The sequence below is a fragment of the Culicoides brevitarsis genome, chromosome 3 (assembly GCF_036172545.1).
Source record: "Culicoides brevitarsis isolate CSIRO-B50_1 chromosome 3, AGI_CSIRO_Cbre_v1, whole genome shotgun sequence".
Lineage (NCBI taxonomy): Eukaryota > Metazoa > Arthropoda > Insecta > Diptera > Ceratopogonidae > Culicoides > Culicoides brevitarsis.
In genome coordinates, this window is record NC_087087.1 from 18,329,472 (window position 1) to 18,611,981 (window position 282,510).

The 282,510-nt window shown below is 28.1% G+C and overlaps 34 protein-coding genes and 2 non-coding genes across 42 annotated transcripts in view; 21 read left to right on the forward strand and 15 right to left on the reverse strand.

Annotated features, from left to right (window-relative positions):
• Positions 1-779: 779 nt before the first annotated feature.
• LOC134834141 (mRNA cap guanine-N7 methyltransferase) lies at positions 780-2,693 on the reverse strand. Its single transcript, XM_063848706.1, is given in 3 exon segments — positions 780-911; positions 1,578-2,153; positions 2,156-2,693. Coding segments are annotated over 3 exon segments (1,104 nt in total). The 5' UTR covers positions 2,643-2,693; the 3' UTR covers positions 780-870.
• Positions 2,694-4,044: 1,351 nt separating this feature from the next.
• LOC134835005 (vesicle transport protein SEC20) lies at positions 4,045-5,009 on the forward strand. Its single transcript, XM_063849851.1, has 3 exons — positions 4,045-4,264; positions 4,331-4,503; positions 4,562-5,009. Exons 1-3 carry the CDS (start codon positions 4,172-4,174, stop codon positions 5,007-5,009), a joined length of 714 nt encoding a protein of 237 aa, XP_063705921.1. The 5' UTR covers positions 4,045-4,171.
• A 216-nt stretch (positions 5,010-5,225) lies between these two features.
• LOC134835007 (uncharacterized) lies at positions 5,226-7,003 on the reverse strand. Its single transcript, XM_063849852.1, has 5 exons — positions 6,927-7,003; positions 6,630-6,835; positions 6,461-6,555; positions 5,416-5,542; positions 5,226-5,364 (listed from the first exon to the last, which is right to left on the reverse strand). Exons 2-5 carry the CDS (start codon positions 6,793-6,795, stop codon positions 5,270-5,272), a joined length of 483 nt encoding a protein of 160 aa, XP_063705922.1. The 5' UTR covers positions 6,796-6,835; positions 6,927-7,003; the 3' UTR covers positions 5,226-5,269.
• On the forward strand, positions 6,821-11,900 carry LOC134835004 (gustatory receptor for sugar taste 64a-like). Its single transcript, XM_063849850.1, has 5 exons — positions 6,821-6,860; positions 8,788-8,810; positions 9,277-10,318; positions 10,956-11,208; positions 11,790-11,900. The coding sequence occupies exons 1-5, from the start codon at positions 6,823-6,825 to the stop codon at positions 11,874-11,876; spliced, it is 1,443 nt and encodes a 480-aa protein (XP_063705920.1). The 5' UTR covers positions 6,821-6,822; the 3' UTR covers positions 11,877-11,900.
• An 877-nt stretch (positions 11,901-12,777) lies between these two features.
• Positions 12,778-14,582, forward strand: LOC134833840 (mesoderm induction early response protein 1-like). Of its 2 annotated transcripts, XM_063848305.1 has the most exons (5): positions 12,778-12,967; positions 13,030-13,143; positions 13,196-13,409; positions 13,470-13,550; positions 13,613-14,582. In XM_063848305.1, the coding sequence occupies exons 1-5, from the start codon at positions 12,923-12,925 to the stop codon at positions 14,425-14,427; spliced, it is 1,269 nt and encodes a 422-aa protein (XP_063704375.1). In that variant the 5' UTR covers positions 12,778-12,922; the 3' UTR covers positions 14,428-14,582. The 2 variants fall into 2 exon arrangements, with proteins under 2 accessions (XP_063704375.1, XP_063704376.1); XM_063848306.1 differs by lacking the exon at positions 13,470-13,550.
• A 798-nt stretch (positions 14,583-15,380) lies between these two features.
• LOC134835271 (gustatory receptor for sugar taste 64f-like) lies at positions 15,381-18,592 on the forward strand. Its single transcript, XM_063850143.1, has 5 exons — positions 15,381-15,693; positions 16,472-17,096; positions 17,152-17,314; positions 17,376-17,492; positions 18,506-18,592. Exons 1-5 carry the CDS (start codon positions 15,381-15,383, stop codon positions 18,590-18,592), a joined length of 1,305 nt encoding a protein of 434 aa, XP_063706213.1.
• A 156-nt stretch (positions 18,593-18,748) lies between these two features.
• Positions 18,749-27,215, forward strand: LOC134833978 (uncharacterized). The gene is made up of 7 exons (XM_063848488.1): positions 18,749-19,023; positions 20,533-20,679; positions 20,856-20,947; positions 23,449-23,558; positions 23,974-24,553; positions 24,607-25,143; positions 26,788-27,215. The coding sequence occupies exons 2-7, from the start codon at positions 20,592-20,594 to the stop codon at positions 27,016-27,018; spliced, it is 1,638 nt and encodes a 545-aa protein (XP_063704558.1). The 5' UTR covers positions 18,749-19,023; positions 20,533-20,591; the 3' UTR covers positions 27,019-27,215.
• A 472-nt stretch (positions 27,216-27,687) lies between these two features.
• On the forward strand, positions 27,688-29,910 carry LOC134835272 (pickpocket protein 11-like). Its single transcript, XM_063850144.1, has 2 exons — positions 27,688-27,890; positions 28,761-29,910. Exons 1-2 carry the CDS (start codon positions 27,688-27,690, stop codon positions 29,908-29,910), a joined length of 1,353 nt encoding a protein of 450 aa, XP_063706214.1.
• Positions 29,911-30,008: 98 nt separating this feature from the next.
• LOC134836208 (5S ribosomal RNA) lies at positions 30,009-30,127 on the reverse strand. Its single transcript, XR_010162272.1, has one exon. It is a non-coding gene; the product is annotated as a 5S ribosomal RNA (ribosomal RNA).
• A 1,714-nt stretch (positions 30,128-31,841) lies between these two features.
• Positions 31,842-31,960, forward strand: LOC134836209 (5S ribosomal RNA). Its single transcript, XR_010162273.1, has one exon. It is a non-coding gene; the product is annotated as a 5S ribosomal RNA (ribosomal RNA).
• An 88-nt stretch (positions 31,961-32,048) lies between these two features.
• On the forward strand, positions 32,049-34,977 carry LOC134835273 (pickpocket protein 11-like). Its single transcript, XM_063850145.1, has 5 exons — positions 32,049-32,208; positions 32,505-33,671; positions 34,319-34,493; positions 34,550-34,719; positions 34,964-34,977. Exons 1-5 carry the CDS (start codon positions 32,049-32,051, stop codon positions 34,975-34,977), a joined length of 1,686 nt encoding a protein of 561 aa, XP_063706215.1.
• Positions 34,978-35,081: 104 nt separating this feature from the next.
• On the forward strand, positions 35,082-38,695 carry LOC134835274 (sodium channel protein Nach-like; the record flags this gene model as incomplete). Its single annotated transcript, XM_063850146.1, has 4 exons — positions 35,082-35,138; positions 35,742-36,055; positions 36,824-37,605; positions 38,520-38,695. Coding segments are annotated over 4 exons (1,329 nt in total), but the record flags the coding sequence as incomplete, so codon positions are not given.
• Positions 38,696-39,664: 969 nt separating this feature from the next.
• Positions 39,665-41,647, forward strand: LOC134835275 (sodium channel protein Nach-like). Its single transcript, XM_063850147.1, has 3 exons — positions 39,665-39,687; positions 40,637-41,415; positions 41,472-41,647. Exons 1-3 carry the CDS (start codon positions 39,665-39,667, stop codon positions 41,645-41,647), a joined length of 978 nt encoding a protein of 325 aa, XP_063706217.1.
• A 6,815-nt stretch (positions 41,648-48,462) lies between these two features.
• LOC134833604 (sodium-independent sulfate anion transporter) lies at positions 48,463-52,461 on the forward strand. 2 transcript variants are annotated; one of them, XM_063847977.1, is made up of 8 exons: positions 48,463-48,582; positions 49,405-49,811; positions 50,475-50,695; positions 50,774-51,107; positions 51,359-51,621; positions 51,681-51,866; positions 51,934-52,101; positions 52,157-52,461. In XM_063847977.1, the coding sequence occupies exons 2-8, from the start codon at positions 49,412-49,414 to the stop codon at positions 52,430-52,432; spliced, it is 1,848 nt and encodes a 615-aa protein (XP_063704047.1). In that variant the 5' UTR covers positions 48,463-48,582; positions 49,405-49,411; the 3' UTR covers positions 52,433-52,461. The 2 variants fall into 2 exon arrangements, with proteins under 2 accessions (XP_063704047.1, XP_063704045.1); XM_063847975.1 differs by lacking the exon at positions 48,463-48,582 and having other exon boundaries at positions 49,298-49,811.
• A 1,540-nt stretch (positions 52,462-54,001) lies between these two features.
• Positions 54,002-57,831, forward strand: LOC134835277 (putative fatty acyl-CoA reductase CG5065). The gene is made up of 4 exons (XM_063850148.1): positions 54,002-54,140; positions 54,949-55,650; positions 55,702-55,834; positions 57,240-57,831. Exons 1-4 carry the CDS (start codon positions 54,002-54,004, stop codon positions 57,829-57,831), a joined length of 1,566 nt encoding a protein of 521 aa, XP_063706218.1.
• Positions 57,832-59,049: 1,218 nt separating this feature from the next.
• Positions 59,050-60,661, forward strand: LOC134835278 (putative fatty acyl-CoA reductase CG5065). The gene is made up of 3 exons (XM_063850149.1): positions 59,050-59,110; positions 59,164-60,010; positions 60,070-60,661. Exons 1-3 carry the CDS (start codon positions 59,050-59,052, stop codon positions 60,659-60,661), a joined length of 1,500 nt encoding a protein of 499 aa, XP_063706219.1.
• A 2,096-nt stretch (positions 60,662-62,757) lies between these two features.
• On the forward strand, positions 62,758-63,722 carry LOC134835279 (fatty acyl-CoA reductase 1-like). Its single transcript, XM_063850150.1, has 2 exons — positions 62,758-62,818; positions 62,872-63,722. The coding sequence occupies exons 1-2, from the start codon at positions 62,758-62,760 to the stop codon at positions 63,720-63,722; spliced, it is 912 nt and encodes a 303-aa protein (XP_063706220.1).
• A 2,409-nt stretch (positions 63,723-66,131) lies between these two features.
• Positions 66,132-67,093, forward strand: LOC134835280 (putative fatty acyl-CoA reductase CG5065). Its single transcript, XM_063850152.1, has 2 exons — positions 66,132-66,192; positions 66,243-67,093. The coding sequence occupies exons 1-2, from the start codon at positions 66,132-66,134 to the stop codon at positions 67,091-67,093; spliced, it is 912 nt and encodes a 303-aa protein (XP_063706222.1).
• A 586-nt stretch (positions 67,094-67,679) lies between these two features.
• Positions 67,680-82,368, reverse strand: LOC134834904 (BLOC-1-related complex subunit 5). The gene is made up of 5 exons (XM_063849710.1): positions 82,225-82,368; positions 75,400-75,675; positions 74,149-74,354; positions 68,190-68,287; positions 67,680-68,126 (listed from the first exon to the last, which is right to left on the reverse strand). Exons 2-5 carry the CDS (start codon positions 75,665-75,667, stop codon positions 67,820-67,822), a joined length of 879 nt encoding a protein of 292 aa, XP_063705780.1. The 5' UTR covers positions 75,668-75,675; positions 82,225-82,368; the 3' UTR covers positions 67,680-67,819.
• LOC134834903 (tRNA (guanine(10)-N2)-methyltransferase homolog) lies at positions 75,771-77,981 on the forward strand. Its single transcript, XM_063849709.1, has 3 exons — positions 75,771-76,937; positions 77,367-77,567; positions 77,629-77,981. The coding sequence occupies exons 1-3, from the start codon at positions 75,841-75,843 to the stop codon at positions 77,708-77,710; spliced, it is 1,380 nt and encodes a 459-aa protein (XP_063705779.1). The 5' UTR covers positions 75,771-75,840; the 3' UTR covers positions 77,711-77,981.
• A 1,079-nt stretch (positions 82,369-83,447) lies between the features above and the next one.
• On the reverse strand, positions 83,448-88,478 carry LOC134835114 (ubiquitin conjugation factor E4 A). Its single transcript, XM_063849978.1, has 5 exons — positions 88,400-88,478; positions 87,268-88,340; positions 85,219-86,316; positions 84,462-84,561; positions 83,448-84,395 (listed from the first exon to the last, which is right to left on the reverse strand). Exons 2-5 carry the CDS (start codon positions 88,266-88,268, stop codon positions 83,577-83,579), a joined length of 3,018 nt encoding a protein of 1,005 aa, XP_063706048.1. The 5' UTR covers positions 88,269-88,340; positions 88,400-88,478; the 3' UTR covers positions 83,448-83,576.
• A 1,403-nt stretch (positions 88,479-89,881) lies between these two features.
• LOC134833208 ((E3-independent) E2 ubiquitin-conjugating enzyme) lies at positions 89,882-96,956 on the forward strand. Its single transcript, XM_063847447.1, has 6 exons — positions 89,882-90,092; positions 90,252-90,419; positions 90,591-91,823; positions 92,909-94,700; positions 95,728-95,967; positions 96,032-96,956. Exons 1-6 carry the CDS (start codon positions 90,051-90,053, stop codon positions 96,379-96,381), a joined length of 3,825 nt encoding a protein of 1,274 aa, XP_063703517.1. The 5' UTR covers positions 89,882-90,050; the 3' UTR covers positions 96,382-96,956.
• A 2,803-nt stretch (positions 96,957-99,759) lies between these two features.
• LOC134833990 (uncharacterized) lies at positions 99,760-108,926 on the reverse strand. Its single transcript, XM_063848500.1, has 8 exons — positions 106,569-108,926; positions 105,702-105,876; positions 105,270-105,640; positions 104,469-104,626; positions 104,222-104,397; positions 104,088-104,150; positions 103,141-104,034; positions 99,760-101,783 (listed from the first exon to the last, which is right to left on the reverse strand). Exons 1-8 carry the CDS (start codon positions 108,719-108,721, stop codon positions 100,044-100,046), a joined length of 5,730 nt encoding a protein of 1,909 aa, XP_063704570.1. The 5' UTR covers positions 108,722-108,926; the 3' UTR covers positions 99,760-100,043.
• Positions 108,927-110,186: 1,260 nt separating this feature from the next.
• On the forward strand, positions 110,187-112,591 carry LOC134834035 (DNA-directed RNA polymerase III subunit RPC3). The gene is made up of 2 exons (XM_063848550.1): positions 110,187-111,597; positions 112,423-112,591. The coding sequence occupies exons 1-2, from the start codon at positions 110,209-110,211 to the stop codon at positions 112,567-112,569; spliced, it is 1,536 nt and encodes a 511-aa protein (XP_063704620.1). The 5' UTR covers positions 110,187-110,208; the 3' UTR covers positions 112,570-112,591.
• Positions 112,588-120,523, reverse strand: LOC134834034 (esterase B1). The gene is made up of 8 exons (XM_063848549.1): positions 120,512-120,523; positions 119,028-119,150; positions 115,983-116,326; positions 115,669-115,927; positions 113,928-114,536; positions 113,706-113,872; positions 113,535-113,648; positions 112,588-112,975 (listed from the first exon to the last, which is right to left on the reverse strand). The coding sequence occupies exons 2-8, from the start codon at positions 119,085-119,087 to the stop codon at positions 112,771-112,773; spliced, it is 1,758 nt and encodes a 585-aa protein (XP_063704619.1). The 5' UTR covers positions 119,088-119,150; positions 120,512-120,523; the 3' UTR covers positions 112,588-112,770.
• Positions 120,524-127,446: 6,923 nt separating this feature from the next.
• LOC134834355 (heterogeneous nuclear ribonucleoprotein 87F-like) lies at positions 127,447-131,854 on the forward strand. 3 transcript variants are annotated; one of them, XM_063848988.1, is made up of 4 exons: positions 127,447-127,548; positions 127,717-128,513; positions 129,302-129,421; positions 131,720-131,854. In XM_063848988.1, the coding sequence occupies exons 1-4, from the start codon at positions 127,540-127,542 to the stop codon at positions 131,739-131,741; spliced, it is 948 nt and encodes a 315-aa protein (XP_063705058.1). In that variant the 5' UTR covers positions 127,447-127,539; the 3' UTR covers positions 131,742-131,854. The 3 variants fall into 3 exon arrangements, with proteins under 3 accessions (XP_063705058.1, XP_063705060.1, XP_063705057.1); XM_063848990.1 differs by having other exon boundaries at positions 131,723-131,853; XM_063848987.1 differs by lacking the exon at positions 131,720-131,854 and adding an exon at positions 129,645-130,288.
• Positions 131,855-135,002: 3,148 nt separating this feature from the next.
• On the reverse strand, positions 135,003-165,374 carry LOC134835281 (peroxidase). The gene is made up of 9 exons (XM_063850153.1): positions 165,343-165,374; positions 146,524-146,673; positions 141,383-141,553; positions 140,432-141,324; positions 138,804-139,404; positions 138,470-138,748; positions 137,950-138,046; positions 137,860-137,889; positions 135,003-135,698 (listed from the first exon to the last, which is right to left on the reverse strand). The coding sequence occupies exons 1-9, from the start codon at positions 165,372-165,374 to the stop codon at positions 135,003-135,005; spliced, it is 2,949 nt and encodes a 982-aa protein (XP_063706223.1).
• Positions 165,375-173,504: 8,130 nt separating this feature from the next.
• Positions 173,505-176,124, reverse strand: LOC134835282 (sensory neuron membrane protein 1-like). Its single transcript, XM_063850154.1, has 6 exons — positions 175,829-176,124; positions 175,008-175,413; positions 174,646-174,945; positions 174,013-174,210; positions 173,778-173,956; positions 173,505-173,727 (listed from the first exon to the last, which is right to left on the reverse strand). The coding sequence occupies exons 1-6, from the start codon at positions 176,122-176,124 to the stop codon at positions 173,505-173,507; spliced, it is 1,602 nt and encodes a 533-aa protein (XP_063706224.1).
• Positions 176,125-186,846: 10,722 nt separating this feature from the next.
• Positions 186,847-188,547, reverse strand: LOC134833903 (acidic fibroblast growth factor intracellular-binding protein). Its single transcript, XM_063848394.1, has 2 exons — positions 188,406-188,547; positions 186,847-188,344 (listed from the first exon to the last, which is right to left on the reverse strand). Exons 1-2 carry the CDS (start codon positions 188,485-188,487, stop codon positions 187,350-187,352), a joined length of 1,077 nt encoding a protein of 358 aa, XP_063704464.1. The 5' UTR covers positions 188,488-188,547; the 3' UTR covers positions 186,847-187,349.
• A 1,349-nt stretch (positions 188,548-189,896) lies between these two features.
• LOC134833160 (fasciclin-1) lies at positions 189,897-260,476 on the forward strand. 3 transcript variants are annotated; one of them, XM_063847392.1, is made up of 15 exons: positions 189,897-189,988; positions 206,639-207,065; positions 222,720-222,849; positions 224,639-224,820; positions 225,013-225,146; positions 225,209-225,305; positions 225,472-225,649; positions 226,799-226,959; positions 245,719-245,870; positions 247,891-247,981; positions 248,207-248,430; positions 249,999-250,158; positions 250,284-250,422; positions 250,988-251,014; positions 260,159-260,476. In XM_063847392.1, the coding sequence occupies exons 2-15, from the start codon at positions 206,955-206,957 to the stop codon at positions 260,383-260,385; spliced, it is 2,013 nt and encodes a 670-aa protein (XP_063703462.1). In that variant the 5' UTR covers positions 189,897-189,988; positions 206,639-206,954; the 3' UTR covers positions 260,386-260,476. The 3 variants fall into 3 exon arrangements, with proteins under 3 accessions (XP_063703462.1, XP_063703461.1, XP_063703463.1); XM_063847391.1 differs by lacking the exon at positions 189,897-189,988 and adding an exon at positions 200,694-200,868; XM_063847393.1 differs by lacking the exons at positions 189,897-189,988; positions 250,988-251,014 and adding an exon at positions 200,694-200,868.
• Positions 260,477-264,935: 4,459 nt separating this feature from the next.
• Positions 264,936-269,787, reverse strand: LOC134835283 (uncharacterized). The gene is made up of 5 exons (XM_063850155.1): positions 269,358-269,787; positions 269,090-269,295; positions 266,233-267,238; positions 265,275-265,402; positions 264,936-265,213 (listed from the first exon to the last, which is right to left on the reverse strand). Exons 1-5 carry the CDS (start codon positions 269,785-269,787, stop codon positions 265,112-265,114), a joined length of 1,872 nt encoding a protein of 623 aa, XP_063706225.1. The 3' UTR covers positions 264,936-265,111.
• LOC134834677 (uncharacterized) lies at positions 269,358-273,273 on the reverse strand. The gene is made up of 7 exons (XM_063849423.1): positions 272,966-273,273; positions 272,829-272,908; positions 272,096-272,285; positions 271,648-271,944; positions 270,606-270,719; positions 270,256-270,552; positions 269,358-270,194 (listed from the first exon to the last, which is right to left on the reverse strand). Exons 1-7 carry the CDS (start codon positions 273,041-273,043, stop codon positions 269,817-269,819), a joined length of 1,434 nt encoding a protein of 477 aa, XP_063705493.1. The 5' UTR covers positions 273,044-273,273; the 3' UTR covers positions 269,358-269,816.
• Positions 273,274-275,267: 1,994 nt separating this feature from the next.
• On the reverse strand, positions 275,268-277,309 carry LOC134835685 (RNA-binding protein 45). The gene is made up of 2 exons (XM_063850604.1): positions 277,047-277,309; positions 275,268-276,981 (listed from the first exon to the last, which is right to left on the reverse strand). The coding sequence occupies exons 1-2, from the start codon at positions 277,191-277,193 to the stop codon at positions 275,731-275,733; spliced, it is 1,398 nt and encodes a 465-aa protein (XP_063706674.1). The 5' UTR covers positions 277,194-277,309; the 3' UTR covers positions 275,268-275,730.
• Positions 277,264-278,494, reverse strand: LOC134835687 (DNA-directed RNA polymerase I subunit RPA12). Its single transcript, XM_063850607.1, has 3 exons — positions 278,299-278,494; positions 278,023-278,245; positions 277,264-277,429 (listed from the first exon to the last, which is right to left on the reverse strand). The coding sequence occupies exons 1-3, from the start codon at positions 278,435-278,437 to the stop codon at positions 277,405-277,407; spliced, it is 387 nt and encodes a 128-aa protein (XP_063706677.1). The 5' UTR covers positions 278,438-278,494; the 3' UTR covers positions 277,264-277,404.
• Positions 278,495-278,506: 12 nt separating this feature from the next.
• On the forward strand, positions 278,507-280,315 carry LOC134835686 (programmed cell death protein 6). Its single transcript, XM_063850606.1, has 4 exons — positions 278,507-278,696; positions 278,916-279,007; positions 279,123-279,406; positions 279,839-280,315. Exons 1-4 carry the CDS (start codon positions 278,641-278,643, stop codon positions 279,941-279,943), a joined length of 537 nt encoding a protein of 178 aa, XP_063706676.1. The 5' UTR covers positions 278,507-278,640; the 3' UTR covers positions 279,944-280,315.
• Positions 280,316-280,958: 643 nt separating this feature from the next.
• The window catches only part of LOC134835684 (nucleolar protein 58), a 3,742-nt gene continuing 2,190 nt past the window's right edge, over positions 280,959-282,510 (reverse strand). The window contains exons 5-6 of the mRNA XM_063850603.1: positions 281,911-282,065; positions 280,959-281,667 (exon numbers count right to left, since the gene is read on the reverse strand). Coding sequence (XP_063706673.1) covers positions 281,128-281,667; positions 281,911-282,065 — 695 coding nt within the window. The 3' untranslated portion in view covers positions 280,959-281,127. The remainder of the gene's footprint in view (positions 281,668-281,910; positions 282,066-282,510) is intronic.

Sequence of the window (282,510 nt, forward strand, 5' to 3'; positions counted from 1 at the left end):
GGCCTTTCTCAAGTCGCTGGACCAGTGCAAGATTTTCGACCAGTGCTGCAAATGTAAAGGTGGCAGCGGCGGGCAATGCAAGTGCTCCAAAGTCCCGGTCTTGCCGCTGCTACTGGAACTCGCCACGGACAACCATTGTCACTGCCATGCGTCGGCACATCATTGTGCCTGTGGCGGCGGAAAACGCGAAAAGAGCAAAGACGACTCGAATGACGCCGCAGATCAGGACGAGGAGCCTGTCGCCAGCACCTCCGCAAAAGAATCGAACGAAGATTCGTCGAACAATGACGAACAAGCCGAAACTTCCGTACCTTTGTCGCCCAAAAGTCCCAAGAAAAAATCCAAATCCAAGTCGAGCGAGTACAAAGGCGCAATTTTCACACTCGAAAAAGACGGTTTTCACATTTGCATGGATGTCAAGCAGTTCCGGTACAGCGAATTGGCTGTAAAAGTCGTGAATGACGACATGATCGTGATCGAGGCGAAACATGCGGAACGCGAAGACAATGCCTCGGGCACCGTGGCTCGACAAATTATGCGAAAATATCCGATCCCGAAGGAATCCGAGCCAGACAGTGTCCGGGCGGAATTGAGTGCCGATGGGATATTGACGGTTCGGGCACCGTTGAGGAAGCAAAAGCCTGGAAAAGAGCGCATCGTGAAAATTGAGCAGCTTGGACAGGGAACAGCTGCCGAAGCGGATGCGTGTCATGCATGTCCGTGCATGGAACCCGAAATTACGCCTGGAGAAGATGAAAAGAAGTAAGGTTTTAAAGAAATTCAGTCAATCAGCACTTTAATTTGTACAATCAATAAAATTTACGTTTGAGCACAACGCAGTCCGTGACTTTTTTTAACAATTTTATTTTATCATTCTTCAACTTTTTGGAAGGCAAATACACAATAGAGAGCTGAAAAAAATAAAATTTCGTATTAAAAATTTAATTTTTCAAATCAGACGACTAAATTTAATTATTTGACTTATGAAATTTGATTTAATTATTTAAAAAAAATTTAAATAATTTTTTAAATTTTAATTAAAATTAAAATATTAATTTATTAAAATTAATTTGATTTGAAATTAATATGAATTTAATAATTAATTTTTTTTAAATTATTTAAACTTTTTTCATTTTTTATTCCGTTTTTAACGTTTTCGAGCGTAAATTAATTTTTACAATTTTTTTTTTAAATTCAAAATTATATTTAGCATATTAAAATTTTTAAGTCAAAATCAAAGAAAATAATAAAAAAGAATTTATCATACCTAATGGAAATTTTTTAAAAATTTAAATTCAGTTAAATGATTCAAAAATTATTTTTATCAAAATTTTAAATAAATTTAATTGTTGAATTAAATTATTAAAAATTGAATTAAATATAATTTTAATTAAAGCAATTTTATTTTCTTTTTCGTATGATTCAATAAAAAAAATTGAATTTTTAAAGTTTTTTTATCAAAAAATACAGAAAAAAGTTAAAAATTTGCCATTTTTCAACATTTTTAATTTTTTTTCTTGAAAATTTTCGTCAAAAAAGTCAAATAATTAAATTTTCTATCCAAAAAAAATACTTACATATCGCTTCCCACTCAGATTTCGATAACGTATCCACTTGATATCTGTCGTGACGGCGTCTTTCTCTGAGATAATCTCTCGCATGTTGATATTCCGCTGGATCATCATACGACAAATCCCGTTCTTGTAAGGAATATGGTTCAAAAACTCTCATTCTGCGAGCCAAATCGCGTCCATATTGAATTTTTCGCTTATAAAAGTCCTCAAAGGTTTCCATAAGCACCGGTTTCAGCTTAAAATTCTCCGCCAATTTGACGAGACAGGGCCAATACACGAGAAATTCCGGACAATCGACCGCTTCTTCCAGATGAAAGTTATATTTGGCCCCAAAAAAGGGCGGTTGCTCATCCGTATCGAACTCCAACTCGATATGATAAATATCGTTGCCGAATTTTTTCGTGTCTTTTGACTTTTGGTGACGCGCCATGATTTCGTAGGCATCTGGCATGGTCCCGATAAAATATCCGCCCGGTCGGAGGGTTTCCGAGGCATTTCGCAGCATCATTTCCGCCTGTGGCATCGACTCAAAGCAGTAATGGAAGGCAAACTGACAACTCGTCAAGTCTATTTTGGTCTCGGATCTTGGTACAAGTCCCGCAAAACGACGTGTGTGGCATCTGCGGCAAAAAATTCCGCCGAAAATGTCCGGTGGTTGCGAGCTTTTGTCGTGTTATACCGCTCCTTGCACTGCTCCAGACTCACGTCGGCGATATCTGTGCAAATCAAGTGACCGATATTCGCTTTTTGCCATTTCAGCAGATCGCCGCCCTTGCCGCAGCACAAATCGAGCACTTTCATGCGGTGATCGCGCGGATTTTGGTTCCGGATTTTGTACACAAATTCCGTGATGAGCATACTTTTGACCCAATTGTTGAAGTTCCGCATGTGGAAGATTTTCGATTTCAGTCTTTCGGCGAGGCCTTTCTCCTCGATGTTGTTGTAATGCGTTGCCACAACGCGGGAATTGGGACCCTCCGCTCTCTGATACTTTGAGCTATGTTGGTGATCCGTTCCTTGGTCCTCATCGTGGTTTCTCTGGTGTTTGTAGTCGTGATTTTGTTCCATTTTTATTTAAATTTTTAATTAAATTCTTCGTTTCGTCGGTTTATTTTTTTGTTTACTAATCCAAATGTGACAGTCGAGCAGTGGCGTAGGTAGAGAATAATTTTTAAGAAGGGCACAAGAAAAATTTCAAGGGGGCTCATATAAGAATATATTGAATTGAATGTTTATTTTTTAAAAGATGGAAAAAATTAAATATATTTTTTTTGGTTTTTTTGATTATTTTTCAAGAAAATTTTTTAAAATTTTCAACTACCAATGAAATTTTTTTTGTTATAATTTTTTTTCTCAAAAATCTTATTTACAAAAATTAATTTAATTTTTTTTTCATAATTTGAATTTTTTTACCAAAGATTTTAAAAGAGGGAAATAAAAAAAAGTTTTTGAACTATAATATGACAATTTAACTGCTTGCACAGGTCCCCTGGATGACCATAGCCAGCTTTGCATCCTCAGTATACTTGCAGTAAAACCGATCTTTGTCAATCCCAATTGGATGGACTTCCAAAGTCGGTCTTTGATCTTGTTGCTCACGTTCCGGGTCTTCTGTTGGTTATTCGGGAATAATCGCATGGATAAATTGAGTTGTTTCAGTTGAAGTATGCGGGGAAAAAGATGGTTGAGGAGTATATTGAGTTCCTATTGCGGTACTATTTTATAGTTGCTGTATTTAAAGGGACCATTGTGATACTTTTATTTTGAGAAACAGCTTGTTGAGAGGAAGTTTGCGCTCCTGCATCACTTAAGTTAACTTGCAGCGGCAAACTCAAATCAACTGGCTGATTTTATTATCTAAGCGATCCCAATGAGCGACGAGTATATGATGCTTCTATGCTGATACAAATTGATCTTCTTCGCAATACGAGTAGATTTTTTTAGGATTTGTTTTTTTTTGATATTGATGACTTAATGGCAATTTGATAACTTTTAATTTGTACTACTTTTCTTTATTATTTTTTCTTTTCTTTTTAAATTTTTTTTTTTACCTGAAAATATGTATCTTCTTCTTCTTTTGCTCTATTAAATTAATTCATCTTAAAATTAAAATATAAAACTAAAGACATTTTCTAATTACCTGAAAATATGTATAAACGGTGAATATGAAAATATAAAACTAAAGACATTTTCAATTATTAAATTTGTAAAATAACTTGAAAAACGTTAAAATTCATCTTAATTTGATTATTTTAATCTTATTATTATTCGAATTTTGGGAAATGAATTTGAATCCCAGGAGAAAATTTCTCCATCTCTGATCCTAATTGATTTTTATTTTTCTAAAAAAAAAATATTTATAAATTTAAAATTTTTGAAGAGCCCCTTTGCCACTTTAGCCACTATAACGCTACATCCCTGTGAGGATAGTAACGATATTTGTGACATCAGTTACTGGATTTCACAACAACAAAATCATCGTCAGCAATCGGTCGAAAATCCATTAAAGAAACCCAAAGTTTTTGACGAAATTTTTAGTTTATTTGTAAAGAAAAATTGTATTTATGTGTTGCGAGTCCCGTTAGAAATGTAAAAAAATGTTTGGTGCTAAGCATAACATTCAAAAAGACTTGGCAGAACTTCGACAACAAATTGTGGAAAATAGTTTGGAGCTGCAAGCAGTAACCCAAGTAAGAATTTTCTCCAAAAAGTTCGCTTAAATAATAAAAATTAAATGAATTTCGATTGATTTTCAGGATATTCTCGCTTGCAAAGGACCCCGTTCCGAGCTGGAACACCTCAATGAATGCGGACGTGCCAAAATTAGTGCATTAAGGAAATGTATCGAGCGCCTAGATGACTACTCGTCGGACCTAAGTGATCCCCAAATTTACAAAGAAGTTAATTTACATCGAGAAAGTTTTAGCAAGTGAGTTTTTTCTCGTCTCCCAAAACGTTTGAAAATTTTAATAAAATAATTTTTCTAGATCATTACAAGCTTTCCGCAAAGCCAACATCCAGACAATGTTAGAAATAGAGAAAACTGATCGTGTCGACTTACTGGCGAGTGTGTCAAAAGTTGTGGGCGGCAACGAGACAGACGGAACGCGACATCGCACGGGAGCTGGTTTGGCAAAGAAGGCGGGCGTCGTGTCACAGCATGAGAGTGTCACGGAAAAAATGCTTTCGATATCGCGGCATTTGTCAGACACGACACAGAAGAGCGCCGCCACACTCGAAACTCTAGTCGCGTCCAGTGTCAGTGTCGAAGGCACGAGCGAAGAGCTCCAAAATACCGCCGGCACCATCCAACAGTCCGGCAAATTGCTCAAAAAGTACGGAAGACGCGAATGCACGGACAAGATTTTACTTTTTTTCGCATTTTCCTTTTTTATTGCCTGCGTCATTTACATCGTGCAAAAAAGACTCTTTTAAAGAGTTTGACTTTTTTTGACTCCTTAAAGAAGATTTATTTTTGTATATGAATAAAAAGTCACATGAATTCCACTCCTAAACCTATTTACATATTTTTCAATCAAGTTCAAGCAATCAGCTAAAAAAAATATTTTGCTCATGTTGCAAATTTAATCAACAAGCTATTAAACCTAAGACTTAAGAGATGAAGATCATTCCTTGTTAAGTGTTTAAAAATAAAAATAATAAAAAAATACTTAAAATAATTTAGAATGCGTTTTTTATGCGACAGCCAATAAATATTGGAAATCTGGATCAAGCCTTCGGTATTTTTGGTACAAACTCTGCACGCACATCCAGAAGTAAATGTAGACGACTGAAAGTAATTTTTTGTGATTTATTTTTTAAAAAAGATTTTTTTACTTACTTATGATGCTGAATTTAATCATGCTCGTCCATGTATGAGCAAAGGAATTTAGAAGAGTGTCCAAGGAATAAATTACCAACGAAAATAGTCCAAAAAATAAAAATGTGAGGAGGTAACTGTGACTTTTCTGCAAAAAAAATATTAAAAATTAAATTTCTGGAAAATATATTCATAACATATTAACAATATTCAAGAAAAAAATTAAAGATTGAAAAAATTAAGATCAAATGAAAAAATTTTAATAGTTTTCTTTAATCATGTTCGATTTATTCTTAAATTTTAGTTTTTAATTATTTTTTTTTTTTTTGTAGGAAAAATTTGAGTAAAAAATCCGATTTATTTTTTCCTTTTTTTTTTAATCAAATAATTATTTTTAATTCAATGATTTTATTTTTGAATTTTTTAATGACGATTTTTTATGAAAAAAAAAATAATAATAATTAAATAAAATTTCTCAATTTAACTATTTATTTTATTTTATTTTTTTTTTTTTTAAATTTTGAGACTAAATTAATTTAATTATTTGATTTATTTTCACCCTCTCTCGAAAAATAAAAATAATTAGTTAAAAATAGTTTTTTTTTACATTTTATTGGTATAAAAAATTTAACAAAATTAAATTTAAAACCTTAAAGAAAAAAAGGTCAGTCAAAATTAAAAAATTATCTTTGGAAATTTTTTTTTAATTAAAACTCGAAATTTAAGGAACGATAAAACCCGGGATAAAAATGATTTGAATTTTTTAATGTAAACAAAGAAAAACATAAAGAAACAAAAAAAATCTATTTTATGCAAATAAATAATAATAATAATGAATTAATTTCATCGCCAAAAATATCAGATCAATTTTTTAAACCAGTTAAACACTTATTTTATTCCGGTTTTTTTATAAAAATTTTCAAAAATCAGAATTTAAAATGTTTTATTTTAGTTCAAACATTTTTAGTCAATCTCAGATATAAACTTCTTGATTTTTTTTTGCTCCACTTGGTTTTTAAGTTTGATTTTTTTTTAGAAACTTTAGGTTTTTTCAAAAATTTCTTACCTTAACCACTCCCACTAATAAAATGCATGCGAAAACCGGTCCTAGCACGGACCCAACAATGTCCAGCAAGTCCAATTTCATCTCTTGTCTCCATTCTGCGTACAAAAATTAAAAAACAGTTCCTTATCAGCCACTTCTATCAGCTGCTGAATGGACAAACACTTCTTACCGTATGCCGTTAGTGAAGTTGTTTCGTGCGTTAGAATCAAAATTTTTGCACAAATTGAGAATTCGGGCAGCAAAAAGGTGAGAAGACTGATGAAAATCACTCCGGTCTCCAGGTTTATGCAGAAGCAAAAATTTTGGAATTCAGGTAGCTCGTCGAGTGCAGACATTTTGACGAGACGACAGCGAAACAAGGAATGATTGCATCCTCTGAGGAGAAAGAGAGAGGGAGAGCGTAAGATTTCAAGAACAAGCAAATAGAAAATAAATATTTTTTTTTTTTGTTTGGAAGATTATTTACATATTATTAAAGTAGCGACTTATTCACTGTTGTTGTTGTCGCTCTCTCGCACTCTCTATCTGACTATCTGTATTTAATAATACGACAAGGAACGTTATCAATGAATTTTTAATTTTTAGTCAAGTGTGAGTTGCGGGGATGTTCAACTGCGGGTCAGTTTATGATATTTGAAATTTATTAATTTTTTTCTTGACTTTTTTAAAGTTTATTTTATTTTTTTTCTTATCCTAATTAAAAAAAATCCTAAAAAACAAAAAATAAAATAAAGAATAAAGAATTAAAAATAAATAAAGAAAATTTAATTTAATTTAAGTTGAAAAAAATTTTAAACTGAAAATTAAATAAATTTGGTTAAAATATCAAATATATAAATTTTCATTTAATTAATTATCAAATAGTTAATTTTTTTTTTATTAAAATATTTTTTTAATTTTTAGTTTATTTTTAATTTAAAAGATATAGTTTTCGAAAAAAATTTAGAATTAAATCAATTTTTTCTTATAAATTTTCAGAAAACATTGGAAAAAATAAAATAAAACTTAAAAATAAATATGGTAAAAACTTAATTGAATTTTACAAATTTTTAAATAAAATCAGTTAAGGCCATTAAATTTAATTATTTCAGTTTATGTCGCATGAGGATTTTGATGAAAAAATAAAAATTTTAATTTTTCTTTTCATTATTTTAAAGTTTTAAGTGAAAATTTAGTTAAAATTTGACAAAATTAAAATTTAAGAGAAAATAATAATTTTGGTCACGTTACTCAAGAAATTTTTCATCTAAATTTCGATAGAAAATGTGTTATTTAAGCAAAATAAGTTCATCCTTTTAATGTACCTAAGGTTTGCTATTTTTATCGTTTTTTAATCAAAAAATACCAAAAAATGTCAATAATTTGCTTTTTTCTTAATATTTTTATTTTTCCCTCTCAATTTTTTTGACAAAATCAATTTTTGAAAAAAATTTTTCGTTTTTTTTTACTTTCGAAAATATATATTTTTTTTAATAAATTTTTTTTATTTAGATAAAAATTTTAGTAAGGCCGCTCCAAATTTTTTTTGAACTTTTTGTCCCATGCTCCATTTCAAAAGTCGAAAATCCAATGGGGCAAAATAAAAAAAAAAAGTTAAAAATTTCATCAAAATTGACCGTTTTTCTTTTTCATATTTTTTCTACGAATTTCTAGAACACGATTTTTAATACAAAATTTTTTAAAAAATTTTTAATTTAAAACAAAAAAATTTCGTAAAAAAACTGTCAAAAAATTTTGAAAAATATTTTTTTTGAAAAAAAATTTTAACGAAGAAAATTCATGTTAGAACACGATTTTTAATACAAAATTTTTTAAAAATTAAAAATTGAAAATTTTGTACTATTAAAAACCGTGTTCTAACATGAATTTTCTTCGTTTAATTTTTTTTTTCAAAAAAAATATTTTTCAAAATTTTTTGACAGTTTTTTTTACGAAATTTTTTTGTTTAAATTTTTAACTTGAAATACTTTGAGATAAATTTTAAATTATAAAATCTCAATGTAGATACTATAAAATCAACTAAAATATTGATTAATGACAAAAAACTAGTATTAATTTGTAATTTTATATGAAATAGTATTTCAAAAATTTTTTTTTATTTTGCCCCCCCCCCATTTTGAAAAAAAGTTTTTGGGACAAAAAGTTCGAAATAAATTTGGAGCGGCCTAATTAATTTATAAAATTTTATTAGGTATGGTTTAAAATTAAATAATAAAATAAAGATAAATTATTTTAAATAAATAATAAAAACTTATTAATTATTTAATTATTTTTCAAATTAATTTAATTAATGAATAATTTTTTTAAATATTTTTTTTATTTTTCAGAAATTTTGCTAAAATCTTTTCAAGTTGAGTATCCCTGCCCATTGCATGTCGAGATTGATATCACTTGTAGTAGCAATCTGTGGATTTCTGTTTCAAGTTCCATCGAAATGTAAATAATGCCCATTTCGGAATTTTTTAGTGTTTGTCAAACACTCTTCATTTGTTTTAATCAAACACCCTCATAAACGCCGTGATTTTCTTGAAATCCACAATTAAAAACAAATTTAGCACCCTTTTTCACCAATCAAAATGACTCACCACGCATTTCCCTTATTAATTGTCAAAACACAACAATTATTGCGATAAATGTCCGCTTTCGCGACGTGATATATGACTTTCGGTTTTTATCTTATCGCCGTTAATGGATCTCTCTTACTTACCTCTATCTGGTAGTAAACAACAATTTCATTCATCAACAACTCAATTTATGCTGCGGCAGTTTTCGTTTGACTTGCAACGCGTTTTGATGCATTTTTGGTGAAAAATTAGAAAAAAAAATAATGAAAGATATTGCAAGTCCCCACATAAAAATGCATATTTTGACAAAATTACCGATCGTCTCGTATCCGCGAAGGTTTTCGTTGCAGTTAGCAACCACTCAGGAGCCAGAGAAGAAATATTTGCACAGTCCACGGGACTCTTTTCATCGCGCAATTTACCCAACGTTGCTGGTGGCTCAAATTTTTGGAGTTTTTCCCGTTTTGGGAATATCTGCCAGCAATTGTTCGCATCTTCGGTTCCAGTGGTTCTCGTTCCGAGCGATTTATAGTGCATTTTTTATCTGTTTTTGCATTTTTATGGCATGTTCGGAGATGTATCGGATCCATCGGAGTGACGCTGTCGACCCAAATTACACAAATGCAAAAAGTTTGGCAGGTCTCGTTTTTTACATGGTGAATTCTTGCGCGACGATAATTTTTTTCTACATCGCCACTCGATGGAAAAAGCTCATGATGCACTGGGAAAAGAACGAATCCGTGTTTCAACGAAGACCTTACTGTACCGGAGTCGGAATGTCGTTGCGGAAAAAAATCACAATAGCAGGATCAATTGTTTTTCTCGCTGGATTTGTGGAACACTGCTTGGCAAAATCACAATCTTTCTATTCGTGGGACTACGAGTCGCGTTATTGCAACAATTCGTATCACGGCACCTTGCATTATTACGCAAATCGGGATTTTTATGCGGCTTTGGTGCTCGTTTTGCCGTTCTATCATCCGATTTTGGGAATTTTGTTCTATCTGGGATCCTTCATGATGACTTTTACGTGGACTTTTATCGATTTCTTCATAATTGTCATCAGTTTGGGCATTTCGGAGCGATTTCGGCAGTTTAATGATTACTTGAATGAAATGTACAAATCAGGTTCGCCGCAAATTGGAACGCAGCAGTTTTGGAAAACGGCTCGTTTTCACTTTGGACTGATCTGTGAGATATTGGAGAATGTGGATCGAACCATTTCTGTTGTCGTGATTATCTCTTGTTTGAGTAATTTGTATCATATTTGCTTGCAAGTGTTGAATGTGGCAACGTAAGTGATTTTTTTACTTTTTAGAACGACTAAATTTAATTATTTTACATATTTATCAGTTGAAAAAAAAATTAGGAGGAAAAAATATTTTAAATTAAAATTAAGTTAATTTAAAATTTTTTTATGAAGCTTTAATTCATAAATATTAGAAATTCTGTTTCATGAAATTTATAATTTTTTTTTTTAAGCAAAAACATATGATTTTTCAAAAAATTTAAAAAAATTCGAGTACCTTATTTAAAATCTTGTAAGTTTCATTAATACTTTTTTGCACCTAATTAGAAATTTTATTGATTTTTTTAATTAAAAAGAATTTTTTTGTGATTCATGAAAAATCATGAAAAAGGCCAGTTTGTCTTAAAATTTTAGAAAATTAATTGGAATCAAGCTAAAACTCGAAAATTAATTTTATTAAAAATTAAATCAAAGATTGAAAAATTTATTTTAATTAAATTAATTTTAAAATTTTTAAATAAAAGATTTTTTTAATTAGAAAATATTTTAAAATAAAATTTAAAAAACATAAAAAATGAAATAATATTTAATTTTTACAAAACAAATTTTCCGTGACAAAAGTTAAATTAATTAATTTTAGTTTCATAAATAAATCCCTTTATTGATTAAAATTTTCTTTTAGAAAATTACCTTACACGATAAATTACGTCTACTATTGGGCATCGTTGACATTTCTAATTCTGAGAACAGCTGCAGTCTTTTTGTTTGCCGCCGAAGTGAATGAACAAGCAGTGAAGCCTCTCGAATTGCTGCGAAGACTTCCGAATTCCATGTGGAATGTTGATGTGGAACGACTAGCGGACCAAATTAGATGTGAAACAATTGCTTTGAGTGGCATGCGATTCTATTTTTTGACACGACGATTGTTATTTGGTGTAAGTATGGATTTTTAAAATTCCTGCCTTTTTAATTGCTTAAAGAAAAAAAAATTAATTTTTAATTCAAAATAATTTTTTAATTAAATTAAATTTAATTTTCAATTTTTATTAAATTAATAAATACAGTGAAAATTCTATCATAGGACAATTCTGAGGGCATATTCTCTTATAGGGCACATCGATTTTCTATGGAATTTTAATCAAAATCTTAAATTTCGGGTTTATTTTAACTATTTTTAATAGAAAAAAGTTTCAAATTGTCTAAAATAAGATAATTAATGAAGAAAAGGTTAAAAAAGTTAAAAAATTGAAAAAAAAAAAGAATTTTGGGTGCCCTATGAAAGAATTTTCACTGTATTCAAAAAATTAAATTTTTTTTTAATTTTTCCAGAATTTTAACACAAAATATGAATTATTTAAAAATAACAAAAAAAAAAAATAATTTTAAAATTTTCTTAATTTTTTTATCAAAATATCAAAAATTTTTAACTTTTTAATTTTTTTATTTTTAGGTACATATTTTTTTTTTAATTTTTAAAAATTATTCAAGCTAATAATTTTCACAATTTTTTTTCTAGATGATGGGAACGATAATCACCTACGAAATCGTCCTGATGCAATTTGGACAACAAAAAGCGAATGAATATAAAATTAATTGCTATTAACTCTACTTTTTGTGTTGTTTTTTGATGTTTTTTCGTGAAATAAAAAATTAAAAAAATAAAAATGAATTTTTTAATATTGACGATAGCAGGCATTCCACGGAGATTTTAAAAAATCGAAAATTTCGAAATGATTTTTTTGGACTTTTTAATCAATAATTTTAAAAACAAAATATGTAGGCATCATTAGATTGCGAAGATCTTTCACGTTAAAATATTCATTCGCGTCTCTAGATGCATTTTCATCATTTTAATTCAAACAGAAAATTTGCGATTTTGTCAAAAACGTGAGTTTCAAACACTGGTTTTTGGGCAATAAGTCCCTTTAAATTCAACAAATATCGGGGTCTATATATGTAATACTCTAATTTGGTATCTTTAAGGCCACTTGCAATTATTGTTTTTGGTTTAACATTTCTAGTTGAGGAGAAATTTAAAATTAAATTTTGTTGGAAAAAAAAATCAGAAATGCCGCGTGGGTTTCAAACATCATTGAATAACTCTTTAAAAACTTTTAAATTTTTAGATTTGTCAAAATATTATGAAAATAGATCCCCATGGCCATCGAAAATTCAATAAGAACTTTAAATTTAATTTATAAAGATTTGAGAAAAATGACTTTGAAATTATTTCAAACGCTGTTTTCGTGGGTTTCAAACGCTGGAATGCCTGATAGACGATGTGAGTCGGCTGAAATTGAACTCGAGAAACGTCAGGCCGTTTGGTCTTGCCTGACAGCATATAACAGTATCACTTTCAGCCGACTCACCAACATTTACCGTTAGCGTGATCGTAATGCGTGCAAAATCACGCACCCAGCACACAATTGAAAATTTCTGCCACACTGGGTTTTCTTCCCATCGCACATTCCGCTATTGTGAAAGTCGCCAATCCAACTTTTTTTTGTAAACATTGACCAAATTCTGAGCAAATTTTTATCATTTTCACCGAATTTCCTCCCATTTTGATCAACTTCAACTGGTTAAATTTAGACAAAAGTGACCAAGGAATCAGGATATTGCAAAAAAGGGTCGTGAATTTTACTTAAAATGTCGTCAGACGAGAAAGAAAAGGAAACTGCATCCACTGTAGAGGTATTCAAAGGATTTATTTTGTCAACAAATTTAATTTTTATCGTTTTTCATAAAATTTTAAGGCAATGGAGGAAGAAAAAGATGAAAAACCTGAAGTACCGAAGGAGGAAAAGTCAGAAGAGCCAGAAAAAGTAGAACCGAAAGAGGAACCAGAAACATCCGAAGAAGCGAAAAAGGTTTGACTCCGAATTTCTCCATGAAATTTCGTATAAAAAATTATTTTTTTAGGACGAAAAACCACTTTCCGAAGATTTAGCGACAACAACCACCAAGGAAGAGCCAGAAATTAAAACAGAAGACCCAAAAGAAGAGGAAAAGATGGAAACTGATGGTGTCGATGCCGTTGACGGAGACGATAAAAAAGAGTCTGATGACGATGTTGATACCAAGCCCAGTCAAGAGACGACCGAAGCAGAAGCGGAAGCCGAAAACAGTGAATCAGGTATTAAAAAATTCTGGTAAAAAATATTTTTAGATTAAAATTCTTTATTTCGTTCACTAGATAACGAAGAAGAAGAAACCGATCTAAAGAATCTTTATCCGGAAAATTATCAAGCAGCCTCAAGTTCTCGTCGATTGAGAAGTACGAGTGCTATTTTTCTTATTTTTTTCGAAAATTTTTTCTAAAAATTTTTTTTTTTGTAGTTAATTTCCGTCCTGTTAGCGATAATGACAATGAAAACGAGGGCGAAAATGAAAATGAGAGCGATAACGAGTACAAATCCGACGATAATGAGATCAAAAAGACAATTATGGTCGGCACCGATTACCAAGCACAAATCCCCGAGGAGTTTTCCAAGTACGACGACGCACTGCCATACGAGAACAAAGACAAACTAGTGTGGGACGGCTGTGATAAGTTATCAGAAGACGAAATTCTGGATTATTTGCGGAAAGTTCGCGTCATCAGTCATTCCGCAGCAACTGCCGGCTCCGATTCGTCCGTTACCGCCCAACTTTTGGCAATTCCCACGGGAAAACACTTGAGAGATGACGAACAGGCACTTTTTCTGTTGCAACAATGCGGTCACGATAGGGAAGAAGCACTGCGACGACGGAAAATTGCCGCTGCGGCGCCACCGGAAGAGGTCATGAGTGCCTGGTCCGAGGAAGAATGTCGAAATTTCGAGACTGGACTCAGGCTTTACGGGAAAAATTTTCATCAAATTCAACTGGCAAAGGTGAAAACGCGATCTGTCGGGGAAATTGTCCAATTTTACTACCTCTGGAAGAAGTCGGAGCGACACGATGTCTTTGCGAGCAAAGCAAGGCTTGACAAGAAGAAATATAGTCTCAATCCGGGACAGTGTATCATGGATCGGTTTTTGGAGGAGCAAGATGGCACAAGTGGAAATTCGGCGGCAGCAGCTGCGGCAGCGGCATCCTCGCAAAATAATCAGGACGGAAATGAGGTGCAGCAATCCATACCGCGAAATTTATCGATGCCCATGTGTGTCTGAGGCTTAAGGTCACTTCCGAAATTTTTGTAGTTCATGGGATACAAAAACCGCAATCTTAACGTTTTAGGCTAAAAAAAAAAGTATGTTTAAGTTATGAATTAGAAACCGAATAATTTTAAGGTGAATTTTTATATTTGTCGCTTTGTATGGAGAAATACAAGTCAAATTTTGATTTAATTTAAATGGTTTTCGATAAAAAAATTTTTTTTCGGACCCCAAATTTTTTTTCTGGAAAGATAAAAGGTAAAAGTTTAAAATTTTTTATCAAAAATAAATTTTTTATGTTTTTTTTTTTGCATAAAAAAATATTTTTTAACAATTTTGAAAACTTTTTAAAAACTTTTAAACTTTTTTTAAAAAAGAAAAAGTTATTAAATTTCTAATTTTTTTACTAAAATTATTTATTTTTTTTAAATTTCTTTTCCTAGTAAAGAATTAAAAAAAAATGATTTTTTTTATCTTTTTCACCAAAAATAGTTTTTTTTCTGGAAAGATAAAAAGGTAAAAGATTGAAATTTTTTCATCAAAAATTATTTTTTTTAAGATAAATTTATTTTATTTTTTTTATTTTTGAAAAATTAAATTTAATTGAATTTTTTTTGCCAAAAAAATTTTTTTTTTATTAATTTTGAAATTTTTTGTTTTAAAATTAAAAAATCATTAAATTTTCTTTTTGCTTAAATTTTGGTTTTTAAAAAATTCTATTCCGAGGAAAAAATTTAAAAAAATTGTTTTTTTTTATCTTTTTCACCTAAAAATTTTTTTTCTCAAGATTTTTTTAAATTTGTGTTTTCCAGACCACAACTCAAACCCGAATGAATGTCCCAAGAGCATAAAACTGCATTTTCATGCATAATTAATTACTTTCCCACACTTAATTACTTTGTTTTTCCCACTTTAATCTGTGTTTAATCGTAGATTTCCATTCAAATTTCAGTTGCGAGTCGACCGTCATGGAGTACAAATCAAAAATTAAACAAAAAACGAGCAGTTGCTGTGCTTATTTTTCGATTTTCAACAAAAGATTCCAAGGCATCTTCGATTCGAATTATTTTTTCGATGCTACAGCACCCGTGTTCGCGTTCGCTTTGAGTTTTGGTGCGATGCCAATGTATGGAATCCTCTCGGGAGATCCGTACAAACTCACATTCCGATGGAAAAGTTTTCGCTTCTTTTGGTCCGTGTTACTCATTTTGTCACAAATCATGTTCACCGTTACCGTCATCAACAATTCCATTCAGAAAGGCTTGACAATTTTGAAAATGAGTAAGATTTTTATCACAAAAAAAAACAGACGCAAATGAAATGAAATTTTAAACTTTTTTAAATTGAATGGGTAGCAATAAATTAATTTTAAAAAATACATTTAGGTCTGAATTAAAATGTAGATTAAATTTAATTATTTTAAAATCCAACAATTTTTTATTTAATTTTTTAATTTAATTTAAGTAGGTACCTACTTTTTAAACTAGCTTTATTTTCAAATTTGTACTCAAAAAAATAGTTTGAATTTTCCAAAAGAGATTTTTTAAAATTTTTGATTATATCACAAATATAAATCAGATAAACCAAAAAATGTAAAAAATTTCAATTTTATGTTTTATAAAAGTTTTGCATGGAAAATACAAATTTCATAAAATTTTAAGAAAAAAAAATTTTGGGAGAAAAAATCTTTTTTTTTTATAATTTCCTCATAAAATAATTTTTAAAAAATATATTTTTTAAAAATATTTCAATAAAAAATATTTCAAAATGAAAATGGGAAATTTTCATAATTTTTTTTAATTTAATAAAAATAAAATAGATAAATAATATTTATAATTTAAAAAAATTATCTTCGGAAGGTTAAAAATAAAATAATTAAAGAGAAAGAATTTTTGGATACTTATATATTTTGAAAATTTTATTTTATTTAATTTAACTAAATATTTAAAACAAACAATACCTAAATATTTTTTTAAAATTTATTTAAAATTTTTTTCCAAAAATAATTTTTTTTATCGTGTCCAATAATTCATAATTTTATTTTTAATAATATCTCTAGCTCTGGTAGTCGTTTACAATTCCGTCACGTACATAATGTTTCAAATGTTGTTTATTGCCCGCAAATGGCCGGAAACCATGCGATTTTGGCGCAAAGTGGAGTTATCACTGCCGCCAATGCAAGATGCAGTCCGAAGCAAGAGCATGGGACGCCGAATACGGAAATTTGCTCCAACGGTCACGTTTTTGTCGCTAACGGAACACACCTTGGGACTTATTGCCACAGGAGTTTCCATCGTAAAATGCCCGATCGATCCCGATGATTATGTCAAATCTTTTTTCATTGAACATTTACCGGTGTTTTTTGATGATACAACTTACGAGCCATGGAAAGCTTTTCTTGCGAAATTTGCCAATTTGGTGAACACTTTTATGTGGTTTTACGTGGATTTGTTCATAATGCTTGTCGCGATGGGTCTCAGCAGCGTTTTTAAGCAATATTGCGACTTTTTGGTGAAATTTTCCGGAAAACGGGTCACGAAGCAGTTCTGGGATGAGCAACGAGCGGCTTACAGACAAGTTTGCGAGCTCATCGAATATGTGGACCGAGTTATTTCGCCGATCACGATTGTTTCCTTTTCCAATAATTTGTATTTTATCTGTTTGCAGTTGATGAATTCCTTGAAGTAAGATGGAAAAATTTGTATTTCAAAACCAATTTTGTTAATTTTTCGTTTTTAGTGAACGGCGATCTCAAGTACACTCCGTATATTTTTGGTACACTTTGATTTATTTGATTTGCAGGACATCAGCAGTGTGTCTCCTGTCAGCAGAAATAAATGAACAGTCGAAGAGGCCACTTTTGTTGTTCAGAAATGTTCCAATGGAGTCGTGGTGTGCTGAGGTAAGTTAAAGTTTTTTTTTGAAAAAATTGGTTTTTAATTTAAATTTGATGATTTTTTTAGTCAAAACGTTTCCTGGAAGACGTAACTGAAACAGTTTGTGCCCTTTCTGGCATGAGATTTTTCTATCTGACACGGAAACTTTTGCTGAGTGTGGCTGGAACCATCGTCACTTATGAGGTAAAATAATTTTTTTAATAATTTTTTTTATAATTTTTTTTTTGCTTAAAATTAAAATTAAAATTAAAATTAAAATTAAAATTAAAATTAAAATTAAAATTAAAATTAAAATTAAAATTAAAATTAAAATTAAAATTAAAATTAAAATTAAAATTAAAATTAAAATTAAAATTAAAATTAAAATTAAAATTAAAATTAAAATTAAAATTAAAATTAAAATTAAAATTAAAATTAAAATTAAAATTAAAATTAAAATTAAAATTAAAATTAAAATTAAAATTAAAATTAAAATTAAAATTAAAATTAAAATTAAAATTAAAATTAAAATTAAAATTAAAATTAAAATTAAAATTAAAATTAAAATTAAAATTAAAATTAAAATTAAAATTAAAATTAAAATTAAAATTAAAATTAAAATTAAAATTAAAATTAAAATTAAAATTAAAATTAAAATTAAAATTAAAATTAAAATTAAAATTAAAATTAAAATTAAAATTAAAATTAAAATTAAAATTAAAATTAAAATTAAAATTAAAATTAAAATTAAAATTAAAATTAAAATTAAAATTAAAATTAAAATTAAAATTAAAATTAAAATTAAAATTAAAATTAAAATTAAAATTAAAATTAAAATTAAAATTAAAATTAAAATTAAAATTAAAATTAAAATTAAAATTAAAATTAAAATTAAAATTAAAATTAAAATTAAAATTAAAATTAAAATTAAAATTAAAATTAAAATTAAAATTAAAATTAAAATTAAAATTAAAATTAAAATTAAAATTAAAATTAAAATTAAAATTAAAATTAAAATTAAAATTAAAATTAAAATTAAAATTAAAATTAAAATTAAAATTAAAATTAAAATTAAAATTAAAATTAAAATTAAAATTAAAATTAAAATTAAAATTAAAATTAAAATTAAAATTAAAATTAAAATTAAAATTAAAATTAAAATTAATTTAAATTTAAACTTAATTTTTAATTCATTTTTTATTTATTTTTATTTTTAGCTCGTAATTTTGCAATTCTACGACCGTGGAAGTGGATCGGGCATTCGAGTTTGCAACACAACCTTCACCAACATCACAACGACATAAATTTTTGAAGCAACTACCGAACGTTCCTCCATCTCATTGTGGCTTAACGTACTAAACACCAATTTTTTGACATTCAACGTGCGATAATGTGTGTTTTATTTCGATATGTCAATATCATATGTGTTGAATTACTCTATTTTTGCATCATCATTTTCTGTTTTGGTTCCGCAAAATACGCGAGTCTAGTTGATTCTTGCTCAAAAAGTGCAAAAGACATTCTCAGAGTCCCAAAATTCTCTAGTGAAAAGGAGACAATCGCTAAAAATAGATCAAAAGAAGCATAAAAAGTGTAAATATTTGTGATTCTAACAAAAAGACAAAAAAATATCAAATTAAAAATAAATAAAAGAAATGATAACAGAGAGAAAGTTCCGCGAATGAGAATAAAAAAGTGAATCATTGTCGAATATTGCCACAAAAAATTTTAACAGGTAAGAAATCTAATTTTAGATTAATTGAAGAAATGTCATGTCAAGTCACCTCAAGCCGTCAATGGGTTAAAAGTTCGAAGAACAAAAATAATTTATTATTGTTATGAAATGACCAATCATCATTTAAAAAAGTTTTCCGGAAAAATATCAACAATCATTTTTTTTTTGTTTTTTTTTTATTTAAAAAAAATAATATTTTAATTTCACTTAATTTAATGACAAGGCCGGTTATCTTTTTTATGATCTCCCAAACTATATTGATAAACAATTTCACAAAATAATTAAACATTTTTCCACTTCTTTGTCCGTCCATGACTCGAAGAATTTATAATTATTCAAGATTTTCCTCAAAAAGTCATTAAAAACTCGTAAAATGTCACAAAATCACAAAGAAATCGGCCCAAACTATTTTATATTTATTTATTTAAATAATTTTCTAAATCAGCACGAGTCGACTAATGCTAACCCATATATTACATGCTTTTTTATTTGAATTACCTTCGTATAGCTTAATAGTCATTAGTCGAAAATAGGTGCGAAAAAAGTCTCAATTAAAGATTTCTAAGCGTTTTTCGTCATATTTTCAATGATTTTTAGAGACAGACCAACACAAAAACGATTTACGAGTAATTTTCGTATCAAAAGGAAAATCTACGTTTTGTTCGCGGTGACGTTTTTCGCGTAATAAACAAATTTTCGCGTGTGTGAGAATGTCTACCAACACAAGAACTAATGATGATGATGATGGTGGAATGCCAAAAATAAAGTCTTGAACGAAGAGTCAGTAGCAAATATTTTGCCGCAAAGTACAGTCCAGTTTTTGGGAACAAAAAAAAATATTTTTTAAATAAATAAGAGAAAATTTTTAATAAAAAGTGAGATTTAATAAAAAATAATTTAAAAAAAAAAATTAAAAACTTCTTCAATAAAATTTTTTTGCTTTTAAAATAAAAAATAAATTAAAATTAAAAAAAAAACTTAAATAAAAATAATATTGATAAATAAAAAAAAAATTAATAAAACTTTAAAAAATTAATTATTTTAAAATAAATTGGTAAATTAAAAAAAACTTTAAAAAATTAATTAATTTTAATTATTTAATTAATTTTAAAAAATATTAAATTTATAAAAAATAAAAAAAATATTTAATTAAATAAAAATAAAAAAATAAATACTTTGTGATCCAATTAAGTTCACGTACTGTCAAAGTTGAGGCAATAAAATTCTAAATTAAAATAAGATAAAAGTGTATCAATAAATCATCACCCCATCACAGTGCATAAAATTTGTTGAGAATGCTAATATTATTCGCAAGTGTTTATTTATATGAAAAACTTTGAGGAATTTGCGGTTTTGTGTTCCGTCTTATTATGTAATTTCAAATGAAATTTAACTATATTTAGTTGCATTTACTGAACATCAAACAAAAAAAAAATCGGTAAGAAAAGTGAAGTGACATGACATTTGGTTTGTGCAACTTTTGAAGTTTTAAATTTTCTTTAATTTCAGTGAAAAAAGACTTGAAAAAAAAATAAATATTTAGAGAAAAGTGAAAGAAAATTCAAACGATGGACGACTCAGGAAACCACACAGTCGAATTGTACATCTACGACCTCAGTCAAGGCATGGCAACGATGATGTCACAAATGTTGCTAGGTAATTTTTTTAATTTTTTTTACGCATCTTTACCTCAAATGACGTGTGAAACAAAGGAAATTCTCTCAGAAAAAAAATTACGACTTTGTAACAGACGTCGATTTTATTTAAAAAACACGAAATTGTAAACAAAGATCTTCCAACGCGATATAATTTGTTATTTTTCTTCTAAATAGGACGTCAGATTGACGGCATTTATCACACAGCTGTCGTTGTTTTTGGACGCGAGTTTTTCTACGGATCTCATGGAATATCGAGCATCACACCGGTAAGTTTTTCATTTTTTTTTTTTTGCTGAAACGCACGCCAAAAATTGATTAAGATTTAAAAAAAAGAGACGCAAAAAAATATTCCGCACAAGTTGAGGCATTAAATTATCGCCTTGCCACCTACGCTGGGAGATTTGTTCGTTAATTTTGATTTCTACGGAAAATTTATTTGTTTTTCCTTGAAAAGTTCTCACGTGCCTCAGGTACTAGAAATTTATTGAAAAGATTTGTTTATTTTTTGTTTTAATGAAAAGTGTTAATTGTTCGTTTTATTATGCAATTGTTAGCCAAGATTTTCTAGTTAATTTCAGATAAAGTGCTAGGCGACTCCATCTGAAAATGAAAATTTATTTAAAAATATTAAATTTTTCAATTTTAAATATTTTAAATATTGAAAGTAAACACAAAATTAGATTCGGGATTTGATCACAATGCGTATTGGAAAAAATATAAAAATAATTGTCTATTATTCAAAATATTATTAAAATGTAACCCCAATGACTATGAAAACTCAATCAATTAATTAAACAATCGCTTTATTTTTCTAAAATTATCCAGAATATCGCCAGCACGTCTATCTCCTTTTCTCTCAGCCACAAAAGTGACATCTACCTCTCGTATTTAATTTTGAGTTTTTTTATTATTTAATTTTTGCTTAAATCTTCACTGGGTATTTTTTTTATTTTACAGTTTTCGATAAGATTGATTTTTAACTTTATTTTTAAATATTTTATTTTATTATTATTTTTTTTTTTTTGATAATATATTTCAAAAATTGTTCGAGCTCTAAATTAAAATTTTTTATATTAAGATCAAAACTTTTTGAAAAAAAGGAAGATATTCAAAAGTTTTAAAAATTATCATCCAAGATTACATTACCAAAATTAAATAATAAAATATGAAAATTTTCGATATTTCACAATTTTGTCTTTTTTTATTAAAAAAGTCACAAAGTTAAGACCAAAAATTATTTTTTCACTAAAAGTTTTAAAAAATATCAAAAAAAATCCTTGAAAATATCTATTTATCCAAGCTATTGATCGCCAAATTCGCACCAGTTGTTTCCTATGTCACTCAAAACACTTCTCGACAGTAAAAATTAAAACATAAAATTAATTCCTCTCATTTTTTCTGACGTCAAAAGGTCATTATCACCTTCTAAAATTTCCTACATACTGTCAAGGCTCAGCCGAAAAATGTTTTATGAAAATTCTCAATGACATTTTTTTCTGTGTTTGCAAACAACTAACAACAACAAGACGTCTCCACTCGCGATTGTCGTTCAAAGTCCCACTGTGCTCGTCAAATCCCAAAAATAAATAACCCGTCATAAGCAAGTGCATCGTCCCACTTTCTAATTTAACTTATTTTTAGATCGCGGTTTTTTGTCAAACATTTGCAAGAATGAAGAAGACACAACTCGTCTGATTCAGTTGAGATTAATTTTTTTGGCACAAATGTGCATTTCCTCAACAAGTTTGTGCATCAAAAGAGGTCGTTAACAACAAAAAAATAAATATTGCACTTTTTGTCGTGTTAATTTGATATTTTTGAAAAATCGCATCGCGAATGGAAATTTACGAGACCCACACAAAAATTCCAAAAATTTTCCTTTATCTTTTACGATGCTGTTGTTCCCAATGTGTCTCATGTCTACTACAAAGAAAAAATGAAAGTTCTTACATTTCATCCAAATTGATGATGAAACAGGTCTCCGTAAAATAAGAAAGAGACGCAACGGCGAAAATCGCGCGCACGCATGACGAAACGATGCACGAACTAAAAATAAGTCGCGGTGTTTGCAGAATGAAAGAGAGATTTTGTAGGATGAACATTTTTTTACATTTTTCTTTGATAAAGAAAAATTTAAAAAAAATTGATAAATTTTAATTAAAAAGTAAAAATAAAAAAATTTTAAATAAAAATTTTAAATTTAAATTAAAAAAAAATTAAATAAGAATCAAAAATATAAAATAAATTAAATAAAAAATTAAAATAAATTAAAAAATAAAAACAAATTTTTTGAAAATTTATATTTCAAAGATTTAAAAAATTAATAAGAATATAAGAAATTAAATGAAAAACTTTTAAATTTAATTTTTAAGAAAATTAAAATTTATTTTTTTTTTAATTTTAAAAATTTTTAATTTTAATTTTAAAAAAAATTAAAAACTATTTTAAATTTAAAAATTAAAAAAAAATAAAAAAGAATTAATAAATAAATTTTTTTTTTAATTATGTATCACCAAACAAACATGACCCACCCTAAATTCTCATCTTTCTCACACGAAAATGTATTTTTGGATGAGAGTTAAAATGTTGAAAAATTTTCAATCTCAAAATTATTCAGTTTTTCACGAGTTTTCCGGTAGTCAATAAGGTGCGGAATTTTTCTCTATTTTTTCTTTAATTTTTTTTCTTCTAAATTTTAACTGCATTCTAAGACACACATTTAACACGTGTTTATAATTTTTTTATTTATTTTTTTTTGTCATTATAGGGCACCACAGTTCTCGGCAAACCACAGAAAAAGCAGAAAATCGGCGAAACATTTATACCGTATCAAGTATTCAAAGACTACGTTCGTGGATTAGCTGAAAGTACCTTTAGGTGAGTTGTCTTATCATTTTTTATTTTGGGAAAAATGGAGTCACTGAGAGTGGGAAGTGAAAAAAAAATTGATTGTTACCTACGAGAATTTTTAAGAAATTTTTTTGTACTTGGTGATTTTGCTAAAGTGAGATTTGAGCGTGTTTCAAGCAATTTTTATCATTAAACGGATGGACAAGAGAAAAAAAATTAATTTAGAATGCGCTAAAAATAAATCATTAAATTTTGTTTGTGTTTTTTCGAGCCGAAAATTCTATTTTTACTGCGATGACTTTTGTTTTGCTTTCATAATAAAATAGAAAGAAAGAATTTTTCTCGAAATTGACTCATTTTTAATTAAGTTTCGGCAAAGTTTATTGCACTTTGCGATTATCAGACCATTTTAACATTTTTTTTCGTTAAAATTTTGTTTTAGAGGTGCCTGTTACAACCTTCTCAAGCACAATTGCAACACCTTTTCCGAGGATTTGTGTCAATTTTTGTGCGGCACTAGCATCCCGAAGTATATTTTGGACCTGCCGCAAGAGATTCTCTCGACGCCGCTCGGACAAAGTCTCGCTCCCTTGATTGAAAGTCTCGAGGCACCGCAACCCGGCAGTTCTGCATTCTCATTCGAGCCACAAATCGCCCAACGTGAAACATCGCCCGGCTTTGATGCGCTAAACACCGAAATTGAGGCAGCGCGACAACACTCACAGGCACTCGACGAACGACGACAAGCGATAAATGAGAAATTAGCGCGAAAGGAGCGCAAAAAGAACGGAGAAAAGAAGCACAAGAAGAAAAAGTCGAAATCCGCAACGGGAAATAGTTCAGGAGAGAGTGATCAGAATTCAAACAGCATGTCTGAAGCAGAAAACGGAAATGGCACAGCTGAAGTTGCTGCCGAAATGCTTCCGTCCGAACAGGCGCTCGAAGATGAGGCTGCCGAAAAACGTGCCGAAGAGGAACGCAAACGGGCACGTGATCCACCGATCGTTTTCAAAGACATCGATGTAAGTTTTTTTCCAGTTTTTTGAGAAATTTCTCTCAAAACCTTCCTTTTTAGGCCAAAACTGAGCTCGAAGGTCTCGTCAAACTGGTCGACGATAAATTAGTTGAAGACGAAAAAGTTGCGCTGGAAGAGTTGCATCAATATCTCCTCTTTGGCGAAGGTTCGTGGGCCTTGGGAGACTCCTTCCTCGTATTTGTCGGACATGTGTTGCGCGATCCCGAAATGTCGCCCGAGACACGAGTGCATTTATTGCGAGCCCTTGCCTGTTGTGCCTTGAAAGACGACGTTATTCTCTTGTTGCACCAAGACAGACGCGATCACGTGATGATGAATTACGCACAAGACATCGACAAACACACGCCCGAGGAGCAACAGGCACTTGCCCTGTTCCTTTGCAATTTGTTTGAGAACACAAATGCTTCGGAGTGGCTTTTGTACATCAGCGAGTGGCAATTCAACAATCAGACTGTATCGAATATCCGGATAACGACGAAGGCGGCGGTGCATTGCTTGCTCGCTACTTGTCCGAAATTGCAGGATTTGGGGTCCGCAATTGTGCATAATTTGGCGTGCAAAGATGTGAAGACTGTGGTAAGTAATTTTTTTTAATTTTTTAATTTTTAGGCGAATTCAGAGAGCAATAAAAAAAATAAAATGGGATAATTTTAAACTGTTATAGATTTTTTTAGTTGAAACATTACAATTTTATTAAAAATATATTTTTTTAATAATTTTTTTTTAATTTTTTTTAAATTTTATTTTCTTTTTTTATTTGATTTTTTTTAAAATTTATTATGAAACAAAAAATTATATCAATTTATAAAAAATAATTTGATTTTTTCACTTGATTTTCAATTGATTTTTTTATTGAATTTTAGATTTGCAAAAATTATTATTTTTTAATAATAATAAGTTCTTTTTAAGAAATTTTTTGTTTTTTCTACAACTTAGTTCAAATTTCAAAACTTTATAAAACAACAAATATTTTTTTTTAATTTTCTGGGAGATACGGGAAAAGCTATAAATTGACAAAAACTTTAAATTTTGAACATTTTATTTTGAAAAAATTAAAGACTTGTATATTTTAATGTTCAAAATATATTTTTCAATAATTTTTTTTAAATTCACAAAATATCATTTTTTATTTTTTTTTTTTTTACAATTTTCACATTTGATAAAATTTAACATTGCTACAAATTTTTGAAAATTTTTGCAAACTTTGTAAATTTTTTTGCATCGCATTTAATAAAAATATCACTTATCTTATTTGCAAATGTTGAAAATCTTTACAATAAAGATTTGCAAAAAAATTATTAATTTACGGAAGCAGTATCGAAAAAAGCAAATTTTTGGCGATTTTCTAATTATATGGCATTGCCTTCATCACATGTGCAAATGTTGAGATTTGCGAGGTCAAAGTTCGCAAATTTTGCGATTTTTTGCAAATTTGCAAAACGTTTTAAAAAGTAGTGTTACAAATAGCTCTCTTGAATTTTGCTGGTTTTAGCTCGATACCCTTTCTGTAGCGTTCAGGAGAGCCATTCAAAAATCAAGATTTGCAAATATTTGCAAAGCTTTGAAAATATTTTCAAATATTTTTGCAAAAAATCTTTGCAAACTTATTTTAATTAAATTTTTTGCTCATTTGATGCAGAATGAAGATTTATGGGCAAATTTGTAAAAATTTTCAAAATTTTGTCAAATTTCATAGGGTTTACAAAGGAAAATGTAATAAAGATAAAAATAAAAGTTAAAAACAAATTAACAATGTTTTCAACTATAAAATCAAATGTGTTACATATTGCTCGAAAGAGAAGACCAAGCTAAATCTAAAAATTCAAAATTTAATATGATTAAAAAATTGATGTTTGAAAACTCTTAAAATTTCGATTTTTGTTAAATTTTATATTAAAGTTCATAAAAATTAAAAGTGTTGAAATATTATCTCCCTGGTGAAAAAGTTTAATATTTTTAGACAAAAAAAATTTTTGCTTGAAATTTCTAATAAAAATTAAATAGTTTTCACAAAAAATAGTTTTGGGCACACAAAATTAATTAATTCAATTTAATTTATTCATCCAAAATTGAAATAATTTTGAATAAAAAAAAACATATATCAAAAATTTTCCAATTTTATTTTAAACTATTTAAATTTTTCTCTCTACTTTTTTTAAGTAAAAAAATAAAACAAAAATCAAAATAAATAAATTTAATAAAAACTATTTTTTTTTGTAGGTCTTTGATGACATTTCGGTGGAAATCTCGATGGCATTGCTCCAATTCTTCCAACAGCAACCGGACGAAGAACGTTTGTTCCGCGGCATGAAAGCTCTCTCGAAATTCGTCTTTGTGTCGCCCGATATCCCACAATTAGTGCAAATGATCGGACCCAACCCGAAGGATTTCAAAGGAAAAAGTGGCCGAGTCGACGAGATGATTGAAATTATTTCAAAGAAAGTCCGCTAAATGTCACATTTTTTACCTTTTACGCTAAAACGCTAGAATAGTTATCCATAAATATATTATTTATTCTACGGCAAACACATTTTACTAAGACATAAGAAAATTTTCTCACTAAAAATTGTTGATTTTGGGACAAGGGTTTTGGAATGTATGACTATGATTTACACAAAAAAAAGAGATAAAAATAAAATGTAACACGTTTTTTTCTACAAGTTAGAATAATTTTAACAAAAAAAAAAGGTTTTTTGACTGTCAGGTGTCTTTTATGTTCAGAAATCAGACAAAATTTATCGATTATCGAGGACATGAGTGATTTAGGGAAGCAACGTTTGATGTCGAAATAAATAATTAATGAGATTCAGTGGCGTGAAATAAATAAAAGTTCTGATTTTTCACGAATTTCTGACCAAAAATAATTTTTTTTTAAGAAATTTTAAGAATTCTTATTTTTAAAAAGAAAAAATTTTCTTACAAAAAATTTTTTAGGAACAAAGTTGACCCAAAATAATTTCCGTTCCTGAATGACAAACAAATTTTTGCGACAAATGCTAATTATGACACCGTGTCCTTTAAATAATTAATAACTTCGATTGCGTCTGTCAGGGAAATATTTTTTCTATTCAGTCTTAAAATGGTTCTTTGAGTGAAAATATCTCCAAAAATAGCAGAAAAATGCTTGAAAATCACAATGCTCGGATGATAAATGCTGCTCAAAAGGTCATCAAGGAGAATAATAAGACCAAAAAACCTGTAAAATACAAGGAAGATTTTTCTTTTTGGCAATGGTTCAAGGATCGATGCATTTTTTACTGCGAAATTACGGCTCTTCATGGCTACAACCATCTCGTTCGAAAGGATTTTGCGTTATGGGAGAAGTAAGTTTTAATTTTCTTTATAAATTTAAGAAAACTCAACGTTTTTTAAAATAATTTTTTTTCTGAAGAGTATGAATTCGTGTAAAAATTCTTTAAAAAATAAAATAAAATGGATTTTTGAGTGAATTTTTATAAAAATTTTTCTTCCTATAATATTAAATTTTTCAAAATTTTTTTCATAAGATTTTTCAAAATGTTTTCATAAAATTTTTCAAAAATTAAAAAAAAATCATTAAAAAATTACCAAAAAAATGTTTAAAATTAGGTATTAATAAAAAAAATTTGCCCTAAAATTAATCCTTTTTTTAAATATAAAAATATGTCATTTTTTTTAAATAAATTTGATTAATAACTAACAGTTTGTGTTCTAAAAAATGAAAATAAAATAAAAATAATGAAAATTTATTTAACAAAATTTAATTTTTTTTTTTTTTATTTTTTTTAGCAATCTGTAATTTCAAAAAATCTAATTTCATATATAAAATTTAAGAAAAAATCAGAACTTAAATTTTTAATTGCAATTAAAAATGTTTTTAAAATTATATTGGCAAGTTTTGATAAAAATCTTTAAAAAAAACATTTGTTTAAATATTGAAATTTATTTTTTATTTTTTTTAAACGTTATTAAAATTTTTCTTTTAAAAATAAATAACAGTCAAAAGTGAAATAAAAATTAATGTCAAAATTCATTTTTATAAGGAAGATTTAGGAGTTTTTAGGGAATTTTTAGGAGTTAAAAAGTTAAAATAAATTAATAATCAATAATTTTTCGGAATTAAAAGAAATCTTAAAATTGTAAATTTTCATGATATTTTAAATTAAAAAAAATTTGGAACGACCTAATTTTGAAACTTTTCCTGTCTTTTTCAGAATTATGTGGGTCATCATGTGCATAATTGCAATGATAGTTGCTCTGGTGCTCCTATATTTGTCTCTTTACTGGAATAGTGCGACTCCCACGACGACGGTAATTGAAAGCACGCACTTTGCCACATGGAATATCCCGTTTCCCGCTGTCACAATTTGCAGCGTCAACAAAATCACTTTGAGTGCATTGCAGCAAAAAGAAGCTGAAATTCTCTTGCCGGGCGGCATCGAGCTCGAAGACTTGCAACACATGCTGCGGGTTTTGCTGCTGAACGACTACAAAGCTGAAAATATCGAGACACTCGGAATGCTGAATTACATCTTGAAATCGAACAACATGACGGCATATCAGATGATGTGGGATTTAACGGCACCGTGTCGACGCATGATTCAAAAGTGCATGTGGAAAGGCGTTCAAATTAGGTGCGATGCGATTTTTCAGCGAGTTATGACGATGAACAATATCGGCTGTTGCAGTTTCAACTTTTTCGGATTGAAAGAAACGAATTACCAGGCAAAAGCAGCAAATCAGGTGACAGAACCGCGACGTGTTTCAGCGTGTGGCTTCCAAACTGGCTTGTCCGTCATCTTAAATCCGCTTATTGACACTTATGCAGCTGCGGCAATTAGCACCTACGGCTTTCGAGTACTTACCCACGAAGCCTACAGCTTGGCTGACAACAATGCTGAGACGAAAGTGGTTCAAGCGGGACTCGAAGCTTATATCAGTGTAATGCCAGAATCGACTTACAGCACGCCAGAAGTGAAAGAAAAGGATTTGGAAGTAAGAAATTGTTTCAGAGAGGGCGAAGTTAAGCTTGAAACAATGACAAAGTACACTTATGTGAATTGCTTGGCGGAGTGTCGGCAACAAATTGTGTACCGAACATGCGGTTGCTTGCCCTTTTCGTATCCCAATAACGGATCGATCCCCTATTGTGCCGTCAACCAAATGAATTGCATCAAAGATATTTCGCATATTTATTCTGTCGCTGAACCGGAGACGAATTTCACGTTGCCAGGTATTCGGCAAACGACAAACAAAAAAGCCTGCGGATGCATGCCGGAATGTGATTTTTACAATTATTTGACGGAAGTGTCGACGGGAGTTTTTAATCGGGAGAATGCATTTTCGTCGGAAAGTTTCTTGTAAGTTATTTTTTTTTACGCTTCTAAAAAAAAACCTAAAAAATAGCAAAAAATAGTTTTCATAAGAAAATTCTTCATAATTTCTTATAATATTAAAAAAAATGCCAACGACACGCGGCGTTCCCAAGCGGTCACCCATCCAAGTACTAACCACGCCCGATGTTGCTTAACTTCGGTGATCGGACGAGAACCGGTGTTTTCAACATGGTATGGACGTTGACGAATATCTGTCGTTCTAAATTTGATAACATTTGAGAGATTTTTTAAATGTTCGATCGTTGCCATTTGTTCACTCAAATTTACAACTACTTTTTTTCAACATTTGATTTATTTTTTCAACAGTTAGGCGATTCCAATTATTTTTTCGATGTTTTTGTCCCAAAAGATTTTTTTCAAAATGGGGGGGGGCAAAATAAAAAAAAAGTTTTGAAATACTTTTCATACAAAATGACAAAACTTTAACAAATTTGGGCCCTTAATGAATATTTTAATAGCGCGCCATCCATTTACGGCGTCGGAAATTTGAGGGGGGGTGGGGGTCCATGAATTTCCGACGGATTTCGACGTAGGGGGAGGGGGGGGGGGGTAAAAGGAAAATACGACGTCGTATAAATTCTCTATAGTTAAGATTTTTTTTTCAATTCATCTTCTGATTTGAGCGCTTCAAACTTTTTTGATCTGTTTTTTAACTTACTGAGTAAACATGAACAATTTTTCACAAATTTCCATATAAATTTGAGTTAATTTTTAACAATTTTTCTTGAAAAAGGGAGGGCGGTTTTTTACTATAAAGTACGTCGTAAATTAGGGGGGGTCTTTAAATTCCGACGGTTTCCGATTATAGGGGGGGTGGGGGTCAAAAAATGTCCATTTTTATCCGACGCCGTAAATGGATGGCGCCATAGTTTTTTTAACAAACAAATTTTTAAAAATTTACAGTTTTTTAAATTTCACAATCCCTATATTAATATTTAATTTCTTAAAAGAGGGTTCTAATTCCTGTGTAAACCAAAATGAATATAACGTCCTTCTCCCATTTTTCGAATTTCAATTTTTTTGGTGTCTCTAACAGCGTGCGACTGTCTATTGGTATTTTCGGATGACGCTTTTTTTAAATTTTTAAGATCATTGTTACATGCGAAACAGGTGTTCCACAGAGAATAAAGCACTCTCGTAGTTCTTACGCAAGTAAAGTGTCACCGTCTGTATAGTTGTCGTGTAATAAAATATCCTGATCTGCGAAAAATGCTGACGAAATTTTAGATTTTTCCAAAACTGATGAGGATGCGGGAGGTTGAAGTAATATAGAGAACCTCAGAAGAATCTCTTATAGATGGAACTGTTACGGGACGGGGAATAACATTTTTTTTCATCCTGGATTTTCGCATTGATATTGCACCCAGTTTTAAAGACAAAACACACTTTCCCATTATTTTGGTTATATTTGTGTTTTTTTTTTTAATTTTCTTCAATTTATTCACTTTAAATTTTTCGTTGATTTTTCAACTCAAATTTACCACGGATTTCGAGGAGGGGGGAGGGGGTAAACAGAAATGTACGACGTCGTAAAAATATGCCATATTCACGGTTTAAAAAATTTTCGTTTTGAATTATTTAAAATAATTTTTGAAGTATTTCAGACTTCGTAATCTTTTTTTTTCAAATTTTCATTTAATTGAGGTTTTTTTTTCAAATTTTTCACGAGCTTTCATTGAAATTTGAACTGATACTAAAAATTTCCTTTTCAGTGAGGTGGGAGTGTTATGTTAAAAAAACACGTCGTAAATTAGGGGGGGGTTATTGAATTTCGACGGTTTACGATTATAGGGGGAGCGGGGGTCAAAAAATGCCCTTTTTTGCCGTCGCCATTAATGTATTACGCCTTATTTTGATTTTTTTCAATGTATGAGTACGACTTCTATCACTGAAACACTCGTCAACGTCCATACCATGTTGAAAACACCGGTTCTCGTCCGATCACCGAAGTTAAGCAACATCGGGCGTGGTTAGTACTTGGATGGGTGACCGCTTGGGAACGCCGCGTGTCGTTGGCATTTTTTTTTTGTTCTAAAAAATAAATTTTATTATTTCGCTCCAATTTTAACTTTTTTAATTCATATTTTTTTTAGTCAAGGAATCGACATGAACCAAAATCAAACAGTTCTCCATGTCTTTTACAATGATTTGGTCTCAACCCGGTACCGCAAAAATATGTTCCAAACGTGGATGAACGTCCTGGCTATGTTTGGCGGTTTAACAGGCTTGTTTGTGGGCTTCAGTCTGGTCACCGGATATGAAATTAGTAAGAAAACATTTTTAACAATAATTTTTATGTAACAATTTTCTTCAATTTTTTAGTATATTTCTTCACCGTTCGAGTCCTTTTTGACATCTTCATGAAACAAAAGAAGAGACGAAAGAAGGTGAACGCCATGAAACTAGTCTACGAAGGAAAATAAAACCCAAACTCACCATTTTTTTTGGATTTGTGTGGCTTCTCATCAACATTCATCAATCTTGCACCGAATCCGACAACCAACAATCAACAATCTATTTATATTTCCTTTAAAAACGAACATTTTCCGGTGTGTTCTTCAGTTTCTGATTGCACCTCAACCGCAACAATGAAGAAAGACATCTACAATCCGCAAAAACTTTTCATGCTTTTCTGGAAATCGACTTTTGTGACGTGGATCAAAAGTCGTCTCGTCATTTTTTGTACAAATACTGCCTCTCACGGTTTTCCATATTTCATCCGGACCGGATACAGTAAAATTGAAAAGACTTTTTGGGTCGTCGTGGTTGTCATTTGTTCCATGTTTGCTGTTTTACTGGTGTGGTATTCGTTATTTTTGAGTTCGGCGACTCCGACAGTGACTTTGGTCGAAAGTACGCATTATCCAACGTACAAAATCCCCTTTCCGGGAGTCACGGTTTGTAATGTCAACAAAATCAGTAAAAAGGCAATTGTTGCATTTGCTAAAAAATTGAAGAATCCGATTCCGAATGCGACCGAAGATGATACTTTAGAGCTTTTGAAGCAATTGAACGGTTATATTCAGTTAAAAACCGATTATGGAGACCGTTTTGACGATTTAAATAAATTATTGGCTTTTAATAAATTAAAAATTGAAAATGTCATGGCCACACTCATGCCGGAATGTGACAAAACGATCGAAAAATGTTTTTGGTTGGGCACCGAGGTACGTTGTGACGCCTTTTTCGAGTCAACTGTCACTTTTCTCGGCAACTGCTGCTCTTTCAACTACGTTGGACTCAAAAGTTACCGAAACTCCAGTCGCCGCGCTAAATCCTCGATATTGCAAGAAGCGAAACTCGTTACTGCCAGTGGTCCCCTTAACGGACTCACAATTGTCCTCAATCCGCTCGTTGACGATTATTTTTTCTCCACCTTCAAAATGAAGGGATTTCGCGTAATTGTTCACGATTCGTATGATTTTCCGGAACTCAATTCGCCGAATGTCTTTGTGCAGCACGATTATGTCGCACGTGTCGGAATCAATCCAGAATCGACCTACAGCAAGGACGAAATTTATTCGAAGGACATCATGTTGCGGCTTTGTTATTCGGACTCGGAAATTCGGTTGAATGTCATGCAACGTTACAGCTACATCAATTGCATGGTCGAGTGTCGAAGATTAATTGCCTTCAAGTTGTGTGGATGTGTCCCCTATAATTATCCGAGGAATGGGAGTCTCCCGATTTGTGATGCCGTGCAACAACGATGCATCATTCGGAACTTTGGTGAGTTTCTAAAATTAAAGAAAAAAAAAATTAATTAAATTAATTAAAAATAAAGCCCGGAATGTTATTATCTTAAATTTTTAAAATTAAAAAAAATGTTGAACCACATCGATCAAACTATCCCGATTGATTAATTTTTGTGGTATTTTTAGCATTTTTTTCTAAATTTTTCAAACTAAAACTTTAAAAATTATCTTTAGGTCTTTCCAAATTTTTTTTTTCGAAATTTTGCTTTAATTTAATTTCCTAACATCAAAAATTCAACGAATCATATTAAAAAAAATTAATATTTTATTAAAATCTCCCTTTTAAAGGGTTTTTTTAATTTTTAGGAAAATTTTTGTTTTAAATAATCTCGAAATTAAAAAAAATTCTAAAAAAAAATTTTCATAAAAGGTCAAAAATTGTTTTGAAAATTTAAATTATTTATTTCAAAACTTTTTTTTTTATTTTTCTCCCCAAAATCTTGAAAAAAAAATTAAATAAATTTAGAGTGGCCTTATTATACAAAAAAAAAATTGAAAAGTTTCAAAAATTATTTTTTTAAATCAAAATTAATTTTGTGATATTTTTTAGTTTTGTAGTTTTTAAAAATTTTGGATCTTATTGAAAAATTTAATTTTAATTTTAAAAATCTAAATTTTCAGAAACAATCAACGATGTGAATCCTCTAATCAACGAATCACTAAATTTTATGCCAGAACTACCTTTTTCGTCATCAAGTTGCCACTGCCTGCCCCCCTGCAAATATTATCAATACCAAGCTGTGTCTTTTCATGGCAGAATTAAATACAATCAGTCGGTCAGGACTCAAAAGTATCTGTAAGAAATTTTTTTTGATATTTATTTTTGCATTTTTGACAATTTTTCTTCCTTAGACGAGGAATTGAGACTCAGAATAAATCGATTGTTCACGTTTATTACACGGATATCGTAACGACTGTCTATCGCCGAGACATGTATTTGAACTGGATGAGCGTTGTAGCGATGTTCGGTGGCTTAACTGGTCTTTTTATGGGACTGAGTCTTCTAAATGTCTTTGAATTTAGTAAGAAATTTATTAAGAATGGTCAAAATTTATTTTAAACTTTTTGTCTTTTGTCTAAAAAAATAAAAATAATTTTTAAAATTAAAAAAAATAACTTGAAATAAACTTAAATATAAAAAATTAATAAAAAATTGAAATAAAATTAAGAATTAATAAATTTAATATTTTTATTTTTCTTGTCCCATGAGATATAAAGGGATATAAAAAAATTAATTTTTTGTTTTAAATTTTTTAACGTTTTTAGACGTTAAACGCTAACTCTTAACATTTGTTAAATTTTACTTTATATTTTTTCCAAATTTGAACTCAAAAGTGGAGAGAAATCAAACAAAATCTCCCAAAATGAAAATAATTTTATTTTTATATATCAATCTTTATATTTTTTTTTTACCAAAAATTTTGTTCAAAATATTTCAAACCTTCAATTTAAGTTTTTTTTTTTTTTGAAAAAGTTGCAATAATTTTTCAGAAATTTTTTTTTAGACAAAAAGTTTAAAATTAATTAAAAGCAACCGAAATTGATAAAAAAAATCCCGATTTTTCCTTTAATTCCCTTTTAATTTTCAGTTTATGTGTTCACCATGAGGAACTTTTTCGACTGGCTCGCCGAACGCAGCACAAAACTTTATGTGGAACCACTTCAAAAACGGGACAGCGACATTTCCCAACGCAAGAGTCGAGTTATTTTTATGGAAAAATACTAAATTTGATCATTTTCTTGACGTGTTTTTGTGATCATTAATCAAAACGCCTCTTTTGCTCCTCAATTACACGATGTTTTTGTGGGACATCTCCCTCACCGTCAAAATTGGGCCTTTTTTATGGAAAAGTACTGGATACTTTTGTTTTTTGACGTGTGCTAATAACAAAAATAGAAACCTATAAATAAAAGTTCATCAATCAAAAAATCATCCTTCTTTTATAAAGAGCGGTTTCTTTTAAATTTTATTCAGTTTTTCTTGAGTCGCCATCGAAAAATGTCAGAAAATATCTTTAAAAAGTATCTTCACCTCTTTTTGGAGTTATCCGCAATAAAATGGATAAAAAGTCGTTTTAAGATATTTTGCAAGATGACTTCGGCTCACGATTTTAGATTTTTAATTGACAAGACGTGCAATAAATGGGAAAAGACTTTTTGGTCCACGAATCTCGTCATTTGTTCCTGCATCGCTTCTATGCTCATTTGGTACTCGATGTACTTGAGTTCGGACACACCGACCGTGAATATTGTTGAAAGTGTGCAATATCCGACTTATAAGATTCCGTTTCCGGCAGTGACGATCTGTAATGTCAACAAAATCAGCAAGAAAGCTATTTATGCGATGGCAAAAGAATTGTAAGTTTTTCTTGAGATCAAAGCAAATGAAACCAAAAAAATATATTTAAAAAAAATAACTTTTTTTTAGCTCTCGAAATTTTCATTAAAAAAATATTTCCAATTTTTTTCGGAATAAAATAAAAATTTGTTTTAATAAAAAAAAATTATTGGCCTTAAAAAATTGTTTATTTAAAAAAAAATATTTTTGATTTAAATAAATACGAATAGGACAAAAATATATGATTTTTACAAAATTTTCTTAATTAAAATAAAATTTATTTTATTTACATGAAAAAGTTAAAAAATAAAATAAAAACGAAAATTGCTCTGATTTTATAAAAATCAAATCATTTAAAATTTGGAAAAAAATTTTTAAACGAAAAGTTTAAAAAAAAATTTTAATTTTTTTTTTTTTATTTTTTTATTTTTATTTAATTATTGAACGAAAAGTTTTAAAAAACTTATTTATTTAAAAGACTATTTAAAATTAATTTTCACTAAAATTATTATTTTTTATAGGTATATTAAATTTTGGACCTTATTTTTTAATTTAAAATTTTAGAAAAAAAATTTGATTATTTTTCTTTAACACCATTTTATTATAAAAATTTTTAAAATTAATTAAATTAATTTTAAATTAAATTAAAATTAAAATTCAATATAAATTTTTTTTATAAAGATTTTAAAAATATTTTTTTAATTAAATTTTTTAATATTTTTATTAGGTTTAGGACGATTCAAGGCCTGAATCTGTAAGAAAAATATTTATTGATATATTTTTTGTAGGAAAAATCCGATTCCCAATACAACTGTTAATGACACATTGGATACTCTAAACCTCCTGCGAGGATATATTGACTTCAAAACGGATTTTGGCGAAAATTTCGAGGACTTGGATACCTTATTGGCACACAACAACATGAAAATTCACCAAGTAATGGAAAAACTAATGCCTCTTTGCTCGGACATGATACAAAAATGCTACTGGCGCGGCACTGAAGTGCGTTGCGATGCCTTTTTCCAGGACACACTTACGTTTTTCGGTGCTTGTTGTTCCTTCAACTATCTCGGACTCAAATCAGCTAGTCAGCATGATAACTCAACCAGGACAAAATCTTCAATTTTGAACCAAGTCAAACTCGTTACAACCAGCGGACCCTCGGCAGGTCTCATAGTTGTCTTAAATCCGTTGTATGACGATTATTTTTATACGTCGTACCGCATGACGGGATTTCGTGTCATCATTCACGATTCTTATGACTTTCCGGGCACCAATTCGCCGAATATTTTAATTCAGGACAATTATGCGACGTATCTCGGAGTTATGCCTGATTATACGTACAGCAAAGAGGAAGTGCTCACGAAAGAAATTTCACTGCGTAAATGTTATGACGATTCAGAGGTGGATTTGAACGTTATGAGGAGGTACAGTTATAAGAATTGCATGAACGAATGCCGAAGATTGATTACCTACAAATTATGTGGGTGTGTTCCATACAATTATCCGAGAAACGGAACGCTTCCCATTTGTAATGCGGTGGAGAACCAATGTATCATGAAGAATTACCGTAAGTATTGACATTTTTCTATCTAAGTTCGCTCCAAATGAAAGAAAAAAATGTTTTAAAAATTTTAGGAAGTAAAAAATAATTTTTTTCAAAGTAGGAATTTTTAGTTAAAAAAAAAATTAACAGATTTGCTTCTAAAAACATTTTTTTATTATTACAAAATTTATATTTAATTTTTTATTGTATTTTAAAATAGTCCATTATTGTTCAGTTTCTGCATTGTAATTCTGAATTTTTGTTGAATTTTTTTTTAATTGGGCCAAAATTAATAATTTAAAATTAATCTCAATTTTTAAAAAATATTAAAAATTTCATAAAAAAAATTTCTGTCAAAAATTTTAAAAAAATTTTTTTTTTAAAAAAGTTTGTAAAGAAAAAAAAATCATTTTTTTATCTAATTTTTTAATTATTTTTTTTTTTGTATTTTGTTCAGAAAATTAAAAAGACCAAAATAACTTCATTTTGATGATTTTCATTTTATTTTATAAAAAAGGATTTTCGACTCTTGAAATTATTACCTGGGAAATTATAATTCTTTAAAATAAGTAAAATATTGATTAATTTTTATTTTTTTTAAATTACCTAATTTTCTAAATTATAAAATATTTCAAAACTTTTTTAAATTTATTAATCCCGAATTTGGATAAATCTTAGGGACAAGGAACGAGCCCAGGCTTAAAATTAATTTTGAGCAGCTAGAAAAAAAAAATGGCAAAATACCATGTCAAAATACACAATCCTCGTAAAATTTATTAAAAAAACTTTTTTAAATTCTTGAAAAATTATGAAAAACTGATTTTTCTTGACATTTTTAGTTTTTTTTTCAATATTTTTTTTTTGCTTCCTAATTTTATTAATTTTGCCCCATAATTAAAAAAAAATGATTTTAATTTTAATTCTTTTTTTTTTCGTAGATTTAATTAACGAAGCAGAACCACAACTCAACATTTCCTTAGACTTCATCCATCACACTTACCATGAAACAACATGCAGATGTCTGCCCGCATGCAAGTACTTCACATATTCCGTGACTCCAACTCAATCCAAAGTCCGGTTCAACCAATCTGTTAGAATGACGGAATATTTGTAAGTTTTTAATTTTTTTACTCCAAAATTTTCATTAAAATTAATTTTTTAATTCAAAGACGTGGCATTTCATTCCGAAACCAATCAATTTTGCATGTCTACTACACGGATATCGTAACAACCGCTTATCGTCGCGACATGTTTTTGAACTGGATGAACGTTTTGGCGATGTTTGGTGGACTTACGGGACTTTTCCTGGGACTGAGTTTCCTCAATATCTATGAATTCTGTAAGAAATTAATTTGATTTTAGACTAAAAATGAAATTTTTTTTATTATTTTTCAGTTTATATCTTCACCGTGAGGAACTTTTTTGACTGGTTATCAGATCGCCGCACGAAAATCCGCGTGACATCACTTCAAAAACGAGACAGCAACGATTTTCGACGTAAAAGTAGAGTTGGATTCAGCTTGTACTAGGAATAAATAATTTCATCGAATAAATGTCTCATCAATATTTGACGTGAAATTGATACTTGTAGTATTTTTTTCAATGAAATTCCAGGAAAATACGGTCATTCATCAGGCGCCTACGATTTTTTTCGACAATTTATGATTATTTTGATTGATTTTACCGATTTTACTATAAAAATCGAGTGCGTTTTAGTAATTTTTATCAGTTTCAATCCAAATTTTTCATTAAAATGACTTCAAAGGAAAAAAATACCAAAAAACCTTTTAAACTTCATTTTCTTCAGTGGGTTAAAGGACGTCTGCGAATTTATTGCACTAATACTTTGACACATAATTTTCGTTTTTTCGTGGATGTCTCTATTAAAACGAACGAGAAAATTTTTTGGTCCATTGCGATTTTTTTCGGTGCTGCACTCACTTCGTCACTTTGTTGGTATTCGTTATTTTTGAGTGCTGATAGTCCAACGGTGACTGTTGTGGAAAGTACGCATTATCCAACGTATAAAATCCCGTTTCCAGGAGTCACAATCTGTAATGTCAATCGATTCAGTAAAAAAGCTATGATTGCAATGGCGAAGGAATTGTAAGATTTGTCAATTATTTTTAAAATTTTTTTAAAGTAAAAAAAAATATATATAAAATCTAAAAAAAAACTTAAGCCATTAAATTTAATTATTTCACTTCATGTCTGAGATTTTGCCGAAAAAAGTTCAGGGGGAAAAATAAAAATAATTAGAAAAAAAGGAAATTTTTTGACATTTTTTGGTACTTTTTCATTGAAAAACGATAATGATGTCTAGTAAACATTAAAATTATATTAGATATAAACTTAACTTGCTTTAAAAACGCATTATCTATTGAAATTTTAATGAAAAAATTTTTGAGTCACGTGACCAAATTTTTTATTTTTTCGTAAAATTTTTTTTTGTGAAATTTTAATGAAAATTTGACTTAAAAGTTTAAAATAATGGAAATAAAAATATTCTAATTTGTTCAATTAACGTTCAAAAACGTCAAAAAAGTAGTAAAAAAAAATTAAACTCCATAGGAAATACAAATGCGACATAAAGTGAAAAAATTAAATTTTATGGCTTCAGTAAAAAAATAAAATTTTAAAATTAGTTCAATTAAAATTAAAAAATACTTATTTTTAAACTGATTTTTTAAAAATTCATAAAAAACAAAAAAAAAATAATTATTTAATTTAATAATTTATAAAACCTAAATTGTTAAAAAATATTGAATGACATTTAAATTATATTTTAAAATAAAAGAAAAATATTTATTAATAAATTTTAAAAAAAATAAATTTACTCTTTTAGTGAAAATAATATTTGAAAACTTAATTTTTCTTTCCCCAATTTTTTTTTTAAATTAAAAATTATTTTAAAAGCTTAAAGTTTTAAAAAGATAAATTAATAAAATTTAATTTAATTATTTTTTAAATTAATTATTTAATTCTTTTTAAATTGTTTTAATTTTTTATATTAACAATTTAATTTAACATAATTTTTTTAAATACATTTTTGTAGAAAAAATCCCGTTCCAAACGCAACCGTAGACGACACATTGGAAATTTTGAAACTTTTGAGTGGTTACATCGATCTCAACACCTACTCCGGCGAAAATTTCGAAGATTTGGATAAACTTTTGGCGTACAACAAATTAAAAATAGACCAAATTGTTCCAAAATTGATGCCCGTGTGCGGTGAAATGATCCAAAGATGTTACTGGCTTGGCACTGAAGTCCGTTGTGATGCCTTTTTCGAGCAAACGGTCACTTTTTTGGGGGCTTGTTGCTCCTTCAACTACGTCGGTGCCAAAAGTAACCACACTACCTCAAGAAAATTCGAAGCATCTTCAATTTTGAATCAAGCGAAGGTCGTAACAACCAGCGGAACACTTGCTGGACTCATTGTTGTCTTAAATCCCTTGTTTGATGATTATTTTTACACGCGTTTTCGCGTAAAGGGATTTCGTGTGATCGTTCACGATTCCTACGACTATCCTGAATTGAATTCACCGACAGTTTTCGTCAAAGCAGATGCCGTTTCCTATGTGAATGTCCTGCCAGAAGCTATTTACAGCACCGATGAAATTTACGGAAAAGACGTCATGATAAGGGAATGTTACGACGAAAACGAAATCCGGTTGAATGTCATGAAACATTACAGTTTCATCAATTGCATGGTCGAGTGTCGCCGATTAATTGCTTATAGCTTTTGTGGATGCATTCCATATAATTATCCGAGAAATGGAACCTTGCCAACTTGCAATGCTACACAAGTGAAATGTGTGATAAAACATAATGGTGAGTGAAATTTCTCAAAAAAAAATAATTAAATAACAAATTTTATTTTTTTCAAGGTGAAATATTGAATGCCAATCCGATTGTGAAGCATCAGATTGATTTAATGCCTGAATTACCAATCAGTTCGTCATGTAATTGCCTTCCGTCGTGCAAATATTATCAATATGCCGCTCAAGTGACACACGGGAGGCTGAGGTTTAATCAATCAGTCAAATCTCAAAATTATCTGTGAGTATTTTAAGGGCTAAAATAAGGTCGTAAATAACTCCAAAAATAAGAGAAAAAAGAATAAGAGAAATCTCAATAATCTCAATAAGAGAAAAAAATCTTTAAAAATGTCCAACATTATTGCGAAAATGATTAAGGCCGCTCCAAATTTATTTCGAACATTTTGTCCCAAAATCTTTTTTCCAAAATGGGGGGGGCAAAAAAATAAAAAAAAAAGTTTTGAAATACTTTTTCATACAAAATGACAAAATTTTAAAAATTTTTGATCAAAAATGAATATTTTAGTTACTTTTATGGTTTCTACATCGAGATTTGATAATTTAAAATACATCTCAGAGTATTTCAAGCTAAAAATTTTAACAAAAAATGTCGTAAAACTAACTGTCAAAAAAATTTATTTTTAAAATTTAAATTTAAATTTTAAATTTAATTTTAAAAATAAAATTTTTTTAAAAAAATTTTAAAGAAGAAAATCCATGCTAAAATACAATTTTTAATATAAAAGTTCTTAAAAATTGAAAATTTTAAAAATTTTGGGAAATTTCTTAAAAAAATATGAAAAAAAACCAAAAAATGGTCAATTTTGATGAAATTTTTAACTTTTTTTATTTTGCCCCATTGGATTTTCGACTTTTGAAATGGGGCATGGGACAAAAAGTTCAAAAAAAAAAATTTGGAGCGGCCTAATATATATTTAAGATATAATTTTTAGTAAAATTTATTTATAAATTTAAAAAAAAATATTTTTTTTTGTAAATTAGGCCGCTCCAAATTTTTTTTGAACTTTTTGTCCCATGCCCCATTTTAAAAGTCGAAAATCCAATGGGGCAAAATAAAAAAAAAAAGTTAAAAATTTCATCAACATTGGCCGTTTTTTGGTCTTTTTTCATATTTTTTCAAGGAATTTCCCAAAATTTTTTTAAAAAATTTCACTTTTTAAGAATTTTTATATTAAAAATCGTATTTTAACATGAATTTTGTTCTTTAAAATATTTTTCAAAAAAATTATTTTTCAAAATTTTTTGACAGTTTTTTTTACGAAATTTTTTTGTTTAAATTTTTATCTTGAAATTCTCTGAGATGTATTTTAAATTATCAAATCTCGATGTAGAAACCATAAAAGTAACTAAAATATTCATTTTTGATCAAAAATTTTTAAAATTTTGTCATTTTGTATGAAAAAGTATTTCAAAACTTTTTTTTTATTTTTTTGCCCCCCCCATTTTGGAAAAAAGTTTTTGGGACAAAAAGTTCGAAATAAATTTGGAGCGGCCTTAGGTACTATTCTTCTTAAAAAATTTTAATAACATTAATTTAAAAATTTTTTTAAATTTTTACAAAAAATTTAATTACTAAAAAATAGTTTTAGTTTGGTTGTAGCAGGTCAAATTATTTATTTATGAATTTTTGAAAATTTTTAAAAAGGTTTATTTTGCTCCTCATGTCAACTCGATTTTTGTCAAAAAATTGATTGATAGCTTGTTTCTTCTTTTCGTTCAAATCTGGTTCGAAATTCATGTTGTTTGTAAACTCTCATTCTGTCATTTATTATTTGAACTGCGCCATTTACACTCGAACGATTTAGACTTCCAAGTTTTTCTACATTGTATTTTTCCAAATTTTTACAAGCAAAAATATTTCGCGAGAGAATATTTACGGCAATTGTTGGATTATCTTGTAAAATTTGCTTTAAATTGTTTTTCAACTTGAATGGTACCAGAAATCTTCCTAAAACACGGACCGCTGGCTTGACCTTTTTCCTGCAAAAAAATTATAAAAATTAATAAAAATTAAAGTTTTAGTTGGTAGTTGTAGCTTCAAGAAAAGTGCGGAAACCTTGGAGCCTCAATTTTGGAAAATGTACAAAAATAAAAAAAAAAATTCAAATTTTTAAGAGACAAATTGGAAAATTTACAATTTAAAAATTCAGTTTCTTAAAAATTGTATAAAATTTCGAAAAATGAGGACCTAGTTTTATATGTAGTCACTTACGGTGTCCCAATTTGCCACATTGAGTTTAAAGTCAACAAACATTGCATCTTTCTATGCCAAAATTTGCTATGAGAGATGAATTCCTGCAAACAAAAATAATTTTTAAATATATGTTAAAAATTTTTTCCTTAAATATTTTACATTAATATCTCCAACTGCGACAACCATCAACAAATTAACCACAATAACCGGGATCAACAAGATAAAAATTGCTAAAAAGAGACGATTCGTGATTGATCGATACTGAAATATGTCTTCTTTACTTAACGTTAAAAGAGTTTCTAAAAAAGTAAAAAGAGGGATCGATCCTTTTAAATAATCTATAGGGTCATCAAGTTCGTCTGTTAACGTTTCATTCATAGGCATTTCCTCCGTTTCCTCCATTTTTTCCGTTTCCTCCATTTCCTCATCGAAGCGGAATATGAAAAAGCTAATGGAAACGAGGAATTGAAGGGCGCTAAAGAGAATTTTCAGGAGCATGAAGTTGTATTTTGCCACAGAAGGAATAAAAAGTCCAATCAACAGCATAATATTGATCGTAAAGTACATTAAAATGAACGTTTGTTCCTCCATACATTTATCTTGTTGGCACCCATTTCTTATCTTTAAGATCATAAAGAAATATGCGGAGATATTAATTAATTTCAGCAGGAGGACGATGTTGAAAAATTTTTCGTTGATCCGATGCGTGCCTCGGTAATACAAAAACAAGTAAATGCTCAAGTATATTTTTCCGATAAGGTTTCCAAGCAAAAGGAGCGCAAAAACATTATAACTAATATACGCTTGGGGTGGCATTAAAATATATATCAAAAATATAATTCTCGTTAATATCGTTGGCGTATTCAGAATAACCCGTTTCCAGTACATCATTTGCCACGTGAGGTCTTGCAGTGCTCTTAGCACAGGATGATGCAGTAAATGCCGGTAATCGTGATGCAAACTGATGAAATTAAGCACTTCTATATACGTGATGGGACAAAAAACGAAACTTTTGAGATTTATGAAAATCATTCGGTCATCTACGTACATTTGCTGAAGTCGCGCTTTCCAGAAATTCGTGAGACCGGACCGCGAAAGGTCTTCTGGCGCCACGGACACCAGCGAATCCAAGTACGAGGCGAAAATTTTTGGTGGAATTCCCTTTTGAAGTGTAGCCAAATCGATATTTGGCTTTTTGTCTAGTAAAGCTTTGATGAGGTATTCTTCCTTGTTCATGCAGGCATGATGCAGAGCCGTATTTCCGTTTGCATCTTCGGCATTTACGTCGGTGTGGTGTTGATTGAGCAAATAATCAAAACACTCGTAAAATTGGAGTTTTTTCTCATTCATAACGTAAACCGACCAGCTAGCGGCTTTGACGAGAATCGGACAATCGAACGCTGGGCCGACATACCGGGTGTGAATAAAATTCACGAGGAACCGAAAAATGTTGAGAGAACCAAAAGCGAGAGCAACTTCCAGTAGATCGATGAGACCTTTTTGATTTTTTTGCATTATTTTGGATTTCTGCATAAATTTGCGATAAAATTCTTCTTTTTTCTCGTTGATAATTTGCCATTGAAAATATTTGATGATGTCATATCGCATCAAGAGATGCAAAACTTCACCATTTTCGTACGTTTCATAGTCCAATTTACTGGCATACAGAATAGTTTCGATAATATCAAATTCGCATTCGTGTTTATATCCAACACGAATAAACAAGTCAAGTAAGAGATGAAGAACACATTTTTGCGTTTCTTTGTCAACTGAATCCACATTGTAACTTGTTGATCTTAAAATTTGTTCAGATATCCATTGAACGCGTTTATTGAACTCTAGTTTGTCCAAGCGATTCAAGGCTAAAACTTCATTTATAAGAGATTTTGGCGTATTCAGACCCAAAACTGATTCGTTCTCCGAGTAATAATTTGTTTTCTAAAAAAAATATATAAAAAATATTTTAAAATTTGTTTTTTTTTATGCAAAAGGGCCATAGAGAAATTAAAAAATAAACAAAAATTTTTCAAAATGTTATATCCATAAAAATAAACTTTCAAATCCATCAATTTAATTACAAAGTGATGATAAAATCAAAGAACGAACCTCTTTGCTGACCAGTAGATCATTTAAATTCAAAAAAACATTCGCCATGGCGAGTTAAAGTCGCAGGTGATGCGTTACCGGCAAATATTTGTTCGATACTGAAATACTGAGATTCTGTTTGTAGTGTCGTTATTTGCGACAGAAAAGGATTTATCCCATTGTAAAAATTAAGAAACCTGTTTGAACTTACATATCCTCAAAAAAATATATTTTCTACCTTCAATCTCTCTTCAGTTCCACTTCACATCTAACCATCATTATACACACATCGAACAATATTCTAATATTCGTTCCCGCGAATAGTCGCATTAGATAAGAAATTTTTTTGCACAAAAATTGTTTTAAATAATGCCGCTCAAAAAGTCCCAAAAACTTTTGTTCAAAATGGGGGGGGGGCAAAATAAAAAAAAAATTTGAAATACTTTTTCATACAAAATGATAAAATTTTAACAATTTTTGGTCCTTAATAAATATTTTTATTGTATATTCATTGAGATTTGATAATTTAAAATTTTTCTCAGAGTATTTCAAGTTAAAAATTTAAACAAAAAAATTTTGTAAAAATACAATTATTTTTATAAAATTTTAAAAGTTCACCTTTTGGATATCTCTTCAAAATAAAAACATTTTTTAAAATTTTTACATTTAAAAAACACTTTATTCGACACAACTAGTTTCGATAGTCATTTCTTCTATCATCATCAAGTGACAAAGAAATGAGATTTGTAAAAATAACTGTCAAAAAAAATTTGATGAATAAATTTTTTTGAAAAAATTTTATAGAAGAAAATTCATAATAATTCACGATTTTTAAAACATCAATTCTAAAAAATTATTTTTTTTTAAATATTTGGAAATTCCTTGAAAAAATATGAAAAAAGACCAAAAGCGGTCAATATTGATGATATTTTCTACTTCTTTTTTATTTTGCCCCATTGGATTTTAGACTTTTGAAATGGGGCATGGGACAAAAAGTTCAAAAAAAATTTGGAGCGGCCTAATTAATAAATTTAAAATTAACCAAAACAATTTTACTTTTCAGTCGTGGCTTGGAACTTCAAAACCAATCTATCCTTCATGTTTTCTACTCGGATGTCGTTACCACCGTCTATCGTCGTGATATGTTCCTGAACTGGATGCACGCCCTCGCCATTTTTGGGGGACTAACGGGACTCTTTATGGGTCTTAGCTTGATTGGAATTTATGAATTTGGTAAATTTCTTTGCTTTTCCAAAAAAATAAAAAAAAAATCTTAATTAATTTTTTTTCAGTTTACATTTTTACCTTCCGATACCTCTTTGATTGGCTCGCTGTTCAGAGTAAAAAAAATTTGGTTCAAGCAATTCCATCCAAAAAGCGATTGTCTCTTCTGTTCAGTAGAAAACCCAACAAGATTCACAAGTTTTGATAAAATCATCACGTGCTCATCATTTTGTCGTACATCCATTCACGTGAATGCTCGTTGCTACTTAAATCAAATCCATCCACACTGACGGACCGAGAGTGAGATTGCATGACTCTTTTTTACAACAATAGACGATTGACGATTTTGTAATCACAAACAAATGTGCCGTTTGCATTAGAACACAAATATTCATTCTCAAATAATTTACATGTTAGAGAGTACTTGTGGCAGTGACGGAGTTTTAAATATTGAGCCCTCTTCATTTAAATTTTCAAAAAATTTTCGTAAAAATCTGAGATTTAAATTAAAAGTTTTTTTTAAGTCGTCATAATTCTATAAAAAAAAAATCAAACTACGTAATAAATACTTTTATTTAAGAAGTTGTTCGACAGCTTTTATTAATTTTGTTTTTGCGTTGATTTTTTTCAGGCGTCTTCAATTTTTTTTAAATTTTTAGTCTCATTCTGAGAGAATGAAAAAGTTTTGATCAAGAGTAAAAAAAAATTATTTAAAAATTTTTTAAGCACACAATTTTTTTTTAGTTTTATTTAATTTTATTTTTTAAATTTTTTTACACAATTTTTTTTATTTTATTTAATTTTTTTTTCTTCAATTTTTTTTAAATTTTTGAAAAAAATTCCTTATTTAATTTTGAAAAATATAAATTAAGGTCACAAATTTTAAAATCTTTATCATAAACGGTTTTTTTTTATTTTTTGATAATTTTTCAAGAAATTTTTGAAAAAAAAATGTTTTTTATAAATTTAATTTAATTTGATTTTTTTACGGCTAAATTATTTTTTAATCCCGATTTCGAAAAATCCGTCAAAAAGTCAAAATATAACTTGGATCAGCTTTAATAAAGCTTAATATATTTTTTTGCACTTTTGTCTGTTTTATCTCTCATTCGATGTCACTGACTTTTGATATTTGTGAATATTATATAGAATTTATTCTTTTTATAACTGAAATTATTTTGTTTGCTTTCGAAGTCATGATAAATTAGTTTGTATTTGAGAGCGTTCCATAAACCTCACGTTTGTTTGTTTTGGATTTCATCTCGATCCCTCACAACTTTCAAGTGTATTTTTCGACAAAAATTGAATTCTGGAACCTTTCAATCGAAAATTCGCTAAAAAACTGAACAAATTGTCACACAGTAGAAAAATTCGATTAATGAGAGTCAATATTTTGCGTTGAATCAGCTGAAAATAATTGAAGGTCACACGTCAAATTATCACTTTGCAAATTATTTGTAGAATCTTTGTTCAGAAAGCACCAAAGACTGATCGAGAAAGAACTCTAATGATAAATATTTGTTGTTTTTTGATGTAAATTGACTTGCATCATTCATAAAAATATTTTTTTTTTTGTGTGCTGTGTGAAAAAAAAAATACATTTAAAGTGATAACAAAACTGTGCGGGCTCGACTTTAGTGCGTAAAGATAGACAAGGTATGTAGGTAAATTGAGTTGCTGATAAATTTTTCGAGCAAATCTCATTGTTTTGGTGTTGATGAGGTATTTAACAATGATTTACAAAATCCGAGATAAGGTTCTTCTTATCTTAAAGACGTCTGCGTATGTAACCCAGTGGTTCCCATTTTTTTTTAAACCGGTATAATGGACTTTTTCTAATTTTTTTATTACAAAATTAAAAATTTCTATTTAAATAAATTAATTTTTTTTAAATTAAATAAATTATTTTTTTAAATTAAATTTATTTAATTTTTTTTTAATTTATTTAATTTTTTTATTTTTTTTAATTTTTATATTTAATTTAATTTTTTTCATAATTTTTTAAATTATTTAATTTATAATTATTTTATTTATGTATTAAATATAATTATTTTTTTTAAATTTTTAAATCAATTAATAATCAATAAAAAATTAATTTAATTTAAATTTAAAATTTGATTCTTACTTGACAAAAAAAGTTTTGAGCAAAAAAAATGTACCTACAAAAAATTATTCTTAAAATTTTTGAAAATTTTTAAAATTAATTTTTTTCAATTCCGGTTTAAAGTAACATGGTCTCCGAATTCCGAAACCCTATTTTAATCTAAAAATAAAACCTAGTCCTTCATTGTCTTTTCTGGACTTGTCGTGACAGTTCTTTATCAAATGTAGCCCTCTTAAGATCTCTTTTCTCAAAATTTTTTAAAAATATCTCAAAACCTCAAATAAAATGTCGACGAAAGAAACAAACATCGACATTGAGCAAAATGAAAAGCTTCTTGCCTTCAAAAAAGCCCGTCACGCTTCAATTTCTTCCAGAAGTGGCATGCTGATAAAACTGCAAAAGCCCAAAAAGCAAATCGTCCAACGATGCACGGCGCAAGTTGTTCGACGGATTTACATTCTCAGTTGGATCACGTCGTACAACACAAATTTCTTTTTTTCGGATCTCATTGCCGGTATCACACTCGGATTAACGATGATACCGCAAGCCATTGCCTATGCCACGTTAGCTGGTCTCTCGTCGGAATACGGATTATATGCGGCCTTCATTGGTTCCTTTACGTACGTCATTTTTGGCAGTGTCAAGCAAGTTTCTATCGGTCCCACGAGTCTCATGGCGTTATTGGTGCTGCCACTGACAACGGGAAAACCCATTGAATATGTTTTTGTGCTGGCGTTTATTGCTGGATGCATCGAATTGTTGCTCGGAATTTTCAAAATGGGTATGTTTTTTTAATTAAATGAAAACTCAGTGAAAATCAAAAATTAAAGTTGGCTAAAAAATAATTAAAATTAATTACTTTTTATTAATTAATTAAAAATTTAATTTTTTTTTTTTAAATTAAATTAAATTTAAAAAATTTAATTTTTTTTAAATACCCATCTGATTAATTTACTTCAACTTTGTAACTTTAACGTTGAAAGTAACGAAAAATTAAACGAAATAATTATAAAATATTTAAAAAGTTTTACTTTTTTGTTTTTGCTAAAATTCCTAAATCAAACTTTGAAAAATATAAATTTTGGTTAACAAAATATAAAAATTATTAAAAAATAAAAATTTTAAAATTAAAATAAAAATTAAATTTAAAAATTTATTAAAAAATAAATTTAAAAAAACATTAAAAACAGAGAAAAACAAATATTTTCGGGTAAAAACATTTTTCTACAAAATTGAAGAAAAAAAAATTAATTGAATAAATATTAAAATACAAAAGTTATTATAATAAAAAATAGGTATTAAAATTTAAAAATCGCAAAAATCATAATTTTTATAAATTTTTTATAAATTTTTACAATTTTTTTTGCTCCACTTCAAAATAGGAAATCGAAAAAAAAATTTAAATTTTATTAAAATAAACCTAATTTTAAAATATTTTTTTCAGGTTTCATTGTGGATTTAATCCCAATTCCCGTAACAAATGCCTTCACGAGCGCCACATCTCTCGTCATCATCGCATCTCAACTCAAAAATGTCACCGGCCTCAAAATAATGGGCACCAACTTCAGCACCTACATTTACGGCTTTTTCGAAAACATAACCGAGATCAAGCTCGGCGACTGCGTACTCGGATTGTGTTGTTGCACAGCCTTACTTTTATTGCGAGTAAGTAAACAAATCTTTTTATCTCGCATCATAAATTCTCATCTCATCATCTTTTGTTGATTTTTTTTTTTTGTTTAGAAATTACAAGACGTCCCCATTTCGAACGGAAATCCACACAAAGCGACAATCAAGAAAATTCTCTGGTACATCACGATATCACGAAATGCACTTGTGGTGGCAGTAACTTCGATTGTGGCTTACATTTGGAGTAACGGAGGTGCCGAAAGTCTCCCTTTTAAGCTCTCTGGCAAGGTGAAATCTGGAGTGCCCGATTTTGCGTTGCCATCCTTCTCAATTGAACGAAATGGAACTGTAACGAGTTTCATTGATATTTTGAGTGACTTTGGAATTGGGACAGTTTTTGTGCCGTTAGTGGCGATTTTAGCAAATGTTTCGATTGCCAAGGCTTTTTGTGAGTATTTTTTTTAATTTTTTTAAAATTTTAGAATTTTTTTAGAACCAAAAATGAGAAAAATTATCAAAAATACAAAAAAAAAAATATTTTCAACAAAAAATTTTTTTTGTGATTTTCAAACGATTTTTTCAAAGTTGAAAAAAAATCTAAAATAAAATTAAATTAATTAAAATAATTAAATTAAATCAATTAAAATGATTAAATTAAATTAATTAATATAATTAAATTAATAAAAAAAATATTTTTAGCTACCGGAAAAGTCGTCGATGCCTCACAGGAGATGATAGCATTGGGCCTTTGCAACATCCTCGGGTCTTTTGTCCAATCAATGCCTACTTGTGGCGCCTTTACGAGGTCCGCTGTGAGTGAAGCGAGCGGTGTCAAGACTCCCATGGCTGGAATTTACTCGGGAACGATGACCGTGTTGGCCTTAACTTTCTTAACTCCGTATTTTTATTTTATTCCGAGAGCGACATTGGGATCTGTACTTATTTGTGCCGTCTATTTCATGGTAAAAAATCAATTTTAATTAATTTTTTAATCAAATTTTAATTTAAAATTAATTTTTAGATCGACCAAAAACTTCCTCCGAAACTGTGGAAGGAAAACCGCAAAGATTTTTATGCATGGCTGTCCTGCTTTTTAGTTTGCATCGCATTTGGAGTCGAAATTGGACTTTTATTTGGAATATTTTTCAACATTTGCATGCTAATCTTACAGTGGATGCGTCCAAGAATTAAACCAACCCTTGAAACGGTAAGAATTTTATCAATTTTTTTAGGTAAAAATTTAAAATAATTAAAAAATAAATTTAAAATTTTAGTTTGAAGACATGAAATACGTAAAAATCAGTCCAACACTCGGAATTCTATATCCAGGCGTTGATTATCTCCGAGGTTTCATCAACAAAGTCGGCAATGAATACAGTTACGTCAACTATATTGTGATAGATTGCAGTAAAATTGTCTCTTTGGATTACACAGCCATCAAGGTATTTCTCTAAAATTAAAAAAAAAAACAAAAATTCATTAAAAATTATTTTTTAGGGCATCGAAAACATCGTTCTTGATGCAAAATCGCGCGATCAAGAAATAATTTTCTACAATTTGCCGTCCAATCTTCACGCGCAACTGGGCCAAGTGAAGAAAAACTCCTATTACTGCAGTGGATCGGAAGAACTCCAAAGATTACTGTTATCACACAAAAATGACGTTGCACGAAATTGCTCCGTAGACATCAGTGAGAGTAGCGGGAATAACAATAATCATAATAATGGCACTGCGTTGGCGGTTGTGACAAAAGAAGTAAATAAGGAAAAATGAAAAACAAGTTTTTTTTGTACAGTTTGAATTCGCAATAAAGTTAAAAATTAAGTCAATACCGGCATTTGCTGTTTGTAAACAAGATAATGCAACATTTTAACAGCGTTGAGTAAGTGAAGCATAACGTACGGCGCACTTCACTTTTACTTGCACTCAAACAGGTTTTGTACGATGCGACTTTTGTTACGTATGGGAGCCGCAGTTCATCTCAAAGTTAAAATTTCCATTTGAATTTTATAACAAAAATTATTAATAATTTTTTTTTCAATTAGAATTGATTTATTACATTAAATTAATTTTAAATTTAAACAAGAGTAAAAATTAATTTAACCTTTTAATTTATCTGATATTCGGAAGTAAAGCTTAAAAGATGGAAATCTGTTTTCCGCTTCTCAACAATTATGGATAATTTAAATATTTTTTCATACCTAATTTTATTGTTTTTTGACACACTTGATTTCCTGATCAAACATGTTTTATTATTACATAGAAAAAAATGTTAAATCATCATGCAATTGTATGTATCCATGTGCAATCAAAAATACAGTGTATTCCTAAAATTTTTTTATCGACATTTTTTTTCTTACATATTTTTATTTTTTTCAAGAATAAATTGACTTCAAACTCAGAGTTAAAATAAATTCTGACGAATAAATTAAATATTTTTTATAATTGTATTTTTTAATATTTTTGGTTTGTGTTTTTTTTATTTTTTACATGTATTTAAAAATTATTTTTTTTAAAGAAAGTTTTTTTTTATTGCAAGTTTAGATTATTTTTGTATTATTGTATTCAAAAAATGTCGAAAAATTTCTCGTTTTATTCAATTCACAATTTTCCAATTTTTATCTAAATTTTTTTCGACAAAATCAGAGAAAAAGGTTTTAAAAAAATTAATAAATTTATTTATTTGACTAAAAAGTCTTTTTTATTATTTTTTATTTAAAAATATTTATAAAACATTTTTTCTCTCATTTTCTATTTTTTTATTTTATTTTTGATAAATATTAATACTTTTGATTTTTGTTTAAAATTTATTTTAAAAAATTTGTTTTTTTATTTTTTAGTGTAAAAAACTTAGATAAATTTCTGAAAAAAATTATTTAAAAAAATGAGAAGTCAAAATTTCAGAAAAAACGCTAAAAATAATAAAATTCAAGAAAAAACGAAATGCGGTAAAAAAGTGGAAGAAAAATTGAATGAACTCATGGTACTTACTACTAATGCAACTTTCTACGTTAATATTAAAAACTATTTCCATTATATATCTAAGCTACATCTATTTACTGCAGTGAACAAGAAATTGCAAATAATTCGAAGAAATTTTCAACATTTAGTTATGTTTTAGCTTTTCACTCGGTCAGTAGTTTTTCTTCACTCTGAAATTAAGCGACGCACTTTTTACATAATTTATTACATAAAAAAAATTTCAAAAAGGATTTTTTTTAATTTAAAAAAAAATCATTTTTGGTGGAAAATCTAAAAAAAATTTTTGAAATAAATAAAAAAAAGCGGAAGTGAAAGTAAAATTGGATTACGCAACAATATTGCATAACATCTGCGAAAAAAATGAATTCTCAAACTTTTCTTCAAACGCAAAACGATCAAAAGCCACAAAATGTCTACATTGATCCAAATAACAACAATTCGAGCGGTTACATAAAGGATTTTTATAATGATGCGACAATTTTCGTTACCGGTGGCACAGGTATAAGAACTTTCTTTTTCAGGCTGCTCCAAATGGAGTTCAATAGTGAACTGTGTTTTTTTGTTGGATTTTGGTATTTTTTTGTTTTTCAAGATATTTTTAGAAATTTTTTTAAAAAGTTTAAATTTTTTTATAGTTTTTGTTTAAAAAATCGTAATTTAACATAAATTTTCTTATTTAAATTTTTTTTCAAAATTACCGAAATTATTTTTCAAATTTTTTGACAGTTAGGTATTTTTTGATGAATTTTTTTTCTTTAATTTTTAATATGTAATATTCTGAAATCTATTTTAAATTCGCAAATCTGAATAAAGATAATTAAAAAAAATTAATAAAAATATTTAACACTCAAAAATAGTTAAAAATTTTGTCATTTTGTATGAAAATAGCATTTCAAAAATTTGTTTTAATTTTGCCCCCCTTATTTTTTTCAAGAATTTTGCACTTTATTTTTGATTTTCATTTGAAACGGCCTTAAAATAAAAAAAATTATTAATTAATTAATTAATTTTTAATTAAATAAATCTTTTACTAAGTATTAGGAGTTTTATATGAACTTTTTTCTCTAAACATATTTCCATTAATTTAAAAATTTTCGACAGTTAGAAAAAATAATAACTTAATATGTAATTAAATTTATTTTAAATTGGCGAATTTGAATAAAAAGTATTCTTTAAATTAATCAAAATATTGATCGACGCCAAAGAATTGTTTAAAAAAATTTATTTTGTATGAAAAAAATATTTTTTTTAATTTGTACAAAAATAAATTTCTTACTTACTTTTTATCCAAAACACTTTTCATACAGGTTTTCTCGGAAAAGTTTTGATAGAAAAACTTTTACGGAGCTGCGACGGTTTGCGTTCCATCATAATTTTACTGCGTCCCAAACGAGGACTTTCGTGCGAGCAACGTTTCTCGGAATTCCTCAAACATCCCGTTTTCGATCGAATTCGCAAAAAGACCCCCGAGCGTTTGTCGAAAGTCGAATATATTTTTGGCGACATAAATTTACCGCAGGTCGGTTTGGGTGACCAAGACATTCAGCGACTTACGGAAGAAGTAAATATCGTTTTTCACGTGGCAGCAACTGTGCGATTTAATGAATCACTCCAAGATGCTGCCAATTTGAACACGTTGGGTACGAAACGCATCATGGAATTGTGCGCAAAAATGACTTGTTTGAAGAGTATCGTGCACGTGTCAACAGCTTACAGCAATCCATTGCGGAAAAATGTGGGAGAATTGGTTTATCCGCCGCATTGTCCTGTGAACGAGGAAGTTTTCTTGAAATGTATCAACGTGTTGCCAGGCGAGGTGTTCAATATGATGACCGATAAATTTCAAGGGGAACATCCAAACACTTATACGTTGACGAAGAGCATGGCGGAACAAATTGTCGCTGGATTTGGCCAAACGTTGCCAATTTGCATCGTGCGACCATCAATTGTGACGTCAGCGTATGAGGAACCGTATCCCGGATGGATTGATAATGTCTATGGAATTACAGGTAAATAAAAGATTTTGAGTAAAAATTTAATTTTAAATAATTTTTTGATAGGAATCGTTATGGAAATCGGTCGTGGAACCATTACAAGTGTCATGGGTGAAAAAAAGTTTATTGTTGATTTAATTCCTGTGGATATGGTTGTCAACACCATGATTACCGCTGCTTGGAATAACGCCAATTTTGGGTAATTACATTTTTTTTAACTATTAAATACTCATTTTTGATCAGTTATGGAAATAATAATATTGAAAAATTATTTAGCAAAATTTGAACTATTTGACAAAAAAAATATATTTTTTTTTATTTTTAATGCTAATCTTCTTTGTTAAATATTAATATGTATATTTTAATTTAAATTTAGGTATAAATTTTAATTAAAAAATTTAAATTTATTTTCAAATATAATTTTAAAAATTTTTTTAATTTTTTATTTATTATTTAGGCCGTTCCAAATTTTTTCCGATGTTTTTGTCCCAAAAATTTTTTTTAAAATGGGGGGGGCAAAATAAAAAAAAAAGTTTTGAAATACTGTTTCATACAAAATGACAAAATTTTAACAAATTTTTGATCATTTTAGATGATTTTAAGATATCTATATTGAGAAATTGATTACAAAGTATTTCAAGTTAAAAATTTTTTTTTTAAAATTCATAAAAATTTTAAGTAAATTTTGAAAAATAATTTTTTTGAAAATATTTTTAAAGAAGAAAATTTATGTTAAATTTCGTTTTTCAATACAAAAATTCTTTAAGGCAAGTACAATTCCAAAAAATGTTTCACATTATTTTGGACTTCAAAAAGTAAGGAGGTGGGAGTAATGAATAATGATAATGGAAAACAATGATTTTAATGATTTTTCCATCTTTTTCATTATTTTTAAAGAGTTTTAATATTCAATTGTGTACTTTAAAGACATATTGAATCTTTTATTTTAACATTTAAACAATTTTCGAAACAAAAAAAATTTTTTAAATTTTAAAAAAATTTTTAACGACTTTTTTGAAATTTAAAATTTTTTGGCAAATTCCAAATTATAATTTTTTTTTTTTTCTGTGAAAATTAGTCTAATCCTTTAAAAAATTGCAAAATATAACAAAATTTATAGATTTCAACGAATTTTTGATGATTTTTTGTCATTTTTCGTATGTTTTGAAGGTAAAAATATTTCAAAACCATTATCATTATTCCATTATTCCCTCCTTGGATTTTCGGAAAAAGTTAGGTGGGTGGACATCTGAAACATTTTTTGAAATTGCATTTGCCTAAATTTGAAAATATTTTAAAATTTTTTTGAAAATTCCTTGAAAAAATATGGAAAAAGACCAAAAATATGGTAAATTTTGATGAAATTTTTAACCTTTTTTTGCCCCATTGGATTTTCGGCTTTTAAAATGGGGCAGGGGACAAAAACATAGAAAAAAAATTTGGAGCGGCCTTAATTAAATTTTTTAATTAAAAAAAAATTTTTTTTTTTTAATAAAATTTTAATCAAATAATTTTTTTTTTTTAAATTTTAAAGAAATATTTTTTATTTATTTTAAATTTTATCAATATTAATTAATTTTTTTTTTATTTTTAAATATTTTCAGTGCAAAGTCCGTTCGTGTCTACAACTGCACTTCTGGCCAAATAAATCCAATAACCTGGCAAGACTTTGGTATCTTGCTTCAGAAATATTGGCGAAAACATCCCACAAAGTACGCGATGCTCTACCCGAGTTTCAATTATCGCACAAATTATCCCGTTCACAAGATCATCGAGACTTTTCTGCACATCCTTCCGGCCTACGTGTTTGATATAATTCTCCGTTTGCAGGGCAAGAAACCGATTATGATGAAAATTGCCCGAAAATTCCAAAAGGCCGGCGAAACAGGCACTTTTTTCGCCACGCACGAATTCATCTTTGAAAATACGAATTTGCGACAACTCGTTAGCGAAGTGAAAACCATGATTGACGGAAACGAATTTTATTGCGACATGAGTCATCTGGATTGGGAGAGTTACTTGGAGAACTACATGTTGGGAATTCGGCAATACGTTTTGAAGGATGGACTTGAGTCACTTCCGAGTGCACGGAAGAAGCTAACAAAGTTGTTGTGGATGAAGAGAATATTGCAAATTGGATTTTTGTTCTTTTTGTATCAATTTATGACGCAAAATGTTAGCTTTTTATACAATTAATGCCATTTTATTGTTTTGACTAGAATATTTTTTTAGAGAGATAAGAAGGAGTGTTGGTTTGTATTTTTTCCCAATAGACTAAGAAAATTTATTGAAAAGGAAAATAAATAAAAAATACTGGTTAACGGACCTTAATTTAAACGTTTTTTTGATGACCAAAGATTTTTTTTAGCAAGAACTGGATTTGTTTTATTGAGAGAATACACGTAGCTGCAGCACGTCAACCATGTTAGTTACAAGAGAACAAAAACGAAAACGAGTTGCAGTTAAGTCATTCATTGGTCATTGACCTAAATAAAAAATTTGGACGTTCTCTCATTCTATGGAAAATTTCCAAAACTCATTATTTTGGCAAAATTATATGAATGGTCTTAAGGTAGGTCATTGATATACAGAAAGTACTAAATTTAAGTATTTTTTTATTACTACTTACTAAGGCCGTTCCAAATGAATAATTTTGTCCAAATTTTTAAAACAAACTGGCAAAATAAAAATAATAATTGAATATTGTAGTATATGTTCCATATACCTACTACTTTGTTTTTGGTGCATAAAAAAGGCCCATTTTGTGATACCCTATCGAGAAAACGTCGAAAAATTGTCAGAATCAAAGGCGGTAAGGTGTTAAACGACAGTAAACTTTCCAAAAAATTCGAATTCAGGCATAAAATTTCCCAGCTTGAACAAAAAAATCTCGAGCCCAAAAGTTGGGAAAAATGGCAAAAAAACGACATTTTTTGGGCAAAAAAAACCAAAAAAAGTCGAGAAAAGAGTATTCTTATTTTCATAGCCGAGAATTTTTTCGAAAATTTTTTTTTTCAAAATTTTCGTTTTTTTATATAGTTTTTTTAAAAAAAAATTTTTTTCATAAATTTTTTTTAAATTTTTTTTTTTTTAATTTTTTCATAATTTTTTTTTAATTTTTTTTTTCAAAAAATTGTTAATACATCGACTTTTTGAAAATTTCTGTAATTAAAAAAAAAATTAATTTCAAACTTCTAAATATAAAATTACTAATTACAAAAATTTATAGAAATCGAAATTTAAAATTGGACAAATCGGAAACAAACTTTTGCATGTTATTTGGAACGCCCTTATAAAGTTTTTTTTTTTATCTCATCTTGTAATAAAATATTTATACAATGTAAAAAAACATTATCTCCCTGTTCCTGCCAAAATTTATTTCATTTGGTTGTTAACGTTAACTGGAACAACATCATGAACTTACCTCTTCCAAAAATTTGTGAATCCTATCGTGGAAAAAGTATCTTTATCACAGGTAAATATGTATAAGATAAATTAAGAAAATTAGATAATTTTAATTATTTTTAGGTAGCACTGGATTCCTTGGAAAAGTTTTGCTGGAAAAACTTCTCTTTTCCTGTCCAGACATTAAGAAAATTTACATTTTAATTCGGGAAAAACGAGGATTAAGCTCAAAAGAACGTTTCGATAAATTTATATCGCATGAAATTTTTCATCGGATCCGTCAAAAAAATCCAAGTATTTTGGAAAAACTTTATCTCGTGGAAGGTGATTGCATATCAGACAAACTTGGGATTAAAGAAGATGATCGACAACTCTTGATCAGTTCCGTTAATATAATTTTTCACGTTGTGGCACAAGTTAAATTCAATCAACCCGTTCAAAGTGCTGTCGACTTCAATGTTAACGGAACTCTTCGAATTTTGAATTTGACAATGGAAATGATGCATTTGGAGCATTTTGTTTACATTTCAACTGCTATGGTGAATCCTTGGAAACGTCAGGTACCAGAAAAGGTTGAACCTTTTTCACTCACTGGCTGGATTCCAAATGAAATTTTAAAATTAACCGAATCTCAAACTAAAATTTTGAATGACCGCGTTGGTGATTGTGGAATTTATCCGAATACTTATACCCTGTCGAAGCATATGGCGGAGCATTTGGTTGTTTATTTTTCTAAAAAGCTGGAAAAAGCTCATACAATTATCGTACGACCTTCGATAGTGACAGCAGCTGCGTTTGAGCCTTTAATTGGATGGACTGATAGTTTTAATGGTCCGGGAACTGTGATGGTAGAAGCGGCCAGAGGAACACTTAAAAGTGTAATTGGTGACGGAAATAAAGTAGCGGATATGATTCCAGTCGATTTAGTGGCAAATACAATAATTGCAAGTGTATGGCATCAAACAATTGAGTGAGAAAGTTTAATTTTTTAAATATTTTTTGCAACCCATGAACTTTGAATTATTTCAGAGGCAAAAAAGGCACATTAACCGTCTATAATTGTACTTCAGGTGGTTTAAATCCGATAACGTGGAGAACAGCAGGATCACTAATAACAAAATATACAAGAAAATATCCAACAAACCATATTTTGTCGTATCCTGATATGAAATTCAGACCGAAAAATATTATACATCGAGTCATTGTTCTTTTTCTCCACTTTCTTCCTGCCCTTGCAATTGATTTTGGACTAAGAATGTCAAACAAGAAGCAACAAATGTTTAAAATCGCAAAAATAGTTGATGCCGCTATTGAAGCTAATGGTTATTTTACCATGAAAGAATGGAGTTTCGAAATTAAAAATTTCCAATCGCTTTCTGCGCTACTAGAGAAGAGCGAGAGTCAGTACGAATTTAACTGCGATGTGAAAAGTTTTAATTGGGATATTTATATTGGAAGCAATGTGCTTGGAAATCGAAAATATTTGTTAAAAGATCCTATGACAACTATGAATTCAGCTAAACGCAAGCTTTGGATGCTATTTTTACTTCGTACTTGTGCTCAAATGGTGTTTGTTTATTTTTTATTGCGCTTATTACAAAGCTTGTATGTTCTGCATTAATTTATATGGGCATAAATAAAAGGCTTTTTCATTAGAATTTGTCTTTTGACCAAGTATTTCCTTCTTCGAACCATGAATTCAATTTACAACAGTACCCATCGCTTGTCTCAATTCCCAATTTTCTTTTAAATGATTCTCAGCTTTTTTAATGTATATCCTTATTGATTTGCTCCGTAGATAACAATTCGTCTGACAATCATTTTTAATTTTGTTTTTCAAAAACTCATTGAATTTACATCAATACATTCAAAGTTCATTAATCATTCTATATTTGCGAAATATAGCTAATGCATAGCCTACTTCTTCACCCCCACTCAATTTAGTAATTCGTTTCTAAATTGCAAAAACTTGACCTTTTTCAATGGTTTGATCCTTCACGAGAAAAAATTGGGAAGCCATTTCCAAATCGATCATATGTATAATTTTTCCTTCTTTTTTTTGTTGAAACTTTGGAGACACTTGAAACGCCTTCCACCGGAAATACTCCCCCACTCGTTTCAAGCTCTAACATGTTTCTTTCTTTGACTTTCCTATAACCACTTCCAAATACTTCCAATTGATAAAAATCATCCTGAAAATATGCATTTGCCAGTATGTACGTTCTTATCCTTTATTATAACTGCACGGTCTTTTTTAAACAATACTTCAAATCCAGTAGTCGTTAACGTCTTCACAGATAGCAAATTGTACCTCAAATTTTGTACAAAGAGAACGTCAGTAAACTTGAAAGTGATTCTATCTTCACTGTGACAATTTAATACTGCTTCTTTTGTTGCCCATTAATTTCAATCGGAATAGGTAAGTCTTCGATCGATTGACAAAATGATATGTCTTGTGATATGACACATGTGAAAACTTGCACTACTGTCTAAATTCAAAATTATGAATTTTTTATTTTCTTTTTTCGAGGCCAGCGGGGTTTCTTCTTTTTTCTTAGTCGCCATCATCACAACTTCACTTGAAAAATTTGCGGTTCTTTCCAATTTTGGACATTTGCTACTACTCCTAGTATATCTTGAGCATCCAGAAAATCCAATTTAATTCCACTGGACCTATAACCTGTTGTTGTATTACTGATGTTTATTAAATAACACATAATTTAAACATCATTACATTTAAAGATTATGAATCATTCTATATTTGCGAAATATAGCTAATGCATAGCCTTGTTCTTCATACATCTATTCATAACAAAGCTTATTCTTTTTTTAAATCTTCTCCAAAATTTCTTAACTAGCTGATTTGGTTGAGAATTGGTTTTTAAGACAAAAAAAAAACAAAATTTGCATAAGAATCAAGTGACATATAAAAAAAGTTTTTGTACATTTACTTTATGTAATTTTTTCACAAATTGTTGGTACATACCTTTAAAAAACTTATTCTACTGAAAACTTTAAAAACAGTCATTTCGATAAAAATTCAGTTCGGATAAACTTCAGTCAGGGTGTTACAATTGTCAAAATTGTTTTGAATTCCTTTCTTAATAATAAATTTGAAAATTCCTAAGAGGGAATCGAGTATCTAAAAAGCAATAAATTTTGCAAATTTTTGTATGTTTTAAAAAAAATTTAATTAAAAAATATAAAATAAGAACTTAAAATTATACAAAAAACGAAGTAAATTTGCTTTAATAAGACAAACCCTATTATACTTTAGATGAATATTCAAATTTTTAGGAAATTATTGAAAAAGTTGATGATACATTAACATGATTTTGCTATCATTTAAAATGCCAAAATGACACTTGCACCTTGAGTAATAATTGTTATTAAACATGAAAAGATATAAGCTTAAAACTTTGATATAAAAGCTCTTATATTAATATTTTAAATATAGTGTTGAAATATAAGTCTTATCAACACCTTTAATAACTCAATAAATGTTCCTTATCAAAAGTTCCTTAGCTAATTTTTTTCTTGTATAATACTCACCGGCGTAGCAAATTTGATTTTGCAACTGCTCGATACACGATATAAAATGTTCTGAAAATTTCAAGTCCAAAACTTTTTAAAAATTGTATCGCCCTAAATAACATTATCTCTCTGCTCCGGTTAAAATTTATTCATTTGGTTGTTAACCTTAGCTAGAACAACACCATGAATCCGCCTCTTCCAAAAGTTTTTGAATCCTATCACGGAAAAAGCATTTTTATCACAGGTAAATATGTATAAGATAAATTAAGAAAATTAGATAATTTTAATTATTTTTAGGTAGCACTGGATTCCTTGGAAAAGTTTTGTTGGAAAAACTTCTCTTTTCCTGTCCAGACATTAAGAAAATTTACATTTTAATTCGGGAAAAACGAGGATTAAGCTCAAAAGAACGTTTCGATAAATTTATATCGCATGAAATTTTTCATCGGATCCGTCAAAAAAATCCAAGTATTTTGGAAAAACTTTATCTCGTGGAAGGTGATTGCTTATCAGACAAACTTGGGATTAAAGAAGACGATCGACAACTCTTGATCAGTTCCGTTAATATAATTTTTCATGTTGTGGCACAAGTTAAATTCAATCAACCCATACAAAGTGCTGTCGACTTCAATGTTAATGGAAGTCTTCGAATTTTGAATTTGGCAATGGAAATGACGCATTTGGAGCATTTCGTTTACATTTCAACTGCTTATGTGAACCCTTGGAAGCATCAAGTACCAGAAAAAGTTGAACCTTTTTCACTTACCGGTTGGAGTCCAAATGAAATTTTAATACTGTCAGAATCTCAAACTAAAATTTTGAATGGCCGAGTTAGTAATGGTGGAATTTATCCAAACACGTATACCCTGACGAAGCATATGGCGGAGCATTTGGTCGTTTATTTTTCTAAAAAGCTGAAAAAATCTCACACAACTATCGTACGACCTTCGATAGTGACAGCAGCTGCTTATGAACCGTTCATTGGATGGACCGATAGCTTTAATGGTCCGGCGGCAATAATGGTAGAAACAGCTAGAGGTACAATTAAGAGTGTAATTGGTGACGGAAATAAAGTAGCGGATGTCATTCCGGTCGATTTAGTGGCAAATACAATAATTGCAAGTGTGTGGCATCAAACAATTGAGTGAGAAAATGTTTTTTTTTAAATTTTGAACTTTGAACTTGAACTTTGTAATAATTACAGAGGCGAAAAAGGTACATTAACCGTCTATAATTGCACTTCAGGTGCATCAAATCCGATAACACAAAAAGAAGTAGCATCACTAACTGTAAAATATACAAGAAAATATCCAACAAATCATATTTTATCGTATCCTGCTCTCACATTCAGACCGAAAAATATCGTACATCGATTCGTTGTACTTTTTCTCCACTTTTTTCCTGCTCTTGCGATCGACTTTGGTCTAACAATGTTGAAAAAGAAGCAAAAAATGTTTAAAATCGCAAAAATAGTTGATGCCGCTATTGAAGCAAATTCCTATTTCTGCTCAAATGAATGGAATTTCGAAAATAATAATTATCAATCACTCATTGCTTTATTAGAAACGAGCGAGAGTCGGCACGAATTTGACTGTGATGTGAGAAGCCTTGATTGGGATATTTACTTCAGAGGTCACATGCTTGGAAACCGAAAATATTTGTTGAAAGATCCAATGACAACTATGAATTCAGCTAAATGCAAGCTTTGGATGCTATTTTTACTTCGTACTTGGATTCAAATGCTGTTTGTTTATTTTTTATGGCGCTTATTACAAAGCTTGTATGTTTTGCGTTAATTCATCAAGGTTTGAATAAAAAAAATTCATGAGAATTAGCATGCCCTTTTTCTTAGTACGACATTTTTTTAGTTCTCTGATTGCATCAATGATTCTAAGCATTTTTTAAAATCTGCATATCCTCCTTAATTTTAAACAATTGGTAACAATTGGTTGGATAATCATTTTACATAGCAAGATTTTTGTATTTTGCGACCTTAATTTCAATTGAGTACACTGTTTCTTATTGTTTTTACTTCATGCCATTTCAGGAGTAAAAGCCTTTACAAAACGAATTTACAATTATTGGTTCAAAATTTTTGACCTAATTTCTAATATCTGACGCCTTCCGATTAAGGTTTTTACTCTCAAGAAACTTATTTGTATTAGCCTTCTGATAGCAGTTTTAAAGTTGTCAAGTTTTAACCAACTTTTGAAGGATTTCAAAGCCAAAAGTGAATGAATATTCATTCTAAAGATGAATTATATTGAATGATGATGATTATATAATGACCCACCTAAGCACACAAAAAAGGGAGTTTCTGTGGGTTTTCTTTCTTCCTAACCTGTTCCATATTCTTCTTTAACCGTGCTGACACTCTTTAAGAAGGAAAAGATTTCTTTAAGTGAGAAATCTCTAAATTCTTCAGGATCTATAATGCCCTTCTCACTACCTAAAAGCAACATTTTTTGTGTTCCAATCACCATCACCCTTCTAAGGCGTCAACCATTTACTACGTTGATCCATTTACCGCCCTTTAAATTTCCGACGCCTAAACATTTAGGCATACTCCACCTAAGGCTAAATACAGCGTTCTTTTATTCTTGAATCACTTCGCTGGAAAAAATGAATTAATTAAAAATGATATAAGATATCAGTAATAATAATTTTATTAGGTTAGTTAGATGGGAGCAATTACCTGTTACCACACTCTTTTTTTTAGATTACTTAATTCGTTTAAAAATGAAGATTCTTTTAAATTACATAAAAAATTTAACTTTATTTTGTAATAATCGACACAATGCAGAGATAACAATTAAAAATAAATTAACGTATATTACATGGAATAAAAACTCCATTTAAATATTTTATTACAGCACTCTTCCCGCTTTTGAATTTGATGATTAACAGACCAGGATTTTAATTGTTACTGAATTAATTAAATAGCTAATATTTATTATAGAAAAGTGATTTTTCATTACAACTTGTAATTAATTTTAAAAAATTTCTAGAAATGACCAAAAGTAGTTAAAATCACGACCATTTAGGCTGATACAACTATCAAAAAGTTTTGGGTTTCCTTCCCCTTATTTTTTGAAAAAAAAACTCAGGAGAGATATCTAGTTTTGAGTATCTCAAAAGTAGAGAATATTCAAAATTTAATACTTTTTGACCTAAATTCTTTTGAAAAATATGAAAATTTCGGTTAAAACCAGTTGAAGATTCGATATTTCAGCCCCTGGAAAAAAGTATCTATTTTTATTAACCCTACGGTTATTTAACCCTACAAAGTAATTTATCATTTGATCGAAAAAAATATTTATTGGTCAGTAACAAAATATAGAATAATATCTTGATCAGTAATTTGTATACCTAAATGATTATATAAAATTATGGGGTAATCTTCATATAATTTAAATAAATTTTGAAAAGTAGATTAAAAGCATTAAGATGTGTAAAAAATTATATAACTATTACAAAATTATATAAAAATAAGATTTTTACTTCGTTCTCATTAAAATTTATTTCACTTGGTTGTTAACCTTAGCTAGAACAACACCATGAATCCACCACTTCCGAAAATTTGTGAATCCTATCGCGGAAAAAGTGTCTTTATCACAGGTAAAAATAAAAAAAATTGAGAAAATTAAATAATTTTCATTTTTTTCTAGGCAGTACAGGATTTCTTGGAAAAGTTTTGTTGGAAAAACTTCTCTTTTCCTGTCCAGACATTAAGAAAATTTACATTTTAATTCGGGAAAAACGAGGATTAAGCTCAAAAGAACGTTTCGATAAATTTATATCGCATGAAATTTTTCATCGGATCCGTCAAAAAAATCCAAGTATTTTGGAAAAACTTTATCTCGTGGAAGGTGATTGCTTATCAGACAAACTTGGGATTAAAGAAGACGATCGACAGCTTTTAATCAGCTCTGTAAATGTAATTTTTCACGTTGTGGCACAAGTTAAATTTAATCAACCCGTTCAAAGTGCTGTCGACTTCAATGTTAATGGAACTCTTCGAATTTTGAATTTGGCAATGGAAATGTCGAATTTGGAGCATTTGGTATACATTTCAACTGCGTATGTGAACCCTTGGAAGCCTCAAGTACCAGAAAAAGTTGAACCTTTTTCACTCATTGGCTGGATTCCAAATGAAATATTAAAATTGTCAGAATTTCAAATTAAAGTGTTGAATGACCAAGTTGGTAATGGTGGAATTTATCCAAACACATATACCCTGACGAAGCATATGGCGGAGCATTTGGTCGTTTATTTTAGTAAAAAGCTGGAAAAAGCTCACACAATTATCGTACGACCTTCGATAGTGACAGCAGCTGCGTATGAGCCTTTCGTTGGATGGACTGATACTTTTAATGGTCCAGCAGCAATAATGGTCGAAACAGCTAGAGGCACACTTAAAAGTGTAATTGGTGACGGAAATAAAGTAGCGGATATCATTCCGGTCGATTTAGTGGCAAATATGATAATTGCAAGTGTTTGGCATCAAACAATTGAGTGAGAAAATTTTATTTTAAAATAATTTTTTACCAACCTTGAACTTTGTAATAATTTCAGAGGCGAAAAAGGTACATTAACCGTCTATAATTGCACTTCAGGTGCATCAAATCCGATAAAATGGGGTAAAACCGTTACAAAAATCGTAAAATATGCAAGAAAATATCCAACAAATCATATTTTGTCGTATCCGGGATTAACAATGAGGCCAAAAAATATTATTCATCGATTGATTGTCCTTTTGTTCCACTTCATTCCGGCTCTCATGATTGATTTTGGTTTTAAAATCTTAAAAAAGAAGCCAAGAATGTTTAAAATCGCGAAAATTGTTGATGCCGCTATGGAAGCAAATACTTATTTCACCTCGAACGAATGGAAGTTTGAAGAGAAAAACAAAGAAAAACTTCTTGCAAAGCTTAAAATGAGTTTCAGTCGTTTTGATTTCGACTGTGATGTAAGAGATGTCAAATGGGATACCTACTTCAGGGACCACATGCTTGGAAATCGACTTTATTTGTTGCGAGATCCCATGAAAACCCTTGAAGCAGCTAAATACAAACTTTGGAGCCTTCTTGTTTTTCGTTCTTGGTTTCAAATGGTCTTTGTTTATTTATTATGGCGCATATCACATAACTATATTTTTGAATTTTGGAATAAATTGCATGGATAAAATAAATTTTCACGAGCTAAAAGGGTAGAAAAGCACAAAAAATTGAATTAGTTATTTTTTTTAGCCAGTTTTCCACACAAAAGGCTCCAATCGATGTTCCACTGGCAAGAAGTTATTTAAAGTTTCCATGCTTTCAATTGTTTCGTTGAGCATTGTATTGCATCGCGATAGCTGCTGCGATATTTGACGAACTTTGTTGAACGTTTCAGCATATTGCGAGTATGCTTTTTGGCGTTCTACGAGTTGCAGGTGCTGTTCCTGAATCGCTTTGTCGATTTCTTTGATCGTGTCGTTAATTTGTTGTTGATCCGAGGCAACTTTGTTGGCGCATACGTTGAAGTGAGATTGCAAGCGACTGCACATGACACTGAAAAAAATATTTTTTTAAGATACAAACAATTAATTTTTATTATTAAAAAATTTTACTCACTTCATATGTAACGGCTGCAAACGTTCCAATACCTCTGGATCACGATTTGCTGGAAGAGAAAGTGTTCCACGCATCACAGGTAAGAATTGAGGAATGTTCTGAAAAAAATAATAAAAAATTTCAATTAAATTTCTGTCTTTCACACATGTTTCTACTCGAAATAGTTGGAACAAAACCCGTTTTTAATTATCTCAAGATGTAATAAATATTGCAATAACTGTCAATTTATCAAGACTGATCATGACCGACGAATTTTGAATCAAACGAAAACCATTGTCCGACCACCCCTTGAACATTCTCTAAAAAATCATATTGAACTGAAAGTGACTCCATGCCGACGCGTAGGCGAAATTATGCGCAAAAATATCACATAACAACTTTAACAAAGTGGACATCAGTCAATCACTTGTTAAATTCACTTTATGACCCAAAACGACAACGAAACAAGTGTTTATGACATTTAATTCATTACACATTTGATTACCATTGAAAATTAGCAATTTTTATGAGATGACAAGAATTTACGAGATGGGCGTTTGTTTTGCCGCAGGTTTCGATGGTAAAAAAAAAAATGTTTCAGTATGCGTATCTAGTTGACTAATTTGACAAATACACTCACAATTTAATCGTTCAAGTCATCGGGTGTGGGCGGTTTTGTATTCAAAATACGAAACATGTGTGAACTTATTTCGCCACCACGAACGTGCGCTGCGTTGCTGCAGAATTAGTAACCAGAAAAATGAAAGAGTTGAACATTAATGAATGGGAAGGTGGTTCAAAAAGTTTTCGATCATTCAAAAATTATTAATTCACATTTAGATCATGAAAAATTAGAAATCATAAAAATATAGAAAAGATCTGGAGCTTCGATAACTTTTCGATCTGTTTTTTGTTAACATTCGAAAAGCAAAAATTGATGGAAAAATGTTTCTTTCTTGATAGAAAAAATGTTTTTGCATTGCTTTTTAAATGTTGACAAACGAACAAAAAATAAAAAAAAATTAAATTTTTAGAAAATGACAAAAGTTGAAAATTTTATTAATTTAATATAAATTTTGATTCAAAAGGAAATAGATGTAAAGGAAGGAACGTTAAACTAAATAATATAATTCATTATTTTGAATTTTCATAATTAAATTCATCTCTGCAGGTAAGCCCGAATTCGGCTTAAAAGTGGTTACATCGTCCCCATTACGCAGTTCAATGTCATTGTTCAACATCCTTGCGGACATCAGGAATTCAAAACGAGAGTATGACAAAATATCCGAATCGAGAGTGTGAGCTACTTCTTCAATTTGATGTTTTCGTTATTCAACATTTTTGCCGATGAAGATTAGTTTGAGCAATACATCAAAAAAGCGGTTTACCAGCCTATGACTGTTAGAATATAAACTTTCTGAATTCGAAATCTTTAAATTAGGTGTTCTAGACTAGTTTGACCAGGTTCATTTGCTGTTGTAGTTCGAAGCCATAAATGCCTGTAGCAATTTGTGTTCACGTCAGTGATACTTGTTTGTAGTAAGTTGCTTTAATTGAAAAGTTTTCGTACAGTACGAATGATTCTTTCGATAAAACCAAAGAGCTTGTTTTCATGCTTCGCTTTTTTATCTCCAGAGAATCTTGATGATGCTCCTTCTCTTACAAGTCTGTCTGCTGTTTCGCTTCCAAAAATATTGTCCGGGTAACCCACATAATCTTAAGTTGATTTCTTGTTCAGAATATTTCTCACTCCTATGTTTTTGTTTTGTATGAAAGAAAAACTTTGTTAAAATACGCTGCAGCACAGGCAAGAGTGCGGGCTAAATCACCTGTTTTTTTATGAAAGAAAAACTTTGCGGAAGAAATGAAAAACCACGAAAATTTCAAGTATAGAATTATTAATATTTTATTAGCACGTCTGTTCTCCATGAGATTTTTGAGAAAAGAGAAAGTGTCAAAGTACATTAATGACAATGTACGAATAATTACTAATAGGGAAAGTTATTTTGCTCATTTTGTCCGTATCTTTTCTGGATTGAACATTCGGAAGGCCGAGTTCGTTGAAAATCAAGGAAGTTGCCCATTTAATTGTAAATTCATTATCGCAAAGAATTACAGTTCTCGGAATTCACTGTCATTTTCGAAAAGCAAATTACTTATACTAAGTTTCTCAAAGGTTTCATCGGGTTCTTTTAGCTGTCTTTTTGACATTGATTATAAACGTTTCAACTCACCTCTCTTTCACGTCAATACAGACACGTATCGTTGAATTTTAATAACTAAACTTCCAAATTAAGGAATACTTGTTTTTTTTTCTTCTTATGATTATTATTATTTTATTACAGCGCCGTACGAGTCGTTCCACCATATGATTAAATATCCGCGCGGCGTTCTTTGGATGTACGTTTATAGTGCGCACATATGACTCAAAACAAAGCTTTGTAAATAATTTTACACAGAAACTTGAGCAGTCACCATTCAACCGTCGCGCAATTTAAACCACATTCGATTTTAATTTAAATTTTATTTTTTCGGGTATCACAATATGTTCCTTATTGACTGATTGAACGTCCCACTGAATAAATATCAAATCACGGAAAAGCCTTGAACAACCATGTCTCAGCACAAATTTTTCACTGGATTACCCCCGAAAATGGAGAGTCGCACAAAATCGGGCCCGAATCGTCAACAAACGCAATTTTACTGGCCCGAAGACTCAAATAAGCCTGCGCCAGGCAGTCAACGACGCATGTCGCGTTCCAGCAGCAAAGATTCCGGCGGCACCAATTGGGATGTCAGCAATTACGACACAGATTCCGCGAATAAAGTCATTCGCGAGCGAAAAAGCAAACAACTGCAATCGCGCATCGAGTTTTACGACATCCCAGACGAGAAAAAGAACGACAAATCCACGGATTTGAATCAAAATGAAGTGAAAAAGAGTGAAGTTGAGGTGAAAAACGAGAAAAATAATGAAATAAAAGTCAATGGAACGACAAATGGTGAAAGAAATGTAAACGAAACGGAAAAAAATATCGAAAATCTTGAAGAACGAGTTCACGAAATCCATTTGGAGGACAATCACCAGTCGTCTCCGCCGAAAAGTCGTCGAAATGAATACGATTCGTACGATTCCGAGGAGGAATATCGGGAACGTCGTCGTGCTGGCGTGAAAAAACCTCCGTCACGTTCGAGCAAACGTCAAGACAGCTGGGAGGAATACGAAAGTAGGGAAGTTCGACGTCCGCCACTAGCTGCCCGTCGTCCTCCCCGCTCCAATTACGACTACGACGACGAATATTACGCACCCAGTCATCGTGGAATGTCACGCGAACGGTATCGCCGTGAATATTACGACGAATACGATTCGCGTCCTCTTCCGCGTCAACCGCCATCCCCGCGTCGTTACGTCGACGATTATCCGTCGCCATCCTCGGATGATCGCTACATCGATGGTCCTCCCACGCCACGCAAATACATGATGGATCCGGATTACGAGCCGATTGATCGCGATTTTTACTACGAAGAACCCGCTTCGACATCGACGCCAACCAGCAAGGATTCTCTGCCGCCGCCATCGCCACGAAAACCAATGGAGAACGGGATGAAATTGAGAAATCCCGTGAAACGCGCCATGTCTGTGTGCTCCGATTGTCCCAGCGAAATCAGTAGAGCGATGTCGCAGCGACACCTCAAGTCAAATATCTTCTTTACGGACAAGGAGGCTTTGGCGACGAACCCGCGACCTCGGACAGTCCGAGATTCGGCCGTTAATCGGGTTTGTGTGGGATTGCCAGATATCGAATGAAAGTCGGCCAAGGTACGACACCAATCAAAGTTACCTAGAAAATAATGACATCTCAATTCATCACACATTTGGTACTTACTGACTTTACTTATGGCAGATTACTCAATATCTTATTTTTTTTATTCATGAAAAAAATGTTGAATGAAAAACAAAACATTTATGGTAATACACGACAAACTTGTACCATAAATCCAGTAATAATTTGTATGAATATGTGCACCACACTCAAATTCTACACTTGTACATTTTGGGTCAAGACAAAAATCAAAAGTGTTTTCGATATTTTTTTTGAGAAAATCGCAGGAAAATAAAGACATGAACTTCAAGAAAATGTTCAAATATTGACAAAATTTTTAAAATAATTTTAAAACTCAAAATTTCCGTTAAATTTAGTTTAAATTTCAATTTTTTTCCTTTTTTGATCAAGGCGCTATAAATTTATTACGAAATTTTAATTGAAAAAAACCGAATTAATAAGCAAAAAAAAGTTTTGAAATTACCTATAATTTTTAAAAATTCCTTAAAATATTTTTTTTTCAACATCACAAAATTTTCAAATATGTGAAAAACAAAATTCAAAATATTTCATATAAAAAAATTGCCAAAATAAATATTTAATCAATTTTTAAATAAAAAAAATTAGAGCAGAAATTAAAAAAAGTTAAAAATTTTATCAAATTGTAAATAAAAAAAATTATAGCAGAAATTAAAAATTTAAAAATTTAAAAAAAAAGTTAAAAACATAATTTTCAATACAAAAATTAATTTTTTAAAAAATTTCAATAGAATTTTTAAATTTGAGTCAACTTTTGGTTAAAAATTTTTTTTTACACATTTGAAAATTTTTTGATGTTTCAAAAACATAATTTAAAAAAATATTTAAAGTTTTAAAAAAAATACAAAATTTTCGTCTTTTTAGATGAAGCAAAAAAATCGAAATAAATTCAAAATGACTTCTTATTTTTCAAAATTATTTTAAAAATTAATTAAATTTATGAAAAACTATAAAATCGAAAACATTTTTAATTTTTGTACTGGCCTTAATATAATTTTATTATTATTTAAAGTAAGTCAACCACACACTAGTCTTGATTCTCGGTTATATTTTTTTTTGTTTTGTACATTCTATATATAAATTATATATAAAATTAATAATATATTAAAATAAGAAAAATTTAACATCTCATTCAACGCAATGAGCGCTAATTCAAAATTTATGACCAATTATCTGTCCATATGGTGTGATTTTTTTGTTACTTTGCAGCAAAGATACGAATCAAAATTGTTTTTTTGAGAAAAATTACGAATAATAACGTTAAATCTTGTTTTGACTCGAGTCTGATGAAATCTGACTCTGATTTGTCTAAAAAAATTATTGCATAAGAAGCTTATGTACTTTTAAGGAAATTAACGACGAATAAAGAAATAACCAAAAAGAAATCTTTTCTTTCTTTTGTCTCTTGTTAATTAATTGCCAAAAACACGAAAAAAAAGGTAAACAGGAAATTGTCCCTTTCCTGTTTCGATTTGCAGCTGATTTTCAATGAAATCAACAAAAAATAACAAATAAAATAAATATTTATTGAAAAATAACCTTCTGTGAGAGCCCACACTTTCCACCAACTGCTTTTTTTTAACGACAAAATAGTTCAGCGTTCACCTTTTATGCAAATTTTTTAATAAAATTATCGATGGAAATTGTTGATGTCGACAAAGAATCGCGGATTTTGCTTAGAAAATCGCTGATTTATTGACAAAAGCGATTAAAATTGCGTAAATTTCTTCAGATTTCCGCTCAAGTGCTCTATAAAAGGAGCTAATCCGAGATTTGTGACAAAAAAAAAATTAAAAAGGTCATCGTCTCGTTCAATAAATTTACAGACAAACACGTAAAAAAGTGTAGCAAATCTTTTTTTTTTCTTTGATTAATGTCATGTGGCTCACAAAAAAATGTCACCCACGCAGCACTTCGTTCCCACAAAATAACTTGCTGTCGATATGCATACAAAAAAAACTTCTCCATCCAATTAAAACTCTAAATAAACCTTGTCTCATTTTTGGTATGGTCAAGTTCAGTTTGTTATATAGCGCATCTTTTGTATCCAAAAATTTCGATAATTTGGTCGAAGGTTTTTTTGTCGCAAAGGAAATGATTTAAAAAAAATTACAAACCTGCAGTCGAACAATGTCGGGATCTTTGTCGAGACTCTCTTGCTTGGCAGCTGCCTTTACGACGACGATGTTGTGAGCGGTGTTTGGTCGTACTTTGCTCTTGAAACCACTGATTGATTGCTTGTTGCTGGATCCGCCGACAATGACGCTATTTGGTCGCACGGATTTGCCGCTGTTTTGACCTTTGTTGCGGAGTTTCGGTGAGTCTGGAAGGAGAAACAAAAATTTTTTAGTGTTAATTTTATGATTAGTGTTAATAAAAATGATGGATTTAGATAAAAAAAATAATTTTTTTTCTGTTGAAGTAAGTTCAAAATGTTTTCTTTCAGAAATTTTATTCAGAAATGATCAATTTGATAAAAAATTTTCATAAAATTGATTTTTTTAAAATAAATTTTTTCGACATTTTAAGCCTAAAATTGCATAAATATTCATTCAAAAGTTGAATTCTGTTCATATTGGGTCGATATTTGACGAAACAAAAAAATCAGCGTTTTGAAGTTCAAACGCTGATTTTTTTACAAGTCATTTTTTGACCAGTTTTAAGCCTAAAATTGCATAAATATTCATTCTAAAGATGATTTCTGATCATATTGGGTCGATATTTGATGAAACAAAAAAATCAGCGTTTTGAAGTTCAAACGCTGATTTTTTTTACAAGTCATTTTTTGACCAGTTTTAAGCCTAAAATTGCATAAATATTCATTCTAAAGATGATTTCTGATCATATTGGGTCGATATTTGATGAAACACAAAAATCAGCGTTTTGAAGTTCAAACGCTGATTTTTTTACAAGTCATTTTTTGATCAGTTTTAAGCCTAAAATTGCATAAATATTCATTCTAAAGATGATTTCTGATCATATTGGGTCGATATTTGATGAAACAAAAAAATCAGCGTTTTGAAGTTCAAACGCTGATTTTTTTACAAGTCATTTTTTGATCAGTTTTAAGCCTAAAATTGCATAAATATTCATTCTAAAGATGATTTCTGATCATATTGGGTCGATATTTGATGAAACAATTTTTTTTCAGAAAAATTGATAGGAAATTTTTAAAAAAATTATGAAATATGACGAAATCCAAAAAAATTGTTAAAATATTTTTTTTTTAATTTTGAAAATAGAATACCTAGAGCTACTTGTAAGTTTTGTATTATGATCAGCAATTTTTAAACAATTTTTTGCAATTTATTTTTTTTTTCAAAAATGTTACTTTCAGGTTCAAGGCTTCAAAACAAAAGTCATCTTACCTCCGATGGGCTTATCGGTGTATGATATGTAGGGCAAATCCGAGTCCGAACAAATGCTCATGGGAGGCGATACGGGACGAGATTCCGACGGCGAATTCACTCCGCCTTCGTCATTTTGTCCCTGCATCGATCTCTGTGGCGTAGCGATCGTATTGCCTCGCTGAAGTCTCTGCGGATAATTTGGATTAGGCCGAATTTGCCGTCCTGGAATCGCATTTTGGGGAATTTGACCCGTTGTTGCTTGTTGTTGAGATTGCTCGGAACCCATTTTTTAATCTGAAAAAAAAAACGGAAAAAATATTTGAATGAAAAAAGTAAAAAAACGTCATTGGTGAACGATCCCCTTATTTTGACAGTCAGCTGCCGGATTGTTGATAAACACAAATTTTCACCGAAACATCATCACACGTGGATAAAAATTAATTTTAATCCGCAAAAACAATGCTCAAGCGGTATCTTTTGTGGTTCGCACACGATCACGGCCCTATTCAGATCCAGCCGTTTCGAAATGCAGAATTGGCAAGTCTCATCAAACTCTTGGGCGTGAAGTTAAATGTCGTCACAGACCTTGAAGACAAGAAACCCTTCATGATTGTCGAAGCCACGAACGACGAAGAACTCAAAAAAGTGGTTTCGCGGTCGTTTACTATGCGATACGCCATCGAGTTGTGGGCTCATGGGAAGACCGAACCCGAATTCCAGCAAAATCTCAAAACTTTTTACAAAAATCACGACTACGACGACACACAAACGTTCAAAATCAACGTCGAGTCGTTCAATAATCACATTCCGCAAGTGGAAAAGGTGAAAAAAATCGACAGCTTGAAATTTATGGACTTTAAGGGGAAAGTCGACTTGAAGCAGCCACAAAATGAATTTTATTACATCGAATATTTCGGACATGAGCGAAGTGTGGTGACAGAAAAGCCGCTTGATTACATCTTTGGACGATGGATTGTGAATGGCAATCGGAGTGTCGTGAAGGAATTATCGCTAAAAACGCGATATTTCATCGGAAATACCACAATGGACCCATTTTTGGCACTTTTGATGGCAAATCAGGGTTTAGTCAAAAAACACGATTTTGTTTTTGATCCATTTGTCGGCAGTGGCGGCATTTTGTGTGCTTGTGCCAAATTTGGGGCTTACGTGATGGGCACTGATATCGATTTTCTCATGTTGCATGGACGGACAAAGCCTTCGCGGAAATATTGCAAGGAACGGAAGTCCGACGAAAGTATTTTAGCGAACCTCAAACAGTATAATTGCGAAAAATTGTACGTGGATGCGCTTGTGGCAGACTTTTCAGCGGAAATTTGGTCCGATAAGCTGGAGTTTGACAGTATAATTTGCGATCCGCCGTATGGCGTGCGGGAAAGTAATGCCAAAGTTGAGAAGAAACAGGCTCGGAAACCGGAAGCTTTTATCTCGGAGGAGCATTATCCGTCGACGAGCAAGTACCAGTTGTCACAACTGTACAAGGATTTAGTCAAATTTTCGGCGAAACATTTAAAAATCGGGGGAAGACTCGTTTTTTGGTAAGAATTTATGTCGCTTCAATTTTTTTGTTGAGCTTTTTGTCCTTTAAAAAATCAAAATTCAATTAAAAGACATAAAATTAATTAAAATTTTTAAAAAATTGTCCGTTTTTAGGAGTTTTTTTATTTTTTAATATATTTTTTTTTATTTTCAATTTTGTGTTGAAAATTATGTTTGCACAAGAATTTACTGGTCTAAAATTAATTTTCAAAAAATTCTAAAAATTTTAAAATAATGTTTATTTCTATTTTTTATTAAAATTTTTTGAATAAAATTTTCAACTACCTATTTTTCTTAAGAATAGCAAAAATTATGAAAATCAGAATAAAAATTCAGTGACAAAAAGGACAAAAAGTTCGAATTCATTTTGGAGCGAATTGAAATTAAAATAAAAATTTTAACAAAATTTATTAAAAAATATTTTTTAGGCTTCCCGTTTATCGCGAAGATTATTCCGAGTCACAACTGCCACGACACAAAAGTCTCGAAATTGTTTCAAATTGTGAACAAATTTTAACAACAGTTACATCTAGACGACTTTTAACATACGAAAAGGTATCAAAGTATGTCGAAGATGCCATGGACAATGAAGAAGACGAGAACTCAGGTCTTGATAATTTCAGACAAAAGTAAGAAATTAATATTTTTACTTAAAAATTAAAAAAAAAAAATTAAAATTTAATTTTTTAGATGGTTCACGCACGTTTTAGAAAAAAGAAGTAAAAAAGACGAAGACGAAGTCGCCAAGAGAAAAGCAGCAAATAGTTCCTAGCATTTTGTTTGAACAAAATAGACAAATAAAAATTACAAAATCGAGACGAGAGACAAAAGAATCACTTTCTTCATTAAAATCACTTACACTTTCAATTTCATTCAAAAAAAGACAAAATGGTGTAAAAAGTTAAGAAAAAAAGTGATTTTGTGTGTTTTTCTGCCTCGATAGTTTTAGTTGTCAAGTAACAAAAAAGTGTATTTGTCGTTACACGTTTATGGTTGCGACTCGTCTAAATATGTGGATTTAGGAAAGTGATATCATATCTCATTATCTGGTTTTTGTTAAGAAATCGAAAATTATTTTTTTCTTGTGTTTGTTTTTCAATAGGAGCAAAAGATTTTTGTTGCATAAAATATGTGATAAATTTTACAGTCATTTTTACAATTTTAGTAAAATTATGAAAAACTTTTTTATTATTTGAGGTAAAAAACTGGGAAAATTCATATATTTTTATCTTAACAAATTTCAAAAATTAAAACTTTACTTTTTAAGATATACAAAAAAATCTGTATTTCAAAACAAATAAAATTAAATGGTTTATTTTGTTTCACAATAATATAGAAAAAGTAATTTTTTCCTAAAATTAGATTTTTAATTCAAAAAAAAAAAATACATTTTTTAAATTCTTAAAGATTAAATGTTTTATCATTTTTTTTAAAAATTTTTAAAAACTTTAAAAATTTTTTAAAAACTTTTCAAGAATGTGATTTACAGTTTTCTGCACTTTTTTCATCACTGAAAAAGATTTTATGAATTATGAAATTTCAATTATGACTGAATGCGATTCATTTTGTAGTTTTTCGTACATTTTAACGTCAAGCTATCAAAGTTCTAGAAAAAAATCTAGACAAAAAATTTTAAATTTTATTTTTCTGAAAAATCAATAAAATTATTTTTTGATTTCTTTTGAAAATTTTAAAAAATATTTTGGATTTGAATTGAAACATCCTAATTTAAAAATTTTACTCAGGAAATTAAAAAAAAAAATTTGAATTTGTTATCCCTCACTTATTTCACAATAGAGGCAAAATATATATAAAAAAAATTAAAATATAAAAAAAAATATATGATTTTTTTAAATTTCGATATCAAATAATTTTTATTAGAGAAATATTATTTTCTCTAATTTTTTTTTTTAACCCATTAAATTTAATTATTTCACATGAGGATTTTAAGAAAATATAAAAAATTATTTAATTTTTATATGCTACTTTTTTGACGTTTTTAAACGTTTAACATTGATTTTTCACATTAATTAATTTTTGTTTTCATTATTTTAAAATTTTAAATCAAAATTGATATTAAATTTCACAAAATAAAAATTGAAGAAAAAAAATTTAATGTTGGTTACATGAGTAAAAAATTAAATAAATTCAATTTTAATATAATTTTTATGTAAATTTGCTATTTTTATCGTTTTTTAATCAAAAAGTACAAAAATATGTCAAAAATTATTAATTATATTTCTCCTTTTTTTTAATTATTTTTATTTTTCCCCCTGAATTTTTTCGCCAAATTTGGAGAAGGGGGTTACATAAAGTTAAAAAAATTAAATTTAATGTCCTAAATAAATATTCAAAATTTTTATTAGTTGATATTTCCACTTATTTTGAAATATTTCGAATTAAATTTTCAATTTAAGAATCTAATTTTTTTTAAAAAACACAAAAAAAAAACAACAAAAATATTTTTTTCATTCATTTACATTATCATTATTGTAAAGATGGAATTTTTTTATTAAAAGTTCATCGAACTTTCCAACCAAAACTCATTAAAAGCCATTACTGTCACCCATTTTTCGCATAATCACTCAATCATTGTTAATGCATTTTTAATGCAACTCATTTTTCAAACCAATTCACCGCATTTATTATTGAATGATTCGCAACAATCGAAATCCATTTCTAGAAAAATGCCAACAAATCTCTTTACAACTCAATCTCAAACGCAAAAAAAAAACGTGATGATGACGCTAGGCTTGACTTCCCCACGTAATGCGTTTTGTGTCTTCTTCTTCTTGTGAAAAAAAAAGTGCCATGCATGACATGAGATGCTAACATTTTTTTCTGCGTCTTATCAAACACTTTCATTTTTTTCACTCTCAGTTTTCATTCTGTTTACTTTCTTCGTCGAGTTAAGATGTGCGTCGTGCCATGTCGTGTGTCAATAAAATATTTCTCGTCTCCGTCTTGTTAGCAGCAGCGTCAATTGCTGCCTTCGAGTCCGATCGTCTCAGGTACAACACGAAATTTCTAGACATAAGTTTGAGTGAAAGCAGTCGAGAAAAGCATGGAGTTCGTCCTTATATGGATTATCGCGACGTTTACGGCCTAAAATGGGATCCGAATCATGTTCCAACGGTTACGCGACTAAACGACAAAGTGGATTTGCCTCTAAATGTGACAAAAATGACGACCGCCGAGCCTGAAGTGAAGAAAAAACAAAAAATTAAAAAACGTAAAAATGAAAAAAAGAAATTGGAAAAAGTTTCGCTCATCAAGCCACCGGAATATCAGGAAATTGCGACTCCGTTAACGGTGGTTGTGCCTTCGAAAGATTACGAAAAGAAGGAATCCGATGCCACGGACATTTCCAAACTCGAACGTTACTTGCGAATTGTTGCTTCGGTCCGAAAACGCATGAAACTCCTTCAAAATCTCGCAAATTCCAACTCCAAAGGCATTTTTGAGGGCAACACTCGGATGCCAGCTCGCTTTTTGGACGTTTTTGAGGTTGTTGAATTTGAACATCGTCCATTTTGTGCATCGTCACCTCCGCCGCTGGCACGCATGACGGGCTCTTGTTACTCCCACAAGCAATGTGCGAAACTTGGTGGCTTGGCTTTGAGTTCCTGTGCTCACGGCTACGGGATTTGTTGTGTTTTTAAAATGACGTGCAACGGATTTACCGAACAAGAAGTGAGTTATTTTGAGAGTCCCGGGTATCCAGCTCCGTCGTTGAATGCGCTTTCTTGCTCCATGGCGGTTCTGTTGAGACCGAAAACGCAACAATTGCTGCTGGAATTTGAGTTTTTTGAGTTGCTGCCGCCGACAAATGGCACTTGTGTGATGGATAAGTTTGTGGTGCTCGGACAAAATACAAATAAACCGATTCCAGTTTTGTGTGGCATTAATACTGGGCAACATAGTGAGTTATTTTTTAACTATTTTTTTTATATTTTTGGTCGCTTTGAATATGAAAATTAATGGTTTTGTTCAAAATTTAAAGTAAAAGTGTTTTAATCCAGTTTTAAATATTTCTTGGGAATTGTTTTAATGAGAAAACTTATTTTAAGAAATTTTTCTAATTTTTTCAACTTTCAGATTTTTTTTAAATTATTGACCATTCCTTATTGTATTTTATTTTGATTCAGGTTAAATTAAATTAAATTTTCAAATTAAATTAAATTAAATTCAAATTAATTTTTTTTTTGGATTTTTTAATAAATTTTGAAAGTTTATTTTTGAACTCATTTTAAATTTTTTGATTAATTTATTTATTTAATTTTTCTGAACAATTCGAATTTGACTATGTAATTTAATTTTTTTCCTTTTAAAAATTAATTGCAATCTGTGTGCAATCAATTGTGAAAAAATTAAATTTAATTGATTTTAGATTAAATGAAATTTAATAAATGAACGATTTTTGTAAATTTTGAACCAAAAAATTTTATAAAATGAATAATTATGAAAAAAAATAAAAAAAAACTTTATTTTTAATTCATAAAAAAGAATAAAAAAATCATTTCATTAAAAAAAAATTTTCATAAAAAATTTTTGAAGACTTTATATAAAAAAAAATAATAAATTTCAAATATCTCAAAAAATTAATTTTAATTGAGATATCTATTTTTAGAAGTTATATTTATAAATTACATATATTTTTATTTTTTTGTATCGAGTAAATATAGTTTTAAATTAAAATTTTTATTATTAATTTTAAATTAAATTTTTAATGAAATTTATAATATTCATAGTAGTTTTTTTATTTTTGAGCTCAAAAAACCAAAAAAAAAAAATACTTAAAAATTATTTTATCAAATAATTAAATTATTAATTATTCCCAGATTTTTGATAAAATAAGTCAGAAAAAATGTGAAACTAATTTTAAAATTGTATTCGCTTCATTTTGGAACTTTTTTTGATCCTTACAAAATTGGACATCAGACCAAAACTATTAAATTAAATGAAATTTATTAATTTAATCATTAAATGAAATTTATTAATTTAATGATTAATTAATTCAATTGCTTGCTAAATATTTTTTTTTCTCTAGTGTACATTGATGTTTATGACGCGGTCGAGCGGAAAATCTTCCTCACCGTCATCGGAAATGGAAATGAGGCACGGGGATTCCGCATAAAGGTGACTCAATTAGCAGAAAGACAGGCCCCACCTGATTGCTTGCAATATCACGTAGGAACAACCGGCAAGATAAAGTCCTTCAACTACGACGAGCTCTCACAAATTGTCCGAAGAAAGTTTGCAAGTTATTTAGTAAGTGGAACTCACCTCGTTTTTCACTCTTATCACTTTGAAACTTTACTAATCTACACTTTAATCTGCACAAAATTCCACTTTTAAACCACTAACATCCTTAAAAACTACAAAAAATCACGAAAAACTCGAAAAATTTCAGAAAAATTGATAAGTTTGTTTTTGTTTTGATTTTTTTTGACAGTCCCGTTATCAATTTGACAAGGGAAAATTTCAAATTTTTTAACCGTTTTTCGTTTCAGAACAATTTAAATTATGCGATTTGCATTAAACGGAGTCCCGGATTTTGCACTGTCACGTACACAACGGAGGAATCAGGAGCGGTCCAGCGAGTCTTTCAACTGAGAAACGTCGGACCGAATGGAGTTTTGACAGTTCCTGCGGGTCAAGCTGGTGCTGAGATCTTCAATTGCCCGGATGATTATATTTCTGTCAATTCCATTCGACTTTGTGGCGATCGGCTGAACGATGCGAGTGTCACGGATAATTTTACGTTAAATGCTCCAGTGGTTGATTACTCCTTTGGTCCGATTGTTTTGCCGGTTCGAACGAATGGGGAACTCGTGGGACGCGGATTTGACTTGCGTTACACACAGATGCCGTGTCAGCGAACAATTGTTTAGTTTTTAAGGTCTTGTAGGCGAATTTATTTATTTATTTTTATTTTTGTCATCTAAACGCAGATTTTGTACAAAAAAAATTCATGGGGAAAATTTTTAAAATGGGAAATTTTTTTGCAAATTTATAATTAAGAGTTCATAAAAATTAACTTTTTCATTAAAATCATACAAAAAAAAATTATTAAATTTGCTTTAACTAATTTTAAAGCTAATTAATTAATTAAAATTTAAATTGAAATAATTTTAAATTAATTAATTAATAATTAAATTATTTAAAATTTTAATTTTTTTTTTATTTAATTCAAAAATATTTTAATTGATGCAATTTTTAATAATTTTCAATTTTTTTTTTTTATTTTATTTTATTTCTTCAATTTATTTTATTTTAAATTAATTTTTTTCTATAAAAATTTAGAAATTATTTTTTTTTTTTCAAAAATGTCTATTTTTGGTAAATTTAACTGAGAGTTTTCTTCAAATTTTTCAAAATTTAAAATAAAAAAAATAATTTAATTTAAAAAATCATCGTTTACGGTTCAAAAACGTAAAAAATAGTGAGAAAAAAATTAGAAAAATCTTCTCATGGTACAAAAATGAAAATATTGAATTTATTCGCCTTAGAACAGTTTTATTTATTTTATTTTATTCCGAAATAAAGTTTAAGAAGTAAAAAGTGAAATGCCAAGGTCGCTTATAATCTAAATGACTAAAATTACACAAAACCCAAGAAGTTGTAAAGCTTTTTTTTTAAGAAGCGTTTTCCGCGTTTTGGGCCTTTTTGTAAGCCTCACGTTTCTCGTGAATCCATTCTGTGATTCGTTGTTTCAGTTCGGCATCGGGCTTCACTTGGTCCATCGTCAACGGCGCCCTGTTGAACGGATCATTTTGGTCACTGAGGAAATGACGCGCAATTGTCGTGCGATCTACGGTAATTTTGCTGCTCGGTAAGATGACGGGATCTTGCATGAGGGTCGACATGATGGGATCCAAAAATTCATCTGGCGGATCGACAAGTGCCTCGTCATCGATTTTCTTCTGATTGGCCAATTGTTTGACTTTTTCGGAGAATTCCATGATTTCTGTGATTAAATTTCCGCCACAAATGCGCACGAGAACTTGTTCCGCGAAGGTAAATAATTCGGGCGAGTAGGAACGACCGTCTTCGGAAACGGCAAGACAAAATTCTTTGGATTCTTGCAAGTTGATGTAAATGTGGGAAATTTCACGGACTGTGTGTGCCGGATCAAATTCAAATTCTTTCTTGTCTTTTACTTTGAAGTTGCCTTTTTTAGGTCCAACAAGGTGAAGAAGGAAATAATTGAGCATGGAGGCGATGCGATCGACGATCGTGGAGTGACAGAAAATTCCTTTAATCTCGGATGTCAGAAGTTTTAAGACGTTAATTGTGTCGCGTCCCAAGATATTATCGAATTTTGCGTGCATTCCAAGCTGCTGGAGGTTTTGGATGTTTTGACGACGTTCCGTTTCTGGCAAATTATTCCATTCGCCGTTGTCTTGTGCCTCCTGTAGTGTACGGATTTGTTGTAAATTATTGAGGGACTCATCCTAAAAAGAAAAAAAAAATAAAAATTTATCAAAAATTTTATCGAAAACGGTTTAAAATTCACTCACAAGTAAGAAAATTGCATCATTGATGAGTAAATTGACGAATCTAAGGAAAAGTGGGGGTTCGACAGCATCAATGTTCTTCACAGCTTCTCTCTCTAGACGTCTGAAATAAATTAAAAAAAAAAATAACTTTTTATTATTTTTTTTTAAGAAAATATTTTTAAAAAACTCCTAAATTATTGTCTTTTAAAAAATATTTTTTTCACGCAAAATTCTTGATTTTCACTAAGACTTCTTCATTAAAAAAAATTAATTAATTCAATTTAATTTAAAACATTTCAAGTAAAAAATTTACAAAAAATTTTTTTTTGAATTTTTTCGGAATTTTTACATTTTGTGAAAAAAAAAATTTATACAAAAAAAATATCAAAAATTACCAAAATAAAAAAATGGTAAAAAATATGAATTTTATTTTAAAAAATTAAATAAAAAAAAAAATTTAATTGATTTTCATTAAATTTTATAATTTTTGAAAAATTAAAATTTTGATTCAATTTTTGAAAAAATTTCAAAAAAATCATTTTTAATAGGAAAAAATTGATCTTAAAAAAAAATTTTAAAAATAAATATCTGATAAAATTTTTAAAAAATTATTCATTCATTTTGTAAAAATTAAAAAAAATCTTGTTAAAATACAAATTTCATTTTGATACGAAAGAAAATAGAAAATAGATACTTTTAAAAAGTTTTAAAATCTTTATCCAATTGAATTTTTTAACTTTTGGGAACGAAAAGTTTGTTAAAAATTTCAAAAACTTACTTGAAACAAGCTTTTTGTTCAGGAATCTTCCAAACATAGTCCATGATCACGTACATTGGTCTTCGATAATTGAATTTCTGCTCAAATTGCACACTTTGCCCGGTCATTTCGATGCCCACAAAGACACTCAGTAAATTTTTCACGACTTCCAAGCGATGTGGATGATGCGTAAACAATCCCGCACCAGCACTGAATCCCATCTTACTTTCGTTCGGCAAAAGACTTTCGAGTCCTTCGGCAAGACGTGCCCGAACATGTGGATTCCTTACTCGTTTGGCACTTCCCATGAAAATCAAAATCATCGTAAAAATGGCATCTTGCGCCTCTGTATTGACTTTTACCGAAGTCGCGACTTGCATCTGGTCAAAATGATGCACAAATGTCAAATACCCGACGATATTTTCGAGAATGTATTCCGGAACGGAGTTTAAAATTTTCGGAACGACATCGTCACCGGGCAAATTTTTGCATTCCTCGACAGTTTGGGGCGCAAACCCTTTATCCTTTCGTGCTGGCAAGTACCAATCATCGGGTTTCGTGACAACTTGGGCCAACCAGATCGCCGTTGCTTCGTAGAAGGACATGAGATATTGATCGTTATTCGGTTCGACGATCAAATTGTGAAGGCAGAGAAATTGTTGAGTTTTTGACGAAAGTAAATTCATGATGTTTCCCGCAACGTCGGCGCCTCCTTGCATCGCGGTGTCTTGATATGCGGCCTGGAGTTGATGCAGTTCGCGACTCATGCGGATGAGTTTTTCGATGCAAACGCGGTAGCCCAAGTCGATCGCTTTGTGCGTCATGAAGAAACATTCCGTCACAAAGTTGTATTTGTCGGCGACGATGCGTTCTTCGTTCTCTTCCAACGGCAACAAGCAAGTTTCTTTGACGACATCTTTCATGTGGACACCTTTTTCGACTTTTTCCTCTTCCTTCACGGAGCAATAAGTCGGATCGACAATCATTACTTTCAAGGATGGTTTGAAAAGAGGTTTGCAAAGGCGCAAGAGGACAGCTGCAAGACCGATCATGAAGGAATCGGGAGCTGAGGTGAAGGCACCAATTCCTGCCATCGAGTGTGCATTCCAGATTTGACCACTAAAATTAATAAAAAAAATTTAGGAATTAATATTTCAAAACAGAGTTTTTTTCTTGTCCCATTTAAAAAATTAAAATTAAAAAAAAATGAGATAAAATTAAAAATTTCATCAAAAATTATTTTTTTTTATATTTTTCACTAAAATTTTTGAATAATTTTCCATTAATTTTTTTTTTTACCTAAATTAATAAAATAAATTTATTTTCTTCTTTAAAAAATATTTTTCCTTTTTTTCTAATTTTTGAATAGGAATATTTTGAAATGAACAAGAATTTCTCAATATTTTCGTTCAAAATTAATAAAAAATCGTAAAAAAAAATAAATTAAGCCCAATAAACAATTTTTTAAAAATGTAAATAGAGGTTGTCCACTCCTGTGGACATTTCCCTTGAACGTTCTCCAAAATTAGCAAAATTCTTAAGATTTTTCACCATTTTCGAAATTTTCAACTATTTTTTTTCAACAAAATATGCAATAAATAAATGGTTTAAGGTTTTTCTTATATTTAGATATTCGCGAAATTAGAAATAATTTTGAAAAATTTCTTGATAACAAAAAAGACCGAAAAACCAACAGAAAAGGTATTTTTCGAAAAATTTTTAACTTTTTTTTAAAATTCTTTATATTCAGTTTCACGTAGAACTGTCTCAAAAAATAATAAAAATGAAAAAAAAAATAATTAATTCAAAATTTTAAAATAAAAAATTAAGTTCAGTTGTGAAAAAATTTTTTAGAGAATAAAATTCCATGAAAAAAATTCTAATTTACGTAAAAAAAATTTCAAAATTAAAATTGTTTATAAAAAAATTCAGGAAAAATTTGAAAAAAGGTCATAAACATTTTTGCATGAAAAATTAATTTTTTTCAACAATTTTTTAAGATTTTCGGTTTTTCAAATAAAACAAGAGTCATAAAGCTCAAAAATTAAAGAAAAAAATAAAAATTCTTACCGTTGCATGTTGGCACTCAAGCAATTTCCGATCCATTTCAGCATTTTTTCCTTCGACTGTCCTCCGATCAGCAAAAAACTCTTGAACAACGCATGAATCTGATCCTGCAAAATCGTCAAATAATTCCACAGGGTCGACGAAAGACTTTGGAATGCCGTGATATTAATGCTATACATATTTTCGTAAAACTCGTAGGGCCCGGCATGATTCTTCGGCATAATTGACAACGACAAAAGTTGTCCGAAGAGCGAATCCGAGTAACGAATGCCGTCTGCGTTCTCGGGCGGCGTCGTGAAATCTAAAACGATTTCTCCCAATCGCGGATTAGTTTTATCACTGCTGAATGCCAGCAAAAACGGCATGATCCACAGTTCCATTGATCCAAGTGATGCCAATTTCAGTGCTTTGTGAGCTTCAATCAACGCTGGGAACGTAAAAAGTTTCAACGCGTTCAATCCTTCCTCGGCATCTTCTGCCATGACTTCTTTCGCCACCATCGTCAAAAAAAGCGACTTGTAGTCCGCGTCTTCGTTCATATCTTTGAACAAATCCAACAACTGACTCGAGATAACTTGGTCCTCGTACAACATCGGCTGCTTAATCGCCGTGCTGGCATTCCGTAAAATTAATTCTCGCACTTTTGAGCAATTTTCCTTGTTCACCGAGTCATTTTCGTTCGTGGATCTCTCATTCCGGACGAAGGTCTTGTACAAATACGTGATGACTTTTGTCTCGGCCGCCAACTCGTCAATGTCGTCCTTCGCGATATTCGATGGAATGAGAAAATCAGTCGGGTTTCGCAGCATTATCCGTTCGAAGAGCGCTTGTTCGAGCAGTTCCAAATTTAGCAAGGTTCCGCCGTATGCAGCAACTTCCTCCAAGAAGACGAGTTGCTTGCTTTTCTTCGGCACTTTGTCGATCGTGATGAGGAACACATTTTCCAGCAGATTATTCAGTTTTTCATCCAACAAATTGGATTTTGATGTGGATGACGAGGTCATTTTGAAGTTGGGTCTGTACACGTACCGTACAGAAAAGCGAATTTATTGATTTTACTAGCTAAAAATACGGATCTGAAATGAATTTCGGGTGTTAATGAGGAAAAACAGACTTTGGAAGTGCTTTGACTCACTTTTTTCTATGGAAAATCTAGAAAATGTCACTAAAAATCCCGGAAAATACAAGACGTCGAGTATTTATTTTGAAAAATTGGCAGGGATGTGGAATCGGTGCGGCACAGTGGTTTTCTAGAAGAAATTTTCAGAGGGGGCTCATATGAAGGATCCTCACTTTTTATTTTTCTTTTTGGATTGATTTGGCTTTTTTTATGATAATTTTTAGTTCAAAATAAGAAATTTTGGCAAAAAATGCAAATTCATTAAGTAAAATCTTATCGAAACGGTAAAAGAAAGAACAAATTTCGAATTTCGTTAAATCTTTTTCGATTTTAAAATTTTGTGTTTTTATTAAAAAATTGCATCACCTGTGAACTTTTTTAACCCTTTTTCATTTTTATTCTAATTCAATACATTTTAACTTCTGAAATCCATCTCAAAACTAAAACAGGACATATTGGAGTATGCAATGAATCTTACACGTCATTTTTGAAGAATTTTCTTATTTTTTTTTCGAATTTATTTATTGAATTGGCATAATACAAAAAAAAGAGAATCGCGAAGCATAATTTGAAAATACATCAAAGGACAAATAGTTTTTTTCGAATTTTGAACAAAAATTTCAGAATATATTATTGGTTGGCATAGCTTGTTTTTACATTGTTTACAAAACAAAAGAGAATCAAGAAAACCATTACATCAGACAAATTTTTTTTCGAATTCTGAACAAAAATTTTAAATGTATTCAAAAATATAAACTTTCGTCAAATTTCATACAAATGACCAAAAATAATAATATTAAAAAAATAAAAAAAATAATATTTATTCTCCTAATTTTTAAATGAAGAATCCCTCAAAACTAAAATTTGAAGATTTGAAAAAACTTAAAATTTTATTTGACCAGAAAAATTTCAAAAATTGAAATTATTTTCAATTTAGGGACCTCGAAAATCATATTTGACAAATCATGAAATAATTTTGCTAAATTTTTGGAAGGTTTTCTGACCAAACCTATTTATTTTTGGCTTAAATAATAAGGCGCACAAATTTAATATTTTCATTTTTTGTCTCATGAGAATTTTCATGAAGCAGAGGGGGAATAAAAAAATAAATATTTTTTTTTGTTTGTAATTTTTTAACATTTTTAGACGTTTAACGTTGATTCTTAACATTTATTTAATTTTAAAATATTTTTTTTATAAATAATTAATTTTTACATATCCTCCTGAATTTTTTCGACAAATTCGGAGGGGGCGAAAAAATATGGATATATTAAATTTATTCACCCAATCATAAAAATCTGGTTAGAATTGATTCAAAAAAATTTTTAAATTTTATAAAAAATTCAAATATTTAAGAAAAAAGGGCCCTCATTGTGCCCCTATGAGACACTAAAACCATCCCTGTCCCATATTAAAATCTGCCACTACTAATTCAACTTCCCCTGGCTCGATTTCCGGTACAACGCCCTCAATAACAAAAATTGAAACTACCAAAATTGACGGCTCTATAAATTTCAAATGGAGATGTTTTAGTGCAATTTTGAGCCTTATTTGTGTCGTAAATTAGTAAATGTCCTGTCCAAAAGTGAGATAAAACCACAAGCAACACCGACGTCCATCAGATTACGAGCAAAATTTGCGTCATCATCAACTATTTCGTCGTATTATGACATGGCCACAAACTATGAATCAGGCGTATTTTTATGAAGTAAGAAAATCCAATAATTAAGCGAAGGGCATTCGGTTCACGGATGTCCTTTTTTCAAGTTCAACCAGTTAAAAACGAGCTGTTTTGAGTTTTTAATTGTTCAAAAAATTAATTTTTTATTTTTAAAAATTTTTTTTCTCCAAAACTCCCCGAAAAAAGGATCAAGTATTCAAGTTTACGAAGAAAAATGTAAAATTCGGACTGGTAATCGAGAATTATGAGGCGGTGAATAGCACAGATGAGGAGTTCGAGGACTCGCTGAAGCAGGGAGAGATCCGAGTTGCCTGGTATCCGGAAGGAAAGGAGGAGATTTTGCCAGAATCGAATGTAAGTACTATATCTTGTATGTGTACATCGAGTGCCAAGGAAAAAGTTCATAACCCTATTATATAATGTATGCGAGTGTGGCATTGTACGTATTTGATTGACATGACAGGATAATCGTACGTGTTGCGCCTGCAAATGTTACGAAACTCATTTTTCTCTCGCTTCTTGTAGGTCTTCTTGGCGGATCGCACCTTGATGCCCGGTGACGTGGTGCGTCGCATGACGGTGAAAGGTGACTCGCAACGCGGATACTGTCGCGAAGTCTTCGTGAAAGCCGACGTTCGAATCCTGGGCACGAAATATGTCATAAAAAATGTCCCGTCGGACCGTTTGAAGCCCCTAGAGACGATGCCACGCGACAATGCCGTCTGTCTGGACTCCTGGGTGGGCAGCACGAAGAACATCAACGAAAAATTGACGCTAAAATCGACGTGCGGCTCAATTTTGGAAATTCGCCCGGATATCGAGTACTGCCCGTTGAAGGATGTCGTCACGAAAACGCGTTCCGGACTGTTTGCCGGGCAAGCCTTCTATCCGGGCCAAGTTCTGGTCGGCAATGTAAGCGAATTGGAAAACGCAATTTGGATTCGAACGTCGCCCGAAATGCGAACAAGTCGCAAACACAAAACGGTCGATAGGAAATTCAGCGTGGAATCTGTCGAAATCGAGGGCGTTTGGGTAAATTGGCAGTGCAAGGCGTCATGCGAGGATTCCGTGATTGATGCAAGTAAAAAAGGCGGAACTGGGATCCAACAACCAGCTTGTTATGTCACGGGAGACGACTTGAAACGCATTAAGCGCCTAAACCTCTTTGAGCCGTGCATGTTGCAAATTAACGACAAAAATTTCCTGAAAATCGAGGAAGGTGACGTCATGATCCGGAAATCGCAGTGGAAAAAGGAGCAAAATAACCGATTTCACATCCTAAAAGACCAATTGCAACTCAAACAGCAGGAATTAGCAAAAGCAATAACCAAAGATGTCAAAGTTATTAATGTGGTGGAGCCGCCGACCATCACAGCGAACGATGAAACAGCAGCAGCGACGACGACGACACCCACAATAAATTCAAGTACAACGACACACAAACAACAACACGCCGACACAAACGGATGTGATAAGACGAGATTGTGTCCGAATAGTATTTCGGGAGCGCTCGCGCAGGATCACGACACCAACACCAACCACACCAAGGAGATAGGAAGCAAAGAGACTGGAACGCAACAAGAATGTGCCTACAACAATAAATGTTATCGAAAGTCGCCGACCGAAAGTGACGAATGGAAGACGGAGGAGGACGATGAAACTGCATTCGTGTCGGACAGCAATACTACGGTGTCGTCTTGCTCAAGTAGTGCAACGCCCAAAAGTAGTCCCAAAAAGTCGCCGTTGCTGGTTAATAAGGTAAAAAAATATTTTTTTTCTTTGAATTTAATTTAATTTCTTCAATTTTTTTCATTCAAATTTTTCTTCAAAGTCGAAAATTAATTTGGCAAAAAAAAATATGAAAATTTCATTGAATTTGCGACATTTTTAAATTTTTTTTTATTTTTACCTCAAAAGTCATGAATTTTTTTTTAAATACAAAAACAAAGACAGGAAAAATTTAAAAACTATTTTTTAGTCATAAATACTTTTCAAACAAATTTTTTAAAGTAAATGACAATATCACAGAAAATAATTTAAAATTGAATAATTTTATAAGTAAAAAATTAAATTAAAAAAATTAAATCTTTAAAATTTCTGTATTTCCTTCACAATTTTTTTTTCGGAAATGAAACACGAAATAAAAATAGGTTATGAAATGTCCTTATTTTTAATATCTAATACCGCTAATTTTTTTTTTTTAATTATTTTCAAAGTCAAAAACTCAATTTGACACAGAAAATTAAAAATTTAATGAAAACTGAACTTTATTTTTTTTTTTTAAATATTTTTATTGTTTTTTCAACAAATTTTTTATAAATTTAAATTTTTAAAAAATTTAAAAAATATAGTTTTTGGGACAAAAAGCTCGGAATAAATTTGGAGCGACCTACCGGGATTAAAAAATTATTTTAACTGAATTTTGAGTTTAGTCTTTTTCTTAAATTATAAAAAATATTATTAATATTAATAATAAGTTTTGGCTAAAAAAATTTGAAAAAAGTTAAAAGTTTTATCAAAAAATTTCGTTTATGATTTTTTTTTTTAATAAGTTTTTAAAAATTTTATGTTTTTATATACTTTTTGTATATAAACTTTTTTACTTAAAAACTTTTTATTAAAAAAAATTATAAAAATTTATTTATTTAAATTAAAAATTATATTTTAAAATAAATTTTTACTGAAAATGCTTTGATTTTAATTTTGATTAATTTTGAAAAATTTTGATAAGTAATTAAAAATTTTATAAATTCAATTTTTATCTGAAAAAAGTATTTCAAAACCATATTTTTTTTAAATTTTAAAATAAATTCCTAATTTTCACTTTAAATTTTTATTTTTAGATTCGTCGTTTAAAGAAACGTGACTCGACATCCAGCGCCTCGGAAAAAATCCCCGCAGTCGGCGAAGAAGTCATCACGGAATGTCTTGTCGTGTACAGCTCCGCAACGGTAGTTTGGCAAGACGGAACAATCGAAACGGACATTCACTCCACGGAACTTTGTCCCATTCATCATCTCGACGATCACGAATTTTTCCCGGGAGACTTTGTGCTCCTCGACGACGGCACCAACAACACGTCGTACCGCGATTACGGCGTCATTCAAAAAGTCGATCATCTGGGACGCGTTGCCAAGGTCAAGTGGTTCAGCACGTACTCGTGCATGGAGGAACCGCGACCCACGTACAAAGGCGAGTCCGAAGTGAGTGTCTACAACTTGAAAGATCATCCGGATTTCCAATACAGACCGGGCACGATCGTCATTCGCGTGGCAAATTTCGTGGGCGAAGACAAAAATTGCACCGCTGGTCAGGTGATCGACAACTTTTGCGAGGGTTATGTGCGAGTTTGGTGGGTGGATGACGGGCACATCAGTAATTGCTTTCCGCAAGACCTTTTCGAGGTGGGGCAGTACGATTCGGAGAATAATTTTTGGAGTAACGACGATTCCGACAACGATTCGTGGGAAACGGAAGAGGAAACTAGCGAGTTGGGAGGCATGCCGCCGAAAGAAGTGTCCAAACCGCAACTTGTGGCAAATCTGGAAAGAGCTCGTGTTGCAATGGCCAAACTTGAGGAAATTTTTATCATCAATCCAACGCTGCAAAATCAAAATGTCATGAAAAAATTACTGTTGGTTTACAAAAAATGTCGTTACCTGGACCGATTAATGGGAACTTCGTTCTTTCATGAAGAACATTTTCAAGGATTAGTGGAACGTGTACGCAAAGGAGGTCATCCATCGACTGCAGAACGAGTGCAGGACTTGAAAAATCGTCTTTTTAGCGACGGAACGAGCACATCAGCAGCTGCCAGTGAACTTGCGGTGACTTTTATCAAAAAAATAAAACTTTCGCACACAAAAAGCGAGTCAAACAGCCACGAAGACACAAGTTGCTCAAGCATGGGATCATCTTCAGCCAACAACAAAGGTCTCCTAAATCCCTCCTCCAATACCCAGTCATCGAAACACCTCAACAAATCCACTTCTTCGGAAATTTCGAGTCTCGATGAAACCGATTGTCATCCCTTGACATGTAAAGATGACGATTCCGGGCATTTTTCAAAGACAGAAACGACTCAGGTCACGCAGGCTGATACGGCAATCGAGACAACGGATCCCAATTCGGATTGCGTTTGTGCTCGTCTCTGTGCTCTGATCAAGGCGCAACTCGTAAAAGCTTTGCAGGAGATAAATTCGCGATATTGCCAAACGGACACCTTCAAAGAGATTATCGAAGAATACGAAATTGAGCCAGCGACGGACGAGTTGCACGTTGAGCTGCCGGAAACGCCACAAGACAATCCCACGGAGGAAGAGAAACCACTGAGTGACGATGCCACCACTGCCGCCAATGACGCTGCGATTCCCAATCCCGATGCTGTAGAATACTTCCAAATTGTAGAGACGGCCCCCAGTTCGCACAAGTTCCATTTAACCGTATTCCATCCAACAAACGCACAAAATTTCTTCAAAACTGTCCATAAGGAGCATCATTTGCTACGAACTTCCTTGCCGCCGGGCGTTTGGGTGCGCAGCTTCGAGGATCGTCTGGATTTGATGAGTTTCATGATTGAAGGACCCAAAAAGACGCCGTATGAGGGAGGATTGTTTCTGTTTGACATACAATTGGGTGAGGAAATTTTTTTAATTTAGTCCGCTTTAATTTTTTTAACTATTTTTTTCTAATTTCATCAAATATTTAAAATATTTTCAAAATTTTTGTAGTAAAATTGTACTTTAGCAAAGATTTTCTTACATAAAAATATTTTTCCTAAAATTTTTGGAATGATTTTTCAAAATTTTTACTTAAAATTCTTTGAGATCAATTTTAAATTTCAACAAAAGTGTTGATCAATAATTTTTTGAATTTTGTCATTTTGTTAAAAAATAAATATATTAAAATTTTTTTAAAATTTTGTTTGTGGAAAAAAAATTTGAAATAAATTTGAAGCAGAAATAAATTCTAAAAATCTTCTCTAAAAATTCTAAATTAAAAAACAAAAATTCTAAATTCTTCTCTTATAAAAATTAATTTAAAATAAAATGAACTTAATTTTTTAAATTTTGAATAAAAATTTATTTTTGAAATTTTATTCAAATATAAATTAGGTAATTTATTTTCAAGAGAATTTAGAAGAATTTTCAACACTCAAAATGAAATTATATTTCAAAGCTAAAAAAAATTACGTTATTTTTCTTCACTTTTTCATATGAAATCTATAAGAAAATTTTGAAAAAAAAATTTTTTTCTCGTTAGAATAAAGGAGAAATATTTTTTTAAAAACAATTAAAAATCTTTCTGATTTTTCATATATTTTTTTTAAACTTTAATAAAGAATTTAAAAGCAAAAAAAAAAAAAAAAAAATTAATAAACTTCTAAATTTTTTTTTTATATTTTGCCCCTATTTATTTAAATTCAAAAAATAAGCCAAAATAATTTATCTTCATTTGGAATTAATTAACTTGAAATGTTATAAAATCAATTTTAAATATAAAAATTTAAAATAAAAAGTATTTCAAAACCTAGGTAATTTTATTTTTATTTTTATTAATTTTATTTAAAATATTTTTTTTTTTGAAAAAGCTAAAAAGTTAAATTCGAAGTTCAATTTTATTAAATTAACATTTAAACATTTATCGAAATTTATTTTTGCAGGTCCCGACTATCCAAGAACACCTCCATTGTGTCATTACATCAGTTTTTGCTCAGACCGCTTAAATCCAAATCTCTACGAGGACGGCAAAGTATGTGTGTCACTTTTGGGCACGTGGCAGGGTCGCGGAACCGAAGTTTGGGGTCCCACAAGTACGTTGCTGCAGCTGATTGTGTCAATTCAAGGCCTTATTTTGGTTGATGAACCATATTTCAACGAAGCTGGATACGAAAAGCAAAAAGGTAATTTTTTTTTATCATTCAAAAACTCCCAAAATGTGTCTAAAAAACAAATTTTAATTTTTAGGAAGCCAACAAGGCAGTGAAAATTCGCGCATGTACAATGAAATGGTGATCCTGAAATTGGTGCAATCCATGACAAAGCTAATTATTTCGCCGCCACCCGTTTTCCGCGAACAAATTTTGAAGTATTTCAAGGAAAATGGCAACGCCATGTACCAACGCATCAAAAGTTACATGGAAATGTCAGATACGCCGCTGAGTGACGACGAAAGTTCATCCGTTAAAATTCGCGTAAATGGCATCCAGTTGACGACACCGGAATTTCCCCTCATACCAGCCAGTCGTGGTTTCTGTTTGACGCTCGTCGGCGTGCTCGACAACTTTCACAAGAAACTACAAGCAATCGCGGAATAGCCTCAAGTGACTCGTGCCCACTTACATTGCAAATAATTGTTGTTCCTATTACCCAGTAAAGTACTCTCTAATCACTCTCTCTATCTCTATCGCTCGCATTTTTTGTGTGTTCCGTGTCCTAAACAAACATTTTTTAGCGTTTCGTTTCAAGCATTCAAGCAAAAAAAAAATCGCCTAATTTTGTGAAAAAATTTCTCAAATTACTACAAAAAAATTTGTTAAAGTAGCGTAAAAACTAGAAAGTAATGATGATGTTACTAGATGAATAGAGAAAAAATACAAAAAATAGCTCACTCTAAATCTCACGTACCACAAAAAAAAATAATAAACAAAAATCTTGTAGTCTATACAATTTTTAATGAAACATTTTTTAGTAGGAAAAAAGTTTCTGTAAATTTATAAATAAAAAAAAACACAAGAAAAGAGATTCTCTTCTAGAAAAAAATAAATTTTTAATATTAATTTTGTTACTCACATATCAAAAAAGTTAAGTTTCTCCATTTTTGTATCTCTCCTATTTTTTTCTTAAAAAACGATCTTGGTGCCTTTTTGATGATTATTTCTAGTAAATTTTGATTTTTCGTCTTTTAGAGAGGATCTCGTAAAATGTATTACGACGCGATGCAATTATTAAACTTTTTAAAAAAATATAAGCAAAGAGCTGGTTTCTAAATATTTAAATTTTCTTATAAAAATTGTATTAAAAAAAAGTATTTTTTGCATAAGGCATTTCAGAATTAAGCAAGCATATTTTATGAAAACTTACAAAAAAAATAAAAAAAAAGTTACGATATTTACCTAAAAATGAAGGAAAAATATTTAAGAATTAGATAGTTAGGAGAATTTTTTTGGTCTTTCTTTGTGTTTTTTGTCTTAAATTATTATAATTATTGTTTAAACAAATATTTAATCATAAAGAATTAATTATTAATAAAAGTAACTTACAAAAATTTGGTGTTTCGTTTTTTTTTATTTAAAAGTCGTTGTTCCAAAATGAAATAAGGTTTTGAAACAGTAGGTATTTAATTAAATTTTAAAGAATATGAAATTTTTTGAAAAAATTAAAATTTCTCTAATTTTTAGTTGTATCATCAAAATAAAATAATTTTTTAAATTAAAAATTTTCCTCTCTAAAAAAAATTTTTCATAAAATTACTGAATTTTATTTCAAATTTTTTTGACAGTTATTTTTTATGAAATTTTAATTTTTAGCTTAAAATGATATTAAATCTCAAAAAAAAAAAAAAATTTTTTTAATCCCAAATCCGAAAAAAAATAAAAAATTTCAAATGCACAAAAATCAAATTTTATAATTAAACAATATTTGTCCGTTAATGCGATTGAATTAATTTTTATTTAAAATAAAACTAAAATTAGGGAAAAAAATTTTGATATTTTTATTAATTTTGAAATTTGTTTAAAAATCATCAACAAAATTATTTTTTTTAAGTAAAAATTCTGAACTTTTACTTAAAAAAATAAAATAAATTTTAATCAAAAAAGTCTCGCGCCCTAGAAAAAATATTTTTCGAATTTTCAGGCTCGTATGAGAACTTTGAACAATTTAATTTAATTTTCCAAGATCAACTCCTGAAAAAAGTCCTCCGAGAAGTCCTTCGAAAAGTCCTGCGACAGAATATCTTTTTTCATCACTCTTCTTTTTATATTTACGTTTCGGTTTCTCCGTGGAAGGCTTTTCTTTGGTTTTTCCCTCGTGTTTTCCTTTCGTCTCCGGGTCAGTTGCTGGAGATGTTCCAGGGGTGGTTGCTTCCGTCGGCGTATCTGTAGACTTGGTTTCAGCCTGTACTTCTTGTCTTTTAATTCTAAGATCAGCAGCTGCAGATGTCTCAAAAATTACGCTTGTTAAGACAATGGCAACAAGAAGGAATACGATTTTTTTGTTGAAACTCATCGTGTGCTTTTAGATAGACTAATGATGCACTTGTGACAGTTCTTGAGTTTATATGCAATTTTTCATACTCTACTTTGTTTAAAATATTTGCACGAGTTATTAAAAGAGTTCGTGATTATCATAAATTTATGATATCAAAAATTTGAGACTAGAACGGAATGGTATGCATCATTCCAATTTTAATTTATTTGTAATTTATTACGTATCATCCGAGAACCTCTTTTGTCGAATTATTTTTTTTTTAATTCAAAAAAAAATTCGAATCAAAAGCCGAAAATCCAATGATGCAAAAAAAAGTTAAAAATTTCATCAAAATTGATAAATTTTTGATCTCTTTCCGTATTTTTTTTTTATTTTTTGTGTTGTAAAACAAAATTTTACATCAATTGTAATCTCTAAAAATATTTAAAAAAAAATTATTTTTCAAAAACTTTTGACAGTTTTTTTTACGAAAATTTTTTGTTTAAATTTTTATCTTGAAATACTATGAAATATATTTTAAATTATAAAATCTCAATGTAGATACCATAAAAACCAATTTAAATATTCATTGATTGTTAAAACTTTGTCATTTTGTATGTAAAAGGATTTCAAAACTTTTTTTTTATTTTGCCCGCCCATTTTGAAAAAAAACTTTTGGGGCAAAAACATCGAAAAAAAAAAAATTTTGGAGCGGCCTAAGCTTAAATTTTAAAATATAAGATTTTGGTCACGTGGCTTAAAAAATTTTCTCTGTATGATTTAAAAAAAATTACCGAAAATTATTAAAAAAAAAAAAAAATTTTTTACTAATTGTTTTCCTCCTGATTTTTTTGAGAAACAAAAAAAGGTACTTAATAATTTCATAAAAAATAATTATCAAAAAATTTTGCGAAATAAGTTCAGGAATTTTATAAAAATTATTTTTAGGAAAGAAAATTTCATGTCAAAAAACGATTTTCAAATTTTCAATACAAAATTTACTATAAAATATTTTTTTTTTCTTGAAAAATTATGAAAATTAATTAGTAAGGTGATTTTTGATGAATTTTTTTTTTATTTTGCCTCGTTGGATTTTCGAAATGGAGAAATTATTTTTTAATTTTTTTGAAGCGACCTATTAATTAAGTTGATTTATTAATCGAATCAAAGAAAAGATAAATAATTAAAATATGACACTTAATTAAAATAAAAATCAGTTTTTGAAAAAAATAATTTTTCAAAGGAAAATTTTGCATGAAACAAATAATTTATTTTAAAATTTAAGATGATTTTCAGGAAATTTCTTAAAAATTTAAGGTAGGGTGTTGATCAGCTCCTACAAAGTTCAAAGAGTTCTATGGCAGATATTGGAAAATTTAAGAAAAAAAATGAAATGTGAACTTTTTATTTATTTAGCTCTATTAGAGTATTGTAAGAATTCTCAAAAATGGGACAAAGGACAAGAAAAAAAAATCAAAATTCATTTTAAATATCACTTGGTTATTTTTATTTTTTGCTATAATATTTAGCGTTACGTGTGAGGATTGACATCAAATTATAATATTTTTTTTGTTCGATTATTTTTATTTACAATTTTTTTTTGTAAAATATTTGTTCAAAATATATCAATTAACTGTTACAGAAGCGTAAAATCCATTTCTAGTAGTTTTGCCTTCTAATTGATTATCTTTCCGATTTTTCCTGATATAAGATATCAAAAAAGTTGTCTTCCCTGATTTAGTTTTTTTATATTTTTAAATAAGTATTTTTTTATTTAAGTTTTTTGTGCTTATGTCTGAAAGTTCTCGGCTGCCTCAATAAGTCTTTGGCATACGACGACATTGAATTTTGTCGAAATCATTTTGAAAATTACGTCGGTATTCTCTAGCGTAACATTATCAAAATTCGTGAATAAATTCTTAAACTTTAGAAAAACGTTCTTTTCCAAGGCGGTACTGTTGCTATTATTAAAGTACAAAACGTAGCTAAGCTGTATCAAGTAGTAGTTGAGGTCCTGCAGCAAAAAGTCCTCGAGCAGGGCCAGGTTCATCTGGTGCCGTATAAAATGCCGGAAAATCTCGTAGATAAAGTACTTGAGGTCCTCCTCGTGCAGCGGCAAGATGACGGGATCTTTGGTGAAATATTCAAAGAGTCGGATGCACTTTTGGGCATCCATGCAGTCGGCAATGCAGAGTTTAAAAGCATCGATATAACTAAAATTAAGCATCAGCACGCGCAACTTGTACTCCTTGAAGGCCAGCTGGCGTGCCGAAAAGTCACTGATGACCGCGTGGTCATACAATCCGTGAAAAATGTACAAGCAGTAGTGTATAAAGTCGTTTGTAAAAATATTTTCCATCGAAAATTTGTTCAAATTCGCTGGCGTTGAAACCGTTGATTGTCCTGAGATGCTTCCGTTGATCAAGACGTTGTTCGTGCAATTAATCGGCGTCTCGCAATCCATTTTTGCCTCATTTTGATTTGCATCTACCAAGTTTTGGTTCTCCAGATTTCGAATGAGATCCGGAATTTCGTCCTTGCAAAACTCATTCAGATTCGAGTCGATCGTGGTGTGTCCGGAAACTTGCGAGAAAAGCGGCAACGCGGCAAGGGAACTTTTGATCACGCAATTCGGCTGATATTTTGGCAGCGATTTTAGCGTATAAACGGTGTGATTAGCGGAAAATGCTTCGTCCGTGGGGAATTTCACCACAGTTGGCACTTCGATGCATTGACTTCCATCGGGGATCCGCACCAATCTTTTGGACAATCGCAATCGCACGAGTTTTCCCGCAATTCCACTTTTGTCAAGTGGCGCAATTTCCAAGCCACATTGCCCGTTATTGTTCTGTCCGCATGCCTTAATTGTGCCGTCATGCAAGAGAATGATCGTAAAATCGGCGCCACATGCGACATCCCGCACATTTGAGACATTTTCCAATTTTGTCGGGTACAAAATCTCGTTGCGGGACCCCTCCCGGCCAAGTTGGCGTTCTAAATTTTTGCCCCAAGTGTAGAGCGAACCGTCCGCCGTTACGGCAGTGTAATGATACAATCCCGTGGCAATGTGCAAAATGTCACTCATGATTGGTTCTTCGCACAAAATGAGACTGGGTCGTAGGTGATCCGTGCATTCGTCAATTAAAGCGTCTTTTGGTTCAATAATTTGTTCGGTTTTGGAAATTGGCTCGACGATTTCTTGTGACGGTGGTGCCAAATCGACTTTTATTTCGGGAATTGTTGGCGATTGAGCGTCAGTGTCTTTTATTTCTTTTTCTTGACTTTCTTCGTTTGCCTTTTCCACAAATACGTCGTCGTCTTCGTCGTCATCGGGATCGTCTTCGACAACGACAGTTGTGACGGCTTCCTTTGACTCCATTGGCTCATTGACGACAGTGACACGATCGGTGCGAGAATTTTCTTCGTTTCGTAAATTGGCTCGAGCACGTTTTTTCGCTTGCGTTGAGAGGCGGATGGCTTGTGGTGATGCGCCCCATGTGTAAAGTTGATTTGTTGTTGAAACGACCAACTGTAAAGAAAAGATTTTAATTTAATTAGTGATAATACAGGGCAATTTTATTTTTTTTTACATTTTTTGAACCTAAATGAATAATGATAATTGAAAAATAAATAATTTTTTAAATTTCAAAAATTTAAAAAAAAATTAAGTTTAATTCTAAGTTCAAAAAAAAAATATTTTAAATTAAAAAAAAACAGTCAAAAAATCTGAAAAATATATTTTTTTTTTTTTGATAAAAATCTATATAAAAAACAGAATTATTTGCAATTATTGTCTAAAGATCAAAAATTGATCAATTTTTTTTTAAATTCTGAAAAATATATGAAAAAATAATAATTTTTTTTTTTTGAAGAATATTTTACTTTTTTTTTTACTTTCCGCTTTAAATTTATTTTAATTTTTTTGTCTCAACAATTTGAGGATGGGAAAAGAAAAATATATTTTTTTTTTAACAGTTTTCATATATTTTCAAGTTTTTTTTTTAATTTTTAATCGTTTAAGTTTCATTTTTTTAATTTAAGTTTTTTAATAGTTTAAATTTCAAAATAAATTCAATTAAAATAGTTTAAGATCCATGTTTTGGGGAAAATTTATTCTTAAAATAAAAAAATATATTTAAATAATTTTTTTTGGGAATAAGGCCGCTCCAAATGAAACTTAATAGTTTTGTCCAAAAATTTTGAAAAAAATGGGCGGAAGAAGGTGCCAAACAAAAAAAAATTTGAAATACTTTTTTTCATAAAAAATGTCAAAATAAAATTAAAACAATTTTTGATCATTTAGTAATATTTTTGTTATTTTGAGTTGTTTTTTATTTGTATTTGTATATTTAAAATTGATTTAAGAAAACTTTAGTTAAAATTGGAAAAAATAAATATCATAAAAAATAACTGTAAAAATTATTTTGAAAAATAATTTCAGTAATTTTTATGAAAAATATTTTTTAAGAAGAAAATCAATTCTAAAGTACAATTTTTAATACACAAAATTTGAAAATTAAAAAAAAAATTAAAAATTTTTTGAAATTGTCTTAAAATTAAATGAAAATAGCACAAAGAAAGGTATTTTTTGATAAAATTTTTAACTTTTTTATTTTTTTTTTGCCCCACTCACTTTTGGATTTTAAAATGGGGCACCGGACAAAACTATTCAGTTTCATTTGGAGCGGCCTAATTTTTAAATAAAAATATTCTAAAAATATAGAAAAATTCAAAAAAGGAAGAAAAGTTTAAACTTTTAATCCAAAACTAATTTTTAAAAATTAATTATCATTTTTAATTAGTCCGACTTTAGATTTCAAAGAAATATAGAAAAACAGTGTGAAACATTTTTTTGCTAAGTTTTAAAAAAAACAAATTTTACTTACATTACTGAAATATTTCGTATGAATAATCTTCACTTCCTCTCCAACATCCAATCGAACAGGCACCAAACTCTTCATGAGCGACTTTGACGAAGAGCTGCTCACCGTATCATTATCCTGCGATATTCCCAACTGCCCATAATGGTTCGACCCAAACACATAAAGTGAATTTTCTGTGGATTTTTTGTCATCGCGACACAAAACGAGCGTATGAGCGTGTCCCAAAGCGACTTGCAAGATTTTCTTTCCACGGAAAAATTCCACAACTTTTGGCGTATACTCATTTTCGACATTGCCATTACCAAGTTGTCCATAAACGCCCCATCCCCACATATAAAGCAGATCATCGACAACTGCCGCGTTGTGATATTGCCCGGCATAAACTTGACTAATCACCTGTCCTTCCTCGAAAGTTCGCACCAACATTGGCTGCAAAGCTTGAATTAAAGTCTTGCCGATACCGAGTTGGCCCAAATTGTTCGCTCCCATGGCGTACAATCCGTTATTTGTCATGAAAAGTGTATGACTTTTGCCACAATTTGCTGTCACGACGTCAATTTCCAAGTCGCGGAAGAAATCCAAGCACGTTGGCATGCAAGAAGTGTTTTCGCCATTGTTGTCGTTCGTGATTAAATTACGACTGAGGGCACAACTGACACCGTTACTGCCCCAAATGTACACCGAACCGTTGAGCACGTAAGCTGCATGCGAGAATCCAGTCGACAAAGGCGACGAATTTTGCAAAGTAAGTACACGTTGTTCATCGACGGCACGATAAAGTGGCCGGAACAGGTTGAGAGCGGACAAGAAATTGTCGCTGTAGAGCTTTAAAGCTTGCGTTTGAATCAAAATTATGACGTAAGTCTCGATAAAATATTTGCAAAATTCCATAAATCGCTAAAAAATAATTAAAAATTAATTCTTGAAATTTTTTTTAAATAAAATCTCACCTTTTCATGCTCTTGTTCATTCTTGCAAGCCAACATTTTAGCCATGACCGGTTTATAAACGACCTGAAAAGGGTTCAATTGCTTCTCCAGTCTTTCTAAATTCTTCAAATCTAGTTTTGTGATGTTTTTGCGACCTGAAAAGGGTTCAATTGCTTCTCCAGTCTTTCTAAATTCTTCAAATCTAGTTTTGTGATGTTTTTGCGGATCGCTTCGAAATATTCCATGGCGTAGTCTTGCAAATAAATGATGCTTTCCATGAACATTTCTTCGCTCAAGTTGTACATGTAGAAATTCCATTCTTGTCCAACATCTAAATTGAGATAATTTTAATTAAAAAAAGATGATTTTTCGACTTTTTTTGAGATTTAAAATTTTTCTTACCTAGAACTTGATCTGCAGCGCTAACCAAACACGAAAAAACGTCCAAACACGCTCCTCGCATCATTGCCAACAAAATTGCGGTTGAGTAAAGTCCACTTTGAGAGAGAACGACACACGCAAGGCTCGTATGAAATTTTGAATTTGTCGCAATAAAGTTCCTGAAATGATTTTTTTGGTGAGATTTTGATGTAAAAAAATTAAAAATTCTTAAAAATTATTTTTTTAAACTTTTTGTCTCACAAATTTTTTTCTGAATTAATTTTTCTCGGGCCATTTTTTTTAAATAAATTTTTTGACCATTTTTTTAACGTCAATTTTTTTTTGATATTTTTAATATTTAAAAAGTAAAATTTGAAATATTTTATATTAAAATAAAAATAATAAAAAATAGGAAAAATTAAAAAAAAATCAAAAAACATTTTGAAAATATTAAAAATAATATTAAATATTTCCTTTAAAAAGATTGTTCGAAATTCAAAATAAAAAAAAATAAAATTAAAAAAAAAATCCGGAAGTTTCTATGAGTTTTTTAAAATTGTAATTAAATTTGTTTTGCTAATTTTAATTTTTTTAAAAATTAAGTTCAGAATAATTCTTAAAAAAAATATTTTTTACTTATTTTAAAATTTTTTTTAGAAAATTTTGATAGAAAAATTTTAAATTTTTAAAAGTTTTTAATAAATTTTCTTGAAAGACTATCAAAATGTCAAAAAGGTATAATTTTATGATTTTTTTTTTGTTTTACCAACTTTTTAAGAGACAAAAATTTCAAAATAAGTTTTTAAATTTAAAAATTCTTACCACAACGGAACATAATTTTTATCCTTGACACACCGTTCCGTCAACGACAAAAACAGCAAATTCGACAAGTGAAATTGCGACGAACTCGACATTTGCAAATCTGACGTTATCTCGTCCGTTTCATACGAAAAATCGCTGCAAAGTTTTCCTGTATTTACGGCTTTCAATGCCGCTTTGTTCTTATTTTTGACTAGAGCTTCATACTTTTGATGCCGCAAGTGAGCAGTATCGACGAGATATTTCATATTTGGGTGAATTAAGTACTTGCTGTTGAGCAAAAAGGTATTTTTAATTGCCATTGCACACAAATGCATGAGAGCATTGACTTCGCCGAACATTGCGAGCTTGAGAGCGGTCTTTATCGGGGGAATCTAAAAGAAAAAAATTTAGTGAATTTTTTTCTTATAAAAAATGATAAAAATCGAAACTTACTCTTGCAATATTGTATGTCAAGAGAGCCTTTGTGACTTTTTTCTTGCGAAGTAACACGTCACCAGCAAATTCAATGCAATTCGGCAAGGATAAGTTGAAAATATTGCAGAATTCTTCGCAACTGGTCCATGCAGCTTGATCCACTAGCTTCAGGAAAATTATGTGAGGAGGTTCCCTGTTAGAAAAAAAAAATGTAAAAATTATTACAGGTCGCTTCAGATTTAAAAATAAGGTTCAAAAGTGTTGAAATAAAAAAAAAATCAAAAAGGAATTTCATTAAAAATTCAGGATTATGAATGAAAAAATTAAAAAAAAAATTATTTGAAATTTTTTTTACGATTTTTTTAATTTTAAAATGAAATGCGAATTAAAATAAACGATTGTCGACAATTTAACTTTGGACAAATTGTAAAATGAGATAAAAATTTAATTCTCATAAATTCTCTCCAAATAAAACCAAATAAAAGTAAAAATATATAAAAACTGTTAAAAATTTCATCAATTTTTTTTTGTTTTTTATAATACTTCAAGAAAAAAAAAATATCAATTTTCAATAATTTTTAAATATTTAACTAAAATAAATATAATAAAATAAAAATTAAAATAACTTAACCATTTTAACTATTTTAAAATTACTTTTTTTTATTTTTTATTTATTTTTTTTTATAAAAGTATTACTTTTCATGTAAAAAAACCGTAAAAATTCATTGGATTTAATAATTTTTTTTAGAATTTTTTGAAAATTTTGTGTTGAATTTTGTTAAAAATTTCTCATCTTTGTAAATTTTTACTAAAATTTCTACTTGAAAATTTTTTTTTCCAAAAAATTTAATTTATTTTAATTTTAAAAAAAAAAATTTTACTCACGTCAACTCCAGCGAATAGACATTTTTGTCCGTAATAACGAAACATTGCTCAAAATTAACTGTCGGAAATTTATTCTGCAAAACATTCGCATCACTCGACATGAAATTCGTCGAAAACATCGGTTTCTTCAAGTCATTCTTCATATTAAAATAGTTCGAAATGAGATTTTCCGTCTTTGCACTGCTATTCAACGAGTCTTGCAACGTTTGATCATCCGAATCGTCTTTCACCGTCCTCAACATGTGATGCAGGTTGATAATTTGCTCGTCCTCGAACTTGTAGAGAGCCACTTGGGCGCGATCGTGAAAATCGCAATCGGCCCCAAGCTTCGTCACCGCCATATTGCAACTCACCACGCCGAATCCGTTGTATAAATTAATGCTATTTGAGTCGTCTTCGTCCTCATCATGACTAGAAATTGTTGATATCACATTTTCGATGTCGGCGCTACTTGCGAGACTGGATTTCTTCTCTTGACCCGATTGCTCTGCTGGTGCCTCATTTGTCGGCGTGACTTCTTTATCTTGTTCGACGGCACGTGGCTCGACCAGTGTCTGAATTGTGTAGATCAAGTTTTGGGTGAGGAGCAAATTGCGACAATTTCGCGGGATTTTGTAGAGAAACAAGGGAATTAAGGAGATATCCATGCTGTGAACGGACAAAGTATCCGAATACGAGTGCAATGCGCTAAGTAAATGGCGATCTTGGGTGTGTTGCACGATGAAATACGGTCCCGATGGCGTCGTGAGTATCTCGGGACACGTACTAGGCGTCTCCATGAGCGCCAATGAAGCTGCTTGTTCGCGTGACTTTTCCCGTTCTCGCGATTTTAACCGACTTTCGGCGAGTTTCAACTTCAAAGTGCCAATTTTCTTCGCCCCAATGTCGCGTAAACTCTGTAAACGTGCCTTTGCTGCCGAAATTGACTTGGGCAAGGCACCTCCATCGGGTTTTTGGTCATCAATTGCTGCCAAACTCGCTTCATCGGCACTAATTTGTTCGAATGACTCGTCGCCAGTATCCGCTTGTGGGTCTTTTTTGTCCAAATTAACGACAAACTGCCAATTTTCCGGCGGATTTTCATCATTTCCGGTCTCCATTGATTCCTGTGCGGACGTTCCTGCTCCCGGGGAGGTGACAAAGTTGTCGGGATATGTATATCCGATGGATTTTTGTTCCAACAAGAGCTTCCATTGCTCCGTCATGGAAGTGTTGATCATCAGAGTTACGGTTTCGGAGTTGTTATCGCGACAAATTACGAGTTGCTCGATATTTCCGCGTTCCACGGAGCAAGTTCCGATGAAAGGACAATTAATTGTGAGACGAACGATGCAGATGGTTCCCTCAGAATAGCCGATAATGGCTCGTTGGTCACCGTTGTTCGTCTGCCACCACACACAACATTTTGGATACGGGCAAATACAGGAGCTTTCCAAGCTGGAACTCAAGATTTGACTGTCAATGGGGGTCGATCCCTTGCTGTTCGACTGATTTATCGACAAAGAGTTGTCATTGTTGTTGTTGTTGTTCGATGCAGCGTCGCAACTTTCGCCTCCCGTACTTCCTTGCGATGCTGCCGTTGACGACGGTGGTCCCGTTTCGCAATAAAATTGGTTATAAAGACTATTTGCTGCAATTGCTTCGTTCACTTTGCGTCCACTACTGCCACTCGTGGCTCCCGCAACGCCCGACGGCAACACCGTTCGCGTACTGAACCGCTCAAAATCCAATTCCTGCCCGAAATCAAACTGATTGGGGCACGATTGCGGATTCGGACATTCGTGCGGCGGACTAAAGGGCACGGTAAAGGAGGAAATTTCCGACGCACTAAAGAGCAACTTGAATTTTGCCGATTTATCACATGTGTAAAGGGCAGGCACGACATGAATTGTATTGTCATAGCAAAGTACGAGCAACCATGTTCCGGTGTCGTCGAAGCAAACGTCTTGGATGCGACGTCCCTCGAAAAATTTTATCGTTTTCAGGATAGTTTCGCCTCCCGCGACATACCGTAACAACAACGTGTCATTTTTTAGTACCAAACAGAGCATTTGGTAGTCATTTTTCACGGGAGTCGCTGTCGAATGCTTCACTTCGACATTTTTGACGAGCTTTTGCAGGTAAAATATTCCATTTTCTTTGATGGCGGACATGGTTGGCTACGAAGAAAATTTTCACTACTTTTTTCTCTCGGTCGTTTGCGGGCGTCTAACACATTTTGGCGTGAACGAGTGCGATAATTGGCGGCACGGATGCACGTAATGTAACGAGTGATGCTAAATATCAACAGAAATTCGGGAAAATTGCGATGAAAATCGATTTTTCCACTTTTGCGATTTCACTTGCAATTTTTCTTTTCTTCTTTTCTACCAAAACAGCTGATTTTGTCATTTGTCAAAAGTATTTGGCAAAACATTAGGGTTGCCAGGTTTGCAATTACAGTTTTAAGAATTTTTGATAAAATTATTATTAAAAATTTTGAAATATGTTTTATTTGTGTTTGTTGATTTAATTTAATTATTTAATATTTTTAGAATTTAAGGAAAAAATTAAGTTACGATTTTTTTGAGCTCAAAATTCTTAAAATTTTATTTGGAAAATTAATTTTTTGGGGACTTAAAAAAAATTAAAAAGAGAAAAATATAAATTTTTGAATTGAACACTTTTGTTCATTATTTTAATTTTTTTTTCTTTTATAATTTTTTTTTTTAAACTTAATTTCCAATTTGCTTTCTTTTTAATTTAAAAGAAGTTAGGTTATTCGAAACATTTTCTACTTTTTGATTTTTAATTTTAAAAAATCATATTTATCGATTTTTTTTAAATTGTCGATTTTATATAATTTTTATTATTTAAAAAATTTCAAAAGTAAAAAAAAAAAATCTTGACAAAATTCTTGGAAAATCAAATAAATTAGGCCATTCCAAAATTTTCTCGATGTTTTGACCCAAAAGATTTTTTTTCGACATGGGGTAAAATAAAAAAAAGTTTTAAAATACTTTTTCATACAAAATCACAAAATTTAAACAATTTTTGTTCATTAATGAATATTTTAGTTTTTTTATGGTATATACATTGAGTAAGGATAATTTAAAATTCATCTCAGAAAATTTCAATTTAAAAATTAAAAAAAATTATTTCATAAAAATAAATGCCAAAAAATTTTGAAAAATAAATTTTTGAAAATATATTTAGAGAAGAAAACTACTAAATGTTAAATTTCGTTTTTTAAAACAAAAATTCTTGAAAATTAAAAATTTTAAAAAATTATTTTTTTTTAATTTCTTGAAAAACTATGGAAAAAGGCTAAAAAAACATAGCGGCCTTACTCAAATATAAAAAAAAGTTTATTGAATAATAAATAAATAACTCATAATTTATTGAACTTTAAAAAATTTCAAAAAAAATAAAATAAAATAAAAAGTTAAAATTTAAAAAAAAACTAAAATTAATTGATGAAAAAAAGTTTTGTAAGTTTAAAATAAATCTTAGAAAATAATTTAAAAAATTTCTTAAAGATTTAGAAAAAAAAATTTATCAAAAACTTTAAAAAATTATTTAAAAAAAAAACCCACTGGCAACCCTAACCCGAAAACATGGAAAACGGAACTAAACAAATCGGCGTGTGCAAGTCGTCGCGATGTCGATCCAAATGGGAAAATTGTGCTCCGTGCTGATCGGACAGCGATTTGGCGAGACAGTCCGGACCGTAGCTGACGATCTCTTCGGCTCCGTCTCCAAAACAATTCCCATGATCCGTCAATCAACGAATCTCGAGCGCAAAGACATCATAAAATCGTTGCAGGTTCTCATCAAATTTCGTTTCGTGAAATTCACCGCATCCACAATCAACGATCAAATGGCCGAATATTCGATAATTCCGTCGCGCGTTTTGCTCATGTTGCGATATCCGAGCTTTTTGCAGTTCATGCGGACACGGTGCAATGTCGTGGCGGCTTATATCGTGCTTGAGTTGTTGCGCGAAGGGTTTGCAACGGCATCCGAAATTATTGTGCAAGCGGTGAAGAAGAACTCGGAGGAACAGAATATGGAGGCGATTGTGGAATATCGCGATAAATTCGTGGAATTAGTTTCTCTAGAGTATATCGCACGAACTCCGGTGCCCGTGAGCGAAAACGAAGCAGTGCCAAAACTCGAAATTGACGAGGGAAAATTATTCGTTGTGCCAACAATCGATTTGAATGTCCTCAATGACCTTTTGAACGACAAATCCGTCGAAATTCCGGACAAAGACGTTTATTGGGGCGTCAATTACGACAAATTCAACCAAGAATTCCGGGATCAACTGATGATTTCGTCGCTAGAACGTCGAATTGACGTCAATGCCGGTGACTGTTTGAAACACATGATTGCTTTGATGTACACTCGTACGACGGCGTGGGAGCCAATTTCCGCCCCCATCTCGTTGGCAGAGTTGCGACATGCTATAGAGAAAAAATCGCTGTCCGTGCCGCTCGTGAAGCACCTTGAGGAATACTTGTCCATGATCAATAGCGACACAATTGGCTTCATTTCGAAAGAGAGTGACGTTGGCGGCGGTCAATATCGCATTCAAATTAAAAAAGTAATTACGGAACTTACGTGGACTTGCATTGAACACGTGATTACCGAGAAATTTGGCAGCAAGGCGGCGCGGATTTTTCGCGTGGTCAAGTTGAAAAAGTACATCGAGCAGGAGGATATTCAAAAAGAGGCGATGATTCCGGCGAAAGAAGCGAAACTTCTCATCTATAAATTGATGGAGGAGAATTTCTTGCACATTCATACGGTACGGAAGGCAGGAGGAGGTGGAAATGGTCCCGCGAAGAGTTTTTATCTATTTCACGTGAAACTGCATCAAATTGTGAATATGCTGCTGGATAACTGTTACAAGGCAATTTTTAATGCAATTACGAGGATAACAGATGATGAGACACAAAATAAGCGACTGCGGGACAAAAAACAAAGATTGGATGTGATTGTTGATGAGATGGAAAGTCGCGGTGAACCCAAAGAACTCATCATTGAGGTAAGAATTTGAATTTTTATTTAAGGTCGCTCTTAATTGAACTAAAAAATATTGTCTGAGGCTCTATTTTAGGAAATTTAAAAAAAAAAATTCATAAAATTTTTGGTTTTTAAGGAAATTCTAGCAGATTCACTAAATTTTCCAAATAAATCTTTTTTTGAAATTGCTATTTTTGAAATCAATTAAGATTTTTTTTTATTTAAAATCAACTAAGAATTGTAAAAAAAATAAAAAAAAATAATTTTGATGAAGGTAAACTTCATTTTTGTAACAAAAAAAAAAAAAAAAGAAAAGTGATAAAAAAGCCATTTTTCAAAGAATTTTTTTTTTAATTTTTTAAAAATTTATAAATACTTATAGAAAAACTATCTTTTTGCTATTTTTTATCTTTTTTAAAAATTCATAAATACTTATAGAAAAACTATCTTTTTGCTAAAAATTATTTTCGCTTTTCTTATCTTTTTAATAAAATAAAATTTTAATTTTTTTTCCAATCGAATGAATTTGTTCACTTTTTATATGAAATTTGGTTAAAAAAAAGTTGAAAAAAAAAAAGAAAAAAATGTTAACAAGAACAGAATACCTAAAAAACGACTTTTTAATTAAAATTTAAAAAAAAACTTTAAATTTATTTGAAAAAAAAAATTAATTTGGAAAATTTAGTAAAATAAAGCTAAAAATTTCGCCAATATTGATCATTTTGCTCCAATTTGGCAATTTTTTAAACACTTTTTTTTTGCCTGACTCGATTTTTTTTAATATTTTTGAGTAAAATTTAGACCTTTTTTAAATTTTTTAATTAATTTTTCTATTTCTTTTTTTTAGTTACAAAACGACACATTAACGCCACCAGAGAGAGAAATTCTGAATAAAGTCAACTTGAGACTCGGCACACTAAAAAATGCAATGTTAGCGATCGATGACACACTTTTTCTACTTCAAATGTACGTTTATTACAACACAGCAAAATAAAATTCGTTTTTTTTTTATCTTACGGTAACTTTGGTTTTAATCGTTAAATTTGTAAAACTAACAAAAAATAAAAATTAAACAACTAAAAGTAAAAATCAGTCGTCGGGGCCTTACAGATATTTTAACAAAAAAAGAAAAAAATAAATAAGGAAACCTCACTGGTTACTGTCCTAAGATGTACAAATTTAAAATGTCTTATCTCTAAACGGTGTTCGCTAGTGTATTTCCGTTGTATTTTATGTACAAATTGTCCCAGAATTTCAATCGGTCCGCATCTGGATTCATTTTCATCTCGGATTTTGAGTCAATATTCAGGTAAGGGACATGCATGACGTCAGATCCGTTAACTGGCTTCCAGATTGTTCCGTCAATAGTGTCATCGTTGCTGCCAAAAGGCGTTGGATTACTAAAAAAAAGGTGAAAATTAATATTTTTTTTACTGAGAATAAATTTAAAATGTGTGTTTTAATTTTTTGTCACATAAGGATTTAAAAATTTACTGTAAAAATTTAAAAAAAATGTTTAATTAAAAAAATTGAAGTTGAAAAATTTTTTAAAAAAGAATTAAAAATAAATTAATTTTGAATAAATTGATTTAAACCTAAAAATAAAAAATTATTTTAGTTTAAAATATTATTTTTAATAAAATTTTTCAAAATATTTAAAGAAAGCCTTTTTACTTAAAATTCGAGTTAAGTTTCGTTATCAAAAAATTTTTTTTTCACACGAATTTTGATGTATAATTCTAACTTTTCAAAACACGTTAATTTAATTTTTTATGTAATATCACGAAAATTTGAATTTCTTGTGATTTTTTTGATCAAAAAATAAGTTTCTTTTCTTTGCAAGAAATTTCTTTTTTTTTGCAAGATTTGTATTTTTTTTTCATGAATTTTTCGAACAATTTATAGGCCAAAGATGACAAAAAATAATATTTTTAAATTTATTCGCCTTATGATACATACCCGAATTTCGCAAAATTGGTCCACATTTTCACCATTCGATATTTGACTTGAATTTCAGGCGACTGTGGATTCAAACTCAAGTTCAAAAGTCCAAAGTGGAACAAATACCCGAGTCTAAAATAAAATAAATCAATTTTAAATCAAAATTTATTAATAATATTAGAAACTCACTCATCTCCGTGACATGTTCCTGGCCTGGCAATTCCCAATAATCGCTTATAGAGCCCTAAAGCACCATCAAACTCGAATCTGTAAAGGAAAACATTTGATCGTCCATTTGCTGCATGTTGTCTCGCTGTTTCTACGATACCGTGGGCGAACATTGTGTCGGTCAGTAACTGTAAAAAATTGATTTTAGTCAAAAAATTTATTAAAAAATTAATTTTTACTCACATAAATCATTTCTTCCAGTGTGTCATTCGAGACCGCTTTTGATCCCAAGTAAAAATCTCGGATATCTTTCGCCACCTGCACCACCGTTTCCGAACTCCTTCCACTCGGCAACTTCAAGTCAGTCGGAATTAATCTTTCGAAATCTTGATCGATCGTTTTTATCAAAGTTGGATCTTTTTTCAGGCGTCGAATGAAGAGCATCGCTTCATGTGTGTTGTATCCAAGCAGCAACGGGACGTTGTTGTAATTCTTTTTCCTAATTATCTCAAGTGGTTCTTCGGCGATGAAATGTCCTTCTTTTAAAGCATCCATTGTTCCTTCCCATTGACTGTCTGCCCAAGATTCTTCAATTACCGGCACAAAAGGCAGTCCAATGTTGTTTTTGGCATCTTCTGGAGTTAAAGTTAGTGGAGCAGCGTCAATTAGATTTTTTGGAGAAACACTTCTTAAGTATTCTAAAAGCTTGGAAGTGTCATTAGTTTCCATTCCCAAGACTTTTCCTAAGGCAAAGGCTCGTTCACGTGCGTGACTGGCACGAGCCCAAGTATTAATTGCTGTTCCGCTTTGACAAATTGCACGATGGAAGAGACCGGCAGCCATTGGAGATAACTAAAAAAAATAAAAATTATTAAAATTAATTTTGAAAGTTAGAAAAATAGAAAAAAAAAGATGAAAAAAAAATATTTTAATTTATTTTAAAAATTTTTTCAAAGAATTTTGCAGCTTATATTTTGGATTTTTAGGCAAAATTTTTTTTTTTAATTTATTTTTTTACAATTTAGGCCGCTCCAAATTTTTTTCTATGTTTTTGTCCCCTGCCCCATTTCAAAAGCCGAAAATCCAATGGGGCAAAATAAAAAAAAAAGTTAAAAATTTCATCAAAATTGACCATTTTTTGGTCATTTTCCTTACTTTTTCAAGGAATTTTCAAAAATTTTTAAAAATATTTTCAATTTTTAAATTTTTTTGTGTTGAAAATCGAAATTTTACATGAATTTTCTTCTATAAAAATATTTCCTAAAAATTATTTTTCAAAAATTTTTGACGGTTATTTTTATGAAATTTTTTTGTTAAAATTTTTAACTTGAAATACTCTGAGATCAATTTTAAATCATCAAATCTCAATGTAAATACCACAAAAACTACTAAAATATTCATTAAGAGCCTAAATTGGTTAAGATTTTGTCATTTTGTATGAAAAAGTATTTCAAAACTTTTTTTTTTATTTTGCAAAAAATGTTTTGGGACAAAAACATCGGAAAAAATTTAGAACGGCCTTAATCATTTTTTAAAGATTGTTGAAATCTACTTTTTTTAAATTGAAATAAAAAATAGAAGATTTCAAAATTTTTACTTTGTTAATCCATTACTTTGTTTTAAATGAATTGAAAAAAATTTTATAGAAGAAAATTCATGTTAAAATACGATTTTGAATACAAAAATTCTAAAAATTGAAAATTTTTTAAGAAATTTTGGGAAATTCCTTGAAAAAATATGAAAAAATGACCAAAAAACAGTCAATTTTGATGAAATTTTTAACTTTTTTTTTTATTTTGCCCCATTGGATTTTCGACTTTTAAAATGGGACAAAAAGTTCAAAAATTAAGGGCAAAAAAAAATTAAAAAATCATTAAAAATTACCGTTATTTTGCCTTTTTTCATGAATTTTTTGATTTTTTTTTTAATTTAATTTTTTTTCTTCCAAAATTAGTGTAAAATACTTTTTACGAAAGAAACTTACCATCAAATAATGCACACTTGCTGCTCCAGCTGATTGTCCAAATATCGTCACATCATTAGGATTTCCTCCAAACGCAGCAATATTATCACGAACCCATTTCAGAGCAAGCACCTGATCCTTCAATCCAGCATTTCCCGGTGCATCACCGCCCACACTCAAAAATCCAATCGGTCCGAGACGATAATTAAATGTCACTAAAATTACTCCTTCTTGCACGATGTAGTCAGGTCCATACAAAAACGTATTTCCCGAACCAAATCTACGAAAAAAAAATATGAAAAATCTAAAAAACTAAAAAATTATAAAAATCTCACGTAAAAGCGCCTCCATGAATAAAAACCATCACCGGCAATTTCGGATGTCGATTCTCGGTGGGCAAAACCGGCGTAAAAACATTCAAAAAGAGACAATCCTCGGATCCTCCATACGTGTCAAGTAACATATTGCGATGCGGGCAAGTCGCTCCCTCACGCAGGGTATTCCGCACTCCTTGCCACGGTTGTTCCGGCAACGCAGAACGGAAACGACGAGCTCCAATGGGTGGTTGTCCGTAACGGATTCCTTTGAAACTGTAATAATATCCGAGACCAGATTTCACTGCTTGATGTCTGCCACGCACAATCCCCACAGGAGTTGGTAAAATCACGCGTCCTTCTTGCTAGTTAGTGCGGAATGAGATAAAAAAGGAAATTTAAAAAAAAAATTAATTAAAAACCAACAAAGATATCAAAGATTTTTAAGGTGAAGGTCGATTTTGTTTTTTTTTACCGCTTTGTTAACATAATTAATGCTAAGTTAAACAAAAAACATGCATTTTCATTGAGCACGAATTTAACGGTTTATTTTCTCTACTCGGACGTGCCGTTATTTATGAGTTGAATTTGCATTTAATACCATTTTTTTTATATTACTACCATGACAGTGAAACTAGTTTTTGATCATAGTGGAACAAAAAATATCAATGAGGAATCTCCTCAATGAAATCGAGTTTCATTCAAAGAATTTTACGAGGAATTGTTTTGAGGCTGATACAGTTTTTAAAAATATTTCGGATTTCTTTCCCAATTTTTTGCAATTTTTAATAAAATTTATATTTTTACATTTTTTAATTTATTTCATTTTTAATTGATCCTTAAACTTTTTAGAAATTAAATAAAAAAAAATATTTTTAATTTTTTGTAAAATAATTTTTCAAGAAAAATTTTAATTTTTGTAAAAAAAATTAATATTTTTTTTTCTTCACAAAAATTTACTGATATTTTTTTTTTAAATTAAAAAAATTATATTTTTTAAATAAATATTTGATTTTAGTGTTTTAAAATTAATTTAAGATCAGCAAGTTTACGTTAAAAAATTAAAAAGTAAAGAAAAAAAAATTGAAAATTAATTAATTTGTATTAAAAATCAAATTTTAAAGCTTTTGCAGAAATTTTTTGTAACAAATTTATCCAGCTTTAGATAATTAAATAAAAAATTTAAAAAAATAAATAAATACCTAAATATATAAAAAATTAAATAAAAAAAATATTTTTGTAGATTTTCATTATTAAAATAATTTAAATTTTTTTTAAATACTTATTTTATTAAAAAAAATCATTTTCTTTTAAATTTCTAAATTTATGAAAAACTTAATAAAAAGTTGTAAAAAATATTTAATAAAAAATTAACCTTAAATAAATTTTTTAGAGAAAACTTGTAAATAAATTAAATAAAACTTTAAAATTTTGTTATCACTTCCTCGCGTCGTTCCAATCAACCAAACATAATAAATACCCTTCATGAAGTTTAACATTCCCTACAGCTGTTGCAACATAATGATCATGAAAATTACCTTCTTAGTTAACTACCGACCTACTCAACATCGAGATCATCATGCGAACAAAAGTTCTGTTTGTACTTGAAAAAGATGTATCAAGGCCTACATTCATAAAAATATGTATGTAACAAAACACAAAAATAAAAAAAAAATTAATTGAAAAGTTCTATAAACTCGGTGAAGGCTACACCGACAACATCGGCAACATGTTTGCTCACCGAAACAACTGACCAGTTTTGTAGCACACAGATGAAATCGAAAGTCAATCGTCAGTGTTTTACTGATAAATATTTGTAGAGTAAACAGTTTTTTTTTTAATTTTATAGTTGCACAAGTGTGATAAAAATTTTAATTTTTATGATGACTAAAAACAATCGATTTCTAAGTTAAAAAAAATGGTTTCCTTTTTTTTGTAGATATTTTAAATATTAAATTTTTATATTGTATTTGCCTTCTAATTTATGGAAGTTAAAATTAAATGTTTTTAATTTAATTAAAATATTTAAAAAACGTAAAAAAATAAAATAAAAAAATCAATAAAATCTTTAAAATTAATTTTTATATTTCTGAATGAAAAACTACATATTAAAAAAAATAAATTACATTTTTAATTAAAATTAATTAATTAACTTTATTAATAATGAAAATAAAAAAATAATTTATTTTTTTTAATTAAAAAAAAATTTATTTTAAATAAATTAAGTTATTTAAAATTTAAAAAAAAATATTTTTTTTAAAACAAATTCAAAAATTTTTTTTTAAAGTAAAAACCTTCAACACTCGATTTTTTTTTAAATATTTTTTTATTTAACATTTTTTTTATTTTTTTTTACTCATAGCTTGACGAATAAAGAAATCAGCTGTTTTCATGTCGATGACCTACCACCGTAGGTAAAGCCGTAGGTACATAAGTAAAATATAAACAAAAAAAATCATGATCGGATTTTTTTTTTCTTTAAAATTTATTCATATGCGATCTCTTATTCATTTCAATAAGTAAGTGGCATGCGTATGTCCAAGTCAAAAGGAAACAAATTTTTTATGATGTAAATAATAAATTATTTTTTTTCGTTAAATTCAAAATGGGTTTCATCTTCTTTTTTTTTCAGCCATGTATCGCGTAAAGAAAACCTTGCTAGAGGTCTCAATGAATGTATCGATCAATGCTGCATACTGAATCTGAATATCTGGTTGACAATTTTTTTTTCTTTTTAAATTCAAAAATGATAACGAGGGTAACGAGGTGAGTTCCTTATGCTTTTATTTTAATTTTTTTTTACAAAAAACCGGACATACGACCCTCATAAAAATTTAAATGGTAATACAACTAATTGTGCAGTTCTAATTGCGTGGATTTTTTATGCAAATTTGTTACTGATTTAGTTGATTAGCGGTGGTGTTGCTGGCCAAAACGTGTCACATTTGTTTATTTATTTTTTTTTCTTCGTGGCGAAAATTGAAAGTAATTTAAGTAGTTCAAGGTCGTATTGCGATTCTTGTCTAAGTAAATGTGATGCAAGTGCGAGAAAAAAAGTAAACTTACTCGGAGTGTTCCAACGACTTCTTGGACGACATCCATCGCGCGTTTGGGGAAGATGCGCATGAGGGGACTCAGCGAGTTTCGTTGTTGCGATAAGCCTTGAAGTGTTTTCCATGCCGCTGTTTGCTGTAAAGTTCAAAAAGTTTTTATGGGTTAAGTCTTTTGTTTTTTTCATAGTAAGTCAAGTAAGCGACGAACCTTATTGTGATTTATTTAAATTAAGTTTTCGTGAGAACTTGTATTATTTTGTTTCAAAATATGATTTAAATATTTTATTAAAAATTTTTAATAAAAAATTAATTTAAAATAAAAAAATAATAATAAAAAATAAATTTATTTAATAATTAATAATAATTAATTAAATAAATTAATTTAATAATTTTAAATAAATATTTTTATTTTATTTTTATATGAATTTATTTAATTTTTTAAAATTTTATTAAAAAATATACAAAAAAAATGAAATGAGACGAAATAAACAAAAAATTAATGATTTTAAATCGAAAAAAATTTAAAAAAATTAAATTAAAAACTTTTTCTAAAATTGTTACAAATTATAAATAAAATTAAATTCAAGATTTAATTGAAAATAATGTTAATTAAATTAATAATTAATTAAATTAAATTAATTAAATAATAATTTAAATTAATTTTTATAATATTAAATGAAATAAAATAATTTTAAATTTATTTTAAAAATTTTATTTCATTAAAAAAGTAAATAAAACTAAAGTAAATGTTAACCGTAGACTTCTCAAGACGCGACAAGGGCAATCTTCCGCATGCATAAATCGAAGGAAAGGAGTATTTTGCATAATTCATATTCAACGGTACACATTTTACGTTGATCTTTGCGAGTTTTATTGTTATATAAAGTTAAACAGGTCTGAATCACTGTTTTTAAAAAGGAAAATATTTGCATTTGTTTCAACGAGGAACTTTTATTTGCGTAAATTATTACTCATCGGTGGTTGATTTTTCGAATTAACTTTGAAAATAACTTTTAAATTGTTTGGAATATTCCGTAATTTAGTTATTCCGGCTTCAGATACCAAAAATATTTATAGAGTCATTTTAATTTTAAAAATCATGTTGCCGACTTTTTGGAAATCAATAAATTTATTTATTTTAATTTGTAAGTTTTGAAAAAACAGTATTTTTAGAATTGAATTTCTGATAGAATTTTTAAAAAATCACAAAATATATTTTTTCTGAACTTAAAATTTGTTAATTTTTCAATTTTTTAATTTGAATTTTGTAAAAAAATACATTTTAAAAATTTATTTAATCATTTTTTTAAGGAAATTTGAAAAATTGAAAATTTTAATTTTTTATAATACAGAAAAAAAAATTCTTTGATTTTTTTACATTTTTTTTATCTAACTTTATTCAACAATAATATTTGAACTTTAAGTTATGATTTTGAAAAAATAAAAACTCATTGAATTTGATTAATAATTTAATATAATAAAATAATAAATGCTTACCTTCAATGAATTCGACACTTGTCCTATGGAGACAGCCACTCCAGCAACCGCTTGTGGTGCTAAGGCAAAACTATCGGCATTATTTTTGATGTAAAATATTAATATAATGAGCACTATTATTGAATGTTTGTGCATTTTGACCCTTTTTTATTGTCTCGTTGTTTATATTTTTCTGTTATTTTTCGTGTTTTTATATCCCACTCATCAAGTCATCGGTCAATTGCTTACTTAATAAAGTCTAAAGATGATCGTTATCTTATCTAATGATGTGTAAAATATTAAAGAACCATAAAAAAACGTTGCAACATAAAAAAAGATAATAAATAATTGAAGATAATAATAAATAAATAATAATTTGAATATAATAATCACACAGAATTTACAAGATTTTATTATTACAAATTGCCAAATGATTAATTGAACATCGTCATTGTAACAATGAAACATCATGTTTACCTCAAGGCATGAAAAGGTCGTATCGTCGGAAGTTTTGTCTAAAAATTTATTTAATCACATTAATTGTGTAAATAATTAATACAAGACCTTTGAATGCGAAAATATTGCCAAAAAATTAACTGGAAATAAATTTTCTCACGGTTCAATATTTTTTTTTTATTTTTAGCTGAAGACAAAACAAATTTTAATTTATTTCCTTGACAGATTTTTACATGAAAAAATTTGTAAACATAAAAAATATTTTTTTTACTATTTTGTTCCTTTATAAAAAATTGAATTTAATCCATTTTATGATAATTTTTTTTTTAATCAAGTTTTACAAGAAAGAAAAGTATGTACATCTCAATCAACATGCTCACTAGACGTAAAACTCGACAACAATAAATTTTGTTGCTAACTGACTTGTTAACAAATTTAAGATAATGCAGGTAATTGTTCATTGTTTGTCTGTTTTTAACTTTTTTCTGTTTTTTTTAAAGATGATATATGACTCGAAATCTTCATTTTTTAAGTTTTTTTCTTCGAATATTTGCACAAAACTTATCATCACGTTTTTTTTTTATTTATTTGCATTGGCGACAAAATTAAAAGTGTAAATATTTATACATTTTCTTGACATAAGAAGTCCATTTAATTTATGAAGTAATTTTTTTTAAATGTGTTACTCGGTCATGTTTGAGCAGATGATCATCATCCATAATTGAGAAGAAATTTTTTTAATTTTTTGTTACACATTGTCTGAACGGGTGTGAATTTATTGTAATTTCTATTCAATTCCAATTATGTGGTTCATAATAAAAGTCGCGCGTCATTTTATTTCTCAGTAGGTAATCAACAGGGATGAAAAAAAATATTTGAATAAAATTAAAAAAATATTTTTTTATAATTAAATTTAGAGTTTTTTTTTTACTTTTTAGCTAGTATTTTATTTATTTGAAGAAATATATTTTTTTTTAAACTATTTTAATTTATTTATATTTCAATTTAGAAGAATAAAAAAATATTTAAAATTTATTTTCTTTCGAATTAGTTTTTTTAAATAATATTTTACTTTTTTTTATTGTAAATTTAAATTTTTATTTGATTTATATTTTTACATTATGAAAAATTATTAATTTATTTTTGAATTTGCTTGAATTTAATTTAAAATTTTTTTAATTTTAGTAATTTATTTTTTTAAATTTCAAATAAATTAATTTAATTTATTAATTAGTTAGTTAGTTTTATTTTAAAAAATTAATTTTATTTCATTTTGTTTAAATTATTTTTTTTTAATTCTCTAAGATTTTAATTTTATTTTTTCAAATTTTATTTTAATTTATTTTATTTCGTTTAATTTATTTTATTTAAATTTAATTTAATTTATTTTATTATTATTATTTTTTTTTGTTTTTTAATATTTTTTATCTGTTTTTTTCATAAAAATATTTTTTTTTTGCAAAAAAATTTTAAATTTTATCTTTTTTTTTAAATATTGCTTAATATTTCATACAAAAACACTTTTTTATCACATATATTTTTTTCCGTCCCTGCTAATCACTGCAAATAAAATGAAGAAAGTCATCATACAAAAATTACATAATTTTACTAGTATTGCAAAAATTAATGTGTCACGTCAGGGGTTTCCCCTTTGTCGTAAATGACAACGACGACGTTACCACCCTCTTTGACTTAATTGTCTTTTAATAAAATTCAGTGCGCAACATTAAATGATAATAAAAATAAAATTAAATGGTAACAAGTCAAGTAAAGTAGCGAAATTATATAACATCACATAACTAACTAGTTTTTCTTCTTGTATATAATTTTATTTTATATTTTATGAATTTCATTTTATATTGTCTCAACAATTTTTTTTCTGCACTCCAATGCACGAGAGTTGTCGTTTTGAAAATTATTACACTTTTACTATCTTTTATATTTACTTTTTTTACATCGACACAAATTCACCTCACAAATGCTGTTACACATGCATGTTTGTTGTCATATTTTTTCTTTTTCAGTTATAATTATGCCTGTAATACACACGATTACTTACAACACAAATAAAGAGGCGACTTTTTATGCTTCAGATTTTGAAAAAATAGAAATTTGCGAAATTTTATGTGATGTTTAAAAAATATTTTTATAGAACATGTGTTAATAGTAGCACTTTAATTTAATTTTTCTTTATTTTTTCGCACTTTTTTTTACTAAACGAGTAAAAATGATAATCTTTTTGTTTAAAATCTCATAAATCCTTCACATATTTAACGGTGCGGGTCATTGTTTTATTTCTGGAGGCGAAATTATTATTATTAACATTTATTTATTATTTTTTATTTTATTTTTTGCTAACATTTGATCTTGATTTTTTTTAACAATGACATAAAAAAATATTTTTCTATTATTTATTTTTTTTTATTAAATATTATTTCAAATATCAACGCGAAAAAATTAGAGACCAACCTCAAAACTGAACCGTTCAACGTCGTTTTTCAAATAAAACTGAAACCAAAACTGCATTAATGCTGTGTGGTAGCTGCTAGTAACTCCAATAATATAATGTTTATTTATGAATGCGCGTATTTTAGCGGTGTATGTCTAGTACGGGCTTGTACGAAAAAAAAAATAAACGCAAAAGTTGAATGAATAGAGCAACGTGCTGAAGATGTTTTTAAGTTTTATTACGAGTTTGGAGATAAATTCGAGTACCTACGTGAATATCTATTTTTCGTGTGTTATTTTTCTAAAATATGTTAATGCATTATTATCTGCGTAAAATTATAAATAAATAAAATTGCATCAAAAAAAAAGTAAAAGTTATAAATTACGTGTGGTACGAGTGCGTGTGTGTCTGTGTCAATGTACTTAACTCTTGTTGTTTAAAATTTAAATTTATATTGCAGTTTATTGATTCAACCAGTTAGATATGCCGAGAGAAGAAGAATATAGGATGGTACAAGTTTTTAAGTTGTTTTAATTTTTTTTTAAGTTGAAATATTGATAATTTTATTAAAAATAGTTTTAATAGATAAACATAAATAAAATCAGTTTAATTGTAAAAAAAATTCCTTTTTGACAATTGTTTGATATTTTTTTAAATTAAATTTAAATAAAAATTTTTGTTAATATTTTCCCTATTTTTTATTTGCATTCAATGATTTTTTAATAATTAATAAAAATAATTAAATATGTGGCACCTACAAAAAAATTATATAAATCTTTAAAATTATTAAAATAGATAAATAAATAAAAAATATATAAATTTATATATAATAAACCATACAAATAACTTTAAATTCAGCTAAAAATAAAATATTTCTTTTAAGATGAAAGTTAAGGGTTCAATTTTTTTTTTAAGATGAACAAAAAATATTTTTTGAATTTTGGTCTTTGAAATTTAAGAGAAATTTCAAAACGCGCAAAAAATTGAAAAAATTTTGGCCCGGGAAAGGGATAAATTTATATATTTATAATAAATAGTGAAAATACTAAAAATTAAACAATCTGTTAATTTTAAGATGATTTTTTTTATTAAATTTGGAAAGAAGAAATTTTTATGATTTTTTTTAAGATTGAAAAAAAAAATGTTTTTAAGATAATAAATTTAACTTTGGGAACTTTTATCTAATTTATTAATTATAAAATATTAAATAAAAAAATTATAATTATTGAAATCTAATTTTTAACATTTTTTCTGAATTAAAAAGTGTAACATTAAAAATATGTGATAAGGATTTCTAAAAAAGTGACACGTAGAAAAAAATTAAATTACTGTAGTAGGCTTGCAATTTTACTTCAGTTATCAAAAAAAAAGAATAATAAAATATTTAATAAAAAGAATAAAAAAAAATTAAAATTAAATATGCGTCACAATACCAAGGCTCGAGATCACTTGGAATCGTTAAAAGCCGTCTGTGTTGTTTGTTTCGGGAAAACCAGAAATAATGGGCGTCGCGTAACTGAAAAACTTGCAAGTGCAATTCAAGAAAAATATCCTGATTTCGATGCCAAAAATGAAAATTTACCTTCAGGAATTTGCAACACATGCAAAATTAAATTGGGTACCAATAAGGAGATTTTTATGGTAAACTACGAGGAAAAGGCAATAATGAAAAATGTACAAAACGGTGTTTGTATTTGCGACATTTGCTCGGTGGCAAGGATCCCTTTTTTGTCCAAGAAAAAACCTGGAAGACCAAAAATTATGATGAAAAACGATTAAATAATATATTTAACGCAACAATCTCTGGTCAAATTTGCTCTGGTAGTAAAAAGTATCAGATAACATGTTGACTAGGAATTTTTGTTAAATTTATTGTTTTTAAAATAAAACATAACTCTAACATAACTTTACATTTTTAATTTAAAATAAATGCAATTAAAAATTAAATATTTAAAAAATCAATGTAAAAATAAAATTAATTAGATTTAAAAAGCAAGAATTTTTGAAAGATATAAATAAAATATTGAAATAATTTAATTTTATCTTAAAAATTTTTCAAAATAATGATAATAAAATTAAAATAATAAAAAAATGTTTTAATAATTTTAATCAAAATTTAGATTTTTTCAATTTTTTTATATTTTTCTGAATTTTTGCCAAAATTTCAAGTTGATTAAAATAACTTTTTTATAATTTAAAAAAAAGAGAAAACTTAAAGGTTTCTCTATAAATGAAAAAAAAAAAATAACTTTTGAAATATCTAATTTTAAACATTTTATATATTTTTTTTATTTTTTGTAATTTTCGTAATTTATCGGAGCTTTCTATAATTTTCTAAAAAATAAAATCTGATCTGATCTGAATAAAATATAACATAAAACAAATATCTCACCTGTATCACCCTCTTCATCATCTGATCTGCGTTTGCATCTTCTTCATGCATTGCATCCAATTACATTTTGTTAAAAACAACAATAATCAGTTACGTAAAATTATAACAATAACAATATAGCATGAAATTGTTCAATCTTGATCCTGCTTTAATATAAAAATCATGTAATAAGTAAAATTAAAACTTTAAGTGAGATGGTACTACCATTCATTCATGCGTGCTCGTGTCTGAGATGTTATTATTAAAGCACTAGTTCAACCACCCAAATCTTAAGTAAATGCTCGTTTTTTAATGAAACATGCGAACGTGTGTTCTATTTTAACCACAAAAAAAATATTTTATTAAAAATACCTCTTGTAATTTTTTGTTTGTTTGATTTTACGATTTTTTACTCTTTTTTTTTGTGCCATGCACTCTTCATTTTATTATTTCAATTTTGTTTCAAAAGATTCATGTTAGTTAGTAATAATCGTTTTCAAAAGCAACATGCACTTTTATTCACATGCATCAGTTGCCCTCAAAAGTTAAATGAAAAATTTGTATTCAAAGTGTCATTTTAATTTATATATTTTTCGTTATTTGTTGTAAGTTTTAGCTATTTACTTAGTTATTAGAATTTCGTTCATGCCATTTTTGTGCAATATTTTGTTATTAAATTAAATTAAATTATGGGTTGTAATTATTTTTTGACGGTAATCGTGTCTTTAAAAAATGATGAACTGCATATTGGATGGTTAAATTTTATTAAGTGTAAATTAACTTTTTGTGGCTTTGAAAATTGTTTTTTTCAAAATGAATGAAATTTTTAATGCTCTTTTAAATTTTTATTTTTGAAATTTAATATTTTAAATTTTTTGACAAAATCAAATTAAAAAATATTGACAAAAAAATTTAAAAAATTAAAAATAAATAAATTAATTAGTTATAATTTGAATTTTATATGAATTATTTTTTTAAAAAATAAATAAATTTATTAATTTCTTAAATAATTCCATCGTTAATAAAATAATAAAACATTTGATACAATTTTTATTTCAAATTTATTTTTGAAGATTTTACATGAATAAGTGAAGAAAATAAATTTTAACATTTTTCACGCATATAAATTTAAAATTTTTGTTCTGGAAATTTTAGTAAATTAAAAAAAAACATAAAAGTTTATCATTTTAGTCATAATTTGACAATTTTATGATTTTTTCAGGGTCAAAAATACTTTTTCTTGAGAATGAGTCAAAATTAAATTAACTTTTGACTAAAAAAACTCATTAGAAGCTTCAATTAGGATCGATTTCTTAATTTTTGTTTAATTCCAGGTCTTCAACAATCGCAAGACAGCGAAATAAGATCTATAGAAGCTTTCAAAAGACCAAAATTGGACTTTTTGAGCTTCTAAAAAGACCTTGTTGAGTGTGTGGAGTCAAAATCAGAAAAAGAAAATCTGGGAGATAAGATTTCAGGTTACAGGAGGTAAAATCGGTTCTTTCGAGCTCCCAACTCGCCAAAAAACCTTAAATGTCTTCAAATAGGCCTGAGAGCTCCCTAATGAACTTCCAACGGTCAAATTATTTAAACACGAATATAAATTATAAAGCAGCGCCACCTATTCAAGCAGCATAAGAAATCGCCACCTGCTAATTCGATCGAAAATGAGACGACTGAAAGTGATGTCTACGTAGATTTCCCCGAATTATTAAAAACAAAAACTATTTAATTAAAAATCCTTGACAAAAACCCACTTTTTACAGACGAAAAATGATTCCGGTAAGTCCTTGAAGCTCAAAGTTCCCGCTGATATTCGTAGATTTCGCGAAAATTCGTTATTACACAAATTATGGACAAAAATAATAAGACGCCAAAGGATGCCACAATTTCATAACATTGTTTATTTTTGCATTTTTAAGTCTAATTTCCTCATTTTTCTCATTACAGAACACAAAAGTATTCGTTGGAAGCCTACCGGGTGGCACAAAACCCGAAGAACTCAGGAGACTCTTCGAAAATTTCGGTGTTGTGACCGAATGTGACATCATGAACAAGTGCGGCTTTGTTTGGATGCAAACGGAAGAAATGGCCCAAAATGCCATCGCGTCGCTCAATAACACGATGTTCAATGGACAATCCATTGTTGTGGAGCCAGGTCGCATTAAGGATCGCGGACAAAAGCGACAAGATGGAAATCAAGGTCCTCGCGGCGGCGGCGGCGGATTCCAACGAGGCGGACCGAGACAAGGTGGGCCAATGCGTGGCAATAACAATGGCGGAGGTCCGATGCGTCGCGGGCGTGATGCTCCCATGAGACGAAACAATCCGTATGGCGGCGGCGGCGGTGGAAATCGTGGAAATGACTTCAACCGTGGAGGACGAAATGACATGAATAGTGGACCGATGCAACCTCCGCCAGTTTTTGGAGGTGCCGGTGGTGGCAATGGCGGATTCGATGACAACAACTTTGGATTTAGCAATCAAGATAGACGAGGATTTGCGTTGCCCTACGATAATAGTGGACCGCAACAAAGAAGTGGCGGCGGCGGCGGCGGATTTCAACGAGGAGCTCCTGGAGGCGGCGGGGGCAGCAGCGGAGGAGGATTCCGTCAAGGCGGATTTAACCGGAATGACAATAGTGGCCCACGACAAGGAGGTTTTAATAGAGGCGGAGGGTTTAATTCGCAAGGCGGAGGGTTTAATTCGCAAGGAGGAGGCCCCAAACCGAATTTCAACAGAGGAAGGTAAGAGATTTTAAAATTTCTTCAAAAGAAATCAGAAGTTTTGTCTGATGTCTCATTTAAAAATCTAGAAAACCATGAAAAATATTCATAAAATTGCTGGAAACTGTTAAAAAATGAATAATTTTTACGAAAGCAAATTTTCCAAAGAAAATTCTTATTTTTTTCTTCAATTTTTATTTATTTTTATTTTATTTGATTTTTTTTTAACAAAACCCTTAATTTCATAAATTATTTATATTTTTGATTTAATTTAAATGTATTAAACTACATTTGAATTTCTAAAAAAAAATTTGGAAAGAAGTTAAAAATTCTACAAAACCATTTTTTTGTGTGAAAATTGAAAATTTTTTTATTTATTTTTTTTTTAAAATTGAAACTTTTACTTTTATTTAAGTAAAAAATTAGAGTAAAAGCTTAAAAATAAATTTTATCGAAATTCGTATTTAAAAACTTATTTTAAACAAAATTATTAAATTTTATTTTAAACGGCTTAAAATTAAATGTCAAAACCTTATTTTTTTATTATTTTTATTTTTCCCCCTGAATCATTTTAATAATAAAAATTAAAAAAACTTTTATCTTTAAAAAAAATTAACAAAAAAAAAAATTAATAAATAATTTTTAATTGACAAAACTTTTATCTTTAAAAAAAATTAACAAAAAAAAAAATTAATAAATAATTTTTTATTGAATATTCTTAGTTTTAAACTAAATTTGAAAATTTAAAGCTTTTTTTTGTTTTTATGTTTTTTATGAAGTTTAAAAAATATTAATTTTTCTCATTTTAGTAACTTTGGCGGCGGCGGCGGTGGCGGCAACAATAGCGGAAACTTTGGCGGACGTCCCAACCAAGGCTCAAACCAGGCATACAATCAACAATTCCCTCCATTAGGAGGACCCGGGCCACGGTAAGTTTTTCCATTTCCGAACGTCTTCGATTTTCTTTTGTGTTTTGTCCTCGATATGCGGCCTTTAACGAAAACTATTATTGCGAACACAGTCGCGTGACTGTCAATTTATGCGTTATTTACCCGTTTCATGCGTCATTAGTTATGTCCACAAAACTCTACCAAACCGTCTCAAATTTTCGAAATTTTCACACCAGAAATAAATTTGATCTATTTTTTATAGCAACAATCAAGGTCCACCTAGGATGCAAAATCGACGATTTCAATAATTGAAAAATCAAAAATTGAACGAACAAAAAAGTATCACCGAAAAATATCCGGGTTTCCTTAGAAAAAAAAAATGAAAGAAACGATAAAAGACGTGAACGAAAAAGGATAAAATGAGACCGCTACAATTGCTTCATAGGTTTAAGTGTTAATACAAATAATTTTAATTGAACAGACCATTTTCTGATATTTTTCAGATGAGAAAAAAAATAATATTTTTTTATTTAAATAGAAAATTATTCAAACTAAACGCAATATTTATATAAAGCAAAAAAAAAAAAAAATAACAAAATGAAATGAAGAGAAAATAATGTATAAAAAATAGCAAAATGATTCAACAAAAAAAAAAACTAAAACTTCTAGAAGGGTTTCGCACCACAAAACGACGAAAGAGATCCTTGTATAGAAATTCGTTCTTAATCCTCTCAGAAGTTGTATTATTAGACGTAAATTCTTAATTTTTTATTTATTATATAAAATAATAAAAGCTACTAATATTGACGATTTTAAATAGGAAAAAATTTATTCATTTATGCAACAAATAATTGTAATGTGTATAAAATATTTTAAATAACAAATTTTAAAATGATACAAATAAATATTGACAAAAAAAAACAAATATTCAGGGTTTCGTTTGGCATTTACAAAATCTTCTGTGTGAAAGCATCCTAGAGTGAAAGTCTCGTAATTTTTCATTGGTTTTATACCAAAAAAGCATCCGATTAATTAACGATTTTTAGTAAAACTTCGATGGATTCGACGGACGTAAGCGTATTATTCAACTTTTAGATAATTTTATTTTTCAAGACATTTTTTTAATCTTCTTTTTTTTCATTTAAAAAAAATAAATAAATTAAAAATAAATAAAATCAAGAATAAAAATTTGCGGAAATCAAAAGAAAAAAAATTAATTTATTTTGATTTTTTGGTGAAAAAAAAAAATGCAAAAATAATTTTAAAAAATTTAAAAACCGTAAGCAAAAAATTTAATTTTTTTTTCATTATTTTAAATTTATTCATTCCTTTTTTATTTAAAAAAATATTTTTTATTAAATTTTTATTTAAAAAATAAATTATTCAAAATCTTACAAAATTTTAAATAATTTTTTTTATTTTAATTTTATTTCATTTATTTTTTTACAAAAAATCAAAATAAATTAAAATTAATTAAAAATATTCTTATGTTTTATTTCGTTTAAAAATTTCTCGAATCTACATACGGACAGACCAATTTTTCCTCGGAAAGCTCGTTTCGATATCAAATTATTTAAACAAATCGAAAAAATTTAAAATTAATTGTGTGAAAAATCAAAAGTGACATCAACAACAAAGCACAGGCAGACACATGCAAATGAATGAAACTAAAAATAACTCTTCAAATATGAGGAAAAGAATGTAAAAATCACTCCGAGACAAGAAACTGGTATTATTCGGTATTCGCCTTTTACCGAGTTATGAAAAATGTGCGACATTAAAGTTCTATACGCCGACACGGTTTTTTGTATGTGCAAAAAAAAAAATGACTTAAAAATAATCCAGAATTGCGGAAGTCCGGACGATGCGGCATGAAAAAGATTAACGGTATAAAAACGGTAAATTATCATAAAATATATAAATATTAAACCAAAATAAACAAATTGATTGATTAACTCTCATTATTTTATCGATAAATCTTCGACCACGTGTGAATCACTTTTTTTTTTTGAAGAATTTTGATGTTTAGAAAAGAATTTCACGATTTCTTAGTAAATCATATGATAAAAATAATTTTATATAGTAGGCCAAGTGCACTCCCATGGACTTCAAGTTGCACTTTCAAATATTTTGTCTAGTTAAAAATGAGAGAAAAATATTTCCGTTTGTCCCCCACATCACACAAGTTTTACCTTTAAAAAAAAGTTTATCATCATCACAATCAACCAAGTCTATAAATTATTTAAAAATTTATTTTTTAATGTTTCCACTTCTGTGAAATTCGTTTTTTTATGCATTTGATCTTTAATCTGTTAATTTTTTCTCTCAACCGTTCAGCAGCAGCTATCCAAAGAGGTGAGTAATGTAGTAACTCGTGCAAGGAGAAATGGATAAATTTGCATGATGCTGGAACTTCCAAGCTGATGTATTACGTCAAATGGAATCAGACTTGGATCCGAAATAAGAGAGACCAAGAAAAATTTTGTTCGAGTTTTTTTTCCAAAATGAAATAAAATAAAATATAAAAATGTTTTTAAACCAAAAAGTGTTGTTTTTATTTTTTTGTCATTAAAAGTTCTTTGTTTTTTTTTAAACAAAATAGATTTTTTTCTGATTTTTGAGAAATTTCTTGGTTGGAACTAGGTAGAAAATTTTCTTTATTTTTTTAAAAATGATTGAAAAAAAATTAGTTTAAATATTTTTTTCAAAAATATTAATGATTAAAAAAATAATAATTTAAATGAAGAAAGAAATTTTTTAATAATTTTTCTAAGAAAAAAATTAAGGATACTTACCTACTGTTGTGAATCATTCAATTATTAAAAGGCTCAATAAATTAAAGTTAAAGTCTCTATATTTTGAATTTTTGTCAAAAAATTTAAATAAAAATAATTCTATTTCATGAGTGAAAAAACTGTTAAAAGTTAAAAATACTCATTTTAATTTATTTTAACAAGAATACCTATTTTTAATACATTTTTTTTTTAGAAAAAAGTTAAAAATATAATTAATTTAGAAAAATATTTTCTTTTATTTTTTTTATGGAAAATAAAAATTATTTTAAAATAGGTATAATTTCGTCACAAAATTTTTCACAATCGAAATAAAATAAATAATTTAAAAAACAAAAATTAATTGAAATTTAATGATTATTTTTTTAAAGCAAGTTCAAATTTATTGATAAATTTTAAATTTAATTAATGAATTTATTAAAAAATTAATTTAACTTAATTTTATTTTTTTTTAAATTAAAAAAAAAACGAATGAAATTTTACATAGAATTATTCTAGACAACTTTTACTCACAAAAATCAGACTTTTCACCAAAATTTCATCAATTCGGGAGGACAATCACCTCTTCGTCTATACTAATCACCCCTCATATATCACCGCAACTTAGCGAAAAAAAAATTTCCGTTATATTTATTCTTTTAACCGAACGCCTATCACATAAACCGCAAAACCTGATCTCAATCCACTTCGATCCAGTCAAAAAAAAAAAAAGAAGAACGACACAGCATGATCTTAACTAAGTTATTCCATTAAATTATCTCTTCTACTCCACACACAGACCGCGCAAGTTGAGCAATATATCATCGCATTGTCCATAACTCTTCTCTCTAGAATGTTTCGACAAGACAGGAAGTTGTCATGTGGTGGATCCTTTTTCTGTCTTTGCCGTACCTACGTTCCATGTACGACGTCTCGTTGACCAGACACGTTATTTTGCGCCGCTGCGAAAGGCAAATTCTTGCAAGAAAAATGTGTGATTTTGTATAAATACAATGGACGTTACCACAACAAAACCAGTTAAGTTTGAGCATTGACAAGAGTAGGAAAGTAACTCACAAAAAATTTACAAATTTTTCGATTGAAATACTATTTCGCAAGATCCACTAGAAGGTAACAACAGACGTCACAAAATTTTTATTGTTATTCAACTTGTCTGACGACCTGATTTAGTTTCGGCTATTGTGTGCAAATTATTATTTTTTTTTACCGCATTTTGAAGAAAAAATGCGGTTTTACTCTGGGATTAAAGTCTCGTGGTTTAACATATTTTAAAGGTCACGTGGTTTTAAAGTTTCTCAGATTTTAAGATTTTTCAAGTCACGTAGCTTAAAGTTTTTTCAGGTCACGTGGGTTAAAATTTTGAAGTTAGGTAATTTCCCAGGCCACGTGGTTTTAAACATGGTTTAAAAAATTTTTAGGGCACGTAAATATCACACTTAGAAAAAAAAACAAGTCACGTGGTTTGAAAAAATATTCACGAAACGTGACAAATTTTTGAAAAAACTTTGAAAACTTTTTATTTCTGAAGCCACGTGGTTTAAAAAATTTTAAGTCACGAGATTTTAAAAATTTTGTAACCACGTGGTTTATAAACTTCTTAGATCACGTAATTTTTAAAATTCTCAAGTCACTTGGTTTAAAATTATTCCGTTTAAAATCAAAATTTCTCAAGTCAGGTGGTTTGAAAAACATTTGAAATCACGTGGTTTAAAAAAATTCAAGTCACGTAGTTTAAATAAGATCAAGTTACGTTTTATGAAAATTTCTCAATTTTCGTGGCTCAAATATTTTTTAGGTCACGTGGTCTAAAATTCTTTAGGTTTAAAATTTTTTTAAATCATGTGATTTAAAAATTATTTCAAGTCACGTGGTTTGAAAATTTCTCAGGTGGTTTAAAATAATGCAGGTCACGTGGTTTAAAAAATTTTGAATCATTTGGTTTGAAAACTCCTCAAATCACTTTGATCACGTGGTTTAAAAATATAAGGGCACGTGGTTTGAAAAATTTTCAAGTCAGGTTATTTAAAAAACATTTCAAGTCACGTGGTTTTTAAAAAAAATCTAGTCACGATGTTTGAAATTTTTTCAGGACACCAAGTTCAAAAAATTAATAAACCACGTGACCAAAAATTTTTTAAAGCCACGTGGTTAACGATATAAAAATGCGATATCCATCGTTGGAAATTTATCAAACGACAACTTTATAAATATTTTTTTTGCAAAATCACGTCTGTCTTGCTTTCTTCCGCAGAATTTAAATCAAATCATGGCTTCATCCTCATTGAAATTGACCGTTGTCTTCATCGTCGTTGCCTTTGCATTGCTAGCTGCCACACAAACTGAAGCCAATCCCGCCTTAGGTAAGAATTTAAATCGCAACCACGTGACTTTTCACAACTTTTCACTTGCAGATTTGATGGGAGGCTTTGATTTTCTTGGTGTTTGCATCCGTAATTGCGCACAATGCAAGAAAATGTTTGGCAGTTACTTCGAGGGCGAGCGATGCGCTGATGCTTGCGTCAAATTCAAGGGAAAAATTATTCCAGATTGCGAGGATATCGCCTCAATTGCGCCATTTTTGAACAAAATTGAAGCTTAAATGGACCGGAGACTGCGTGCTGATGGTCTCGTGTTAGTTCCTAATTTTTGTTTAGTTTTGTAAGATAAATGTCGAATGGAAACGTTTCTGCTTAACAGTTATCAGCGAAAAAAGTATTTATGACAAAGAAAATAAACCAAAGTTTACACGTGAAAGCAAAAATAAATAAAATTTTATTCTTTCTTCCGGTTAGGAGTTCTCTTAGTTGCTAAATTAACATTAAAAAAATTTACACATTTACCTGTTTTTCCCTTCTACTAAATACTCTACTTTGAAAATCGTCGATGATTTTCGCCTTTTCCTGGTCACTTTCGATTTCTTCGCTCTCCGGAATGGAATCCAAGCTTTCACACTCGGCACATTTGAGTCCTTCCAGCTCTTTTTCCAAGTTAAATTTAAATTTTGCATTTTTTCCCAGCCTTTTTGAGTCATGAACGAACTCAAAGTTTTTTTCTTCCGAATCTTTCGTCAAAATTACTGGTTTTTCGGTCGGTTTTTCTTCATCGCTGTCCTCAATTCTCCGGATTGGCTTCAAATCAAACACCTCGACGTCTTTTTTCAGTGAGTGATCTTTTAATTTTCTGTCGCGACGGACTTGATCGTGGAAGAAATGGTCGTCGGCGAGATCTTCCAGTTCGGATGGCTTTGTTTTGTGAACGGATTTGTGAACGCTGGTGGGTGGTTTTTTGTCCTTTCGTTTATTTTCAAAGGGATTTCCTTTGTAACGGGTTTCGTAGACGGGCTCGTAATGCTTGATGTAAGAGGCGTAAGTCATACTTGGAGCAGCTTCGCTTTCGGTCGTTTCAGTGGATCGCTTGATGCGGCGAAGTTGGAAATACCGACGTGGATGCTTGTAGGGAGAGATGTTTGGGGTGTGCATGCGACGTAATTGTCGTTTGTACTTTCGCAGTGGTAGCGGTTCGTTCTGTAAATAATAATTTTTTTTATTTTATTAAATATTTGAGGGTTTATTTTTATGTTCCCGAATTATCAAAGATTTTATTTTTTTATTTAATTTTTTTTTTGCTAAAAAATATTCTTGCTTTGTTTTATTTATTTTTAGTAAGGCCAATTAATTTTTCTAAAAAATGTGTTTTGAAAATTTAAAATTATTTTTAATTTTTCAATATTTTGTTTAAAAATGTTTACGGCTTTCTTATAAAAAAATAATTAAAATAAAAAAAAAATTGAAGTTAAAATTTAAAATTGCTTAATTTTAATTAATGTTTTTTTTTATTTTTTTTCCCATTGGATTTTTGAATTTTAAAATGGGAGAAAAATTTTAGAGTAAATTTATTTATTTAAATTATTTGAAAATTATTAAACTATTTAAAAATAAATTAACTCCAAAATTTTTCTCTCATTTAAAAATTCAAAAATCCAATGGGAAAAAATAAAAAAAAACATTGATGAAAATTAAGCAATTTTTAATTTTAATTTTTAACTTCTTTTTTTTTAATTTTAATTATTTTTTATAAGAAAGCCATTTTCCAAGAAAAATATTTTTAAATAAATTTAAAAAAAACACAAAAAATGGAAAAATTTAGAAAAAAAAAATGATTTTAAAATGCAAAAGTTAAAGAAATTTCTTTAAAAATTTGATAATTAAAATTAAAAAATAAATTTTATTCTCAAAAATTTCATAAGAAAAAGTATTTAGGTATAAATATTTTTTTTAATTCTGAAAAAATTAATTAAATTTTGGCCGTTAAATTTCCTAAAGTAGTTGTCAAAATTAAATTTTAATTATTTTTACAAACCTGTCAGTGTTCGTCTGTCATTTAGTAAAAAAAAATATCCGTCAAATAATAGCAGAAAATAGAAAAAGCGCGTTTCTACTTTATTTACAGACATTTTATATACATTACCTTAAAAATTTATTCTAATATTTTTTTTTAAATTATTTCTCTAAAAATAAAGCTAAAATAATATAATTAGAAAAGTGCAAGGATATTTTAAAATAAATAGTTGGCGGTGCTTTTTAGGGATTAAGAGTGTGGACTGATCTAAAAAAAATAAATAAGCATAGATTCAATTTTTAAAGATTTTTTTTTATTATAAATTTAAATTATAAACGATAAAACAAGAAAATTTTTATAACTTCTTTATGGTACAAAATGAATTACTTTAATAATATTTACATGTTTTCTTCATTTTTTTCCATTTTGTAAACTTAAAATTACTTGTTCGTTGCTCATTTTTATTTTTTCGTCATTTTTTAAAATTTATTTACATTAATTTTTTTTTGAAGGTTCTGCCAAAAAAGGTCCGAAAAAATATTAAACTAATAAAAAATAAATTATCTAAGATTTTTTTAAAATAAAAATGACGAAAATTTCTAGAAAGAAGAGGTCAATCAATCGAAAAAATATTTAATTTTTTTCCAAATATTTTAAGTCTTTGTTTTTTTTTTAAATTTATTTTTTCTAAAAAGACTAAAATAGGATTTTACGTATAAAAAATTTTCGATTGATTTTTGATGGAACTTAATTCTATTTTTTTTGTAGAATTTCTACTTGGGGAAATAGAGAGAGCTTTTAACCCAATTGTGTGTCATGAATGCGGAAAAAAGTTCGAAATATTTTGCTGTATAAAAGAAGCTCTTTTCGTCCCTCGATTTTATATAATGGAACGTTATTTTATTTTTTTTGTGTAACAATATGGCAACTATGAGAACCCTTTTCCCATTTATTCGTTAATTTTATTTACTGTTTTGCATGTGCATTTCATTGTCAGAGATCGGAGGTTATTGAACCGGCGGCAGGTCGTACGTCGTTGATGATAAACCGGTTAAAAAATAACATTTTGACCTTTTTAATAACTCTTCAACGTCTAACAATGGTAATGCACCTCAACTTTCACTACAAAAATATGGTTTTTTATTTCTTAACTTGCTGTAAAAAGTCTTTATTCTATGAAAGATGATGCTTTTGATGAGTAGTAAGGAGGCAATGTACGCGTCAAATTACAACATTACAATAAAATAATTATAGATAGATAGAGAGAGATGATTTTTTTTTGTTGTTGTGCATTTTTCTGTACATGATAATTTAGCTAAAGTGTTTTATTTATTTTCTGAAGCTTACCACTGTGTCGGAAATGTCATTGAGAACGTGCTAAAAAAATTAATAAAAAAAATTAGAAAAATATTTTATTTTTGGTCTAAAAGGACTTACGTAGTGGCTTGGTGAGGCATGTCCGTGATCATGATCTGCCCATTTTGTTAAATCTATACTTGGGATGATTCCGGCTTTGCATGGCACACGTGGGTTACTAAAAAAATTAAGTAAAATTTAAATTAAATTTAAAAAAAAAATTAAATAAAATAATTAAAATTTTTTAAAATATTTTTTTAAATTGAAAAAAAAATAAATAAATAAAAAATAATTTAAAAAAAAATTAAAATTAATTTTAAAATTTTTTAACTAAAAAATTAATATAATTTTAAAATTAAAAATTATTAATAATAAAAATAATAAAATTAAAAAATTAATAATTTCATTTAACAAAAAAAAATATATTTTTTAAATAATTTTTTTATTTAAAAATATAAATAAAACAAAATTTAAATTAAAAATTTCTGTTTAAAAATTTAAATATTTGAAAATTAAAAATTGTTACAAAAAATTTAATAAAAATCTTTAGTAAAATTAAATTTATTCCATTAAAAAAGCAATTTTTCAAAATTTTACTCACATTTCATGATCTGGCAACACCATCGGGTAAATTTGAACGGTATCAATCAAATCAGTGTTGTCGCAAATGAGACGCGCCAAACTGGCTTTACGGATTTCTTGCAATTGTTCCGGTGTGAAGGACGACGGTTGGTTTGGTAATTCATACCAGAAACGATCTCCACGACGAACGTAGCTGAATTGAGTGGCAATGATGCAAGCGAAGGTCGGTCCTAACATGCTGCCGGGCAAGGAACGCTCAGAAACGCCACCAGACCATAAATCGACGTCAGCAGGAGATCTAAAAAATTTTTTTTATTAAAAATTCAAAGAAAAAATAAAATTTAAGGGCTTACTCGAAAATGGATGAATAACGACGAACGGTCTCGTTGGGCATGGCACCGAATAATTCCTCGAAACTGTTGGCAGTTGGCAATCCGCAGAATTTACGGTATTCCATGTAGCCGGGCACACCAAATTCACGTCCACGTTGCATGTTGAACGAAACCAAATCCATACCGAAGCGATTTCCTTCCTTCTTGAACAAGTGATTCGTGACTTCTTGCGTGATTGAGTCGTCCATGGCTTGGGCAACTTGGTTCATTAAGCCCATGTAGTACTCGTCGATGACGCCAGCACGGTACAAATCGTAAGGACGACGAATGAGGTCAGACAAACGTTTGGAAGCAATGAATTTGTGGGCTTTGGACCAACGTTCAACGGCAGTCGGTAACAAAGAGTGACCGAAACGGAAGGCAGCAGCAGAGAAAGCGTCAATAATTGAGGGATTGACATGTGGATCATAACCGTCCCAGTAGCCGTCTTTTTGGAGCAAAAGTCCGAATTTCTCCATAACTTCTTTGCCCAAGAGAATTGGCAAGAATTCGTTGTAGGTGATGTGTTGGATGACACCGATGTTGATGCGACGTGCTTCTTGGAAGAGAGTTTCGTCATCCCCTAGAGGTAGAAAAAAATATTTAATAAAAATTTTGTTACTTTTGATAATTTTTATAAAGTTTTTAATTTTTGATGCTATCTTTTTAATTTTAAAATTAATTATTTTTTGAAAAATATTTTTTTAATTAATTTTTATCAAGGCGAATAATTTTTATATTTCCAATTTTTTGTTTTGGGAAAAATAAAAATTAAATTAAAATTAGAATATTTTTAATATTTTTAGGAATTTTTCGAATAAAAAATCATAAAGTGTAATTGAATATACCAAAGAATGGGTAAATTTGCTTAAATAAGACGTTTTCTATTAAATACAGGAGGAAATTTTTAAAGTCACGTAGCCAAAATAATTTTTTTTTTTTAATTTTGTAATTTTGTTTAATTTTTCTCTAATTTTGCGTTCAAATTTAAAAAAAATAATATGTTAAATTATTAAAATGTTAAAAAGTAACGTTGAACATCCAAAAACGTTAAAAAATTACAAACAAAAAATTAAAAAATATTTATTTTTCTAAAAAAAAAAAAAAAAAAAAAATCAGAAAATTTCTGAATATATTTTTGTAAAATTTTTTAACTGGTTTTGATGAAACTTTTCTTTAATTTTTTTTTACATCAGTCAAAAAATATTAAAATTCAGTCTTTTTATATGAAAAAACATGTTCCGATAGGAAAAAAAAGTTGTGAGACAAAAATTAAAAAAAATTTCGAATTCAAATTTTTTTAATTTGATAATTAATTTTATATTTAATTTAATTTAATATTTAAATAAATTAAGTTTTAATCAATATTTGATTTAAAAATTAGTTAAAAAATTTCGAATTACATTTCAATATTTAATTAAAAATACAAATTTAATTTTTATGAAGCTTTAATCCGTTTTTATTTTTTTTTTATAAAATTTAATTTTTATTATTTAATTAAAATATTTGACCAAAAACACTTTAAAAATTAAAAATCACCAATATTATTAAATATTTTCGACTGAGATTTAAAAAAAAATTAAATAAAAAAAAATGCAAAAAAAACTTACAATGAGGATTAATTTCAGCAAGTTTCTCGGCAACACGATTATGTTCACGTGCAAGTAATGTATGCATCGTCGTCAAGACCAATTGTTCATTCACACGAATTTCTCCGGCTTCGAAGCAATACATGTCTTTGTTGGGACGCGTGCAACCTTCATCTGGGATATCCAACTTCAAGGGCAACAAATCCTTCAATCCATATTCGCGGAAGATCGGGTTCATGCGAAGCAAACCTCCATAACCGGTTCGCAATTTTCTCGTGAATTTCTCGTTGACGCCATAAATCGTGTTTCCATCGATAACGGATGTCAAAGTGTTGAATTGAATACGCGAGCCGAGTCTGCAGCCGGCTCTTGGCGATGGGAAGCCACGCACAAAATCGATGCACTTAACTTTGAACAAGCGATAGAAGTAATCGTCGTCAGGCACGCGAATTTCATTGCAGTAAGGATGCTTCAAGTGGAGCGGACGATGACAGCACTCCTCGGGATCGTTTCTGTTGATCGGGTCGAGTGGCGTTCCGGTTAACGTGAAATCGTGATCCATAAATTGACCCCAGGCAATTACCATAACGGTTCCAGCATGATCGTGGTAACCTTCGTCGGGATGGATGGTACGCGAAACGACACGCGATAATGGCAAATCACGACCGGTAACGGAAATACGTGGTGCATTGATGCCGTCAGCGTACAAGGGACCGATAAGACGTTGGAACGGCGTCATGGCAGCACCCCACGTTGGATTTTCCAAATTGTTGCATAAACCATCGACACGACGATATTTTCCGGGACGACATTCGACGCCCGACAAGAAGGGCGGACAAACTTCACGGATGAGCGTTTTTGAGGTGTCAATTGTGGGAAGTCCCTTTTCGATGTCTTCGTACGACAAACCATATCTAAAAGAATTTTTTTATAAAACTTGAATTTTTAGAAAAAAAATTAATTAATACTCACTGTCTGGCAAGTTGGATCGAAATATCAAGAATCAACTCTCCAACGGAGGCAATATCTTCAGTTTTCCAGTCACCTTTGGGATAGTGGACACGAATTCTCTTTCTGGCATCCAAATAAGCTGCATTGACGGCATCGTATGTGATGCAAGTACTTCCGTGTGTGTAGGGATTTCTAGAAAGACAAAAAAAATGTTTTAAAAAAATTCGTACATGATCGCAATGATAAATTAATTGATGAAATAATCATAATTGACGGCTGTATGAACACAAATCATCACCACGATTACACAGCAAAAGTTCCAACAACATCAATAAATTAGACATCAAAAAGCAATAAATTAAGTCGAAAATTTTTTAAAAAAATTTTTATCATTAGTCACTAGCGCATTTCGGTTATTTTTAATTTCTTTAAAATTTTTAATTTGATTATAAATTTAATTAATTTCTTTTTTATTTATTTTTTTTTTGATTTTTAATTATCAATAAATTTTTAAATTTATTTATTTATTATTTTTTTTAATTTAATTTAATTTTCTCCAATATTAAATTTAAAAAAAAAATTAAAATTTTGAAATTTAAAAAAATTCAAATAAAAATATTCATTTTATTTTTTTTTTTAATTTCAAAATTCGTAAATTTCTTTTATAAAATATTATAAATTTTTTTCACGCTTTTTTTTGAATGATGATTTTAAATTAATTTTAGGTTATTTTAATTTTAATTTAAAATTAAATTTGAAAAAAAATCTAGCATTAAAATAAACAAATTAATTCATTTATTTTTAAATTTTTAATTTTTTTTATAACAAGAAATTTTTTACTAAAATTTTTAATACCTATTTTTCTTTTTTCCCTTAATTTTTCGACAAAATCGAACAAAAAGTAATTTATTCGTTTTGTTGACCTTTCAAATATTTAAAGTTCAGCCTTAATTAGACCTTGATCCTGAAAAGCGCAAATTAATTTGACATCCACAGACAGACTAAAAACCATTTAAAAATCGAAAAAAATGAATTCACAACAGTCGTCTCGATTTAATTGTAATCGAATACTGCACATTTTTATTGTGTAACACATTGATTGATGATGGAAAAGGTTGCTGTACACAAAACACGATACAATACAAAAAACGACACTTTTTAGCAGTCCGTTAGTTAACTCGACTACCGTCTGTCTCTCGGAGGCGATTGCTTCGACAAGTAAATTGATTTACGAGCTGAATGCATCGATTTTTTTGCCGTTTCGAAAGGAAATTCAATCTGATTCGCGTTCGAAAAACAAACAAAAGATTTGAATGTCCCACAAGTGACGAACCTTGTTGTGTGTCGGATGGAGGTCATTCTTGCCAAAAAAATGCAAGAAACTATCAAGGAACTGAATTTAAATGACAACCATTGAAGCAATTAACCTCGTTGTTACTTGATTCTTGTCGCACAAAAAAAAAACTAACACAACATCTTGAGACACCTGTCATGTCACTAAATTAACCTACATAAAGGATCGTTAAAGATCGCGGTTATGAAGGAACAAAAAAAAACTACGAAGACGACTAAGATGATCGTCACTTTATAAATTTATGATTATTAAAGTTTTTATGCTATTAATGTTAGTTATGCGCATTAGCCCACATAAGATCAAAATTGTTTGCAAACTATTTTAATCGTCTATTTAACTCGCTAATTGCCATTAATTTCATTCATAAAATTAAACAAACGAGCTACATGACATCAACACCACCTCTTAACAGGCAAATAATGATATTAAGTTTTTTTTTCTTATTAAATTTAATAAGAGTTAACAATGATCATGTGTGTGAGCGCACTCGGTCGATATACCCACGAGAGAGACCCAAATAAGTAAATAATAACAACATAAAAAATATTACAAAAGAAAATCGAACAAAAAATAAATCAGGCAAGTGCAATTTTTATAAATGTTCCATGTTTCATTCTAGATAACTTTTTCTTCCAGCTATTTTTTTTATGTCATTTGTTGAGTTTTTAAGTTTAAAATGGATTTACGGAGTCAAAAGTGTCAAATACGGTTTTTTTGTGTCTTTTTAAAGATATTCTAATTTTAATTCAAGTGTACAAATGGCGATATTTGACTAAATTCGTATCTTCTGTTAATAAGCAAACATTTAATGTTTAACTGAAAATTATTAATTTTAAATAATTTTTCATTTTTTTTCGTGACTTTTTTATGCTTAAACTTTATCTTTTTGTTAAGTTTTATAGGTCAAAAATACTTTTTGGTGTTATTTCCACATTTGATTTATTTTCTTTATTTGCGACGTTTCGGCACTTTTTTCATGTACTACATGCCGTTATCAAGCAACTATAAAAAAAATTCAAAAAATTGCTATTAGTGATAGTTAATGTGGAAAACTATTTTTTATAACTAATTGACGACACAAATATAATTAAGAACCTAACTTTTTTGTGCAAGAGACAAAAACAAATAACACAAAAAATTAAGATTTAAAGAACTTTTGCATAAGGCAAGTGTCAAGTGCGGCTACTACAAGCACTACTGAAGAGTGTTGTTTTGTAAGTATCTATCACTCTCTTTGTGTCTGATGACATGTATTGTGTATCAAAAGTAATAACAAATTTCACTGCGCGTATTTGAACACGTTTGAAATCTGCAAAATAGCAAAGAATTGCCAAAGTTGTTGATTCGTTTCACATTTTCGTTCTTCGTTCACATACATCAACTTATATTAACCAAAAAGCTAATGTGAATTTCTTTGGACCTTCTTTCATAGGTGAATCAAGTTCTTTAGTCAATTGGTCTTTGATCAAGCTTTACTGAGAGTCGTTCCTTTGCTACAGTCTTCTACAATACATTTGTAATAATGTTCGTAAAAATGCTTACTTCGTAAGTTTAGGAGTTAAATTTCGATTCCAATTTTTTTCTTAAAAATGTTCTAAAAGCTCTTACCTAAATACAAAAATTAAAAAAAATAAAAATTAATTTTAAATAATATTTTGAATTATAAAATTAAAAACTTAAAATTTATTCAAAAATTATTCCTTAAAAATATTTTGGACTTCTAAGGTGAAACACTTTTCGCAATTGTTCTTGCCTTAAATCAAGATTAACGTGCATTGTTGGAATTGAACATGATCGTGGTTTAGTTAAAAAAAAAAGAATTATATTTACTTGGATAGACAAGACGCTGACAAAAAATAACTTGCAACCGGATAAAATATGTAGCGTATTGAAGGTCGTTATGATGTTTGTTTGTTTAAACATTAAAAATTCACGTAAACAAGGTTAATTTTTTTTTTGAAATGTTCATGAACGAAAGAACAAGTCATAAGCGACGCCTGGATCGTTCCGAAACATGAATTAATTTGTCATAAGAGACATTTTTCGTGCACGAAAAAAAATATGCAGAGCATGAATAATTTCATGTTAACTCACACAGATTAGATGTTTATTTTATAGAACATTATAACGGTTGCCCGGTCTTCAAGATGAGCTATAAGAGATTTTTCAGCAACTTGTCAGTTATAAATTAAAGGTCATTAACGCTTCCATCGGCTTCTGAACGAAAGTAAGACAAACGTGAATATGAATAATTGTTTTATCACTGCAAGACAAGCAAAAGTATTTAAATAGAACAGTTTCCATTTCAAAACTCTCATTAAAAGTTTCTCTTCTTTTTCGTGTAATCTTGTCTCGCTTCGGATGATGAGTCAGCTGTCAGTGACCTATGTTGCTTAGAAGTTCACAACAATGAAATATTTCATGAATAAATCATAAAGTTGTTAGTAATGAGAGATGATGCCCAGAGGCCTCTTTTACAAATAAATAACCTTGATTTCACTTGATTGAGAAAAAATTCAAAGTGTTGACCTAATTTGGTGTCATTTCTGGCCCAAATCGAGATTTTTCAAGTGGAATTAATTTCAAATGAGGAAATATTCCTAAAAAAAATTTTCATAATAGACCAAAACAATGTCTGTGGCTTTTATTTCTTCCAGATGATATCAAATGCGTTTTAACAATTGACTTATAAAGTTATTGTTTGCATTTTATGTCGTTGTTACTTGGTTAAACAACAACGAGATGTTGGCAATAAAATCGAGTTTAACATCTTCATTATTCAATCGGAGATATGTATACAAAGTGTAGCGAGACGGTGCATTGTGTGCAAATTAGATGCACGAGTTTTAAATACGATCACCTGAGTAGTGGAATTTGTGTTAATTCGTTGCGACAGGTGTTTGGAGTCTGGAAGATATTTTTCTGCAGAATTTTATTTCTGCAGGAAGGAAACAAATGAAAGTAAAAAAAAATATGTTGCTCTTAATTGAAGATTTCTTACGTCAATTTATGGTTCGGCAACATATTGCTACATTTTTCGAATGGCATGTCAAAACAAAAGTGAAAAAAAACGTTCGTGCAGCCGTTAACCTTCTTACCGTGTGAAGGTACGAAAACCAAAGTTAACACAAAAAACTGACATTGAGAAGGAATCCTTTCCCTTCAAGAGGAACATTTTTTTGTGATTGGATCGAATGTCAACTCCTTTCCCAGGTGAGTGAAGTAAACAAAAATCTTCTTTCTTATGGGAAACGAATTGAGTCCAATGCACTTATGAACGGTTAAATAAATTGTGATATCGGCAGTCATGAAAATTATTTTTTTACGTATTCCAATTTAAGACTAATTGCTCATGTTTGGATCATGACTAATTTATGATTTATCTCTTATTTAAAAGCTGGTTTAGTCGTTCACTAAATTCACAAGTTAAATTAGGAAATTGCAATTTCGAAAAATGTTCATTTAATTCTATATCTTAAAATTTTTAAAAATAATAAATTTGAAGTAAATTTTAAATTTTTGGATAATTTTAATCAAAAAAAAAAACATTTTTCAATAAATTTAATTAATTGTTTTTGAAAATTAAGATTTTTGAAAATTTTCGAATTATAAAATAAAACTTAATTTCATCATTTTTAGGGTCTTCAATTAAAATGGTTCAAAAAAAACCCTAAGATGATAAAATTTTAAATTGAGTTTTAGAATATTTTTAACGGGTGTTATTAATATTTTAAAGTTAAGATTTTTATAAAATTTTCAAAGATTTTTCAAAACTGCCCTAAAATTAAATTTAAAAAAATATACTTACAATGTGCCTCTAAATAAGTTAATATTATAATCAAATGCTGATGATCTGGCGGGCGATAATTCTAAGGCACATTCATTGGAATGCGGTCCAAAAGAGCTTATGAACTGGGCATCTATTCCAAATAAGAGTATCGACGATATCGTTATTAATCTGAAAAAAATACAAAAAAATATTGATTAAGATCTAGTTTACTAAAAAAGAAAATAATAAATAAAAAACAGTAAACGAGAGACAGCAATTTATCAAGTGTGATGAAAAGATGACAGCAAGGTGAAAGATAATTTTCTAATATTGAAAACATGTTTAATGCAAGTCATCACGCCGTTATCAAAGAGAAACTTCCTTATTTTTCATACTGTTGTTAATTGTGACATAAATTTATTAACTGACCGTTTTGTATATTTTTTCAAGAGACAAAAGAAATTTTTTTATAACGGTTTCTTGCTAGAAGCCAAGTCGAGTCAAAATTCTCATAAATCTTTATTACTCGGTCAAAAACTTGATTTTACTTTAAAATCGATTGTCGACAAAGTGGGTTGTGATAATTTTTTTTATTTCCTTGAAGTGACTCATATTTATTGAAATTGTGTGAAAATGTGGTTGAAAAAGTCTGATCTAGTTAGACTTTGTGTTTAGTTCACTTCACCTTCAGGATAAATTATAAATAAAATTAAAAGTTACGAAAAAATTCAATTACTAACTAAGATTTATGAGAAAACGTTTGAGACATAGTTGAAACGCGTTAAACATCATGTTTTAATTTTTAACGTTTTAAAATGTAAAGTAACATAAATACCCATAGGCTACCGCGATAAATTTTATGTGATAATGACAATAATAATAATCAAATATTGGCAACTTTTACTACACATTTTGTGTGCATTTTGTACCTCATAATGATAAATATATTAATAATAACGGTAATATAGTTAAAATTTTACACGCAAGTTTATTTATCAAACGTTTGTGTGGAAAAATACGCGCAGCAGTTACGCCAAATGCGTGTATTTTAATGTATTTTCGTACAAAATAAAGCGACAATAAAAATCAACTTTCGCATGTTTGTCACTATTTTTAATGTTTTGACATTTTGCGGAAAAGGAAAAAAGATTTTTGCTCCATTTTGGATGACTGTCTGTAAGTATCTTTTTATTATATTTAAAACAAATATATTTAATTTTTTATTTGATAATAATGTTCTATAATTTGAGTTTAATTACTAACTTCTTTTATTTTCAGAAAAAACAAAAATATCAATTTATTAATTTCTACCCAGTGGCACATTTACCGGTAGGCTGATTAAGCTAAAAGAGCAGCACTACAAAATGACTCCAACTTTCGTTCCAATGAACAGTATATACCTCCAATTCGCACGGCTGCTAACATCGAAAATAAATCTCATGTTCAAATATATGGAGATAGAATTATAAAAAGAACCGTCATGAAAAATATGAAACAATGAAACATTAGCATCAAGAAGGTCATATAGTAATATAACAAGCTGCTTATCTGTAAAGCGAAGTCATTTTTTCTGGCATTTTTGGGAATCAATATTTACTATAAAGAGCCATAATAAATACTATCAACAATATATTTCATTATAATAGCTTTCTTTAAAATGAAACAAAACCACAGCAATTTTTTATAGAATTCATAAAATTTTACTCCTTTATAAAATCGGAAGCACTATCTGTAATATTTTATTTAATGTTTGATAAAAAATTGTTTTAATATAGCTTTGTGGTTTACAAAAATTATGATAAATAAATTTTTTAAATTTAAAAAATATTTCTTGCTGATGAGTGAGTTCATATAAAATCAAATCCATAAAAATGCGCTCATGACAACTTTTCACCCACAAGTCATTGGAAAATTTTCATTTCATTTCATTGCAGTTGATGTTACCACAAAAACGTATAGATATTGAGTAAAATGTGTAATTTATACCTAAAAGTAAATATTTTTGTGTAAATATTTCTATCACGTAGAAATAAATATATGTTAAATGCGTGCAATAACAACCGCAAAAAAAAACAAGTAAAAGTACATTCAAATATGTGATTCCATTGCGATCTTATCTGATGATGAAAAATAATATCATCGTGTTTTACGCCAAATTTCGTTTTATGTTTGTCTTTATTGTTTTAATTATCATTAATTGTCAAAGTTGTTGAATTTTTTTTTGTCGGCGTTCATGAACTCAAGTAACTTTCCCGGCCTTGAGTGCAAAAAATTAATCACACGGGCTATTTATTCGTATTTTTGTGTCATTAAAGCGTCAAATTATCCTGACATTCACCGCGCCGCAAGTTCAATGTAGCACATGCATTAAACACACCCGCCACCGCCAATAACCATTGAAGCGGAAGCAAGGTAAATTCATTAAAAAAAAAGTAAAAAAAAAAGTTAACTGATTGACAAGGTATAAGTAAAATAAATCTCGAATTACCGCACAATTAGTTGCCACTATCACTTAAATGTGTATATGTGGATGGCGAATTCCATCGTAACTCATAAAACTGGCATAAAAATGTATTTATTACACACATGATTAAAAGGCGTGTGCTGTCTGTACTTTCGTTATAGACACCTCTCTCTCTCAGTTTCCTGACCACAACCGTCGATCTACAAAACCAAACATTCTCGTTGGCTTTTTTTTTCGTTGCAGATGATGCAAGTAATTGAAAAAACGATTACAAAACCACTCTTACTATCGTTTTACTTGCAGCATGCCTTACTGCTGCATTTAATGTGCCTCTATTTTATTAATGTTATAATAATAATAATCATTTCGCTCTGCATGAACGTTCTGCGTAGTTGAACGCGACGACGAAGATGTTTCTTTCACTTTCATTTCATAGCTAACGGCTTACAAGCTCGTTTGTCAATGATGATGCGGTTGTAGCAAATATTTCTCGCGACAACGCACGCAATCTACGAAAACATTTTCCAATCGTCGTCGTCGTTGGTTGTCGCGTCTCTTACTTGCTCTTATCTCTCTGTGTTTGTGTGCCTTACACAAAATCAGTGGTTTTCCTCGTGTGTCGTAATGCAAAAAGCCAGTTATTGCTCACCAGAGACACAAATGCACACAGCAAGAAATAACATTCAAAATGCAAGTTCAAGACGAAATCATTTCTTTTCTATAGCATAATATCAGCGTAAACTCCGGAGGTGGAAAAAAGTATATGTTTATATTTTTATAAACAAAATAAATTTTAATTAAAAAATAATTTTAATTTTTTAACTATTTACCAAATTAAAAAAAAATAAAATTTATTGTTTAAATTATTTTGCATAAAAAGTATTAAAATTTTAATTTACCTACTTATTTTTTTTTCAAAAATAAAATTTAAAATATTTTTTTATCAAAATTTAATTGATAAATTTAATAAGTTTTATAAGAATCATAAATTATTTTTGTTTTTATTAATTTATATTTTTTTAGAGATTTTTTTTTATTTCTTGCAACGTTTTTAAAAATTTAGTTCCCTCACTATTTCCACCACTGATAAATTCATGTAACAAGTAACAAAACTGGTACCGTTTCTGCAGTGTATAAATTTATCTTTCGCAAAAATCATCTTCATATCGTGCCAAAAAAAAAACTTGAACACTTCCGGAACTGCATAATATTTAAACGTCTTTTTTTATTCGAACAATGATGTTTGGTTCATCACTGCATATACGCACCTCATTGACAGCCACAAGAGGTCAAAAGCAGTTGTTTACATTTTTTCGCACATAAATTTGCGATAAAGTTTCGTTTTGAAAAATGCACAAATTTGCCATTTTAGGCGACAAAAACAACCAACGAAGCCGGTTTTGTATTATGACGACGACTGGTTTCTCGTTTTCGCGACTTGCATCATAATAGTACTTTCATCAACAACATCATCAAAAAGAAGCAGAAAAGAAATGCAAGTACCACTCTAGGATGTGCAGATGACACGCGAGCACCATGATTTTAATTTGAAAATGCTTTATGATTACTACATCTCTCAGTTATTTTGAGAGAATTTATTCACGTCTGGGATTTTTTTTATTGATTGTTTGTTTGTTGGTTGCTTGGGAAGTGAGTGGGAAGTGACCTTTCACTTAATAATATAGTGCGCGCACAAAAATCGAAACCTGCTTCGCAAAAAAAAAGAGAGACGCAAAAAGAAGAAGACGATGAAAGTGAATCTGTAAATTATTACATTTAACTTGACGGATGCTGATTGAATAATGATCGATTAACTTCGAAAGTAAGGTGAGTTTTTTTTAGTTTAAGAGAGATTTTTTAGGTTTGATGGATTGACAACCGATCTTCATTAATTTAGCAGTGTCCAACAATTTTTCCGGTTTACCTTAAAAAATTATGAAACCCTTTGGTTGTACTAAAAAATAGAATTTAACAGATTTTTTTTGTTTTGCTAAAGATGATCAGATTATATATTTTAATGAATTTTTGAAAATTCGTTGAAACTTTTCAATATGATCTTTGTCAATTTTCAATTTTTTTTATAAAATTTCTTTTCAAAATAATTTTTTAAATTTTTAAAGTAATTTTATTAATTCAAAAATAATAATTAATTAATAAATTAAAATTAAAGAGGACAGTTTGAAGAAATTTTTAGAGCGATTTTTTATAAAAACTCAAAAAATGTGTGAAGGACGTTCTGATTTATAAGTAAAATCAAATTTAGAAATTTTGACAAAAATACAGATCATAAGAGCAAAATATTTTTTTTTTAAATTTATTAACTCACTGATTAATACTAAAAATACGTGTAAAATATTTTTTTCCTTGCTTTTGATAAAATTTAAAAAAAATCACAATTTTTTAAAGAAACTTAAGGAAATTTTGTTTTTTCAAAAAATTTAATTTTGTACATTTTGAATAAGATGGAGAATGACAAAATGGGTGATGATTCCAAAAAACAAAATGGAACCTGAATTAAACGAAGATGAAATTTCAGAATTTAATGTTGAAGTCACGGATTTTCTTGTCTTTTTATGTACCTATTATTGAGAAATAGAAAAAAATACGTCTTGATTTGTCTGTAGTTTCTCTCAAAGTGAGGAACTCTCGCTTAAATTGTGACTTTTTAACATTATTAAAATTCTTTAAATGCTACTAGGGAAAATTTAAATTTTTAAGCGGATATTTCTTGTTCACATTTCCTTTGAAAATTGGCTTAATTTCGAATTTTTTATTTCACTTGAAAATTGATTGGTCAGTGCAAGTAATTTCTCTCTTTTAAAAAATCAATTTTTGTGAGAATATCCATTTATCAGATCCTTTCTTTCACTTTTTTGACTTTAAAAATATTTTTCTCATAAGACTGTTAAAATTTATCTGCTTTAACAAATCTTTAAGACAAAATATACAAAAACTTGTATCAGATGTTCCCTTTCTGTCATAATTTAAACATCAATTCATCATTTTGAAGAAAGTAAAAAATTGCAATTTTCGTATAAAAAGACACAAAATGCATAAAGTCAATAACAATGATAAGCATGTTGCAAAATTACCATAATAATCATCATTTATCGCATTCATCATCGTCTTATGCTATTTATTATTCAATCAAATCGAGTAAGTATGTGCGCCTAACAACAAAGAAATTATTCAATTTGACATAATTATAGCGTTTTGCAAATTTCTAATATGTAATATTGTGTCAGTTTTCGTGTTTGTGCGTTTTACCAATGTCACGAAGTAGACAAATTATTATTAAATAGACACAATTGATTGCATTTTCCATAGTACTCCGCTCAAGGTCAATAAAATACTCGAAAAAATGTATCGAATAAAAAAAGTTTAAAAAAAGAGAAATTGTTAACACATACAAACGTGAAAAAAAAACAATGAACGAGCAAAAAAAAAATGATCGTCATGACACACAAAAACTTATTTACAATGCATGTGAGTTGCTGTATTATTACTATCGTTATCGCATAAAAATGCGTTGTTGTTGTTGCAACAAAAGACGAGCCATCGTCTTTTTCGCAATAAATTTTACTAAAGTTATTTATTTTGTTTGTTAAAAGGCAATTAAGTGCACTTTTGACGGCATTCTAGGGCAGTTATTGTCGTCTCGGGCGATTGTTTGAACATGTTTGCAACGATGATGGGTGATGTGAAATTTTCTCGCCAGCCATGACAATTTGTCACTGCAAAAAAGTTCAATCAACCATCAACTGTCAACGTGCTGGAGTGAAATTACCTTTCACATAAATGCAAAACATTTACGAAAAATCATGCCAAAAACAAAAATTATCGATAAAGGACCGACAAAAAGAAATTAAACTTGTTTGGACAATCTTGATCAACAAAAATGGACTAATTGGCTAAAAAAAAGTTGAACATAAAAAATGTCCTTACGACGAACAAGGTCTTCCAAAAATGCGTTAATGATTTGGTTTTTTTTTAATACAAGGAATTTACGCACAAAATAAAACTTGAGAAACAAAAGTAATAAACAAAAACAAACTTATGAGAGAAATCAATTTAATGCTTGAGAAAGGTCAAAAAACAGTTTTTTGAAAAGTTGAATGGAAATTTCCGATAAGTTGCTGTTCATAAAGTTATATAAAAAAATATTTAAGGAAACCTTTCTCTTCAGTTTGAATAATTTCAATTTTTCTCAAGGTTCTTTAAGTATTTTTTAATTTTAATTTACCAAAATAACAAGATAAAAATTCATTAAAGAAAGGCTTGCACGCAATTTATTTAATTTCTTCATTCATTGTTGTTATGTGTCAATGAAAGGTAATAAATAAAAGTGAATTTTTACATTTTTTTTTTTAAAATTTATTTTCACTGCAACCTTACATTGTAACGGTTGTTTTTATGTAAAATTAAGAATAATTTCTGTTCAATGAGTATTTTTGGGCTTGTTATTTTGGGTCAATGTTGTTTTTAATCGATTATTACATTGCATTGAAAAAACTACTTTTTCTTTCTTTCTTCCTTCGAATTATGATTTAATAATGGACTGTCATTAATTTCTGTTCATTTGCGAAAAAACAACGAAAAAAGCATCTCACCTTACGCTTAATCTCTTTCAGTCATTAACTAAATTTGGGTTACACGCATCAATGGACAATTATACTGCTGGTGTTACGGCCGGTCCCATGATTATCTTGTAACATTACCGCGTCTCTCGAAATTGGAAAAAGAAATTGTCTCGATCAACAATTACACAATCGCAAGATATTATCGCAATAAGTAACAAGAGAATCGCTTTGATGTTATTATTTTATTTATTATGAGATAAAAATAATGTGCGCGAAAACAAATAAAAACGAGACATTTTTTGCTCTTTATGTTTAAGCGAGTGGTGCGCGCATGTTTAAAAAAAACAACATCAACCACCGAACAGTCAATAAGCGTAACATCGCAACTCCTTTCTTTTGTGATGTTATTACCATAAATGATCGCTTTAAAAGAAGCCATGTGAATTATGCAACGATGAAAAATCATCCATAGTTAAGTGAATGAGCAATAAGTTGTGAAGTGTGCACATCACACACACGTGATTATGCAAAAGAAAAAAGTGCAAGATTGTGCGTTGTTTTTATCTTCTCTTTTAAAAAAGAAATAAATTTCAAGTGAAATAGTATCTGTTTTGTGAAATTTAATACATATAGGGTGTTAATAAATGTGTATCTCTTGGAGAATCTAAATTTAGCACTCAAAGTTCGATTCCTTGGATCTTGTGGAAAATTTAAATTATTTTTTTCAGAGATTCAAAAAATGTATAAAAAATTGAAGTATGAAATTCTTATTTTTGAAAAAGTGAAAAAAATTTTCTGGATTATGATAAAAATTAAATAAAATTTTCTTGATATAAAAACTATTTATTTTTATTTTTTTTTTAAATTAAATAGTACAAATTATTAAAATTTTTGATTAATTTAAATTAAAATTCAAAAATATGATTTAAAAAAAATCAAAAATATGTGATTTTCAAAAAATTATTAATTTAAATTCTTCGGTCCTGGAAAAAGATCAGGAACCTTGTTCCCGGAAAATTTTCAAAAATCATAATGAAATATTGAATTTTTCAGAGAAAAATGGGGAAATTTTATAATTTAAAAGTTAAAGAATTAAATACTTAAAAAATTTATAAAATCGACTTAATTTAGGATTATTTTTCATTATCTTGGGGTAAATATAATTTTGGGAAATGATTTTGGCTCTTGGAAAAAAATAAACATTTTCCATGTCTGGAATTCTTAATAGAAAAAATTATTACTTTGGAACCTAAAAAGTTTTTTCGTCCAAAGCTCAATTTATTTATTTTTTTTATTTTAATTTAATTTATTTATTTTTTTTTTAAAACACGAAATTCAAACAGAAAATTTTGCAATTTTTTAAATAAAATTTTGGTTTTAACATTGAAAATATGCTCAAAAACTTCGGTATCGAATATTTTAAAACTTTATACTGAACCTTTCCAGTAATTGAAGTCTCTTGTATTTCTTTGAAACAAACAGTGAAAAATTAGAAGAAAAATGCAAGTGAATGTAACGCAACATAAAATTATGCAAATGAATGCGAAAAATGGTGTCGCCGCAGTAATTAGTTCATAATTATGGTTATTGCTAATGGTGAGGTTGAATCACCCGAGCGACTGACGAATTAACCACCGTTAAGCCACTAATTGATTGTCAATATTGGGAAAGAAGAACAACAAAAAAAATCTATGAGCAAATATTTACTTTTCTGAAAGTTGTTCTGAAAGCACCGAAGATCGTTGACATGCAAAGTAAATTTATTGTCGAAGAAGACATTTACAAATGAGCGGTCAAGAGGACACATACTAAGAAGAAATATTTATAACTGACACACTTCTGCACAAAATGGGAATGACAGTTCAAGACGTAGGTCGAACTAATAGCCAATAAAAGAATTGTGAATAATTCAAAACTACCTATGAGACCTAAATATCGATTTTATTGATGATGAGAAAGTAGAATGAATGCCTTAATGAAAGTGATAAAAAATTGTTTAAATCAGCAAATCAAAAATATTATCGTTCCCAGTTAAAAATGTTTGGGAAAAATCCTTTTAACTTATTTATTGCACTTTTCACGTAATTCAGAGCGTTTCTTTTAAATTCTTGAATACTAACACAGCTTGTTTTATATTGTTTTGACATTTCATAAAAAAGTCTGACACCGTTGTACCACACTGAATGTTGTTCATTAAACGAAATCTCTTGTCTTGGTCTCAAATGCGTATTATTTCTTAAATTATATGGCTGTATGTTGCCCACTTTCTCAATATTCACAGCCAGGTAATTCGGAAGTTGATTTTTTGTTGCCTTAAAAATTAGTATCAAAACATTAAACGATATACAAATTAGTATTTAGTTACAAATTAGTTTCCTGTAACATTCGAAAACACTGCTTTCAATATTCAAGATTCTGCGTCAAGATTCTTAATGCTCTTTTTTGGATTTTCTGTATTTCTCTAATTTTTTCTTTTCCATTCAGGTACAATATTGAGCTGCAGTAGTCAATATGGGCTCCAACCATGCACTTGTATAATGTCAGTTTTGTTTCTTGTGGGAATTTTGTTTGGAAATGCGTGTGGCAACAGATAGAATATCGTCCGATCGTGCAAAGCTTATCCAAATTTATTCACACTGAAACGTTTTCAACATCGTCCATGGCTGTATCAATGGCATTAATTGGTCTAGCTAGTCCTATGATCGCTGTCGAAGTCCTGATTAACTCTTCACGAAATTTTTTGAATATATGAGAACGAAGATGAGACAAAAGACGTAATCTAACTAGAAGATAAACCACACACGCGCCACAAAATTTTATAAAGGCTCAAATTTCGTTTAAACTAAAAATCCTTGCTTTTGTTATTTTATCAAATTTTAATTATGATTTTCTGAGTTTCAAGTAAAATTAATAAGCATTGAAATCTTTTTCATTAAAAAAAAATCTTTTAATTTTTATATTTCATTTCATATTAGAATTGATTTTTTAAACAGTTTCAAAAATTTTGGTTCGGTACATAAATTACCTCAACATTTTTAACTGAGTTTAGATTTTTCTTCAAAACAAAAGGTGGTTTGCAAAAAAAAACTGCACAACACACCTCTTTTTTGTCTTAATTTGGTGATGACATATGAGATGACATGCTAAAAAATTTCGTGTCGAACCCAAACATCAACTTAAATTGTCAAAAAAAATCCACTAAATCACAATAAAGTACAGTTAGGTTCTTTTCAGTCTCATACATCTATTGAATATTAATAATCTTCACTTCTTCTTTTTATCATCTGTTTCATACTTGTGTGCATTTATGAGCTCGTGTATCGATGAAATACCTCAAAAGCTTGTCACTACACAAATTATATAACACAAAAATTCTAAAAAATCCGGAAATTTCTTTGATTTGCTTTCATACGTTGCGTTATATGCCGATAGAAGATACAAAATTCGAAAAACAGGTCATTCACCCACTTTTTAACACTACATCGTCAAATATTTAGAAAACTGACATAAAGAGACGATTTTATTTGCACAATCATCACTTTTTAATAAAAAAATACTTTGTAAATGAAGGTCACATTAATAATAATTTAATCATAATTAACTTTTCAAGTGAAGTCAATGTCGTCAATTTTTGCCATTTACTGAATTTCGTACCATAAAAAATTAAAGAAAAAAACCGATACTTTCTAAAATTCATGCAGATAAGTTGAATGGAGTAACGTGAACCTCCAATTATGCACTTTTAATTATTGATTGCATCAGTTTTGCCATAAATTTATTTTATAAGTTGATTGCTGGTAACGCACTTTAAGGCACTCGCGACACCGCAAAAAATAAGTCAAAGTAATAAAATATTCTGTGTGACTTTCTATTGACTGCGATATTTATTATATTTTTTATTTAGTTTGTATAACAATATCTGCCGGATTTATGTAAATTTTATTTTATGTTTTTTTTCCACAATTTTACGCACGCAAGAAATGCTGCTGCTGTTTTTGCTAAAAACTGGATTGAAAGGAAAAGAGAAAAAAATTCAAGGTACAAGAATTTTATGGTTCCTGAATGTTTGCCCTTTAATTGTCTCAACTTTTAAAGGAATTATTTTTTTTAAATTTTTTTTTGCAAAAAAAAACCTTGCAATAAAAATAAAAGAAAACGACGAACAAAGAACCATAAAAATAAACAATTAACGTTGCGAACATTATTTTGAGGAACTAAATTTTTTGTCGTACCATATTTTTTTTTAAAGTTGAATTTAATGACAGCACAAATGAAAGTGAATCAAGTGGTTCGCGAAAATTTGCAAGTTTTTTGAATAAAAAAATTAGCATATGAAAAAAATTTCTTAATTCAGACTGAAACATATAAATTATATTGAATATCATCTTAGTATGCATTTTTAATAAAATTTTTCTCTTTTTTTATGGCCACGGAATATTAATGAATTATGAGGCAAAAATTGACTTTTGGTATCAATGAACTTTTTAAACTTTTTTTTTATACAAAAAAAAAAAATCACTCCTTTCCACGATTTTAAATGATTTTGTTAAATAAATGAGATGTAATCCAATTTGATTATAATATTTTAAGTTTGTCAAGTTAATAATCCTTAACTTATACGGAAGCTTATGCGATTACCAATAAATTTAGGTCAAAATATTTTTATAAAAAATGACAAGTTTCTCTTGGTAAGAAGATGATTAAGGGTCGTTTGTGAGTTTAATAAATTTTTATTAAAAAAAAAATATTTTTTTTTAAAAAATAAAATAAAAAAAAACGGAAATTACCTGATTAACATGATGAAATATTATATTGACTAACGTAATTTTTTGTATACAATATGTTTTTTTCAATCTATAGTAATGTTCAGGTTCACGTGATTTTCTTCACTAATTAATTATATTTCTGTCCTAATAAGAAAAATAGAAAAAATATGTAAGAAACAATACAAAAAACCACAGAAATTATTGTCTTTGCCTTCAGAAATGTTATAATTATGTTTTGGTGTAAATTTTTTTTTTCGTTTGTTTATACTATATTTTGTTCGTTTTCTTGCCAATATACATAAAAAAAATAAAATAACTGTCTTAAAACAATGGCATTTTATTATATTTTATTTTGTACGGAACGTTGATTATTCGCGTATCAAATCACATGATTTTACGAAAGACATATTTTCGAGATAAGACAATAACCAGGCAGTGGAGACAAATTTGCTTCTCTAATGAAATAAAACCTTAAAAATTTGCCATGAATTCCGTTTTGTAATTAAAATTTTTTTAAAAGAGAATTTTTAAAGTTAAAAAAAAAATTAATTTGAGTGAAAAATTACGTAAAATAAATTTCTTTTTGTGATAACAGGTTGTTGGGATTTTTTTCATTGTTATAATCTGATTTTAATTATTTAAACGGAACAACGGAGTCGATACGAGTTATTATCATTTTGTTGCTATGTTGGCTAAAAAAATGGCAAATTTTAAGATTTTATTGTCATTAAAGCATTTCTCCTGTTTCGGTTTTTTGAATATTTTCATATCATTCGCGCATATTTGATTGTATAACTTTTGCATTTCACTTTGTTCCGTTTTTTGTAATTTTTTTAAATTTAATATGCACAAGGTGAAACAAAATTCATACATCATGTAAATATTTTTTTTTAAATTTGTCACTTTAAAAATTTGTCATTTTTCATTAAATTTTCATTGTTTTAATTTTTTTATCTTTTTTTTCTTGCAAGATGCAACATTGTTGGGTCTTTAAATTTTTTTCCGTACTTTCACAATATAAATTTGTTTTTTTTTACTTTGTTTTTTTTTATTTTATTTTATTTTACGTTAAATTATACATTACACTATTTTGTAACTCATTCAAAGATAGTGTGTGTGCATCAAATGAAAATAAATAAATAAAAAAAAATTATCAGAAGACGTGTTTTCGCGTCAAGTTTGCTGTTAAAGATACTGGACTAGACGAGGAAGCGTGAATGTTGTAATATTTATCAATTACAAATAAATAAATTAGTTTAAAATATTTTTTGTATGTGATTGACTGGCACGATACGCACCCAAATATGAGAAACTTGGAAGCAATCAATGAAAAAAAAAATTGGAAAAATTCCTTCGTTAATTAGAAAAATATTTTAAATGAAATTATTTTAATTAATTAAATTTTTGGTCTTAATTAATTTTATTTTTATTTAATTTATTTAAATTTAATGCACATTTTTTTCTGCAACTTACGTTTCAATATATTTTTAACACTTGTAAAAAATATTTGTAATTTTTTTTTAATTTAATAAAAATGAGACGCGGACAAAGTCAAAGACACAACCGATCGGATTAGTGTCTCGTCACCAACTGATTTTTAACTCGCATGTACCTTTTTTGAATGCAATTCACATCTCAGTATCGTTCATGTAGCTACATGTGTTAAAAATTATGTATCTTTTTTATAAAAAAAAATGTTTCGCGTACAGCAGAGTTCGTTCATTTCCATGCAGAAACGCGGCTTTAACACGCATACATGTGAAGACTAAAGAAAGAGAAAGGTTGCTGCGAGGTGCTGCTGTGTTTGTGTGTGTGAGCTGATTTTTATAAATAAAATCATATTTTGACAAGGTGTACGGCGACAAGCTATGCCGCACAATGAATAAAACATAGCGGTAGTTGTAGTTTTTTTTTGGACAACACACGGAACGCAGATAAGATGTTGGGTACGCTCGTAACTCACGACTGCTTTGTTGTTGTTCATTTCTTGTGTTTATTTGCAAATCTCGTGCGGTGAGTTACCTTGAAAGACGTTAATATTGATGTAATGGAAACGGTTGGTGCTTTACTGTTTGAAGTGAACTTTTTACCGCATTTCGGAGAGAAAATGTGGTTTTGCTCTGGTCACGTGACTTTTGTTTAAATTTTTAACCCATGTGGTTGATTTAAATTTTAAAACCACGTGGTTCAATTGATTTTTTTCAACCACGTGGTTCGTTTAAATTTTTTAAACCACGTGGTTCAATTGATTTTTTAAACCACGTGGTTCATTTAATTTTTTTAAACAAAATGGTTTCCTTAATTTTTAAACCACGTGGTTCAGTTGATTTTTTAAACCACGTGGTTCAATTGATTTTTTAAACCACGTGGTTTATTTAATTTTTTTAAACAAAATAGTTTCCTTAATTTTTTAACCACGTGGTTCATTTAATTTTTTAAAACCAAGTCATTTTTAATTTTTTTTAAAGAATTATAGAAACCACTTGGTTTAAAAAATTTTTGAACCACGTGGTTATTAAAAAATTTTAAAGAAAATGGTTTCCTTAAAATTTTAAAACGTGGTTCAAAAAATTTTTTAAAACCACGTGGTTTTTAATTTTTTTTAAAAATAAAAATAAATTAAAGAAACCACGTAGTTTTTAAAATTTAAACCCCACGAATTAAAAAAATAAACCACGTGGTTTAAAAAATTAATTAAATGAACCACGTGGTTTGAAAAATTATTCTTTATAAATCTCGTAGTTTTTTGAATTTTGTAAACCACGTGGTTTAAAAAAATTAAATAAACCACGTGTTCAAAAATTCAAATTTATTCTTTGGTTTAAAAGATCAAATATTTAACAAAATCAAAATGCGATACCATCGTTGATCGTTCCTCAAACAACAACTTTTAATATTTTTTTTTTACCAGTTCATGTCATTAAAAGTGTTACAAAAGAGTTATAAAGTATGATGTTATTGACTAATGAAGCAACAGAAGAACGGAAATTGTTTGTTCACGTTACTCACAAATACTTACGGGACAATAACGCTAGCGATTTGAAAGGGTTCGTCACTTATGCGGACCTTGAAGAAGACTCATCAATAACTTGGAAAAAAATGACGCATTTGGTAGGTGGAAATATGTAGAACGAAACTATCACTTTCATTTGAATACAACAACAAGCAAAACTTAATTACCAGCCTTGATGAAAGTCACGATTTATGTGCTCCATATATTTTCTACTTCTGTTCAAATATAGAACAAACAATTATTTATTCGCGACTTTTCAAGGCAAATGTACGGTAAAGCAGCAACAATGACGTCATTCATTAAGAGATTTCTCAAAAATTCTTGGTTTTTAACAAATTGGCACCAAATTAACCACATTACCAAAGGCCTTTGTTACGAATGTTGGTCTCGATTTTGCACAAAAAACCACACAAGACTTAATTATATGTTTCTTTTACGTGTGAACTGTGTAACAAGGTATCACAGCGTACCACAAAGATTATCTTAAAATGTATCACTTACAACCAAAAACGTCGACGTTGTTGTTGTTGTTGCTGTCCCGGTAAGAGATAGATTGCACAATTGTCTGTGAAGCTAGCAGACAACGAACTTGACCAAATTATAATTTGATTCCAGATTACACTTCATTTTTTTTTGTTGTTGTAGAAATTGTTGAAGTCTAATGGTGAAAGGTCATTGTCGATACCGCCGCCGACAAAGATGGTACTCAAGGGAGATGAATTATCATGTTGTAACATATATGATGAATTAACGTGATGCTTGTAATAATAATTGTTAAATGTCACTTGAACATATGAATGGCACTCCTTTGTTACATGCGGGAATCATAGGTGGGCGATGATTTTTTTAGGGTCTATTGAAAAAATCAATTTAAAAAAAAAACTTGATGATTAAATAAATAAAAAAAATAACTTACAAACAGCAAATTCTCATGCTTGTGAGAAACGAAGCCATTGAGAAAATTTTCGTTACAAATAATTAGCCGTATTATTTATAACATTATTGTTTATGCATTTATTTCCATTATTAATATTATTTAAAAACTCTCGCAGGTCGTAATTTACAAAAGTGAAATAAGTAACAAAAAGAATTTTGTTCGGTAACACCATTAAGATACCATCAAGTTGAAAGAGTTTTTGAGAAAAATATGGCATTGAGTGGTTTTAATGTTTGTCCTTCATGCGTGTATAATTAAACTTGTAAAAATTGTGATTTTCCGTTATCCTTTCCAAGGTTTAAATAACAATAAAATGTCGATATAACACTAAAAATTGATGAAAAAATCAAACGCAATTATTAAAAAATTTATAATTAATTTTTAATAAGTTTACTATTTAGAAAAAAATATTGTCAATAGAAAAAATTTTTTTTCATATAATTGCGCTTATTAGGTACTAAAAAATATGCTAAAAATTAGCTTAAATTCACTAAGGAGTTGTAAAATATGGTTTTTATTGTAGAAACAAAAAATTTAAAAAAAATACAAATTTGGTGCAAAATATTTTTTCATTATTTTGAAAAATTTATGGAGACATGAGCTACAAAAAATCAAATTATTTGAAAATATTTTTTATTAAAAAAAAATAGTATTGGTGACAAAAAATGTAAACATATATTTTTTTTTATTATGAAATGTGGTTTTTTGTTACAAAATAATTCAAATTTTTATTTAATTTTTTTCAAACTTATAAAAATGTTTAATTCTTTTATATTTTTTACAAATACGAAATTTTAATCGTACAGTTTATTAATTATTTTAAACGGATTAAAATTGTTGATTGCTCAATGAATGCTAATAATTTGTTGAAAAATTAAATATTTTTATTTATTTTTTATGCTTTTATGTGAAAAATTTTTAATAAAGACTCAAAAGACATTTTTGAAATGAAAATTTATACTTCCTTAATATTTTTTTATTAATTTTTTTTATTTTATTTTTTTTAAATTCATTTTTGGAAAGGTACACAAGGTAATTAATACTTTCACTTTGTCATGGCCATCTCTTGGTAAGGTCAGAGCACCATCATCATCTAACTTGACGTGTCCAAAAATAATAAATAAACAATAATCATTAATTTTAAAGAGAAAATCAACTTTATTCAAAATGCGCGCTAACATTCACACCAAAACTAAATTTTAATTTTTTTGTTTACATTTAACTACGATTACAAACTTTTTGCATTATTTTGCACTGATATGTCGAAAAAAAAATGAAAATAAAAATCTCTATCATCGCATTGTTGTTGTTACACATTAAAAGGAAGGTTATGCACTTTTCTTGAGAAATTCATGTGATTATTACATGAATTTTATTTTCCATTTATCTCCTGCATAGATAAAAATTTTTGCCGCAATCGAGAGAGAGATCATTAAGATTTCGAGCGGTTTTAAATGTTTTGCAATACTCATGTCAAACTTGCGAGAAACACGCAAATACCGACCAATTTGTTATTTTTGCTTTTTTAAAAAAAAGTCACCATATGCCGTGTTACACTTTTATTATGTTTTATGATGTTATTTTGGATGCAGCAGCACCAAATTGTTTTCCTCTTACTTTTCAATGGAACACACTGCGAGTGCGCTACGACACTCAATTCGATTCAAGATAGATGCCTAGATTGGTTTCATCATCAACATCTTCGCATAATACAAAATAATACAATAACAACGAGTCACATGACTTTACACGGAAAAAACTTTAATGTTATTAGACTGACTTTAGGCCTACAAATTCAATAGGAGAAAAATATTAGTTTTAGCGAAAAATCGACAAAGGAGATTTTTTGTTTCAATTTGTCAGAAGTAATTCAGGGTTTCAAGTTTTTTTTTCCCGAAACTCTTTGTGGAGATTGGGAGAGCTTTTGATCGATATTTATTTATTTCATCAAATTAAGATTACATCATTGTAGTTGGAGGAAAAAGCATTAAGCTTAATCGAAGTCCAGGATTTTGGGAGTTTAATTGAAACAGGAATTATTTGATTGTATAGGGTTCATCTCTTGCACAGACCAGTATGCTGCATTCGGTTAAACTATCTAAAAATGATCGCGACAATTTCGTCATTTTTGGAGCTATATAATCACCATTTTTAAACTCGAAACTTAGTTTTCTAATCCATTCATCTGTGACCGTATCCTCGACACTTATTACAACTTTTCCATCATCCGTGATAATTATATTTGCTATATTAATTTGGGAAATTAAGTCTGCTCCTAGTTTGTTACGTGCTTTGCACACATACTCAAAAATTTCCTTCGAATCTCTAGAATTAAGAACAGAATCGGGATGATCCCTGTGTACGATTTGCAAAGAGTAGCTTCAATTTCTTCTGAAAGCTAATCTTTGGTAATTCAAATTCACTCATATCACTTGAATTTGCGGCAACGGCAAGAATCGATCGAGCAATTTCGCCTTCTTAAAAAGACGTTGATTTATTAAGTACGTAATCTGGCAAAAGCCACTGTAAATATGACATTAAAGCTTCTTTATTCCTCACACGTGGAAGCAGGAGTTTCTACGGTTTAGACGGTCCCTCACAGCAAGCATATCAATTTGTTAAATTCAATATGCGACCTTATAGGATTTTTGGCAGTTGGTTCTTTTTAAAGCATGAGATTTTTTAGACAAAAAATGTTATACTTTAATAAGCCGGCACAAGCAATAATCGATAGGGCCTCTTTCCATACCTTACAATACTAAAAGTGCCTGAAAACATAAAAGCTCATTCCAGAATTTTTAATAAAAGTTTTTTCAACTACTTTAGGCCTTAGCTTACTCGAAATCATCAAAATGCCATTTTTTTTTGATTAAATACTGAAATTGGCTGATGTAACACTAGAAATTTCAAAATGATATCAAGTTTATTTTCTTTTTTTTTAATAAAAATCTTAATTAAATGATTTTTTCTTACCTTTGGTCCAGAAAAACAAAAAAATGTTTTATCGCTTTGATTATTTTTCCGTGTACAATGGTTATCGGTAGACGACAACAGTGTTGCTACATCCAATGTTTATGTTGTTGTTGTTTTTGTAGTACCGGTCGTTTTTGCAGAACGTCATAAAAGTCATGTTTAATGAGGTTTGCGTGAAGTATTTATTATATATTTTATTAAACACACACTGTTCGTACACATGAAGAGTACTTCTCATCAAATGGGATAGTAAAGACTTAATTGAAACCTGCTGTTTGTATGTGACCCATGTGTGAGATATAATGGGTGTCAGTAAAGTATTTGGATTAAAAAAAATTGGATTGTGTCAAAAGATTGTTGCGTCGATGCAGGAACTGATTTCAATCAAATTCGGATCACGTGGAGATTGTTGTGCGTTATACAAGAGTAAGAGGATGGGATGAAGTAACTTACTTAATTTTTTTTGTAATGAAAGTACTTCTCTTGAACTCTGTGAAAAAAGGGGGCAAATTGCTTAATCATACAAAATGATTGATTCTACTTACTACTCCACTTATTTCATCATCATCGTCGTTGTCGTGCGTCGTCATGACAAGGAAGTCACAAAAACGTTGAAAAATTCATGACTATTGAGTCATCGGTCTGTTCTCACTTTTGTGGAGAATTTCCATTTTTTTTTTTATCACAATTCATTATCTCTTTTTATTTTTTATACACACGCAGCAAGCTACAAATGGCTTTACGTTACAAGTGGTGAAGAAATAAAGTAATATCATTGTACGAGAAAAATATGCGTCTAAATACCTTTGAAAATTTTTATCTTTATTTGCGAATGGAAAATAATCTTAATTATGTACAAATATGAACGAACAAATGAACGGAAAAAACTATTAAAGTCGTGGCGAGAAATATTTGTTGCTTTACGAGTGGTGTGGTGTGCATGACATTTTATTATCGTTTATTTCAAATTTTTCCAATAGATATTTTTATTGATTTACGACATGTTGTAAATTCTAATTTTTCTGCTGGTTTCTCTTGTAGAGCGTTTTGAAGTCGTTCCACTTTTTTTTCAAGACTTCTCAGTGTGATAAAATGGCTTTAAGGGGCCCAAGGAGCTCAAAAATAAAATTATAAATTTTAGTTAGAGTTTTTTTTAGGGAAAATAATTGGAGTTTTCTAAAAAACTAACCACTTCTGTTAACGAAGCTCATTGGCTCATTCGTTCATTCAAGAGACGAAAGTTAATAGTCACTTTAGCGGTAATTACGTTGGGATCTTTTTTGTTGAAGAAGCATAACTTCAACTTCCAGTTATCTGCTTCCATCCAAAACATCGGGATCCAAGTATTCAAGTCTTGTTCCCAATCCTTTCGATAGCTATTAATATAGTTAGGCCCAATTCGTGAAAAGAATGGCTGCATGGGACATCCTTGTCTATAGTCGACAATATACTTGGCAAGTTGGTCTTTTACCGAGCCTTTTACGTCAAAGAAGAGACTGCAGGATTTGTTGACAGTTCGCATAATAAGCCCCTTCCAAGTTCCAGAATAGTCTTGATAGGAAAGGTATCCGGTGACGGAATAATCATTAGTGTACTCCTCTAAGAGCGTGAAGTTTCCCGTTACCATTTGAGTTGTTTTATTTTTTCGCTGTATACGGGTATGACAGTGCATATTAGACAGCGAATTGTCACAGGTGAGCGAATTGACGACGAGTTGATTGATGGGTACCTTTGTATAATTACTTTTTTAATTATTTTATTTTTTTTCAAAAAATAAACATTTTTGCAAAAAATATGCAAAATATACTCTACAACACTTTAAAAGTGTGAAAATCTACAAAAGACTCCAAATTGCATGAAACGTCTTTCGCGGCGTCTTTACGCGACGAAGACGTGATGCATACGTCGTTGTGTGCGAGACGTGGCGCGATGACGTTAAAATTGAAAACTTTTTTTTATTTGAAATTCAAGACTAGGATATGCGGACTAATTTTTAAGTTTCTTAGATTTTACAAAAATATGAACAACTTTTCTAAATAAAAATATTTTTTGAAATTTTCTTGAAAAATGACGAACAATTTTTGATGAAAAAAAAAATTTTCAAAAAATTTCAACTTAACTTTGAGTTTCATTTTTGGCGATTTTCAAATTTTCAAGCAATTTATGTCGAAAAATCAAGCAATTTTCATCAAAAAAATTTTTTTCTCTAAATTGTTCGTTGTCTCATTAAAATATGAATACCGAAAATTATCATTTATTACCGAAATACACGTTCATACCCGAAACATATGCCGCAAATTTGTACCATTATGAACGTTCATAATAAAAGCCAAAAATATCAATTTTCCACGAATTTCACGCGCCAACGCGATTTTTTTTTATTATTTTTTTTTTTAATTGTTAAAAATAAATTAATTTTAAAATGTTCTTAATTTTTTTTTAAATTTTCGCTTGATAAATATACGAGACATTTTTAGATTTACAAAATTTTTAAATTTATTAAAAAACCATCTTTGACAAATTTTTTTGAAACTTTATTTGTTTTTTAATATCAAAATTTAATTTAAAATATTTTTATAAATCTTTTATATTCTGATTTTCTAATTTTACTGACTGACTGACTGAAAAATTTTCATAATTAAAAGTAGCGATTCACTACAAAAATATGAAAAATGTTTCTCAATAAAAATAATTTTTTGAATATTTTTTCTAAAATGGGGCATCGAACATAACTTTTGAGTTTTATTTTGAGTGGCCTAAGTTGAAAAAAATAAATGTTTTCTTACCGCTGTTTGAACAAAGTAATTCCATCCAAGAAAGACTAAAAGAAAAGTCAAGCAAATTTTCATTGCTAATTATTATTTTTGATTTAAAAATATTTAATGTTAAAGGCTTGTAAGTTGAATAACTTCTGAACTGAAAATAAGAATTTTCACATTTTATAATAGAAATTTATCGAATTAATATCAAAATGGCGAAAAAAAGTTAGTGAATATTGCATGAAGAGTTCTCATTATTGCATAATCAGATGACAATTATTACCTTTCATCATTAATGGAAAATTTTCTGAATTAATTAAACTTTGATCAGTCATGCAGGATCCAAATCGCGAAAACGTCTCATCGTTATTCAAAATCAAGTTTCAAGAAAATCAAAATCATTCAAGTTTCCTAAAAAAAAAAAATTAGCGAAAGCCTCAGATAAGTATAATTTTTAAAATATTACCGTTATAAGCTAAAACTAACCCGTTTTAGAGAAATTTTCGACCTTTTTCATCTCCGTTTTTTTGATTTTAATAAGACTAAGGCAAACTTTTTTTATTCGTTTTTTTTTGATTCAATAATTTTTTCAGCATTTTCATTGAAAAAAATTAAAAAAAAAAAACGATTAACTCATAATAAAAACACAAATAAAATGTTTGTTAATCGATGTTGTGTACAATAAATTTAGATATGTGTCGATTTATTTTTATGATGAAATAATAAAAAAGCTAATTATTATTTTATCGCAGCAACATTTTTTCAGTTCATACACGTTTCACATGTGAGGCAGCTGACTAGATCCGACAACGAGCAGGAGCAACGTGATGCAGCCGCAAATACATTACGTTTTAAAATGAAAACAAAAATTCTCCAGATTACTCAGTTTTACTATCATTTAATTACAAAATATCGTAAAATTCTTACACAAAGTTTACAAGAAATATTTCACAGACGTTGCTCTGTTTTTTTTCCTGCTCTTGCTTAGACATAATTAGCAATGTGTGTGCAGCAACATGTTCAACAATGTTTAACTAATTAACAACACTGATGTTTTTTTTTGTACCAACGCAAGAGATTTGCGCGTGTAGTTCTCCATTTAATGATTTGTTAAAAATTTCTGCTTGCCATAATTCATAATTATTATTTGTTAACTGACATTTTTCAATTTAAAATACCTTTGGCGAACGAGGATTTCTCAATTGTAAAATTTATTCATCAAGAAACCGCAATGTCATTCAATTATTGTCTTCATTACTAATTGAATGCTACTGTTTGCAACGACAAAAAAAAATCCACCGCGTTTTAATGCGATTTAATTTATTAATAAATTGGATCAAAAAAAATTATTAAATGTTGTTTGCTCACACATGTTAATCTCGCTACTTATTTTTCTGATGCAATCTTAATTCTTGTAAAACGGTGCAAAGCAAAAAGTAGAGAGTAGAAATATAACGAGAGACAAAAAATTGGAGCAATATCGGTTCTGATATGTATACGTATAATAAATGTCAATTAATCAATTAAGTCTTGATACCTCGCAAAGTTACGGCAAATTATGTTTCATTCACTTCAAATTAAATTTACCGTTTTTGATCAATCTGTGGACGGTGGCGTGTGTAATTTTGTCAATATTTGCGAAAATTTATTCATGTTCTTGTTGGTTAATATTTTGTACCTTTTTTCACTGAAATATTTCAGGGATGAAGTTAAAAGGGGGACGGAAAAATATTTTAAGACAATATTTTTTTCCAAAACGATAAAATATTTTTTAAATTTAATACTAAAAGTGATTTCCAAAAATTTAAATAAAACTCAGAACAAAAACTTAAAAAAAAATAATTGAAATTATTTAAAAAATTTTTTGATATTTAATATGAAAAATTAAAAAAAAAATCTTGAGCCTTATTTTTATCAAATTTTTTAAAAGTTTAAAAAAAAATTTTGTTTAATTTTATAAAAAATCGATCATTTGGATCGAAATTTGTTTTGAAAACAAATATTGAATTCGAATATTAGTGATTTTCAAAAAATTGATATTTAAACTTTTACATAAATTGAAAAAATAAAAAAATTAAATTTTTTTTCTAAAAAAATAATATTTTCTCCAAAATTTACAAAAATTTATTTTTATTTTTTTTATAAAAATTTTTTGAAGTTTAAAAAAAATTATTTTTATAAAATTATTATTTTGTTTAATTAAATTTAATTTAAAAAATTCATTATTTTTTAATTATTAAACTTTTTATGAAAATTAATTTTTCGTAAGCAACACTTGAAATTAATAAGCAAACCTTCTAAAAGTCTGCTCTTATCACGTCCCTGCCAATTAACGGTATCTTGTCGCAATTCTCTTCTTAGCAAGGAGTACCACTAATCGCCCGGCATTACATGTGATAGACACTTGTTATAAATTTCAACCTACAAATAATAATAATGATCAAAAAAATTAACGTTTAAAAAAAATCGCTCAAAAACATTAATAATGATATGTAAGTAGATCAAAAATGTCTTTAAAACGTTCGAAATAATAACAGCTACATGGCGAACGTGTACGAATGTGCTTAATGACACAGCAGTATGTGAATTTTTTGGCGCGATTTGACGCGACGCATTCTAATTCATTTTTCATTAATAATATTATTTTATTGAAAAGTTGTCTAAAATCAGTGCGTGTGTCATTTGTTTTTTTTTTTGCTTGAATCGTTGATAGTTGAATTCAACAAAGTCGCTCGTTGTATGAATTAGATTGTTATATTTTAGTTAAGTTCAATTTAGTTTTGTTCAAACAAGTTCGAAATATGTTCAAGTAAGTACCAGATAATAGCTGTGGTGTCTTATTTTTGTTTGTTTGTCGCGAATATCAATTGGCCGTATAAGTGAAATGGAATGAGCAAAGGTTTTGCAACACATGGCGAATTTTATTAATTTTCAGTGTAATTGGTGTTTTGTACTTGCTTGCAGCTCTATTTATGAATCATTGTTAGTTTGGCACACGAGTTGCGGAGTAAGAGTAGGTAAGGCACACATTTAGCCTAGATTCTGATAATATACGACTACAATTTAATTTTAAAATTTCGTAACGCATGTAATTTACTGATATCATTCCCCTTCGAAAAAAAATCAATTATTTTTCTGCGAAATTTCAATAAACAATCAAAAGATTTCAATAAAAGTATTTTTTTCGGTGTCCTGGTTCATGGACAAATTTCATGTACCAAAAAAATCACAAGAGAAATACGCAGCGAGGTCATTGCCAAAAAAGTTAATAACAAAAACTTATCATGTCACGCCAATCAATAAATGTATGCAAAAATTATAAATTAACTAGTTCAACTGCGGTTCAATCACTCAAAAAAAAATCAATATTTGTGACTTTGCTAACAGAAAAAACTTAATTTTCGCTGCCGGCCGTTAATGGCTGCTGCTGATAAAAGCAATTGGGGTCAGGGGCTCATGTGTCGTGTGTGTTTTGCCTTCTGAAATGAAAAGGGGTGATTTTGACACATTGAGGGGCTAAATCTAAATATCCTTTTTCTCATGGACGGATCTATTATTGTCATGTGTGTCAGGAATGTCAGTTGACCTCAGGCATAGAAGTTAAATAAGAGGAAAAGTGAAAGGAAAGAGCTGCTCATAATCATACCACCCAAGAGAACAGACGTGTACTAAAAGCGCAAAGGGATAATTAACGTGGTTTAATGGATCAAGTTGGTGTTGAAGTCTACATTTGCAAAAACCCTGAATTCAAAAACTCTAAAAATCATATCTAAATTCATTTGTCAAATTTGACATCACACTTTGCAAATAATTCTCTTGAAGCTTGGTCGTCTCATGTTTAGTTTCATGTTAATTGAATAGATAATCACTAATCAGCAATTTTTTTCGATGTTTTTTTTTACGAACGTCATTTGTTGAGGACGTTGCTCACAGCAGTAGGATGTTACCCCAATACTTTTTGAACTCGGATGTTGAAAGTGGGACAACTGTAAAGTTTAAATTTTGATATAGATTAGTTTAATGTTTGCCATTTCATGAAACGATTCCATTCTCATTTTTTCCACAGTTTCTCCGAGTTTTTTTTAAGGACAACTAGTGTTCAACACAAAAAGAAAAGCCATTTCCCGTTTCCGGATAAAACTCCAACAACGTTTCAAAATATCCTTTGCTTGATAAAATTCTTTTTGAATTCCGAAATAAATTCGTCTTCTTGTAATGACTGTAAAAATAAAGTAAAATAAATCAAAGCAAAAATTTTAAATAAATGTACTTACTGTAATAACAAAATAGTTGTTAACTTTGCAAATAATGAAAAATTCTTCGATAAAATTGTCAAAATTAAAATATTTTGTCACGAAAAAAGTTATGTTGTTCATTGTGATTTTTTTTTGCGAACTTGACAGGAAAAGCAACGCACTTTGTCTCCAATTTTTTTTTTAATTGGATAATTTCCTCAAAACTTTTTTTATTCTTTGTAAAGTCAATAACTCTTTTGTAATTACAGTAAGTACATTTATTTAAAAATTTTTGCTTTGATTTATTTAACTTACCCCGCGAAATTCATAAAATAGAAAATTTTCTATCACATTTGATTGACGCAGGAGTGAGACTCATCATTTTCGAAAATCCACACATTTTCCACAGTTTTTCTTCTTTGAGAAAAAAAAATTGGTTTTTAAAATTTTTTAACTATCTTAGAATAATAAAAATAAAAAATGTGTAAAATAAGTGTAAAGCGCTAATAAAACCCCTTTTCAGTCCGTAGGGTTTAAGAAAGAGAAGGAGAAAAAAATTGATTCAATTTTGATTCATTTGCCGTGTGTGGTGTTAATACAATATTCAAATTATGTAACAATTTTGCTCGAATTATGAGTACTAAGTATTGTATGACCAAAAGGAATGTGATTTGTTTTGATTTACAGTTTTGCTCTCACTATGCTAAGCCATATGAATATTTTTTTCTTTTTGAAATAAATGACGAAAAAAAACCGCAACATGATAATCTATTGAGACAAGGTAACGTCACTTATAACTTTTTTTTATTATTTGAAATAATCCGCGTGTAATGTTTTTTTTTCTCTTTTTTGCGATGTAGCTACAAGTAAATTTAATTATGATAGAGGTTGATGTGAGTTTTGATAGATGAATGTAAATAAACGTTTTGTTTTTGCGCGCAACCAAATTGGGAAACACCTTTTCATGTTATGCTTGCTATTCATCAATCACTTAATGAGCCGTTAAAATGTCTGGTCTAGACTGGTTATGGAGTTTCCTTTCCATTTTTTTTTTGTTTTTTTAAATGTTATAGTTACCTATGTAAAAAATATTGTAATTAAAATAGGACTAACATTAAAGGTTCACACCGTCATGTCATCAAATGTGTATTTCGGACCAAATATGTTTCGATAGTAATTTTTTTGATATGAAAAATGTGACAAAGTGATGAGTTTATCACTTTAAAATGCAGCAAAAGCAACTTTGTCGCAAAAGCACTTTTTAAGCAAATCTGTGGTTTTAGTTGTTTTAAATTATGGCATGTAGTTGATTCTATTGTAATTATTCATTTCTGAGACATCGTTCTCATCTTCGTCAGCTTTTTCCGTTTCTACCGACTTTACTTGTTGTATGGTACTAATGCCCAAAGGTTGACTGTGATTTCTCGTTAAGAAATGTTTGGCACCTGCCAGACCACATCCCAGTAATCCAATGACAAATAGATTATATCCACTAAAGATTCCCAAAAACTTTGCTCTAAAATTAAAATTCTTTAGAAGAAACACAAAAAAAAACATGAAACTTACATTTGACTGAAAACCATGAGTGCCAAATCAGGTTTCAACGGAGTGAAGGTCTCTTCATACCAAAACGCAGGAATCCAAACATCGTAGGGTAGATTTGCCATGATTGGGTATTTCAGAATTCGCTTAAGACGAAAATTCACTTGAAAACGCTCCAAAGAGAGAACTGGAACACCTGTCAACTGATATTATAACTGAGATTTATAGTTTTTTTTAAATTGTGGAAAAATATATTTACCAAATCAAAGAAAATTCCAGTTCGATGAATATTTTCTTGGGGTTCCATTCCATCAATGGTCTCAAAAATACTCGGTTCGGCCAAATAAAAGTGCGGAAAACTTCCAAGAACAAAAATGTCGAGGCAGGAATGCATGTCTATCGTACCTTTGGGAATTTTGCATCCGGTATATGGGTTACAATTGCAATTTGGACTCATCTGAAAAATAAAAAATGTGATAAATAAATTTTATAAAGACTAAAAGTTTAATTAAAGTTGTTTTTTCCAAAAAAAAAATTTTTTTGCAAAATAAAAAAAAATGTTTTGAATTATTTTTTAATGAAAAACATAAAATAGGTATATACAAAAATACAAAATGAAATTAAAAATAATAAAAAATAAGAATTAAATTTGGAAAATATACCTATTTCAAATGAAAACCAACATCAACTTTAAAAAAATGTTTAAAAAATTATTTTTGAAATTTTTAAAAATACAAATTCTTGTTCATTTTTTTTCAGAAAATCAAAAATTTTTAAAACTTTTTTTGAAAAAAAAGTTAAATTTTAATGAGATTGGATTTTTGACTTTATAATAATGGGACAAACAAAAAAAATAAGTTTGGAGTGGCTTGAACAATTAAAATATCCTTACCAATGGATCCGACAAATAAAGTGACTTGAAAGCAGTGTGAGCCCCTTTCAAAAACTGCGAATGCGAGTAAACCATGGGAAATGAAATGCATGCGTCATGCGAATACACCCAAATCGTTTCGCGTTTCCGTTGAAATGGCGGAAAAAAGGTTTTATCGGTGCCGTTAATTACATTACACTTGCTATCGTGTTTATAAATATTTTGCATTGGTTCGTCATTAACTCTAATTATTCTTCCGATATCGTTCGTGTCGCGATTGCCACGTAGCAGCGTATAACGTGCTTGAACAGAATTGTTTAGCTAAAAAAAAATTTTTGAATTTTTAATTGAAATTCGATCGAAAAAATAACCTTCAACTAAACCTTATCGAACCACTTGTATCGCAGACGAGTTTTGTCACCGTCGATCATTTTGAGGGTTTTTGTATCGCGGAATTCCGCACAAACAGCCTTTCCTGCAAACTCGTGCTGGTCACAATTGAGAAAAATTCCGTTGTGAATAAATTCGTCTGCTGTCATGGACAGAAAGATAGATTTTGGGTTGTCAAATACCAAGTCCATGCCTCGCATTACAGTGTCTAACAAATGCGGACGTTCCTCGAAAATTTTGACCATGCCACTAACAAGGACTAAATTTAACATATTTAGTTGCTCTTCGCCAGTTAGAGGATAGCTGAGTTCTTTGCTGAAGCGATATACGTTAATGAGGTCGAAGGAGTAACTGTCTTCCGTGTCGTTGTCGAAAGTTTCAACTTTTTGTTTCGTTTGTCTAAAAAATAATGAAATTAAATTTTATTTTTAGGATTTTAAAAATAAAAATTCAAGAATAATATCCAAATAGTAAAAATACGAAAATAATAATAACAAAAAAAAATAATAAAATAAGTAGGAATTTTAGTAAAAAATTGATAAAAAATGTAACATAATTAAATTTTAAATTCATTTAATATTTTTTAATAAATTTCTTTTATAAAAACTATCAAATAAATTTGTTAAAAGAAAAATAATTTTAAAAATATTAATATTTAATATTTTAAAACTATTAAATTTTTTTATTAAACTTTTAAATTATAAAAATTTCAATTTGGGAAAATTTCCGTTAAAAGGATTTTTTAGTCATAAATTAGCATATTCATATGTTTTTCCTTTTATTTTTAGATTTTATTTAAAATTTTTCTACTTACTCAAATACATAGGGACCAACTTCTTGTAATTTGGGCTTCGCACGATTATACATAATGTCATCGGGATTCGTAACATTCCACAAAAAGATTTTGTATCTGAACACAACAGGTTTCTCGTGCTTACTACGAATAAATCGTCCGGGCTTGAGGATCGTCAAGAACTTTACAATTGTATTTACGAGAGTCGGTACAAAGATGAGTGACATAAAAAGTCCCGAGACTGCCAAGACGAGAGATATTTTAAGGACCTTTTTGTGATCCAACTTTTCAAGTTTTTCCTTAAAGGGAATTTTCATTTTTATGACTGACCGGAACAAAAATTAAATGAAGAATGATGAGGAAGAAGCAACAATGTACAAGAAAAATATTTGCGTGATTAGAATTTTTTTAAATTATTAATTGGAGGAAAAATACTTTCCCTGAAAAATTTAAAATTCTGACAATGAATTAAAGGTCAATTTTTTTTCGTCACGTTTTTCATGCAAAATTTAATGCAGACTTAAGAAAACATTTCTTCAAGGTTTTTAGAACAAAGGTTCTTTTCTTTGGCAAATTTTGTTAAATTTTATGTACAGAGTGTTTCGTAAATTTTTCATACTTCATATAAATCATGCTCTTTTAAATTTAAAATTTGAATTTCTTAAAAGCATTTTTTAAATTTTCCATACATATTTGTTTTTTATCCTTTTTTTTATTCAAAAACACAAGAGCTAAATTTTAATTGAAAACTTCATCATTCAACGAAAAACAAAAAAAAAAGAAATTTAACTCAAAATAAAAAATATATAAAGTAATAACGATGACTTTATTACTTTTCTTGCCAGAAAAGTTTGAAATCAAAAGAATTACTGAATGAGTTGATCTTAAATTTTCAGCTTAAAAGTAAAATGATTTTTTAAAACCTTTGTGAAAAAACGTATTCCCATGCTCATGTAATTGCAATTCTCTCAAAGATAAGAAAGAAAAAAATAACTTACATATCCTCCAGCCTCATTAGTCAGATTAGGAAATGTTCCTAGTATGTATTATTATGCTGTTAACGATATTTGTCAAAAACCATTCTTCAAAAAATGCGTTTCAACAAAACAGCGTTGACGATTTCATTTATCGCTTGAACGGGATGAACGGTGTAATTACCTAGAGTTTTCTATATTATGAAGGGTCCCATATGATAGGTTGTCAAATTTAAATAAACAAATGGTGCAATTGGAATTGTTGTTGCATGTGCACTGTGCAGTCGCCGGAAATTTGCTAAAGAAGTCGACGAGAAACTAACACGAGAGTTCAACGCGACACTTGGCCGAAAGGTCGTCGAAATTGGATTATTAACAATGCGCGATTGCACTCGACTTGAATAAACGGAGCCATTATGACAACTAAATATAATTGTTTTTACGTTTGTCTAGTAAAATTGTTACATTTTTATTATTTTTTACTGTTTACTAAATCTTTAAAAAATCGTTACAAAAAAATAGTTAAAAATTACATGGAACACCCTGTATAATAAATATAAATAAATAAAATTAATAATTTTAAACTTTGTTAAAAAAATTAATACAAGAAAAAATTTAATTTTTTTGTACTTAGAAAAAATAATTTTAAATTATTATCACGCAAAGGATTTTTAAAAATATTTGGGCAGATAAAAATAAATTTCGCAACTTTACAAAAACCAGTACAATGAACCAGAAATCAAAAACCAACCAAAAACAACGAACAACTTTATCGGCAAAATTAGACAGAACATAAATCTATAACATAATTTAATGTTAACTTTAATCGATAAGACATAATAATTTTTCCGTCGAGCAAATTTCACGGCTTTTATCAGTGTTTTTTTTGTCTTTTGTTTTTATCTGTCGTGTGCACAAAAGTAATAAATAAATAATAAAAATTAAAGTATAATCGCCCAGACAAGCAATTATTTTTTCACTTGATACATAATAATATTAATTCTCTCTACTTTTATACCTTTATTTCTTTATAATAATTTTAAAAATTAAATTCAATATGACCTAAAATTAGCTTTATTGGTATACATTAACAGATAAAGCCACTATTTAGCAATAGTAATAATAAAACGCGTCGTCGAAAAAAAAAGTAAAATAATAATAATAATAAACATTCAAAGCGATAAAAAATGGTAACTGCCCTCTCTTATGACATGAAATGTTTGATATTTTCCGTACAAAAACACGCAGAATTTAATTTAATAAGCCAATATTGAGACATTATTACTGTACAAACACGCGAAAAATTGCATTTTTTACAGAATAGAAAAATGTTAGCTAAAAGTTGTGGAAAAAAATGCATAAATTTAGTTTAATGTGCATCTAATGTGACTCGCGAACGTGACTTGGGTGTGGTAATTTATCAAAAAAATGAACAAACAAACAAAAGCCAAGTGACACTTTCAAATTTTAAAGACCTTTTAAAGTCGCGCGCGTTAATCAGATCAAGCCCAGTTGATTAAGATCTTAAGTAGTGACATTTACGCACTCTTGCTTAAAATTATCCGATTAATGTCTTTTATTAACATTTATTAACTTTAGTGCAAACAAAAAAAAAATAATAAATAAATACGAAGGTTGTTGAATAATTTTATATTTTTGCGAAAAGTGATCAAAAGAACATTTTTTTTTCGAGAGCAAAAAAAAGTTGTTTCATTTGACCCTAAAAATAATTACAATTTATTGGAGTCGTGTTATGCGCGCATGGTATTTATCTACGCATTTGTTTTGTATTTTTGTTAATTTTTCGCCAACTACAAGTCACGGCTATGTGTCTTTGGCGCAAGGCTATGTAAGAATTCTAGGCGGTTGAATTAATTTCTTTTAAAGTCCAGTTCATTTAATTTTTGTATATGAATGGAAGTTTGAGTGACATGACGTTTGGATTTACGATTATAAGATATTTAAAATTAGATTGCAAACCAAAAGTTTCGCAGTTGGGCGTTTCTACAGCTAAATTGTTACAAATCTATCGTTGATTGATCTGAAAGTGATAGGTTGAGTTAGAAGGTCAGATGGCAATCAACGGATTTGCTGTGAAGAATTTTGGTAATGTTTTTTTGACAAGCGATTTTTTTTTCAATTAAGAAGTTTAAGGTTTTTGGAGAATTAAATCTACATTAGGATTAAATCGAAAATTTATGAGGTTTACCAGGTAAGTCCATGAAATAAAAATTTATTTTTTTATTGATTTTTATTAAAAAAATAATTATTTATATAAATCGTTGTTTGTTTTTTTACATGAATTATTTTATCATCGTTAAAAAATTAGGATATAAAAAATTAATAAAAAAAGGTTGATAAAATATTATAAAATTTAATTAAATTATTTTTTTAAATAAAATTAAATTTTAAAATAATTCAAATTATTTTTTAATTTTTTTTAAATAATTCAATTTCAATTTTTTTATAATTATTTTTTTTTTTAATAAAATTATTTTAATTTAGCAAAAAAAAAATTATATAAAAAATTATTTTTTCAAAAAATTTATAAAATAATTTAAATGAATTAAAATTCTACACTTAATTTGATTGATTTGTTTTTTTTTTTAATATTATTTTTTTGAAGAAAAACAAATTACTTATACAAATTAATTACTTTAATCGAATTATGTACTCATAAGAAAAAACTATTTTAAATTTCTTATTTTTTTTTAATTTAAATTTTTGTACATAATATGAATGCTTTAAGTTTAAGTATCAAAATTTTTTAGCTGTTGAGTTTTAAACCTAAATATAATTATAAAAAAAAAATCAACTCAGGATCTGATCAAAAAAATATAAACTTGTAACTTTGTTTGCCTCCAATTAGATAAATATCACTTGTCCGAAATTGCCAGCGGCACTCTCTCTCACTTGTTCACTCATAAATAAATTGAATTTGTCATTGATTGGCTCAATGCGCATTGTGGGAAAGATTTTACCGTCCATTAAAAACCATCTAGTTGAAAATAAATCCAACATAAATCATACACTTGGTAAGTTAGTATCTTGCCAAACATCTCACAAAAAATATTAAATGTTCTGACAAAAAAAAAAGTTTCAGTTTTCAACCGAAACTCGAAGGTATTTAGCCTAGTTTTATTTATATTAATTTGACTACAATATTTTTATTAATACATGCATTTATTATGTAACATTTGCAGTAATCACCTATCTACACGTAAATACGATCTCATAAAGTATATCAACGAGCGCATAATAAACTATGCATAAAATGTACGTTTAAATGTTCTTAACAGCCACTTGAGAGTGCAAATATGTATTTTTGAACATGCAAAGGTGCAACAGTTGCATCGAATCTCGTCTACAAATCTTTTTGTACAAACACTCATGTTGGAAAACAGACTTGTGGTCGAATGATTATATTGACACGTTTCAAGAGTTTATGGTTGCATGAAGTGAACATCATGTTTCTCACACACTGAATATAAATATTAAATATTAATAAATTACACTGTTTAACAAATTTTCTTGACTCTAGGATTGGTTAGAAATGATAGAAAAGAAAAAATCAGAGCTTCAAATTTTGTTTTAATTCAAAAAAATAAAATAAAAATAAAATAATTTTTTAAAATAATTTTTAATTTTTCCGAAATTTGGCTGAAAATCCAAAAATTATTTGACAATTATTTTTAGCACTTCAATTTTTTTTTCTATTAATTTTTGAAAATTGAGAAAACGGGTCATTTTGCTCCTCGAGTTTTTTTTAATTTTAAATTTTTAAAAAATTTATTAGGTAATACAATTTTTTTAAATTTATATTTTGAATAATTTTTTTGTGTTTTTTTTTTTTGGTAATTTTTTGTACAGGAATTTAAATTAAAAAAATGGTTTATTTTAATAAATTTAGGCTTTTAAATTTTAAGAAGTTACAAAAAATCAATTTTAATTAAAAGTAATTAAAATTAAATAGTTAAAAATATTAAAATACAAAAGAAATTTTTTTTCAAAACAAAACGATAAAAAATAACTTAATAGAAATTATATTGAAATCAATTTAATTAAAAAATTTGACAAATTTCGGCAATTATTTAATTATTTACAAAAAAAAAAAATTAACTCAAAATTAAAGAAAAAAAAATATTAAAAATTGAAAAATTTGTAAAAATCAAAATGGATGAAATTTCCTAAACTACATAAATTTTTTAACAATTAATTTAATTGAAAAATTTATCTACACTATAAAAAATTGTTAAAAATAATTTGCGATTTTCCCGAAATTCAGTTGAAAAGCCAAAAATTATTATTTTTAGCACTTTAATTTTTTTTTCTATGAACTGTTGAAAATTGAGAAAACGGGTCATTTTGCTCCTCGGGTTTTTTTTTTATTTTAGATTTTTTAATTGAATTGTACTTAAATTTATATATTGAATATTTTTTTTGTAATTTTTGTTAAGGAATTTAAATTAAAAAACGGTTTATTTTAATAAATTTTTTATTTAATTAATTTGGAGGCTTTTAAATTATAAAATTTTACAAAAAATGAATTTTAATCAAAAGTGATTAAAATTAAAAAGTTAAAAATATTTAAATTAAAAAAACTTTTTGAACTCAATTTAATAAAAAAAAAATTGACAGGCAATTAACAAAAATTTGTTTACAAAAAAAAATTAACTAAAAATTAAAGAAAACAGTATTAAAAATTTGTAAAAATCTAAATGGATAAAATTTTCTAACCTAAATATATTTTTTGGCTTTTTGATTTCATAAGCCGAAAATCCAATGGGGCAAAATAAAAAAAAATTGAAAAATTTTCTCATAATCGATCGTTTTTTGACTTTTTCCATAAATCTTCATAAAATATTTTCAAGAATTTTTGTATTGAAAAACAAAATTTTACATAAATTTTTCAAAAAAAATATTTTCAAAATTTTGAGTTTTGTTCAAATTTTGTAATTTTGTATGAAAAAGTATTTCAAAACTTTTTTTTTATTTTGCAAAAAAATTTTAAAAAAATATTTTGAGACCTAATTTAATTTAATTGAAAATTTTGACAAAAATAGAGATCATGGATCAAAATGGTAATTTTAAAAAATTCATAGTAAAAAATTGAATTGACGAATATTTTTTTGCTCTTTACAAATTTTCACTAGATTACAAAATTTTTCAAGCAAATCGAAAAATTTTCTGAACAGTGTAATATTAACATGCATCCAATCACCTTCTTATAACCACTTCATGTTTTAGTTTCAGAATAATTTTATGAAGAAGACGACTATTCAAGGCTCCACAAAGGAAGGGCTTCACTTTTGCTCATGAGTAGTGAGTGACAGGAGGACGGATAATTTCGAGTCATGCATGACCACCTAGCAAGATCCAAATAAACAAAATTTGTCGGCGACTGCGGCGTGATGCAAGTAACAAGTGCGGTTTCAAAATTCACGTCGTGCAATTGATAAAACCACGTGGTTCGCTATCACAACCGGTTAAGGAGTGTAGAACCTTTGTAGCGAGACATTGTAGTAGACTGCGCCCACTAATTCATGTATATAATTTGCATTAATCATGTGTGTGCGGTGCTGGTAAGTTGCGAAAACTCTATTTATTCAGATTAGAAGCGATTTAGAAAGGAATGATCTGTGAACGCGGATCTGTATGCGAGTTTCGTTGATACGATTACGAATTTTTTTTTTGATCACATTTTTTTCTGACATAAATAATAATTATTGTAATTAAAAGCAACAAAAAACCGATAATTAATACAACTTTTTTATAAATCTTTTTTTTTTCGTCGATATTTATAAATACAATTTATCGCGTAATTAAATCTTGTTTACAGTTATGTAGATTATGATTGTTTTAATGTATGTATTGAGTTATGGATTTTATTACAAGATCGATAAAATTTGTTTTTGCATTGTTTAACATGTCATGCTTTACGCCTCGCACGGAAAGTGTTTGTTCTGGAGGCGATTTCACGTGACTGGAGGTTCCTTCTCAATTTTAATACATTTTTAAGCTTTATTTTCGTCATCTGTTAACAAAGCGTAGATAAAAATATAGTTTGAATACAAAAAAATTTCTTTAAAATATTAGAAAGGAATTATTTTTAGTTTTGGCGACTTTTTAGTAAATTAATATTATTATTATTTTCAAATTTGAGCTTAAAAATTAACAAAAATCAAATAAAATCTCCTAAAAAAATTTTTGAAAATTTTTTGAAAAAAATTTTTTTGGTCACGTGACTCAAAAAAAATTTTCTTCTATATTTGTCTTTCTAAAGCAAGCTTCTTCTGTTTTTTTGAATAATTTTATCATAAATAGTAATTTTTCATGATTTTTCAATAAAAAAATTTCAAAAAATGTCAAAAATATTTTTATTTTATATTTTTCCCCCTGAATTTTTTCGACAAAATCCGAGGGGGGGTGACAAAAAATGGATATATTAATTTTATTCGCCTAAATTAATTTTTTTTTTATATTTCAAATTAAATTAAAAAATTAACTAATTTATTTTTTTTTGAGAGAACTTATTTTAGTATTTTAAAAGTATAAAAATTATTTCTTTTTTTAATTATTTTATTAATTTCTCAATAATAAATATTTGTTTTTTGATATTTGGTTAAAAAATCTTAAAAATAAAAAAAAATATTTTTGTTTAAATATTATGACACTTTGATCAATTTTTAATCCAAAATAAAAAAAAAAATAAATTAAAATTTTTAAGATATCAAAAATTTTAAAATTCTTCCAAATAAATAAACATTTCATAATAAAAATCAAAAAAAATTGACGGTTTTAATGTTAAATTAATTCCTTAAGTAAAATTTATGTTTTAACATGTCAATGTTAAGGTATTTAAAATTAAGTATTAATTGAACCCAAAAATGGAATTTTTATCACAATTACAAGAAAAAATGTCATTAACGACGACCACATTCAATTTTAACATATCTAAGAGATCACTTCTGGTACAAGACCTTTCATGTACGCGAATTGCAACTAGAAATATTAATCACTTTCCGTTTATTTATATTTTTAATGATTATTTCGATCCATTCAAAAATCACATCTACCACCTCCTGCCCACTGAATCAAACCCATATATTATTTATTTTGTACACTTGGACATATTTGGTCGTACAAAACATGCGATTTTTGCCAATTTTTACTACATACTTGTAAATCTCTTGAGTTTTTGGTCTAGATAGCGAACCGCGAGATCGTTTTTAACAACATGCTGCTGCTTGTATTTCTAAACCAAAACTTGTAATTCACTCGCAAAAAAACTGAAAGGAAAAAATACCTTTGCGACATAAAAGTCCATAGCATGCAAGATGAAAAAAAAATCGACACACAATTTTGTCGTTTTATATTTAAATGCAATTTTTTTAATAAAAAACGCATAAATTTTATCTCGCATGTCCGTTACTACTAGTTATAAATATTTTGATTAATATTTGAGCACAAATGCTGCGCGTTGATATGATACGATTTTTTTTTCTTCTAACACATGTAATCCAAATATATCGAGTGACATGGTCGCGAAAGAGAACCACTTTATTAATTAATTTTTTATTTTGAAGTCATTAAATGCCATATTTTGTAATAATAACAATTAGAATGCGTTGTTGTCCTTCACTCTCGAGATTTATTTATGAGACCAAATAAAAAATATTAAATTAAATTTAAATCAAATGCACCATTTGTGAATTGCGTTGAATCGATTGCCGAACCAACTTCATCAAATGCACACTTTATTTGACACTATTTATTAATTTTATTATTGATCGTTGACTGCTTGTTTGGTGGATTTTGGTTGTGGAGCAGAGAGTTGTCGCGTAGTTTGTCACCTAAAGTAATAATAATTATTTATTCAAGCAGTTAAAAAAAGTTGCGCTAAATGGATTGCTTTCAAAAATATTGGATTTTTTTACGAAGAATTTTATTTTAAAAAAATAAAAAAGTCTGTCTGATTTTGAGATTTAAAAGAAATAATTTTTTTCTGTAAATCAAAAATAACTTTAAATTTTTTTTATAAATTTAATACCTAATTTTCATAAAATTATTTTCTTTTAGTTAATTTTTTTTTAAATTTTTGATTTTTTTTTCATTAAAATTAATGGAAGAATAAAAGGAATTATTAAAAAATAAAAAAATTAATTTAATAAATTTATTTATTTATAAAAAATAAATAAAAGAAGAAATTAAAAAATTAAAATAAATTAATTGTGACCAAAAATTTTTCTCCTATTTTTTATTATTTTTTAATTAATCAAAATTCAATTAATATTTAATTTAATTATTCAATTAATAAAATAATATTAATTAATTAATTTTTATAATAAAACAAATTTCATAAAATATTTATTAATTATTAGTAAAAAAAATATTAATAAATAAATTGAATTTATTTTTATGAAATATTAAATACATAAGAAAAAAAATGGATAGATTGTAAAAAAAGTTTTTAAAAATAAAATTTCAAAAATTAAATAAAGTATGAATTAAACTTGAACTCCACGGATAATTTACGAAGGGAAAAATCAGACTAATTTGCTGAAGAAAAAAAACGTATTCATTATTTTTTTAACACTTATTTCTTATATTTACTCAATTTTTTACAATATTAATTATTTAATTAAAAAAAAAATAAATTTTTAGCTACAAATGCACTTTAAAAACTTTTGTGGACTACTTCTCAGCTTTTTCTGGTTTTTTGAACTCCTTGCGTGCAACTCCAAGAAACTAATTAACATATGCGTTCACTCGATTAATGTTTTCTGGCCAATTTAGATATAAACGTTTGCCGTCATTCATTCATATTTTTGTTGATAGAGGTAAAGAGAGAGGTGCAAACTAATAACTAATCACGTAAAAATCGTTAAAGGCGAAAAATAATTAAAAAATACAACATAATGTCGCTTAAGAATTCTCAAAAAAAATTAAAAACGAGATCCATATGAGAGATTTGTGTCGTTTGTGAATGTTTCTTGTCCGCATTGACCTCACAATCGACTCGCGCTCAAAATGAGTAGGCATGCTGATCTGACGACAACGACGCACTTCAACCTAACACTCATTTATCATTCATAGACATTCATTTTTTTCAGTCACGTGGTTCACGGTATGTGCATTTTTTGTGCTACGACAACAACAAATACCACTAAATGTGCTTAGAGACAAACAAAAATGCCTTCACATAAATTATACTTTTATGCCATTTATGTAACACACATATTTTTGCGAATGTCTGTTGTTTTGTGTTCTGTTGTCGTCATTGTTATTGTACATTTAGTGGTCTTATATTATATTTATATTGTTAGTTGATATCCATTAATAGCCGAGTAATGTGTTTTACTGCAATTTAACGGCAGTTAAAAAATTGTTTTTGACAACATTTAAATTTTTTAATAATTTGATTGTTAGTCTGCTTCAAAAAAAATCAATAGTTGGTCTAATTTTGCATATTGGAATCGGAAAAATGAAAGGAATCAGTAAAAGTTTCTAATTTTAGCCAAAATGATTGTTTTTACAATACTTTTTGTACTTTTAAATAAATTTAAAATTTAAAAAATTTTTTAAAATTTAAAATTTAATTTGTTAAAAGTTAAAAAATTATTCTAAATTATATTTTATTTAACATTTTCAATATTTTTCTACAATTTTAAAAAGCATATTAATTTTTTAAAATTAATCGAATATTTTTTCCTTGATTTTGGAAAATTTTGGTGATTACCTAAACTTAATAATTTCGATTTTCATCCCTTTTTTGTAGATTTTTTTCCAATACACTCAGGGAAAAATACAAATAATTAAAATGTTGAAATGAAAAAAAAATATTATTGCCCAATTTTTTTTAAATCAAAATAAAAATTTTAATTGTGCATGTTTAAATTTTCTCCTTGAAAATGCCTTTAAAAACTGTAAAAAAATTCAAAAAATTTTCTAATTTAAAAAAAAATACCTACTCATTTTTAAATTTTATTAGCCCAACATCAGGTTATGAGAACAAAAAAATAAAATAGTTTCCAGAATATATTTTTCAATTTTTCTAATCCACTTTTCGTTTTAAAACTTTTTCCCTTATTTTTTTACTAGAAAACATTTTGAACAAAAAACTATTGAGTTTCATTTGCAGCGACTTTACAATCACATTTTTAACTTTTAAACGACTATTCATCCAAAATCTTTTATTTTTTTTTGTTACTTAATTATTGGATTGTCAAAAATTGGTCACAACAATGTTTCACGATTTGTCTGTCAATTGTGGTCCATAATTGTTTCAGTAGTTAACAAATTACGTAAATCGTGAGAAGATGATGTCTCGAGTAGGAAATAAAGTATTAAGGCATGACTGCTTGATTGTGTCATGTCATGTCACCGCATTATTGTCGATTATCTTAAATTTTACATCTCATCGTTACACTTTTACCTCCATCGTCGCTTTCAAAAGCTGAATGAAAACCGATTATTTCGCAAATCACAATTTTAAACATTATTTTATTGAACTTTTTGACTACTACTTGCTACTTGAGGGAACGTGCTCGGGGTTTTGGCTCCCTGTATCAGTGATACATTTGAATTAAGCACACGGTCGTCACTTGCATAAAACGTTCCCAGAGGAAACGTAAATCCTGATGGTCTCGTGGCACATCCAAATCTAGAACGCTTTTCGTCAATGCTGATAAAAATGCTTTAACTTGTTCAATGGTCCAATTATTTTGTTTCCACGGCTCAATAAGTCGTTCGGTGAATTCAACAAACAAGTTTCGAAGTTCTCTCGGACGATGTACCATCGTAGCAATGGCGATAATTGCTCGGAAGTAATGTCTAAAATTCGTGTCAATTTCCTGATAAGCCCGTTCCAAAACTGTCGGCTTGACACGAATCAACACGAGATGCTTAATTTCCTTTTCTTTGTCCAACAAACACTTCATTTCGCGCAAATCCAGCAAAAAATCTTTGTCCATTTCCGTATCGTAGTACTCGTGATTCGCCGTATGCGAATACGAGTAGGTCCAAAAGGTCATCAATGCTTGGGCGCACTCAAAGAAATCCATGAAACTCAAATACTGTAGCTTTCGTTTGGCAGTCTCGAAACGCAGGCAGGCGATAAAAACAACGGCCGCATATTTCCTTGCAACTTCTTCGGGCAGCAAAAATTGATGGCGAATGTTAAAGACAATGTTCCCCGGCTGCTCCTCGACTGCCTTGTAAATGCGCTTGAAATTATCGAATTGGCGGCGACACGATTTCAGACGAACGCCCGTCCGTTCAGACACTTCGTCGAGATCCTTGCGATGCTTCGAGGAGAGTTTTTTGCCGAGAAGCTCGCGTGATACCGAGTCATCTAGCGAGTAATACTTTTCAATGAGGAGCGATCTAGAATGTGGTTCCAGTTGGAAATTGCTGTTTTCCGATAGCTTTGTAGGGGTGTGCAGGACTTTTTCCAGCAGTGAATATGTGCGGTAATGATCGAGGACATCTGACGTGATGAGTTCCAATGGTGCATTGAAAATGCTGTCGCCCTTTTGTTTCAACAAATTTACGGCTTCGGAAGCTAAAGAGGTAAGAATTTTTTTAAAATTGTTTTTTGAACAAGTTCTTGTGAAAATCCTTACATGAATATCCTTCGATGAAAAGTTGATAGATTTCTGGATCGATTATTGTGTAATTGGTAATGAAAACGTCTACTATATTCATTCTAAAGCCACTATTATTGCACTAAAATTTAAATGAAATTTATGAATTCTTTCTAATGTTTTGTTTTGACAGCTGATTTGTAGTTTTGGACAAATTTTCTCGTCAATAGATGGCGCTGAAACAGAAATCCATTCAAAATGTAAGAACGTTATCTTTAATTCAATTATATCTGATTATTTTCTCATTATATGTACTTCGGTGCCAGAAAATAAACGATCATGGAGCCAGAGAGGACTTTGAACAGCGTATCAGAAAGGCTCGAGGAGCTTTTGAAAAGTTGAGGCCAATATGGCGCTCCACCAAACTCAGCTTCGTATCTTCAACTCAAAAGTCAAATTAGTCCTGCGCGTCACAATTAAGTTTTATTTAGGTAACCGTCAGTAAATGCCTTAGAAGGGTGCTGAAAATACTTTGGCTCAACTGGATATCTAACCGCGAGCTACACGAAAGATGTGAGCACAAATTTGTCGAAAGCAAAGTTACTTTATCACAAAGCTGACCATATCCACAGAAGACCTCTATTTTGCAGCTGCCCGTAGACATCAGGAAGATAGACCGCACGCGAAACTTTGTTCGGGCAATGAAGAACTACCTTAATACGCCACAACAGACACGAAGAATACTCTTGAATGAATGAACTCTGATGAATGAATGCACCTTAATTCTACCTTCAACACTATCTTTCTCTCTAACTCTATCACTGTCCTATCTCTATTACTACTATGCACTCTGCAACATCTTTTTACTTCATGCCAGTTGGTGGTTGGCCGTGAAACCTGGCGCTTGACACTTGACACTTCTTCTACATCACTCTCTCTCACCTCACGCTTCATCACTTTGCAATCCAAAGCAATTTCTTTGATTTTCACTCCTTTTCTGTTATTAACAATTTAATACTTTTTAATTTCAAAAAAATAATTGTCAATTCCTTAAAGGGCTTAGCCACTGATATCATCAATTTCGGCAGTTATAACGTCATTTCAAAAGTCTTGAATTCATCTAAAAAAAAGTTTATATTTTTTGTCTATAAAATTTGGGATGCTGTTGCTGGATTTAATATAAATAAAAACTGTGATGTGTTTTGTCGGTGCATGATCTCTTTTATTAAAAAAATCAATTTTAGTCACATCAAAAATGAATTTTGACTATCGCTCTTCAATCTTAGAAATAATCGCTCTTTTCTTAAAAATAGGTCGCAATCTAACCTCGAGGCAATTTCTGTATCGTTACATTAGGATTTTTAATAAACACTGTGATATAATTAAGCTTAACGTGCCAAAAATAAGCTTTAAACATAAACTCAAGTTTTAGCATTTCTGGATTGCCAAAACTTCACCAAAACGAACAAATCCATTCTCCGAAAAACAAAAACTTTAAAAGCAAATTTTCCTCAACACTTACATAACTTTTAAAGTATTCCATCATCGTTAATTCATTCTCAGAAAAAACAAAGCTACAAACTTTTTTGAATCTCATGTGCTGAAAATAAGTTAAAAATCATGTAAGACCTTTAATTCTTTATCACATGTCATTGATCGTATTATAAGACAAATATTTTGCTTAAATTCCTCGAAAATTCAAGGAGAACAAAACTAGATTACTCAATAATTCACGTATAGATTGCATAGACACAAACTACAAGTGTCTGCATTATAAAAAGAAATATGCTTTATTTGGATTTTTTCTCTAAATATAAGAGGTAGTCCTGCATCCACAAGAGCTACGATGAGAAAATTTTCACGTTCGAAAGGACAACAAAAAAAAAAATAGAATGAACCACATTCATTGATGCTCAGCACAACGATTCATATCTATGTGTATGTGGATTAAAGAAAAAGAGGTACGTGATTCTGTATGATCAGCAGATTTTCCTCTCTCTCGCATTTTATGCGGCAAGCAGCACCGGCACGTTGTGTATATGTGCGAAACATCTGAGTTTGTAACGATTTTCTCATTCGTCCTTGAACTTTCCATCGCCTATCTAGCCATAACTATATAGCTAGTGCACACAATGCTCCATTGCATGACATAATAAAATCATCTTTCGACCGAGAGAGAGAAAAACTCGTGAGCGTTGCGAAGCAGGACAAAGTGCATAATGCATCTGCGAGTCGCTTTCAATGATAAAATAATAATAATAAAATTTGCGTAGAAATTGTGGTAGCTGTGGATGATAGTGACCTGTTTTTCCGTACAAGTACCGCTCGAAATTATATGGAGAGGAGTATCGTCGTCGTCGTTGTTGTTGTGGAAAATTAATTTTATTATGCAATCAAGCGATTATAGACGCGCATACATCATTTATTTATGTATATGAACTAAAACACATAATCGATAGAATCATGAATGAAATGCTATTTCCAGGCAGGCCAGAGCGAGAATTTCAGAGAGATGATATTTCCGATTTCACAAATTTAATTTTATTTTATGTTTATTCATTGCGACTATTGGTTTTTTTTGCCACATCGACGACGACGACGACATGTAATGCAATACATTTATGGTTGGGAGGTAATATTGATGTCAAATATCGTCGCAAACGTGCGTCGTGTTTGCTTTTAGTTATTGGAAATAAATAATGAAATGACAAGTATTTATTCTATGTTGACTTGTCTGAAATTTTCCAATTTTATTCAGTGGAAAGAGAAGAGCTCGTCATACAGAAGTTTTCCCAGTTGATTGGTTATTTTTTGACAGATAAATCAGTAAATTGGATATTGCGTAAGTAAAAATAGGAAAACTTGAAATTTCGTCTGAAATCGAAAATAGTGTTATATTTCCATTTAATTTTAGTCTACAAGAAACTTTTGTATAAAATGACAAATGATGGACTTTTAGGAATTTTTTTTCGTCATTTCGTGGAATCTTTTTAGTTCTAAAATTATTTATAGTTTTAGTTAAAAACTTAGGGCTGTAAGAATTTATAAATAAAATGAAAAAATTATTTGACTCATGATTAAGAAAAATTTATCTCACCTTTTGACTTTTGTTACGAAATTTATTAAAACTTTTCAAAAAAAAAATTTACAATTTTTCCTAAAATTTTTATGAAAGTCCAAAAATTTATTTCACTTTTGGTGCTTTCCTTTTTTAAAAATACCAAAATTCCGAATTTTAAATTTACTTATAAAAATTTAAATCTCCATCCAAAAATAAGAAAAAATTGGTATGGCGAATTTTTTATTGTTCGCTTCATTTTGAATAATAGTTATGATTTTTTTTTAAAATTGTCAAAATCTGAAGTCAGGTGAATTTTTTTTTTAATTTTTTACAAAAAATTGTAGGAGACAAAATAATTTCAAAATAATAAAAATTATTAAAATTTTTAATTTATTTTTATAAATATTTTTATTGCAAAAATTAATGAAATATAGTTAATTAAAATTAATTTATTTCAAAAATATCAGCCGATCTTTTTTTTAGAAATTCAAAAAGAAAATGATTAAAAAAAATTGTATTTCAAAATTTTCATGATGAAATTTTGAGAAAATAATAATTTTGAATTTTACAATAATTTTTTTCATGTTAAATTATTAAAGTCGAATCCATTTGAAAATAATTGAAAAAGTACAAAAGTTTGACTTAACCCAAATTATTTGACTTAATTTACCAAAGTTTTTTAAAAAGTTTTAAAAAAATTGGAATTATTTCCAAAAAAATGGTCAAATTTAAAAAAAAAAACATTTTATTTTTGACTTAATTTTACTTTTACTTTAACTTAAGCTTTTGTCAAAAGTCAATCAAGTCAAAAGATTTTTTTGATTGAGTTAAAGTAAGTTACATAAAATTTGATAATTTTAAGTCATAAAATTTGTTTATAAATTTTATCGATTAAATTAATAAAATCGATAATTTTAGTTAAAGTTTTATAATTTAATTTTTTTATTTGTCTACACATTTATAAATGAAATTTTAAATTAAACATAAAAAAAATTGAATTAATTTCGAATTAAAATTTTTAATATTTTTTGAAATATCCAAAATTTATTAAAATTTTCAGTATTAAAAAATTCTTAAGTTTAAGTATTAAAAAACTACACTCTTGTTCGATTTTTCAAATTATTTTCATGCAAAAAAAAAACTTTTTGTGTTCACAACAGAAAACCAATGCTCTTGATTGATATTGTGATGGTGTCAATTGTGTGTTTGTGTCATTGAATCATTGAACTACTTTTCAAATTGACATGCGATTAGAATCTCCATAGAATTGAGGATTATTGGTGGCGCATAGAAAGGTATGTAAGAAAAACATTTTTTTTATCATGAAAGTGTGATTAAAATTTAATCAATTGAAACTTTTTATAGAAACACTTTTCACTTAGCGTAAAAAAATATTACAGCAGATTTAAATTTTAAAAATTTTGTTTAAAAAATCATTTGAAGCTGAAACTGATGTCATTTTTGAGAAGAAAAAAAACTTTTTTTGTCAAATAAATTTTTAACAATTTCTGGTTTCAACAGAATAAAACAAAAAAAATGAACAAAAATCCAATTATAAAAAATTTCTTTGTGAAAAAAAAACTTTCGGTCAGTGCTCCATTCACCTACTTCACAAACAGTTCAATTCCCTTTCCACAAGGTATCTTTGTGCCAGGAAAAGTAGCTCGTTATCACCAACTAGAAGTGACATCGCCAGACAGCGCAACATTGTTCAGTGAAGGAAAGAAAAAACTTTTTGTTCCATCTAGTAGTTGTCTAGTCTGCGCGAAAAAAAAACATAGAAAAATGAATCATCAGAGTGACAGCTAGAGCAAGTGTAGTGGTGCAGCAGCGGCAATTATGTTGGCATGTTGCGAGACAATTTTACAAACAGTTTTCTCCACCAATTATATGCTACATGAATTTTTCATTTCAATTTTTTTTTTTTCTTTTTGCTCGTGTTGCATGCCAATTATTCGCACCTAAGCTACACGTACAGAAGGAAAATCCAGACACTGTAATTTAATCATTTGTGTTTATCAATATTTTTTTCCGAGAATCGAGCGCAAAAAAAAATACAAACTTATAATTTATTCAATGCCATTTGGCGCCTCAAATGCTCCGGATATAATTTCAGGTCATTTATTTTTTTTTTGTTTTGCCCTTTCACGCAGGATTTTTTTTTCATATTTCTGCGAAAAACGAATAAATTTATTAGATCAAATCTATGCAATTATGCTTTTCACAACAGAAATTGCATCAATAAAAGGACTTATCACGACAATTTATTATAATTTGGAAAATTGTCGACGACAAGAACGGCGGCAGCGCTTCCCTTTTATTTTTATGTGACATTCAACTTTATTACTTTATATCTTTTGCGCTATTACTCTTGCATGCACACACTTTAATACACTTAACAAAAATAAAAGTAGTCCCCCTTTTTTCTCGTCGTCGTCGTCTTGTTGCGTGTGTGAGTCATTCTGATTTTTTTTTTTTGCTTTTGCCGCTTTTCATGCGTTTACGTATTACGACCATTAGCACGCATGTTTAGCAAAAGGAAAAAATTAAATATGAAAAGGAATTGGGTGGAAAAAGTGGCATAAAAGTCAGAGACGTGATCTGCTTTCCTCATACTCACGCAACGCACGGAGATGGATTTACCGAGGAATTTATGGTCATCATTACCGGGATAATTTGATTTATGAAAGTTGTGGACGAAAAATATTTTTTTCATCAATCACAGTTAACACGGGTAACCCTCGCACGTTAAAGAGTGACGACCACTTTTTTGATTGAACTTTTGATTATTTTTTTTAAAGCTCTGGAGACTTTTATCGACTCGGTTCCGTCATTTTCGTTTCATTATTTTGTTTAATTTGTTTTTCTTTTCTTCCTAGGTCTTCTATTGTGGTACGAAAAGTGGAATGGTATATTACCCCAAGTCTGCTTCTCTTCCGGTGAACCAATGAATTCATACACCTCTGCGACATGCTAGAAGGAACAAAATTGCATGTCAACAATTTTTGCTGATATTTTCATATATGGTTGCTGAGTAAGTGTTGTCGCATGTTGTTTTTGAGGGTGGAACGGAAAATTTGGCAAGCGGTTTGCTAAAAAAATAAATAGGAAAAATCGTTACTTTGAGTAAAAATAAGAATTTTCGAAGAATCTTTCAACGTGAGGCTTGAAAAAATACTACGATGACTTTTTTAATTTAACAAATAAATTCTTCAAGTTCTAAAAAAATGGAGAAAAGAAAATTAAAAATGATTATTAATAATTAAAAATGAAGAAAAAAATTACCAATAATCGTTTGAAGATTTTTTTGTTAAAATTTTTTTGTTTGTTTAAAAATTTAACAAGCGACTACCATCAATTCTTGGAAATGCATCTGACAGCTTTTAAATTTTTTTCATCTTCAGTAAAAAAAAATTGGTTAAATTACGGTTTTTGATATATTTTGATGAATGAAGATTAATATTTTCAAATAAGATTCTAATTTAGAATTTTAAGAATTTTTTAGTTGAAATTGTGAATTAATATTTTTTTTTATTAAAATGTTTTAAAAATTTAAATTATTCAGAATTTTTTTTCTTTTAGTTAATTTTTACTTCTACATTTAATTTCTTCTTCTAAATTCAATTTTTTACACTATAAAAAATCTTAAACTTTTTTTATATAAAAATGAACAATTTTATTTATTTATTTTTTGCAAACACCAGTTACGAGAAATTTGGGGAACATAAATTTTTTAATTTTCGATATTTTTCAACTTTTTAGAATATTTTTTGATAAATTATTTTTTAAAGTCGTTGTAAAACACAAAATTTCCTCAAAAATATTTTGATAATTTTGACAAAATTAATTTAGAGAGAATTTTCAAAAATTTTTCCACCAAAAGTTAGAAAATTTTTGGCTTTCGCATTTTAAATTTTTTAGACTTCCATTAAAATAATTAAATTGAAATAAAATTAATTTTTTATTTATTGAAAATTATTATTTTTAAATTAAGATTTACATAGATTCGATAAGAAAAATTTTTTTTTTCGTTTTTAACAAACAATTACATAAACAAATTTAATAAAATTAAATTAAATAAATATTTTTAAAAAATTTGATTGAAAATTATTATTTTTAAATTAAGATTTAGATTCCATAAAAAAGAAATTTTTCGTACTTAAAATATTAAACAAATTTAATAAAATTAAATTAAATAATAAATATTTTTAAAAAAATTAATGAATATTTTTTCCAAGTTTTTTAAATTTTTTTTGAAATTTTTGGATAAAATAAATAAAAATAATTCTCAAATATTAAAATTCTAACAAAAAAAAAATTGTAAGATATCCTAGACATTAAATGCGCCAATCCCTTACATTTTCAAAAAAGTCCATCAACCGCACCTCTGGTTTTTCACATTTATTTTTTTTTTCATATTTCCTAGCAGTGCACCTTTGTAGTGTCGTCACAAACGATGAAACACAGTTGTATGCGATTAAATATTAAAGTCCCGCCGACGAAAAAAGGAAAGAAAAATGTTTTATGCACATTTAATGGGAACATACACCACATAACAACAACTACCTAATAAAATTAAATCCATAGACAAATTCTGCAATTTTTTCCTGCTCTTCTCCCCCCAACGAAAAAAAAAACATCAACAACGCTGCAAGAATATTGACTTTTCCTTTGCACGCGCGTCGTCATACATTTTGATTATAAAGCACAAATATTTGTGGATCTGGTCTAGTCTGGCACACACACACACACACACAAGCGACGCTTCGTAATTTGTTATTTTTTATGCTTAAATTTTGGCGCCACACTGTCCCCCTTTTTTACTTTTCCTTTGCACAAAACATCCACATTATATAGGCAAAACTATAATAGTATAATAAACCTATATTACATTGTTTGTGTATAAAATAGAGGACGATGTTTGCTGAAAAAGCGGAATAATCAAGTAACGTTCGATAGAAAAGTTTTTTTTCCGATAGCGAAAATCGACTTTAATCTCGAAATTTTGATAAGCAGCGAAGTGAAATTCGCATCATAACCTGTTGTTTTTCTTCCATCTACGGAGCGTTGTGGATGATGATAGAACGAAAAACGATGCGAGAGAACAAACAAACAAAGTTTCGCAGACAAACAATAATAAACATAATCATGCGTGGCGTGTGGTTAATGTACGTGAAAATTTTTGCTCATCAAAAGTTATCGCGATAGACGAGACGAAACAGATTTTTCGTTTGTTGTACTTGATTGAATTTTTTTTGTACCAAAAATACACGAGTCGTATCCCAAAATTAAAAAGGTCAAAGTCAAAATTTTTAATTCGTTAAAAAATATTTTTTTAAATAATTTTTGAGCAACTTAAGATAAAAAATTATAAATTTTATAATTTTTTTTTCATATTTTTAATTTTTGTGAAATTCTTTTCGGTAAAAATTAAATAAATAGTGCTTCAAACACAATATTCAAGAATGACGATTATTTTGACCAAATTTCGTTTAAAAAGTGTTCAAAAAATCTTTTTTTTTTTTTTTGTAAAATTTGTCATTTAATTATTTAGTAAAAAATATTTTTGATTGCAAATTTCTTAAATAATTAAGAAATTGATTTTTTTTTTTATTTTTGAGGGCAAAATAATTTTGACAAAAATTTTCTTTAGAAATTTTAAGACAAAAATTGACTTCTTTTTGAAAAAAATTAAAATTTCAAGCAATTTGTAAATAAAAAAAATCACGAGTTTTAAGGAAGTTTTCATTTTAAAATAAAATTCATAGACTTTTTTCTCGTCCTATTTATTATTTTTCAATGTCGCTTGAGAATCAAAAAATTTCAACCTAAAAAAAAAATTTTTTTTTTCTTTTAATTATTTTTTGACATTTAATTTTTTTTAAATAGTCAAAAAGAAGTCCCTTAAATTTTTTAAAATTTTTTTTTAAATTTTAAAAATTTTTTTTTTTTTTTGTTTATTTAAAAAAAAATTGTCTGAGTTAAATTGCAATAAAATTTCGCTTGTACCGAAATACGTTCATATAAATATTTTTTTGTAAGAAAAATTAACCCGGTTTTTCACTTTAAACCTTTTTTACTTTAAAAAATAGATCCTTTGAGCCAATTTTCGTGCACAGTGTAATGTAATAAGTAAAAAAGGTCTCGAGTACAAATTTTTCGGCAAATTCTCATGTTGTCACGTGTATCGATCGATCCATATGTCAAACAGAACTTTGCAATTCCTTTAACAAGCGATGACGATGATGATGACAACGATGATAGCAAAAATTCAATTTACTGCACGTAATTTAATAAGATGACAAAGATTGAATTGGATTTTATTTTACATGCTCTATAAAACAAAAATCTCACAAAAAAAATTATATTATATTTTGTGCGCACATACTCGAGTGTTGATTGTTAATTTTTGCACAGAAATATTTTTTTTTGCAGAGACTTGATGGGCGACCGTCGACGCGACAATGACGACGTTATGGTATGTGAAGATGTTTGATGATTATGCGGGTTTTTGATGTGTTTTCACTTTTTATTATAAATTTTTCGAAAAATGCATTGTTGTGTGTAATTTTTACTGGAATGGGACATGAAACGAAAACTTTGGATGAATTTCAGCACACGTTGTATAATAATTGGTCTACACTAATCGAAATTACTGCATGACAACCACAAAATTTTATTATTTTTTTTGCACGAAAACGTCAATAATTTCCATTATATGGCGGAGCTAGAGTGTGAATATTTTGTGGGTTATAATTTTTTTTTTAAATTTGTCTATTTTTTTTTTTTTGTTTTTAACCAAAATAAAATTTTATTTAAAAAATAATCAAAAAAAAATAAATAAAATTCAAAAAATCTAAATTTTTTAAACTAATTTCTAATTTTTAAAATTAATTAAAGAAAATTATTTTATTAATTATCTTCATTGTTTTTTTCAAAAATTAATAAATTTTAAAAATTGGTGAAAAATATCGTTTTTTAAAATTAAATTTATAAAATTTTAAGGAAAAAACATTAAAAATTTATTTAAAATCTAAAATTTTCTTGAAATGTATTAATTCAGCTTTTAAGTCTGTTTTTATAATTTTGACTCAAAAATTTAAAAATTTATTTGAGATTTTAAGTTTCTGTTTTATTTTTTTCATTTAATGGCAAAATATAAATTTTTAAATTATTTATTTGTTTTTCTTGGTAAAAATTTTCCATGAATTCTATAATTGAATAAAATTCAATTATTAGTGTTTCAAAAATTATTTATTTTGCAATTTTTTTTAAAAAATTTTAAAAAATATTTTTTTATAAATTTTTTTTTAAATTATAAATATTTTTTTAAATTTAAATTAATTTTCCAAAAAATTAATTTTGTTTTTGTCCCAAAAGATTTTATTTAAAAAATAATAAAATAAAAAATTTTGAAATTTTTTAAATTATTTTTCTGTTTTTTTAAAAATTTTAAAAAAAATTAATAAAATTTTGGTCAAAAGAATAATTTAGTTGTTTTTAAATTTAAATTTTAAGATTTGGTAAAAAAAAATCAATCTCATTTCAAGGTAAAAATTTAAACAAAAAAATTTCATTAAAAAAAAAAATCAAAAACTTTTTTAATTGCAAATATTTTTGAAAATAAAATTTTTCATTTAAATTTCGTTAAATTTAATAATAAAATTTTGAAAATTGAAAATATTTTTATTAAATAAATTATTTCTTGAAAAGATAAGGAAAAAAACCAAAATATGGTCAATTTTTAGGAAATTTTCAAAATTTTTAATTTTAATTTTGATTGGATTTTCTAGAATTTGAAAAAAGGGGAAATTTTAAATAAAATATTTTTTTTCAAATTAAATTTTTATTTAATTATTTTTTTTTATAAATTTAAAATAATCTAAAAAAATTTAAAAATTTTCATTAAAATCAGGATTTTTTTAAAAAATAATTAAAATTTATTTTTTTTAAACTAACAAAATTGACAAAAACTTTTAAAAATTTATTTAAAAAAAAATCGCGAAACTTAAATTTTTCGCATCACACAGAAGAGGTCATCATCACGATTAACTATTGAGCGACTTTCAACGCAAACCATACGTTTCCGTTCTAAAAATATTTGTGTAACATTTCTACATGAGCACGAACAAAGCTCACTAAATAGTAATCATTAATGCCATTTTTAACGTGTTTTTTTCGTGGCCTAGTCATTCACACGACAAATCGATTCACTAAAATCCATATTAATTCAAGTTATAATCCTAGCGAATAAAAAAGAAAGGAGAAATGCTGATAAATTTACGACAAACACAAAATTTATGTTTAACCATATAAAAGTTGGATGGTTAGTGAGTTAGTTAGTTTAATGATGACCATGGATTAGAAGTAACTTTATGGAAGGAAGGAACATTATCGAATTTTTTTTGTTTTTTTTTTTTTTGGTTTCTACGTAGATCACATGAATGACGTTTGTAGGTATATGTTTCATTCCAGTTTCGTGAGTTTGCGTTCTCACTTGCGTTTTTTTTAACATTGACGAAGCTTAATTTCGTTCTGTTTAACATTTCTCTGGTGTGTCACGATACTTTTTTTGTGGGTTGCGAGTAAAATAAAGATTAATGTATATTGTAATGACGATACGCGAACGTAAAAACCTTTGCAAGTGACATGATTAAGGTTCATTTGATAAAATTTTAATCCACTTAATTTACCGGCGGCGTTCATTTTACCTGAACGAATGTCGATCGCATGTGTGTGAGTCAACACCAAAAAAAAAAAAGTTTGTTTATTATTATTAAAGAAGATTATTATTCGACAACAACGTACATTAAAGGTCATGAAAAGTGCTCTTATGTTGCTGTTTATGTTTCATTACGTTAGAAACACAATTGTTTCTTTTCTCATCGCGTAACACACACACACCCATACACGAAACAGGTGCATCCGATACAAAACAACAATTATTATTATAACTATATGTTGATGTTTTATACGAAAAACGACGTCATCGCTACTTCAGTGTGTGCTTTAACAACTCTCACTAAACCAAATATGCCGAAAAAACAGCAAAAAGTTAAGTGCGGCCTTTGTTTCGACTCGTTATACACGAAAAACTTGCGTTTCTCGACTCTCTCTCTCGTTAGCGCTCTCTCATTTTTGTCGTTCATGTATACTGGATTGCGTGCTTTTTGTACGTTCACGACACAAAATATGCACGTTCTAGTAAGAAGTTCTCTGTAATGTTTCTCAGTTACAGTTAGTGTGCGATCGTGAATGGACGTAACTCGTGAAAAGTGTTAAAGCGGTTAATATACAGGCAATACAAAATATATATATATAATATATATATTGTATAATAACATATATAAAATAATACAAGAACTACTAGTTAGTTCCTCCTTGTAAAAGGAATAAAATTTTATTATTATTACAATAAAATATTTAAAAAAAATCAACAGTGTAAGTGTAAAAATAGTTATTTTATTTTGTTAATCATTAAAATAAACGCCGGACAACGAAATGAATGAGAGAGGAACATAATTGAAGATTCATGTTTGTTTTTTTGGTATACAAACAAAAAACTATATTATTAACATATATATTATAAATAATAATAATAAAAAAAATAAAAGAGAGTGAAATACTAATAAAAAATTGGGTTATATCATTATTATTTTTTTTTGTATCTTCTTTCATCAGCCGGACAAAACTATCATCACTACTTTTTTTAAAAAAAAATATTTTATAATGAAATAAACCACGAAAAAAAAACTAGAACACGAAAAATAATGATATATAATAAAAATAAAAAATCGTCAAGTACGATATATCTATAATATAAAATTATATGGAGTCCATGATTATGTAAGAGACACAAAAAGGCCGAAAAAAGCTATATGTTAAAAATTGTTATAATTATAATGATGTGTGCAGACAACAGACAAGTTAAAATTATTATTATTATTAAAGTGTCGACAAATTTTTAATTTTCACCCAAAATATTGTTATATACCTACGTATACTTAATTAATGATATTTTAAAGAGGTGCCATAAAAGTTTTTTGATCACTTTTTTAGACACGTCTTCTTCACATGCAGTTAAATGCATTCATTGCACTATTAATAAATTTCGTTTTTTTTTATTCTAACATGCGAAAAATGTATGATACAAAAAAAAAACATATATATATTATGCGAAAGTTAAACGATAAATAATAATGTTCAAATGATAAAAATAATGTCTATTAATATATTATGAAAATATATATTTATTGTATATTAAAAACAACATATCTTTTCGCACAAAAAAAAAGAAAATGTTAGAATGTGTGTATGACGTTAAAATAAAATAAATCAATAATGATGATATAACATGATGGCAAAAATATACGAAAAAAAAATAAAATGCTGGAAATATGTTGGAGCTTGTTTAAGAATTTTTGCATTGCTCGTTGTTATGTGTGTGTGTCTAAAATGTTTTTCAATGCCGGCAGGTTTCAACGACTAAATTGAGCAGTTTTTATACAGTTTGACTCGGAATCGTACAGATATATGTTTTGGAGCACAATAAAAGTTGTTGTTGTACAAAAGGAAAAATCAAACAAAAATGTATGCGAATAAAAGGAAAAATAATAGTTTTTGTTCAAGTTTAGTTTTGTATTTTTTTTTTTTGTGGGGGGCTACGTAATCATAATAAAATGATGATTTATTGAACTTGTTTTATTAAATTTTTTAGTCCTTTCGAGGAAGTGGTTCTTAGGCAAATATTTTATTTTATTTGTGTTTTATTGTACATAATTTACTTTAAAAATACTTTTTTAAGAATCCTTTAATTTTGTAAAGTTTTTTTTATTGAAAATTTTAATATGAAGTAAAATATTTTGTATTTTATATAAATATTCTTCAAAAAATTATTTTTTAAATTTACCGATTTTTTAAAACTTATGAAAATTTAATTTATCGTGATTCCATAAAAAAGAATAAATTTTTGCTTTGGCGAAATTTTTTTACCCTTATTTTTAAAAATTTTATGATACTTTTAAAAAATTTTTATCGCAAAATATATGAAAAATCCGTGTAGCGAAAAAAAATATTTTTAAATATGCAAATTTATTTTTTTAAATGATTTCAAAATTTCAAAAATTATTTTAAAAATTTTGTTCAAATTGTTTGTCATTCGAGTACATAAATTTTTGCCAAACATATTTGAAAACGAACTGTTTGGTCAAAAAGCCAAAAATATATTTTTGCGTTTTTAAAAAATTTTGAACCATTGATAAAAATTTTTAAAATAAGTCGAAAATATATGTTATTTTCGGATGGACATCAAATAAGATAATAAGATCTGTACTTTTATAGGTAAATTTAAAATCCGGGATTTCGGTATTTTTTAGAATGGAATGCACCATAAATACTTCAATTATTTTTTGAATGATTTTTTCTTCTTAAAATCTACTTAATTTTAATTTATTTCCACAATTTCAAAAATTAATATTTCGAAGAAAAAAATATCAATTAAATAAAAATATTTTAAAAATAAATATTCATTTAAGAAATTATTTTTATAATAGTTTAATTTTAAAAATTATATTTAAAATTTTAACAAATAAAAAATTTAAAATAATATTTTTAGAATTTTCTTTATACCTAAATTTATTTCAACATTTAAAAAAAAATTGGAAGAATTATTTTAAAAAATAAAATATTCAATTTAACATTTTTTTACAACTTTTTTTAGTTTCAAAAATATGTTTAAAATTTTAAGCTTGAATAAATATTAATTTATATAATTTTAAAATAAATTAAAATATTTTTTTCTAGTCAAGAACGTTTTGTTTTTTTTCTAAAAGTATTTAAAAAATATTTATTTTGATATTTTTTAAAAATTAGATTTCAAAGAAAAAAATATCTAAAATATTTTTTGTGATAATAAATTTTTTTTTGTTTTAAATAAATTAAATATTTATTTTTAATTATTTTTACAACTTTTAAAGTTTACTTGAACAAAAAAATATTTTATTTATTATTTTTTTATTTCTGAATTCTGTATTTTTTATTTAAAAATATTTTGCCTTTTTATATTTTAATATTATTTCTTTTCGAACAAATAATTTTATTAAAATTTTTTATTTATTTTATTTTGTATAATTTTGTAAAATTTAATTTGGAGAAAAGATTAATTCTAAAATTATTTTTGAAAAAATTCAATCCTTTTTTTCATTGAAAAAAAAACAAACAGCAAAAACTTGTAAACTCATTTCGATCAAAGAACGGTGTGAACAATTTAATTCTGAAACACATAAAAACAAGTCATTACTCGACCTTTACAAGTCAACCATCCCAAGTTCTCTCCAATTAATTTCATTTAATTAAAATTTCTCCATTTCTTTCCTCTAATTCTATTCTTTCTTTTTTTTTTGTTCTACAATACAATAATAATTTTCCGTCTGACTGAGTCCTCCGCCAACGAAAAAGATCAACGTTGTCGTTCTTGCGATTTAATCACGTCAAGTTCATCATCCACACTCGCGTTCGTTTCGTTCGTAATAATAATATTATAATATAAAATATGTATATATTGCAGGTTTATTGACCCCCTATTATAAGTAAAGTAAAGCAAGAATACAAAATGATCTTTTTCTCTGCGAGGTATATTTTCGTATATGGCGTAAGTCAGCTTTACTTAACAATGAGCCAAGGTTGCGTTCTAGAATTGGATTAAATTTATATTGTGTGCTGTACTTCTTTCTATGTCGATGGGCACGTTTTGTTCTAAAACAAGATTTTTAGGTAATTTTGTGCGCTTTAAAACTTGTAAAATGACTTAAATTGTAAAAATATGTTTTTGTGTAGAAAAAAAATTTTTATAAGGAAAAAAACTGAGTATATTTGTATGTAAATTTAATGATACTCTGTGCAGCGCAGTGTGATTCAACAACGAGATATGCGATGATTAAATCAGGGGTGTGAAGCTTTTTCAGGTGTTTCGCGTGAACAAAGCCAGTGTTATAGACAAAAGGGAGAAATTTTTAACTTTTTTAATGAATAAATAAACAAAAAAGAAAAAAAAACGTTTTAACTTTTTTTTTACCCTGTAAATATATTTTGTTGGGGGAAAAATGATTAAAAAAAAATACAGAACGAGCGACCGCGACAATGAAATGCATTAATAGATTAAAAAATAATGTAATAATAATGCATACAACAAATATTTTTATTGCCATTAAAACAAAAGTGGACTCCATCACTGTTCTGCCATCGTTTGTTGGTTCGTTAGAGCCAAGTACCTTTGCAAAATGTTTTATTTATTCAACAAAGACAGAAAAATCATACACTTGTCTTCTTAATATTCATACCTCACTTACATGATTTTTTTTTGTTTGTACAAATGTTGGATAGAGAACGAGTAACAAGCAATATCATGTCATTAAATTGTGAGGTAATTCGCTCATATTTCCGTAGAAGGTACGTAGAACAGTATAAAAAATTCGTGTTTCGCAAGCTAAATAATTTTTATAATGTGATGCGATATTACGTGAAAGTTTAAAAAATAAAAAAAAAATAATTTCTAGTCATTTTTTTAATTTATTGTGTTAATTTAAATTTAAAAAAATTAATTAAAAAATATTATTTTTAAGTCAGAAAAATCTTTTTTAGCTTTAAAAAAAAGATTTAAATCAGTATATTTTTTTTAAAAATGTTCAAAATAATTTAAAAAAAAATTTGTTCAACAAAAAATTAAAGTGAATATTTTTGTGAACTATTCAACAAATTTCTTTTATTTTATTATTTATTTAATAATTAATTTAAAAAAATAAAATTTTAAAATAATAATTATTTGATTTAATTTATTTAACATAAAAATTATAAACATAGATTTATACCTACTTGCAGAATTTTTAATTAATTTTTTTTTATTTTTTGTTTTAAAAAAACATTAGAAGGTACCTAGGTATTCAAAAAATAATTAAAAAAAAATTAATAAATTTTTGATTTTTTTTTTAATCTTAAATAATATTAAATTTTATAACTTTTAACATTTTTTTATTGCAAAATAAATGAAACTGAATAAGTTTTCAATAAAAAATTTAAAAAAATATTTAAAAAATTTTTGTAATTCGAAATTAAGCAAATTTTGTTAAATTTTAATAAATAAATTAAATAAATAAATAAATTAATTAATTAAATTAATTGCTATATAGTTTTTAATTAATTTTTTTTCCATTATGTTTTCTAACATAATAAATATTTTTAAACATTTTTTTTCTATCAAAAATATTTCCAATAATATTTTCCAATTTTTTTTCTTATTAAAATATCGCAAATATTTTATTTCAGGAGACACGATTTTTTTTACAATAAAATAAATGACATTAAAAAGTGATGATCGTTAGCAAGTCCTTCGTTTAAAGCGAAACTTAATCTTTTTTTAACGTCTCTTGTTCTGCAAAAATCACGGAATTTACTCAAATAAGCAGAATGAATTCATGGAATTCCTTATCATTTAAACTAGAATTTTATTTTCTACGATTTTTCTCAGTAACTTCTTATCACTGCAGCAAAAAAAAAAAACTAAACAAAAAATAATAAGAAAATTATAGCGATCCACATAATAATAATAAATAATAATTCTTGCGTTCCTTGCACGTTTCCCGCAAAAGGTGCTTATTAAAAAGATATCACGATACAAAAGGGAATTGAAAACATAAATGCAGTAAGTAATAATCGACTATTTATCGACAAGAATGACGTGCAAGAAATGCACTCGATAGACAGTCCGCGCCGTAAACGTTTTTGTCAGCAGAAGAAAGAACTCTGAAAACCGGAATTTATAATAATCAATAATAAGCAACAAAACGCTCGCCTCTCTTTTTGTTGTTGTGTGTGTTGTTGTTCTGACAACAACAACTTGGCACACGGTCGATCGACATGACTCTCCTTCTTCATACATGCCGTACGAAAAATTGTATCGATTTATTTTAAAAACAAGTTTGCGGCGATGATGATTATATAACGTAATATAAAAAAGTTTTTTTTTTCGAGAATTCTAGTGAGTAAGTTGTGGTTGGTCGTAATTGTGTACTAGACAATGCAATCCTCTTTCATTCATTTATTTTATAAATTGATTGATATGTTTCAATTTTATTTTCTAGCCTTTTAATGTACTTTACACGTATAATGATATACATGAGAAATCACATTATAATAATGAAATATAATTTTGTTGCAGGAAAAATAGTTGTCTGGAATTGAAACAACAACAAAAAACTGACATGATATAGTACAGTGCACACTGGCTGCTAGAATGTTTAATATATTGTGTATCTCCTAAGAGAAATCATTCACTGTGTAAAATAAATATAAATCCAAAATAATAACAACAACAACAAAAAAAGTGAAATAAAATAAAATAAAAGTCAAGAATAGTGAGCGAGAAAAGTGTACGAAGACGGAAATATCATATAATATAATAAAAAAATAAAAAAAAATAATACAAAGCGAGAAATAAAAGAAAGAAAGAAAAAACAACATCCTAAGAAATCAAAATGAAATTTAAAATAATGCTCGGTGTTGTACTTACAACAACACTTCTCATCGCAGTCGCGAATGGCATGACCTTGGAAGAAAAAATACGTGATGACTCGGATTTATCACAGGTAAGTTTTGCTGAATCCTCATAAAAAAATATTTTTTTTTATGTGCAAAAGTTTGCTCTCCCGCGTGGCCGCATGATAAAAAGGATTATTTTCCGGTGTTTATGCGTTGCGAGATGTTAAATTATTCGTAAACTAATATCTTTTTCATGATGTGATGCAAGCAAAAAATATAAATATATTTTTATAAAGTTTTCGTTAGCAGAACAATCGTGGATTTTGTAATTTTTTAACCCACGTGGTCTATTAAATTTTTATAAAATAATTCTGAATAAAACTTTAGACAACGAGAACTGATTTTCTACACTAAGTGACCTGAAATAATTTTTACACCACGTAACTTGAAATAATTTTTAAATCACGTGACCTCCAAAATTCTTTGGGTTAATTGAGCTAAAAATAAATCAAACCACGTGACCTAATAAATTTTAAAACCACAAGAACTGAAACAACCTAATCCATGAACTAAGAAAAATTTCAGACCACGTGATTTAAGAAGGCTTTAAAAAAGTATAAAAATTTGAACCACGTGACCTTAGCAGTCTTCGAACTTATAGACTACTAAACTTTTGAAATTACAAGATCTGAAAAATTCTTGAAGTCCTGAGAACTAATAATTTTTCAAAATACGTGACTTGAAATTTTTTTTAAACCACGTGACCTTAAAGATGCTTTAAGCAACGTGAGTTAAAAAAAATAAACCATGTGATCTAAAAAAAAATTATATCACTTGACCTGACTAAACCTCGAGAGCCGATAATTCGTAATGAACCAGTTCACGTAGTGAACCACGTGACCTAAAATCCAACCGAGTTTAAAAAAATCAAACCACGTGACCTAAAAATTTTAAAACCACGTGATCTAAAAAAACCTAACCTCGTGACCTACAAAAATTCTTTAGCCAATTGAGCTAAGAAAAATTTCAAACCACGTGACCTTAAAAAATCTTCGAACTAATAAAAGTAAGAAACTTTCAAACCAAGTAATCTAAAAAAAATTTCAAACCACGTGACTAAAGAAATCTTTAAAAAAATTAAAAATTTTTCAAACCACGTGACCTTTAATTTTTTTTAAAACACGTGACCTCAAAAATTCTTTAAGCCATTTGATATAAAAAAAAATTTTAAACCACGTGACCTGCGAAATTTTCAAACCACTAATACCGCTTTTTTTTTATCGAAATGCGGTAAATAACAAGCCAGACAACATTTTACAGCTACGTTAAAATTGTAGAACGTTCTGGGTCAATCGACAAGGGACATTAAATGTGCTGAAGCAAAAGTGGTTCAACAACGATGATTTTGTTGTAAATTTTTTTTTCGCATTATAGGTTAAAAAGTTCAAAAGTGATTATTAAATTTGTTTTTTTTTGTACAACATCCTGTTCGTCGTGGTTTATTGTAACAACTTTACATTTTTTTTAAGGAAGTGCAGAAATTCTTTTTTATTCAATTTGAGGCATTAATTTAAACATTAATGCGATAATGTGAAGAAAAATAGTTGCTTCAGACGAAAGCAATTTTCACAAGATTTGCGTTCATGGCAAAGAAGATCATGAATGGCGAGGAATAAATTTCCGTAAATGTCATAAATATAAAATGCGTATCGTTATTATTAATCTAACACTTGAATAATGGATATTTTTATGCGCTCCAAGGTTCAGGATTGGGCGGTTGGACAATACCTTCGTACATTTTTATGGTGAATCGATGATTGTGTGCGCCTCGGAAATTGTCGGAGGTTATTTATGATTATTTTTATGTATTTTGCGGAGAAAAAATGGTTCAAAAAGCGTTTTGTTTGTTCAACGTGCCTCACACTCACTCACGTGACGTGATGATGAATGATTGCTCATCTAACTGATTCTCATGCATTTTTTCTTGTTAACGAAAAAAAAATGATGAAACATGAACTCATCAGAGAACTTAAAATTGATTGGATGCGGTGAATTTGACTCATCTTAACGAAAAAAAAAAGAGATTAAAATGTTTCTTGAGTAATTTAGCCGGTTAACCACGCTCTCTTATGAGAAACTCCCAGCCTTTCTCACCTAATTATCCTCCGAATTGTTTTATGTCCTTTTTTATTCATCTCAGTTCGTTTTGTTTCTACAAACATTGCCGACGAGAAAAAAAATATTACATTGTCTTCTTCTGCTTGTTTTATTTTTCGACATGTTTGCCTTTATGAGAGATGTGTGGATGCGTGTCGTCTAAGGAGGAAGCGATACCCATATAAATAAGATTCTTTTTTTCACGCTTTTGTCTCGGAATCCTGACGATCTATTATCCAAACATGCTGCTACCTTAAATGCTTTTTATGTGCACGTATAAAATAACATTAAACAGACCATAATCGTTTTAATATAAAAAATGTGTGTTGAGACACATCTCTTCGGTCTTCTCTTGTTTTATGTTTATTGTATGGTTTTGTTCTTATTGCCCTCTATATTTGTGCTTTTATTAATTTAGACGATACGAAAGTGCTAGAATAACGACTGGAATTGTGCAAGGACGTTTTTGTGATTTTTTTTTGTAAATATTTTTTATGAGAATGTCAAAAAAATTTTTTTTTTCTTTTAGTTTAATAATTTTTATTTTTTTTAATAAACATAAAAATTAAAAAAAAATTAAATAAAATTTGAATTAAAATATTTTTTAATTTTATTTTAAATTAAAATAATTTTTAAAAAATCATTTAAGACATTAATTTTAATAAAAAAAATCAATTTAATTTATTTTTTTAAATATTAAATAAAATAAATTTAAATTAATAAATTTTAATTTTATAAATTTAATTAATTTAAAAAATAGATAAATTAGAAAATAAAATAATTTAAAAATAATAAAATTTAAATTTGAAGAATTCAGTTTATAATTTTGATTTATTTAAAAAATAATTAATTTATTTGAAAAAAAATAATAAAAATTAATTTTAATTCGAATTTTATTTATTTTAATTTTTTTCATGTTTAATTTAAAACATTAAAAATTTTGAAAAATATCTTTTTTTAAATTTATTAAAAAATTTTAGTAAGAAATTAAATTAAATTAAATTAAATTTCAATTAATTAAAGTTTAATTAAATTTAGTAAGAAATTATAAAATTTTTTGAAATATAGTAAAAAAAAAAAATAAACTTTAACTCTTTGGAATTCTTTTGTCTTGTGAAAATTAATCTCCCTTTTGTGCAATCAAAATTACCTTGATGACACCTGTTTGTCCCCGAAAATAGTTTCCAACTTTTAGTTCAACAGGATACTTGTCGACTGCCATGAAAAGTAAACTATTACATAAATCTTCTTCACATTTTGCAAGCACTATCTTCACACACAGACACATAGCTATAAATCGAAATACAGTTAAAAGAATAAAATTTTGCGCAAGCTCCAAAAAAGCAAATGCATATCTATTCCACATTTATAACTGTTTTCTTTCAAGAATGCCTCGACTACATATCCTCAAACTCGTCTGAATAAAAATCGTTAATAAGTCAGTGGAAACCCCTTTTCTCTCTCTGTCTCACATGTCAGTGTTGTGTGTCACTAAAACGGCAATAAATATATTTTTTAGCGTTCTTTAAAAAGTGGAATAACACATAATACCTCGCTTTCCGCAAAAAATGCACATTCACAAGGACACTTAGCAGTAAAAGAGCGCACAGACAAAGTTTAGTGCCTTTTCTTGCCAAGACACGAAAACGAAAAAAAAAAATTATTACACATATAATTCGTTTTTTAGTACAAAAGTGTGACGCAAGCAGTGACAAACTTGAACAATGCTGAAATAACACAATAATGTCCTAATGCAGGAAAGGATTGTCGACATCTTCTGAAAGCTTTCCTATTTGCCATATAACATACATTATATCTTCTAATATTACTGCTGCATGGATATGCAAAAAAAGGAGAGCAAAAAATAAATGTAGATACTTAGGCTGGTACAAAAGTCAAAAATTTTTCATGTCTGCTAAATTTAATTTTTTTTATATTTAAAATTTATTTATTTTATTAAATTAAATTTTAATTAAATTATTTTTTTTTTAATTTTAAAGCAAAAAATTGTTCAATTTTCGTTTTTGAACTAATAAAAATTATTATAAAAAGTTAAAAAAATATTTTTTTTAAATTAAAAAAAAAAATAAAAATTATTTTTTGAAGATTTTAACATTTAAAATAATTTAAATATTAAAAAAATAATTAATAAATAAATTAAATAACCAAAATAAAATAAAATAAGAACAAAAAAAATTTAAAAATATTTTAAACAGAACAAAAAAAATATGCGCCGAAAAAAATAAAAATTTTACAAAAAATTAGGATTTTAACTTAAACTTTCACTAAAATTTTTTCTGATTAATTTCGAATGAAAAAAATATAAAAAAATATAATATAAAAAATGTATTTTATGAAGTTTTCAACTTCTAGAATCACTTTTTTCCATGAAACATATGATCGGAAACGCATAGTTTTTGCGAAAAATGGTAAAAACAAATTTTGTATGGCAAAATCAATATAAATTTGGTAAATAGTAAAATTTTTCAATGGAAGACTCCCAAAACCGCATTTTTATTTGAAATAAAATAAATCAAATAAGATTTTTTCTAAAAAAAAGGTTTTATTGGCTAAATTTACTGAAATGAGCTTAAAAATTAAAATATTTTTTTTTTAGTTTTTTAGTGAAAATTTTTTGATTTTAAATTAATTAATAAAATCAACTCTCCTAATTTTCAAAATAAATGCACTTAAAGAAAAATCTTCAAAAGTTCTATTAAAAATTGTTCATTTTTTGCTTTTTCTTAATTTTTTGGGAAGTCTATGAAATTTAAAACATTTTCTCCAATTGTACCGTCCTTACTTAGTACTTTTGAGACGATATAGATACGTAAGAGATAAAAAATCAGAATGAAAATGTATCATCATCTCTCGTGACATCCATGAGCATACGGCGAAAAATTTTGTCGCGTAATGTTGCTCATGCAAAAATTTTAGCATAAAGGATATAATGTTATTTTTTCATTTCTCATTCATTTATGCCTTGATTGTATGTGGTTAATGTACATTTTTTTTTATTTTGGTGTGGGAGACACGGGAATCGCGGTCCAAAAAAAAATATAAATTTTTTCGCAAAACTTTTCTCATTTCCGGATCCTCAATCATTTCTGAGGGACCGTCTACAAAGATGATTTAGCAAGCTTATGCTGATTGTAGCGGAAAAAATGTTATCTTCCCTCCTCTTTCACAACTTTATGCCTATAAATTTATAGATATCCTCTAGATTAGAAATCATCATCTTCTTCGGCAATTCTGAATTGAATAAGTAAAGTGAAGAAAATCAAGGAAGTTGTGCGTCTCTTTCAATCGTTCAGTTGGTTTTTTTTTATTATTACTATTATTATAGATTTTATTCAATAATAAAAATAAAAAAAAAACTTTTTCTTGCGAAAAATTATCGTGACTGCATTGAACACACGAAGATCGACGGACATTTTTTCATCGATGAAGACATTTTTTTTTTCAATTTCTGCACGGAAGGGTGATTTTTTGTCATACGAAAAAAATTTCCTCTAATCCAATGGCATATTTTCCTTCGTCGATGTGACATATATTGATGAAAAATGTTGAATGGAAAAGTTTTTCAGTAAATTCTCTGTTATTATTATCGCTTTTTATGTTTTGTAATAACTGACAACGGGACGAGCCGCATACTAAAAAGAACAAGTTGTAGAAAAAAATTTTTTTAAACCAAATTCATTTGCAATTTTGAGAGAACCGGAATGATGCGTCTCAGGGGGACAATAATAAAATTTAATGGCTATTAACACGGAGGAATCTTTTTCATCTGCTTTCTCGCAAGATTTTTCACGTGCTTTTAAATTTCGAGAGATTCTTTTTTTGTATTGTTTAGATGAAAGGACGATGAAAAGATTAGATCTAGGGCACTTTAAAATTAATGTTTTAAAAATTATTACTCAAAAAATTTTTTCAAAGCGAAATTTTGTTCTTGATATTTTGATGTCTGTCCGTTGATTATTATTTTCAAAATTTAATTATTTATAAACTTTAAAAACTTAAATTTTAAAAAAAATATAAAACCATTTTTTTTTTAAATATTTAAATACCTAAATTTAAATTAATTAATTTAATTTTAAAAATTAAATTTAATTTTTTAATTATAAAATATTTAATGTGAAAAAAATTTTTTTTACTAATTAAATAATTTAATTTAAAATAAAATAAAAAATAATTAATTAAATTGAATTATTTTCATAAAATTTTAATTTAAGAAATTAATATAAATTTCAATATTTAAAAATAAAATTATTTAAATGTCTTCGTCTATTTTTTCTTAATTTTTTAAATAAATAATTAAACAAAATATTTAATAAAATAATCAATTAAATAATGACAATATTTATTATTAATTTTAAAATTAATTTAAAAAAAATTACAATCATAAAAAATAAATTTATTTTTAAGTAAATTTAATTAATTTTTTTTTATTTAATTTTTAATTTAAAAAAATGAAGAAATTGAAAAATTAAAAACAGACATTTAGCAAATTTTCGACAAGTCCTTAGACAAAAAAATAAATTAATAAAATAAAATAAATTAAAAAGGAGTTCATTAAACATAATTTTTCTGTCACTCTAAGAAATTTTTTCATTAACTCTATAAAAGAACAAAATATCTCGAGATGATTGATGTGTGGTCGGAATATCAATATCTCGTTGATTACATAACTCCAATATAATAACCGATGTCATCATTCATAACTTCCCAGAACGAAATTTGATCATTTTTTATACAAGTTCAAATAAAATCTCTTAATAAACACGCTCAAGTCGCTCCCTTCTCAAAAGATTCAACAGTTTAAAATAAAAATATTAACATCTTTCTTAAATTCATTACATAACCCATGACATAATATTGCACACAATTACTCCCTGAATACTATAGGGGTTGTTCATGTTTTAAATTATTATTGCTGCCATTTCACCATTAGATAGAACACAACCGAAAATAATCATTCATGGAACGTACACTTACCCGGATTACTCAATTTAACAAATTTAATGACATTTTTTTTGCTTGCAATGCACTTTCTTTCCCATGTTTTTAAAATACGTCCAAATAGGGATGTTTGTCTCTTGAATGGAAGAGACTTTATACTGGTTTTAATCCAAACATAAATAAAATAATAATATAAAGGGATGAATGAATGGACGATAGAGAATCACAAAACATCTCAATAATGACATTATTTTGATTTATGTTAATTTGATCAACCACCCCAAATGTTTGTCTCTTTTTTTATTTTTTTGAATTTATTTAAGTCGAATGAGAAGCGTTTAGAAGCAAACCATAATCCGATGTGTATCTTTCGGTGAATGCGGAACAACAACAATAATAACCGAAATAATGCCGTCAATACATGTGAACAATGATAATCCCTTATGTTATGTGTCTTCTTGCTGCCTTCCTTATTTTCCTCGGCAGCGACTAACAAAAGAGACTTGGGAAATTTTCTTGCCACGGAACAAAAAAAAAAGTAGGAAAACGTCAAGAAGAACAACAATGACGAGAAAAAAAATAAGATGAAAACATGATCATCATTTCGTTTCGCTTCCTCGGTGTTTTATAAGCAATAATTTACCCTTCAGACATACATCATTGTATTGACAGGAATGTTTTCTATTCATTTCCTTTGGCAAACAGGCGAAATAATGCTCGATAATAGAGCGTGAATGATGGAAATACACAAAAAAAAATCCGAATTTTTTTGTATAAAATAAATAAAACATTCTTTAAATTTTCCATTCTTTTTATTTTATTATTGTATTTTTTTGTGATAACAATTTTTTCCTTCGGTATGGCATTGATCTGTGTCATGTCATTCGAGTGACATCGCAGAAAAATGTACCGAAAAATTTGGTGTCAACCTTGAACTTTTTTTAGGCAGCCTGCCTCATAGCGAAGGTTTTTGCGAGCAACGAATGTAATCAAATTTTTGAATAAAAAGACAAGAAATTCGCGGAAAATTACTCATCAATCACGTCAGTTGAGTTTTCTATGCTAAATGAAGCTAAAGATGAATCTGCAAATCAATTCCCTCTTGTTTCGATGAGAATTCTGTCATAAAATATGCAAAAATATTAATTTAATTTTTCGAGCAAATTTAAATGTAGATTTTAAGTTTCTTTGCTATTGATCTATTGTGTGTTCAATTAATATTTTCTTTAATTTTTTTGTCACTATTTTTTATGATTTAATTTATTTTCGTTTTTTTCTCATAATTTTTTAGATTTTTCGTTTTTTGTTAAAAAAAAAAATTAAATTTATTCAATTAAAATTTTAAAATATTATTTTAACATTAAAAATTTTTTATTAATTTAGGCCGCTTTTTTTTGTCCAAATCATAATTTTTTAGATTTTTCGCTTTTCGTTTTTTTTGTTAAAAAAAATTTAAATTTATTTAATTAAAATTTTAAAATATTATTTTAACATTAAAAATTTTTTTATTAATTTATTTATTTATAAATAATTTTTTGCATATTTTTTTTTGTAATTTTTAAAAAATAAAAAAAAATTATTGAGTACCTATAGGTATTATTTAAATAATAAAAAAAATATTTAATTTTTCTTGTCTTGTTCAATTTTATTTTTTTCGAAATTTTCTTTATTTTTTTCTTATTTTTTTAACAAAATTTTTGAATGATTTTTCACACGTTTTAAATAATTTTCTAATTCAAAATAATTTTTAAAAAATATAAAAAAAAATAATTTTTAAATTTAGTTTGATTTTATTTAAAAAAATAATAATAAAAGCAAGAGGAACAAAAAAAAATAAAATTGAGAAAAAATTGTTTAATGCGTAAAAATTAAAAAAATAAATAAATTAGCAAAAAATTTAAAAATAGGAAGAAAAAGTAGTATCAAAATGAAGTGAACTTACGATAAAAATATTCCATCAATGTCTGTTGCATAACACAAAAAAGCAACTTAAACAAGAAAATTCCTATGATAAAGTTACAACAATGCAAATAGATCAACAATTTCCGAACAAAAAGCCCATTTTCTTTGTTGCTACTGTGTTTTAATTAAAAAGAAAAGTTTTTGCGAATCCTTGAATGAGCGATTTTCATCGTTTTCTTCTATTGTTCTACTGCGCATTGCGTGTGTTGACATAGCTTGATGGCTTTTCAAAAATATCGTTTTATTTATTTAAGATGCAAAACTTACTTTATTAAACTACGGCTTTAGCAAATGCCCAAGTTCTGGAAGAGTAAAAAAAAGAGTTTTGTGACAGTTTACTTTGTAAAATTTTCTCGGGAAACTTTGTAACGTTGCAAAGTGCGACAAAGAGGAAACCGAAGAAGGAAGATGTTGTTCATTTTACGACAATAAAATTACACATCTGGTTAACCACAACAAAATACAAGTTTCATATTTCACTTGACGACATCTTCTTTTACGTTGTTTGCTTCTTGCTGTGTGAGTTTAATGCATCGCATGTCTCGATATTGAAGTGCTAAGCAAAATATAGTAAAGGCACTAATTAAATTTGTCTACACTGAGCCATTAAAATATATTCGTGTACCTATGAAATGGAGATTTTTTAGTTTATTGAAAAATTTTAATGCTTCTTCATTAGTTATTTATAGAAATGTGTTGTAAATAAGACTTAATTGGAAAAGATGCAAAAACATTGAATGAATTTGTTTGGATAGAGAGTTTTTACAAGTGGTAATCATTAAAGTTCGATGAGTAAATTTCATTTAATATTTAAGGTTTTCCGGCTTTTTAGTGTTTTCTTCAGGGATGCGCGGGAAATGTAAAATGAAACAGAATAAAAATTATTTTTTTTAACGTTGCAATTAATTTTGATTTTTTGATAAATATATTTTACAATGAAATAGGTATAAAAAAAAATTTATACAATTTTTTTTAAATCAAGCCTTAACTATTTAATTATTTTTTAAAATTTTAATAAATTTTTTTAATAAAAAATTTTAATTTTCATTTTTAAAAATTAAATAAAGCAAATAAAATAATATTTAATTTTGAAAATAAATTTGTTAACAAAATAATTTTAAATAAAGTTAAATTATAAATAAAAAAAATAATTTAAAAAATATTTTTTTAAAATTAAAAAGTGATAAATCTCGTATGAAAATTAAAAACTTCTAAATTCTACAAAATTTTCGGAAAAATTTTTTTTTTCATTTTTTTTTACAAGATTTTAACAACGGATCATTTTTAATTTTTTTTTTAAACATTTTCTTCGTAAAATATATTGATAAATTAGATAAAAATTATACTCAATATGTATTCCAATATATTCAATATTTAAAAAAAATCAAAAACCTAACATTAAATTTCAACATTTTTCATTTTGAATTTCCCACAACTTCCTGAAAAGACAAAAAAAAATCACCAAGATGACATAAAATAAATTTTTATCGAGATTTTTATCTGATTTTTACTGCTTTTCAAATTTATCAAAGAATCATCTCCTTCTAAACTTTGAACATAAACTCACCACTAAAAGTTACTAAAACTGGGCAAAAACATCATTTTTCGTCCACAAAATTGATGAAAAATCGATTCGTTATCAGCTAAGCTTGATCAAATTTATCGCCGTAACCATAATCATTTGTCTTCTCGTCCTCCTATCTGATGTCTATTTATCTAAACTCATCCGAGTTCAAAGTTGTAAACTTTTCAACTGCAACGCCTCCAGCAATTCCAATGAGAAGCATATACCGAAAAAGGGGTTTAATTATAAATTCATTTAACAAACATTCCCATCCAGACTCATTAGTTATGTATAGACGCTCATCATCGCGCGCCCGAAGTCGAACTCATTACTACTTTGATGATGACACAAATGATACCGATATCTTCTTCTTTTGCTTCTTTGCCACATACTTAATGAATTGAATTAATTAGAAATTTAGAGATGATAGTTTCTTGTTATTTTCTGAAGCGAAATGGAATGAAATAAAACGCATTATAGTCGTCAGTCAATCAACAAAAGGGAACGACGAAGTCTATTGACAAAAAGTGCATGTTTTCTCCTATTGTATGAATAATACACACACATAACAATGACACGACTGAAGATGTACGTTTATATTTTGGAATTAGGTCTTCTCTGTTATTTATTGCTTATCTCAATTGTTTGATCTCTTTTCAATTCATTCATGGAAGAATGAGGCACACACAGAGAAAGACTCTACTGTATTATTATTGTTAATTTGTGACAAAATTCCTCTTTTTGCGATGCGATGTGTAGTCAAGTATGAAACATTAATTATACATATAAAATCCTGAAATCGCAAAAATAAAGGGATTGCAAGTGAGATACGGAGCAGCAAGAGACCGTTCGTTGATTTTTTGCGCAAAAAGGAAGTCAGTTTTATTCGATGCACACACACAGAACAAAAAACTTCTAGTGCCAATCAGGGTTGTAAAACTTATTAAGTCAAAACTATTAAGCATAAGGATGAATCTCTTAAGTTTGATTTAAGTCAAATTAATTGAATTTAATTCAATAGAAAAAAAATATTATTTCGTTTTACGAGATGAAAAGCCGGCTTCCTTCTTAAAAAGCTGTTAGAACCTTGTAATAAATCCAAAGGTCCACAAAATCTCTACAGAAACGCGAGAACTATTTTTTTGTGAATTTATAAATTTTATTTGTTCGACTTGTCTTATTGCGATCTTAGTACAGAATGAATCTCTTTCTCTTAAATTATGCAAATGTCAACTGGACCTTCGGGTCTTCCTTCGGGGCCGATGGGGAGAGGGGGATTTGTTCCTTCGCTCGATCTCTATTGTCTCTCGCCGGACAAAGTCACAGCATCGCTCAACCTCATTTTGCTCGCCGAAGGGAGTTACGGCTTAATAGGTGCCCTATTATTGCAAGGCTGCGAGCCGTTGGCGGATTCGCTGACGTCGCTTTTTGCGTTAATATCGGTACTTTGCTGATCTCTTCCTCTTCGCATTGATTTTCCTTTTATATTTCTCAATAAGAGGACACATTTGCTTGAACGTCATTGACGAGCCACTGGTCCAAATCCAAAGGTCCACAATATCTCTACAGAAACGCGAAAACTATTTTTTGTGAATTTATAAATTTTATTTGTTCGACTTGTCTTGTTGCGATCTAAGACTTTAGTTTATTCATTAGGATTCTCCCAAGAGAAAGTAAGACCCACAGAATGGAAGACATTGAGACGACATAAAAACCTCTATGACTAAACTTAATCTATTTCTGGTGAAACAAAAAAAAATCATTAAATCAAAGTGCTCTGTTCAAATGGGGCAATCAAAAAGAGAAAAAGGAGTACAAGCTCCAAATTGACTAAAATGAACTAAAAAAGCGATTTTTTTCCATTTTTTCTGACGGAGCCAGTATTTCTAAATTTGTCACTTAATGTGTTGAATTCCAAGAAGGCCTGAGGTATGGACAAAAATTTTCGACAATTAAACTAGAGTTGAAGTGCAAGTTATTTGCGCTTCTAGTTCCTCTTCTATGAAAATGGAAAGCTGCTGCACCCCTTGTGCAAACCTTATACCCTGGTACCCTGTGCTAAACTGAGCTGAGTATCACTGAAAAAAAGTAAAATTTTTAGAAATATTTGGCTTTTAATTTTGATTTAAAGCCAAACAAACCTTAATTTTGACTTATTCTCAAGCAAAAGCATTTCTATTTCAATCCAGCGTATTTCCAACCCTGATGTAAGATAGGCCTAAAATAGTTCATAAATCTAAATTCAAAGTTATGGAACAAGCTTATGAGATTTTATTGGACTTGGGGATATAATTACTCAGAATGACGATGTGGCCTCTTTAAAGATCATGAGGTCTTCAAAAAAAAAATAAGGTCTTATTTATTTATCTTAAAAAAATAAAAATTTTGAAAAACTTTCCTAGAAAAATACTAAGGTCTTATTTGGCCCTCAAATCCTTTAATACCAATTAAAAAATCTCAGAAGCTCATTCCAGAATTTTGAATTTAGCCTATTTTCGAATACTTTAAGCCTAACTAACGCAAACCCTATTCGTTTTTGAACCCACTAGACCTAACGGTTTTTCATTCTGTGAGTATCACACATCAACATTGGAAAATCTCGTTTAAATCAAAAAGATAAAAATCTTAATATCGTAACAAATTACACAAAATTAAAACATATAAACATGAAAAGGGAAGTTACGTTCAGTCAATCGGACAAAGGAGCAGCGTTCGTCGATTGATTCTGTCGACATTTCAATCGGCACAGCATTTAAAGAGTCCTATCATTATCGATATTTATATCTAAAGGTTTTTACTTTTAAAAAGGAACAATAGGCAGAGGGTAAAAAAAAATAAATAAATATTAAATTGAAGAGTAAATGAACCGAAACAGTTTCTCGCAGATTTTGAACCCTCGTCTCCGGGATCCGCCTTTGCACATCAAACGACGTGTGGTTGAATGGTAAAATGATTTGGCGAAGCGATACATAAAAAAAGGGCCTCAAATGAGATGAGTAAAAATAAAATCAAATTGCTGGCAATCAAGGAAATGATTCATGCAGCAATGATTCATATCATTGCGTGATCAAGATGTATCGTTTGCCGCGCGAGATGAAGTTGATGGGAAATTTAAGGAAACGAGACGATGAGATTACTTTAAAGAGGGGAGGCTTGTATATCAATAGAAATTTGTTTAAAATGTTCCAATTTCCGTCAACAACTTTGTTAAAATTGAATTTACGGATTTACGGGAGTTTGCATGAATGGACTTCTATGTTTGTTTGGAATCAATTCAATTTCATTGAGAATTTTCAGTTGTCGAGACGACTAACTGGAGCGCATTTATTTTATTTTTTTTTATCAAAAAAAAAAAAATAAATAAATAAATAAAATTTCAAAAAAAATTAAAATAAAAAAATTAAAATAAAAAAATTATTTATTTTATTTTTTAAAATAATTTTTATTTTTTAATAATTTATTTACTTTTATTTATTTTTAAAAATTTAATTTTATTTAAATTTAAGATAATTTAAATTGAATTTTATTTAAATTTAAGATAATTTAAATTGAATTTTTAAAAATAAAAAAACGTGAATAAATTATAAAAAAATAAAAATAATTAAAGAAATAAAAAATTATAAAAAAAATATTTTAAAAAGATGCTTTTTTATTTGGGGCCCTAAAAAGTTAAAAATAAAACGAAAATTTTGACAAATTTAAGCTAAAGAAAAAAACATTCGAGCCCAACAATTTTATTTTAGTTATCATTTATTTTTAGAGTTTTGGCCTCTCATGCTTTTTTCTTTAGCTTAAATTTGTCAAAATTTTCGTTTTATTTTTAACTTTTTAGGGCCCCAAATAAAAAAGCATCTTTTTAAAATATTTTTTTTATAATTTTTTATTTTATACTTTTTAGTTATTACAAATGTTTATGATGTATCAAGAACTTTTTCGAAGATTCTATGAAGTTTCTCGAACATTCTATGAACATTTTTGAAGCTTTTATGTTGTTTCTCAAAGCATCTATGAAGTTTCTCAAAGCTTCTATGAAGTTTTTCGAAGCAGTGCACATTCTAAAACTTCGCCCTAATGCACATTTTAAAACTTCGCCCCAATGCACATTTTAAAACTTCGCCCCAATGCACATTTCAAAACCTTGCCCCAATGCACATTTTAAAACTTCGCTCCGATGCACATTCTGGGTCTCTCTCGGAACTAGCAATTGTTACGCTACCTAAATGCACTGTAAAATAATAACGCCATCTTGTGGCAAGTTATATAACTAAAAGCGTGACACCAAGACAGACACCATTGGAATTTCAATAAAAAAGCATATAAAAATAAAAATAATAAATATTTATTTTATTTTTTAAAATTATTTTTTTAATAATTTTTTTACTTTTATTTATTTTTGAAAAATTTAATTTAATTTTAATTTAAAAAAAAAATAAATAAATTTTTTTCTACGATAATTTAAATGCGCTAAAAATTCTTGCATCTGCTCCCGAAATTTGAAAAAAATCAGTTTCACACTTGTTGTTATTTATTTATTTGTTTGGTTGTCGAATTCTAACTCAATTACATTTTGAGAGTCATCCAAAACATCCCCATTAATTTGAAAATCGGCGGCGTCACAGCATGAAATCAAACAAAAAAAAAATTGTCGAATCTCCGATTCAAAATCATTTCGTATCTAAACACTTTGTTAAACAGTGACAAAAGCGAAACCACATGAAATTTTTCACGCTTTTTCAACATTTATGACAAAAAAAAAATAAAACGAAAGTGAATACGATGCGCTTCAGCACAAATTATGAATGGAGTAAAAGTAAAACAAGAATTAATATTAATAATAAAAGCGCAACGTGTTGTCACATTGAATTTAAAATTATTCGATAAAAGTCGTAAATTTAATCCAGGAAAAAATATATTTAAAAATAAATAAAATTCGGTAAATACTTGGATGATGAATGACTTTATTTACATTTTTTTTATTACTGCCGCATGCGACCGAAATGCAAGCGAAAGATAAAAAAACAGGGGATCGATCAACATTTGCATGACCAATTTACTTTTTTTTTTAAATAAAAGATTAAATTTCAATTCAATAATTTCTCTTTGATCTCTTTTTTTACAGTTTTACTCCTTATTGGAACGGAATCCAATTGCATTGGCAACTTTGCGGTATCGGCCATTGACAATTTTCGCACCAACTAATCAAGCATTTCAACGATTCAAGGGAAACACGAGTGTTTTATACCATATTTGTAAGTATTTTTTTTAAATATTTTTTTTTTATGAACAAAAATTTTAGATAGAAACTCGCTTCTTATGCACGTTTTGATCATTTTATGACGGTGCGTTAAGTGTATGTTAAGGGTTCTTCGCACTTTGATGGGAATCTCTGTCTCGTCGTCATAATTTTTCGTTTATTTTTATCCCTCATGTGGGACGAAACAAAAAAAGTTTTTTTGTCTTAACGGACGGGTATTGATTTTTTATTTATATTTCCTTCCGCTTTCTTTCCGTCTTTATTGCATAATTTTGCACATGTTGTTGATACTTTGCGGTTTTCCTCACATGTAGGCTGAGGATGATGATGATGATGACAAGTGGCAATGGTTTTATCATAAACGATAACCACAACAATATCACATCCTTATCCGTTAGGAGCAGGTCCGTCCAATAAATTTTTTTATATGTCTTGAAGAAAAAAAATTATTTAAAAAAAAATATTTATGAAATTAATTTATCTTAATTTTAATTAATTAAATTAAAAAAATTTCTTTTTGAATTTTTATTAAATAAAAAAAATAAAATACCTAAATAAAAAAAAAAACATTTGAAATAAAATAGGATTTTTTTAATTTTTGAAGAGATATAGAAAATTTTGTTTATAAAATAATAATACATAATATATCAATTTAAAGTGCAATAAATAAAATAAAAATTTTTTTGTGAAAAATTTACAAAAAATGAAATAAAACAAAAAACTTACTAAAATTAACATTAATAATAAATTTAAATTTTTTTCAAATTTTTGATTTTTATTTTTTTATCATATGCCGAAAGTTTGTTAAAAAATTAAAAACTTCAGAAAATTTACTTAAAAATTATTTAAAAATTCAATTTATTTAAAATTTTAAAATAATTTTTTTAATTCAAAATTTTGAACTCTGATTTTTCAGAAAAATATTTTGTATTCCAAAAAAAAAATGGAAAAATTTTAAGCTCTTAAAAGAATTTTATTTAAAAAAAAAATACGATTTGGAAAATTTTATTCAGCATTTTCTTCAACTTTTAGTTTGAATTTGATAAAAATAAAATTTAATTAAATAAAAAATTATTATTTTTTGTTTTTATAAAATTATTTATTAATTAAAAAAAAATTGAATATCATAAAAAATAACGGTCAAAATTAAAAAAAAAAAATCAGTAATTTTTATGAAAAATTACTTTTAAAGGAAGATTTCATGTCAAAATACGATTTTCAATACAAATATTACTAAAAATTGAAAAATTTGCAAATACACTGAAAAACGGTCATTTTTGATGAAACTTTTAACTTTTTTTTATTTTTCCCCATTGGATTTTCAAATTAAAAATAGGGCATCGGACAAAACTATTGAGTTTCATTTGGAGCGGCCTAAAACATAAAAAAATAATTAAATTAAAAATAGTATTTTTTTTAAATTTAACCAATCTTGATAGAATCTGCAGTCATCTAAGCTTCATCCCTGCAAATAACCACGAAGCTGCAACATCAAGCGAAAAAATTCGATAAGATGAAAAAAAAAATAAATATTACGCATGAATAACCTTTAACACTCTCTTCGTCTCCCGTCTTCGTTTATATTTTATTCAACACGTGTACTTTCAAGTTTTTCCTTCGTTCCGCTCCTTCACAACTCACACGACAACAACAAAAAAAACAAGAAGAAAATCCTTAACATACATAAATGATGTAACAATTTGTACTTACTTCTTGTTATTATTGTCATCTTATTGCCGTTATCCATCGCTAATCATTCGTTTGTTCTTTTTTTTTATTCACAGCCACTGTCGCAAGGACGTTAGACCATTTGGGATCGCAAGTATTGGCGGACTTAGATGGTAATCCCCCGTTGTACGTGACCCGAAAACGTGTTGGAAAGCAAGACGACATCTACATCAACCATGCACTCATATTGCGATCAAGGTCGAATGTACAATTGCAAAACAAAGAAGGCAAAAAACAGGTGCATATAATTTATTTTAATTCAGATTTTGTCATGTGATTTGTTTTTTTGCACCTACGAAGCAATTACAAATAATTTTCTTAAAATAACGAAGAAGAAGAATTTAAATGAAATTTCTGCTACATGAGCCATCCCGAACGACCTCATTTTGTCGGTTTGATGAAAATTTACTTACGTAATTTTTTTTCGCAGGTTTTGCACGTGATTGATGACGTTTTGGAGCCATTGACGATGAAACCAACTGCTCCAGTGGAAATTTACAATCCCGATGCCTGGCAATTTTTGACACACTCGGAATCCTTGGAGATCGGAACACATCGTGTGCGGTAAGGAAAACTTTTGTAGACCCACTTTTCGGCGATGATTAATGACGAAATTTGTTTTGCAGATCCTTCCGTCAACGCATCATCATGAACAAGAAGGACAAACTTTATTCGGAGGCTGGTGGGCATACTTTCTTCGTGCCCGTTGAAGAAGGTTTCAAGGTTAGTTTGATCTTTCATGCGACACAAAATTTGATATAATTTGTCTTTTCCTTGCCACAAAAGAGAAATTTAATGAAAAAAAAAATTAATTAATTACGACTTCCGTTTCTTTTTCTTCTCTTTCTTATTTTTGTTCATTCATGACAATCATCATCATCAAAAATAGCCATCACCACGCCCTGACCTAATTGATAAAAAGGTCATTGATGGTCACGTAATTCCGAACAAAGTTATTTTCACATCCTCTGCCGCCATCGAAGAGCCGTACTACACATTGGCATTCGAGGATAATCTCAAAGTGACTGTCTCATTTTTCACGCAACACGCTGGAAAGGAAACCAAAAGTAAGTTGTGACATTTTGAGTTGACTTGACTTTTTGTGTTTGTGAAATGCAATGCATGCGTCACGTGTCTCGTGTGTTAATTATACATGTGGAAGAAGACAATTTAGCGTTAATTAACAAGAACAAGACATGACACAGACTTTGAATTATTTACAATGCAAGATTTTTTTTTAACATTGTATTAGTTAAAGATTGGGTGGTCAAAAATTTTTAAATGATGAAAGTTTATTTAAAAAAAAATTATTTGAAAACTCGATTTTATCAAAAATAAAAAAAAATTAAATTCAAATAAAATTATTTAAATTAAAATTAAATCAAATTAATTTAAATTAAATTAAATTAAATTAATTAAATTAAATTAAATTAAATTAATTAAATAAAATTAAATTTAAAAAATTCATTAATATAAAATAAATCGACATCCTAAAAAAGTTTCATTTAATATTTTAAATTGACTTATTTAAAAATTTTTTGATTTTTAAAAATTATATAAAAAAAAATAATTTAATTAATTATAATTCAAATAAAAAAAAATAAAACTTAATTTTAAATTTTTTTAAACTGCCTAAATCATTATAAATTCATTTATTTATTTATTTTTTTTTTTTTAATTATTTTTTAAATATTTTTAAAGTATTTAAAATTAATTTTTTATTTAATCTGACATCATAAACTTTAAAATTTAAAAACTCAGCTTTCATTTTTTTCTAAATCCATTTTATTTCAAAATTTATGTTTTAATTGTAATAAATTTTAACAAAAATTTTAATTTAAAAATTATTTTTTTATTTTGTGAAGTTTTTTTAAATTTTTAATTTTATTTTTTTTTTTAAATTTTAAAATGTTCTGAACTCTTTTTATTTATAAAAAGTATATATTTTTTTTAATATTTAAAAACGATTACCTAAATTCAATCATTTTAATTAAAAATATATTTTTAACTTCTTAAAATTTTAATAACAAATTTCCATTCAAAATATAAAATTTAGAAAAATAAATTAAAAATAAATTTGGAAAACCCTGTATAAAAAAATAAAAAATCGATCCTTAACGCAAAACTCAGTCTAGACCGGACAACCCCCATTGACACGACTGTGACTCAAATTACTTCCTTAGAAAAACTTTCATTAAAAAATTTTTCTTTCTCAGCTTACGTGAAATCCAACACAGTAATTGGTGACTCAAAGCACTCGGCTGGCGTCGTAATGGCTGAAATCGTAAAGGCAAATATTCCCGTAAAGAATGGCGTTATGCATTTAATCTATCGCCCACTCATGGTTGTCGATAACTCCGTCAAGCAATTCTTGGAGGTGAGTCATTTCTTTTATTTCTTCATTTTTTATGTCATTTTGCCTAAAAGAATAATAATATAATAATAATAAAAAATATTGAAGAACAATGCACATCAGTTCCCACCCTCCTCAAAAATATTTTCCCTTCAGTAGTCTCGGAACGTAAAAAATTTCGCTCATTTGCTCTTTTTGTGTCTAGAAAAAAAAACTAATAAGTTATTATTTTCTACTTCCAAGAAGTTTTACGAATAAAAATACCTGACACACAAAAAATAGTCTCTAACGTAGTAATTTAATCATCATATTCATTCTTATCACGCATTCATAAATTTATAGTATTTTTTTGTTGGAATTAGTCATTCAATATATTCTTTCTAGGTGAATGATTTTTTTCTTCTTCTTCGTAGTAAAAAAAATAATTACGGTGGTTATTGGTCTTTTTTTTTGTTCCACAATAACAAATCAAGGTGTAACACATAACATGACTCATTTTTCCCTTTTTTTATTCAGAACAGCTCTTCTCTCTATCCTCTGAATGTCATTTTATTTTTTTTATAGTTTTAGCACCGATTATTTTTATGCTAGATGCGTCGACGATTATTTTAATTAATTAATTGTCATCATTAAGGGCCATGTTGTAGGGTTAAATACATATATTCGCTCTTGTTAGTCAGTTTTTCATCATGTTATTATTTTTTTTTGTAACAACTTGCTTATCATAAAAATTCTTTCTATTTTTTTTCGGAACATGCATATTATTATTTTTTTATTATTATAATAATAATGTTCATATTTTTTGTATAGCATGAGCAGAATTCGCTGAACTATGTGCTAGCTACTGCCATGCCCTCATAACTCATTCACGAAAAAAAAAATTATAACGAAAAATTTACATAGAACAAGCTTTTGAGTTAATGTTGCTTCCGTTAGCAAAAAAAAAATAAAATAAAAAATAGGAACAAGTTTATTTTATGTTTCAAGTATTTTGTGCCTCTTGTAGACAAAAATGGAAGGTAATTTAATATAATAAAAGGAATAAAAAGGTTTAATGATGCTAGATTAGATAGTCCTTTTAGAACGCACGCAGATATTCCACGTTGGTGGTGATAAGGACACGAGAAGGTGTTGTGGTAATTTTATTTCTTAATTTAATGTACGAGATTAACATCAATCAAGATCTTTTAATGCACGACTTATTTTATGAGGAGACTTCCGTGTTTGCGTCTGAAAAGTCACCTTTTTAAAATCACGTTAAAAGGGAAGTTTTTTTTGTTCATTATTGTTATTAAAATTTGTTACGGAAGGTGCTTCAAATGTTTTGTAATGCAAAGTTTTATGGATGTTTAACCTTTGAGATGCTAAGAGGGATCAAAGTCGGATCACAGCAAAAATAGATTTTTTGTGTAGAGAATGAACAAGAATTCTAGTTTAATAACAAACTTAATTTTTTTTAAATCATCAAAAAATTATTTAATTAAATTTAAATTATTAAAAAATTAATATTGATATTTTAAAAATTAAAATAATTGAATTGAAAATTCAAGTTCTTTGATAAAAAAAAATAACTTAATCAAAGTTTATTCAATCACTAAATTTTAATTTATTATCAAAAATAATTAATTTAAAATTTAATTTAAAAAAATATATTTTTAAAATAAAACTGTATATTTAATTAAATTTCAAAAATTAATATTGATTAATTAAAAACTAAATAAAATTTATTTAAAAATTAAAATTTTTTTTTTTTAAAAACTTAAGTTATAAATTTAAAAAAATAATTTAATAAAAAATTATTTTAATTAATTAATAAATTTTTATTTATTTTAAAGTTATTAATTTAAATAATTCAATTTAAAATTGAAAATTAAAATAATTAATTAAATTTAATTAATAATTAAAATAATTAATTAACTAATTAATAAAAAAAAATAAATAATTTAAACTAAAAATTATTTGAGCTAAATTATTTAATCAAAAATTTAATTTTTAAAATTCGAAATAAAACTAAAATTTGATAAAAATTGTTTAAAAATTATTAAAAATTAAAATTGTTAAGAATATTTTTATTTCTTAATTAAAAATTTATATAGTTTAAATTCAAAATTTAATTTTGATACTAAAAATTAAAATAAATTAAACTTTTTTTTTCAATAAATTAATTAAGTAAATTATTTGAAAATTTTAAATTAAAAAAAATAATTTTAATTATTTAGAAAAAAAAATAAATTTTATAATCATTAAACAACTTAATTACCAAAAATCCTTAAAACTGGACCCATTTAACACGCCAAGTGTTAATATATTAGCATAACACTATCGTTCCATTCCCGAATTGAGATGAAAATTAAGCATCTTCATTAAAAATTCAAGATAAACACTCACTTTTGATGACCTTTTTCGTACCTTTTCTGCCATCAGGCTCATAAAAGATTTATAATCGTCTTTTATTGATCTTTAAAACGTGAACTTTCCATTATATTATAATGAACAACTTTTATTTGAAACAAAAATTTTGCATTAAATTAACACATTTAGACGCGTGTCTGTTGTCACTTTTCCTCATTTTTTTTTATCAAATATGCGAGTAAATTTCTTAATTCAATTAGACAAAATAATGTTTTTACTGTGCATTAACATAATATTATCGTGTCATAAGTGCTAGGAAGTGCTCGTGCGCACAATTATTACAACAACAAAAGAGAAAAGTTTTAAAAAGTTAAAAAAAAATCATTTTGTGTGGGTTGATGATGTTCTTTCTTCATGTCTTTTTAATGAATATCATTTAAACTCAACAAACAATTTACTTGTATGGCCATTAAAAAAAAATAGTCATAATCCCAGACAGACCAGACAAGACAAGACAACAACATGAGAGTGTCATCATCATCATCATCCAATTTTCGCACTTCCACTTCGCTTGACGGCTCGTTGAATGCGGAATACGGGCAGAAAAAGTTGAATAGTTGATACAAAACTCATCTAACTTCTTTAATTTAATTAAAAAAATGACTCACAGGCCAATTACTGTGTAGAGGGCAAGTGCTCTAGCGGACAAGTCACTCACTCAAGTCCATAATAAAAATCATAAAAAAATAAATAAAAAATTTCTCGCTTTTTCCGCGTCAAAGTATATTAAATTTTATGATGTTTATTGTTTCTTTCGTCTATTGTCTTTATTTTAAATAAATAAAAATTTGTTCCTGTTCTTTCTTTTATTTCTTTCACTAGATAGGAAGGTGCGGGAAATGTCTGAAAATAAAAATACTTCAAATTTTTTTTTGTTTTTTTTTTATAATTCAAAGTTAAAAAAAAAAGTTAAAATTTATTAAAAAATAAATAAAAAAATCAAAAATAAATTGATTAATTAATTAAAATTAATTTAAATTAAAAAATGGGGAAAAAATTTTAGAAAAAAGTATGAAGTTTTGTTTTCAATTTTTTTTTTATTTTTTTTTTTAATAATTTAAAAAAAAAAAATATTTAATTTAAAAAAATTGATTAAAAAAATTAATTAAATAAATTAAATTAAAAATAAATAATTTAATTAAAAATTTCTATAAAATAAAATTAAAAATTGAGAAAAAAATACATATTTAGAATTGTCAGAATGTTCAACATCTTCTTAAATTTTTTTCTCAATTTTTTTACAATTTTTTAATTTTTTTTTGTAATTTTTTTTTCATTAAAAAAATTTTATATTTAAAATATTTTAAAAATTGAATAAATTATATTAAAATAAATAAATTTAATTTTTTTAAAGTTTTTTAATTTCTTTTGTTTTTACATTTCCCGCACCTTCCAGCATGGATGAACAATGACAAAGACGGGAACAAAAGCGAGTGGAATCAATTAAATTTAAAAGCGCAATTTGTAAAGTTGAAATATGATCAAAAGGTTCCTTTGCTGCCATTAAACTACATTAATTTTAATCAATTTAAAATTTATCGGTCTTGTTTTTCACACCAACTATTTTTTATTTTTATGATACTAACACGCTTTGATACCTTCGATCGATATTACTTCCTCTCTATTAAAAAATAAATATTAGGAACCCCTAAAAAGGTAAAAAAAAAACAGTTGTTGTCCAGTTCGTTGCCCACTCAACTCTATCATTAAAAAAATTAGATAAAAAAACTCATTAAATTTTCGTTGCCACGTGACAATATTTGGTCAAAAATAGAGCCATAATTACGAATTCTCTTTGAAAAAGCACCGGTAAAAGGGGTCCGCATGTGAAATACCGGCTAATCACTGATCTGGATCATTTCCAGACAAGACCACAATATTCTAATTTTTTTTTTTGTTAAAATTTTCTAACAACGTTATTGACAATGGTGACGCAAGAAATTGCCAGCTGGTGCTTAAAACAAACAAAATTGTTATGTTTAATCGGTTCTTTCGTGTTTTTTACCCATTTTAATAGTAATTTCAGAGAGAGAGATAAGTTGTCGTGTGTGTGTTTAAATAAAATAAATAACAATAACAGCAAAAATGCGATTCCCCTCAACATCGACAACTGAAACTACAAAGAACAAAAAAAAAATCAAAATCATTGAAGCGTAATATTAAAAATGAAAAGCTCACTGAGTAAATTTTTATATGAGTTTTGTATCCTCGTCGCATTTAATAGCTAAGGGGGTACACACCGGCAAACATCATTTCTTACGTTTGACCTCACTGACAATGAAAGTTTTTCATTTTTTTAACGTTTTTCTGAGCTTTTGTTCCGTGTTTGAGCATAAAAGTTCAATTTCATGAGAAAAACTGCAAAAACGTGCTGCAGTTTTATTGATTTTTGTGCGTTGCTCGTAAGTTGTACCTTCTAACGACCGAGCGAAACAATTCAAAACAAGTTTGATGTCATTTTTTGCGCTTCGTGCCATTTTGACTTTTCCACATCAACTTCCACGTCCTGTTTAGCTGCCGGTGTATACGTGTTTTTTTTTACAAACTTAAATTTATATAAAGCGGATTACGGTATACAAATTTCCGTTTTGATGATCAAACGCTCGAGCAAGTAGAAGCTGTGTGTTATTTATACGTTTTTTATCGTAAAATATTTTTTTTCTACCTTTTCTTGTTTAATATTTTACCTCCATCGAAAAAAAATAGAAGGCTGGAAGGCTAAAAACACAAAGAAAACCATATAATCATATACTATGAAGTATATTTACTTGCATATTAAAGATATATATTTTGAATGCAACGAGTAATAATTTTATAAGCAACTGAAAAAAATTCTGTTTATACTTTTTTCTTTTATAAAAGTTTAATTTGTTTTGAATTCTAGTCTAGCTAGACATTTTTAATGTACATTTCTTGTAATTTTTACATAGATTGCATTGCCCTGCTATTTCATGCATGGAAAAAAGTTAAACCTTATATTATATTATTAAAATCTATTTTAAAAAAATGCTATTCGTGCATATAAATATTTTATGAAAGTGTAACAATAAAAGCACCTGCTCCTGTATTTTTTAATAAAAATCTAAAAAAAAAAGTAAATTAATATAGCATTATACCGTGTTTTTAATCAATTTTTTATTTACTTTTCCTGATTAATTTTTATTATTTTTACTTTTTTATATTTTTTAATTTTATTTATTTTTCGATTTATTAATTTTTTTTATTATTTGAAGAATATTTTTCTTACACTTTTGATTTTTTTTTTAAACTTTAAAATAATAATAATATTAAAAGATAAATAAATATAAATTTTTCAAAAACATTCAAAATTACTTTTTTTTTATCTCAAAAAACAATATTAATCTTGTGCAAATTTAAGAAGATTTTTGAAAAATATACACATATACAAATAAATTAAAAAGTATGAGAAAATTTATTATTTTTAATAATTTAAAGTTTAAAAAATTTTCAAAAGTGTAAAAAAAAATATTTTTCAAATAATAAAAAAATAATAAATCGAAAAATAAATTAAAAAAAAAATAATATTAAATTATTTTATTTATTTAAAATTAATTAATTAAAAATAAATTTTAATTAAATTAATAATAAAAATTAAAAACTGAAATAAATTAAATTAAACAAATAAAAAAAATATTTTATAATTAAAAAGCAAATAAATAATAAAAAGTATGATAATTTTTAGTTTAAATAAAATTTCAAAAGCGTAAAAAAAATATTTTTCAATAAAATAAAAAAAAATAAATTGAAAAATAAATAAAAATAAATTAAAAAATATTTTAAAAATTTTAAATTAATAATTGAATTATTTTTAAATTAAATAAAATTTTAAATATATTATTTGACTGAAAACAGAAAAAAATAGAAAAATTAAAAAATACAAAAAGAAATTTGAGAAAAAAAATTAATTAAACACACGGTATAACATGAAAAAAATACTAAAATTTTAATTTGTATCTAATAATTTTCTAACAAAGAATTTTAGACCACATTTTCTATTAAAACCACATATGTCACATGCAATTTTATTTTTAGTTTTTTTTTGTTTTAAAGGGGTTGTTTCTTTTTAATGTTTTACAACTGTATAATATAAACATTATTATTACAAAACATTAGAGGATTTGTTTGTATTTATACTCAATTTAAAATTTGTGTTTTTGTTTATCTAATATGTAATGTTTACACAAAATATATATTATCTCTTCGAATCTATTTTCAAAGGTTTCTCATAAACCGCAACTTGATATGTAGTGACCCTCTCTAGCGTTTTATCGTTTTTTATTTATTTATTTATTTTTTTACTCAGCAACACACCCTTTTTAATTACATGACAAAAGGTCTTTAAATTGCATATTCGGGTGTAATATAATAATTTACCGTTTCCCTTTAAAACTTTTATTCCTTTTTATTTTTTTTTTGTTTCGTGACGTAAAAAAAGTTTTTTTCCACGAAAAAATGGAAAAATTGCATATTTTTTCCATTTATAACTTAATATATAGAATATGTTCGAATTTTACCCGGAAAATATTTATAATGGTGACCCTGCCATTGGTTACCTACCAAAAATAGCTGATCTTATCATTATTATCGTACAACAGGGTGTTGTTACGCTGACAATAACAAACGTCCTTTCACACATTTATTCCCAAACGCAGCTCCAAATGTTCGACGGACATGTTTATTTAATTATTTTATATCAACCAAAACAATAATAACGGACGAATATAACAACAGAACAGCACCTCGTATCCCATTTTTATTCCAGCGACAGGTTTTTTTTTGTCTCCGTCGTCCGCAAATACAAAACAAACAAAAACATAGGTAATTAGTTTACTTTTTTTCTCGTTTCCCGGAATAAAAACGAACATTTTCCGTGTATACGAGGCAATGTCGTCTCTCATTATTGTCATTTTCATGTACATTATTACGGTGTGCCGTCAACTTTAGTCTTTACACAAAAAAAAGAGTGATGTTGATGATGATGACAATGACGTGAACTCCAAGTCTGAGCTAAATATAATTAATTTTAATAAAAAATAATAATAATAATAATGAGAAAGGGTCGTCATTTGTTACTTTTAATTTGTAAAAATATATAAAGCGCTAATAAAAATAAACAAAAACTCACCTTTTCCCAGAAAAATTTTATTTTATTTTGAAATTTGTTACTTTTGCTCTTCCTCATCATATAAACAACATGATCATCAGGGATAACAATAATATTTATGTTTAATTTTTTTTTCGGAGTTGTAATAACAATCAACGTTAAATTAAAGCTGCGCGTCTTTAATCTTTAATTTTTAATTCAATAAAAAAAATAAATTTAAATAAATAATAAAAGAACTCGGATCGCCACACACAAACAAAACAAACATAAATATTGTTTGAAAAATGCTAGTAATCATTGTCATTAACAAAACGCGAGAAATTCATTCATTCTTGCCGATGAGAATAGACAAAATTAATGATATTCTTCGTAATTTAAATATTTATTGAGTCAAATTAAAATAAACTCGGACGTTTCTTCTTCGTTTTTTGTCATTTAATTCATTTCATTTTATATTTTTTGGAAATTTTAATTAATTAAAGCACATGAGAAAGTCTGACGAAGTCTTCCGCTCGAAAAATTGAATTGAAATTTAAGATGATTTAGATTAACATTCAACATTCATGCAATTCGATCCGGTTCTCCTTTATTTACATTTCGATATCGATTTTTATTTTCTTCCAGTTAATGAAGAAACTAATTTTTTTTTAACGCAGAGTCACTTTACAAATGTGCTCGTTAATGACATTTAACCTTTACGCATCTTTATCATTATGTCATCGTCATGTTGTAAAGTTTATTAAATGATATAATTTTCATAATTATATCGAAAGAATGTGTAACTCGTATCGATCTCAATCTCTTTCGCTTTACATACTAAGTAGCGAGTGCATGAGTACTAAAGTATAAATCAACATATATGGAACATGTAATGAATAATAATAAAAGAAAGGCAAGTGAAATTTTAAAAAATGTTTCACAAAAATTGTAAAAATTAAAAAAAATATTTTTAATTAAAAAAAAAAAATAATTTTAAAATTTTAAGTTTGAAAAAAAAACATTTTAGAAATTTTATTAATTATTATTTTATTAAATAAAATTAAGTATAAAAAATTTTAATTTTTATTAAATTTATTAAAATTCGAAATTTCCAACTTTTTATGTTAAATTTAATGAAATTTCAATACAAACAATTAAAAAAAATTAAATAAACGGTTTTTTCTATCAGTTTTTGACTTTTTAGTGAACCTCGATACATTTATAAAATTAATGAATTTCATTTTTTTTTAAATTTAATATTAATATTTCTTAGCTAATAAAATTTGATAAAAATTTTTAATTTAAATTAAATATATAAAAATTTTGAAAAAAATAAATTTTAAAAAAATCTTGACTTTCAAAAACAGAGAACTTTCTATCTATTTTTAACGAAAAATATTTATTTTTTAAATAAATTTTAAATTTTTGTATCAATTTTACTCAAAATCTTATCAAAAGTTGTTACAACTGAGTTAACTCAATTTTTAAAAATCTTTAATTTTCGAAAGAAAAGATAAAAAATGAAAAACTTTTGAAAATCGCACTTGCCTCACATTAGAAACAACAATGAAAGAAATGATGAAGAGAAGCGACAATGCGTAAATGAAATATGCTCGTATAGTTAATAATAATTTAACAAGATTATAATATAACATACCCAGTTTTACGACAAAAAAGATACTCGTGCGCGCGTAATGTGGCTTCGTTTATTTTGTGCACATTTTAAAGTAACGAGTTTCATTTTATTTATTTTTTTCTTTCATGTTTGAAAGTAATCTGACGCATATAGAAACAGGGTCAAAGGCGACATAGCGTCTCAAAGGGCTTGTAAACTCTACTCACGTTTCGCAGTGAGTGGGACGTGATGAAAATTCCACCAGTTTTGTTCCATCAAAAAAGTTCCAAAAATTTAAATATCTTAATGAGAGCGATATATGAACGAATGAGGAAGATTGAGTGTTCATATGTGATAAATGTACAACATAATGATAATAATTACCGAGAGTATAGGGTTATTTTATTTAGTGACATATGTCTGCCAAAGATATATTTTTTTCTGTTGTTTAATTAAGAACATACTTTGCGTTCCTTGTAAGTATGCAGGTCTGTTAATGAAATATGTTCATAAAATAAAAATTTAACGACAATTGTTGATGGATGCGGCAAAATTATCCACCGAATAATCAAACAGGGCCAGAAAAAATTTTTATGAGTCAATTTATTTTAAATTAAATTTATTTTTTTAATTTATTTTGATTAATTTTTTAATTTTTTATTTTTTGTTATTTAAATATTAAAAAAAAATAATAAAATATAAACAATAATTTTATTAATTTTTTTAATTTATTTTTATTAAAAAAAAATATTTTTATATAAAATATTTATAAATAAATAAATTTAAATTAAATTTAATAAAAAATTTTAAATAAAAAAAATATTAAAAAAACAAATTTAATTTAATAAAAATAAACTTTTGGTTTAAATTTAAAAATAAAAAGTCAAATTAAATAAAAATTTAATTTTTTTAAATATATTTTTTTAATTTATATTATTTCAATAAATAAAAATTTTATATAAATAAAAAATTTAAAAAATAAAAATGTATTAATTTTTAAAAATTAAATTAAAATTTTTTAAAAATTTTGTAAAAAAATAAAAAAAAATAAGTTTACTCAAAAAATTAATAAATTTAACTCAAAAAAAATTTTCCGGCCCTGTTCTGCCTTCTCCAACATTTTTTTTAATAATTTTTTTTGTAATTTGACGCGTTATTCATCATAATCACACATATTATAAACAAACATGGACATAATATTGTGACACGATGTTCTGCTGGTGTTGATGACAATTCACTTCGTTCACTCACATACCTCATTAAACTTCTGCATTCACTCATAATCCTTCTGTTTCGTTTTTTCGAAGACGTGTTCTTTTATTATTGTTATATTATTAGACAACAACAACCATATATTGTTAATTATATACTCCGTGTGTCAAAAGGAAAAGAATGAAACTAACACAAAATTTGTTTTTTTTTTCTTTTATTTCATTTTTCTCTTTATTTGGTTATTTTTACAATGCTTTCGATGTCTACGTATCACCGTAACCGATGATTGTTGCGAAAAATAATGGACACTCTTTATACAAAAAAAAACTAATATTATCATATATAATGTTATAATCTGCATTGTGTTATCAAACAAAATATAAAATTTCTATACAATAAACTATTATCGCCACTAATGACACCCAAAAATATCTCCGCTGATGACGACGATGTTGAAATTGATGATGACACAGTCGTTTAAGGTAAACAAAATACTATATTATGTTATGTTATGTGAATGTTTTTGTATTGTATCTGTATTAAATTTTCATCCACGCACGTAGCGTTCCTTATATTTTATGCTTTGTCCTATGTTTTGTACAAATATGTGTTTATTATTTGTTTGAATTATGAAATTGTTATTATTATTATTATTTCCGTCATTTTGGACATTTATCTAATTTTGTTTATTGAGAGCTGCAAATGTATTTGTTCCGTTGGGTTATTTGTTTTTCTATTGTTTATATTTATTATTATTAATATATCTTATTTTATATTAATAATATATATAATTTGTCACAATTATCACTAAATTAACGGAATTTTCGTTAAATCACTAGTGAATTAGAAATTTTTTATTCAAAATTCTAGTGATTTAAGTTCAAACATTTAAAAAAAATTTTAAAAAAATGTTTGACCTTGTAAAAAAAATTAAATCGTCTCGGAGATGCACTTTTAATTCAGTTAGCTTTATATGTTTCGCACACTTTTTATCGTCATGGCACTTCTCAAAATACATAATTGGCAATATAATTGGATTTTTCACCATTGGAAAAATAATTCAAATACAAAAAAAAACGAAACAAAATCTGTACAAATCAAATTTTGTAAATTAATTTCACTCATACTTCGTTTTCTTTGATTGCTGCTAGATTGAATTAATTTTAGCACATTTTTTGCTATTTTTTTGCGTTTTATGTACAACAAAAAAAAAATATGATAAAATATTTTCAAAGTAAAAAAAATAAAAATATTTAAATGTTTTTCTCTTTCTCTCTTTTTTTCTTCCTACACTACAAAAAAACTCGTAAATCCGTCTGTATAAATGTTTGCTAATAAAAATAAATAATCTATCGAATCAATCAAACGCGTATACAAAACACCAAAAATAACGTGAAAATCTACTTCAATTATGTAATTGATGTTTCACCTAAAATAAAAATAAAACAAACGCACATACACCCAAAACAAATCTAATGGAAATTGTTTGTCTGATGCCAATTATCACAATCAATACAATAAAATTGCCAAACCAACATAAATAAATAAATAATAAAAAAAAAATCGGTCACTGCATTTCCTACAAAAAAAAATTTTGATGTCATGTCGTGAAAACACTTTTTTTTATATATATAAAAATTCTGAATATTTCTGCATGATTACGTATAAACATAATAAAACATATATAAATTAATGTTTATAATGATGATGCTCCCATATGATGTGCTCCACGTGCGATTCAACATTAAAAACATATTATATATATACAAAAAAAAATCAATGGGACAATGTTTGAAAAAATGTCTAAAATGAACAATTATACGTCATGAAACCATGAAATTAAAATCGATAATGGATTTTAACAGACTGGTAATGTAAGTACAAACATACTAATTATAAAAATAGATGATTAGTAGTGCAAAAAAAATATTTTTTTATTTATTTTTTTTTTAAATAAATATTTAATTATGTTTGGCGCTCACTCATCACATTTTTCATTTTTTTTTTTTAAATTTTGTTCCTTAGCTACTTTATTTTATTATGATGCTCTAATTTAATAATTAACGTGTCAATCACCATTGTAGCAACGTATTAATATTATATAGAATAGTTGTTGAACTCACGCAATTTATTTATTATTTTTTATGTTTTTGTCATTTTATTCAAATATTAATGATAATAATTGTTATATCACGTTTGAACATACTACATACCTACACATCATAAGAACGGTTGGTGATAATTACATCAATTTAATTAATTAATTTATTACAAACGTTTTTTTTTAATTTTTTGAAAATGATATCTTTTAACATTATGTTTGTTATTACTATTATCACGTCATATAAAGCTGCTGTTCATTGCATAAAATTTAACAGGAATGCATCTGCATCTAATAATGACGCGGTACTACATCTCTAATGCGTATTTTATGTGTACGCGCGCAACATATTGTGTTTAATTTATGATGCGAGGGAAATTTCCATGCATTTATACATGTAATTAAAGCTATTACATTTATAATGCGTACAGTGGGTTTAATTGAAACTTTATGTTTATTTGTTGTTTTAATAGTTTTTATTAAAATTTCATTTAATTTTTTGTTTATTTGTTATTTTTACTTTGAAGTTTTTAAAAAATTTAAATTAAATTAAAAAATTAAATTTCATTAGAAAAAAATATACGTTTTTTAAAATAATAATAACTAAAATAATAAATTTATTTTTTTATATCCTGAAAAATAATAATTAATTAAAGTCAAAAAATAAAATAAAATATTTTTCAAAAAATATGAAAAAATATTTAAAATAAATATATTTTTAAAATTTAATGAAAACCATAAAACTTAAAAAAAGAAATTAAACACAAAAATAATAATTTTTGAAAATATATTTAATTATCTTATTAATTAATTATTTTAGCTTTGAAATAAAATTTAAAAAATATTTTATGATAATAATTAATTAAAAATTTTAAAAAATGTTTGAGAAAAAAATTAAACGTTTTTTTTTAATTTTTTGAAAATTTTTTTTTTTTTTAATTTTCTCAATAATAATTTTTTTTTACAAAATAAAAGTTTTAAAAGAGCCCAAAATATTATTGAAATTTTTTTTTAAATTAAGAAAAAAAATCTTCTTAAAAAAATAAATTAAAATAAATGAAATGATTAAAAAAATATATTTTTAAAATTAAAATGAAACCATAAAACTTAAAAAAAAAGAAATTAAAACACAAAAATAATAATTTTTGAAAATATATTTAATTATTTTATTAATTAATTATTTTAGCGTTGAAATATAATTTAAAAAAATATTTTATGATAATAATTAATTAAAAATTTTAAAAAATGTTTTAAAATATTTAAATATTTTTATTTACATTTTTAAAAATTATGAAAAACTGATAAATTTGTTAAAAAATTAAAATAAAAAAAAATTAAATTAAATACGTATTTTATAAGTTTTTATAAATTTTATTAATATTTTATATATAATTAAACTTTTAATTATTTTAGTTTTTTATTTTTTTAAAATTATTTTTTATATACTTTTTTTTAATTATTAAACATAGTTCATTGAACTTTAATTAAACTCACTGTACATCCGAAAATACGCAACATGTAACAATATTTCATGTAATGTACCGAAAAAAAAATTCAAGAATGAGACACATTTTGTGTTTATTTTGAATGAATTATTTCCACACATAAATATGCCACATAAAAAACTTTCTAGATTTATTACAACAATTTTCTTTAATTCCATCTTCATCTCTTCATGTTTGATGTGAAAATGAAAGAAATCTCATTGTTAACACGCTCTTTGACGTCATTAAAAGTTCCTTTTGACATTAATTTTCAGTTGTAAAATTCAAAACTTTTTCATGTTACGTCTTATTTACCGCTTTTGCTCTCAATATTCATTTCAGCATCTCATAAATTGAAATATCAGCAAAATTTAAATTATTCCTTCATTTAATCCTTTAGTCCGATTACTACTGGTCTTGTTTAATTAAGTCTTGTGTATCATTGTAAAACCGAGAGAAAATGCAGAAAATTATATTTGTATATCATTTTATTCTCAAACTGCTGCTGCCGTTGAATTTATTTACATAGACAAACGGAGTCAGAAATGTTTAACCAAGGCAAACGGAAGGATTTCTCATGAAATGGATTCTCTTTGTGTAACGTTACTCCTCGGCTGTAAAGGAAGAGAAGAAAAAAAAACAGAATGATATTATTTATAAAGTTATCTTTAAAGGCATTGTCTTTTTAGAGTAGCGGCAGTAGTAGTTATACGAGGATGAAACGTTAAACTTTTGATTTGCTTTTGTCTTACATTACTTATGAGATCACTGTCGATGTCTTTATTCGAGTACATCGATATTCGTCGAATTCAATCCACCTTTCGCTTCTATCTAGGTTTAAATAAATAATAAGGATTTTCCGTCGTACTTCATTATAATCCGCCAAATTGATTCCTTTCAATGTTGTCTATCATGCGGCATCGGGACGGTTCAATTTAACAGGGTCGAAAAAAAATTTTTTTAGGCAAACTCTTGACTCAATTTAAAAATTAGGCCGCCTTCAAAATTTTTATTTATTTAAATTTTTTTTACATTTTAGAATTTTTTTTTTTATTTTTTAAAAATATTTTTTTTAATTTTAATTTTTTTTAATAAAAAAAATAGGTATTTTTAAAAAATAAAAAAAATATTTTTATAAAATTATAGGATAACAAAAAAATATTAATTTGAAATAAATTCCTTCAACTTCTAAAAATTTTAACATTTTTTTTGAAAAAATAATTATTTTTCATTTAAAAAAAAAAAAAAAAACAATAATTTTTAATTTTCTAAAAAAAAAATTTTTTTGGCCTTAATTTGACGTAATTTTCTGTATGACCTTTACTTAATTGATTAAGCCCAAAATATTAAGTAAAAGTAAAAAAAATTTTTTTCGTCCCTGCAAATCAATGTTATGAAAGACATCGTCATCACCGCCGCACGTACGAAACTTTTTGCAACCAACGATCAACTAGGACAAACAATGGTAACGTGATTATAATTATTATTGTCCTAGTTTTTCCGTTCGTTACCTCCTCGTCCTCCTCCGTGTGCAGCTTGCTCTCTCTAATTTTCTAGCAAACAACCGGTGAGCTATTTTCTATTGAACCATAACAGTGTGCGACATCACGACGACGAATGTCACATACACACAAAAAAAATTATTTTATGCAGATTTGTTTTTGTTTCCTTGCTCTAGGTTTGTGTTTCCTAGTGTAGAAAAACGGATGAAAAGGCCCGAAAAATCGATTAAAAAATATTTACATTCCAAACTAATTTGAATTGCGTCTGTTTGGGAGTATCTGGCTGCAAAAATTGGGAAACATGGCAAATGTCAAATGACTCCCGAAAGATACATTCTGTAGAAATTAAAATTCTCACACATGTATCGCTCGATAATGGGAAAAAGATGCGGTAAATGTTAAATATGAAGCAAAATATTTTTTTTAATTAAAAATTTATTTTAATTTTTAATAGATAAATATTTTTAATTTTATTTAATATAAAAATTATTTCAAAAATTTTTATTTTTTAATTAATTTAACTGCTTTTGACAAAAATTATATTTTTTTTTATTTAATTATTATTTTAAAATAAAATAATTTTGAAAAGTAAATATAATAATTTTATTCAAAAATAATTCAAAATAATTTTAAAAAGATAATTTGAAATAATTCACAAATAAAAATAAAAAAAAAACATAATTAAGAAAATTAATAAAATCATAAAGAAAATTTTTAAAATATTATTTTCTGATTTTTTTTTAATTTTCACATTTTTAAAAATTTATTCTTATTAATTCATTAGTTTTCAATTTAATTTTTTTTAAATACTTCGAAAATTTTTTTTATATTTAAATATTTTTAAATTTTTATTTTAAATTATGTTTTATTTTTTAAACGCAATTTTTAAATTGACAAAAAATTAAAAAAAATATTTTTGTCAAATTTCACATTTCCCGCATTTTCCATAAAAGTTTTTTGGCAAACATGTTACCGACCTACATTTCGTTGTCTCTCTCTCTGTTGACTTAGACATGTAATATTGTATTATACGACAAAGAAGTGAAATTACGTCTGCTCAGCTTTAATTAAGATAATTTTCACACAAGCGTTGTTCGATATCTTCAAAATGTTTTTTTTTCCTTTTTTCCATTCCTCATCAATTTCCCATATAAATTTATGTGCTTTAAGTTCACTCCATTCATTTTATTTATTTATTTTTATTTTTTTTATCATATGTTAGAGGTGGAATAGCCCAGCTTCTTTAGATTCGAAAAAACATGATACTAAAGGGGAAAAGGCAAGATACCATTAAATATATTTGTATATTTTTTTCCTATTTTTTTTTATTGCCATTGATTGATTGGAATGTGATTTTTTTTTGCTTTTATTTCTAGCTATCTATCATATCTCTTTTGCACCCTTTTTGTGTATTTTTCTACTCTTCTCTATCAAGTATTTTTTTTTACCTAAATTTTACTAAATTTCATATCGTCACGTAAAACAAACACATAAGTGCCTATTTTTTACTATTTTTTTCACATCTACAGCTGTCTTGATTTCCGGTTCCTGTCATTTTTTGCCACTTTATTTATTTTTTTCCTTTTATTTATTTACGTATCGATCTATTTTACTACTCCTCCATTCACGAAACCACTCGACAACCCTTGATATTCCACCACCGAATTTTCTACCGCAGTTGGCATGCATGTTTTTGAAGTGAATGAATGAACTAGGTCGATAAGGCTTTCCTTTGACGACACGAACGCAGGTCTTCTTGCATCATTATGAATAAAAGTATCACTCTGTGAGCAAGTCTAATTTACTTTTTTCTCTCTTTTTTCGTAATTTTAACATGTTTTTATTTTTAAAATTTAAAATATTTCACTTTAAAAGCACAAAACACTTTTTTTTTCTTTGGTTTATTCACTAACACACAACATTTTTACATTTTAATATGTTAAAAACATGCAAAAACCTGTACATACACTTCGTAACCCGCAATGTTACATAAGATACACCACTAGGAAAAATTTACACATTTTCATCCTCTCAGTGTGTCTAACCGACGTTAATGTTAAAGAACGTCGTCACGCCAAACCACATTTTTTGTAAAGGATCTCCTTGTAATGACGATGAAAAACTTTCAACCAACTTCATCAGTTTCAAGCGTTTATTTATTTTTCATTAAAAATGTATGTGAAATGCACTTTTAATGAAATATTTAAAAAAAAATCTCAAGAGACGATTTTTTATTTTATTTTTGATTTTTTGCATTTTTGACAGATTTTTTTTGACAAAAAAATTTTAATTAATAAAATTAAATAAGGCCGCTCCAAATTTTTTTCTATATTTTTGTCTTATGCCCTATTTCAAAAGTCAAAAATCCGATGGGGCAAAATTAAAAAAAAAACTGAAAATTTCATCAAAATTTGCCTTTTTACGAATTTTAAAATTTAAAAAACTATTAAATTTTAATTATTTTTTTAATTTTTAAAATATTTTTAATTTTCAAGAATTTTTTTATTGTAAATAAAATTTGACATGAATTTTCTTTTCTAAAAATATTTTTCAAATTTTTTTGACAGTTAATTTTATGAAATTTATTTGAATAGATTTTTTACTTCAAACACTCTGAAATCAACTAAAACTAATATATGTATTTATTTAGGATGAAAAATTATTTCAAAATCTTTTTTATATTTAAAAAAAAATAATTTTAAAATTTAAAAAAAATTAAAAAAAAATCTTTTGAGACAAAAACATCGAAAAAAATTGGTATGGCCTAAAATAAAAAAAAATCCCAGGAGGGAAGTTGTAATTTTTAAATCAATAAGTAATTAAATTTTCTATATTTAAATTTCTGTTTAACTTGTTTTGTTTGTATTTTGAATTATTTCGTGGTCCTATTGTAATATTAAATAAATTGTTTATTTTTATTCTTTTCGTGTGGAATAAATTTTTGTATACAAGTTTTTCTATTGGATTTAACTTTTTTTCTCCTTTTTTTAATGTTTTAATTTTTTTTCCTAGAATTGTAAATTTATTTTACCAGAATTTCGGTGTACCACCGAGATTGTTGTATTTTAATTACTTCCAATAATAATTATAATATGTATTTGTTAACTTTTGTTTATGTTGTAAAATTTTCTAACTAACTAACTAATTTTATTTTATTTACACGTGTTTTTTACTAACAAACCAGTAATTTAATATTAACAATTAAAGTAACTTTTTTGAGTGTTTTCAGCCCATTTTTCATCACATTTGCTTCTTTCAATTTTTGCCTATTTTTTGTATAAATAATTTTTTTTAAATAATTTTTTTTTTGCGTTTAATTTGATGATTATAAAGTTTTTTATTGAAATTCGTAGGAAAATGAAGCTGGACCATTCTACAAGTTCTACGAGGCAATTGTGGATCACGGTGGCGATTTTATCGATCACATCAACAAATTGGGCGAAGTTACGTTGTTTGTGCCAAGTAACGAAGCATGGGAAAATGCCGAAGTGAAAAATGTCGTTTCGTAAGTACTTTTGAATTTTTAATCGTTTTTCTAGTGAGAAATGACGAGTTTTTTCTCTTTTTTGAAGAAAATTAATGTTGTACAAAAAAAATATTGATCACCAGAAAAAATACAATAGGTACCTATTTATTTACTAAAAAAAGTCTCGTAGTCAAAAAAAGACAGACAAGCTCAGCAAAAAGCATTTAAATTTAAAAATAAACGCAGGAATTTTTCCACAAAAAAAATAAAAGCAAAAATAGTGGAAAAACGAAAAAGTTTATATTATATTTAAAAAAAATTGAAGAAAAAAAGCTAACTTTTGCAGAAACTTTTCTGTCTGTGTTAGTTTAATTAGAGCAATTTTTATGTTTTTCATCCTTTGTTAAAGTTTGCTCTTTAATGAAGGAGGTAGGACGGGATTGCGTCATGCAACCTATTTTTATTATGTAAATTTACCAACCCTATAATTTTTTGTGCTGCTGTGCATTCAAGCAGAACGACATTGGGGATACGACTAACATGATATCTAAGCGATAATTTTGATAAATCAATATATATTAAATAAGGTTCATTTACATTTTATTATACACAGTAAAAAATTGACGTCTTGCGACGTGACACGAGATGCGAGACGTGAAAAATCACATTTTTTGGCTTTTCTGGAACAATTTTAGGATAACGAGCTTTTTTTGACACGACAAAAATTCCTAGTAAAATATTTAAAAAAAAAAAATACCAAATTTTCGTTTATTTTTTTTTTGCTATTTTTATATTTTTGAAAGTTAGTCAAAATTATTTCATTGAAAAAAAAATTTAAAAAAATCGACAAAAAAATCGAAGGTTTGGTTTTCTTTTAAGTTTTTAAATTTTTTTCACTAAAATTATTTTTCGTCTCATAGAGAAATAAAAAATTAGAGTCAAAATAATTAGAAATTAAAAATAAAAAGACAACCACCTAACTTTCGATTTTTTTTAAATTTTGGATTTTTTAAAATTTAGCAAAATATTTTTCAAAAAATTTTAACGATTATTCAAAAAAATCCAAAATTATCAAAGAATTGAAGTTTGAGTTAAATTTCACTTTTTTAGTAGAAATAATTGTTTCGTCTAAAATGAAAAAAATTATCAAACTTTTACTTTTTTTTGCTTCTTTGTAAAAATGAAAAAAAACAGATTTTGAAGATCATAGATTTTTTTTAAATTTCTGAAAATAAATTCTAAAAATTTTGACAATCTTTCAAAAATCCCAAAATCTCCCAAAAATCAAAATTTGAGTAAATTTTTTTAAAATATTTTTTTGTTGTCTCAAAAAGTCATTTTTCTCCTCTAAAAAGCCAAAAATGTGATTTTTGCGCACATCTCGCATAAAATCTCACGCCGCAAAATGTAGATTTGTTACAATAAGATACTTTTTTGTCTTCGTCACAAACAGGCAAGGTGCCTTGCATTATTTTCCAGACAACAACGTTGTAATATTGCCAGTCGTACCCTAATTAAATTCATTTGTGAGGCGCCACTCTGTAGTTAAATTGCGTTTTTTCTTTGCCTTTTTCTCGATTCTTAGCGAGGAATTTCCGACTGGAGTATGTTTTTTGATTTTTGTTCGTGCCTCTTGTTAGCATGGTTGTTTCGTTACATAAAATAACGACTGTTCGATTTGGTATTTGTTTGCCACCCTCGATTTGCTGCTGATTTTTTTTTTTTGTTTAATCGATCCTTATTTGCGTATTCCATTCAGGTTTCGGTTTACGTTTTGTTGGTTTAGTTAGAGAGCGAGGCAAAAATACGATTCCCTCTCGAATTCCTCGTCGAACGAGGAAAAATAAACAAAAGTAGTGAGAAAAAAGGAGTTAACCACAAATTTATTAGGATAGGAAGTGGTTTCGGGACGTAAAATTTTTAATTTTAACTCGTCATTTTCGCTATCCAGACAAAGTTATTAAAAATTCCGTGCGAGAGAATTTTCATAACTTTGGTCAGAGATCTCGTGGAACATTTGATATGCATTCTAAACATTCTTTTTCATTCCATTCTGCAGGAACAAGCAAAAATTCCGTGAGATTCTGAACATGCATGTTGTGCCACAACGCATCACCACGAACAAAATTAAGAGCGATATTGTACACAAGGTACGTAAGATAAATTTCCATAGCATAAAAATATATTCATGGAATTTCATTAAATGACGAGAAAAAATTACAAATTTACGGGAATCTAATCTGCTCTTGCACATAATTCAGCTTTTTTTTCTCTCTCCTTCAGGAAGTTTATTTTCATGCAGTTTCATGAATATTTTTGCTGTTAGTCTTTTTTTTCTTGCAATCTCTATAAATTTTCTTGTTTTCCTTATGCAGATTTTCCAGGTACCAACTTTAGCTGGGCGTCGTTTCTTGTATTTCAATGCAATCACCAACGATAACGATAATATTACGGTTACCGTAGAGGGCGGCGGTGTAAATGCCACACTCGAGATTCCCGATATCGCCGTGACAAATGGTTTTGTGCACATAATTGATCACGTTCTCGGTATCCCGTATGCCACAGTGCAGGAGAAATTGGCCACTGATCCGATGTTGAAGTGAGTATTTTTATTTGTGTTTCAATGCGGGTTGAAGGTGAGATGATGAAAAGAAGGAAAAATAAAATTTAAGTCAGAAATAATTTTCTTAAGTCACTTGAATCAAAATTAAGTCTAACTTAAATCAACTTAAAAAAATTAAATATTTTTATCTTTGATATTTAGACGTTCGATTTTTGTTAAATTTATGAAAAAAACATTTTTCTCAAAATTTTGTCGAAAATTCTAATTTTTTTCCATGAACTTGAGTATTTTAAGTTAAGTTATGAGAAACTTAAAGTACCATTAAAATCTTAAATTTTTCAACAAATTTCTGTATTATCTTAAATTTAATATAACCATTTTTTGTCCCCCCCCCCTCCGATTTTGTCGAAAAAATTCGGGGGGAAAAGTAAAAATTAAATATAAAACAAAAATATTTTTGACATTTTTTATAATTTTTTAAAAATCATGAAAAATTACTATTTATGATAAAATTATTCAAAAAACAGAAGAAACTGAGTCACGTGACCAAAATATTTTTTTTTTCAAAAATTTTTATTTTAGGAGATATTATTTGATTTTTGTTCATTTTTAAGCTCAAATTTGAAAATAATATTAACCAAAATTAAATAAATGTTAAAAATCAACGTTTAACGTTTAAAAATCACTAACAAAAAATTCAAAAATATTTATTTTTTTATTTAAAATAAAAAATTTAAAACTAAAGTTTGACATTAAGTCAATTTCGACTTAATTTATTTTTTTTTAAATTTTCAAAAAAAAAAAAAAAAAAAATTTCTCCAAATTTAGTCAAAAATTCCAAATTTTATAAATTTCGCAACCCTGATTCGCAACCCTTTCTCAAACTTAAGCTTAAGTCAAAAAAGGTGTAAATTATTTTTTTGAATCAATTCATTGAATTAAAACGTTTCGTCATATGACTTAAGCTTATTGAAGTTCAACTTTATAAAAAAAATTATTAATTTTATAAATTTACAATTTTTTTTTAATTAAAAAAAAGTTTTTCATAATTTGGTAAAAAACAAAAATTTAGTTAATTTTCGACTAATTCTAATTTTATTTTTAAACCGAAGCTTCAGATAATTTTTTTTTACAAAATTGAAGCTTATGTTGTCCTTTAATTTAAACTTCAATTTTACCCTGCTCAAAAAAAAATTAGATCAAATCAATAATTTCCCAAGAATACCATTTTCAAGCCCATTAGAGACTTCGCAACCGTGCAATTATTGTATAATTATTTAACGATCTACAATAATTGTCCTTACTTTCATAATTATCATGACATAATACAATTGTCGCCAACATTTATTATTCTTTTGGCGACACCGAGACACGAATTCAATTAAACGCGTGCCACCGTAACAATGCTCTCTAATTAAAAGGAGACTCGTAATTAATTGTATTAAACTAAAGAAAGAAAATTTTCTGCCATTTCACATTTTCCTTATTCTTCGTCATCATCATCATCGCCATCATCCTTTTTTCCGTTCTCCGAAAGCATATTCCATTTTTCATTTCTAAAAACGTGTTTTTCTGCTTTTCTTTTTTTTCTACATAATTAATAGTGCCACAAACTTGTTGGGCAGCCGTGGCTTTAATGCGCAACTTAATGATACGCAACGTCGCTTCACCTACTTCGTCCCACGAGACTACGCATGGAACAGACTACAAATTGATTATCCTTCGTTACACAAGAAACTCTTTATGCGTGATTTTGCATACCATGTAAGTACATGACGTTGTCTCCCATTAATCATGGTGGCGTCTGAATAATTGATGGGAACCTCAGAAAGTAGCAGTTCCGCCAATTTTTGTACAAGTTCATTAAAGGGAAACTTTTTTTTTTGCAGGCACGTAACGTCTTGGAACGTCATCTTGTCATTGCCGACAGAGCATTTACAATGGCTGACTTGAACAAGAAGAACGAGACAATTATTTTGCCGACGCAACGTGACTCGTTGAAGATTCGGGTCAAGGAAGAGGATAAAGGTATGTTTCTTTTAATTTTTAAATTTATTTTTTCCGTGAGAAAAAAAATTTGGGACAAAAAGGATCATCATTCGATATTTTTTATTCAACAAGCTTCATAATTAATTAATTAGTCAAGTTGCTCTGATTCGAATTATTTTAAAGCTCAAAAGGGCAAAAAATATTTTTCATCTCACTCTTTTGTTTTTTGGCTGTTTTTTTTTTTTGTTTATATAATGAGACTATTCATCGTGTCCCACTTTTCCCATCAATCACGAGCATTTTTGTAATTTGTTTGACCTTTTCATTTAATTTAAATGTAAATATTTCTCTTTCTACTGTTTTTTTTTTGTTATTTCAATAAATTCGCAACTTGACTCGTCTCGTCAACGCAAACAAAAAAAAATTGTACAAAAAATTTCTTATAAAAAAAATATTTTCTTTTTTGCCTTTTTCTCTCTTTTTGTATCATATCGCACGCACTTTGCAAATAATTAACCATGAAAAAAATGTGTATCGTCCGAAAATTTGTTGTAAATTATTGTGAAACTGTCAAAAAAAATTCATTACGAACTATTATCATCAGACGATGATTATCAAAACTTGCAATCTGGTGAGTCCATTATTAACGATGGTAAATAAAAAACACACAAAATTGATGTTTTTTCCGTTTATCTAGTCAAATTAGACAACAAAAATCTGTTCCTCATTGTAAAATTATGCAATCCATTAAAATTTAAACACAACAGTTTATGTGACAGAAACATCGCACAAACAAAAACAGACACAAAAAAAAACACCAAAGTAGTCTTTTGTCATTTATTTTTTAATTAAAATGTCATTTTTGTAGGAACTTGTACCTATCTGTCCCATTTATTATCACTAGTTCCCATTCTACTATCTAGATTCCGAAAAAATAATATATTTTATAAACATATGAAACCAGAACACAATATCCATTACAACACACATTCAAACTTACTTTACTTACTTATATTTCCTGATTCATAAACGAACAAATATAATATGTCCTTTGATGATAAGATAAATTTGTCAAGCAAAATTTTATGGAAATTATATTTCGAGCTTTTTCTGTTGAGTCATGGTGACAAAATTTTTTATGAGTAACAAACATACGAGTGATTCATCAATTTTTTCGTTGTGGTTCCGGTAATTAATTTAAAAAGTCATTTGAGGTCGTTAGGAAGTTTGAGGCGCCATCTTGGGATTTAGCTTACAAGACATTTCGATTATATAATTTCTTAGGTTGCCTTAAATTTATCTGATTTTTTAATTTCTAATGGAAAAAAATTAATAGTTTGAAAAAAAGTCATAGGAATGTTTATACTTTAATTTTTTTAATTAAATTTTTATTCAATTTTAAAATAAAGTTTCTGAAAATATTTTTAAATTTTAATAATTTATAAATTTGAATTAATTATAAATTAATTTTATAATTTTAATTTTTTAAATAATATTTTTTATTATTTATTATTATTTTATTATTGTATTATTATTTTATTATTATTTTATTTTTAAATTTACAAAACTTTTTTAGTGATTTTCAAAAATTTAATAAAAATAAAAATTTTCGATTAATAAAAATTATTTAATAAATTTTAATAAATATCAACTGATTTCATTTAAATTTCAACTGATTTTCTCTGACGCTATGTCATTTCTACACGCAACCAAACCAAAAATTAATTAAATCCTTTTTGCTCTCTCCAACGTCTCTTACAAACGCAACGAGTTCCTCTTTCGTAATATCTAATTCATTAACAATACGCAAAGAGATAAGAAACGCCTAATTGAAATTCAAGAAATTTCAATTTGATATTCTGCCATATCTTTGCTAAGAGCATAATTACTTATTCAGTTTCAAATGTTAATGAATCGTGTTTCGCCTGGTAATGCAATGCTTTTCATCACTGCTCAAAATTTCACATTTCACATGCAGAATAATATGTTGGACTTTTGAATGACATGTCGATATCCATCCATACCGCACCCTCTAATTATTCATGTGGAGATAGCGAGAACAAAACAAGGAAGCGTTACAAATTGAATTTCTTGTATATTTGCTTGTTTTAATTTATTTAAGCGCTCTCACATGTGTGTGTGTGTGTTATTTGAACATTTTACGGACAGAAACGCATTAATGAGTCACTCGTAAATAATCCTCACGTTCGTTATTATTAATAGGCAACTAAAGCTGACCAAATGCAGGGACATGTTGTAATGATAGGTCACTCGTATGAAAACCACAAAATTTATCAATAAATAGCTTTCGTGTCAATTGACTCATTCTTTCTCTCTTCGTCTAGTGGATGTGTACCCAGTGGAACGAAATGGCGTTTTTTTAGGGCGCTAAAAGAAAATAAAAAAATAGGCAGGTCTGTACTTAGACTCTAAAAAGTCAGATATTTAGGCCCTCCAAGTTTTGCAATTTTTCTAATTTTTTTTTTAAATATTTGAAAAAATTTCTAAAGAAAATACATTTTCAAGTTTTTATTTAATTTTTTTAAATTATTTTTAGAAAAAGTAAAATCTCTTTTACCTCCTACCTTTCATACTAAAAACGTCCTCCAACATCCACTCACACCAGCACAGCGATATCTAACCGTCACAATGCCTTCTTCACATGTACTGTGAATGGAATAATACGTTAAAGTTAAAGCATCTCTCACTCGTAATGTTCTAGTTCTCCAACCGTGTCATCCTCATTTCAATCGCAAACGGAATTCATTTGAACTCAGAAAAAAGGTACATTTCCAACAGAAAAAACTCCTCATGATTTCAAAGTTTCAAAAATAAACCTTAACGCAACCATATGCAGTATTCAAGGTACCTTTGTCTCTACTCTAATTTAAGAGTGTACTCTAAATGTCAGTAAACGAATATGGACACATTTCACCAAAACGTTCATCGGATCCTACAAAAAGTATGCCATTAAACGGCAGATTTTCAACCTCTTCAAAACAAGTTAAAATTTCATGACCCTACATCATCTCAACCGAGTTACAAAGAAGATTATCGAATTCCGATTTCAACGCTCTGCTGATTCTTATCGCAACAGAAAGAGATCGAGTAATACAGCTTGACATAAAATTCGCGTCTAAAGTCCGAATTCTGGCCTCCTATCTAAAACGACGCCCATAATACTTCATAAATCAGAAACGATTGAGACAACCTAAAAAACTTTTTAGAATATTAAACTCAAATAGATCGAACAAACTACTATCTATGTCAAAAGAACAAATTAGATGGACTATTGGCTTTTTTACTGGTCACGGAAAATGCAGATATTTTTTAAGACAGCCTTATTTTTATAAAACCCCCAAGGTCTTAAATATAGTTATTTCATTCCACTGGGTACCCAACATTGTAGTCCATAAAATAAATTTTTGTATGCCCAATAATTGGTATGTGTGTGTGATCAAACTTGACAACAAAAGGCCAATTGAATTTCAAAAGGGGGCACTACACTCTTCATTAGATATTGAGGATGAATTTCATGCGTTTGCACTTGTGACACAGACAGGTCTTTTGTAACAACAACAACGACGACGACGAAAAAAAAAGTGAAATTTATGTGGATTGCCATGTTAAGTGCATCTGACAACCTCCTATTATTCAAGCATGTGTGTAATTGATATCAAGTAGACTTAGATTTCACGTTCACTTAACACACAACGTGTCCGATTAATTTCATTTTGATGGAGATAAGGGAGATTAGGAAGCCCAATTAATGTTTCTCTTGAAGTCCTACAAGTGTGTCGGTCGCTTGTTTGTACAAAACAAAAAAAAATATCTACAAAAAAAGGTACAAATTTTCAGTGAGCAGGAAATGAACCCAAATGAAACAAACAAATATTCTGCGGAGGAGGTGTTGAATAAAATTTAAAAACAGAAAAAAAAGTTTTCCAACGTGGTGTGCATGTTGAAAAAGGGCAACTCGCTTGGCAGAATGCGAAATGTTTAGAAAAGACAAACAAAGTGTAAAATATACATTTACAGCAGATGGTTGTCGTTCATAATAATATTGCACACATTCAAAAAAGGTAACACTTGGAAATGTTTGTGCACTCACATAATTTTTCGCTTTCAAAATTTTACGGGAAAAATTAAAAGCTGCTGCCAAGAGTTTATTCAATAAATTTTCAAAAAATAAACGTAATAAAAAAATTAGGGAAGCGCCTTTGTCTCTATACGAAAAAACACACACGATGACAGCCTCAAGCAGAAAAAATGTTCTGTAAATTTTTTTTTTCTTATAGAGAAAATTGTAGCTACGTGAAATTTACAATTATTATTACTTTGTATAAAAAGTTTTTCCTGTAAAATTAAAAAGGCACGTCTTTGAAGTTTTTTTAAAGAAAAAAAAACGCTAGAGGCTTGAAATGACAGCAAAATTTTTTCCATCTAAGCGTCTTTTCATCATTTCATTTCAAGTTAGTTTTAACGAGTTAGAATTAAATTTATTTATTTTGTAAAAAAAAAAATAATAAAAAAATAACAAGAATCCGGACAGAAAATTTTTAAAGTCGATATTTCCCTTAAAATGCATTAAACCAATGGTTGAATCTAGTTCTGTTTTAAAAGAAAATTAATATTTTATGATTCTTTCACCACAAGTACAAATCATTTCCGGGATTTACTATCAGAGGCGGATTTTGGGGTTTTAAGGCTAATGGCTTTCTTTATTCATGAATTCGTTAATTTATTTGCTTAATTTAGATTAATTAAATTAAGTTTTAAGCTTGACTTAGCTTAATTTTTTTTTAAATATTTTTTTAGACTATTTTAAAACTTTTTTTCACCTAGCAGGGAGCTTTTTAGTCTTTTAAGTTAATAATTAACCTCAAAATTTCAATTAGAAAATTTTCAAAATTTTTATTAAAAAAAATTAAATAAATATTAAAATAATTAATCAATAAATAAATTTGGAAAAATATGCCAGTGTCTTAAAAAAATTATTTTTTGAGCCAATTTCTAATAAATAAAATTTTTACAATGCTCGGGACTTAAGACTTCATCTAGATAAACGGCGACTAACTCTTCAACCATTTTCATGCTTCACAATAATTTCCCAAGAAATCTGCCGACGACGTCCAGAAAATATTTTTTAGATTCCATTTTCATTACAACATTAAAAATTCATTGCAATTCTATCCAACTCATTGTTATCGCATTTAAAATTGAATTCTCGCAAACATGAGTACCTTTTTATAACATTTACTCGCCTTGCCACCGCAAGCAATAAACAATCCTCGGTCCGTATCGATTTTCAATTTATCATAGAGCGCATAAGAATGAAAATAAATAAAAATTCTATGTAATTTATGAGTTTGCAGCGCGTGGCCAACATGGGAAATGTTAATCCCACAAACAGCTTCGAGCGAAGAAAGTATTGTCCGGGGTATGTGTCACTCTCACTTAGGATGATCTCGTTTGACGCCAATAAAAAACAGGAAGCTTATCGGCGCGCGCAAAAAACACATAATTAGGTGTCCTTGGCAAACGCGACAAATTTTCTTCATATTGACGACGACAAAAAAAAATAAATCGAGCACAAGGACTCGCCATCTAAGAATCTCTCTTTTTTTATTGTGTTTTTAGTAACAATAGTTGCTTTCTTTCTTAGTTTTTAACGATTTTTTTTGTGTGTTATTACTTTCATGCACGACATTTTGGTCTCTTACATAAGTTTTTTTTGTGACAATATGGTTACAATGGTCTGATGTCCTTGGTGTCCACCACCAGGCAAAGTCGTTGGCGTTGCGTTATTGAAATATATTTTGTTTTATGGCAGCGTTTATTTAAAAGCATTAGCATAAAAATGGGGGCATTATATTCGGACACAATTTTTTTTTTTATTTTCATTATTCATGGAATATGCTAAACACACACTCGACGCACGGCTCGCGGTGAAACTCGTGAGTGGGAAAAGTTTACGTTGTTTGCTGAAATTAAAGTAGAGACACGTATCAAGCAACACGAGGTCTCTGAGGGGTGACACACCAAAAATATGTATTTGTTGTGGAGAGAAATGAAAATGTGGTGTTAGTTTCCAGCTTAAAGCGCAAACTTTAAAGTAACAAATTTCCTAGAAATATTTTTCCATGGCATCCGAGTTTTATCTCGTGATTTTCATTGCGACTTCATGAAGTGAATGAATTGCTGTAAAGGAATCCGTTTCCTTTGTTATCACATAAACTCGATGAAAAATGATCTTTCTTCAAGTGAAATTCACAGAACAATAACTAACAATTTAATGTTAAAGTAAAGCTGACGGCTTATCCCTCTCGTCTCGTGTTCCTGTTCGCACATGTTCACTGAGATACATTTTTAGCCCTGTGGTAAATAAGGGGCTTATTTTAAGACCTATACGATCTGTAGTTAAGACCCTGAATTTTTTAAACAGTTTTTTAATACTATTTTTTTCCAGAAAAATCGTAAAGTTACTCAATAATTATTTTATGAATTTTCTCGAAAAAAAATAAAAATTAAAAAATCTGCTTAAAGAGTAAAATTTAGAACCCCAATGTCCATTTTATTTGTCAAAAATCGATTTATTGAATTTAATGAAGAAAATTTAGAGGATTGATTAATAAGCCAAGTTCAATAAATTGAAGAGAAATTTATTTTTAAAAGAGTGAAAAGGAAAATTAGTTAAAGTCCTAATTGACTTCTTAAAATAGAAGAAATTGAAAAGCCAGACATTTCGGCACATCTATTAGCTGGAGCTTTGCATTCAGACAAGATTTTGCGCAATATTTTTTGCAATTTATGGTTTTTTACAGCCATATTTCTCGATTCTAGTTGATTTTTTTTTTTTGAAAAGATTGGTTTAATTGAAGAATATTGATTTATTGAGAAGAAAATTTAGGAAGGATAGAAAAAAATTAATTTGATTTTAATAAATTTAAGTAATTAAAATAAATATTTTTATCGAATTTTTGAAAAATACTGTAGTATTCTAAATATTTTTTTTATTCATATAAAAAAATTTGTTTTTTTAATTTTTCCGCCTTTTGCGTTTTCAATTTCTTTTTCTTTGTAAAATCAAAAAAGTTTATTTATGATATTTTTTATGATTTTTGATTTTTTGCGCAAAATGTCATTTAGTAAAAATTTTTGCAACTGCAATTTTTTGCAGTGCATAATTTGCGCCCTAATGATTTTAAAAATAAGCCTCAAATTTCCCACTGGGAACAACATGCACAAATAAATTCTGATGTTGTTTCTATTACAATAACCAGACGCAATTTGCATTCAAGTGTTATTTTTCCTCCTTTTTTCTCCACTTTAATTTTTACCGTAACGAAATATGGAATGAAAATTTATGTTTTTTTACAAAGCAATTTTTGTTTCGAACTTACAAATTATTAAGTATTGGGGAGAAAAGGCGACAATGACTCCCCTTTTTGAAAATTTTTCAATTATTACTTATTTATTACTTTGGCAAGAGTTAAATAGTACTTCCATGTTATAATAAAATAATTACTTTTGCGAGTTTTCAAGTCACGTTAGGTAACCAATTTTGTTCAATTGTTTGTTCGCCATCGTTGCGACTATTGTTGAAAAGAAAAATATATAAATGGAGAAAATGCATTTGGGAAAAAGAGTTTTGCAATCTGTTGTCTTGATTGTCTTTTGTATAACAAATTTTTATGTAACAATAAGGCCGCTTCAAATAAAAGTCCAATAATTTCAAAAAACAAAGTAAGAGTGATAATAAATTTTCAATTGACTGAATTGAATAATGAAAAAAAGCCTATTTAAAAATAATAAAATAAATAATTCTATAAATTTAATTAAAATGATTTTTTTTAAATCAAAAATATGAAAAATTAGAAAAAAATTTAATTAAAAAAAATAATTTTAATTTATTTTTTTATTCTTAAAAATCAAGAAAAATACTAAAAATATCGTAAAACAGCAAAGATAAAAAAATAAATCAATTTAAAATTTATAAAAATTTTAAAATTATTTTTTTAAAAGTTTTGATGATAATTCAAAATATCAACAGTGTAAGAATCATGGGAATTAAGTAACACTCAACACAATATATAACAATTATCTCATTATAAACCACATCCAGACACATTAAGAAAATTCCTTTTGTCCATATAGAAACTTTAAATGTAAATTGTTGTCAGCTACATCTTTGTCTCTCCATTTACAATTTGTGGCATGAATAAAATATAACTCATTATTTTTCTTGCACAACTTTTCTTCGTTACTCACTTGGAATCCACATACTCACATATCAACCAGGCACAAATGTGATTTTTAATGTATTCTGTCTGTTAGTACCTCACTACAAAACAAGCAGAGAAAAAATTTCAAACTTTAAATTTATATAAGGACAACACACACAGTACACATCTTCCACTCTTCAAGGACCATTAAAAGCAAACAAGACATACATTTTTGTCGATTTTTGTTCAGTTTTTTTTTATCATGCTCTGATTATGTTCCTCTTAGTACTACTAAATTCAAGCCAGGGGAAAAGTTATGGTAACTTTGTGTGCTGAATATCTGTAAGAGTTGTAAAACTTTTATATTGCTCACAATTTTCTCGCAAAAAAAATTTAAAGTGAAATCAAAGAAAATAAAAGTTTTTTCTGTTGGTTTTTTGCTTGACATCTACGTGTTTCGAAGTAAATTTCTGGAAATAAATGTATTTTAAATCATGTTAACGATTGTGATAAGTGAACAACGGTCTTTACTTTTTATTTACATTTCTTTCAAGCGTTTAATTTTGACATTTGTGAAATAGGCCATGAAAAACAGAGGAAATAATGGGATCCGTGGTCCGTGATTTAAATTTTTTATTTAGTCTAAATTAGGATTTTTATGAAATTTTATTTATTCAAAAAAAAAAAAATAAATAAATTCCTAATAAAATTTAGGGAATCTTAAATTATTTTTTAAAAATTGATTTAATATAATTTTCGTATCAGAACAGGTTTTAATTTTTTTTTTTAAATTTAAATTAAATTAAATTTAATTAATTTATTATTTTTTTTAATTTTAAACAAATTTTTTGATTTTTTAAAACAAAAAAAAAATATTTTAACAAAAATATTAAAAATATAGAAATATGGAAATTGGAATATTTTATTTAAAGATTACACAAAACATTTTTTTCTAAAAATTGAAAAAAATTTGGTATTATAAAATTTTTCAATAAATAATTTTAAATGTCTTAAAGTTAAAAAAATATAAAAAAAAATAATTAAAATTATAAAAAAATAAAATTTAATAATAAAATAAATAAAAAAAAAATTCACATAAAAACTGAAAAATTCTTACCGTACCTATTTTTTTTTAAATTTTTGGATCCCGAGAAAATCTTTGAGTGGCACTGAAAAAATTTCACGTTATTTTTCTGGTCAAGATTTTTTTTACTATAAAAAAAAACTGAACATTTTTAAGGAGCTTACATAATCAGTAGTACCCATCAAATCACATCCTCTTATTATGTTATCCGTGTGAAATAAAAAACTGCGTCAAAAGAACAATAAAACACACATACACACACTCAAACTCTTTTCCAACCAATTTTAAGAGTAAATCATGCATGTTACGAGAATTTTACGTGTACAATAAAAAAAATCACACAGACACGCTTTTTTTATTTTTTAAATTCCTACCTTAACTGCAAACAAAAACAAATAAAAATAAAACACATCAGCACAAAAAAAAATTGCCAGTCAATAATTCGATTTTTTTACATTTTTCGCAGGCTACTACATCTACTGGAACCAAAAATGGATTCACGTATTCCGGCCCGACGTTGAGTGCACAAACGGCATCATCCACGTCATCGATACTCCCTTGTTGGAGGAAGCTGATGTCACAGTTGCCGGCGTCAGTACTGCCACAACTCTTACCACGACAACAATCAGTTCAGCTCTACCATTTATGACAACTCTAGTATTTACTCTGATTGCGCGAATGTGCTTTATGTAAGTGATTTAAGTTAATTTTATTGTGAAAAAAAAGTAATTAATTTAAATAAAAATAATAAAAGAAAGAAAGATTAAGAGAAAATTATGACGAAACACCATCCATGATAAGATATTTTTTTAGAATGTTTTGATATTATTCTTTTTGAGGCAAGTGCGATTTTGAAAAATTTTCATATTTTTTAGACCACGAAAAATATATTTCTAAATATTAAAAAATATCTAAAAAAAATAAAAATAAATTATTAAAAATTTTTTCATAAGAGTTTTTTTAAATTTTTTAATTAATTTTTTTAAAAATTTAAATTTTTTAAAAAATATTTTATCGAAATTGTTCAAGTTTTTGTTTTTAAAAAATAATAAAAAAAATTGAAAAAGGTAAAACCAAAAATTAAAAAAATAAAATTTTTTAAAATATTTTTTTTCATTTACAAAAATTTAATAATTTTTAATCTAAAAATAAAAAAAAATATGAAACATTTTTTAAAATTACACTTGCCTTGCGACACATTTTTTGCTTAGTAATGTTAAGAAAAAAAATATTATGTAGTCTTTTCTTATTTTTTGCATTAAATAATTTAAGAAGAATTAAGCGAAAAGATTAAAACGGTGCTTTTATTTCCTCAACGCGTTGTAAAAATCCTTGAAAACCTATTTTTGAAGCAAATAATCCGTACTTGACTTGAATGAAAATTGATGGATTCTAGAAGTGAACATACCAAAAAAAGCGAAAAATATTTAAATAAAAATTGCACTCATTTATAACAACTGCCAAGGTATGTAAAAGCAACAACAACAACAACAATCATTGTTGATAAATCGCGCATCAAACTTAAAAAATAAACATAAATCAACTATTTGAACTCGTTTCGAACGAGAGTTGCAGTAAACCTCTCTCACGTCACGAAATCACGTTGTTCGATCGATTGTCTGAGAATCTGATAAATAGTTGACAAAAATAAATATTTAAAAAAAATATACATATTTCTAGAGAGAAACATCATTTTGTAGATAGAAATAGCATAATAACTGCCGTATATCGATAAAAAAAAATATTTTTTTCTTGTCAACGATTTTTGTTTTTTTTTTCTTCTTTCTCTGACGACTAAATGCTAATAAATTGGAACGATTGATCATTATTATTGCGATATTTTTCTGTTTTTTTTCTTGTGAATGACATGACAAACTTATTGGCTTAAAAACTCCTGTTTAGTTGTTCATTCATTATTATAATAATTTTGTTAAAGAAGATTTATTGTCTTAGTAGAATGAGCAACAAAAAAAATATTTGCACGTCAAGAAAACTTTTTTTTTTTCGTGAAAACAAACAAATATTTTTTTTTCTTGTACAAGTTTTGCACGTACAATAATTATTGTTATGAAATGTGGGTCGAATCAGGTATTTTTCGACTGATAATGAATGAATGGCCAAACATTTTTTCTGTGCGAAAGAAGTCACCGAAGCATAATTCATTAAATCACAGCAAAAGTTGACTTGAAAAAGTTTTTCTTCTTTTGCAAAAATGTTTCAAGGACGTGTTTTCAAACTTTATTTTTTTTTTGTTAAATAAAAAATCCCCAAAATCGATTTTTCTTCAAAAAAATATTTAAAGCAGGATGTGTATGTAGAATATAGAAAAAAAATAAAAAAAAATGAGAATTAAAAAGAAAATTCTATATAGTACGTCTACTTCGCTACCTAAACAAATAATAAAATTATTAACTATGAAAAAATAAATATATTATTATGATAAAAAATTACTTCAAAATAATAAAAAAAAAGAGCAAGGCAGAAACTTTACTTAGTGCTTCTTGTCCGTAGTGCTTTATATTAATGTGCTTTCCTAATTATAATTAACTTTCTATTCTATACATTAAAACTTGGTGAAATTTTTCGTGTCTATACCGCGACAACGACGACAAATAACGAAGAAAATTTGCAAGAAAAATCCCCTTACGTGACTTTTCGCAAATATTTTTCTGTGTCGATGTGACGGTATCTACCCAACATTTTCCTCTTTTTATATTTATTTATCTTTATAACCCCTTTTTAAACTTTTAACAGCTTACCTCAAGATTTTCTCCTTTTCCCGTGTTTTTTCGTTGTACAATTGTACATTTTATAAATAAAACATAGAATAGAGACGGACTGTAATAATAATGATCATCTTAAGTTTTCCGCAATGAATATTTACTTGATTAACATTTTTAATCAGGTTTCTTCTTTCATTTCAAAACTTTTGCATTTTGTTGTTTTCTGATTCTTATAAGACGAAAGTCGAGAAAAATATAAAAAAAAATCTTATCATTAGCTAGCTCTTATGGTGTTAAATTTTTTAAGTTTTACGCTCTGCTATATTATATAATATATATTGTATAGATATTAATGATAATGCTTAATGTATAAGGATTCGAAGTAAGTTACATAATAAAATTTAAAAAAAATAATAATGATGAAAATTAGTCAACTTTCACTATTATTACTACAATAAATAAATTAAAAATAAAATTAATCAAAGGAAAAGATGATTTTTGTGTTCAAACGTTCATTACTAGCGATCAAAATAAAAAAGTATAAATTAATATAATACTATAAAAAAATATGATAAAAGGATGATATTGTATTTATTTTTGTATAACTTATTAATTATAATTAATAATATATGATTGTAACAATGAAGGAAGGAATAAACTGAAAAAATAATAAGAGAAGGGAATTGACAACCAAAGCTGATTTCGAAGTAAATAAACGTGTAATACACAAAAATATTAATTAATTACGTTTTAATACTTTAATTTTGAAACGAGCTTCTAAAAAAATTTTTTTTTTGTATTTCGTTGAATAATCTCATGACATTAATGTATTAATGCTATATAGCTAGAAAAGTAACAAAAAATAATAAGAATGATATATAGGTATATTTTATATATAAATATATATAAAGTACACTATTAATGCCTTTTAAATTATGAATGAGTATAAAGTAATATTAATAATAATACTTAGTATATAATGATTGTATAAGAAGGTATTTATTGCAAAACAAAAACATTAGAACTGCATACAAAAAAAAATATCAAAAAAGGAGTTAAAAAATAAAATCATAAATATTAACGATAAATAACATTAAAAAAATGAATGTTAAAAAAATATTTACTTTAAAAAATAAATAATCCTTTAAATAAACATTATATATATTATGATATAATAAAAAAAATATACTTTCTGCTGCCTTTTCTTATATCAAACATATATATACGAAGAAAAACCGCAATCATCAAAACGTATTTTTTTTTATCACAGACAAACACATTCCACTTCTTTTCCGATTACATTTTTTCCTTAGTTTTCTCATCTTCTTGATAATAATGTAACAATATATATAAATACATATAAACGAAAAGGTGCACTCAGTAATTCAATATTAAACTTGGCACAGATTGACTTTAGCACACACACACACTCTCAAATAATGAAAAAAAAAATGAAAAACGTTTCACTCGTATCAATGTTTCGCTTTAGTAATAACATTAAAAATATATAAAACATATTATTTCTTCATATATATAACTTACAAATAATAAAAAAGAATAAATGTTCAAACAAAACACAAGAAAAAAAATATAAACCGAACAAAAACGATTAAATTTATAACAAAAAAAAAGTAGCTACTTGATACAAAAAAATAAAATCAGAACATAAATAGCAATAGAAAGAGCTTTTTTTGTATTAAAACTATGAAAAAATGTATTTGGAGTATTTACAAACATTTAAAAATTCAATTCTGTTTGTTTTAAGCTCAGCAGACTAAATAAAAAAAAAGAAAAAAAAAATACACTAGACTGTCCAAAAGTTAAAAATTTATAAAAATAATAACAGAAGAAGAACAAATGTTAATTAAAAGTAAAATAGTATAAAATACAAGTCCATCACGGTATATAAACAAATAATAAAAGTTTAACTTTAGACAAAAAAAAAACTGTTAAAATCTCTAAAATTAAATAAAAATAGCGAATAATAAAATTAAATAACAACAAAAAAAAACGTATTTTTAAAAAAATAAAAACTTAGAATTTCAAATTGAGCATGCTAGATTTAAAAAAAAGGAAAAATAAAATATCAAGAGAGCTAAAAAAAAAAGTTTTTCTAAAAGTGTCGTGAATATTTAAATTGAAAATTGAAGAAAAATATAGTTTATAGAAAAAATCAAGCAATTGCTTGTTGTAACTTTCTTTATTGATATTTTTTTCATTTGAGGTAAATATTCACAGAAGAACAAAAAATAATTATAAATAAAATAAAATTAAACGTAAAACATTCGATTCAAAAAAAAAGTTGATTAAATAAAAAAAATGAAGGAAAAGATATTAGAACGATGGAATAAAAATGATGAAAGTAAATAAAAATATATGATGAAAATATATTGGTGTTTAATTTATTTTTTTTTAAATATTTTTTTTAATGATTTGATTAAAAAAATTGATTAATAAAAAAATTAAAGGTAAGTTGCAATAAAAAATCGTTTCTATATTAACTATTAAAAAGCATTTATTATCTGGGTCCGACGCATTTCCATTTGATTTAAATACAATTTACCACTTTATTATTATTTATGATTAAAATCGCATCAGAAATGCGCACAGTATTAATTTAAATATTTTTTCCCATTAATTTATCACAATTTTGTGTGAAAAATGAAACATTTCTCATGGTTGCTCATGCAATCCGTTTAACTTGATGATGTGAAATTGACGTGATCCCCTTGCATCATATGCTCATCTTGGAATCGTGAATAAGTTATGCCAGGTGTTTTGGTACGAGCTTCTGCTGCCTGTTAATGAAAAAAGAAAAATTATAATCAAAGGAAAAAAATGTAATGGAAAAAAACTTACGATTGCTTGTAGATCGAGAGCAAAGGAATTTCCTCTTTTTTTGCTGTGACGATAAAAATAGAGAGAAATTGCTCCGAAAATTCCGCCGAGTGCTAAAAGTCCCAGAGCGGAGTAACCGACAGTTGCCACTATGAGAAAAAAACAATTTTTGATTTTAAAAAAAATTTTAGTTAGGCCGTTCCAATTTTTTTCGATGTTTTTGTCCCAAAAGATTTTTTTAAAAATGGGGGGCAAAATAATAAAAAAAAGTTTTTAAATACTTTTTCATACAAAATGCCAAAATTTTAGCAAACGTTGGTTTTTAATGAATATTTTAGATGTTTTTATGGTATCTCCATTGATATTTGATGATATAAAATTGATCTAAAAGTATTTCAACTCAAAAATTTAAATAAAAAATTTCATAAAAATAACTGCCAAAAAATTTTGAAAAATAATTAATTTTTGATTTTTTTAGAAAAGAAAATTCATGTTAAATTTTGTATTCCAATACAAAAGTTCATTAAAATTGAAAATATTATACAAAAATTTTAAAAATTTCTTTAAAAAATATGGAAAAATACCAAAAAAATGGTAAATTTTGATGAAATTTTTAATTTTTTTTTATTTTGTCCCATTGGATTTTCGGCTTTTGAAATGGGGCATAGGACAAAAACACAGAAAAAAAAATTGGAGCGGCCCTTATCGGATAGAATTTTCAAAAATGTTTTCAGTTTTACTCCCACCTAATTTTCAGATAAATTCGCAATTGGGATATCTGATTTTTGATCTAAATTTTTCTGAAAAAGATCAAAATTTTCTTTAAAAGCAGTTCAAAATTTAACATTTTTTTTTCTGCCGTTTACTTTCTCCCCCCATCGTCGGAATTCATTTTATGAATTTTCAACCCATTTTTGATCAATTTTAAATCTGAATAATTAAACATTCCAATTCCAATAAATGATATTTTTAAACTTACATGTCGATCCCGCTGCTCCATTTTCAGGCGTCTTTATTGGCACGGGACTCGCTTCCACTGGCGACGTTACTTGTATTTTTTCCGTTGTCACTTCCATACTTTTTGTGATTTCCGTTGGTGGTATGAGACTTTCTCCTGCTGATTCCGTGACTTGCGTTGGTCGTGCTTTAACAAATTTCACCCGAAACGCTTCGTTCGTGTCGCATGTGCATGTCAGCGTTTTTGGCGAAATAAGAGTCGATGGCTTACAAACTGTGTCATCCCACTTTGCGTTCACGAACATCTCGCATGCAACATTTTCCGGCTTTACCGTGTTGTTCAAGTGAATGGCAATGTCCATCGAGGATTTTTCCTTTGGCGACTCAAACGTGAAATTTTTCGCAATTAAATTTCGCGAGAAAAGAAAAACGTTGTAAACAGGAATTTCGCTTTGATTGAAGGCACTTCCAACGCAATATTCGAAATTGTTGTCAAAATCGTACAAATTCTTTAAAACGACAGTGGCGGTCCATTCACCGGATCCCTTATTGGGAACTCGGAATTTTTCAGGAATATCAGAAGTGTTGAAGGCGATTACGTGATATTCGATGTTATTCACTTCCACGGTGCTTTTCTTATCGAGACACATCCAACGTAATTTTTCCATGACTAAATTCGGGTCCATCAAGTTTAAAAGATCGACAGCTTCCTTGACAACGGGACTTTTGGGACTTTCCGTAACTTGGCGCTTCCGACGACGACGTTTAATGTCACGAGCGACCGTTTCCTCGTTCTTCAGTGCGGTAATTTTCTCCAGCAACGACAACAGCTCCTGAATCAATTCACGGTCCCGTATTTCGAATGTCTCCAAAATTAATTTCACATTCTGCACGTAATCGAATAACTCCTTGTCCGACATGTAGATTGACTTGTCGTCATATGTCTTGTGGATCCGCTTCGACTCGGCCTTTATCAGTTTAATGATGTTCTGATGAAATTCCTTGTAGATACGGTCGTCAGGCAAGTGCTGCAAATACAAAACAGAGAATTTTAAAGGGAAAACGTTCGCACAACAACAAAAAGGGTTGAAGGTGCCGGATGATAAATAAGTAATGCGATTATATTGCCCAAAGGAAATTAATTTGAAGTTTTGTGTATCGGTGAGGATTTGTTTTCGTGTTGTGTTATGTTGGGAGATGAACCATTTTATTGTTTCTTTGGTCCTTTCTCATTATAACACCTTTTGTCTGCTTTTGTTGTCTAGTAGCTGCCTACCCTTTAACGTTTACTTTTTACTTGGCAGGAGCAAGAAGGATGTTCGAAAAGGGAACATGTCAAAACGTTTCATTAATCTTGAATGACTTTACATTAGGCGCAGATTTGTCTGTGATTTGATTACCTTACGCTTACCTCACAAAAAGGCTAATTAAGTTTAAAGAGGTTTCCGAAGAGGTGAGCGACCTTTGATCGTTAAAAGTATACGGAAATTTTCTAGTAAAATCTTAATTTTTCTTCCTTTTTGGGAAATATTACGACAAATTTTGGCAAAAAAAAAATTAAAATGCATATTTTTATTCAATCGTTTTTTTTATGAGAAAATAAATATAGGGAAATCGTTTTAATATAATAGGGAAATCTGTTTAATAGAATTTTGAGCCTAATTTTATTTTGCATGTTTTGGCGAAAAAACCGCATACCTTGCCAAAGCAGATTTTGAGCGAAACGGCAAAAACGATTTTCAAGGTTCTTACGATGGATTTTTTTCAAAATATAAAGCTTCATATTTCGTTTGTTTTTAAATTTTCAAAAATTTATTTTCAAAATTTTTAGCAAAATAGAATTATTTTAAATGTTTTTTTTTTATTTTTTTATTTTTTGTTAAAATTCAGGGGAAAAAACAAAAATTAAATATAAAATGGAAACTTTTTTGGTTAAAAATTCGTTTTAATATGACGTTTCCTGTTGAAATTTTGAAGATTTTTTTTAGGTCACGGGACCAAAATTATTTTTTTTCAAGAATTTTTATTTTAGGAGATTTTTCATCACATTTAAGTTAAAGTTAATATATTTAAATATAAATTAAAATTAAATAAATGTTAAAAATCAACGACGCTTCTCGCTACTTAAAACGCTAAATAGCTTACAGAGAAAAAATTCAAAATATTTATTTATTTAAAATTTAAATATAAAAAAAAATTATTTTTATAGAAAAATTTTTATATTTAATTAATTAGAATTCCCATTTTCTGACTTTCTCGTCAAAAAGTAAAATGGTAAAAATCAGAGATTTTGTCTCGTTAAAAATTAAGCTTAAAAAAATTATTTAGCTCAAAAAAAAATTAAAATGACTTTTGAATTAAGAAATTTGCAATTTTTCACATAAAATCTATTTTTATCAAATGATTAATAAAATAATAAAAATATTAATAAAAATAAAATTAAAAACTTTAATTAAAATATTTAATATTTTTTTTTTGATTTCAATATTAAAATTTCAAATATTACACTTTTATTATGCGATATTAAAATTGCGTAAAAAAAAGTAAATAATTCTTCAACGAATACCTATTTTTCTGTAAAAACTTTAAAAAATAATTTTAATTTCTAAAATCATGATTTTTTTGTCAATATTGAATATTTTTTGTGGTCGATTAGTCAAAAAAATTTCATTATTAAAAAATTTATGATTATTTATGAACCTTCATGATTATAATTTTAAAATAAATAAAAAGTAATTTTTTCTTAACCAAATTAAAATTTTTTTTGAACACGTAGAAGGAAAATCTTTTTCAATCATCATATATTTTTGACATTTTTTCTTATTTTAAAAACATATTTTTTTACTTAAACTAACTAAAAAATGTTTAAAAAGACTCACCTTTAATGTCATTCCAACAATCAAAATATTATTCAACGATGAATTATATTCGCCTCGATCCAGTCCTGACTCTATCGCATCCAATTGCATTCGTGAAAAATCAAAATTGATCTCAGATGACATTTTTACTGTTATTTCTGGTCCTTCTTGAACCTTACAAGCTTTGTAAATATCACAAACTTTATAAAACGTTTCAATTGGTTTTTCTATAAAAAAAAATATTTTTCCAAATTAAACAAAAACTTCATCAAAAACACAAAAATCTTACCACTAAAAGGAATTTGTGATCGAATTTCTCTCAAATCGTATCCCGTCTCCAACACCAATCGCTTTCCATCCACAACAATTCCCACTGAATAAAATAACGGACCATCTTTGTCTTCAGCAGGGGGAATATTAAACACGACAGGAGTCAATAATGCCAAAGCATTGTCTGGTGCAACATCCATAGGTGACGTCATTGGGGGTCCATTTGTCTCGAAATCGACTTCCATAAAGGATTCTATTCGTTTTGAGTTATTTTTTGCTTTGTTTATTGCTGCCGGGTTATCCAAGTCAATTGGCTCCGGGCAACTCGTTTGAAGTCTCAAGCGATATTTTGAGTCAGCTTTTAAGCCGTTCCAGTTGGAAAATTCTTTCGGCGGCGGAATATGGAGTTTAACGTGTTTCGTCACCGTCGAGTTTGTGTAATCGTTCATGCCTTTCAAGAAATTCGCTTCAAAGTCGTTCACGATAATTTCTCCAATGCCTGAAATCGCGGAAGTATTTTCATAGGCAAACCTTCTTTTTGTACAAAAGACCATTTTGCGACGCATTTTGGCACTACGTAACTTATCGAAGCTTGTCCGCGGACCCATTTCGTGATATCCACAGGATTTTTGGGCATTTCATCGATTTGTGTTCTCGCAATAATTTCATTTCGCACTTCGATCGTCGACATTGCTTCAGCCGTTAAATTTAATTCGTCCACGACAATCGCCTCCATGTGATACAAGCCAGCTTTCGTAAAAACAATCGACTTTTTCGGCTCCGAGACGTCATTGAAACGATCGCATAAGGACTCCGCTTCCGATGATTCCTCGATGATGACGCAACGCCATTGAATCTGTTTTAAAATGCAATCGATAAATTGTGACACGATACATGCATCGTCGAATGCAACTTACTTTGAAACGGCCTCCATTGAGGTTGTAGTCTTGAATTTTTAATTCGATGTCGATTGCTCTTCCCACGCCAATCAATGCATTCGAAGGGATCATCGAGACAAGGAGTTCATGACGTTCGATGGTGACCGAATGATTTGCGGATGCAACAGATTCCGAATTTGAAGCGTCCATTAAGTTGGCTTCGATGGTGTAAGTTTTCCCGGGAAACAAAGAATACGGAGGAATTGTGAGAAGAGAACCTTTGATGGCGAGAATGTTTCGGATTTCGGGCGGGAGATCATTGACTTTCCATTCAATCTAAAAAATATATTTTTAAAGTTTAAAAATAAGAAAATTAAAAAAAAACTCACGTAATATTCGTTAATATTTCCGATGAATTTGGGAAAAGCTCGAACAACGAGAGGCACGTGAGCATAAATTTTACTTGGACCAGAGAGGGAAATTGTTGATATCTCCTCCGTTAACTGAAATTGATACCAAAAAAATTTTAAATAAAAATGTTAAAATATGATTTTTAAACTTACCTTAGAAACAAAAAATTCAAAAAAGTAGAAATTTCATTAAAAATAGCATATTTTTTGTTTGGAAATTAAAAAATCAATTTTCGAGAACGAATTTTCGATTATGAAAAATATTTGTAATGAAATGTTAAATTTAACATAAATAGATTTTCTGAAAACAATTTTTCTCTAAATAAAAAAAGGGATGAAAAAATTAATTAAAAACTATTTTGACTTAAGTAACCTCCAGTGCAAAAATAAATATTTTAAGTCAAATCAAGTCAATAAATCTTAATTTGCGAAATATATTTAAAAATCAAAAAAAAATCTCAAATATGTTCGAAAAATCAAAGTCGAATTGATTTTGGACTTATTCTTGAACTTAATCTGCAGTCAAAATATTTTGAAAATTTAAAATTAATCCACTAATCTTAAGTTTTATAATTAATTTATTTCCTCAATTTTTAAGTTTAAGTTTAAGTCAATTTTTTTTCAATCTTCAGAAATTCTTCGATTGTTATTTTTCAAGAAAAAAAATTATTAAATTTTTTGAATTGAATTTTAGGTTTAAAATATTTTAAAAATATTAAAAAAATAGTAAAAAAGTTAATCAAAAAGTCTAAATAATTAAAATTGTTTTTAATTGATTTTTTGACATAAACCAAATCTTCTTAAAATAAAACAAATTTAAATATCGTATTAAATAAAAAAAAATGAAATTTTCCAAAAACGAGTGAAAAACCAAGTTTTTCAAATTTTAGTTTGAGTAATTTTTTGTTTGCCCTTATATTCATAAAAGAATGCAAAACCAAAATTTTGAATTAAATTTTAAAATTCCTATTTTTTGAAATTTTTTTGGAGCTTTAGATGAATAAAAATTTAAAAAACTCACATTTTCATTATTGGCATCACTCGAATTAATCTCATTAACGACATCCGTTGGCATTCCCGACGTCACTTGAGGTGCTAATGTCGTCACGACAGGTGCCATGCTTTGCGTTGTCATGTTACTACTATTCTCACTTGCCATTGGTGTCGGAGCTGCCGGAGCAATTGTCGTTCCCTCATCTCGACACATGCGATACAAAGTACCATCTTTGTAGTCCAAGACAAATCTTTCGACATCACTCTTCGTGCCATCCATGCCTTCAGCTTCTATGTCAAACATATAAATTACTCCAGGTGTCAGCTGGAACGGCAACAAAGAGATTCACATGAAAATAATCCTTGGAATTCTCTCCATTCAATTAAATATTTCATATTGTGTGCAACGAAATTTATTGTTGTGTATTGCCGCACGAAAGGCTTTTCTCCGTAAAAAAAAAAATAATTTCACTTACACTGGCCGTTGCAATATCGATTTTGTTTTGTGCATCAATCATTGTCCTTTGAGCGTTCAATTGCTGTTCTAAGGTCCTGATTGTGCGCCATAATGAGAGCGAATGGTGCTGCGTTTTGGTCGGCATCGAATATTCGTAGCTGATTTTGATGTGATATTTCAGCTTTAAGTCTGACGTGGCGGGAACCAAGCTTGAAATGCATTTTTAATGAAGGCAGAAATAGAAAAAAGGGAATTAGTAGTGAATGTGAGAATGCATCCATATGCATTCAGGACTAAATTATTCAACAATGTTAACAATGTGTGGAATAGAAATTACTCGAGGTCACAGTAAAAAATTTACGTTTCGCGGTGCAAGTCGTGGAAAATCAAATTTTTTAGCTTTCGCGAAGGATTTGAATTAGTTTCATAATAAAAATTGATTCAATTGAGGCAAAAAATAAATTTAAAAAAAATCATTCAACCTTCGATTTTCGAGTAATTTTGGGATTCTTGAAATTATTTTTCAAAAACAAAAAATTCTACGATTTTTCAAAAACATCAAAAACCACAAAATTGCCTAAAATTAAAGATTGGGTGAATTTTTTCGAATTTTTTTTTCAGCAGGATTAGTATAAAAATACACATTCCCGAACCTTCTAGTGCTTCAAAAAACCAAAAATTTTAATTTTTCCTCAAATTTTTCACGACTCGATGAGACGTAGATTTTTTACTATGTGAAGAAAAAAACTCACTTGATGCTGAAAACTGTTGGCAATGCACTTGAGGTACTACAGAGGATATTGGGAGCTTCCGCTTTAAACGATGGTTTTGCCTTTTTTTAAATATTTTATGTTATTCTAGAAAATTCCCGAACAAAAAAAAAACTCACATTTTGTCCCATTATACCAGACATCTCCATTAGCAAGAAAAGGTAAAGACAATAAAAGGCACTTAAGCCGCCTTCCATTTTCTCGTCTGTTTACAAAAATTCGCCCAAAAAAATCACAACTAATATCTACGTATCAAGTAGACGGTATAAAAATAGAAAAACAACCGAAAATACTATCCCGACAACAGTTTCAAACCAAAGTCGGAGAAAAACTAATATTGAACTTAAACGTTGACTATCATTTTATTGGACAACTCAATAAATGTGTTTGCACTGGACGCCAACATTAGAGTAGTACGATGACGGCGACGACGAAAGGTACCTATGTGCACGAAGGAACAACAACAACAACAAAAAACTGAGCAAATGGACTTACAAAAGGCTCTCTAGCACATTGTTCGTGCAAGTCTATGTTGTAGAAAATATAATATTTTATGATGATGACCATTTATATGTTAATATTATAATAGCTTTCTACGTTGATCGTGTGGCATTCTGGCATACTGTCGCATTCTAGTAAAAATAACAATAGAAATTCATGGTAGGAAGGGAATGTGAGCGCTTTTTGTAAAATTTTTAATGAATAATCTAAATGTAAAAAAAAATATTTTCGTATGCGAAATTCCAAAAGATGTCAGTTAGTTTTGAAAAAAAAAAAAAATAAAAAAATTTCTTATATTTAATCTGATCTTTTACCTAAATTTGTTGCTTAAAATTAATGAAAAAAAAAACAAACAAACAAACAAACAATGAATAAAAGTTTAAATTTAATTTATCGAAAAAAGTATTGTTCCTAATTTTTTTACCAATTGTGTTAAATTCAAAGCAGTGGAAAAATATTTTTGGATTGCACATTAAACTGTTTCATCCTTTTATTGGCGTGTTGTGGCGGTTTTGTGGTAACTCATTATCCGTTTGTGCTCGGTTGTATTTGTTGGTTAGGCAAAATCATTATATCGTTTGTCAGCTAATACCTTTTAAAAGTGATTTTTGAAAATTAATCAAAAAAACAAAGCCGAAGAGGCTTTCTCTCCACGAGACCTGGAGAAAGTAAGAATTTCTTTTTTAATAATATGATCTTCGCGAAAAACGAATTTTAGCCTTGCTTTCCGTATCAAAAAATTATTTCTGCTTAACAAAGTGGATTGTGGCAGGCCAACAGTACTGCTATCCATAGCGTGGAGTACCTTTTACCTGATGAAACTAATACGTCATCTCCGAATTCATGAGTATTTTGGTCTCGGCTACTAATTTCACGATTTGCTTGATGTTTCAACACTAATAATGTTGAATTGCTCTTCATGTCATTTTAATACATAGGTATATTACCATTTTTGGTCCATATGTGTCGAAAAACGTTTTGCTTTAGTTTTTTTTTAAAGAGATTGTTTTACGTGTAAGATGCTCATCCATGTAAATAGTTTTATCGGCAAGACTCCATTGACACCATCGTTACTAAAGTTAGCACAGAAAAATTCAATTAAAGGTTTTCCATTAGAATAGAGTTTTCAAATTCAACACTTGGTAGGACTTTCTAATGCGATAACAATCCGTCAGTGATATATCATATAGTATGCTTAACATTTTTAACAGATTTTTTAAAATTTAAAATTAAATAAAAACAAATGATCCATGTTTTTTTAATTTTTAGAGTAGGAAATGAATGCAGTAAAAAAAAGTCACAATTAAGTTGATTTCAAAAGCCGGTCAAAAAATCATTAGTTTTCAATTAAAACTTTTAGATTTTTTTAACTGAAAAATATTGTTGAAAACTGAAATGTTTTACTGAAAAAACCGACCATGAAAATTATCATTTTTTTACAAAATGACAAAACTTTCAATCAGAATATTTATAAAATTTCCGTTTCTAAGAGACGGACAGACAAACAAAAACCTCAAACCCCATTTAAAAACCCTTTCGTAATGTCCCTTTTTGAAAAATGAAATACAATATGGAAAAATAATAATAACTACAAAAAATAACATGGTTACACACTCGCCTGTAGTGCGCAAAGGACTCTCTTTCTCTTTTTTTTACCTTACCGACTAGTAATTAGGAGAAAAATGTTTCCACGTAGGTACATATTGATTGTTGCATGTCAAAATTAATAATAAAGTGTTATGAAATTTTTGTTTGGTACACATTCGGGGAAATCTTGACCGGTAACTGTGTTTGTGTTACAAATCGGTGACTGTTTCCTGTTTTGTCTGCACGATGATTGACGTTAACGTAGCCTACTTTGGGAAAAAAATGAAGCCACGGATCAAAAATAATTATTTTCTTACATAAAATTTTCTCTTTATTCAGGCTTTTTGTTTAGCAATACTGAAAATTTGATTAAAAGGAAACTTACCTTTGGATTTTTTAAAATGAGATTTCTAAGACTTTGTGAAAAATGAATTTTCAGATGTCAGATTGAAGTCACATGTCCTTTTTTGTGCTTCAGTCCGAGTTTTTTTGTCTGACTTTTAATTTTTGTAGAAAGAAAATTGTCTTTTTTGTCCACATTTAAAGCAATAAAATGGTTATTTTGTATTTCTTTCTTTAAAATGTCTCACCCATAGCAGATTCGGTCATTAATAAGAGTATGAGCGACAAGTTCCTAAGTAGTTTCCTTGCTACAAGTGTGTTTATACATTAATTAAATGTAATGAAAATAGTTAAAATGATTGGAGTTTGTTCTTGCGTGTTTGTGTGTTTGTGTTTAAGTGTGTGAGTTTGTGTGTTTCAGCGAATAAATAAATAAATTGCGTCCTCGGTCTTTCTAGTTGTCGTCTTGCCGAAGGCGTTTTCGGCCTCCCTGATTCGGTTCGTCGGCTTCCATCGCTTTGAGTCGCACGCCAGCGAGTTCGGCGCCATGCAACGTTGCCATGCAGTCCTCGGCCGACGTCTCGTTCGCAAACAAGGCATATCCGCAATTCTTGCCGGGCAGCAGAAAAACCTCGATCAGATCGCCAAAGCGGCAAAATGCATTTTTGAGAATGTTCGCGGGCAAGGGTCCATTTGTGCACACAATGAAGAGTCGTTTTCGGCACGGAGCCGACATCGCTGCCATCGGCTTGATCGGAGGCAAGGGTGTGGTGCAGGGAATATCATTGGGATCGCTGCGTCTTCCGCCGACGCCGCCGGGCGTATCGAAACTGAAGAGATCGGCGCCGCCCGACATCATGCTCCCGTGCCCCGATTCCTGCAACTTGACAATCAGTCGTTCGCCGAGCGGGTACTCGAAGCCATGCAGCTTCTCCTTGGCATACTTGGCGGCTTGGTAGCTCGTGTAGACGACAGTTGCGGTATTGGAGCGTCCCATGTCGTCGTGCAGCCGACAATAGTCAAGTCCCGGTATGATGTCAAAAAGTCGCCATAACTGGTCTTGCGTCAACTGGGGCGAGCAAATGACGTTCAGGGTCGTCTCTTGCTGCATCGCAGGCATGGCGGACATTCCAAAGTGCGGTAAATCATCGGACATGCGTCGCGTGTCACGGTCTCTGTCGTAAAGTGGTCCTCCGCCGCCGCCAGAGCGTCCCAGGGGCATCATGTCCGAGTAGGAATTCATGTAGGACGACATGGTATTCATGTTGTTGGTGTTATTGTCATTTTTCGAGGGTTTCGGTTCCGCAAACACCGCTTTGTATTTCGGGTCGCAATTCTCGATGGCGTTCGCCGTGTCCGAGAACTTTTTAAATTTTATGTAGGCAAAGCACTTGCCATCTTTCGTATTTTTACTATGCAGGATAGTAATGTCTGTTACGTTTCCGTACTGTTGGAACTCGTCGCGTAATTGGTCTTCCGTCATTTCTTTCGGGATTATTACAAAAAGTCTCAGATAACGTTCTTCCTCGTCGGCATACCGTTTGTTACCCTTGTCACGGCTCGACGCAACGACAACTTTGATCGAACGGCCCTCCGCTCCGATGGATTTCCCATTTAAAGCCTCTAACGCTTTCGCCGCTTCACTCGTTTTGCTGAATTTCACATAACAGACGCCTTTGCGCTCGCCCGTTGCTCTATCCTTAACCTTTAAAATAATTTTTCCTGTTAATTTTTCACCAAAAACACCATAAAAAACCAATTTTTTCTTACCATATAAATCTCTTCGACATTTCCATAAGGACCGAACGCCTCTTGAAATTCCTCTTCGGTGTGATTTTTGCCACAAATCACAAAAAGACGCGACATTGGCGGCGTATCTTCACTCTTTTCATTGCGGTCCGAGGATCGTTTCGACATTTTCCTGCTTTTTTCTCAGTTTAACACACAATTTTCCAAGACAATTTATAATTATTTATTTTTTTACGGAATTCAATGTCACAAGCGTCTACCAATCCGTCTGAATCGAAAAAAACACACAGAATGACAATCGGAATCGCAGCCGGTCAAAAAAATCAGGGTGAACAATTGATTACAGGTAAGTTTTTTTCAAATACAAATTTTGTTTTATTTATGAATTTTCTGTTTCTTTATACCTGAAAAAAAAAATAAAAAAAAAGAATTAAATTTATTTATTTTATAATTAAAATCATTAATTAATTAAATTTTAATAAAATAAAAATTAATTATTTTAATTTTAATTAATTTATTTAATTATTTAGAATGCTCCGAAGCTTTAAAATATTAAAATTTCATAAAAAAAGTAAAAATAGGGAAATAAATTGAAAAAAATAATTAAAAAAAAATTTTTTGGGCGAATATTAAAATTAAAAAAATCCGAAAAATATAATATTTCATTAATTTTTTTTTCAAAATTTTGGATCAGTTTAATTGATAAAATTATTTTAAATAAAATAATTTTAATAAATAATTTTAATAATAAAATTTAATATATCAATTTAGGGAAAAAAAATCAGAGGAAAAAATAAAAATTAAATTAAAAAATTAAATATTTTTGACCTCGTGGGACAAAAAATCAAAAAATTAAAAAAAAAATTTAATCGCCTAAATAAAATAAATTTAAATCAAATCAGTTTAAATTTAATTTTCAATAATTTATTAAATAAATTAAATTTTAATAATTATTTAAATTTAATTTTTAATTAAAATTTTTAAGAAAACGACTTACTTGCACTTGGTACACGTAAAAAACACCGTCTGACCTTCATCGGCAGACCTCAGCTGGAGAGTGGCATACGACATCTTCGTGTTTCCACATTGAGGGCATTTCCGTTCGACAATTGGTCCTTCATCTTCATCCTGATCCTTCTTCAGTGCTACCAGATCCTTCTCCTTCGGTGGATGGTACGTATTAAAATGCAACGTATATTCACATTCATTTGTTCCAAAAACTAAAAAAAACATCAACTTTATTGCAAATTGCCACAAAAACAAAATAAATTACCTTCTGGTCGGAACTCGTTTTTGCAAGTGTAACAAATAACGTTGCCACTTTGTCTCAATTGGGGAAATATTGATCCGCAATTTGGACAGAAGCCAGGAGTTACATCGCTGTCGCCAAGATCTGCAGCAATTCGTGACATTTTTTTAATTGTTGAACTTCAGCACACGTGAATTTTATAAATAAAAACAAACGGAATGGAGTGACAGTCGAATTTCGTGAGTATTTCGATCATCAGCTGAATCAAGTTGAAAATTAACTTGTCTCAAAAATTTATTTATTTTTCTGTAGAGCCAGTTTTTTCCAGTTGTTAGTCGTTTTCGTTGCAAAAAAAAAAGTAGAAAAATGTCGTATTCCTCATCGATGCCAAACCAGCAATTTTTGTGGGATGTTTTCCAAAGGTAAGCAAATTTGATGAAATTTCAATGTCAAGTTTTCGAGGAAATAAATCAATCAATGACGAAATTGTTTATCATAAATTACCTTATGTTTCTTGTCTCTACATGGATTTTCGGAATGTTTGACCTTGAAAATGTTTCTTGTTTAATTTTATTTTGCATTCAATTGATTTTTCGTGCCACAAAAAATGATAAAAAAATTATTTTTCTTGAAATTTTCAGAGTCGACAAGGACCGCAGTGGACACATTTCCGCCGATGAGCTCCAACAAGCCCTCTCGAATGGCACATGGTCGCCTTTCAATCCAGAAACAGGTAAATTCGAGACTCGTGAATCATCAATCATAAATATTGCGTCATAGATTCGTCATCGAATTTTGAAAAGTTGAATGGCCGTTACTGATAATTTTATTTTTTTCTCGTGTTTTAGTTCGTTTAATGATTGGAATGTTCGATCGTGAGAATCGTGGAACGGTTAGTTTTCAGGATTTTGGTGCTTTGTGGAAGTATGTCACTGATTGGCAAAATTGTTTCCGGTCCTTCGATACCGATAATTCTGGAAATATTGACCAGAATGAATTGAAAACAGCTCTTACCTCGTTCGGATATCGACTTTCGGATAATCTCATCCACTTGCTCATTCGCAAATTTGATCGTCATGGCAATGGAACAATTTTGTTTGATGATTTTATTCAATGCTGCATCATTTTATACGTAAGAAATGTTTTTTAGCGGTTAAATTTTAAATTATTTGACTTTTTGTCACATCTACTACGATTTTGACGAAAAAAATTAGGGAAAAAATTAAAAATAATTATTCAAAATTTTTTTTTACATTTTTTGATTGGAAAATCTTCAATTTTACAATTTTACATAAATTGATTAATTTTACATGAATTTTATATTAAAAAAAGCTCAAAAAATGGTCTGAATTTATTTTACTAAAAATTAAATTTCAAATGACTTTTTTTTAGTCACGTGACCAAATTTAAATTTTTAACAAAATTTTTATTTTAGAAAATTAAATTACATTTTAGTGGCAAAAAGTCAGATAATTTAATCAATTTAGCCTTAAAAATAGCAATTTACGAAAAATTATTAAAAAATAGCAATTTATGAAAAAATTTTGATGAATTTTCTTTTTAGACCCTGACAAACTCTTTTCGTCAATACGATACGGACCAAGATGGAGTCATCACCATTCACTACGAACAATTTTTGTCGATGGTTTTCAGTCTAAAAATTGTCTAAACAAAGAAAAAGTCGAATTCTTATCAATTTATTGTGTAATAATCGTGTCTTACCTGTTGAAAGCTATCAATAAGTTCTAAACTTTCGTTACAATGATAAGTTCATGTAAATATTTTCATATACTTTTAATATAGATATCGATCTTTGAGCAACAGTAAGCCATAAAATATGAAACGAAGGTGTATTAATTAAGCCATATTTCAAAACGAGTGCAATTTTTTGAGGGAATTAAATAAAAATATGGCTTTAGACCGCTTCAAATAGGTATAAAAAAATAAAATAAAAAAAAGTACAAAAATTAAAATTTTTATAAAAATAATTTTGAATAATAGATTTCTTTTTAAAAATTTGTTGACCATTTTTTTACGAAAAGGATTTTAATTAATTATTAATATAATAAAAAAAAATGTTTTTTCCCAAAAAAAATTATCCAATTTTAAAGAAATTTTGAGATTCAAAATTTTTTTTGGTCTTTTATTTTTATCAAAAATTTTTCAAAAAATAATTTAAAATTTTTAATAAAAAATAAAAAAAAAAAAAATTAAAAACGAAATAAAAAAAAATTGTGCAAATAATTATTCATGAATTTTCTTCTAAAAATAATTTTGAATAATAGATTTCTTTTTTAAAATTTTTTGATTATTTTTTTTTACGAAAAAATAATAAAATATTTTGCAAACATCTAAATTTAAAGTATTTGCTTTAAAAAAATTTTTTTTTTATTTTTTTGCCCCCCCCCCCCCATTTTGAAAAAAAGTTTTTGGGAATCGAATATTAAAAAAAAAATTTAAAACTTTGATTTGAAATTTTGAAAAACTTCTTTTAAAAGATATTGGAATTTCAGCAAAAAAATTAGTATTTCAAAACAAAAAAAATATTTTTCTCAAAAAATTGCACTCAAAATGTACAAAACGTCCATAAGTTCAAGTGCTTTTCAGACTGGTTTCTTGTAGATTTTATATTCCGGGTTAGTTTCAAAGACAATAGCAAAATAAATAAAATACTATTTTTTTTTTTGTAATATTAAACAAAATAAAATTTTTATTATTGTTAAAGTAATCTGTGTGTGTTTTTGTCTTGTAAAATTTAAAAAATACAAGTTTTTGTCCTTAAAAACAACTTATATTGCTACGAAACTTAGGAAGAAAATTAAAACAAGGTGGTCAAAGTTGGTATTTTTTTTTTTAGTCATCACTTTCCTCCTTTTCCTTATTTTTCTTTTTCTTCTTCTTTTTCTCGGATTTTGGCACTGTGTCGTCGACTTCCATCGTTGTGTCTTGTACTGTACTGGTTTCCGCCGCTTCGGAATCGCGGTTCTTCTTTTTCTTTTTCTTCGAGGAAGTTGGTTCGGTTTCCTCTTCCTGCTTCACTGTCACCGATTCGTCCAAGACACTTTCGTCGCCGCCCTTGTTTTTCTTGTTCTTTTTCTTCTTTTTGGGCTGTTCGTCGCTCTCCTCGCTTTCTTGTTTGACTTCGGGTTTTTCTTCCGCTTCTTCGTCGTCGTCACGTTTGCGTTTCTTGCCAACAGGCAACGTGTTATCGGCTGCCACTGGATATTGCTTCACTTCGCTCTTGCCGTGGTATTTTTCGAACTTGGCCTTGGCTTTGCCGGTGCCGGAGATTTTCTTCAAGTTACCTTCTTCCAACATGCGAAGACGAGTTTCGAGACGAGCACGATGCTCGGTGCCCAATTCGAAGGTGGCATCTTCGCCAAATGCGTCAACCTGGAAAAATTAAGAAATTTTGTTAGAAAATTTTTTTTAAAGATAGAAAAAAATTTTTTTTAGAGAAGAAATAATTTTTGTTCGCCTTGACAGGTATTCACAAACGGTCAAAATCCATTTGTAAGTATTTTAAAAGACAAAAATTGCTCTGAGAGCACTTATTTGGAGAATGCAGGTGGAAATCCTGCATTATCCCTGATCGACTCTCATCTAAATTTAATTAAAAATTAATTTTCAACTTACTCTTGTGGCTAATGAGGCCTTTGCAGCTAACGATCTGGAGATTTTTCCCTTGTTCTTGGTACTTGCTTGTCCAACTAAGCCAGCGTGGTAGATGAGACCGTATTTGGGAGTGTCCTTTTTGGTCTTCAATGCACGGAAAAGAGCCTTTTCAGCACCTGTAATGCGAAAAAATTACAAAATTAGTGTTTTGAAATACAAATAATAATTTTTTGATAATAAAAAAATTGTCAGACAGCCAAGAAATGAAATCACTGTCATTCATCTGAATTATTTTTGCGAAACCTTCTTGTAAATCATCAATTGAAATAAAAAAGTAAGGCGAAAAAATTTAATTATTTGACTTTCTTCAATTTTAATGAAAAATTGTGGGGTAAAAAATTAAATTATATAAAAAATTTGAAATTTTTTGACATTTTTCCTAGAATTTTTTGATAAAAAATGTAAAAAAATTAAAGTTTATATTAAATCTTAATATGAGACATTTTTATTTTTTAAATTTTTTTAAGTCACGTGACCATTAAATTTTTTTTCTATAAAATTTCTAAAAAAACTTAAAAAAATAATTTAAAAAATTTAGTTTTTTTTAACTTAAAAAAATTG

Coding starts and splice junctions, on each gene's coding strand:
- LOC134835005 (XM_063849851.1), top strand. CDS start 4,172: ATGTTTGGTGCTAAGCATAACATTCAAAAAGACTTGGCAGAACTTCGA. Junction 4,265..4,330: donor AGCTGCAAGCAGTAACCCAA/GTAAGAATTTTC, acceptor ATTGATTTTCAG/GATATTCTCGCTTGCAAAGG. Junction 4,504..4,561: donor CATCGAGAAAGTTTTAGCAA/GTGAGTTTTTTC, acceptor TAATTTTTCTAG/ATCATTACAAGCTTTCCGCA.
- LOC134835007 (XM_063849852.1), bottom strand. CDS start 6,795: ATGTCTGCACTCGACGAGCTACCTGAATTCCAAAATTTTTGCTTCTGC. Junction 6,556..6,629: donor AACTTCACTAACGGCATACG/GTAAGAAGTGTT, acceptor TTTTGTACGCAG/AATGGAGACAAGAGATGAAA. Junction 5,543..6,460: donor TATTAGTGGGAGTGGTTAAG/GTAAGAAATTTT, acceptor TTTTTTTTGCAG/AAAAGTCACAGTTACCTCCT.
- LOC134835004 (XM_063849850.1), top strand. CDS start 6,823: ATGATTGCATCCTCTGAGGAGAAAGAGAGAGGGAGAGC. Junction 6,861..8,787: donor GAGAAAGAGAGAGGGAGAGC/GTAAGATTTCAA, acceptor TTTATTTTTCAG/AAATTTTGCTAAAATCTTTT. Junction 10,319..10,955: donor CAAGTGTTGAATGTGGCAAC/GTAAGTGATTTT, acceptor ATTTTCTTTTAG/AAAATTACCTTACACGATAA.
- LOC134833840 (XM_063848305.1), top strand. CDS start 12,923: ATGTCGTCAGACGAGAAAGAAAAGGAAACTGCATCCACTGTAGAG. Junction 13,144..13,195: donor CATCCGAAGAAGCGAAAAAG/GTTTGACTCCGA, acceptor TTATTTTTTTAG/GACGAAAAACCACTTTCCGA. Junction 13,410..13,469: donor AGCCGAAAACAGTGAATCAG/GTATTAAAAAAT, acceptor TTCGTTCACTAG/ATAACGAAGAAGAAGAAACC.
- LOC134835271 (XM_063850143.1), top strand. CDS start 15,381: ATGGAGTACAAATCAAAAATTAAACAAAAAACGAGCAGTTGCTGTGCT. Junction 17,315..17,375: donor TGGAGTCGTGGTGTGCTGAG/GTAAGTTAAAGT, acceptor TGATTTTTTTAG/TCAAAACGTTTCCTGGAAGA. Junction 17,493..18,505: donor GAACCATCGTCACTTATGAG/GTAAAATAATTT, acceptor TTTTATTTTTAG/CTCGTAATTTTGCAATTCTA.
- LOC134833978 (XM_063848488.1), top strand. CDS start 20,592: ATGGACGACTCAGGAAACCACACAGTCGAATTGTACATCTACGACCTC. Junction 20,680..20,855: donor GATGTCACAAATGTTGCTAG/GTAATTTTTTTA, acceptor TCTTCTAAATAG/GACGTCAGATTGACGGCATT. Junction 25,144..26,787: donor GCAAAGATGTGAAGACTGTG/GTAAGTAATTTT, acceptor TTTTTTTTGTAG/GTCTTTGATGACATTTCGGT.
- LOC134835272 (XM_063850144.1), top strand. CDS start 27,688: ATGCTTGAAAATCACAATGCTCGGATGATAAATGCTGCTCAAAAGGTC. Junction 27,891..28,760: donor GATTTTGCGTTATGGGAGAA/GTAAGTTTTAAT, acceptor TGTCTTTTTCAG/AATTATGTGGGTCATCATGT.
- LOC134835273 (XM_063850145.1), top strand. CDS start 32,049: ATGAACCAAAATCAAACAGTTCTCCATGTCTTTTACAATGATTTGGTC. Junction 32,209..32,504: donor GGTCACCGGATATGAAATTA/GTAAGAAAACAT, acceptor TGTGTTCTTCAG/TTTCTGATTGCACCTCAACC. Junction 34,494..34,549: donor GTCAGGACTCAAAAGTATCT/GTAAGAAATTTT, acceptor TTTCTTCCTTAG/ACGAGGAATTGAGACTCAGA.
- LOC134835275 (XM_063850147.1), top strand. CDS start 39,665: ATGATTGCAATGGCGAAGGAATT. Junction 39,688..40,636: donor ATTGCAATGGCGAAGGAATT/GTAAGATTTGTC, acceptor ACATTTTTGTAG/AAAAAATCCCGTTCCAAACG. Junction 41,416..41,471: donor ATGTGTGATAAAACATAATG/GTGAGTGAAATT, acceptor ATTTTTTTCAAG/GTGAAATATTGAATGCCAAT.
- LOC134833604 (XM_063847975.1), top strand. CDS start 49,316: ATGTCGACGAAAGAAACAAACATCGACATTGAGCAAAATGAAAAGCTT. Junction 51,622..51,680: donor TTTGTGCCGTCTATTTCATG/GTAAAAAATCAA, acceptor ATTAATTTTTAG/ATCGACCAAAAACTTCCTCC. Junction 52,102..52,156: donor TGGATTACACAGCCATCAAG/GTATTTCTCTAA, acceptor ATTATTTTTTAG/GGCATCGAAAACATCGTTCT.
- LOC134835277 (XM_063850148.1), top strand. CDS start 54,002: ATGAATTCTCAAACTTTTCTTCAAACGCAAAACGATCAAAAGCCACAA. Junction 55,651..55,701: donor TAATGTCTATGGAATTACAG/GTAAATAAAAGA, acceptor ATTTTTTGATAG/GAATCGTTATGGAAATCGGT. Junction 55,835..57,239: donor TGGAATAACGCCAATTTTGG/GTAATTACATTT, acceptor AAATATTTTCAG/TGCAAAGTCCGTTCGTGTCT.
- LOC134835278 (XM_063850149.1), top strand. CDS start 59,050: ATGAACTTACCTCTTCCAAAAATTTGTGAATCCTATCGTGGAAAAAGT. Junction 59,111..59,163: donor AAAAAGTATCTTTATCACAG/GTAAATATGTAT, acceptor AATTATTTTTAG/GTAGCACTGGATTCCTTGGA. Junction 60,011..60,069: donor GTATGGCATCAAACAATTGA/GTGAGAAAGTTT, acceptor GAATTATTTCAG/AGGCAAAAAAGGCACATTAA.
- LOC134835279 (XM_063850150.1), top strand. CDS start 62,758: ATGAATCCGCCTCTTCCAAAAGTTTTTGAATCCTATCACGGAAAAAGC. Junction 62,819..62,871: donor AAAAAGCATTTTTATCACAG/GTAAATATGTAT, acceptor AATTATTTTTAG/GTAGCACTGGATTCCTTGGA.
- LOC134835280 (XM_063850152.1), top strand. CDS start 66,132: ATGAATCCACCACTTCCGAAAATTTGTGAATCCTATCGCGGAAAAAGT. Junction 66,193..66,242: donor AAAAAGTGTCTTTATCACAG/GTAAAAATAAAA, acceptor ATTTTTTTCTAG/GCAGTACAGGATTTCTTGGA.
- LOC134834904 (XM_063849710.1), bottom strand. CDS start 75,667: ATGGGTTCCGAGCAATCTCAACAACAAGCAACAACGGGTCAAATTCCC. Junction 74,355..75,399: donor CACCGATAAGCCCATCGGAG/GTAAGATGACTT, acceptor TTCTCCTTCCAG/ACTCACCGAAACTCCGCAAC. Junction 68,288..74,148: donor CCGACATTGTTCGACTGCAG/GTTTGTAATTTT, acceptor TATTTTTTTCAG/AACATTCCTCAATTCTTACC.
- LOC134834903 (XM_063849709.1), top strand. CDS start 75,841: ATGCTCAAGCGGTATCTTTTGTGGTTCGCACACGATCACGGCCCTATT. Junction 76,938..77,366: donor GGGGGAAGACTCGTTTTTTG/GTAAGAATTTAT, acceptor AATATTTTTTAG/GCTTCCCGTTTATCGCGAAG. Junction 77,568..77,628: donor CTTGATAATTTCAGACAAAA/GTAAGAAATTAA, acceptor TTAATTTTTTAG/ATGGTTCACGCACGTTTTAG.
- LOC134835114 (XM_063849978.1), bottom strand. CDS start 88,268: ATGACCTCGTCATCCACATCAAAATCCAATTTGTTGGATGAAAAACTG. Junction 84,562..85,218: donor GAACAAAAAGCTTGTTTCAA/GTAAGTTTTTGA, acceptor AATTTATTTCAG/ACGTCTAGAGAGAGAAGCTG. Junction 84,396..84,461: donor ATGATGCAATTTTCTTACTT/GTGAGTGAATTT, acceptor TTTTCTTTTTAG/GATGAGTCCCTCAATAATTT.
- LOC134833208 (XM_063847447.1), top strand. CDS start 90,051: ATGACATGGCCACAAACTATGAATCAGGCGTATTTTTATGAA. Junction 90,093..90,251: donor ATCAGGCGTATTTTTATGAA/GTAAGAAAATCC, acceptor CCCCGAAAAAAG/GATCAAGTATTCAAGTTTAC. Junction 94,701..95,727: donor TCTGTTTGACATACAATTGG/GTGAGGAAATTT, acceptor TTATTTTTGCAG/GTCCCGACTATCCAAGAACA.
- LOC134833990 (XM_063848500.1), bottom strand. CDS start 108,721: ATGTCCGCCATCAAAGAAAATGGAATATTTTACCTGCAAAAGCTCGTC. Junction 104,627..105,269: donor AAAAATTATGTTCCGTTGTG/GTAAGAATTTTT, acceptor AAATCATTTCAG/GAACTTTATTGCGACAAATT. Junction 104,035..104,087: donor ATGAACAAGAGCATGAAAAG/GTGAGATTTTAT, acceptor ATTATTTTTTAG/CGATTTATGGAATTTTGCAA.
- LOC134834035 (XM_063848550.1), top strand. CDS start 110,209: ATGTCGATCCAAATGGGAAAATTGTGCTCCGTGCTGATCGGACAGCGA. Junction 111,598..112,422: donor CCAAAGAACTCATCATTGAG/GTAAGAATTTGA, acceptor TCTTTTTTTTAG/TTACAAAACGACACATTAAC.
- LOC134834034 (XM_063848549.1), bottom strand. CDS start 119,087: ATGCGCATCTTCCCCAAACGCGCGATGGATGTCGTCCAAGAAGTCGTT. Junction 113,873..113,927: donor CACTGGAAGAAATGATTTAT/GTGAGTAAAAAT, acceptor AATTTTTTACAG/TTACTGACCGACACAATGTT. Junction 112,976..113,534: donor ACCAATTTTGCGAAATTCGG/GTATGTATCATA, acceptor CCTTTTTTTTAG/TAATCCAACGCCTTTTGGCA.
- LOC134834355 (XM_063848987.1), top strand. Junction 128,514..129,301: donor CCGAATTTCAACAGAGGAAG/GTAAGAGATTTT, acceptor TTCTCATTTTAG/TAACTTTGGCGGCGGCGGCG. Junction 129,422..129,644: donor TTAGGAGGACCCGGGCCACG/GTAAGTTTTTCC, acceptor TATTTTTTATAG/CAACAATCAAGGTCCACCTA.
- LOC134835281 (XM_063850153.1), bottom strand. CDS start 165,374: ATGACTTTTATGACGTTCTGCAAAAACGACCG. Junction 138,749..138,803: donor CGTTATTCATCCATTTTCGA/GTAAGCCCTTAA, acceptor AAAATTTTTTAG/ATCTCCTGCTGACGTCGATT. Junction 135,699..137,859: donor ATGACATTTCCGACACAGTG/GTAAGCTTCAGA, acceptor TATTATTTACAG/AACGAACCGCTACCACTGCG.
- LOC134835282 (XM_063850154.1), bottom strand. CDS start 176,124: ATGAAAATTCCCTTTAAGGAAAAACTTGAAAAGTTGGATCACAAAAAG. Junction 174,211..174,645: donor TTTATTTGTCGGATCCATTG/GTAAGGATATTT, acceptor TTTATTTTTCAG/ATGAGTCCAAATTGCAATTG. Junction 173,957..174,012: donor CTGGAATTTTCTTTGATTTG/GTAAATATATTT, acceptor TTATAATATCAG/TTGACAGGTGTTCCAGTTCT.
- LOC134833903 (XM_063848394.1), bottom strand. CDS start 188,487: ATGAATATAGTAGACGTTTTCATTACCAATTACACAATAATCGATCCA. Junction 188,345..188,405: donor TTTCATCGAAGGATATTCAT/GTAAGGATTTTC, acceptor TTACCTCTTTAG/CTTCCGAAGCCGTAAATTTG.
- LOC134833160 (XM_063847392.1), top strand. CDS start 206,955: ATGAAATTTAAAATAATGCTCGGTGTTGTACTTACAACAACACTTCTC. Junction 225,306..225,471: donor CCGTTGAAGAAGGTTTCAAG/GTTAGTTTGATC, acceptor CATCAAAAATAG/CCATCACCACGCCCTGACCT. Junction 250,159..250,283: donor TGCGTGATTTTGCATACCAT/GTAAGTACATGA, acceptor TTTTTTTTGCAG/GCACGTAACGTCTTGGAACG.
- LOC134835283 (XM_063850155.1), bottom strand. CDS start 269,787: ATGAACGATTACACAAACTCGACGGTGACGAAACACGTTAAACTCCAT. Junction 269,296..269,357: donor ATCACAAATTCCTTTTAGTG/GTAAGATTTTTG, acceptor TTTTTTTTATAG/AAAAACCAATTGAAACGTTT. Junction 265,403..266,232: donor TGGAGCAGCGGGATCGACAT/GTAAGTTTAAAA, acceptor TTTTTCTCATAG/TGGCAACTGTCGGTTACTCC.
- LOC134834677 (XM_063849423.1), bottom strand. CDS start 273,043: ATGGAAGGCGGCTTAAGTGCCTTTTATTGTCTTTACCTTTTCTTGCTA. Junction 270,720..271,647: donor GTGATGCCAATAATGAAAAT/GTGAGTTTTTTA, acceptor TATCAATTTCAG/TTAACGGAGGAGATATCAAC. Junction 270,553..270,605: donor GAAATATTAACGAATATTAC/GTGAGTTTTTTT, acceptor TATATTTTTTAG/ATTGAATGGAAAGTCAATGA.
- LOC134835685 (XM_063850604.1), bottom strand. CDS start 277,193: ATGTCGAAACGATCCTCGGACCGCAATGAAAAGAGTGAAGATACGCCG. Junction 276,982..277,046: donor ATGTCGAAGAGATTTATATG/GTAAGAAAAAAT, acceptor ATTATTTTAAAG/GTTAAGGATAGAGCAACGGG.
- LOC134835687 (XM_063850607.1), bottom strand. CDS start 278,437: ATGTCACGAATTGCTGCAGATCTTGGCGACAGCGATGTAACTCCTGGC. Junction 278,246..278,298: donor AAACGAGTTCCGACCAGAAG/GTAATTTATTTT, acceptor TGTTTTTTTTAG/TTTTTGGAACAAATGAATGT. Junction 277,430..278,022: donor TTTACGTGTACCAAGTGCAA/GTAAGTCGTTTT, acceptor TTTTTTTTTCAG/GTATAAAGAAACAGAAAATT.
- LOC134835686 (XM_063850606.1), top strand. CDS start 278,641: ATGTCGTATTCCTCATCGATGCCAAACCAGCAATTTTTGTGGGATGTT. Junction 279,008..279,122: donor GCCTTTCAATCCAGAAACAG/GTAAATTCGAGA, acceptor CTCGTGTTTTAG/TTCGTTTAATGATTGGAATG. Junction 279,407..279,838: donor AATGCTGCATCATTTTATAC/GTAAGAAATGTT, acceptor TTTTCTTTTTAG/ACCCTGACAAACTCTTTTCG.